We start from the raw sequence: 288,358 nt of genomic DNA, 5'->3' as shown, positions 1-288,358 counted from the left end.
CAGCATTGAGCTTATTTTGATTTATTGTAAGCAGTGTTAATAATATACACGCAGTTCTTGCTTTACCAGTTCTTTTTTCAAGTATCAAGTATTAACAAAATCGAAAATATGAACATTAATTGCAATAAATAAATACTGAACATTCATGAATACGACATTTCAAACCACAAGCGTAGGTATACAATATACTACTACTGTGTACTGTAATTGTATACAATATTTCCTGCTGTAGTAATACTGTATTGTATACAGTACAGTACTACTACAGCAGAGATCATACAAAATGGAACAGAAGCAGTCATTAATATTGCTAACCAATTCCAGCTTGAGGTTTCCACAAATGATCTGCTTCAAGCACAGTCTGGGGCTCACAAATGAAGACCTCCTTGAAATGGCAAAATGTGAAGAAGCTGAAGAAGATTTAGCAGCTGAAACTCCTGTTCATTTCTTCACCCTCAAGAGGCTTAACGAACCTTTTCAACACATAGAAAAAGCAATTCAGATTTTCAAGTAATAAGATTCAAATTTCGAGTGCACTAGAAAAAGTTGCCACAGATTTAAAAAATGCTTATATATACTGTAGCAAAATTTATAAAGAGAAAACTGTCTTGGAAACTATATTATCTTGTTTATACTCTGGCACAGCCACTAGGTCAGTGGAGTTCACAATAAATCATCAATACAAACATTAATTATATTTAGCAGTTCACAGGCTTGAACCCCGGTCCACTCAAAGAGCATGTGCTATTGCACTCTTGCTCTTGACCACTCAGTTGCACCATGACTCTTGAAGCATTTTTGATGAAGAAGACGACTCCTTGTGCTTCCAAGAAACCAATAATGGGTGATGACCATCAACATCAATGAGTGTGCATTTAGTCGATGATGAAGAAGAATAAACATTGGATTAACATTTGTATGACATAAACAATTTCTTTATTATTATAATTTGCTTGATTTTAAAAGCCATGTTTTCATTTCTTTGGATAAATAAATAATTTTTTAAGCATAAACTATCGTTTTGCTGACCTTTATTTAACATTACATCTATCGGAAATAAATTTCCACTTTACGAGTGCATGCTAGGAACGAATTAAGGAACTACCTGTACCTTCAATTAAGAACATATTTGAAAAATTGTTTATATATTACAAAAACAAATATTTTCAGGAAGAATTTTGCTGCTCACTGTTTTTACAAGTATTGACAGAGCCATTTTAAAATGAAAGTCTGAAAGTAACTGCATCCAGGTGCTAGTTGTGTTAGAGGCAACAAAATGAATACAGTGTATTACTGGGTCCTTTTTGTGTAGTGGAAACAAGTGCTTTTTTTTTTTTTTTTGCATCGTGGTGCTTAGAAGTATTGGAATGGTCCTCATATAAACCATCTATTTATTCACTTTATTCATAAACATTTCCTGGTCATGATGAACAAGCATGCACCTAGGATATTTCTTTCGGGAAGGCTGAGAATCAGATCCACTACTCTGACCTGGAGAAAATGACTTCTTTTTGTTTTTTTTAGTGGGGTGGCTGCTGGGGTCAAAATTCAAACTCCATCAGATCAAGTGTGTTTGGAGGAGTTTGAAGCATAGCAGCCACCCCACTGGATGTGTCCATGATGCTAAAACAAAAAATGGTTTTAGCTCTATTTCTTGGAAAATTAAAATGAACACCTACAAATGAACTTAATTGATAAGAACAATTAACAAGCTGATATTGCATTTAATTTCTTACATACATTTTAAGGCGCATATGAATTATTACTTTTCAAATTTTATTGTTTTTTTTTAATTATTTTTTGGTAGAATTCTAAATACATGTGTTATGAAATATTTCCATATGAAAATCCATTGAATAAATCTAAAATATGTATGAAAAATAATCCAAAATATGTATAAAAATTTTCAGATTTTAATGAAACTTGAAATGGTTGAGCAGATTTTTATAAAAAAGCCAAATATAATGAAAATATCATGAAAATCCAATCCTTAGAAGTTAAGTTCTTACATGTGGATGGATGGACAGATGTACTGGCACTAATAATAGCTTAAGCATTTTTGCAATGAACCTAAAAATATCTCATCATCTTTGATGTCTGCTTGTTTCTATGATTGCTGTATTTATTATGTTAATCCAACTGTGGTCTGTTTATTGTTATAAAAATGTGCAATAAGGGAGAAAATATTAAATTTGGTATCTTGTTATTTTTAATATAGAAGGTTTTTTTTAATAAACAATGATTATAATTCTAAGTTGAAAACCAAGAAATATAATATGGAAAGAAATATTTACCTTTAACAAAAGGTGATCTGATCCCACAGATATTGCATATACATAAAACCCATCGAATAGCTTCCATTTCTGTCTCTGCTACAAGACAAAACACTTGATCTGGGGTGGCTAGGTGGAACATGTTATTTTTGCACTTATATTTTTTTGTGCCAAACGTCATACCTGCCTTTACCTAATCAACAAGAAATAACTATTTAAGGACTTACATACAGGATGTTTCGATTAAAAAGGCACCAGTGTCTATCTTGCTTATTTTTAGGTTTAGGCCATTTGTTGTCTGAATTTTCTCTCTCATATTTGGGTTGAAATTTTTGAATTTGATATTAAAATTTGGCCTAAGTGTAACTGTTTAGATTTTAGGACTTTTGAATTTAAATTCTGCCTAATAGTTGGCGCATAGGCTTCTGTGGCCATAATGCACCTCCCAAGGTTTTTGCAGTACTTTGATCCAAGCCCGAGGTGGGAATCGAACCTGCAACCTTTGGGTTGCCAGGCAGGCACTTTACCCACCCGGCTAGCCCAGTCAGCAATATTTTTTTTTTTTTTTTGGTCATCCTTGGTTTGAAAATGTCATCAGTATATGCACTTATGTACCAAACATAAGCTGGTCTTATCTGAAAACAAAGAAACATGGCCATTGTATTGGAGATTCACCCTTTGCTATATGTGTTTAGCTACACAGCTGTATGATTGCAGCTGTGCTACATCTCCTCAAGTTACAGTCATTATACAAAAAATATTACGTATTATTATTTTTTTTTATTTTTCCCTTTAGATAAAATCAGTTTACATTCATTTCAGAGTACACTGATGATGTTTTTAAACCAAACTGAGGACAGGGAACAACTTTCCCATTGAGAAAAAAAGCAATTGATTAAGCAAAATTTAAATTTGGAATCCTAATTTAAATAAATAGTAATTTAAATCTAAATAGTAATACTTCTTATCTTATCTTATCTTATCTTCCTTCATTGATTAAACGATCCGCCTGTTCCGATATCGAAAAGATTGGAACAGTCGGATCTTTTCTTTGGTCTTCCTCTGTCTCTTTTTCCTTTTGCTCTATATGTGTAAACTAATTTAGGGAATCTATTATCTTCCATTCTTTCTACACGTTCTTTCCATCTTTGTCTATAGTCTATAATTTTTTCATTAATTGAGTAAATCTTTAATTCCTTTCTAATATTTACGTTTGGTATTTTATCTAATTTTGTACATACTTTAACGTATCTTAAAAATTTTATTTCTGCAGCTTGTATTCTATTAATGTCTCTTTGTTTTGGTATCCATGTTTCAGAACCATAAAGAAGTGTTGGTATTGCCATTACTTTGTAAAATTTCAATTGTGTTTCTTTCCTTGTTTTCTTAGCCAGAGTTCTTTTTATTGTTCCACATATATTTTGAAATTTTGAAAATACCTAGTCCAATTTTAATATCAAATTTAAAAATTTCAGCACAAATATGACAAAAAACTTAAACCTAAAAGTAAGCAAGATGGACTACAGTGCTTTTTAATTGAAATACCCTGTATAAAGTCTACATATTAAGATATATGTATCTGTTAGTATTTATATTAGAAATGAATCAAGCTTAGAATTAATGCTTTCTTAAGTTTACATAAATGAAATGCAGAAGTTAAAGAGGGATGAAATCACTATTAAGACTATATGCAAAGTAAATTTTCACTTTGTATTCCAGGAGAGCCATATAGCCTAAGGATAAATATAAGCTTTTTTATAGAAAAAATTGGCTATATAAGCTCATAGACATGTGCAAGTTGTATTCTACACAAAAGTGCCTAATGAAGGGAACACCATCAAGAGTTTACAAATTTTAAAAATTAAAAACAAAAATGATTATTTGGCTAAGGTAAAGAAAGCCAACATGAAAACCACAGAAAACTTCGCTTAACTTACCGGGCAAACTCGTTTCCCGCTACCGCAGTTTCTCTCTGCATTCTCGGTAAACAGATAGTGCATGTTATCAGTAGTGGCAGTAGAAGTTAATAACAATGTTGATTAGTTTTTTCTCATTATTAAAAGCAGATTACTGGAGTTCATGAGTGGGCTGAAATTTACTTATGGGTACACCCTCCAGACTGCCTCAGTCTTAGGGTGTTTATCCCCGCTGTTTTTTTCCCAATAGGAAACAAAATTCTATTGCCACTACCAATAACACACACTGTCTGTAGAAGTCATTTTCCTATTTTAACAGTGGGAAGGAGGGGGTAAACATCCTAAGACCGAGGCAGTCTGGAGGGTGTATCCATAAGTAAATTTCAGCCTCAAAGGCATTGCACTCATGAACTCCAATAGCAGGAAACAAGTTTACCCTGTAAGTTTTCCCGTGGTTCTCATGTTGGCTTTCTTCACTGATTATTATTCTTGTTTTTGTTTGTACTTTACTATAAACATTATTAAAAGGTTACCAGCCCATTAGATTATCATCTAAAAGTTGTTTTTAGCCATAAATTATAAGAAACAGAATGATAAAAAGTTTGGTAAAAGACTGTTTTTTGTTGTAAAGTCAGGACTTATCAAGGCAAAAAAGGCAATTGCCTAGAGCAGTGGTTTTCAACCTTTTTTTAATAATGGCACCCCTAAGTAATTTATTTTATTTTGCGGCACCCCTACTCAATTTTCTGTCTGTTAGATCTGATTCTCTCTCTGTATATATACATATATATGTTATATGATAGTTATTACAATAATATAATTATAAAAATTATATTTCATAATACAAATTATATATATAGTATATAATAATTTTATTCTTTATATAGAGGTACTAAGTAAACATCAATTATAAATCACCACAAAATTAAAAAGATACTGTACACCGTTTTATAATGAAATAAATATAAATAAAAAATATATAAATGTTTAAGTAATTTAAACCCAAATTACGTGGCACCCCTGGAACGTTGCAGCATCCTGGATGAAAACCACTGGCATAGAGCCTGTAAAATCATTGGGCTCAGTTCCCTTGAATCATAAAATAAAATTTTTTATTTACAATTCAAAAAACAAAATTCTACCATAGTGCCTTATGCTGTAAGAACCTTAAAACTATGGATAAGGAGACACCAACTGTCCTTCCTTGGTGATTATGGCTGCACAAAATGGCTTCTGCCGGAAACTCTCAGAGTTATCTTTGTCTTCATTCTGCACAATTTTGCTTTAGCCATCAGTGAGTCTGCTGAAGTCTAGATAAGTGCATGAACCAATTATTGCTACTTGTGTATGATTGCTTGTATACACCAGTGGCATTATCGGACTTTAGCCCAGGGGTCACAACTTTTGCTTACCCACGACTCCATATATTTGCCTTTGATTGCGGCATTGCTGCCATGACTTCACAAAATGGCACCAAAACTTATTCATTTATCATTATTATTATTAATCCAAAAAACATTAAATGTCATTTCATAATAAGCATTTTTACAGGGACCCCAAAAATACCTTTGCCTAGGGGCCTGCATATCCTCAAGTTAGGCCCTGTGTAAAGTGTTAACATTTTTTTTTAAAATCTGTTTTGTTATATGTTCATTAAACATTACAAAATGTATTAGAACAATTGTCTACAATTATTTATTATCTTTTATTGGAGAGGGAGGGTACCAATAAAACTTTGCACAAAGGTGCTTCATAGGCATGCAACATTCCTTCCTAAAAATCTTTAGTGTACTTGTAGCACCATGAAACTTAAACTCCTAACACATGCAGTTCTCTTCCTGCACACTAGCAACTAGACTACAGCTTAATAAAGTTTAATAAAATTTACACTGCATTTCATATAACAAGTAAGCCTATAGAGTGAATGTTATAAACAGCATGCAAAAGAGATTACCATATAATTAGTACATTTAAATTGCATTTACCGAATTTATTATTAGTACATATTTTACCATGTATTTAATTTAAAATATCTTAAAATTTTATTTATAATTATTTAAATATGTATTTTTATTATGTATTTCTAAAATATTATAATGCAAAATTATATTCAAAATATATCACAATTTTAAATGTCTGGCTGTATATAATTAGTTTATAAGCAGTTCCGTATAACTGATTCAAATATTTAATTTGTTAAAAAAAATTAAAATCACCTTCAAAGGATTTAATTAAGATGAAGACTTAATTTTTTATTGAAATTTGAATATACAGGTCCAACTTATGAAAACTTACTTTTTCACATTGCATGATGTTTATTGATCCCCTCAGCTTCTGGCAGGTGGCATCACGGTAGTACTCTAACACAAAATCATCAGTTGTTAACAATCGAAGCACAAACCATCGCCAATGATAGCCCTTTAAAACAACACATTTTTAGTTATGGCAGAAACAAACTATAAATACTGTACATCAAAATAAGCTAAATTTGCTAAGATTATACTAGTTTAGGCAGTCCCTGACAGGGACTAAAGTGGCTATAGCTCACCCCATTATCAAAATAATGTGGATTTTTTTTTTTCACTGATAAATGATGATTAAAGTTTAATGATTCCCCAGAAGCCTGTTTTACATCTCCCCACAAAATCATGATTCCTGGAAAACTGCTGTAGTCCCACCCTCTAGGAAATCCTGGAACTGCCACTGGTTTGGGGTATGTTTTTAGTTTTTGCCAAAAGATTCTGATTTTTGTTGCCTTCACTTTTTCTGTCATATCCTGTGTAGAGATATGACAGAAAAAGTGAATAAGAGTTCTTGAGAATTTTCTCTTTTAGGAGAATACTTCTGAGAATATCCTCCCCTTACATCACTAATTATATTTCTTGTGCTATTTTATTAAAATCAATACATGGTAGTTAAATATTATTTAATTTTTCTGACTATAATTGCAAAATTTAATTACTTCTATTATAAAAGAAAAACATTGTGGGTGATCGACAAGACATCCCATTTTTACAGGATTGTTCTTGATTTTGGGCGTAACATCTCAGTGTTCTCAAAAAAGTTATACCACTGTTTTGTATCATTTTTCATGTAAAGCTATTTTTCTAAATTAAATTGTATATTATTAATTTTAACACAAAGTTAAAATTAATATATTAACCCAGGGGCTCACATCGGGTGAGTATGGGCTTGGCACACCCAAGGTCCTGAGCTGGATATCATCATTCTTCTCTTTCTTGATGATTCCTTTCTACTTTTGCCTCTCTCTCTCTCTCACTCACAGGGTAACTTGGGGAATTTTTTTTTTTTTTTTTGGCTGGTGCAGCATAAGCCTCAGGCTTCCTTGCACCATATAGCTCATAATAATAATAATAATATACAATTTTGTTAATTTATCATGGTAATTAACACTATCACAATAAACAGCAAAATTTTACATCTAACGTTGTTGAAGCACCAGGAAATTGTAATAAAGTATCAATGCAAACTGCATATTTGCTTGCCCATGCAGCTGCTGTACTATTTTTACACCTAAAGCAGCAGAAGCATTTATAATTATCGAAAAAGCAGTGCATCATATATCTTATTTTCTGCCAACTCAGTAGAATGTCTGTACATAAATGCATTTATAAAGAATATATTTGAAGGAATGGACATTTAAAAAAAAAAATTGCCTTGATGAATGCACAGTATACCTGACATTTTTAAGTAAAAGACATGGTGGTTATACTGATATAAAGGCTTACTTATAGTAAATAAAACAAGGAAATCTGCAGAGGCAAAGCTATAGGTTGTATATCTCCCATGATATACTTGAACAGACCAGCAAAATTGCTGCATCAAGCTATCAAAATGCCTGGATGCAAACAACAAATGCCACTGCTCACTACATGGAAATGACATGGTGAAACAACTATTTTGCTTCCTCTGAGAGCTGACACCCAGATGCAGTGACTTGCATATTAACATGGCCAGGAGCATTGAAAGAGAGGAGTAGGCAATTCAGCTGCTCTAGATAATGTGGAGGTCCAAGCTGGCTCTGTGAGGCTGTTTTCCCCCAGAGCCTGTGTTGGTTCTCAATGCCCCTGGTCACAACACTGATTGCAGGTTCTTCAAAACCTACTGATTTTTTTTAACCAAAAAGTGTTCCAAAAAATAATTAAAATAGTGCTGCTATTTTTTTCTTATCCATTTTCTTGCTAAGAAAAAGGCTACTAAGAAAATGGGTAAGTATCAATTACTCATTTTTAAAATCTTTAAAGAATCGATGTTATTCTTTAAAAAATGTGATCAGATAACTAAGGATATGAAGCATTAGTATATTGTCTGTAGTATAAAATGACCAGATCCTTAGTATTCCAATGCAGGACGACATCGATATTACAACTTCCCCCCCTAAAAACAATATACGTGTATCTTTTTTTTATTTATAAAAAATATTCACATGCAAAATATAAATTAAATACATATACTTCTTTGAACTAAACCTATAAAATAAAATATCACATTCTTAAAATCAGAAATTATCATTATTTTTTTTAAATTTAGAATTTAGATTTAATATTACTTTCATTTTAAAAAATACAAATAAACATAATGCAATTAACGCCTATGTAATTATTTGTGATGTCCAAAATTATAATTATCATGCAAAAACTGCAGCCAATATATAATTAATCTAAACTTCAATCACAAATGACAGATGTGAGATGACTGTTCATGTGGTTAGCCAGCACCATCTATGAGACAAAAGATGTTGCAAGGATGCAGAATAAAATAAAAAATGCAAAAGTGCAATTCATAATAAAAGTATGGAGGCCACATGTCTAATCTGGGACAGTTTGCAATGTGAGGCAAACAACTTAAATCCAGGACGTCTGGATGGTCAGTTTATTGTAGTAGCACATATTGTCTGTTTGTTGGACAAAAATCCTGAGTTTCTGGGAAATTAAAAAACTCTTGCCTGATTAACTCAGTCATGTTATGAAAAATGCTGATAAAAATTCCTCCTACTGCAAATGAAAGTCTATACAGTACTCAAAGCAATTGTGCTAGTGGCAACTGGTTACAAATTAACTTACTTGTGATTTTATAAATTTGTTATATATATAAAAGAAAAAAAATCTAAACAAAACAGGATTTAGTGAAGCATATGTTTAATTAGAAAATGTATTTTTATTTGTGTTCTTATAATGAACATAATTAATTATTCCTGGATTAGTATTTTAGTGTTCCTACATATTGATAATTTTACTTGAACCAAAAATAAAATTTGATCTTTGTATGCAGTTTTATAAAATAATATTTGGCGCCCTAGAAAAGCCAGGGCAGTAAAAATCCAATTTATAATAAACCTTTATTAATAAAAATATAATAATGAAATATTAATATATTTATAAAAATTTTATAAAGGATGCTGGGCTGATTTTTCTGCTTCAGCGTGCGTTTTGGGTCGATTTTTTCGTCTTTATAATCATTCGAGGATCCGGTATGGAGTGATGGGGTCGAAGTTCCCACCCCTAGCAGATCCTGAATAAATTGAAACAAACAGTGTTTTATGATATTACGTTGTTGTATAATAACTGTTACTGTTGTATGTACGTGTATTGTACAAAGACTGGTTAAAAAATTCCAGATAAGTTGAAGCGTAATCTGTAATTCCTGTTAACGAAAATATGATCGTGGTGCGTTATAGTGCAACCACTAGATGGCACTACTCATCTCGCTGCAGAATTTCTCCAATTTTTCTGTTGCTGAGTGATAGTTTTTTTTTTTTTTTTGTGTGGGCCAAAAAAAAAAAAAAAACAGCTCTTCTTTTTATCGCTCGATATCTGAAATAAAATAAAGTCCAAGCCTAAATGGCACACAGAGATTAGCACTGACTTAGAGTTATATATTTTACAAATACTAAACTATTTACAAATAGTTTATATATTTGCAAATAGTTTAGTATTAGTAAAATATATAACTCTAAGTCAGTGCTAATCTCTGTGTGCTATTTCGGCTTGGACTTTATTTTATTTCAGATATTACTTTATTGTTATTATTATTTTTTTTTATTTCGAAATTTAAACATAAGTGTTCAGGTAAAAAAATGATGTTCCCTTCAGAAACTACAGATTATTAAACACTTCGGATTATTTCAGAAACCCCATACTTTCTGAAATAATTGTTGACTCGAATATAATCTGGTTAAATACGAAAATGTTGAAACATATATAACCTGTTCGGTTTGTTTCTATACACGGTGTAAAAGCTAGCCGATTCTGTCTTTCGTAAAGATCGAAGATTTCGTCCCCTCCCCATCCAGCTCGTAAAACGCAACGGGAGCGGAGGAGAGGGAAAAAAAGGTAACTTTATTTGCTTCAGCCTGTCAATTACTCTGTGTGCAAAGGCAGCGGTCACTCTGCTCTTTCCATGACTTTGTCCATACATTACTTTTCCCTGTCCACAAAACAAGCAGGGCAGTTCGAAACTAGAAGCACACTCATCGGGAACCGATGCCTCTGCAGTTCGTCCTCTTGACTTCGAGTATTTCAGCCTGCACGTGTAAAACTAGTTCATTATGCACCACTAAAGAAACAGAAGAATATTCCAACGTACAAGAGAAAAATGTGAAATTTTATACAAAAGGTGGTGTATTAATACTGCCATAAGTGATTGTATTTCAAAGATATAAATAACCATCGAACAAAACTCGAAGCTGTACGAAATGGGTTATGCCATTTTTTCCCAGAAAAAATAAGTGATGAAAAGACTGAACACATTCTTAATGACTAACTGATTTAATTTTTATGAGAACCTTATGACTCGAGCAAAGAAAGAACTATTAACCCTGCTGAGTGGAAAGGAACATTATGACTGACTGATAGATGAAACCCACCTTGGATCTTCTGAAATGGTGTACTCACATTACGGCATACCAACGACAGCGAAACAAAATCGATTACCTTATAACAATTGGAAGCTGAGATGTTAGACCACGAAATCGAAAACCAGCTCCATTTCTAGGAAGCATGCATGACACGACGGCTTTCCAAATCATGGGAAATGGAATTGTTAAGTAAAAGAATGGAAAAGCTAAATTTTACACAAAGGGCAGGACGATCGTTCCCAGGCACACGACGCAGTTGTATGTTCCTCCTTGTCTAAGGTTGAGAGGTGAAATATTCGATCTTCATATATATATATATATATAGCTTAGTTGTTTATTGTGCAAGTTACACTGAACAAATAATTAAAAATTATATTATTATTATATTTAATTAAACCACTTCTTCTAAAAGTATAATTAAACCAGAAGTTAATAAAATTAGCGTTTCGTCTGAACTGGGATAAAAAAGAAAATGCAAAGGTAAGCTAAGCACTGTTTACTATTTGCAAGAGAAACAATTTTTACATATTTGTTTTAATATTATTTTAACGGTTATAAGTAATACTTAAAAAAATAAACAACTAAATTGCAAAGTGGGCATTTTCCGAATGAACAAGAGCGACTTCGTAGATAGTAACCATAAATTTAAGATTTTTCTGAAATTTTATTAACACAAAGGCCTCTTCTTTCATTTTCTAGTGCAACCACTTTCAACGCTTAAGGAAGAGCTTATTCATGTTCCGTTGGATATATATATATTTTTAATTAAACTCAACGCATTAGTTCTTAAATTCCCTAAAATATTTTCTGAAATTTTAATGCTGTCCTGCCGATTACAGCCTCGAGTAAAGTGAACTTAACCTTCGCATTCAAATGTTAGAAGCAATAAGAACCGGATGTAATGTTTGCATGTGTTCAATAAATTTCTAGTCAAAATATATTTAAATCTTGTTGCCCTTCCAGCTGCTAATACACTGCTCGTCAATGAATTGCCACACCTAGAAAGAATGGATGGATTTACCTGAAATTGGGCATGCATAACTGTGACGTATATGGACGTAAATGATTAGCATGTCACGCCGATTGTCGCAGTTGAACGTCCAATAACGTGTCTGTTATGGTATTTCCACCTTTCCGGATTTAAACATGCCATGTTTGGGCCCCGGGTGCTATTGGGATCGTGGAATGATAGAGAAGACAATAATTTCAATTCATTTTGAAGCGAATGTGTATTTTTGATATTTTAAATTGGTATTTTATTATAATTGTTTTTTCTTATATATATATATCTTACAAACCTATTTAATATTTGTATCATGTACCACATTGCTTTAAACTAGTGGACGGCAGCCTTTCCTACTATATGAACTACTTTGAAAGTAAGCAAGCTCAATCCTAGTTTATAGAATTTTTTTTATTTATAATAATAATAAAAAAAGCACATTAGGTGCGTAGATTAATAAACTAAATCAGACAAGTAATTATTGAGATTTCTGACGTTGTTCTCCAGAATATTATATTTTTATTTCTATGTACCACGGTCGATCATTTGCCGATCCCTGTTTTAAAAATAAATAACGTTTATTTTTTGTTAGAAAGTAATATAAAAATGTGTATTATTAAAAATATTTATGATTGCTTTCACTATCCACCCTCAATCATCTTTTGGTCAGAGATTTTGAAAAGGTGGCAAACTCTGGTCTGTTACCATCTGATGCAGGAATCAGAAGTTTCTATAACGTCAGCAAACAAAACGGTAAGAGAATGATTGTATGAGTGTGCTATGTCTTTAACACGCGTAAATCGACGCTTGTTAAAGACAGCACACTAGCTGGATAGTCAATATGACAAATTGCCGCTCGTACAGGTGTTCATGCTCGAATGGTGGCCACTAATGGCAAACAATGAATCCAATAAAGTACCAGGTGACGTCGAACCAGGAAAGTACGAGGACATTATCAAAAGTTCCTCCTGAAGCGATGAATGACCTCTGGTGAGAATCGAATCAAAGCTTTCACACACACAAAGATAAGACAGCGACGTAGTCCACTTCGCTATCCGCGAGAACCATAAGAATTCCAACGTAAAAACCTGGGAAGTCCAAATTTCGGAACAAAACATAGCGACATTCCCCGGTGAAAAAGGATGGATCCACTTGAATGAAAGAATGTGTTGGTCACTGCTTAAGAAAACTTTTTTGATATGTTTTTTTTTATAACTATCATATAGTTATGATAATTAGTTTTCTAAGTAGTTCTGACTTCTGGACTACTTAGAAAAGCCGATAAAATGCAATTTATTTACATTTATGTGATGCAAGATACACTGAGGGATCACTGAGTTATGACCACCCCTATGAAAACTGAATGCAACCCGTTGACCGCGTTAGGTACGAGAGTGCGGAGTTAGTCGACCTACTTAGCATAAATAAGGTGCCAGTGGTTCAGTAGGCAGTAAAATTCCGAGAGTGCTGGGTAAAAGGAAGGATTTATCGGACTTTGATAAAGGACAGATTGTGGGAGCTCGACGAGCTGGTGCCTCGATTTCCCAAACGGCTGAACTGGTGGGGTGTTCGAGAGCCGCCGTTGTGAAAGTGTACCAGGACTAGCGTCAAAATGGTCAAACAATGACCCGACGGCAAAACTGCAAAGGTCAGCTAAAGGTTGATGTTAGAGGTAGGCGCCGGGTCCGATACAGGCGAACAGGTGCAGCACTGTTGAAGAGTTGACCACCCAGTACAACATGGGCCAACCCGGAACAATATCTGGCATGCTCATGCGTCGCACGCATGGGTTATACCAGCAGACAATCCCTATGGCATTCTCTCCTAACCATGGTTCATCGGCGTAAAAGATTCGCCTGGTGCAAAGAGCATGCAAGTTGGACGTTAGAAGACTGGAAGAAGGTGTGCTGGTCGGATGAGTCACGTTATTTACTCCACACCTTGGATGGTCGTGTACGGATTTGCCGTAAACAACATGAGGCTCTTGATCCATCATGCATGGTATCAAAAGTCCAGGCCGGTGGAGGCAGTGTATGGTGTGGGGCATGTTTCACTGGCAGGAACTTGACCCCTGGTGCATGTGGAACAACGTATCAGTGGTCTGAGATCGAGTAACTTACTCACGGGGTGAAAACAGCCCATAAAAGTTCTTGGTATCATTAATGAGATATAACTCTACGTTTCTATTAATTGGGGGGGGGGGGAACAATAACCACTATGCTACCTGCAAATACTCACTTTAATATTGATATATAAAAAACTATTATATTAGGGTAATCCAGAAAATTATTTCATCTACCCATGTGTATTGTGCCTGTGTTCTCTGGTCGACTTGCCTTTTGCTAAACGAAAAACCCGTTTCTGGGGGTGGAACCTTGCTATCTACGCCTGAAATCGATTAACTCGGCCACAGAGTGAAAAAAAGTCCGCAAAAGTTCCTCGCGTCGTTAACGAGATTTGAACCCGGCTTTTTCCACTCAGTGTGGGGAGGAGCGTGACGATACCACCGTGCTATAAGCGCAACTTTAATGTGGATAAAGCAATTTTAACATTGAATATAGTCGATATCCCACGTGTCAACCATCCCAACAATTTTTGACAAGTTTCAATGGAAATATTTCGCCATTCCTCGTGCAAAAATTTTAGCGCAGTTTGTGATGCATTAAGTAGTACCATTCGCATGGTTGCTTCCTCATATGGATAATCAGTTGCCATTGTTCTAAGGATTCTATCTCTTAAAAGACACCTGTCGTTTAGGGACTCAACTTTTGCATCTTCCTTCATCTTCCATTTCCATAAGATGTTGTGTACAGCGGTGAGTGGGAACTTCAGCGCCTCCTAAATCCGTGTAACACTACCCTACAACGTTACATCCAAACACCGTCCACGCAAAATGAGTAGTCTGTACTGGCTAAGCTCCGTTCTATGTGGAATTTCACTTGAAGCGGAACAAGATACATTTGAGCTTTAATTTATAGTTATGCGTTATTATAACCCTCTCTATATTATGAGCATAGTCGATATTTTACATATAATGTCGATGATGTTGAGGGGTTTTGGGCGCATCAGCAGCTTAGACCATATTGCGCCATTTTGTATTATGTCTATGCAACCGTTTGTTCACAGATCTATTTGTACGTTGTTCAAACTAAAAACCAGGAACAGGTCATGAGGAAAACACTACTCCTCCCCCGAGATCGGCGAACTACAACCTCTATTGAAGAGGCCTTTAGAAATTTCTCCGGATACATGACGGGACTCGAACCCAGACCTCTCCAAACAAGTGACATGCCAAAATTACTGTGCAATCACGGAGTACTTTACATATCACCTAATTAACCTGTGGTGTGTATTAATACTTTGTATAACATGGTTTATGCACATAGACTTGTGTCTGCAATCATGTATTTGCATGTTATAAAAGAGCCTTACCGTCACTAATTTCATTATTCCTTTCGGTGGTGGTATAGTCAGCAACCATCCCTGATGGATCACATTCACAATGTCTATTTCAGTAGAATTCTTCTGAAACACCCTCCTACAAGATATTAAGGGTAAAAACAAAAAGAAGGAATATCAGAACTGCATGTTAGAAGTTTCGTAGTAAAAAGGAGTAAATGAACGAATATGAAAGTGGAGCACTGTAAAATACCAATACAGTATTTGAATCGCATGTCCTAAGCTCGACCTATTCTTCTTTACGTACACTAAGTTACAGCTAGTAGCACAGTTATTATTATTATTATTAGCAGCGATATGGTGCAAGGAAACTGGAGGCTTATGCTGCACCAGCACAAAAATATTTCTGAATTACCCTGAGAGAGAGAGAGAGAGAGAGAGAGAGAGAGAGAGAGAGAGAGAGAGAGAGAGAGAGAGAGAGAGAGAGAGAGAAAGAGTCAGAAGTAAAAAAGAATCACCAAGAAAGAGAAAATGATATCCAGCTCAGGACCCTGGGTGTGCCAAGCCCATACTCACCAGATGTAAGCCCCTGGGGTTGACTTACTCTTCTCCGCTACAGCTTTCAAAGAGTTACGTATGTACAGTAGACTCTCGATTATTGTATCTATGACTGTATGTATTCTAAGGCTAGTTTATTTCTTTTCAGCATTCAAATCGTACACTTCCGTCTGAGGTAAGGCCAACTCGGCCTCATTGAAAAAGACCTTAATATTTTCCTGCCATCAACAACAGGATTCATTATCTATACCCTTCCAACCAGGTAGCTAGTGGCAAACTCACTAAGAGCCTCAAAAGCCCAATATTAGTTCACAGCATCTTAAATAAAATTTTCTGTTTACACTCCGGCACGACAACCAGGTCAGTAGAGTTTACAGTAAATCGTCAATACAAACATTATCGTATTTAGTAGTCACAGGCTTGAACCCCGGTCCACTCAAGGAACACGTGCTATGCGCTCTCGCTCCTAACCACTTGGGCTACGTCAGTGCCCACAACGTTCATTGAACATAGTCAGTCAAAAATAGGGAACTCGTGAATATTTCACAGATTCTGTTATATAACAATGAATACTGCTATGTTATTACGTCCAGATAGTACTGGGGAACAGTCCATAATCCCCAGACTTAAGAGTCCCTATGATTTTATCATCTTTCACGTGATGAAAGAATCCTTTGAGAGGAGGCATCTCTGAAAAGAAAAGCAGCAAAGACTGCTTTACTTATTTTAACAGCAAAGTTTAATCACATTGGTCCACTGGATGTCGATAGTTTAACTGTTGATGATCCTGCTCAGGTTTGCTGATAAACTGAATAGGTATTTCGTATCTAGTTCACACAATTCGTTAGGGAAGTGGATGCCAGAAGTTTATCAAATTGTAACAGGAGCGAAATGATTTTATGATAACTGAGAGGAAAATAGATGAAAAATTGTCGAAGCTAAATATAAAAACAACGCTTGGGGTGGTTAGGAGCTATCCGATTATATTAAAGGAGGCAACAAAGGAAGTAAGCAAACCCTTAACCATGATTATGAGAACATTTTTGGAATCAGGGGAAGTCCCTGTGGACTAGAGATATGGGAATATATCCACAATTCATAAATGGAGATCAATAGGTGACATGAATAATTACAGACCTGTTAGCTAGGCTTCCGTTCCAGGGGAAAAAATAAATGGGGGAACTGGTTAAAGAAGTAATATAGATCCATCTAGATAGAATGCAATTATACTGCTTCACAGCATGGATTTGTTAAGGGGCGATCTTGTCTGACAAATTTGATTGGATACTATGATGCAGGAACTGGATGCAAAAAATAATTTGCTATCATATACTTGGATTTCAGGAATGCTTTTGATAATCACTAGCCAACAAAAAATATTTTTTGTCATACCTCCGCAATGAAAATATGTAATTCTGGAGGAAATAAAAGCGCCGATTCTGAAAATCACCATAAAAATCACCATAAAATCACCATTATGAAAATCACCATAAATCTATATTACTTCTTTAACCAGTTCCCCCATTTATTTTTTCCCCTGGAACGGAAGCCTAGCTAACAGGTCTGTAATTATTCATGTCACCTATTGATCTCCATTTATGAATTGTGGATATATTCCCATATCTCTAGTCCACGGGGACTTCCCCTGTACCAACATTTAATGTTAAAATATATACGTATAATTAAGTTTGTAATACAAGTGTAAAAAAATATTATGCGTTCTCTATAAGGGGCTGTTTATGTTTGGAGGATATATTACAACCTTGAGAACATGTGACGATCAGTTAATACTTGGAAAAACTTTGGCACAGCCTACAAAAATCTTCACCAAAAAAGCTAAGTGCGCTCTCTTCAAATTGTAAATTTTTGCATCGGAATTTGAACCTAAGAACCATAGGTTCTTAGATTCATCTGCATCATACCTAAGAATCATAGGTCTGATTATGTTTATCACAAGAAAACCAAGGCCAGAATCGATTGCTAAAATTAAGAGAATTAGCTTATATCTCTTAAAATAAATCAGTATGTTATACATTACTGGCTAGATTATGCGAAATTGGCATATTTTGCTAAAGCGTAACTCCCTCTATACTGTATTCAATAACTGTGACCTGATGTGAAAACTATCATGGTGATTTTCGAAATCTATGCATAAAAATTGGTCAAAAACAGCATTTAAATTCTTGGAGGTAAAAATCGTGTTGGCTAACGTAATGTTACATATAAAAACACGGCGCCTCCGTAGCCAGGTGGGCAGGAGCAGCAGTGCGTAGCACACACGCTTCTTGATTAGACGGGGGTTCGAGCCCGTGACCACCAAATGTGGAGGATGCGGAAAGGTCAGGGAATGACCACCGCATATTCCAGGAGCAATATGGCCTTAGGTGCTAATGCTCCTGAAAACCAAATAACAAATAACAAACAAAAATACTGCTGTATAAATTGGAGCAGTGTGGCATTAAGGTCAAGTTACTGCAATGGATAAAGAGATGGTTGAGTGAGGGAAGACAGATTGATTATTAATGGACACTGCTCTTCTTGGACAAATGTTATTAGCGGAGTCCCCAGGGCTCAGTGCTGGGCCCATTGCTGTTTTCTGTATTTATTAATGATATTGATGAAGGTACATCAGGCTTAATGTCTAAGTTTTAAGATGATACAAAGATGGTAGGGTAGTTAATGGCAGTAATCAAAGTAAGCTACTTCAACAAGATCTAGAAAAATTAGGTAGATGGGCTAAGAAACGGCAGTTGAAGTTGTTTAACATTGACAAAAAGCAAGCAACTGCATATGGGTAGCATCAATCCCAGGTTGCTGTACCAACTGTGTAGTACTACACTCTGGGTTGTGGAAAATGAAAAAGACCGGGGGTTGGGGGAATTGTGCTGTAAGATATGAAGTTCTTTGCCAAGACAGCTCATATGGTTTTGTCAATAAATTATACAAAAACTTTGCTAGCAGGGATAAGGAGGTGATTATCCCATCGTTCAAGGCAATGGTTGGGCCACATCTTGAGTACTGCATACAGGTCCTGAGGCCTCCTTTCAGGAGAGATGTAGAGTTGCTGGAACGGAAACAGAGAAGGGCAACGATATTGGTTAAGGGAACAAATAGGAATCTTACCAAGAAAGGCTGCGGCGTCTGAAGGCTAGGCACCTACAAAGCAAACTGATTGAGGTGTCTATGGCTTTGAATGGATTGAGCAAGCTCAATGCTGATGGGATTTTTCCTCTTGCTCAGACTACACACAGGTGGAGGGGGCATAAATTCAAACCGAGGACGGATGGTTACAGGAGAGATGTGCGGATGTTCGCCTTCAGCCAGCGAGTGGTTGATTGTTGGAACAAACTTCCATATGTTGTTGTGGAAGTGGATAGTTGAATAAATTCAAGGAAGAACTAGACAAATTATTGGAGGGAAAGGACAGGTGATTGAGTTTTTTTTTGCTGATACTTTATAAGCTTGCTTTCTTGCATCATTTGGCATTACAAATACATGAAATAAATCAGAAGTAGAATTTTAGCTTTACACGTGTGTGCCATTGTTCAGAACATTAATCGGCACTGAAAGAAATATTTTAATTTTCATTTTATTTTTTATACGTCAATGTTTTGATATTAAAAGAGAGCTTAATTTTTATTTCATATTTTAAATGGCTTAATTTTAATTAGACATAATAAGACACAATTATTAATATTATTTATAAAAGATTACAGTATTAATATAAATAAATACGAGGTGTGGCTATTAAATAACGAGACAGTTGCAATAAAATAAGTATTAAATTTTTCGTACCTTACAAATTATCTCCTTCAAAATAATTGCCTTGGGCTTGCACACACACGCTGTTCCATACGCTTTTTCCAAGCACAGAAACATTTCTGAAAGTCATCTTCTATAAGCCCTTTTAGTGTTTGTGGTCATTTTTTTTTTTTTTTTTTTTTCTGAATGTCTTCATTCAGAAATAGTGAACGAAGGATCGAAAATGGGTTCTCTTAAGTACATCTTTCAGTTTAGGGAAGAGGAAAGGCGCAAGAGTCTTCACAGTATCGATTAATGTGTAGTGGCCTGGCGCACAGTGTCGTTATTTAATAACCACATATTGTATTGATAATATTTTATTAATACAATATTATTAATATTTAATAACAATAACATTTTGGCATTGTTATATTGAAAGCATGAAAAATTTGTAGACGATTTTATACAAAAAAAAAATAAAAAAATTGAAACTGTTATTCAGTTACAGAAATTTTTCAGAAACTAAATTTTTTTCATTCAGTTAAATAAAAAAATCATAAAGAGTTATTTTTTATTGTTTATTTATTTAGAAAAATACTTTTGTTAGTTATAATTATCAAAATACCTTTATTTTTGAATAAAGCCTTACCTTATAAACTTCATCCTATATTTTCAATTCAAAGTGATCTGAAGGAAGAGAAATTATTCTACTCAAAGGCACTGATTAAAAATTACAAAATTTATAACACTAATTTAAAACAGAATAGTTTCAAATTCGCTAATAAAACTCGGTATGTGTGCCATTTCTAAACACGTAGTTGTTTACAAGCTTGGGAGAGGTACATTCATAATTAGAAATGAATGAATTTAACTCTCGTTATTTCACCAGTAATCCTTACTTGGATAAGCACCCCCTGCCATCAGGGTACAAAGTCTAAGTGCATGCAAATAAAATTAGTTCCATTATTTTATTACATCCCACCATAATACCTGCTGAGTGCACTATCTGTGATAATTACAGATCAAAAGACAAGTCAACACCTATTTTCAAATTCTTAAAAACGTATTTCTGATAATAGTGTATTTAAACAAAGTTCTATGTTTCGTGTGTGTTTCTCCCCATTTCAGTTGAATGATAGCTCTAATCATAGTAAACAACCGAGTCGAGATTTGGTTAAATACCTGTTACGAACCAAATCAACCAAGGCTATGAGCGACAATATTAAACCAACATATCTTCATACTTTTTTTGGAGGACAGTATACATTTCCGTCCTTTGAAATATGAAAATTGTAATACAGTACTTATTAAAAATGACAGTTAAGCTCACACTAACCAGCGAGAAATCAGGCGAAGCATAATGTTTAAAATATTTTTTGGTGTAGCAAAATCATCTTATATAGATATCAAAATAATCTGATTTTTTTTTTTTTTTGCATTGATAATCACTGATTATGCAACACGCACTACACATACAATCAATAGCTTAAAAATAGGAGTGTTATTTCAACTTTAGACTGAACATTAAACATTAAACTAGATAATATCGTGAAACATTTCTGAAAGTGCTATTCTATAAACCAAGTGAACAAAAACATCTGCTTGAAAATGTAATGAAAATAATGCCAGAAAAATAAAAATGAAAAGTGAGTGACGATCAGGGAGAATATAAAATAATTAATGTTTTGTCTAAATATTTTTCAGTGATATTATTGTAGCAGTAATCGTCTATAATATGTCATTATTTGATTCAGATAATAAAAAAAAAAAACAGACTTTTTTTTTTACCCGACAGAAGTCGCTCTTACTAAATAATTTCATCAAAAATATTACATAAAAATATAATTTACCAGTTTCTTAGCCATTTAAATAAATGACCTATATACAAAATATTATAAAATCAGAAATAAAAATATGCAAATGTTTTAAAGTACAAATATTTCATTATTATTTAATGTATCAGTAGTCGTACGTAATTACATCATTTGATTCAGATAATTAAAAAAAGCAGATTTTCTTTTTATCCGATAGAAGTCGCTCTTACTAAATAATTTCATCAAAAAATGCATAAAAATATAATTTACTATTTTCTTAGCAATTTAAATAAATGACCTATATATATATATATATTATAAAATCAGAAATAAAAAGACACAAATGTTTTAAAGTACAAATATGGTAAGCTACCTTTTTAAAATATGATTCTTCGTTAATAATTTCAAACTTACCTTTTGGTACTAGATTCTCATGAACTTTGTGATATCAATGGCGTAATCGGTTGCATGAAATCCATTGTACAAAAACTTGCTCAAACTTGTACGTTAGCGAAATAGGGGGAAAAAATCCAATTTTTGATTTATGTATTCACATCTCAGAAGTAATCGGCAACGAAGGTACCTAAACGTACCTCTCAATATTGTTCCTTCAGAATATCAGATACAACTACCACAAACACTTGAAATAACTACAGCTCTCTCTCTGTCTATATCAAAATGGTTTCCCATCTCTCTACCGTTGTGTGCACGTAGATAAGCAGCTAACAGTTCTCCAATGCATTCGTTTTAAGTACTTTACAATCCGCAAAAAGCGAGATAAGCTGTCTTTGTACTGCAGAAAAAAGTTGATAAACTGTACGATTGCAGTATCTTAATACTAGAAGTTTCCAGTGACAACAGATTAGCAAAAATCAGACCAGGTTTATTGTAGATGTTGTCAAACCTCACACTATATTTGATTTGTCATTTAACTACCATCCGTCCAATGTTATTAATTCAGCAATAAATTATTTAATTAGGATAAATATACCATTTTCTCTTGAATATTTTAAGGCATTACATAAAAGATATTAACACTTAATAACATCCATTTAATTTATCTAGTCGAACTGCCTTAGCAATATTTCAATTTCTCAACCCAAATTTAGAGAAAAGTCGTCATCAGGGCCAGATCAACATTCCATCACCTTTGGTAAAAAAAAATGTGACAGTCCTCTTGTTCCTACTTTAATTGTTTTCCCGACTATTAATTGCTGTGGGCTTATCCCTTTGAATATTTAAATTCAGACGAGTAAGAAGATGGAAAATTATTGCTCGTAATCTTATTAACGTAGCAAAAATCTTAGAAATTACTGTTGCTAATTAACTGATAAAATCATTCAGTTTCATCCCAAAATGTTCTACTGTTGTTAACCTTCGCCTAATTCGCCATTATATCCATGGCAAATTAGACCAACTCTCCAAACGGTTGTGTACTCTTGAAATTAGTAGGGGGGGGGGGAATAATAATAAAAAAAATAAACTTAAAATCTGATTTCCGAAAGTTTTTAACTCTTTTTTTGTTTTATAAGTAGAACAGGCCTCATTCTGTACATAGTAAGGCGCAAACTAAGTTTGCTGTGTAGTATATCGATCTCTCAGTGTGAAAGCACTTCGCCATGTAGTTGCCTCGATATTGTACTACTCTAAATAAAAATTGAGAAGCGTATTGCTATTTATTTAAAGCGTAAACCTTTATTATTATTCATATCAGCTGTACTACACAATATATTACTCATATATTGTGTACTACAGCTGATATAATCACAGTCTTCCCTACGCCTGGGGGGAGCGAGGAATTTTTATGGGTCTTTTAAACAACGGGCTGAGTAAGTCGGCCTCAGGCGAGGGTAGCATATGTTTCCTCCTGAAAACTCGAGTTTTTCGTCCAGCAAACTAACCACGGAACACACGCAGTTTACAGACATATCATATACGGCGCCATATGGCCTAAGTTGCCGATGCACCTAAAACACTACAACAATAAAACAACTATTGCACGGTCCTGTTCCCACACAAAAGTTGCTAACTTTGCAATGTCCTTCAAACTGACCCATTCAAATCGTCTAGAAACAAGAAATACAGGACCAGCATCCGTGCAGATCTTCCTCCAGGGTACAAATTAGGACGTAGGAAACTCAGAGCTTTGCCTTTCAACCTGGACAATATGATGCATCCCGCCAGCTTAGTCCACGGCCAGAGCACACTTCTAACAATTATCCAAACATATGTTAAGTGACACTAAGAACAGCCTCAGAGTTGAACTGAAGTTAAGAAAAACTTTTTAACTGGTTTACCTTGTAAGTTGAATAATATTACGTATCAAAATAGTTTGATAACCTTATTTCGTTTTCAATGTGTTCGATTGCTTTTCATCGTACCGGTTAACTGCTATCCAAGGTGAGGCACTAGATTGAATTTGAAATAAATAAGTGACTTACCAGCATGGGTAATATCAGGCGGTATTCAAGATTATAAACTCACTAACAATAAGCTTAAATCTTTCAGGTTACACTATAGTGCGACTGTATGTCTAAAAATCTAAATACAAGTGCTAACTAACCTAAATACAATATTAAAAATATATTAGAACGCCGATTAGTGCTCTACAAACAGAAAATCAAATTAATATGGTTCTTGCAAAAAATATTTTTATTTAAAATTACTAAAATACTTTTATGCAGTACGCAGATAGATTCTAAAATTAGTAGCGGTTTTGAATCGAAGTATACATTGTTAGAAAAAAATAATGGAAAGGCTGGCCTGATATTTTAAGATAGTCACTTGTATTATAATTGTATACATACCTTTCACTGTATGGACCAAACAGGATTCGGTGTCTGTTTTGGTTGCTATTGACTTTTGATTTCTTTTGAATCGTTCAAATCCATGCTGGAATGTATTACCAGTAGTTGATTCTGCACTTCAACAGAACCTACTGATTGTTAGTGTAACTCGAAGCCAGAAACTACCCAGGACTGCTTTCTATGTTAATTTTTTTTTTTTTTTTTTTTCCGCTGGCGCCTTGAAAGAGAAATCAAATCTTCTTCTCGGTCCGCTTCTGTCATAATTATCTGTAAAATAATAATAATTATAAATAAATAAAATAATAATAATAATAAATAAAGATAATCAAGCTTCGGCTTTTGGAGTCAAAGTGCCTGGCCAGCAGGAGGCGATCATATCTCCTATTAAGTTCTAGAACTTCATGTAATGTGTTCTAATAAAGTAATCCGCATATTTCAAAAATAGTATTCAAGTGCCTCTGTGGAGAATTTAAGAAATGCATGTGAGTTTTTCCACTTGTGTTTTAATGCAAATTTTTGCATGGCGCATTCCCAGCTATGTCTGTTTCTAGAAACAGACTGGTATAATATGAGTTTCTAATATGGGAATGGGCACACCCGTAAAGACACCCCCCTAACGCCATGATCATGAATCGAAAATGATCATGAACGGATTAAGGTCACGAAAAGCTAATAGGGCTGTTATCTGAATATGCAATGGAAATCCAAAGACTACGTAGAGCCTTATTAGCCTATGAATCAATGTAGCCTACTGTACGGCATTAAAATCTCAGCCCATCTTAAAATTTTAAGTATATGTGTGTGCAGAGGTCGCTATTTCTCATTATGATGGTGGGGAGGGTGTTAAACTTAATATGCTGATCCCCGAAAGCATTTTGGCGTGACGAGCGTAAAGTGAAATATTTCCCCCGGGTTGATATAATTACTTCGTGGGCTGGAGATGTGAGGGCCACGGTTCTCCGCTACGCACTGGAACAGTGGTCCCGATCAATACTTTTACTTTTTAAAATTAAACTGAAAGCTTCCACTTCCCCAAGACGTTTACCAAAATGTTTGTCAGAATGAGAATACCAAGGAAAAGCGATGCATAATATTTGCATGTCAACAAACTTTTTAAAAAATACATTTAACCGTTTTTGCTGTCAAATATTAGCGTTCGAGTTGCTAACGTTCTCCAATTCTAGCACTGTGGGCTGCAGATTGGACATCGGCAATATTAGATTTACTGCCAATTTGAAAAAAATAAAATAAAATAAAATTAATAATAAAATAAATAAATAAATAATATATATCGTCTGCTTTTTTAATTATCTGAATTATTACTGCTACATTAAATAATATAATTTCAAATGGACAACTAGATGGCACCACTATCGCTCACTGTCTGGCTTTATTAATTTGTATATTTTAAAGAAGTGAATTTGTCAAATTGGAAAAGTTTCTTTTGAACTTAACAGCTAACAGTGAGAAATAAATACCCTGAATGGGAAATTGTATACCATATTTTAATTCTAATAATGAAATATACTGTATATTAGGCGTTTACACCCTTCAATGGATTGAGTAAGCTCAATGTTGATGGAAATGATCCTCTTGCTGAGAATACACATATGAGGGAACATAAATTCAAATTGAGAAAGGATGGTTGCAAGACAGATGTGCAGAAGTTTGCCATCAGTCAGCGGGTGGTTGATTGTTGGAACAAACTTCCATCTGGTGTTGTGGAAGTGAGTAGTTTGAATAAATTTCAAATGGACAACTAGACAAAAATCTTGGAGGAGATAGATGGATGAGGTGGATAGTTTCTTTCTTTTTTTTTTGATGATGCTCTATAAGCTTTCTTTCTTGCATCATTTGCCACTACTAATACTAATTATAATTGTATATTAATTCATGGTGTGCACCTGTGTTATATCTTATGTAGGACGGCCCTTAAATTGTAGTTCAACTCCGCCGTGGTACACTCTTATGGCATATAACTGTCTTTGATTCATTGTTTGTTCAACAATAGATGAGTAAAGCTATACGAATCGGTGGTCGCTTTGTGTATGCGTAAACCATCCCATATAATTTTATCCCTTCGCAAAGTTCGATATTGGATAGAGTTGGTATATATCACGTTGTCGAAAGCCAGTTCAACTCCAGAATGCATTGCATTATCTCCTAGTTAGGTTGCATTGGTTTTTTCTTGGTGAACACCGAGTCAACGCAGACCATGATGCTCATGGGATAAATGTTTGAGTGGATTGAGATTTTGGGAGTTAGCTGGCCAAGAAAGAAGAATGGAGTCTTTCGAATGTTACTAAAACCACGTATAGACATTGCTAGCCAGTCGACACAGTACATTGTCCTTTAGAAAATGCAATTACCAAACAGCAAGTGCACCTAAGCTGTAACAACATTCAAATAACCCACAGTTGAAAGATGTTGGGTCCGCATGAAGAATTGACTGAATCCTGCTGTTCCCTCCCTACACTAACATTTCGTCTGCAATACAAAAAGTAGCATGCCTCACTTGACCATCAAATCGTTGGCCAATCACCAATGATCAAATTACAAAGTTCCTGGCAACATGCAAGTCACGGCATACCATGGTTCTTAGTCAGGTGTCATTGTGGAGATTTGCTCTTAGACTTCGCCTGATGTAGAGCAAAGTAGTTCCAACAGCACAACGTGTTGTGCTGTTGGAACTACAGTACTTTGCTCTACAATGCACTCTGACCTTCTCTTACCTGTTGAGGCAGCCTGCTTTCATCACCTACTATTTGTGATTTCGGCATGTTTTCCTGTTTGTCCGTTTACGTTGCTAAGAATTTGTACTTGTAATAAATAGTGGTAAAGAAATGTCTCGTTCGTTTTATGAAAAATTTTCGGATGGTCTTCAAATAATTACTAAAAGACCTTGAAATAAGAATATTAAAAACGTAACTGACTGGAAAATGATGAGGTTGGGTGTAAAGTATATGTGTACGGCCCTCTTAAAACTCAAATATACATTCACTGGCCGAAAAATTAGAAACCTATTCAATATCTAGTAGGGACACCTGTCGTACGAATTATACACGCTGTGGCATTGATTCCACTAGGTGTCTGAGGGAGTCTAGCTCGAGATGTGACCATTCTTCCATCAGGATACGTGTCAGCTGCTGCACTGTGGTCGGAAAAGAACTGCCAAGCCAGAATGCTCTCTACAACGTATCCCAACGTATTTCAGTTAAATTCATATTTGGAGAGTTAGGCGAATCAAGTGTTGTCAGATTGTGTGCGACCATAGATTGTCTTATTTCTTACGCAACGAACATTTGGTTTTATTTTTATTCGTATTTAAAAATGTAGTTGCGTTTTGAGTACCACCGGTGTATATAATACATACAAATCCTCGCATATATTCAATATATTTGTTAAAAATTGTTTTTAAAATATATGCACTTCATAAATGCAGCAACTGTTTCTGAACTGTCTCAAGGATGAATCGGGGGAGGGGGGTGATGATAATTGAGAAAATTAGCACTAAACTTATTCCAGATGTATACTGTATATTACACTTCTTCATTATCTGTACACAACGCAATTTTCAAATGCTCTTTCCTCCACTTCAGATTGGATCGCCCTATAATCTTACGCCCTCCAGAAAACAAGGTGAAGGCTGCACTGCCCTCGTCTAGTCTACCTACCTGCATGCCTCCACAAGATCGTGGCTAACCTTTCCAAAGATATTTTTAATCTAAAAACGACAGCTGAGTATTCTGCTAGGAGATTAAATCCTTTACTGCAGTCATAATCCCCTCGATTGGAATAAAGCATTGTTTTCAAATGAGTATCACACCAGCTTAACAAGTCATAAACAGCTGGTCATTAGGGCGATGTATGTTTATTCTACATGAAAAACACTCAACTATTTCTTAGTCTTTGTTGACTCCTAGAGATTTTCAAAGTGGGCCACCCAAGTTACGCCTCATAAGAACTCTCAGGGGCGACTGCCTGATATTTAACAATTTATTGCCCGCGACTAACAAGTTAACATTTGTGCAACTGACGCCGTATTTGAAGAACGTGACCTGACCAACGACCCACGGCTAGAAGAGTTAAAAGTGCTGGAGATAGCTTCTACATGCAGTAATAAACTTTGAACCTTGAAAAAATAAAAATAATAAATAAAAAAGTTGCCCGCAAATCTACACTTAGAGTAATGGAAACAGTCCCTCTGAAAGGGCGTACCTTTGATGGAGTTTTTTTTTTTTTTTTGTTCTTGTTCACTGTTATCTTTCGATCGGGTAGTTTTTGGTTGGCTGGGAAACTGTTAGAGGTCATCGCGTAAATATTGAGAGACGTCCGTGAAATGGGCACCACTGCTTAATGAATTTTTCGCTCTAATTTGTCCAGCAATCGAATATCCGCAATGAACTGCGTCTCTAATCCAAAATAAGTAATCATCTTGAGGCCACTGCAGAGTGAGAAGTAGGACACATACCTATTGATATTCTGGCGTCATTTTCGCGCCAATGGCAACAGAAATGAGGAGGTCAGCATTCCAGATAATTACTGGAATGCCATGAGAATTTTAACTGCGCAAGGCCAAAAGGCTGGTCGTCGGAATGGGTAGCAATAAAATTATTGCACAGTAGTGTGTGATTTTGAGTAGTATTACTAGCGGAAAATGATGCAAGAAAGCAAGATTATACAGCACCAACAAAAAAAAAAAAAAAAGAAGAAGTTAATCACCTATCCATCTCCTCCAATAGTTTATCTAGTTCTCCCTTAAATTTAAGCCATCCACTTCCACAGCAACAGATGGAAGTTTTTTCCTGCAATTAACCACCCGCTGGCTAAAGGCAAACTTCCACATATCTGTTCTGCAACGTCCTTCCTCAATTTGAATTTATGCCCCATCATGTGTGTGTGGTCTGAGCAAGAGGAAGAATCTTTATCAGCATTGATCTTGCTCAATCCATTCAAAGCCTTAAACACCTCAATTAGATCACATTGCAAGTGCCTAGTCTCCAGACGCTGCAATTTGCAGAACTGAAGCGTTTCTTGGTAAGAGCACCCCTTTTGTTCCACTCACCAATCTCGACTCGTTCCATCAGCTCCACATATTTCCTAAAATGAGACCTCGAGACTTGTATGCTGCAGTACTCAACATGTGACCTGACCATTGCCTTATACAACGGGATAATCTCCTCTTTGTCCCTGATAGCAAAATTCCTGTATATCATTGACAAAACCCATGAGCTGTTGATGAGAAATAAAATACCGGCATACGTTATTATAGCGAATAAATTTCTAAAATAAAAAAGAAATATGATCTCAAATGTCCTCACTCATATTGGGCCGATTAACACAGGGCAGTATGCACAAGAGATTCATCTCCGACTCCAAAATTCCACCGAGATGAAATCAAACTGAAAACATTAAGATTTTTATGTTTATAAATTCTGCTCTTACTATACTTCTACCTATTTTGAGCTGAAGATCCATCTGGTAGCGCAAAATATAGAACATGAAACCCTAGTTTTCGGGAGAAAAAACCATGCTACCCTCGCCAGAGACCGACTAACTCAGCCACGTTATGTAACTTTGACCTTGCTTTCAAGCCACCTATACTGTCTTCGGAATCGCAAAATTGTTATTTTTGACACGTTTAAGGCTCTGGCCACCTCAGTCCGGCTGTTCTCTCATTGCTCTTCTGAAAGCTGTCCATCTATCACCACAGATCTTTGAAAGGTCTACATTCCACAGAACCTTAACAGTTGCATATTAAACCGTGTTAGATTACAAATGAAAGGTATTATTGCAGTGGACACTTTTATAGATTGCCTGATTTGCATGTTCTGGAGCTTAAAGTTATATTTGGCATCCGAGAGAGACAAATAAGGTCAGAAAAATTTTTACAACGTGTAGAGAATACAAGTTTATCGTATTTAGCGGTCACATAATTCAGACCCTGGGGCAATTCAAACGCATGCACTACCGCACTTTAGCGTTTGACCGCTCAGTTGTAGCTGCTAAAATTGTATTTTATGTAAAGAGACAATAAAAATGCTTTTTTTTTTTAATTATACGAATGATGAATCGATAGAGTAACTGTAAGATAGAAAATATGAGAGGTGAAGCTTATAGTGAACATACAGTATATGACCCTACTCCATGATAAACTCTGCAGACATCAGAGCATACAATTTTCAGCAGTCAGACAGTGGTTAGGCCTCACCTTGAGTACTGCATACAAGTCATGAAACCTCATTTAAGAAAGGAAGTGGATCTGTTGAACGGGTGCAGAGAAAACTGACAAAATCAATCAAGGACACAAAAAGTACCTCTTACCAAAAAGACTTCGGGTCTGCAAATTGCAGTGCCCGAAAACCGGACACCTGCAAAGAGACCTGATCGACGAGTTTAAGGCTTTAAATGGATTGAGTAAGCTCAATGCTGATGACATTCTTCCTCTTTCTCAGACTACACACATGAGGGGGCATAAATTTAAATTGAGGAAGGATGGTTGCAGGATGCATGTGCAAAAGTTTGCCTCCAGCCAGTGGGTAGTTTGAATAAATTTAAGGAAGGATTAGACAATTTATTAGAAGGGACGGACATGTGATGTGGGAAGTGTTTGTTTGTTTAAACTGTATAAGCTTGCTTTCTTGCATCATTTGCCACAATTAGTACTGATACGCAGTTATATTCTCGTGAGAGGAGTGTTTTCGTGGTACAGCATGGGTTCTCTCAGTATTCTGGAAGACCCTGTAACCTGAAGGATGTATCAGACCATTTTTGCCGACCAGGTTCATTCAATAATGGTCATGTCGTATCTGAACACCGACGAACTGTTCCAAGAAAACTCATAGCTCGCAGGGAACGAATTGTGCCGAAATGGTAGGTAAAGCACACCAGCAACATGCAGCATCTGCTATAGTCCACACAGTTACCAGAAATGAACCCCATCGAGAATCTGTAAGAACATCCGGAATAACACTCCCAGATATACCTCAACGATCAAAGTATCTGATGGATAAAATTTCACTGTCGAACAGGAATGAAATAACATCGTCAAGGCACTTTCGCCTAGTGGCCAAGTTAGTCAGTCTCGGGCTAGAGCTGGGTCTACGCCCTTTTTTTTTTTTTTTTTTTTTTGTTAACCCGTAAATTATGGTTTTTATCCAGTGAAGAAGGAAAACTGACCATACAAAATGCACAATTTACAGACACAACACTGTCACCCCATAGCCTTAGTTGCCTCGGCAAAAACTAGACAATATCAATGAATACCTAGTCGAATTCTACTCAGAACTGCCTGTCATCACTGCTAAAGGTGTTTGTACATCTACGTGCTATTAAGTACGTACCTAATATTTTGCTAGGTTAGTGTATTGTAAAGACGTTTCTTTATCTTCCTAGCTTAAATTAAGAGGAAACAACAGTGGCAAGTGATATGTATCAGATGGGGAAAAAAAAATGTACCGAGAAAGTATGTGCCTATTCTGTACGCATCCTTCTGGCTTGCAGGTTCTACAGGAGGTAAATTTTCGAAGCAATAAATTGATTTAACAAATATCCTATATTGGTTCGATGTCTTCACGTAAATAAAGAATGACTTTTAATTAACCTTCAGATAACCTTTAAACGACATTGAAGTTCGACAGCTGTAAAGCAACATTCACATAACCAAATCCTGAAAGTGAACGTTTTTTTTTTTTACGCTACGCTGAATATCTTCGGGCGTAGCGTTGCTTCTTTGAATGCAAACTTTGTACACAAGACGATTAAAAGGCAAATTTTCTATCACAAGTAATTCCTGGCCGCTGAGGGCAGCCCCAGCTGCTACGATATTGAATTCCACGAGTAGTCGCATACCTGAATACACTACGTTCATTATTGCCAGTCTATTGAAAATGTCAATGTCCTAGAAACGGTCCAATGGAATAGCTTATCCCTTCTCAATCAGTAATTAAGTCACACTTGCCAGGTGAGTAGAAAAACACTCTTATCACATTACCTGTTAGCGATAGTTGGATTTTTTTTATTTGCATATACTGGATGCTTCCTTGTCCTTCTGATTCCACCTGGAAATTTATGTGTGTGTGGTAAATGCAAATTGTTGCCAAATGTATAAATTTATGGACTTCACAAGAAGATATCTGCATTTGAAAGGTTAGTCACACTATTTAATAAAGGAAAATTAGTGTAATTATTAATTAAAAAGCTGAAGCGGAGAAATATTAATATACTTGTGCACGCGCGTAATTCTAAATTACACACTCTGGCCACCAGTGGGTAACATAAAATTGAAAAGAGGAACAGAGCTCTATAGGGAAAGTTGTTATTAAAAGTTTTTAAATAATTTAAAATGAACGAAAAAACAAAAATTGATATTTTTTTTTTTAAGCAAAGACTTTTAAATCTTGTTCGATTTTGTTGGTAGCAAAATGGGTACATGGGCAAAACTGATTACTGCGCATTGGGCAAGGTAACTGCCCAAAGAAACCGGATGCTTTCATGTTAGCATGTGTTTGTGAAGTAACAGACTTTTATCACCAATGGTATTGCTAGAACTGTCAACGTACAACGAATGTACAAGATATGAATATTTCGCATTTTTATGTGAAATATTATTATTATTATTATTTAGCCATATGGTGCAAGGAAGCCTGAGGCTTATGCTGCACCAGCCAAAAGAAAATTTCTGAGTTACCCTGAGAGAGAGAAAGAGAGAAGGGAATCACCAAGAAAGAGAAGAATGATGATATCCAGCTCAGGACCCTGGATGTGCCAAGCCCATACTCACCAGGTGTGAGCCCCTGGGGTTATATATAAATTATATAAATTAAATTTATACAATTCATGAAAGTTTGCACATTTCAAATTACTTTGTAGGTTAATTTGTACATTTAATGTTACTCTGTAATTAAATGTATACACAATTCATGAAAGCTTTGCACATTTCAAGATACTTGGTACGTTAATATGTACATTTAATGTTTCTTTGCAATTAAATTTATACAATTCATGAAAGCTTTGTACATTTAATGTTACTTTATGTTAATTTGTACATTTAATGTTGCCTTATGTTCATTTGTACATTTAATGTTACTTTATAATTAAATTGTACATTTAATGTTACTTTATAAATTTATACAATTCATGAACGTTTACACATTTCAAGTTACTCTGCAATTAAATGTATAGAATTCATGAACGCTTTGCACATTTCAAGTTACTTTGTACGTTAATATGTACATTTAATGTTTCTTTGCAATTAGGTTTATACAGTTCATGTAAGCTTTATACATTTCATGTTATTTTGTATGTTAATTTGTACATTTAACGTTACTTTGTAATTAAATTTGTACATTTCAGGAAAGCTTTATACATCCAATGTTACTTTGTAATTACATTTTCACAATTCATGAAAAAATCGTACATTTAATGTAACTTTGTAATTAAATGTATGCAATTCATGAAAGCTTTGTACATTTAATGTTACTTTTTACGTTAATTTGCACATATCATGAAAGATATTTAATGTTACTTTGTACGTTAATTTGTACATTTCATGAAAGCTTTGTACATTTTAATCTAATTTATTTTACGTTAATTTGTACATTTCATGAAAGCTTTGTACATTTTAATCTAATTTATTTTACATTAATTTGTACATTTCCATTTCATAAAGCTTTGTACGTTTAAATTTACTTTGTACGCTAATTTGTACGTTTCGTGAAAGCTTTGTACGTTAATTTGTACATTTCATGAAAGCTTTGTACATTTTAAGCTAATGTGTACATTTTAAGCTAATGTATACATTTCACGAGCTTTGTAAATGTGTACATCTCATGTTTCATGAAATGTACAAAGTTTTTTTAAAGTCAATGAAAATAACAGAACTTAGTCTTAAAAGGGCATTGATCTCTTATTTTGTGGCTATGGCACTGGGTTCCCTGGATGTTGCATCGTAATTGCTATTTATCTGTAATGTGGTATCCCCTCCCCAGACGGCCGCTTTGGCCATTGCCATTTTGTCAGCGGGAGGCCATGCACCCCATCAGTGCCACAGTAGCCTCCCATGAAGAAACCATTTGTCTTTACCATAACAAACAGGCCTATTCTTCAACAAATGAACTAAGTCCCGTTATTTATATGTTTACAGTTTAAATAGGGGTGAATATTTTACGACCTGTTTTTGTTGTTTATGGTGGGTTAAAATTACGTACAAAAAATCCCCAATAGGTTTTACAGTATTTTAGGGGGATATGGAATATTTTTTTATAAGCCGTCTTCTTGGTGAAAATAGGAATTGATTTTAACACCACCTGTCGTTGTTTTGATTTAGCACCAAAGTAACTAAGGTCACGATGCTTCAGTTATTGTGTCTATAAATTCATGTAGTGTACTTTATTCCTTTTGCTTATTTTTTGAATGAAAAACGTGCACCCCCTTCTCCGAGGCCGACTAACTTGGCCACAGTGAAAAAAGGCCCATAAAAGTGCCATTTAGTGGTTCTTTACGCATGGACATTGCACAAACAATAATCGTCTACGTTGGTCCATTTCCATTTTTTGCCTCAACAAAATATTTATGGAGTAAATAATTACTGAAACCAAACAAAAATCATGGAGAGAGAGAGAGAGAGAGAAAGAGACTACAGGAATGTGCTGTAATTGTTCGCCAGGTCTTCAATCTACTTGATTTGAATAACTGGTGACGTAAGAACCCTATTCTCACACAACTGAGAACAAAAAATCGGTTGGGACTGAAAATTTCTCGTTATTCGAGCAATACAATGCACCGTAAGTAAAGATTAAATATAAAATTTCATAAAAATCCATAATAAATAATACTGGAATTTCTATTGGGCTGATTTAAATGAAATTTGTAATAGTTCGACAAATCTTTTTAACAGGCCCAAATATAAAATTTCATGAAAATCTGTCCATTGGGTATCGATTTGTTACATGCGGACGGACATACGGATGTGATGAAGACAACAGGAGCATTATGCATACATGCTAACGCGCCTAAAAATGAAATGCTTTTTAGACAGGGAATAGGGATATGGTTTTTGTAAGGATGTAGCTCTGAGCAACTGATACGTACAGAAAAACTTTCGGCTTTCATTATGCCAACTGCGTTCCGATTTCCCGTTTCCCTTTCTATAGCTATAAACATTTACCAAAGGTAAAATAGGTATCTGCAAGCAGTCTCTAGTAAAAGACCGCAAGTTGCTCTGTTATCATTTAGAAAACCCCGTTGGCAGACGAGACCAGACTGTTCTGTTTGCTTATCTAACTGCTCAAATCTGGCATCAGTCATAGTGACAGTTCGTAGCTCCTGAACATTTCGTACGTCGTTGGACACTGACGCCTCTGTATTTCTCACTTCCGGTGTCTGTCTATTCGAAGATAGTTTATAAGATTATGGGCAGGGTACTCCATCGTATCACGTATCTGATGAAGTCATTGAAAAAGCCAAGCAGAAAAAGGCGAATCAAGAAACAGTAGAAAAATCAAGGCACGGCGGTCAGAGTGCAAGGAGTCCGTGGAAGCAGGGGGTCACCCGATCTTCAAGATGTCTGAATTTTAAGGGTCACTTACGTCATCTTGGGAGTAACGATTTATGGACAGAAGGGATCTTTGTATACAGATAGTGATGGCGGCCATATGGCATTGGAATACCACACGGGGTCATTAGTCTTCCGTAAGAGACAGTGTCTTTCAGTGAACGGGGTTGTCGGTGTGTGCGTTTGATCGGCTGCAGCAAGAAAGGCGGCCGACTTTGGTCGTAAGGAGTTGATGCACCGATGATATGTTTATTGTTGGAAAATGAATCCGCTACATTAAGTCGTAAACTGTGATCGCGTGAGGCTAATTGCTGACCGAGTTTCTTCATCAAAGAACATATTTAGTGGTAATCGATAGACCAACAAGATGGGCCAGATCTTGCATACATCCATGACTGTTCTTTTGTTATTAGGCTCTTTAGAGAGACTGCTTAAGTAAATAAAGAAAACAAAAATACCACGCTACTTATTAGTAGCCTCTGAATTACACAAAGCCACCGTATGAAAGATTCATAAGGTATTTTTGACTTCAATAGCAAATTTCACTTACTTGAAGCTCTCGTGGGTAGCAGTTGGTAGACTCGCTGTCCTCCCCACGCCGGGTGGTAAAAACCTGAGTTTGAGTTGCATTAATGACGCGAGGAATTTTAATGGGCCTTTTTCAAAACGTGGCCGAGTTAGTCGGGCTCGGGCAGCATGATTTTTCCTCCCGAAAATTCGGGTTTTTCGTCCAGCAAACAGAAAATCGACCACAGAACACACACAATTTGCAGAGAGTATACACGGAGCAATATGGCCTCAGTTGCTGATGCCCCTAAAACCTAACAACTTACTTGTATTAATTATTTTGCAAGCTATTGGACTTTTGGCATTCGCACCTTAACTTTTGTCGATCAGTGTACATTTGAGAGTTTATAAAGAAAATAAAAACATCAGTTTGTCACTTTCATAGGATTCAACTTTTATGGGCGTGGCTTCAAAGTCATGATCAATGTTAGTATTTATTTTTCAATCGAATAACTTACATTTCTTACAACAAATTTTGCTTATATTTTTGTTTTATTGAGTCCGGTTACCTTCAACACTTGAATTTTCGGTTCGGCAACTTTCGCTGCCTCTCCTGGTCACGAAGAACACGTCCTCAGACTGCAATTAATGAAAATTCGATGTGCAACTTAGAAAGAGCTCCAAATATTGACGTTAGTTATGATCTTCGCATCCGAAACAGTTTTCGAAGGACGAATGCTATCAACAAAACAATCTGCTTAAACACCGTACAGTGCAGGGTGCCGTGGAAAGATTTAATCTTGTGTCATGTTGCCAGTGACAGCAGTTTTCTCTCTCTCCCTCCTTCTTTCCATTATGTTCTGCTACTGCTGTTGACCTTCAGATAGCAGTGATTAACTGGCAGAACGGGTTTTGCTTCGGTGCACATTCCTTAAATGCCAAATATTGTCACTTGGCTATTAATTTCACCTTTTCCCTTTCGCTTCCACCCCTCTTCTTGGATTCAGTGGCAAATTCTGTCAAAATATCTTCGAGGCAACCAAAAAAACGACAAGCCACTGTTTAATGCTATTCAGAGGGTTATTTTGTTTCCTGATAGTTATGCTTATCTGATAAACATTGCCAATGTTCGATGGTAATAGTTCATGTAATTAATGATAAATTACAATTATAAGTTCCTGTTTGTTCGGTTTCCTTTATGTAAATCGTATTGTGTCATTTTGCTTAATTTTTTTTATAATTTTTACATCTGTAGAAATGGGGTTGAGGTCAGCGAGTGAACGAATTCCTTTTTTTTTTTTTTCGTTTTATTAACGTGATCTATAAATATACACAATTTCAACCATTCTAAACATAGCCTATCCTTTCAAAAGTGTTTGTACCCGTTAATATTGAAATAAATGGATTTTAATAAGTTGAATCGGTCTTTGGTTTCGAAGCCAATATTAATGATTCGTAGACCTTCGACCAATTCGCGATAGTAGCCAGCTGAAATTTGGCCCCATTCCTTTTTTCTTGGCCCTAAAGGATTATGGGATTTAAACCAGTGCGGAACATGAAAGATCTAGAGAATTGGTATGTAGGTGTCAAAAATATCAAAAGTTGTCAAAAATGTGAATATACAACATGAACTGAAATAAACGGTTTCAGTCCGAAATACGAGATATTGATTTATGTCATGTTGTTTCCTCTTTCGAACATCGTTGTTTGAGAGATGCATTCAGTAGGCAACATTCTTTGAATGTTGATTCAAACCTGAAGATTCGATGTCATCGTACAGTATAAATGGTTGTTCCATACGATCCCTTTCCATTGTTGTATCCACCATGATAAACAGGCAAATCACCACTGCAGATTGAGTTTCGAGTTCATTGTCAATTACCCGTGAAAATCCAAGTCCATACTACTAGCCTGTTAGCATTGGAGTTCCGATGTTAGGGTTTATAGGGATGTCTTTGGGGATAATGCAAACACTCTTTTCAGAGTTCGCCGGTCTTCATCCGTCAGTTTTAACCTCGGCCTTCTATCTTTCCCCAACATTGGGCACTGCTGTCTTTGGAAGCCTAAAATGGTCTACAATACAACACGCCGACAAACTACTGGTATGGCAATCAACAATCATACTTCTCTGGAGTGCCTTGAGCATCTCAACCGCAACTCATACTGTCTGCTGCTAACATCTCTGATAGTTCCTTCACACTAACGTTCATTTCTCAATCTTTAGGCCTGAACTTATATCTTGTTTACATACTCCCAACTCACATTGTTCGCTACCATTCCAGGGAGTCTTTTGATCTCTCTCTCTCTCTCTCTCTCTCTCTCTTCTTAGATATGGCCGTCATTCAGTGTAGCCACGTGTTCTGGAGCTCCTGAATGTTGAGTTATTTTAATGTGTTTAAAGTGTTTTCTTCCACTGAAAAAGTGTACCAGCTAAAAGAACTTCGCAAGAGGATTACGTGGGTAAAAAAATTTTGTTATTACGAGGGTTATCTTGTCTGCACTCTCTCGTCATTTACCAAATCCCTTTAGGCTTAGCAGTCTGCTAACGCTTTGCTGTAGCCACACGCGCATTGTTAACTGTTAGGCCTAGTGGATATTGCTGTGTATACGATACGTATATAAATTTTTGAATTGATAATCTGTCCAGTAATAATGGCTTGCATCTTCCTCAGGTAATGTTTTATTTTATATGATTTCTTGGCTGATTTTATCAATACGATACAATACTTCCAACTCCCCGGGGATTTTCTGTATTTGCCGTTCAGTTTTTCACTGTCTTCAAGGACGCTGCTAATCCTTTAAATCGTAATTACCTTTGGTTTCTGCAGCCATGAACGAACCTACTACTTGCACAGGGTGTGGTTATCAAGTTGACTATGTCCTCGTGTGCACTTCGTGCAAAGCCGTTCGCCTCTGTGGGCCATGTAGCCCATACGCTAATCTGAAAAGACTCGCAAAGAAAATTAAAAATTCTTGGAAATGTCAACTTTGCAAACAAGCAGAAAATGACTCGAGGAATATCGATGACACTTCACCTAACTTACAAACCGATCCGGAGTGCGTATCCCTTCGGGATTTTATTCAGCTACGTGATTCTGTAAACGAAATTCAGACCGCAATCTCTCAACTTTCTGCTGAGTTTACACAGTTAAAGGACTCAGGGCAACAGAGAACCGACATCACAGGTGCGAAACCTGACGAACTTCTAGAACTGAGGATACCTGAACCCGGTGTGTCATATTCTGGAACCAAGGACGCAGTTGTTGAGAGTACCGAGCGGCTGATCTCCAGATTTAATCAGCTTGAAAATAAATTATTAAACTTCAGGACACCCTCATCAGAAGCAATAGCGAAAATAGATCATGGAAATGAAATCTCAAAAGCACAACTGGCAGAGCTACAAGACGACATCACAGTGCTACACAAAGAAAACAAGGAGATGAAATTTATACTCCTTGATATCTATAATAAGATCGAACTGAGTAAGCTAGCAGATCCGAGCAAACTCACTAACCTTCTGAACTCAGACGAACTTCGTAGATTATATAAAAATTATCCAAAGGCCATTACAGTATCAGTCTGCCACGAATGTAGCAAAAAACCAATCCCCAGTCCTCCATCAGAAGCTCCAGGTAGGAACGAATCTGAAAAACGGCTAAACATAGGATTTCGTCGAGCGCCATCTCCTCACTCCAGCCAGCTTCTAAAAACAGATGGGAAAGGACAAAAACCATCCACAAAAGCGCATCATTCACGTGCGCTCAAGAAGAACCTGAAAAGGGCAACTGATATTAATCACCACTCAACAAATGAGAGGTTTCCACAATTACAGAAGCAGGCTCCACCTACGGTCAATGGCACCGCATGCATAAACTCTCTTACTTGCAATAACGAATTCTCTACCTCTATGCCAATGAGGCAAAAGTCATCATTTCCACCTTCATACCCAACTCTTGGCAATGCCTGTCCTGTCATACCTCATTCGCAATTCTCATATTCACAAGGCCTGGGATTAAGTGTCGGAGCGAATTCAATATTCGAACCAGCGGATTCCTCCACATTACAATTTCCACTCCCAGTTCACCCCACTGCATATCCATCCTATCCTATGCAACCAGAGGAAAGTACAAGTAGGAACCTCAGAGTGAGCCAACGAACAAGTACGGCTTCACGTGAATGGCTTCGAATTGGCACATCGACCAACTCCAAACTGCAGCCTTCCCACACACCTCCCAGACGGCAGAAGTCCAGATCCTCTAGCGGACTTTTCGTATCTCGTTTAGCCCCAACTACCACAGCAAATCATGTTGCTGAAGTTCTACGTGATCAACTAAACCTTCGACTAAAGGTGCAGCAACTTCACACCAGGAACCCCCGCTGCGCATCGTTCAGGGTTGAATGCGCACAGGACCTGTTCAATTTAATTGGAACCGAATCTATCTGGCCTATTGGCACCATTATTCGACCCTACTATAATAGGAGAACCAGTCACCTTCCCCAACCTCCACTTCTGCACCAAAACCAAGTCTGCAACATCACTACCCACAGCTGACTGGACTTGTTCCCGGACAACTTCCAAAGATCTCAACAGTCCTCCTTTCGTACCACTGCTCTGCCAAACCCCACAGTTAAGGCACCACTCCGCCATGATAAGAGTATCCTGAGTCCCCTAGGTGATGGACCCCATAAAATACCAGTCCATATTTCGTCAGGACGTCGAGCCGTTCGCTTTCGAACACGCCAACTCAGAACACCTCCAATCAGGACGGAAGTTCGTCGAACACCTGTCATCAGGGTCTACTTCCAAAATATCAGGTCCATTAGGAACAAACTAGACTCAGCAGAACAGATCTTTCTCTCCAAGGTCGCTGATGTGGTCTGCCTCGCAGAAACGTGGCTTCAACCTAATCAAGATACACTCTTCTGCTCAGCTATTGCTGGTTACAACATGCTGTCTGCATCCAGGGAGCAATCTAGAGGCGGTGGAGTAGCCATACTGTACAACTCCTCCCTATTCTCATATGAGAATTCGACCTCAACTACAACTGAAGATTTCGAAGCGATTATAGTCTCGCTACGCTTCCACTCCAGCCACATTGATATCGCATCTGTGTATATTCCCCCAGGGCCTACAATTGAAATTATTGAAGATTTGGGGAATTGGCTCTTAAACCATCTTCGTCCGTCTGCACAACGCCTTGTTTGTGGTGATTTTAACCTGCCTCCAAACCGACATCACCTCTTTATCAGGCTCTGCGAGTTCTTCAAATCCATCAACATGATACGGGTCAATGAGAACCCCACCAGGGGATTGAACCTACTGGATCTCGCTTTTGCTTCAACACCATGCACAGCTGAGGATGATCCCATCGCATTCTTCCTGTCTGATCACCAGCCCATAATGTTGACATGGTCATTGCAGGTGCCAAACTTCAACATCCCTGACAACAAAATAGTCAAATACGTTTCAGCACCTAAATACCTTAATCCTCAACTCTGTGTAGAAGCAGCATCTTGCATTCCTTGGGATGTCCTCATTGACTGCGACCTCAGCCTTGCAGTGACACTCCTGTCTGACTGGATTAAATCCGTCACCGACTATGCTGCCACCAAACGAGTAACAGTAACTCCCCGTTCCAGATCGTGGTGGACTGCTGATCTTAACAACAGCTTCAAAATGAAACAAGTCCTACATAAGAAATGGAAGCATACAAATGACAGTAAAGACAGAATCGCCTTTTCCCGTGCCAGGGCCCACTTTAATCGAAAGAAAGCTGACGCAATCCAAGTGAACCTTAACCGCACTTTGAGGAAAGGAAAGCCATTCTATGCTGCCCCACATGGTGGATTCAATCACATGCTTGATCCTCAAGAATGGCTCAAATACATCGCCAGATTTTCAAATACAACCACAGTCCCATCTACAGTTGTCCAGCCTGACTATGAAAACCCTTCAGATGTCCTAGGGACTATCCAGATCACGGAACAGGAGCTCATACGTGCCATCAATTCCCTTCCCACAACAGCCACTGTTGGGGAGGATGGAATTCCACAATTTATGATCAAATGCTTAAGCACATTCATCATAGGCCCTCTTCTCTCGATCTACAACAGATGCCTCGCTGAGCATTTTTTTCCACCCCAGTGGAATAAATACAGAGTGTACCCCATCCCCAAAAACCAATTTGCCTCAAACGTCAGCCAGTTCAGACCCATATCAGTTGCCTCTTGTCTGTTAAAAACTCTTGAAAAGGCTTTGCTACCCACAATCACTCAACAAATCCTCCAGACGAAACCACCTGAAATCCATTATGCTATCGCAGGAAAATCATCAATCACTAACTTGGCAGCCACCACAGAACGTATTCTCTCAGCATTCGAACAAAGAGCTGAGCTAGCAACCACATACCTCGACATAAGCGCAGCCTTTGATGCCGTGTCGATTCCGGCCTTGCTCCTCCTACTTAAGGAGAATTTTCACATTCGAGGTGATATGCTGTGCTTTTTGGAATCACTTCTCAGTCACAGAATACTTATTCTCCATCGGCAGCAACATACCCTATCCTGCGACATTACTGCTGGAGTACCGCAGGGGGGTGTCCTGTCTGGTGTCCTGTTCACAGCCATCATCGTGCCCATTATTGCCTCAACGAATGGTCTCCTATGCTATGCCGATGACTTCAAACTGCTGACTCCAATTAACCCTGGCGACGACCCCGCCCAGCTTAGCAACAGGATCAATTCCCAACTTAAGGATCTAGAATTGTACCTGGCAAACTTCAATCTAAAAATCAACCCTCTGAAGTCTGCTCAGGTTATATTCTCCCTTAAATCCATGCCGACAGTACTCAACGTTTCACTCGCAGGGGTACGAATACCAAACGTACCCTCGCACACAGACCTTGGCGTTCTGTTCGACCAAAAGATGTCCTTTGTCCACCAGATCGACAAACTCAGTACCAGATTTTCTCGTCTACGGTGGATCTCAAAGCAGCAGCTGCTACACGTCCGACATCCTACCACTGTTAAAAGGTTCATCACCTCCACCGTCTACCCTGCCATTCTCTATGGTGCAGAAATATGGGCCTCTGCTGCACATACAAACCTTAAGCGGGTGTACACTGCTGAATACTGGCTACTGAAATGGGCGAATAACAAGCTTCGGCTACCTCCCGCTACCACAACTACCATGATGGCACAAGCACTCGACATCCCGAGGTTGAAGTTCCTGATCGTTGAAAAGAGGCTGGTCTTCACAGCCAAACTCATCTCAGGCCAAATATCATCTCCAAATATTTGGAATGCTTGCTCTTGGAGGATTCCACAGCCAAGCCTAAGGTCGGTACCAGCACTTGTGGCTCACCACAACAGGCTTGTACTCACCGAAAGATTTCTGCCCAAGCAGATGCTCGCTGCCCTCAACCGTGTGGACGCCGACATCGACACCATAATAAGTAAAAAGAAGGACAGACACAAGTTTATCAAAGCTCTTGAAACCTGAATCACTGCCAACTTGTATTTGTTTTTCTTTATTTGTGTTCAGCTCCTTGTTTTTATGATGTATTTGTATTTCTTTTTGCATTTGTAATCTGTATTTTGTAGCCTTTTGTATGTGTTCGCTATATTTTGTAGCCATTTGAATTTGTACTTATGTTATCTATATGTGAACTCCTGGCGCTCGTCGCCGTGATGGGATATTGTGCTGTAAATCTACTTCACAATAAAGATTTATTTATTTATTTATTTATTTCTTGCTTTCCATTTTTTCCCCTCTTTCTGTCTCTCTATCTTCCTTCTCTCTTTCCACTTTCTCTCTTCGCTTTTTTCTTTCTTTATTTCTCTATCTATCTTTTCTTTTTATTCTTTTTCTTGCGCTCTCTTTCCTCATGTTTACTTTTTCCTTTTCTTTCTTTCATTTATTCTCTCTCTCTCATTGTATTTGCGTTTTTCTTTAATTGTTTCTGTCTTTTCCTTCTTCCTTTCTCTCTTATCTTTCCCCTTTTATTTCTGTTTCTCTCTCTCTCTCTCTCGGAAACCGGAAATCCAGAGATAGTCTCCTCCATCTAGTCTAAACCCTAGAGGGAAGTTCAAATACTTTTGATAAGGTGGTATATTTAAGTATAATCTTATATATACTCTTATATAAAAGAGTTATATTTCTCAAGGGATGTAAATCTATACACGTTCAGCAGATATACAAGTTTTTATTTTTATTTATTCATTTATGTTTTTCTAAAATACTTTCATTTGGTCATAATGAGCCAGTTCATTATGTCTATACAAGTATGCGTTTACATACTAACTTCCAAGTTGTGCGGGCTTGAAAAATTAGGTATAACTTACCGGCAAAAAAAAAAAAAAAAAAACTCTTTCGGCCTGAGATCGGTTTAATTATAGCCTCTATCGATGAGGTCTTCTTTAAGAATCCTTACAGTCTCCTGGATTGAACTCGGACTTCTCCAAACAACAAGTGGAAAACCCATTACAAAGTTTTCATCAATAGTTAACAGACATCTTCACTCCATTCTCTGCTTAAATGGACAATGTTTTTTCTTGATTTGCAGTAGTGGAATTCGAACAAGTTCTCCTGTACTTTACTGATAGGCAACTGTATTCAGCAGTCGGGTTTGTAACGTAGACTCCACTTTAGACCTCGTTGGTTGAAGGATTTGGTTGAAGCAGAAAATCTTATCCGCTTCTTCTATGTAGTAGTAGTGGCATGTGATGCAAGAAAGCAAGTGTATGAGCTTATGCAGCATCAGCCAAAAAAAAAAAAAAAAAAAATCACACCATTCTCTCCAAATGCCTGTCCAGTTCCTCCTTAAATTTATTCAACCTATCAACTTCCACAACGACAGATGGAAGTTTGTTCCAGCAATTAACCACACGCTGGCCAAAGGCAAATTTCCGCACATCTATTCTACATCTGTCTTTTCTTAATTTGAATTTATGCCCCCTTAGGTTCGTAATCTGAACAAGTGGAAGGATCCCATCAGAATTCAGCGTGCTGAACCCATTCAAGGCCTTATACACCTCAATCAGATCACCGCGCAGGTGCCTAGTCTCCAGCCACTGCAATTTGCAGACTTAAGCCTCTCTTGATAAGAGGATCCCTTCATTCCCCCTCACCAATCTTGTTGCCCTTCTCTGTACACGCTCAAGTAAATCTACATTCTTCCTAAAATGAGGCCTCCAGACCTGTACGCAGTACTCAAGGCGTGGTCTGACTATTGCTTTATACAGAGGGACAATCACCTCCTTCTCCCTGCTAGCAAAATTCCTACATATCATTGACAAAACCCCATGACCTGCCCTGGCAGCCTGTCTGCATTGCTCAGAAAACTTCATATCTGACTGCACAATTACTCCCAGGTCTTTTTCATTTTCTACCACCTTAAGTGTAGTACCACACAGTTGGTACGTTTCTCTGGGGTTACTTCTACCCATATGCAGTACTTTGCATTTGTCAAGGTTAAACTTCAGTTGCCACTTCTTAGCCCATCTGCCCAAATTATCTAGATCCTGTTGCAGTAGCACACTGCCATTACTGTCATTAACAATCCTGCCAACCTTTGTATCATCTGCAAACTTCGACATTAAGCCTGATATACCTTCATCAATATCATTGATAAATATACAAAACAACAGTGGACCCAACACCGAACCCTGTGGGACTCCACTAATAACATTAGTCCACGAAGAGCGGCACCCATTGATTACCACCCTCTGTCTTCTCCCACTTAACCATCCTTTTATCCATTGTAGCAACTTACCCTTAATACCATTCTGCTCCAATTTGTACAGTAGTCTTCCATGCGCAACAGTGTCAAAAGCTTTCCTGAAATCCAAATATATGATATCAAAATTATTTTTTGCATCCAGTTCCTTTGTAAGCACATCATAATATCCTATCAAATTTGTCAGACAAGACTTTCCCTTAACAAGCCCATGCTGTGTCTGAATTATTGCTGCAGTCTTGTTTAGATGATCCTGCAATGCATCTTTAACCAGTGACTCCATTATTTTACCCGGAACAGAAGTTGAACTAACTGGTCTGTAATTACTCGTGTCCCCCTTCGAACCCCCTTCGTGAATTGGGGATACATTTGCACATCTCCAGTCCGTGGGAACCTCCCCTGAGTCCAAGGATGCTCTCATAATTATGGCTAAGGGTTTGCTTAGTTGCTTTGCCGCCTCCTTTAATATAACTGGATAGATCCCATCCATCCCAGGTGCTTTTTTTATGTTTAACTTCAACAACTTCTCCTCCGCTTTGCTTTCAGTTATTACAAAATCATTAAGTATCCTGCTACAATTTGATAACCTTCTGCCATTTTCAAACCTTAATAATTCCTCATGTGTGAATGTAGATGCAAAATACTCATTCAGTTTGTTTGCTATCTGAGCAGGATCATCAACAGTCGAACCATCGATGTCAAGTGGACCAATCAGATTCATCCCCTTCCTTTTAGAATTTATATAAGTAAAGAAATCCTTGCTGTTTTTCTTAGCATCTTTTGCCAAGGATTTCTCGTAATCTGCCTTCGCCTGCCATAGGCTTCTGAGTCGCTTGATAATTTATATGCATCCCATGCATTTTTCTTCTCTGTTACGAGTCTCATTAGATAACCATTTTGGCCTAAACCTTTGAACAATATTTCTTAATAGGTATGAAACTTTTAGTAGCATCCACGATTAATTCCTTGAATGCTTCCCACTTAGAATTTACTGTTGGTAACATCGTCAGTTTATCCCACTGTACAGAATTTAAAATCATATATGTTTCAGATATATGATGACCCTTGCAGCAATGAAGAGAAAGTTGTATGTGTCATCTCTAGTCTGCGTGAAGCGTACTCCAAAAGTTCTCTTGGACGTGCGTAAGGTTGCATTTAAGTGTGGCGGTATCTATACAGTATAATCATCTTTCTGCTTATAAGTGGCTGATTATAGGGTTTTAGGGGCATCAGCAACTTAGGCCATTTTGCGCCGTATATAATGTCTGTAAATTGCGTGTGTTTTGTGGTCCATTTGCTGTTTGCCGAAAGAAAAACCAAATTTCCGGGAGGGTACCGGAAATTCTCATGCGAGGGTACCACCCTCGCATGAGACTGACTAACTCGGCCAGACTGTGAAAAAAGCCCATAAAAATTCCTTGCGTCATTGACGGGATTCAAACTTAGGGCTCTTCCATCCAGTGTAGGTAGAACTGTCTGTTTCTCTACGGCAATTGTACTAACTGTGAGTCAGATACATAAGTTCGGAGTCCTGAGAGTGGACTATGGAACAGATGACAGAACAGTTGCGGAATTCATTACCTTTTTGTTGAAGACGATTCACAATGGAACAGTATGTGCATTTCACCTTCGGATTCTTCAAGAAAGGGCAACGAAACTACGACGGTCCTGGTTGGATGAATGACAAAAAGACATTAGTTGGGTGTGTTCCAGAGGAAACGTCAGAATTGAAATTTTCCTCAGTAGAAACGTAAGTTGGCTAGTTCCCTTTTAAAGACAATCATTGAGTAGAATCAGTACTTTGAATATACCATAGCATACTTACCACCATTTCGTAAACGATCAGCATTCTTATCAATGAAGAGAAAGTACGTAATCTGCTCTGCTTTCCTTTTACACTCTTCAAGTGGATGCGTAAATCCAACCACTTATTCTGACTGTACGTTGAGACGTTGTGGAGGTATACGCTCTGGTTCTTTTCCCTCCTTGCCATATCGGCTACACTGTGGAAGGGAATCAATCAGTGCCCTGTACTGACTGAAAGATAATGCGAACAGAAAGAATAAAAAGAAAAAGACGGGCAAACAGACTTGCCATCCTGTTGGATCCGTAAGACTTGCTATTCACAAATCCAAATATTTATTTCGACATTTAAAGATGGCAATGTCTGTGAGCTTTATATCAGTGAAATGACATCAGCTCTTTGTTAATGTGACATCACTTCCGGTTCATAAATCTCCATCTTTGACGATGGTCGTAGTTCTGTTAAGTCTGTTAATGCTTTCTGATAGTCAATACTGTTGGTATGTTTTACGAAATTTATGGAACTTTAAAAACAAGGGTCGTAGGAATTAGCCTAGCCTATGCCTAGGTCACAATCCGGCCCTGTCCTGGTGAGAAAACTTTTACCTGTACATTTATAGCCTCTTAAATTGATGTTCCAATAGATGTCGAGCATATAATCACATAATGCATTTCCAATTAAGCAAAATGGACTCTTTTCTTTCTCAATATTTACAGAGGGCACGTCACTTTTAATAGTACACTTCTAATTAATGCTATACGCAACCAGAAATTATGTTGGTTGTATATAACCAAAGAACAAAAAACACGCTGTCACCCATCGTCCTTTGAATCCTTAAGTGCTCTCAGAATACACCCAGTTGAGTCGTACCTCTAATTTTTAGTGTTTCTAAGCACACCTTTGGAAGAAAACGAAGCCATAAATATTATGTTTTGTTGTTGCTGGTGTGTCCAAGTCCCTAGTTTTCTAATAAATAAAACGGGTATTTTTCTGCGCATGCGCGGTAGTTGTGAATACCGGTTTTTGTAGTTCGTGACACGACATAGTGAAAGAGAGAGCCCTTTTCAACTGTCGCAGGTACGGCACTGAGGGTGAGACTACATGAACTATTGACATAGCGATCCTACAGCGGTGTGATTTTTATCTTCATAACCCCAGCATTGCATGTTTCTATAGGAAGGTGTGTCTTGCGTTTCTAGGTCGGCCATTTCATTAACCCTCCGTTTTTAATACTTCCTGTTTCCTGGACCTCCCTCCCACATTCAATTTTACATCATATTGTTCACTGTTCCCCATCTAGGTCGAAAATTTTCCAAGATACTTTCATTGATGATACCAAAGTGAATGGCAGATAACGTCCATGAAAAAACTATTTATTTGTTGGCTATTATTAGTGCAACACCAGACCTCATAGCGATAAGATCGCAACGTGTTAGATTAAAGCCTGTTTACTAGGACCTTGCGTTTTTTTTTTTTTTTTTTTCAGTGAATGTTTTTCACTAAACAACTACATTTTCAAATGGGCAGAAATTCTGTTTTAATTATATATTCAAGATCCGGTTCGTGCTCAGTTGGAACTATGACGTGTGTTGTCTTTGCTGTTGAGAAAATAAATAAATAAATAATTTATTTTCATTACCATTTCAGATATGTTATATTCCGTTTTAAGGTTAACTTCTGTTGTGTTTTGACTCTGGGTTATTTTGTGTATTAGGATAATTTTAAAAATGGCAGCCTATCGAAGTATGTGAAAATGAAGGTGCCCTGGTTATATATTATTCACATCCAATACCAAATGTGAAAATTTAAAGTGATTTTATATAAATAATCCACCAGATTTTCACGAAGAGACTTTTATTTTATGTTCCCATTATCAATAACTCATGGCATTTATATAATTTTTGCACTAATTATTAATTAGGATGAAAAACAGAAAATGAAATAGGGAGAAATGGAAATGGAATGGTAGGTACAAGAGATGGATAGAGGTGGCGAGAAGGAGAAGGCATGGATGGAGAGAAGGAGAGGGATGAACAGAAGCATAAAAGATTGATGAGAGTGAGGTGAATCAGCAGAAGAGATGAAAATGGTGAGCAGAATAAAAAAGATGAATGGAAAAGACGAATAAAGAGAAGCAGAAGAAATGAATGGAAAGAGACAGAGAGGGAGAGATGGCGGAACAGGGTAGAACATACCAGATGGAGAGAGAGGGGGGGGCAAAAATATCCAGAAAGATAGATAGATGGGCACGAAACATCATTAGAGAGATAGAGAGAGAGAGAGATGGAAGAACAGGATAGGAAACATCAGAGAAATAGAGTAATGAAGAACAGAGCAGGAAACATCAATAGAGAGAGAGAGAGAGAGAGACGAACGAACAGAGGCAGAAAGATTAGAATAAGAGACTGATGAACAGAGGAGAAGACATGGACGGGTGAGAGAGAGAAATGGAAGAACAGGGTAGAGGACATCAATAGGTGGGATGAATGGACGAATAAATAGAGCAGAAAAATCAATGTATAGAGATGAACGGAGCAGAAGAAATGTATGTAGCAAAATAGATAAACGTAGACAGAGCAGAGAAGATGAATGGAGAGAAATAGAGGAATACTGAATGGAGAGAGAGATAGAGATGAACAGAGCAGGAGAGATAGATAGAGATGAACAGAGCAGGAGAGATAGATGAATAGGGCAGAAGACATGAAAGAAGAAAATGGATGAAAAGAGGTAGGAGGGATGAATGAAGAGTGAAAGATGAATGATCAAAGGCAGAAGGGACAGACAGAATAAGAGAGAATATGGACGGATGGGGGTGAGAGAGAGTGAGAGGAAAAGAAATTTTTGTTTGTTTAAGGAAAATGCAGAGGCAAGTGTGTGAATTGTAAATTAAGTGGATTCTACTGTAAAACTCATATTAGGGCCACCCGAGAATTATCTCATCTACCCGTATGTATTTAAATTGTGTCCTCTGGTCGGTTTGCCCATTTTCCTGGACGAAAAACCCCAGTTTCCGGGAGAAGAAACCAGCCACAGAGTAAAAAAAAAAGAAAAAGAAAAAATGCCAATAAAAGATCCTGGCGTCATTAAACGGGATTCGAACCCGACACTTTTCTAACTGGTGTAGGGATAACGGTGATTATAACTACTGTTTGTTAATTGGTTTTTAGGAGCACTAGCAACTAAGGCCATATTACTCCGAGATATGCGGTGGTCATTCCTTGACCTTTCCGCATCCTCCGTCCTCCGTATTTGGTGGTGACGGGCTCGAACCCCGGTCTAATCAAGAAGCGTGTGCTACGCACTGCTGCTCCTTCCCACCTGGCTACGGATAACTACTGTTTATACGGAGACAAGACCTCTACCATAAGTCTATCTGCATACACGTAGCAACAAACACCAGAATTTCGGGGCAGAAAATCCTACACCTCCGCATGAGGCCAGCCATCTACACTGCTCAATGGAAAAAGTCAACAAAAACATATGAGGAAAGAAATCGCTCGATTGGTACAGACACGAGAAAAACCTTATTCATGAGGAAATTCTTAAACACTTACACCCTACTTTTTTTTTTTTTTTTAGGAGTCGAACTGAGGAGGGTGCTCCTTCAGTCAGCTACTAACGAAGTGCAAGTATACAAAACTAATTGTATGGTGTTGCGTGAATTAGACCAAATCGTTCCACTTCTTAGCAGCTACTCGTTAAAGAAGTTAACCAAATCTTAATGAGTCCTCCCTTGATCATTTTCTTTAGTTCCAAGTAATGAGCCCTCGTTAATGGTCAGCGAGTTGCAAGGTCCCGTGAACAGGAAGAAGTCAATGGAGAAAAACTATTTGGTGCTATCGGGTTGTAGATCGGGTGGTGTCGTTTCCCCTTGACCTAATTCTACCGGGGAAGGTAGCCGAGGTGGAGACATAGACACTAAGCAGAGGACATTCGTTAAGCTGCGATGCATCCCCGTTGCATTATGATGTACCGAAGGTGCGCGTCAAGCTTGATCTCAAGGTCTTTATTGGTCGCACGTAGCCAACGCCTATTAATGAAAATTCAAAGGGAGAAAGATCGAAGGTCCATTAATGTACTCGTGGCGAATAATTCGCTAAAACTGTTTTAGAGAAGAAGTAAAGATTAATATCAAAGTAATTACAAAAACCTCTTCCCTGGCTCCCTTCACTGTTAGCTAAGGTGTCAGTGGGACAGACTCAGGTAATAATATATATATATATAAAATAATAATACACATTTGATAAATTTTTTACATGTATGACTACGTGGCGAAATTTCGCCAAAACTGTAACGAAACTTAAAAATTAAAAAAAAAAATATTTGAAAATCGGTGGGAAAATTTTTTGAAAAATTTTAGCGCAATTTGTTTTTTTTTTTCTCTCTTTCTAAATTTTACTGCTAAATAAAATCTATTGCAAAACGAATTCCGTTATTTTTTTTTAACAGTTCCGCATGAAACTGTTGAGCAACAGTTTCATTCGGAACTGTTAACAAAATAACGGAAATTTTGATAATCGTTCAGAATTTTTTTGGAAAATTTTACTGCTAAATAAAACCTACTACAGAAGGAATCGGGTCAAAATCTTGTTTAGTCGTTGAATTATTCAAATACAAGTGGCGAATATTTTGCCGAAACCGTAACGAAACTGTTGAGCAACAGTTCCAGTGGCGGATTAAGGCACGCGCTACTAGGGCAGCCGCCCGGGGCGTCATTCTTACAGGGGCGCCAGATGCTGAAGAGCAAGGGAAGGATTTTTTTTTTTTTTTTTTTTTACAAAACCTTACGCAGATTTCTAAGATATGCAAAGGGACGCCGAAATAATCTTTCTGCCCGAAATAATACCTTAGTCCGGTCCTGAACAGTTCCGTTACTGTTAAAAAAATAACGGAAAATTTGAAAATCGGTTGGAAATTTTGAATTTTTTTTTTTCCCCTCAATATTACTGCTACATAAAACCTATTCTAAAAGGAATCAGGTCAAAAGCTTGTTTAGTCTTTGAGTTATTCAAGTTCAAAGAGCATTCTAGAGAGGTGGACGTTAGCAAATTATTACATAGATTAACACTTTAAGTGATTGGCAAGCTTGTGTGCCCTATCTGTTCTGAATCATTTTCACTTAACGATGTTAAACCTCTACAGGGAGGAAAATTGCTAGGGTGGAAATTGAAAGGGGGATCCATCCAATCGAGTTTCTCGGAAGTTCCCTTGCTATTACACTGATTTGTCAGACGAAAAAAAACACACAAACTGGTCTTCAGAACGCACAATTTACGGTTAATGCATTCAGTTATTGAGACATAATATATGGCTCCAGTTCTCGGCGCTGATCTAAACAGCCCAACCCAGAAAACGTTCTGCCAAAACACTTGAAAATAAGCCCCCGGCTAAACAGTACTTAAATGAGGAATGGGTTTACCATTCGGGAGAAAAGAATAATGAAATAAATGAAAAATGAAAAAAAAAAAAAAAAAAATTGAAAGCGATACAGAATGGAGAGAAAAACAATAATGAAAGGTTTGATGGTTTAACAATGCCAAATGACACCAATTGTCTGCGAACTGGTTTGCAACGTTGAATGATAGTTGTGCATAGCCCTCTGGAAAAAGAGTGGCTCTTGCAGGGAGGAGGGATAGGAAGTATTAAAGATTGGAGCTCCTGCAGTTGTTTTCCGATACACATCTGAGATACTGTTTCCTACTAAAGACAATGGGGGTCACAATCAAGAAAACTCCACCCGGCCATCTGGAGGATTCCGAATGTCCACGTGTACCGAAAAGAGAGGAGGAAATAGACGCAAAAGGTTCACGTTTTTCTTTCTTCCCATCTCGCTCGATCTTTTTCACGCCCTCGCTCACTCTTGCTTTCCGCTCTCTTTTCGCACTCTTTTATCAGATAAGTTCTCTTATCTATTTTCTTTCTTTTTCTGTTCTTTTTATTTCTGTCTCTCGTTGTCCTCTCTCTCGCTCTGTTTCTCTTTTACTCTTTCTTCTGTTTTTGTATCGCTCTCTCGCATTCTTCTTCGTTCTTTCTGTCTTGGCCATCTCTCTCTTACACACAATTTCTCTCTCACTTCCATATTTTCTATCGCCTTTTATTTTTCTCCGTGTCTCTTTACGTCTCTTTGTGTTTTGTCCATCTCTCTCTCTCTCTCTCTCTCTCTCTCTCTCTCTCTCTCACACACACACACACACACACACACACACACACACACACACACACACACACACACACACACAACTTACAGATTCTCTATCGCCTTTTCTACTGCACGAAATCTGACACATTCTCTCTCTTTCTGTCCCTCACTTTCTTTCTCTCCCCCCCGTCTCTCCCTCTCTCTGTCTCTTTCTCTCTCATAGTTCCTCGCTTTCTCTCTTGGTCTCTGGCGCCTCTGTAGCCAGGTGGGAAGGAGCAGCAGTGCGTAGCACACGCTTCTTGATGTAGACCGGGGTTCGAGCCCGTCACCACCAAATACGGAGGATCCGGAAAGGTCAGGGAATGACCACCGCATATCCCGGAGCAATATGGCCTTAGTTGCTAATGCTCCTAAAAACGAAAAAACAACAACATCTCTTGGTCTCTCTCTTATTTTTGCTTTTTCTCTCTCTGTTTCTTTCTTAGTTTTATTCTCTTTCTCTTAGTCTCTCTTTTTCTTAGTCTTATATTCTCTGTTTCTCTCTCTGTCTCTCCTCTTAGTTTCTCTTTTTCTTAATCTCATATCCTCTGTTTCTCGTTTCTCTCTCCCTTTCTCTTAGTTTCTCTCTCTCTCTCTCTGTTTCTCATTCTCTCCTATTTTCGCTTTCTGTTTCTTTCTTAGTTTGTCTCTCTCTCTCTCTCTCTCTCTCTCTATTAGTCTCTTCTCTTAATTTTTCTTTCTCTCTCTCTCTCTTCCTTTCTGACTAGGCGAGGAAGTTCAACAACCGTACAAAATCATGCAAAACGAAACGCGATGGCTCACTTGGTCAGTTCATGAATCAGCACCAAAAAAAAACAAAAAAAAAAAAAAAAAACGCGCATAATTTCCTTCCGTAATCAACATCGTTTCCTTAAAAAAAAAAAAAAAAAAAAAAAGACTAAGGATCTTCCAACTTGTGTGCACTTGAAACCTTCGGTGGTGAACTGGTCAGCAGAACAGAGTAGTGATTTGTAACGGGTTCAACAGAAACCTTTTTGAACTTTGGATTAGTAGTTGGATGCTAAGGACATAAATGTACCGATAAAACAATCATCGTTACAGTTGAAACGAATCATACGCCCCAACACCCTTTGAACACTAAACGCCTCTCGACACACATCCTGGAAATTTCCAGATAATCTACTCGTCATATCCAGCACCTTCCAAAGATAGAGTGAAATATTTATGAAGCACTTCACTTCCCTTTCCGTTACAGCCGCGTGTACTGTATAAATATCGGTTACCAAGGTAACGACGGTGGGCACAACGCAGAAGGTCAACAGCTGCTTGTAGCTGAAGTTTAACCCACCGGATTTACGATCCGTCTGTGCAACTTCCGTTAATGTCATTTTTTGCTCTAGCACCATATTTATCCTAGAGGAAGTGTTTGGCTATTTCAACAGGAGATTTTTCAAACTAAGCAATGGTTAAATAATATGTTGGAAACGATCAATATACAACAATCTCGATGTAGAAAAATATTAAAGTTTTTGATTCGTGAGAAAACGGGACCTTTATATGCGGGAAAATGTGAACTGGAATTCAATGTGAAATTCAGTGCGAACTGGAAAATATCCACTAGAATTAATCTTTGGTGACGGAAGGAAAACAAGAATAATAGAGAAGTCAGTAAAGGTATATTATAAAGAAAGTTAAAACAGATACAAGAAATGGCTTTGTTGCATTTAGGAAACAAAATTATAAATATAGAGTCAATTTCGAAAATTGTGTCGCTGTAGGGTTACCTGTTAATGGGAAGTTTTACTGAATTCTTTCTTTGAAGCAGTTTCCTTTCATTGCTATCAGGACCATGCAAAAAAGGAAAGGATGAAGGTGAGAAGTATAAGGATCCTTACACAGGAGTATACACATGGGTTTGTCAAAGGCAGAGACACCCAAAACCAACTGTATATCCAGGTCCCAAGATCGTTGGTTGGTTGGTTGTAGTAGGGTTTAGACACATCGGCAACTTATTGTCTGACCACCATGAGAAGAACCCTGTCAATTATTCTGCCTCCATGTAAACGGAAGAGTTCATATTTGTTTGGGTGTTGTTAGAGCTCGTAATGCAGGGTTGCTGTAAACGCATACTGGTGGAGGAAACAGAACTTTGCAGTAGTACTAGCTGCTTGCATTTACAAACGTACACTTACCCAAACTGAAATGAACTATTCCGTTTCCATGATTGCAGAATGATTTACAGGGCTCTTCTCATGGTGGTTGGACAGTAGATCATATTGCGCCGTATGTCTGTATATTGCGTGTCTTCAGTGGTCCGTTTACTGGACGAAAAAAAGGAGTTTCTAGGAGAATGAACCATGCTACCCTCGCCTGAGATCTACTAACTCAGCCACGTTGTGGAAAAAATTCATAAAAATTCGTCGTGTCACTGACGGGTTCTAACTAAGGTCTTTTCCACCCGGTGTGGAGAGGTGTCTTTGTTTGTAGTAGGGTTTTAGGCGCGTCAGTGAATGAGACAATAGTGCGCCGTATATATTGTCTGCAAACTGCGTGTGTTCTGTGGTCGAATTTTTGTTTGCTGGACGAAAAACCACACGTCCCTCGCCTGAGACCGACTAACTCAGCCATGTTGTGGAAAAGGCCCATCAAAATTCCTCACGTCATCAACGGGATGATGTGAGGTTTTTTTCCACCAGGTGTGGGGAGGAAGGCAATTCTATCAACTGTGCTACCCACGAGGGCCCCAAGATAGATTACATGACCCTAGTGAAGACTGGTTCAGATATCCTTCATGCCTGAACCAGTCTTCACTATGTACATTCTTACATGCCAACATGTACTACATAAAAAAAACGAAACATAAAAATAATTTATTTTATAATTCTCAAATCGTAAAACAATTTTGTAATTATGAATAGTTTCACATAAAAGCACATAATGAAAGCACGTGAAGTAAAAAAGAGATTTAAGGAGCTAAGAATTAACATAATATTGGAAACCATTGATTGCAGAGAGTGGAAGAGGAGCAGAACAGCAACAAACAGCAGCTTTGGAGGAAAAGACATGAAGTAGTAGAACAGTTTAGATCAAACTTAAATGGATAAGAAAAAAAATGGACATATACAAAATTAATTTAAGAATATATTGAAACTTCGATCTTTTTTACAGAAAGGGGAAGACAAACTACATCACGGGGGCAGTCAAAATCATGTAATAATTGCACAGACATAACACACGTGATTAAAAAAAAGTAATATATTTTTAATTCGGTTTTGCTATTGATTACATATTGCTGATGTCTAATCAAAATCCGTGGAAAAGTAAAATAATTAATGAGCACAACTATCGTTCTCTGCATAAAATAACTCTCCTCATTCATTGGTTTGGCCTGTTGCCACTCAAACAGCACGCCGTATGCATCTCATTGGATATTAAGGGGTATTGAAGCGATAAATATATATACTATACATCATTTCCGTTACAATTCCAGCACTACTATTTTATAATTAACCCGAATTCAGTTAATCTAATTAACCTAATAATTAAGTAATAATAAGCAAAGTCAGGTTACACTAGGGTCAGAAATTCCAACTTGTAGATTAATTATAACTTAATATATTTGCTGTCATGCGCATATCAGAATAACTTCTTAATATATATAAAACCTACAAATTGGGTTTTAAAAATCGTATGGGGTTGAGTATAAGTGGAAAGCGGCAGCTTTCATCTACAGATACAAAAAAAAAAAAAAAGAAAGAAAAAAGGGAGAGAGAAAAGAAAAAGTGTTTCGCATTTCACTTATTTTTATTGCATCAACTCATTTCAGGTAACAGCCTTTCTCTTCCAGTATGACAAACACGAAGAGGTAATGAATACTATACTATGCACTGGCTAACAACCTAATTACCAAAGATATCGAATTTGCCTGGTCGTTCATCTAGAACTCGTGCAGTTTTTTCAATTCATTTCCATTGCACAAGAGTGTGGTTGACATTATTACAGAGCTCACAGACACTCGCACTTTGAAAACACAAGGAAATAATGCGCGGATATCGCATAGCGGGAAAGTCGAGCACTGAAATTGTTCCTTAATTGCTATGCTTTTTTGTTTTTTTTTTTATGCTACTCAGATATCTGTAGAAATTCTCTGGGTGCATGACGCTATTGTTTCTCCTGACTGGTGTCATCGTCCATCAGAATTAAGTCAGTGAGCCATCATATCCGTCAAGTCTTCCTAATGCCGAATTTTATCTATCAGTGTTCCCCCGAAGGTTATAATTTAGCCCTATATATTATGCTCCCTAGCTTCACTAATGGCTCATTTAATTGTGAGGAGTCTATATTGTTCTCTGATAACAGCGGCCTAATCGTGATAAAGATTTAATTGTGTTATCCTGGAGTATTTTTTTAAATTTTTTTTTCCCGAAGCTAAGAAACAATTTTTTTTCTTGGCCGTCCCCATTTTCAGGTATACATATTTGTATTTTATATATTAAAAAAGTAAGTCTTGGGCACTTCGAAAGCACTATTTAAATTTTACAATAATTTCGTAATTATTATTCAGGCATAAGATTAGCATAGCATTTTCAGTATCACAAGTGAACTTTAAATATTTACAATACGCTGAAAATTATCGTCCGTTAAATTTAAAACAACGAAAAATAAATATACAGAATTTCAATCGATGTAAATCCAATAATTTAAAACAAAATTATCAACACGCTATACAATAGCTTACTTACCGTTTCAAATACTTGTTCATGTGTATCGCGCCACCTATAATTAAATTTTGTACGCCTAAATTGTAGAAAAATATTTCTTTTGCTAACTGTATTAAAATAAATAAATTTCTTCCTGAGGAAAGCTTGCATTTGTATATTACAAAGTATTTCCTCCTTCTTGAAGCTGGTTAAATAGAACAAATTATTGTTATTCAGTGGTTTAAAACGAAACTGTAAAGGCGAACAAGTTTTTGTTGACATTTTATCTTCTGACAGTTCGCTTCCTGATTACATTGCAAATACTGTACTCGTTTGTTCATGTAAATCACGCCATCTATAAGGAAAATTTTATACCTGAATTGTAAAAAAACATTTCTTTTGTAACGGTATTAAATACAAATAAATGAATTTTCGTATATTTTAAAATATAATTTTTTTCTTGGTTTCAACCAAGCAAATCAAATCATGCAAATAAAATTATTATTGTTATTCATTCAATAATTCGCTTGAAGATCACGTTACTGTTTCTTAGTAGCGTGATCGTCCAAATGCATCTGCTAGGTTAAATACAATAGTATTTTTCTAACTTTGCTTCTGCAGGTGAAACCAGTTTGTAATAGTACCCCACGAGGCCTCTATTTCCTAAAGTGAATTCGTCCCCATCCATCCCTCATAAAAAAAGTTTCGCTAAACATAAATAAGTTTAAACGCGAGTATATAAAATGCATGTTTGCTTTTGTGCAAGGCTCCAAAGTGGTGCATTCCGAAGTGGCCTTGTTGAGTAAACAACCCATTTATTTTGTTCATAATTAAGAAGATTTAATTAAAAAGAAAAAAAAAAAAGAGGTTGTGGAATAGATAACTACGCAACACATCCCATTGTCATTATATAATAAATACTATACATTCATATAAAACCCTTTTACAAAGTTTTGTATTCGGTAATGCCTATTTTGTAATATTACTAGTAATGTTACATTTTATTTATTTTACTAGTGGCATCAGTATCTTGACAGATGATAGAAATTTAATTAATCATGTATTAAATTTACATTAAATAAAATAATTAAAATTTTAAAGCAAAATTAATATCTTATTTAATAAATTAATATTTATTTGAAATAAAATTATTTATTTTTTACTGCATTTTATAACTGTTAAAACTAACAAAGGATTAAAATCAACAATTACGAAATAAATTAATATGAAAAATAAAATATCCATTAATGAGATAAATATAAAAAAATAACACCATGTTTAAGTTAAAGATGAAAATTGTTAAACTAGATAGCGCGGTTAATAAAATAAATCAAATGTATATAAATATAGTCCAACTAAAATATTAAATAAAATATAAAAACAACTACTCCAGCCAAATAATAATAATTAAGAGACAAACTATTTTTTTGCTTATTTTTTTTTAACATTTTTAGACAATATAGTTATAAAAATTATGATAATTTACGAAATTATGTCGGCGAGTCATGAAAACAGTTCGAATGAAACTAATAATCAAAAAATAACTATTTTATAATTTAACCTAGTCTCTTTTATTAATGACATCAGTTTGGCGAGTACGTAGATGCAACGCTGGCTAACCGTACGTGTGCACGCTCATCCATCTCCTTCCTTAGGATTTGTACGTCGACCTCTCACTCTTTCTCTCTCTCCGGTTACCTCGCCCCGTTTGCCATGCCACTAGCAGTTGTGCCCTCTAGCGTGCGTTGTCTTGCGAGCTTAGGCCAGCTTCCTCAGAGCCTGCATTGCGAGTCTGGTTGGCTGGCGAGGTCGGCCATGCTGAATGTGCCTGCAAGCAGCTGGTCTAGATGAGTAACCTAGGCAGCTGATGGGGGTAGCTTGACTCTATAAGCAACTTGTAACGGACGCTTGCTTTTCGCGTCTGTCAACGAACGAGCTGAAATTCGTGTTCTGTTTGGAATAAGTACTGATTAAAAAAAGCTCGTGCACCTAAAACTATCTTAGAAAGCAGCATGGAGATGACAGTATGAAGTGTGCCAGGAATCCCCTTGGACTATCCCCACTGTCCAGTTAGGAGGTGGTGAGTAGAATTAAATTTTCTTTGCTTTCTGTTTACTTGTTAGCGCTAACGTATCCTGGCAACGGGCTCCGGATGGTGTAAGTCATCCAAGCGATAGACCCTGTAGCCGCTATCTCCCAGCTCGATGCTTGCCCCTGTTATTGATCGACTAGACTCTCACCATTAACGAACGCGCCATGTTCTAATACGTGACCCCGGACGCGACTCTCCATATCGAATGTGGGTGCAACTTGTAAGTGGAATACATTGGAGTTATCAATATTCAATGATTGTATGGACAGTAAGTACAAGGCAGGAAACAGTTATGCGATTAGATTGTATTGTCTTACATCCCCCGGAATTAGTCACTTGGTATTCATGTGTGTGGTCCCACGATATGAATGAATGTTTACAAACAAAGACAACTTGAACGTGTGTGGAGGGGAGGGGACAGAAGAAGGGGTAGCTTCATATCGATTTGGTATTACTCTTTGCTTGACAGATTACGTAATTACATGCAGGTCATGAAGTCAGGACCAAATAAACGTGATGCATTCGTTGATAGAGAGACTATTAGACATATCTACTATTATTCTTTTATACTTTCGTTGATTTCTATCTTGTATTTTATATTTCCTTAACTTTTCTTTTCTGTTGTCATCCTAAAATTCATCTACGTATATATTTGATAAACTCATTAGTGACGAATTTAAATTTCGATTTTTTTTTTTTTTTGCTCTTCTTGCAAATACAATATTGCTATATTCAAAATAGTCAAGAAGAAGGAATATAAAACGCATTAACATACATGTTTCTCCTGTATTAAATCATTAGGTGTTCATAAATTTAACGCCATTACCGTGTATCCCTAGAGGAAGCTAAAAAAAAACGATCATTACTATCTCCCCTTCAGTCATATACTTAAACACCTCAATTTGTTTACTGTCTGAATGTCCTTCGAAAGAGACACAACAAGGCAGTCCATTATGTGTAAAATAAAATTAAAAAAAAAAAAAAAATACATATGCAGTACTGACATTTTGGAGCTACGATAGAATCCGTCCTTGACTATGCATTCACCGTAGCACATACCAAACAAAAAAATAAGAATAATTTATGGCATTTTTTGGTTGCAAATAAATCAGCATGTATAGCAATTTTATTCAAAAACCCTGTTTTATAAACAATTGTATTTGTTCACCTTAAGTCGCTGGATGAGTCTGCAAAGAGATGTGCATGCATTTATAATTAGAATGGTATTGTTCTAGGGAGTTTGAGGTATTTTAAAGACTGAAATAATATCCAGTCATATTACGTAACAGCAATCTCAAGGGCTTATTAAATGTTGTCATGCTACCCTAACAAGTAATTTTTGTTCCAAATATTACCTTACTTATGTGGTGATTATTTGTCAGATTGTGGTCGGTGTCGTTACCATTGTAACATTATTAAACTGGAAGTGCTGACCTAAATATTTCGAATTTCGGACAACTCCCAGAGTTCAGTCACGAACATAGGGAGACAACCAGTCATTCCACCCGTAATTTTTCATTTATTTATTTTTGGTATTCATCCTACGAGATTTTCCATTATCAGAATTTTCAATAACGATGCCAGATATCAAAAACAAACTTCCATTAGTGCAAACGAGTTCCCATTTCTTCCAAAATTATATAGGTGCTAAGGGTGTTTAATGAGTTTCGCAGTTAGTAATTAGACACCAGAGAAGTTCACGAACTGTGTTCATTTTCAATCATTTTTCAAAACTGCTCTCAACAATTTACCGGTTATGAGAAAGCAAAATCTAATCTCATGAATACTTTGGTTAAAGCGTCTCACAAGACGATGTAGCAGTGCCACCCATAATAACAGATGGTCCGCGTTGCTTGGTATTATGGGTAATTGATCAATAGATCCGAGATGGCTAGCTATGGATGAATAGCAGTCTTTCAAATGTACCCCGAATAACGTAAGAACACTTCTGGCTGATATTCATTACTAGTTTGCCAGTTGACCAGTCATAGCAACTTGAACAGTGCTGGAAAGATCATGGTCAATTTGATAATGTCCAACTGAACCATATAGGGGAGACCCTATTCCCATCCAATAGAGCAACCAGTTTTCCTTCCCGCTATTTACGCTAGGGTACATAAACACGCGCTTTTTGTGATCGGGATTCAAGCTCGCGTAACTGCTAAATACCGCGCTGTTTCTTGTATATTTTGTTGACTCTTCATCGTTTGAGTGTAAACACAAATTTATTTATTTTATTTGTGATTTCCATTTTTGGGAGTCCTTGTAGATTTCTGAAACCGCTCTGTGAAGTAACTACTAATCCATGAAAATCGATGCACTAAATAATAGCACTAATCCCATAGTTGCTGCACTGAACATTACAAATTGGCCAGTCTGAGTGATAGCCGCAGTCATTTTGCACTTTGTCAATTGCACATGGGCTTCAGTTTGCAGGTATGGATTGCCCCACGGTCTTGCTAACTGAGGGGTAAAGTATTCCAGTTTCCTAAGCTAGGTATTCAAAATGTATTTTTCAGACAATATTTCGTTCCCCTCCACTAAAAATCAAAAGTTTACTCTTCTAAGAGTGTTAACAACTGCATTGTTAACACTTTTAAGTGCTCGGTTAAAGTGTACCATTTTTCGTGAGAGTGTGTGGATTTAAATTTGAGAAGTGCGTTTCTGAGAATAAGTACACAAGGCCAAAACCACTCCCACCCCACACATATATTAACCCTTCTACATATTTTACAAAACTTTCCATTTTTTTTATAATAAAGAAATAGTTCTCTTCCCCAGAGGATCCCACCAAAACACTCTTAAACGTTGCAAAATTTGATCTGTTTGTGAAATTCGCGAAGTATTCAAGAACATCAAGGACTTGAATTGAAAAAAAAAAAAAAAATCTGCATTTTCTCTAAAGGTATGACCTTCTAAAAATAGAGTAATCACTTTTTTAAGATAATATATAATCCTATAAAAATAAATCTGATTGTGTCTTCTCATAAAAAAAGAGATTCAAAATGCCATCGCCTTTTAAAAGCATCAAAGATATGATAACACGAATCACGCACACAAACCAGTTAGGATCTGTTGTATGCGTGTGTTCATTTTAATTTTGCCCCTTCCGTCAACTGCAGTGTGACTATTGTGACCTCAGTACTGTTAGGTACAATGCGATGAGTTGAGTGTATGTCCCCATCTTCTTCCGGTCCGGGTATTACCTCACAACCGAGAGCAGTCCCAAAAGATCCAATCTGAAGATTTTTCAGTACCTCGACAAACGAGCCCGTATAGTAGATCTAGTATGCGCTTGTTAGCTATCCCATTGTTCTAGCGGGGTCAATGTTTCTGGTATATAACGAGCGCCGCAGTGACCACTTAATTACTTAAACATGGCTGGCTACACAGCTTCAGCATGTATTCGATGTCCCCACTGCTTTCCCCCTTCCACGTAAAAGCTGGTTTTTCGCCAAATGCTGCCAACAGGTGGTGAAGATAAAGTCTATGAGCGGAAACCTAATTATCGTGTCTAGAGTTTAAGGAAAGAACGAGGAAGTACATTTTTCCCCCTTTTTTCTTTTTGGTCACACACCCTGTTGATTCTTTTGGTCCACAGTTGACAAAATCAATTATCTGTTAACTTTGCAGTAATCCATCCATAAAGAATGTTCAGTGGAGAGTATATTATACTGAATGAAATATAAGTTTAACAGCTAATGAACCCGCATCCGATTGACCTTCCAAGTAACCTTCTCTTTGTTGAGAAAATGAATTGAACATTGGTTGTGGAAACAGGCATAAGGCATGCGCTATTTGTTTCCTTGTTTGTAACAATTCAAATCATTGTTACGCTTTTAGTTAGCAATAAACAACTTGAATGACTCAACAATGGACATTGTGTTCATTTAAAATGACCGTTTGCCTTTTGCTACCATAATACAATGGACTTTGTTGGATGATTCTTGTAAGGTACCTAACACGTAAAAGAAAAAGGACACGTATGAATAGGTACGATACCCAAAACGAATAAACTTCTCACATTAATCAGCTTCGTTATTAGCATGCAATCTTCCTGTTTACTCAATCCTTCCGTCATGCCCACTTTAATCGGTGAAGGTTTCGACTTCCGGGAATGCAACACCATCCAAAAAAAATAATAAATAAATAAATAAAATCAAAACCTGTTATGTATTAAAGAAACTTGCTTCAAATCGAACAACTCAATGCATTAGTTAATAACGGAAAAAAGGTCAAACTTTCTAATAGACTGTAGTCCTTCATTATAGGAAACTTATTGTCATAAGGATATGCAGACATGGTTAAAACTAAGTACAAAAAAAATAAATAAGATAAGAATTATGATAGAAGAAATGTATAGGGATGATTGGAAGCTTAAATGCATCATGCAGTCGGCTGTTTATTTTATTTTTCAATGAGGATTAATTCCATGTCTTTGATGTTACATATCCAGTACGTTAAATGAATATCTTTTCCTTAAACAGTAGGCAGTAATGATCATTTAAGTATATGCTAAAACGGTGTGGTTCTATAGCTGGATTGTCGCTGTCAAGACAACTACATCTTTTGACGCGTCATTGCCCAATTGTAGTACATCCGCTGTTACATTTGTAATTGGCCCCACCAGATATAAATGGTAATTTATAATACTTCACTATGTATAAATAATTACATTGAAATCAGTTCTTCAACTTCTTGCTTGCTTTCTCTCTTTAGAATTCTGGTCTTCTGTTGGCTATACTGTATTTTACAAATAATATAGGTTTCTTCTTCCAAACCAACAACTGCTGTACAGAACCAGGAATTTATTACAAATTCACCTGAATCACTGTCACATGACTTTTAGTTCCCAGTACCAAGCAAGTGTTTGGTACCCTTGGAAACCATAATTGCTACTTGCTGAACTAAGGGGTGACATTGACTCTATCAATTGATCAATGTTTACGAGTATAGCACGTTTGAATGTTTGCTCTTGTCCAGCTAAAGATAATCAGATATCCAAAATTTAAACTGACCTAAATAATCGGTTTAATGAGTATTGATTCAATTAACGTTATACAGAGAGGCCTTGGTACCTGTGTAATTTCAAACAGCTATAGGAAAGCAGATTGGGCATGCTGTTTACAGAACTTCATTAGACTTCACTTTGGATCAAAGTCGGTTCTGCTTCAGAAAACTATGGATTTTTTAAATAACCACTTTTTAAAAATTTTTGAACTATTCTCCAACACAAAATGCATTTTCTTTAAATTTATCTTTGCATTATTTCAAGTAAAATTAAGCGCTGCTCTCGTCTAAGTAGATTTATTAATTAATAATAATTTTTGATAAAAACTGTTAAGAAGTTAAAGAAAACCTTTGAGGACGTGAGGGGATTTCAGATCATACCACGGAAAGAGAAGAAAATGGTTAAGAATCATGGACTAGATAGAGATTAACATATGCGATGACAAATTAACTGTTTACGATTGACACTAGACTAAGGCCTTCATGCTTGTTGAGTCCTTCATGGTTAGCTAGGTTCGCTGATAGATAGACTTCGATTTTTGACTAGCATCGAAGGTTGTGCTACGCAGTTATATTCCTTCGAATACTTCAAGCAAGTAGCGTTTATCTTCTGTCTAGTAGATTAGCAAGCTGTTTGATATTTACAATGTGTTAGTTGAAAACAATAGCCTTTAACCATTTGATTCCATCTAGTTATTTCAGATTATAGATTACTGTTTTATTATTATCTTTTTAATATGAAAGAAATTTAAAAAAAAAATACTTCTGCATAAATGAAGGAAGATGAATATTCAGAACATTGTCTATTTCCCTACCAGAACTTATAAACTTTGGTCACTGAAAGCATCTCATGAGTTCAATCCGGGACTAAACTCGTGAGATAGCACAGCTTCTCCAGCCTTAACCATCTCCCTTCCTTAACGAACTCAATTGCCGTTCGCCCAGGGTCTCCTGCGACCATATTTTTAGGGTTTCTTAATATATGCGCTAGGGGCCATGGACTATCTAAATCCGCCATTGCATGAGCTGGCCTTTGCGCAAATTCAAAAACAGTCGTCAAAAGTATAATAGTGAAATCTTAGGCCTTTCGAAATGTCCAACCGCATGATCCTTGAATTCTAATACAGTTTTTTTTTTAAAGTATTGATTTATTCTGCGTACAGAGCGAAATATTTTCATGCCTATCATGTGAAAACAAGAGAACAAGTTTTTTTTCCCGTTCTATCACTACCATTACTCCTTCTCTTGAGCAGAAAAGTCACGAATTTGCCTTGAAGGCGCCAACCTTTTTTCTTTTTTTTTCTTTCCCTTTTCTTTTTAATCTCTGTAGCGGGCCTCAGAGATGCTTACTCAGTACTTTTTTCTCTGCCCCCCTCCCCAGTTGGACGGTTCATAAATTTTTTTTTCCTGTCATCTTTCATTTGTTTTTCCCATAGCTGTGTTTGTGAGAATGTGGCAAGGGAAATGGTCTAGAGGTTATCACTGGCTGCCATGTCTCATGTATGCCAATAGCCGTCGCTTTTTTTTTTCTGCTGACGCATGGTGGGGATTTCTTCCCCCTACACACACACACACACACAGCTTTAAGATGCATTATAGACAGAGACACAAACAGATCGTATTGCGTTTAGACGCGATACTGTTCAATGTCACTAGATTTCGGAAAAATAAAGTTTAGGTCATTCTACAAAAGAAAAATTACATCTAGAATTCTTTAGAAACCTGTAAATAACAAGAAAATAAAAATATGAGTAACGCGTATCAAAAAATATTCTGGGCCCATGAAATTTATTTATCAGTGTTCGGTAAACACATTCCATAAATTCCAGCAGGTGTCACTTAAGACCTCTACCACGCATGCGCACGTAGTGACTTACCATAGCTTAAATACCGAGTATCAAACTGTTCCTCATTATGTGTGAACCATAAAAAGATAAATTTTTACAACAGATAAGATCTGTAAACAGAGTTTTTAGTCGGTTTAAAAAAAACCGGTGGGAAAGTGAGAATGCCGAACTATGAGAGTTGTTTCCTGCATTACCTGTATTCTAATTAAGGCGACACATACAAAATAAATAAGAAACAGATTATATTTTACTATTAACGGTGTACATTGTCTAATCGCTTTTACGCCCAACTAATTATTTCCAGTTGAGGAATTTTAATTGCTATTACCGTCATCTACAAATCTATAACAGAGTGCCCGGATTAACAATTGATAATTTATCAAAACAGGAAGGCGTTTTCTGTTTTCAAGAGGTGGTAAGATAATATAAGCAATTTATGAGCAATTTTTAGTAGGTATACAGCTCTAAGATAACAGATATGCAATTATCCGTTATCACGTGATTCAGTTATGACAAATAGCTGACATCACCAAACGAGAGCACGCGATTTGTTCTTTTATTTGGAGAAGTTAATACTGGAGAAGTTAAAAAAATTCTTTCGTAAAGTTGTAATGATGGAAAACTATAAATATAACAAATAGCTACAAGAAAAGAATGTCGAAGTAACTAGAACACATCAAATGATTTCCTGGTAGATACTGCCATTCAGAAACCTCATTTTTCATTTGCAAACGGAAAGGTTGTTTTGTAAAGTTTCTGAAAGGTATTTATTGTAACTGTAGACCATTGTTTTTGTCAGACACGTGCTTAGAACTTCCTTAACCACGCATGCGTGAAATGATGGCAGAAATTCAGACTTACAGATTATGTTCATTAGTTACAGTTAAAAACGAAAATAGCTCTTCCTCATTTTTTTTTTTTTTTCTTTTTTCGTTGTACTATTTGACATCGAGAATAAATTGATGATAATATAATAACTGTCACATTATTAAAGTAATCGTTCAAATTTTAGGATTTTGTTGTTGGGATGGTTATATGATGGATGAAAGATCTGGTTGTCGTTGGATAAAATATTAGCCATTAACCAAAATCTAACCCACTCCTAATCTTTCGTCTAATCGTACACATTCCAAATTCTTTCGGAATCGTAGGAATGTTTTTAGTGGCTGATGACAAAATAGCCCGTACTTAACTTTCTGAGCTCGTCACGACTGTGTCCTTGTCGTTAAAATATCCCTTTATTGGAGTGACCTTGCCCAAGGACCGAAAAGGTAGAAAGGCGAACGTTACCATGGTAATTGACGTCTGGCGTTTGTTGGCACGCGGACACCTGCGCTTTCTTCAGCTCACGATCTTTCTTCCTGTCTGAAGACCTGGAGAGTGGGAGAGGTGTGGGGATGGGTAGGATGCGAGGGGGGGAGTGAAGACGCTGAACGCGTGCTAAGTATGTTTCGGTACTCTGATAGTGATTGCAAAATAAGTTGATTGTGGCGTCAGACGCAAAGATATGCGTGTACTCTCGAAGCCAAACCACACCTACACTATCCTGCTGGAAATAATAGTGTATAAACGATGGTAGTGGGACATTACTTGTACTCTGCCTCCCTCGCTTGACTTTAAATTATTGGATAGCATGCTAGGGGATATCTGATAGCAAAAGAGCGAGAAAAGGAAGAAGAAAAAAAAAATCTGTCCAATTTAGAGAACTGAGGCCATACCAACTGGCGCCAGGGTTTAATACCCTCAGGTAGACATAACTGGAACGATAATGTTTATTAAGAACCTCTTTTATACTTTCACTTTTTTTTTAATGTCACCCAAATGTTTTATTTTATTATCCATAGTGAAGCATTAACTTTTCCAAAACATAAGTTTTTTTTAATTTTTGGCAGGTTAGTATTATTGAGGCCTCTACACATTCGTTCAAGATCTAGGAATCACTGCCAAAAAAGTTAGCTGTAGGAGATGGGGAGGGTAGCATACTAAAAAAAGGAAGGTGGGTCTTCCAAAACAAGAGTAAATTCGAATCACGTGATGAAGTGAAAATATTGGACGCTTGCTTATTTAGCGCTAGATTCATATACGACTCCAACTTCCCAAAGAAGCCGATATCAATTAATCCAACGCTACGATATTGGTCAATCCGATGATGAATAAAAGTCTGTGAAAATTATAAACCCTGAAATTTCTTTATGTGATTAACTTTTATCGATATGTCAAATTAAGTAATTATAAATGATATATTAACTATTACCAAAATACAGAAGTAGCATAAATCGAAAAAGTGTAGGAGATGATAGTTTAACATAAGATAAACTGTATAATGTTCTTCTCGTTTTCACAAATATTTATTTTTTAATTTGATCAATTAAAAAAAGGGTATAGTTTACCAGGGGAATATTCAGGGGTGGGCAGAGGGGGAATATGCCTACCCCTTAACCAAACTTTTGAAATTAAAGAAAAAGGACGCAGGAGGCGTCCTAAAGAAACTTTTACGAACTTTTACGACCAGGCTTTTTCAAAAGCCTGGTCGCCATGCCCCCTTACGATGATACCTGGACCTGGTCTGTGCCCCCCCCCCCCCTTACGATGACACCTGGATACGCCACTGTAGTTTACCAGATCTTTAATAAAAAAACTAATTACGAAATACTTACTCTCTGGGCAACTTTCATTTTGGTACTGACCCAAAGAAAACCGGATATATAATTGATCGGGTCATTAATGACCCGATCAATTATATATCCGAAGAGTTTAACGAACACTCTTCTGCGCAGACAAATCACAATAACAAACGGGAATGTGTGCGCTACGTACCAAGTCGATAAAGGAGTCCCACAAGGCAGCGTATTGTCCACCATACTCTTTGCCATAGCCCTCGAACCCTTCTTAGCTGAAAACAGGAGGTAATTCATCACATATGCGGACGATATGAAATTTCTTATTACCTCGGAAGACCAAAAATCTGCCAGCTACTGCAACCAAGTGGCCAACGCCAAAATAAAAGAACTACAAAAATACCTCGACTCTATCGGGCTACACCTAAATGAAGAGAAGACTGCGCAAATGACCTTCACAAATAAAATAAATCCAAACAAAATAAGAATATACGTGAACGACATCCTTGTCCAAAAGGTTCAGTCACACGTTGATCTTGGACTCAAGTGAGATGGCCTGAACTTCCTTCCGCACTATGCTTACATCCGTAGGAAAACATACGCGGCGCTCTGGACATCCAGGCAGGAGCTCACCGGTATTAGAAACCCCAATTTAATGATTCAGTATATTAATAGATGTGTTATCCCTGTTCCTCTATACGCGTCACAAATCTGGTCTTCAGCTTCCGAAAGCACTATCAAGGCTTTTCTAGGAATAGAATACTGGCTCTTGAGATGATTTACCATCTCAAGAGGTATACTAGAAGTCACTCCTTGGAGACAAACGATCACTACAAAGAATATAATGACACTCGCTCAGATTTTAGCAGGACGGCTGGATTCACCGAAAGCCCGAGAGTGGATAGTAACACCCGGAGAAAAACAAAGAGTTGCAGGTAAGGAACAGCAACTCAAGCCCATATTTACGCAGTTGGATAGTCTGGGAAGATTCTTTCCAGCCAACACTCTAAAGCTGTTTAATATCCTAAAAATCAACCCTGAAAAACTCTGCACATTCAGAAAAGAAGTTCTCGAAAACTACTACCTGCAGATACAGATGTAAGAAAAAATAAACAGCGCTAAGAACCTCCATACAGTAACTGACAGGAATCCTGACCTCATCTGGAAACACTCTCCTGGATATGTCTCACCTACTCCACTCTACTCCCACAGAAGAAACAGACTGCTGAAAACAGTAAAAAATGAACATTTTACTCTGTATTTTATTGTATTCTGTTCTGCTGCGAATATCCGTGCTAATGTAAATATGGTGATGTTATGCTTTAAACGCAGTAGTATAAAATTTTTCTCGTTTATTTATTAAGTCTTAAGCAGATTACAAGTTATTAATGTATCGTATAATTCTGATAATAAGTGTTACATATATTAGTAACGAGTGTAATATATAATGTAAAATTGTATATAATATTATTCTCTGTTGCATAACAGAATATGTATCTACACCCCCTAGTCAATGGCTGTAACCGGGTGTCTCCTAGGAGAAATAAAGATAATAATAATAAAAAAATAATAATAATCTTGGCCACCTTCTTTTAATCATTAAGATTATCCACTTTTCTTTCTTTTTTTTTAACTACTTTTAGTAGTTTTAAAAGTCAGTATATGACTTTAAAAACTATTAAACAATTGTTCAAAAAGTTCTTACCGAGTACGAAAGATTACATGAAACTATTTATTTAATTTTAATATACAGTATACCATACTTTCGTTATTTTGTAGCTATAATAATTATTAAATTTATGGAATAGTGAAGAAAAAAAAAAGGCCGGTAGTCTTTCTATTTACTATTTTTCCTCCATGCTATCTTATATCTCATTCAATATTTAGTCCTAGATAAAGTCCTCTTCCTGTAATGCATATTTGACACCACAATTCACCTTCTTGGTCTGCCTCTAAGCCTTATTTACCCATCAGGAGCCCTCATGGGTTGCACAGTTGGTAGAATCGCCGTCCTTCCCACACCGGGTGGAAAAGACCTGAGTTTGAGTCCCGTTGATGACGCGAGGAATTTTTATGGGCCTTTTTCACAACGTGGCTGAGTTAGTCTGTCTCAGGCGAGGGTAGTACGTTTTTTTCTCCCGGAAACAAAAGTGTAGTAACACCCGTGTATATATACAGGGTGTCTCAAAAATACACGGCAAAACTTGAGGAATGAGTTCCTCATATGTAGACAATAAAAATATTTTATATCAACATAGTTCCGGAAATGCTTGGTTCCCGAGTTATTAACCGGAATGTCTTATCTCCAGCAGGTGATTTCTTTCATCACAAGGTACTGACAGAATCTGGTGGTTTTCCATTCTGACCATGTACTCAAATCAGGAGCAAGCGGATATGCACTTTATGTACGCAGGGTAATCTGCTGGGACAAGGCCTGTACCCGTTGCAGATGGTAAGGATACAGTTGGTGTTCTCACAACACTCTCCAAATAGTCGAACGTTGAATAGCCAGTTGCATTGCTATTCTGCGTGTGCTGATTCCAAGAGTGGCATGCACAACATCCAAAATCTCCTCCTCTACTTCAGGAGTCGTAGATCTTGGTCGTCCTCTGTGGGCAGCACGAGGTGTAAAGGTCCCATGTTCACAAAGGCGGCGATGGATACCTTCAAACGTTTTCCTGTCTGGACATCTTCGTTCTGGGGAACCTTTCGTGGTACAAACGACGAGCCTCCAGAGCATTGCAAAACAGTACATAAAGTGCATACCGCTTGCTCCTGATTTGAGTACATGGTCGGAATGGAAAACCACAAGATTCTGTCAGTACCTTGTGATGAAGGAAATCACCTGCGGGAGATAAGACATTCCGGTTAATAACTCGGGAACCAAGCATTTCTGGAACAATGTTGATATAAAATATGTTTATTGTATATTTTACATATGAGGAACTCATTCCTGAAGTTATGCCATGTATTTTTGAGACACCCTGTACATATACTTTTGCCATCCCAAAAAGTGATTACCCAATTTCTCCTCCAACTTTTACAGTTCTCCGCCTCAGCCACTTGGCAGGTAATTTATTCCAATTACCCACAACACGCTGCCTATTTATTTTCTCTTCTCTAAGATATTTGCAAATATTTTACGAGGAATACCAAGGAGTCAAATTTCTTTTGGTTCCACATTAAAAATTTATTCCCTCTTTTATATTGGTACAATTAATGCCTCCACCAATATTTTGGAACCAGTCCTTCGTAAAACAATCTCCAGATAATGTCATAACCACAGGGATACTATTTTTTCTCTCACTTTCAACTTTTCAGGGTCTCATTTCATCTGCTGCCTTTCCATACTTACCCATTCTTTTTAAAAAAATCCTTCTCTTGTATTTTAATTTCATCATTATCATTTTTTTACTTCAGTATATTCTGAGATTTTTAAATGAAAGCTAAAACATTTTTCTTCATACTTGTTTTTCTATATAAATAAAAAATTATTGGAACAGGCTGCGTGAATGACTCGTTACTAGTGCACATACCACTCAACTACAGTTGTGCCTTTTCCCCAAGAGCCTCCCAAGACTCTCCTTTGGGCCCTTCCACGCTCATTAATTATATTGCGCTTGCCTTCCAATTCCAATAAGAATTTACTAATTTATTTGCTAAAATTAAGTATTGCAGTATTGATTACAAAACAAAACACATCTAAACATTCAAAATTAAAAATTAGATATGCAGTATTAATTAAATATATAACTGTTTGTCTAACTTGAAGCTAGAAAGTTTAAAAAAGTTTTTTTGTCCGTCTGTCTGTCTGCATGTAATAACTCCAGTTCCAGTCGATGGGTTTTTTATGAAATTTTATACTTAGTTTCCTTAAAGATACGTATAGAGAAATCCTAAATTTCATTAAAAATCGGACCAATAGAAATCCAGCAATTCTCTGTCCATCCGTCCGTCCGCACGTAATAACTCAACTCTCAATAGATGAATTTTCATGAAATTTTATATTTGGCTCTTTTATAACAATTTTTCGGGCCTTCCCAAATGTCACTAAAAGCTAACCAATAGAAATCCGGTAATTATTATTTATTTTTTCATGCATATCACATAAACTATCAGTACATTGTAGCTAAAGCACTGAATATTATGCTTTTTTTGCCATACGGTGATTGGAGTAATGAATGAGAATATGGGGGATGCGCAAAAAGGAAAGCTTTCAAACTGATATCTGATATTCTGATATCATATTGACCTGATTCTGCCAAGTTCAATTCTTGGTCTTTTTAAAACTTCCAACTTTGAAGTTCCAACAGCGTATTTATCACTGTTTGAATCCTGCTTCCAGATTAACTGTCAGTACTGATATATATGTGGAAAATTGCCAAGAGCAGACAACATCTCTGCATCCCAACTATCTTAGCTTCACTGTACACAGATGCCTCAGAAGGTGGGAATCCCTTTAAGGGTGCGTTTTAATAATCCCTATTATCTCCGCTGCCAAAACATCATCAAGTTCATCCCGACCAAAATACTCATCTGTATGAGGTAGAATTATCAATGTGATTGACCTTAACTAATTCCCACATTATCCAGTAGCCATGCAGGGGGGGTTTTCATATATCTGTTTGTCGAGACGTGACGCCATACTGACTATTGTTGCCAAGCGATGAATGCATTTCCGGGAAGTTAGGGGTGGCATGGTCGTTCTAATTTCCCCCCTCTTTTTAAATATATAAATCTCAGTGTAGTTGTAATGTCCGTTTTATGTGCTTTCTCTACTCTTCCTTCCGTTTTGGAAAACACTATTGATAGAGTAGTAGCAGTCGACAATAAATAACCAAAACCAAGAAGCGTCCCTTCCCCCTCCTTTTAATCCCCCAAAGCTTTAAATGGTTAGTATTTCCCAGAATGCAATATTTTATTTCACTTTCAAGGACATGGAATAACCGTATAGTCTGTCAATAATTTAGATAATGACAGGCGCGTCATCTTCAGAGGGTACCAAAAATTATGTTCAATAAAAGATAATAATGATGTTCAATACAGAAATTGATTTTTTAATAGTTTATCTATATTTTAAAATAGTTCTTTTGTGAATGCACGCATTCCTTCAATATGTAGAAGGGTGCGTGTGCATCCATGCACGTATTCATAGTTCCTGTGATAGGCGAACATTCACATTTTAACGTGAAGTTATATATTAATAGGTGATTGAAGTTAGTTATAAAAATAACCTCGCGGACATTTTCAGAACACCCATTTTGTTCCCACGAAGTAATTTTTTTTTTAATTAGCCCCAAGCTAAGCAGGTTTCATAAGTGAAGTTAACAAAGATATGGGAAAATGATTGAGGGAACGCGAAATCCCTGGAGTTGCTGACTCAGCCAGCACGGCATATGGCAGCTGTTTTACCCGACTCACTGGCGCATTGGGTGAGGGAAAAGGCCCCTCCAGTTAAGTAAACTGAGTAGGGTTGTCATTACGATAGAATGTAAGATTGAGTTTATCACTGTTAGCTATTCATTCTTGGAAATGAATCATAGCGACGGAGTTCCAATTCTCATTTGTTCCTTGAAAAGAATCCGAATACTATTTAACAACAAAAATTTCTTTACTCTTCTGGAATGAGGACTTCGTTGTTTTAACACCCACTTCCCCCTCGGTATGAAACAAATGGGGATTTGTTACATGGAAGGGAGTTGGGGGAGGGGAGATTATGGGTGATACATGCCTTCAGTTGCAAACAAGTAAATTCTCAAAACAAACAAAGTCAGTTAACAGATTGACAGAACTTCTTAAAGAAACAGGACATATTATTTATTTATTCCTTATGGGATTTTTTTTCACCCGTGATGGGTACTGTCAAGTGCAGGGGTTATGTCCGGTTATTATTATTTTACTCTCTGACTATCCTATAGATGTTCAGGATTGCAATTTTCTGGAGTTCCATGTAAGTGTTCTCTTGGGGCTATTGCTACTAGGTTCTTATGGAGGCTCTTTGGCACCATGCTTGTGGTTAACACGGTGATCGGGATGGTCACTACTTGTTCCATATGCTACATTTCTTTGACCTCCTTTTTTAAGTCTGTGTACCTCCTGATCTTTTCCTAGTAGGTTTTCTGGAGGTTGCTGGTGTTTGGCACTGCTATGTCGATCAGCTAGGTGGCCATTTCCTTCTTGTGGGTAGGGGTTTCTAATACGGCCTAGAGTTGGTACTTGTAATACGGTAAAATTTCTCTGATCAACTGGTATTTTTGCGATAACTTCTTCTTATCCTGACGACCTAGTTCTGTCTGTGAATGTACTCCGTCTGGGTGACCACCCTACATCCCGCGATGATGTGCTGTGGATTGTTTCTGGAGCCAGGTGGCATCATCGACATGTGTCATCTGTCATTCCGAGGTCCTTGGTGTAGTTCCTGATGTTGAGTACCAGATCTTGGATTGTGAGTATGAATCCTTCTGGCTCGTGAGCCATGCATTGGAGACCGTCTTATCTATTTAGTCTTGATGGAGGTCATTGTACTGTCTGCCATGGATGGAGTGACGTCTTCGTCCATCTTACTGTCTTTGTTTCTTCCGTCTGTGTGAGCGTGGTCTCCTTGTTGAGGTCGAGCGCCGTGTGCCGTTTGTGTATCTTCCTTATGGGTTAGTAGGTTGTCACTGTGTTTTCCTGGAAGTAATCGCCCAGGTTCTTAATCGCCATCTTCTGTTGTTCAATGAGGTCTATCAAAATCCTCTCTCCTTTCCAGGCTATAGTCAGTCCCTCGATGGCCAAATTCGGGTGATGTTGGCAGCCCTTGGTCATCATTATCCTGGTCGAACTCATGATATCTTCCACCTCGGTGTTCGTCCAATTTGTAATCCCGAAGAATTATTATTATTTAAAACGCCACGCGACTATCAGCTGCATACTGTAAAAGCTTAAATATAATAATAATAATAATCAGTGCAATAACTTTAAATAGAAGCCATTTAAATTTTAACAACGTAAATATTATAAGAGGAGGACGATGCCCCACATGGATCCGTCACTGACTTTGACTACTAAATTAACTATTTTTAATTCTATATCAATTTATATTTAATATGCGTTAATATTCTTAAATAGTAACCCGTCTCTTGAACTGGATTGAGTGGATGGAGTTTCATAAAATTTTACATTTAGCACTTTTCCAAGATTTGTCGAGCCATCCCAAATTTTATTAAAATGGGAAAATTACCGATAGAAATTCAGTAATTATAATGTTTTTGTCAGTCGGGCCACCTGTTAAAACTCGATTTCCACTGGATGGATTTTCATGAAATTTTATATTTGGCTCATTTAAAATGATTCGTTGAGACTCCTTAAATTTCATTAAAGTCTGACCAATAAAAATCTGGCAATTATTTCTTTTTTTCATCCATATACAGTATATTACAGCTGATTGCTGTGCGCTGATTGGTGGAATGAATGAACAATATGATGGATGCGCAGAAACGAAGGAGTCCATCCCTTTTAGAAACCATCCCTTCTGGTTTCCATAAATCCAGAAAGAAGACATATATACACGCAAGTCACGTGATATTTATCATTACTGACAACCATAATGATTTTAGTACCATCACGAGCTATTATCCAAAAAACATGGCGTTTTACTGGTTTATTATGCATCTTCCGATTACTGTACATTTTTATCTAGCAAACAATCTCGAAGGAGTGATGGGTTGAATAATTTGCAACTGGAGGGAAGGGAAAAAAAGAAAAAAGAAAAAGAAATCCTAAACTAGTCCACCAGGGTGTGACGTATTATAATTGGATACATCCATTCTCAGTGACCTTTGTTTGTAGATGTTAAGCTTGTTGGCTATTACAAAGAAACATTAAATACGCATCGTATATTTTACAGGATTAAAAAAAAAACAGAAAAGGAAATCTTGGCTGTAATACGTTCAGGAATTTTTTTCTCGCTTTTGTAATCGTGATAAAAAGATTTGCTTTGTTAAAATACATTGGGAAACTTTTTTTTTCCCCTTTTGCCTTAATGAAGATCTCCTTCCTTATTATGGTAAGTTTTTTTTAGTATTCGGAGCACGCCACTAATAGCTTCGCATAGTATCCTAGAGACAATAGAAGGACAATGACTTGTATGTAACACACGGGCTAATGTTTTTCGTTGTGGTGTGTTGTATTATGGAGGGTAAGCAACTCAAGTTTACATCTCAAAGCAAAGCCATGGTTTCCATAAAACGATTTCTTCGAGATGTTTACTTGGATTGCTAAAAATAAACAAGTAGTTTATTTTGTGGAAGGATACATACATTATTTTTTTTAATTAGAAACTTTTGTTCAATAGTAGGTCCACCTTTTGTTCGAATTACAGACCGTACACGTGTCTGAGGGAGTTTATCTCCAGGTTTAACTATTCTTCCTTTAGGGTGGTTATCAGCTACTGTATTGTGGTTGGCTGAGAACTGCGAAGCTGAATTACTCCTTCCAATATATCCAAGATATTCTCAATTGGATTCAGTTCCGGAGAATTAGGCGACCAGGAATGTTCCTTGAACCATTCAGGTACAGTTTTTGAAGGTGGATAGTTGCGTTGTCGTAATGAAAGAATCCATCGCAATGCGGATAAAAATTAAGCATTGCGAGGTGAAGATGGAGAGATATTCATTGGAAATAACACGACCTTCGAATGGCATGAATGGACCCAGTCCGAACCAGTAGCCCCTACTGCATAACCCCTCCGATCGCTTTAATAGGGGATATGAGACAGTCTATATGCATGACGTAATGCGGTTAACGTCACAAGTTCAGCCTACCATTGGCACAAAAAAGCGTAAATCGAGATTCGTCAAACCACACTATCTTTTTCGAGTGTTTCTCAGTCCACTGTATGTGGACATATGGTGTATCATAATGTAGGGCAGTCTCTGAACGTTAGTTCTACTCCGCCATGATATTTTTGATTGATACACAACTCTGTAAAAATAGCCAGAAACGATTGTAGCTGTTTCTGGCAACTTTGCTATCAGAAAGCAGCGATCACCAGGAAGGCTGCTCCCCAGTACCCGTCAGGCACAACTATATGCGTACTGTCCAAGATGGGAAAAAAAAAAAAAAAACTCGCAGCAACAGGCTGAAGTGCAGGTCCTATGGGTGTCAACAAATTCCACATCGCTAGGAGGAGCAAAGAAGGACTTACTCAGCCAGCATACCACCCGGTCTCGTTCTTGGACCACCAACTTTCTGCTGCACTTCTTTATAAAGTTGAAATTCCTCTCGTTTTCTATTCATTGCATACTTTTGAGATGGTTGCGTTCCACGCACCAGTGATTTTCTTTGTTTTCTGAATTGTGGCTCCTTATAAACATGCTCCAATGGTAGCATTTTTCTGAAAATCGGAAAAATCACTATCTTTCTCATGACCGGATCGAGCAAGAAGCCCCAGGGAAGCCTACAGTATTTATCTATTCTAAGAAACTTGTAATCGTACCATGTGACAACTCACACTTATCTGTTGATGCCAACTGCAAAAGGTTTCTAATTTTTTAACTAGTGAGTGTATAAATTCCTCTATTGTCAATATTGGATAAAAGTGGCAAATTATCCCGGAACCTCAAGAGACTTACAAAATTGGTGTTAATTAATTACAAGAGGTTATTCATTTAAATACTAATTTACTTTTTTTAAAATTGTTTCTAAAACCCGGTTTGAATTAAGTTAAAATTTATTATCTTGGAGAGATGGAAGGATAAGAAATATGATGTGGATTTGTTTTAAAGAACAAAAAAATCAAAGCCATGTAGAGATTCAATAAATAACCAGTCAAAATCCCAACCTAATCACTGTTTAAGGTCCAATAGAAAGTATTCTGAAATTTAAATTCTGATCAGTGAAACTTTGACAAGACAGACAAATATTGATGAATATGAACGATGGAATGGAAAAAGAATTATAGTATTGTGTGGTCTTAGCTTTTTGTAATGATGCAGACATCGACAACGGATGGCTATGAATAGAGGGGAACCTGCCCTGTAAACACGCTTAAAGAATTCTACAAAATAGCTGTAAAATTCTTTAGCAGTGGCTCCAGACTTTTTTTTTTTTTTTTTTTTATGTAAACCCCAAAAACGAGAGGTATTAGAACCTACAGTACTTAGTACCGTGCTTGGGTTGGAGATTGAGAAGACGAAAAAAGATATTTGTTGACATTGGACTTGAACTTCTGTAGACTGTAATTTTCAGGAAAGACATATGAAGGAAGGTTGTTCCAGAAAACGGCAGTTGAATGAATAAACGAGAAAGATGAAAAGTTGGTTCTGTGAGTCTGAAGTTGGACAGTAAATGGATGTTGGCAGGTGGCTGCACGTCGAACTGTTTTGAAAGAGAGAGCGGGAATTATAGAAGCCAATTCGGAAGAACATTGCCCATGGAAGTATCTGTAGAAGAGGCATGCAGCAGAAACAGTACGTCTATGAGACACCTAGTGGAGAGTCTCTGTGAGAGATGAATCGTTAATTAACCTAACTGCCCTCTTCTGAATGGAATCAAGAAGCCTGAGAGAGGTTTTGGGGACAAAACCCCAGTTGTGGGAACAATATTCCGTGGCACGGCGGATTTGCGATTTATACAGAGTGAGCAGCTGTTTGGAAGAAAAGTAACGCCGAGAGCGAAAGAGAAAACCAAGTTTTTTTAGATGCAGAGAAAGCAATATTTGTAATGTGCTTGTGCCAAGAGATATTAGAAGTCAGGGTAATCCCCAAAAGAGATATATCATTTTGCCTAGAAATCGGAGTGTCACTAATGATAAGCATAGGAGCAGAAGAATCCTTTTTGCGAGAGATAAGACAAGTCTGAGTTTTAGAAGGGTTGAAATCAACTAAGTTGTCTTTGCCCCACTGGACAATTACCTGAAGATCGGCATTTAAGGAATTGGTAGCAGATTTTCGAGAAGTTGAAGCTGATTGAACAGGGCAAGGTTTTTCAAAATGGAAAGTGGAATGCAATGTGCTATCATCGGCAAAACTAAGAATAGGATTTCCGGTCAATGAAAGAAGGTCATTAATATACAAGAGGAAAAGAGTGGGGGAAAGAACTGAACTTTGGGGGACACCGGCATTAGTGGAGAAGTTAGAAGACAGAGAGCCATCTACCATCACCCTCAGTGAGCGATCAGAGAGAAAACTGGATAACCAATTATAAAAAAAAAACAGTTGGCAAACCATAAGATGGAAGCTTGTTTAGAAGACCTTTATGTAAGACACGATCGAAAGCCTTTGGGATGTCAAGAGCAACTGCTTGTGTTTCACCGAACTTTTCCATTGAATTTGTCGACAATGGGTAACAGAAGCCAGAATATCACCAGTGGATCTACACTGACGGAATCCATACTGGCGACCGTTGATCAGACGGAAGATTTCTAAGTATTTTAAGAGTTGGCGGTTAATTGATTTCTTCATTACTTTAGAAAGATTAGAAGTAATTGCAATGGGACGATAATTGGATGGGAGAGATTTGTCACCCTTTTTAGGAACTGTCTAGATATGAGCAAATTTCCGAGCAGAAGGAAAAACACCTTTGGAATAAGAAAGTGAAAAAAGGCGGCAAAGAACAGGAGTAAGCTCAGGAGCACAGGTTTTGAGAACAAATGGAGAAATACCATCAGTACCTGGAACTTTTTTAGCATCAAGATTGGTCATCAAAATCCTTCTGACATCCTTTTGACGGAAAACCACAGGTTGCATTGAATGGAGCGTGTTGGGCATGGTGGGAGGTGTATAACCAAAATCGTTAATACATGAGTTGGAAGAAAAATGGGATGCTAGCAGGTCAGCTTTATCCTTGGCTGAAGTGACAACTGAACCATCTGGTTTTGACAGAGGTGGGAGCTGAGATGGGCAAAAGTTTCGGCCAATAGCTTTGGCAAGAGACCACAATGCTCGGCTACCGTTAGGGCAAGAAGCAAGTTTTCTACCGTTAGCCTGTTCAAACTCTAGTTTGGATTGATTAATCACTGCTTTACAATTGTTGCGAGCTTTGGTGTAGGCAGAAAATGAAACTGAAGAATTAGAAACAAGCCAATTACGATATGTAACATTCTTCTCTTGAACAGCCTTAGCACATTAATTGGAAAACCAAGGTTTAGATAAAGGATGAGATTTTAAAATGGAGTGTGGGATAAAGGATTCCCTTCCTGCAAGAATAATTTCACTGACACGATCTGAGCAAACGTTGACATCTGAAGTTTTGAAACAATAATCCGACCATGGAAAAGAAGAAAAGAAGTCTCGCAGGTCATCCCATTTTGCATTCTTGTAATGCCAAACAACACGAGGTTGGGAATAACCATGAGATAAAGGCTCCATTGGCTAAGAGACAATCATCAATTTGTGATCTGAAGTGCCTAAAGGACCTATCACTTCGACCGTGTACTTAGAAGGGTTGTTTGTGAGATAAAGATCAAGCGTGTTGGCTGGATGATTAGGATTGTCCGGTATTCTTGTAGGAACAATCTGTGCAAGGTCATTAGTAATTGCAAAAGCGTCAGCATCTCGACCAGCTGGTTCAGTGTGACTAGAAAACGGAAGCCAGCTGGAGCTGTAAACATTAAAATCACCAAGGAAAATTACCTCACTGTTAGGAAAGTTGTACTGGAGAAAGTCAAGTTTCAAAGAGAGGAAGTCAAAGAGCTCCAAGTGATTAGTGGAGTTGGGAGAATGGTAGAGACAACAGATGAATTTGACGCAATGAGGTAAAGAGATTTTAAGCCAGAGAAGATCAAAGAGAGGAGATTCCAAATTGCCAAGTCTCTGACAGGGAATATCAGAACGGACATATGCACAAGTACCACCTTTGAGGCGAAAGTATTCATACAGCAAATAATTTGGGCATCTGAGATGAGCAAAAGTTGAATCAACTGATAACTGAGATTCTGTCAGAAAAAGTACATGGGGTTTGGCAGGCTGCAAGTGGAAATGGACATTGTTGAGATTAAAATTGAGACCACGTATATTTGTGAAATGAACTAGCAAGTGTTTGGGAGGTTTAAATCTTTTCAAAGATAAGCTTACTATATTAGTTTGACGATTCATGGTGTATTCAATAGTAAGAAAAAGTAGGGGGGGGACATGCTGTATGAAGTAATGAAATTTTTGGATATGGCCTACACGTGGTAAGAATATACCCAGATCCTTGTCAAGAATATACCCAGATCCTTGTCAAGAATATACCCAGATCCTTGTCAAGGATCTTGTCAAGATCCTTGACAGACTCCCTCCAGTCACTATCTGGCAGAGTAGAGGTAGAGAGGTAGCAGGATTATACACTAGCTGATCAAGAAGCCTCCTAGAGAGTTACCAATAGGTTCGTTCTGGTGTACTAACTAGCGGCCGGCCTGCGAACACCGTTTTAGAGTTGTACCCTCGAAATGTAAGGAATATTGGATCTCGCCACGATGTTCATCATAACCTCAAAAGTTATCAATCATACTGCACGATGGAAGGGTTGACCGGAACTTAGCTCTAGAGACTAAACATGGGTTCCACCACTTCAAGCCTCCAATAAGCAAAGTGGTGGTATTGCACCGGTTGATGAGAGTCATCTACCACCTAGTACTGCCTGGTAACATAGAGGGGCGGCATTCCTCCATGTGGTTTGGGCGCCACACCTCGACCCCTGCTTACGTTGGTTCGCACCTGGTTGGTCACCCACCATGTACTTGTGCATGAAGATTACTAACAGTCCCACCATCGTGAAGGTGCAAGCAGAGGATTTGGCTGTCAGAGACTGTCCGGACTTTGCCGAAATTGGGTCCACTTGACTTGAGTGTCACCCGAATATTAGTTCCATCAGCGTTTTAGACTCCCAGGTAGCAAGTACAGCTTGTCTGGCATATCTGAGAGAATGTCTGTGGCAACCTCAAGGACACAACCTCGGACCCAACCTCAAAGACTGCAAGCATGAAATCAGTATGAGGAACGAAGACAACGAATCGGAACAAATAATTGAGGTTTAAGGCTGGAACAATAAGACGAATTCATTACTGAATTCGTCTTATCGTTCCAGCCCAACTACGCATTGATTAAATTCATCAAGGAGAAAAGTGCAACAAAGAGATTAAAGTACGACACAACAACTTGAAAAGGAAGGAAAGGAAAAACGGTTACATAAAACTGTGCGGAAAGACTAGCCGAGTTTCAACAGATTACATTCAAAATCGCATGGTCTTTGGCATTTATTCATAAGCTCAATTAAGTACGAGTATAGTTTAAATAAATAAAAAATAAAGAACTTATAACATGACAAAGGAAACATCTAGATGAAAAAGGTTAGAAATATAGATAACAGCTGTTTTCTTGTAGCTTTTAAATAAAATATTAATCAGTCGTCAGTCATTCGAGTTCAGTCCTTTGTGGCTGGTTGGTTGCTTCAAAAAATTCCTTAAGTCTCTAATGAAATTCGAAACCAGGCATCTCCAAACAAGTGATGAACCCACTATAGTACTGTTATGTAAAACGTCATTAATGAATTACTGCCCTCGTGGGTTGGTTGAATCTCCGTCCTCCCCACACCGGGTGGAAAAGACCCGATGTCCCGTCGATGATGTGAGGAATTTTCATGGGTCTTTTTCCTAACGTGGCTGAGTTAGTCCGTTTCAGGCGATGGTAGCATGGTTTTTACCTCCCACATACTCGGGCTTTTCGTCCAGCAAACAGAAAATCGACCACAGAATACATGCAATTTACAGAAAGCATATACGTAGCAATGTGGCCTTAGTCGCTGATGCTCCTAAAACCCTACTACAACAACAATGGTCACCACACATCCATTTTGGACGTACCCTCTGTTTGAAATATCACAAGAAGATTTACACACACACATATAACCGTAACAAAGAGCAAGCGAAACTAAGACTAGCATGTCGATGTATTGACGCTTCAACGTACGTGCGTTTGTTTTCTCCCCTCCTGCTGAGAAATTGAACTTGAACATGAGGTAGTTGCCTTTTAGAACAAATTCTGCTTCTGACTGGGTGCAGGTTTGTCTAAAATTAGTGTTTTTGGGGCGTGGGACACTATCGGAATGATTGTGGCTTAGTGGTTATGGTGCAGGTACCTGACGTTACAAATATATAACTAACCATCCAATAAAATGCTTATATTCATCGTTTCCCTGAGAATAAAACAAATATATATATATTTATTATAAAATTCACTCTGTTTACTGCATTAAAAACGAATATAGATTCATTCAAATTGGATGGTCTGTTTATTTGTTTCTATATACAGTGACAAATGAAATACTTTTTCAATTATAAATGTAAACAAGTGCGTTTTGAATATCTCTTCCTGGTTCATGACCTATGCATGCAGACTAATCTTTTGGCTAAGGATCTGCTTATTAGGATGTCATGAGGAAAACAGTTTCCTTTAAATGGTTTTACTACCATTTAAAGGAAATTTTACTACTATTTAATTAGCCTTTGAACAAGACTGTTGCTCTTCGTGGGTATTGCTTTGATAACGCGTGATGACGTCATCACTTTCCGGTTGGCGAACGCCGATCTGTTTTCCTGGACCTCCTAACACCTTTATAAACAAAAATTGCTTTTATTTGAAAACAGTAACTGCTTTTATCTTTGCGTTAATATGGTTATCCAAACACTTAAGACACTTCTAAAGTCAATAGGCTCTCGGTCCAGATAATCATGTTGACAATGACTGGAAACAACAGCCAAATAATTCAGGTTAAAGGTCATTGTGTAAAATTAGAAGGCAAATAGAGAGGGGGTTATCTTGTGGGAAAAAGCAGACGATTAAACTGAACAACAATGGGGAAATTGTGTATTTTTTTAACGCTTTCGAAAGCACATCAAATTTCTTCCAAGATCCTGAGTTCGCATGATAGATCCTCGTGAGTAACACAGTTTGTATAATCACCGTCCTCCCCACACCATCCAACCAACCATCTTCATATTAACTGCAGCCATTATCAACCCACTGCAGGATGGAAGCCTCCTCAACAATTCATGCTGAGGGAAATGGACCATAATCTGCCACGCTGGTCCAGTGCGGGTTGGCAGATCGATCGTATTTAGCAGTTATGGGCTTGAACCCCGGTCTACTCAAAGAGCGTGTGCTACTGCACTCCCGCTCCTGACCACTCGGCTACGGAGGCCGCTTCTTCATATAGGCTACTCTAATTGAAATGTAAAATATCACTGCTGTTCATTGTATTCATGATGTGCAGGAAGCTAACCAATCACGTCAACGATTACTATTTTTGCATAACTAAAATTGAAGGACGGAAAGGAAAACACAGGAAACAAAAAAAAAAAAAAAAAAAAAACAGAAAAAAAAACAGTATCCGAATATCCCGTTAGCTATTAGACCAGTTTGTCACAGTGACAAACCACCTGTTCCTGTTCCTTCAGACACCTGGTCAGTAGAAGACGAAAACACAGATGACCGAATGGAAACAGTGCATACGAGCTCAGGACCAGAATATGAATGCTCACACCTAATCAAGCCTCGTCATATACCTCAAAGTGGATTAAACGACCTTGTGATTTAAATCGCTCTAAGGCATGAGAAATGTTTTTTAGTATCTTGGATTAAAGAATGGAATTTACAGCAAAAAGGTACAACTGTATTTGTATTTCGTAAACGCCAGAAAATACTTTTTTTGATATTTTGCTATGGAAGATTCACTTTGCTACTGTAATGATAATGATGGACAGCTTGAAACCCTTGGAAGAGAACATAAACCAGACTAATGGAATCTTTTGTTTAGCCTTCTCTTTCTCAGTTACCAGGAGCTGCGGAGATTTCACAGTTATCAAGAGCCTTTGAAGTTTATAAGCTGACTATACAAAATATGGTTACTTTTTTTGTGTGCGAATGGAACAGTTAAGTAAAAACCATTTATTACGAAACCAAGGTTTGGTCCTTTCGCACGAATCTTGTGCCTGAAAAGAAAAGTATTGTCTATAAGCCACATGTTGATTGAACAAAATTTTATAAATGCATTGGTCGGAAGTTTCTAAGCAAGTATTCGTCGGTCTGGAGATCAGACAATTAATGAAGGATTAGAAATGAGAACTTGAGGACTCTTCAACGTTTGTGAACGTTTTTTGGGCAACAGCGGGTCAAGCAACTATAAAATCTTGATTGAGAATTTCTTACAAGTGTATAAAAATTCCGATAAGCCTAATCCTCATTGCTCCTTAAATCTGTGGGTGCTGGATAATATCTGACTTCAATTTGAATTAAGCTCATAAAAATCCATGAAATGCACCATATTTAAAAATAAATAAATAAATAAAAAAAATAATAATAAATAAATAAATAACATTGAAAGCCTAAAATTTGTGGTCTCTGCAAAATCTCACCCACTGTTGATAAAATTATCACATCTGTGAACATCTTAAAAGAATTGGGTATATCTTCAAACTTCAAAGCTTCCATCGAGTCATGCAGAATATTTTCTATTTACCAAAGTTTTCCCTGAAGAAAATTGAGTATATAAAAGAAACGTAACCGAAGAGAAGTCAGCATTACTTCACATAACAAGAAACATTAACATAATGCGTAGATTTATATTAGCAGCACAAGCCATTCAAAACTCCGAGGAACCAGTATAATTTTCATAAGAAACTCAACGGAGATGGATACAGGTGCTCAGTCCAGTGGGTACTAACATACCCGTCTTCTCCCAGTTACCAGGAACTTGCCGCAGGGGAGGTTGCTAGAGCAGGTTAATATCTCCTTAAGGGCAAGCCTGTGAATGTGATATTATGTAGCCTTGCCCGTTTCACCATGTAATTCAGGGGATGGAAGTAGATATTCACACCTTACTATGTGTGTGTGTTGTTAGCAACGCACAGATAACACAAAACCGGGTAAAACTTCCGAGGCTGTATCGCCACATGCCTCACGGTCACTTCGACGTACACCACGTGGGCACCCTGTCTACCATTAACCTGGTGGCAGAAAGGATAGGACAAGCGGAAGGGTCAGTGACCTGGAAAAGCAATCTCAGTGCCTGGAAGGTGGTATTTGGTTAGCTGTTTTCTTTAGCTTCTCCTAGCGGTGTATGTGGTTAAGTGTTTGACTCTTTCTTTTGTTTGTTAGTATTTTTTTATCCATCCATCATACCTTTTTCTCTTGCGCATTTGTGTGTAAACTCACACTTCTAACCAAAGCTGAGTTCGTTTTTCATCAGATTATTTTACATCTTCTATAGGAATTGATTGACTGAAGTTTCGTGTTGAAATGACATCTCTTGACCATCATTGAGCTGGTCGTTATACCACGGTTAGCTGGAAAATACAACGACACTTCCCTTATCCGAACCAATAAAACAACTGGCGGATAGTAACATTCACGCGCTGTGCTTATATGTTTTGCATTAGTTAAAACTATTTTAATAATTAAAAAAAATTCATTTACATCAACGCCTGTACGAATATTAAATGTTTCTGTTCTCTTTTACGACCAATGATTTCACTGTTTTTGAAATTCTATCGTGTTGGTAGTTTCTGTTGCTACACTATAACTTATTTATCGCGTGGAGTCTTTGTTGATGTTCGGAATTCTGTTTGCTTAATTCTCGAAACCGAAGAGATATTTTGTTCTTGTAGGATTACGATTGATGTTATCTTTTAGGATTATGATTGATGTGATGTAATTTTGGCTGCTCAATTAACAAAAAAAGTACTTATCTATTAATACACATTATATTTATAAATATTGATTTACAAAAAAACGTAATTATCCATGATTATATTTTATTTTTAAACGTAATATTTTGAATAAAATTTTATATTTTTAATACTTTAGGTTCTAGATTTAATGATATTTAATGCGCATGCGTACATTATGAATAAAAAATAGCAGAGGAAAATGATTAAAACTCATATTTTTTATATTCAAATCTTGGTTCGGTTGAAATTTACTTGTTTTTAAGGTGGCGCTGGAAGAGCTGGCCTAGCCCCGCCTACTGGTTCGCACTGATTGGATAATCTATTCCTGTGCGTAATTTTGTCTAGTTCAGCTCTTCTCTCCTTGTCGCAAAGACCCATGGGTAAGAACCACAAAGTAAATCTCAACCTTTGATTTTTATAGTACAGAAAACATTAAAATATAAACTAAATATGTAAGTAAAATGCAAAAAATTTTACAAATTAATTTTTACACTGTTCCACAAGTGGCACTCCATGTTGAAAATGCATCAATATTATGAATTCAAACGCCTCTATTAATAAGAATGTTTACAGCGCCATCTAGCAATTACTTAATGCTGGATATACAAATGCACTGATAAAAGGCTTTGGTTAGCTTGTTTCTATTAGACTCCAGTAGCTGTGGTTTCTACTTGATTTCTCTGTGCAGCTGTAATCACCCCTCTCTCCCCCCTACATCCTTTCTTCCTCCAAAGTGCAATAAGTGCTATCTAAATACGCTTATCAGCACTTAATGTAGCTACACGGAGGGATGTGTCGGGTCATAAGTCAAGGACAATTATCGCGAGTCATTCTGAATAGTTACTAATAAATATTTTATCCGTTTAATTTCTGAGAGAGGGAAAGATTAAGAAGAATGCGTTTCCACTCTGCGTGATTGTGAGGAAATAACGTTAAGACAGGGATTGCCGGAGAGCGATGCTCTGTTCCGTAATGTAGGTTAACATTTGAGCCTAAAGGTCAAAGGTTGCCAGTCAGTGACGCATCAAAAGCCGCATTACGGAACGCGAATCAGGAAAAATCAGTCTATACTATTTCGCAATTTATTATTAATAGTTTTTACATTTTTCTTCTTTTTTGGGGGTGGGGTGGGGTACAAGAATGCGGTCGCCTGACTTAGCCTTAAGGACCGGCTAATTAGTGAGGAGAAATAGTGGCAGAGAATTATTAGTTTCAGTTAGCCTGTCTCTATGAGAGCAGGGATGAAAAACTCATTTGGAAAGAGATTTCTGCGTAAACTTCCGGTGTAGGATGCAGCGATTGGAATCTGCCGTAGAAGTTTTTTCTAGATGACGTAATTTGACTTTGGTACGACAGGTCGAGGCGTGGTACGGAACGATAGTGGCAACAAGAATCCGGGTTTTCGTGTTTTTTTTTTTTATGGAATAAATTGTAATAAATTATAGTTGTAGATCACTGACAACATCTCTCGCTTGACAGACGATTTTTGCATGCAGGAATGTGTTGCATCAGAGAAACTGTTTTAACTAACAAACTGTCCTTCTGTCTTTCTTTATCCATGTGCTTATTTCCACATTTTTCTCTCTCTCCATCCGTTCAGTTCTCTCTGTTTATGTCTGTCCACACATTTCTTTATAATGCATTCCTTCATTTCTCTCTATTTCGCCCATTGCTCTCTCTCTGTCTCTGTCCTTCTCTCTCTCTCTCTGCACTTTTCTTTCATTCTCTATCTTTCTCTACACATCCTTTTTTCTTTCTCTCTTTCTCTTTCTGCACTTTTCGTTTATTCCTTTCTCTCATCTTTATGTTTTCCTTTCTTTCATTCTCTCACTCTTTCTCTCTCTGCACTTTTCTTTCATTCTCACTCATCTTTGTGTTTTCCTTTCTACCATTCTTTCTCTGCATTTTTCTTTCATTTTCTCTCTCTCTCTCTCTCTCTCTCTCTCTGTCCTTCCTTTCGTTCTCTCGCTCTGCACTTTTCTTTCATTCTCTCTCTTTCTCTACCTATCTTTTTTATTTTTTCTCTTTCTATTTCTATCTTTGCGCTTTTCTTTCATTCTCTCTCATCTTTGTGTTTTCCTTTCTTTCATTCTCTATCATCTTTGCGTTTTTCTTTCTGCCATTCTTTCTCTGTATTTCGTTCATTCTCTCTCTCTCTCTCTCTCTACCTTTGCTCTTTTCTTTCTTATTTTTTCTTATTATATATATATTTTTTTCTTTATTATATTTTTTCTTTCTCTCTATCTTTGCGTTATTTTTGCGTTTGTTTGTTTGTTTGTTTGTCTGTCTGTCTCTATCTTTACGTTTGTTATTCTCTCTCTCTCTCTCTCTCTCTCTCTCTCTCTCTCTCTCTCTCTCTCTCCATTTGTTCTTTTCTTTCTTTCATTCTCTCTCACTCTGCGTTTTTCTTTCATTCTTTCCCTCTATTTATATTTCTCTCTTTATATTTCGTTTTTCTTTCTATTTCGTTTATCTCTCTTTCTCTCTGCGTTTTTCTTTTATTCTCTCCCTCTATTTATTTATCTTTCTCTCTTTCTATTTCGTTCTCCATCTCTCTCTCTTTCACTCTCTACTTGTATTTAATTTTATGGCGTCTCATTTTCCCTTTCACTGACCCTATGACTCCTGCAGGTGTCATGTTATTACATGTTTTGAATCGCAGGTAGCACTACTTGACAGCTGTGCATTCAATTGTGGGTTGTACAGTTTGTACCGTGGTGCAATAGTAAGTTGTAAGAATAAATTTCTTGACTCACTTTTCTCTTAGAAGAGAAAGATAAGAAACTATTCTTATACATGATCACAACGTTAGTGTTGTTAAAATAGGAGTAGTTAATATTTCTTTCTTCATATAAATGTTTAGCTTGATGATCCAAAGATTTCTTTTCTTATGATCCGTTTGGATCATAAGAAAAGAAAGCGCACTTAAAAGGTCGCATGATCCATCCTAGCCACATTAGGATCGAAAGTGTGTCAACACTGAACATAGCTGAAATAATTACAGAGGATGGAATCAATCTTCGAGTGTTTGTTCTGCAATCCACCAAACTTTAAAGTGTTTTTCCCATGAGCTTAAGAAGGATTTGTAATCATACGTTTCTTGAAAAGATTTCGTAAGCTGACTTCTGCAAATGATATAAACAACTGAAACAGGTTTTTTAGGCCTTGTCCTCTTAATATACAGTGGCGCTTACAAAGAGTAGGTTACACTTTTTAACAGGTTCTTGTGGATAGAAAAAACATTAATAAATAACATTGTATTTTCGAAGGAAAATACCTTTGTAAGTAATATGAGCCCTTTTTGAACATATTAAAGAGATCTGACAGTAAACTAACCAGAGTAAGCATTAAAAAATAATAATAAATAAATAAAAGTTGCAGGGAGCTAGATCGGGAGAGTATGGCGGGATGCTCGGATAGCATATCGAAATCATAAAATTGGTTGAAATCATAGCGCACACATGATTTAAAAAGGTAACCTCACCACTGTTTACAGATGTCGCATGAAAAGAATTAATCTGGTTATTTTATTGTCAGACTTCATAGGCTTCGGATGAAAGAGGAATAAAGTTTATTGGTCATGGCATGGTCTGATGATGGGTATCTGCAAGATGCTCAAAACGTCACCTTAACGTGTAGTGCTTTAGGTGATTAGTTTAATAAACTATATTATTAATTTCACGTGGTATAAGAGTGATATTAAATATAGTAATAATATTAAAGTTTATTGCTCTAAACATATTTAAAAGCTCTGTTATTCTAAACATGTTTTCCTTGACAGTCTTTTAATAATTAATGATTATGGTCTTTGAGTTGTCATGGCAACCGACACGTGCCACTCTTGTCAATTGCAAATTTCCAGTACGAATAAAAGCCGAATTATTCTTGAGGGAAATAGTTGCAAAAGCGCCATCTCGTGGCCTCCATGAAATAGCAGCAGGAAAAAAAAAATACATATATAAAAATAAAAATCTTTCGTAATCCAGTGAACGACCATTACTTATTCAACACATCAACACTCAGTTGTATTTAAGAAGCAGAAAGGCTGTCTCGACAGGCTAATGAAGCGAAACTGGGTCATGCCCGAATAGTTTTAACCAGATATACGAACAACATTTTATTTTTTCGTGTGGAGATAACACATTTCTCTAGCTCTTCCACGTTAACCTTCTGACCAATTCAGGAAGGATTTTGTAGACAGATGCGCAGAGGCTAATTCATTATAATTATTCTTCCTGCTTATATTCAAGGGCACCAGCAGGCCTAGTTGTGCACAATTTCCCTAATGCGCAAACATACAATATGCTTCCCCCTCCCCCATTTTTTATTGTACTGATATAACCACACCTGGAGGGGAGGACAGTTCGAAACTTGTGCAACACAGTTCTAGAACAACTCGTTCACCTTGGAGTTATTGCCGTAAACTCTAAAACCAGACGCCCGACCTCTTTAAAAATGACCAAAAGACAGATAGCAAAGCAGGAAGATAAAGATGGACTACTTTTCTTATTTCCTCTTCAGTTTTGAAGCATAAAATGTGTTATCTAATGTTTTTTTTTTTTTTATTATTGGTAAAAGAAGGAAGTAAATAAATTTCTTATCGTAGTGTGATTATATATTCGAGAGGGGTGCTTTGCAAGGAGGGCAATACAGGTATCAGAATTCAAGGACAGATAAATCAGAAAAAAAAATCAATGTTTTCCTTCTATGTATGATACGGATTTTTAATTAAAATGAAAAATCTGTTACAAAATAACATCGCAAAAAACTAATAATAAAATACAAGACCATTTGTGGGTATCTAGTGTGACGTTCCATGCGAGATTGCTTCACGAAGATTCTGTTTATACAAAAAAAAATTATTCTCAGGATTTCAAAGAACAGGAGGAGGGAAGTCATTTGAAAACGAAATTCTTGATAAATGGCCAAGAATCGTATTGTGAGTCTGCTCTGCGTTATTGTAATTCATAAAGCCCTTGAAAAGATTAAAACACGGACAATAAGAAAGCTGGAAAGTGTACCGTATCATCAAACCAGCTTGATCACGCAAAATGTTTATTTAATCTTAGTATGTATACAGTAATAGTATTACATACACACACACGCCCACAATTTAAAAATTTGAATGCATTTTGCTGACGTATGAAAAAAAAAGAAAAGCACTACTGTATTAATTTCTCAAAAGATTTCAGAAGGGGGAAGAAGATGGTAAATGAGATTAACTCTGCTTCAGTCCGCTTTATGATTACAGATGGAATTTTTTTTTTCTATTGTATTTTCATATTCATTGTTCAAATACATTAGAATTTGATTGTTCTCGTGAAAAAAATCGTTTAAAATTTTCATTAGAAATGCAGTTTGCAATAGTGGAAATTTCTAGTCTGTGATGACGTCATGTAGTCTTAAAAAATCGCTCAAAGGAGGGTGCGTGATGCTTATATTGATTTCAACATCTGTGGAATGCACGTGCATCTGAAAACAGAATTTTTCTTCCTCGTACCTCGTGTTATCCTGTCACCAATTATCAATTACCGTTTACTTTTTCCCCCTTTGTAATTTATGCGAAACATAAAGTTTCCTCATAAGTAGCAAATTACAAGGACGTTTGCCCTTTGGTATTCGCATAGTGGGTGGGAAAAGCGAAGGTCGTTGATATCTATTTGGGTAATCGTACACGTATAAAAAGTTCACAGTCTGCATGCGAAAATGGGTGTATAAATCGTACTTGGATGAAAATCTTTCGCACTCTAAGAATTTGGGAAGTGATAAATAAGGAATATTTAAAATTTAGACCAGATTAAAAAAAAAAAAAACAACAAAAAGTGACCTCAATGCGTGCTTCTGCTTCCTCTAACATGACTGCTCGGTTCAAAAGTAACAAAACCCATAAATCGAGGGACTTTTCGACCTCTTCTAGTCAGTTTACGGTTTATAAGAAACATCAAAAGTGCGTGATAAAAATCTTGAGCGTTGATAAAAATGGTGGGTATTAATTTCCTCTTTGAGGTTCTGGTTGGTTGATTTAACTTGCTTTTTTTTTTTTTTTTTTTTTTTAAAGAATATCTTGGTTTGTTTCCACTGTGATGAATATCTGAGAGGGAAGTCAACGGTGGATTGAAGGTAAAGAAATATATTCCAAACAGTATGTAGTAATAATAGCTTCTGAAATCTAGTGGAGATTAGTTTCCTGGAGCGTGGTGTAAATAAAATCGATTGGAATAATGGTAAAGTGGCGTGTCTAGAGAATTCCAGTTAGGAAGGGGATGACACATGGCGTTTGTAAATACACTTAACGCATAAGCGACTTAAACCATATTGTGTATTATTTGAACAAGTGTGTGTTCATGCGCGGATGGCCCTCGTGGGTAGCACAGTTGGTAGAATCGCCGTCCTCTCCCCTCCCCACTGGGTGGAAAAGGCCTGAGTTCGAGTACCATCGATGAAGTGAGGAATTTTATGGGCCTTTTTCACAATGTGGATGAGTTCGTCGGGTTCAGAAGAGGATTGCCTGTTTTTTTCTCCCGGAAACTTGGGTTTTTCGTCCAGCAAACAGAAAATCGACCACAGAACACACGCAATTTACAGGTAGTATACACGGAGCAATATGGCCTTAGTCTCTGAAGCTTCTAAAACCCAACAAGACTTTACGTACCGTGCTGGAGGAAATGCCAGTTACACGAGTTGTATGGTGAGCACTAGATAATTCGAAGGAATTTTATTGGACTGTTATGCTGCACTACATCAATTCTTTGAATCACTTCTTGTGATGCTGATGGTCGACCACTTTCGGGCTTAAGAATTAGGTGACCTTCTTCGAAACGTCTTAAAATATTAATACGATTCTATTCTAACAAGGAGGCCTTGAAACATTTCTGTCTTTGATAAGCTCTAAGGACTGCAGTAGCACTATCGGCATTCTTGTAATAAAGTTTAATTAAAAGTGCTTTTTATTTTTAGGCAACATTTTAAAACGAACTTGGCCGGACTTGGTTACTTAAGTTTGGGTAAAATAAAACCACGATGAGCTAACATTGGAATTCTTTGATCCAGGGTCATTCCTTTTTATAATGAATAAATCGATTAGCCCCTAGTGATCACATTTCAAACTAATTTATTGTCAAAATAAATCTCACATTACAGTAATGTGGGATTAATGTGTGGAAAATAGTTTTAAGGGCTTTACGCCTTATGGAGGGCCCCTACATGTCGTCTAATATTAAGCACTATTAATTCATAAAAATAAGCTTTTATCTTTTTTACTTGTTCGGCCAAAGGTATGGGCGAATTTGGAAGTTGAAGGATGAAAAATCTGGAATGACACTCAAAGAATATCCCTACTCCTCCGCTTGAGGTCGGCTAACTACAGCCTCGCTAGAAGAAGTCTTTACGAAATTCTTCCAGTCTTAAAATATCTCTATATTTTGTATTAATTCCTAAACTAATCACTTAATTAATTTCTAACTAATCACGTAATTAACAGCTGGAAACACGACGGGTTCCATAAAACTTCTCCCGGCCCTGCATATAAAATCTTCAAAGGTTTAAATTCATCATTTATTAAGTATATTCTATTAAAAGAATGATTTTATCTTTATTAAGTATATCTTATTTTTCTATTAAATAAAATTTACATATGTAATAAAAATATACCCTTAAAATTCCCTCATCTCTAAATAAAGGTAGCAATTACGAAAGTGTTTTGTTGGAAATTCTGAATAGCTGGGAAAAATGGTAACAACTTTCACAGCTATTTAAAATGAGTGAAAGATGGAAACATCTTTCCATGATAAGGATCAATATCAAAATTAATCGAATTATTGTTTAATGCACAACGAATGAAACATTTCTACAAACGACTCTCACACTAAGTGGGAGTGTTGTGAAGAAGGCGGACTGGAGATATTTTCCTAATGTGCCGAGGAATCTTATTTTATTTATTATTTTTTTTTTTATAGAGTGATAGTTGGATTTTATGATTACTGATTTTCCGGGGTTTTTTTCGACTTTTAGCACTGGGGAGCTTCTAATAAAGTGTTTACTGAGTGTAGATAAACTAGGAAATATAATACTTTATTATAATATACTGCTCGATAAAATTAAAAGTATAAAACGTGGTGTAACTGGTGCAGCTTGCATGAAGTGGGACAAAATTTGGTATGGTCGTGTACCATAGAATTACAATGAAACGAGGAGAAAGCGAGAAACTTCGGGCAGGTATAAGGGACATTTATAGGGGTTGTGTAACAATTGCCAAAATGGCAATTGTTACAAGACGATACAAGATGCTCAAATGTATGGTCACATGGCATCAGTACGACGTATCCCCTCCAACGGCTAAATAGGCCTGACAGCGGTGAACATGCTCGATATAAGGGTGTCTATAAGATTCTGTGGCAACAAATCCCATTCTAGCACCAGCGCAGACCTTAGCTCAGCAAGCGACCGAGGAGTTGGTTGTCGGTGTGCAATGCGACGCCCAAGGGCGTCCCACACATGTTCGATCGGATTTAAGTCTGGCGATTGTACTGGCAACGGCGGTCATTGGATATCTTCAGTTTCAAGATTCCTCCAGCACTTGAGCTCTATGTGCAGTGCCGTTTTCGTGCATGAAAAGAAAATCCTGGGCCAACCGCACCCCCCAAAAAGTCGTACATAGGGGTCAAGGATCTGTTCTCAGTATCTTGCGCAGTTACGGTACCACTATTAAAAACACGAAGAGGGGTGCTGTCGTTGATCATTATTTCACCCCACACGAGAACACCGCCTCCACCGTAAGTGTCCCTTTCTCTGATGTTGAAGGGATGGTACTACATTCCTTGTTGTTTCCAGATGAAATAACGTCTAGAATCTGTTTGTAGACTGAAACGAGAGACAGCAGGGAACAGAACTGTACCCAATTTGTCAGGGCTCCAAGTCATATGTTCATGTCACCAGTTTGATGAGCTTTGCGGTGGTTTGAGGTTAATGGGATACAAGCCACTGGCTTCTTTGGTAGAGTCCACGTGAATTGAGCCTTCTGACTGAAAACGTTTTCACCTGAAACTGTGGCCGCAGCAACCTCAAGAGACAGTTGATGATAGGACATTATAGGATTCCGTCTTGCTGTTAGAGCCAGACAGCGGTCTATTCTGATTGGTGTAGCCCTCGGACGACTTTGGCCAACTATTCTTGTAATGGTTGCTGTCTCCTGAAACTGCTTCCATAGTGCTGAGACGACACTGCGTGACACATTAAGCCAACATGCCACCTCTGCCTGCGACTGCTCGGCTTGAAGTCTTACCAATGCCCGCAATCTCAAAGAATCATCTAAACGACGACTTGCAATCCTGAGTACTGTAGATGGGCTATCCCACTGAGCAAACGGGAATGAAGTGATGTAGTCGCAACCCTTGTTTTTATAGGCATGAATAATTTGTATAATGTGCTTCTCTGTAAGGTGGTAGATCGATTTCTATTGGATACTCGGAATTTGCATGCCAGGATGCCTATTATATCATCATTCGGCGACACTGTTCACAATAAAATATTCATGAAAAACATTGTTAATTTTGTCTAGCAGTGTATAGAATATCCGAGAACAGTAACTGGCCTTTACAGCAGGTCATGTGTCAACTTTTATCAGAAATACTAGCTCAGCCTTTTCTTATTTTTTTTAGAGGAGCTTTAAGCTGAAACGAATAAGTACTTTATCAATTTAGGTCACCAAAACTATTAATGTCTTTTTTTTATTTTTGTATGTAGAGAAAGTGATGCATATGGTGAATGATCTAAATACCATGCTGTCATTACTATGACCTATTGAAATATTTCACGAGAATCTTGGAGTTATTTCACATAAAAGAAACACGGAGTCAACTTTCCAGTTTTCAAATGCATTGCAAGTTAAAGGAGTTGTTTTCTTGATACTGTAGGATATCTGTATAAACAAGTCAATGTTTCGTTATCTGATTGTTACAAAATACTGTATGTCGTGTACAACATACATTAACCCAAATTACTAAGTTAACCACATGCCTATTTTCTGTGATTTTAACTAATGATGGGTTAAGATTTCTTCGAACAGATAATTCCATATAACTTGTCGTTAATGTCTGATTACAGTCTCTTCACTCATCCCCAAATACGCGTCTCCCCCCTCAAAAATTGAACAGAACAGTGCGAATATGAAAATTAGTATTTGACCTTGTGTATCTATTTAAGATTAAATTAAATATTAATGTAAATAATCTTTTTTTTTCGCATGTGTGTGTTCCATATTTGGGATGAGTTGCTTTCTCCCTGTCGAGCCTCAAAGCTGCAGGATAATAAAATCTAAACCCTTTCTTCTCTTTTTCTTTTTTTTTCCTTTTATAATTGCCTCTAAGTGAGCTGAAGGGTAGGACCGTTTCCTGTTTCACCTGAGGTGTCGAAAAAGCTTTTTGCAGGCTTCTGCAGCAAACAAAATGCGTAGCCCACAGTGAAAAAATAATTTGATGTATTAGTTTATCATTAAATGGTCTTCAATGGGACGTCTTGTCGTGTTATGACTCAAGTTCCGACAGATAATTGAAGGTAATCATATCCAATAGTGATGAAAATGTGAATGACCTTTGGTACGTAGAATAGGACCCGTGTGTGTTGACATACGGCTTAGATTGACGCAGCCAAATTCCTGTTTGTAACGACAAATTTCGGATTTTAATAGCTTAGCGAGGGACTGGTTTATGCCTGCCCGCAGCAGGACTCACCATATTAACAGATGGATCCTAATTAGGTAGGTAAGATGAAAGTGAGGAATAGCGATGTCTTTCTTTTTTGGTCCCCCCCTCTCTCCTTATAGAAATGTGTTTACCGTCTCCCAAATCTGACAACTAACCAATTTCTCCCTCCTAGCATACCTCGTTGTTAAACTTACTGTGTTCAGCGGATGTTGAAAGTCAATGTATCACTAAGCTCAGGTGATCCCAAGGTCAAATTCACCCTCGTGTTTGGCTACAAAGATTGCATCAACACTGCAGGGGAACATCTCTGAAGTGTAGCAGCTGGAACAAACTCACTTAGAGGTCTTTGGATCTCCAGGGGAGGTATATAAAGTAAAATTGTTTTGTTGTGATGATGATGACTGATGGACTGAATTCTCGGGGAGTGAGTGGGGTGAAAGGCAAATTACTAGACGATCAGGTAAATCAGGTTTGAGAAGGTCGCACAGATTTTAACCTCACCACGGACAAATTATTTCATACAGAAAAAAAAAAAATTAAAAAAAAAATGGTTATATATACTTTATTTTTCAAGATGGGAGATGATTTATCTCTTGATCCTGCCCTTCTGCGTATGCTCTTGAATCTTTTCACACCAGTTTTTCATGTGGGAGTTATATCTAATCAAGGATGGAAATGGAAAATCTGAGTTTCATTTAATGAGACCTGTTTGACTCGTTAAAGCTTTTGTGTTGTATTGCTGTGACATTTTTTCTATATTTTATTTTTCTTTTTTTTTTTTTTTTTTTTGCTTGCGTTTTTATTTTTGTGAATTTTTTAAACATTTTTTTGTAACTTCAGTACCGGCTAGCTGTTATTCCTCTGTTTAAAATAAATGCTGACTGAAATGAAACGTTATGTATACAAAAGAAAATTGTACCTCTGTAGATTCACTATTTTGTACGAATTGTGTTCAAAATGCGTCTTTAATTTAAGACTATTGCTTGTTACTATGGTAACCGCATATGGTTTCAACTTTATGTGAGTTGAAATTAAAATGTAAGTTTCATTCACGTGCTGTACTACGAAATGTGTTGAAAATGCGTCTTTCATTTAAGACTATTGCTTGTTACTATGGTAACCGCATATGGTTTCGACTTTTTGTAAGTTGAAATTAAAATGTAAGTTTCATTCACGTGCTGTACAACGAAATGTGTTCAAAATGCGTCTTTCATTTAAGACTATTGCTTGTTACTATGGTAACCGCATATGGTTTCAACTTTATGTGAGTTGAAATTAAAATGTAAGTTTCATTCACGTGCTGTACTACGAAATGTGTTGAAAATGCGTCTTTCATTTAAGACTATTGTTTGTTACTATGGTAACCGCATATGGTTTCAACTTTAAAATGTTAATTTCATTCGCGTGCACTGTAATGATTGTTGAAAACGAAGCACGCGCATATTGGCTGAAAACGTTTGTTTTACTACAAGAAGCAAATAAACATTTTTTTTTTCTTGTTTTCAGCCAAATAAAAATAAAATATCTGCGTCATATCTGACCTTATTCAACAGTGTTTTTTGTTGTTATTGTTTTTTTTTAATATCTACACGTAAATAACGGGTGTAGCTAGAGAATTTTCCATTAGCTTCCGAGGGAGGGTCACCCAAATGCTTGGGTACCGGAAGTGAATAAATCCTAACCTTTTGTAGTCAAGGCAGACTTCCATGAATGGGGATGCCATGTGTGTGTGCTCCTCATGCAAAGGAAGTCGGCTGCTACAATAACGACCTATATCGTGATTAAAAGTTTTACTGCCGCCAACGGTGCGCTCATTTTCAGGATGTTCACGTCTCAGGATGGAATGTAGGCTAAAGCTACAACTGACGGCTCTAGTATATTCCGCCCCCCTCCCTTTTCTGTCTTAGCGAAGTGAAAGTAGGTTTTGTGTTGTAACGTATCGGTTGACTAATGATGACTTTCGCAGTGTGTGTTCAAGTCACCGGATCTCTGGAGGGGAAGTGTCCATTTCAGAGGTACGTGACAACTTCTATGACCGTGTTTTAAATTTTAAATAATCAGAATGAAGTAGAGCATTCTTTAGAAGCTCAGGCTGCAAAATCCCTTCTAAACTACCCGGATTCAGCCTTGAAACATTTCGACTGATTATTTAAAATTCTCCATGTAACTTGTTGACTAGTTAGCCTCTATCTGTTAATTGATACTTATTCCTTGCATGTCTTACAGGCTTATTACGTGGGTGTTCCTTATATATTTGACTAGCAGCAGCCACGTGCGTATCTTATTTTGATTCGTCCTCATTTCTCTCTTTCTCTTGGCATGTAATATCAGGGCTGCTTACCTGTATAATGTTGTAAGTCCTTGTATATGAAAGACACACCCTAGTTTATTAATGCCAGCATTACACCTATTATATCAGGTTCTGTCCACCGGCAGCTCTAATCAATGGTTTCTACTTGTTTTAGCAACACTTAAATGGCAAACTTTCTTTTTTATTATTATTATTTTTTTTTCTATAACCACTTAAACAAGCATTCAATTGAGACAAAGTACAAACAGGTTTCTTCGTTTCCTCGGCAGAAAAAGGCATTTCCTATATCCTGTTTCAGTATCGTGTGCATTTTAAATCTACATAATTCTAGATGTAAGAGAGAAAAAAAAAAAAAAAAAATCTAGCATTACAATTTTCTATAGAACCTCTTAATCGAGGGATACCTGTATATGACAACAATCAACTCATATGTATTTTCAGTACTTAAACAGCTTTTAAGTATTGATAATACGTATATCTTATAAACGTGAAAAAGTGACAACCCCTTTTGGACAAAATGAGAACGTACCAGTATATTTCGTGTGCGAAATTTTTCGAAGCAGACGACTTACGCAAAATATACGTAAGACAACAATCAAGTGGTTATATTGTTTAAAAAAAATCAATGCTATATAGGAGTAGAAAAAAATGTATGTTTCGTGTGCTAAATTTTTGGAAGCAGACGACTTACGCAAAATATACGTAAGACAACAATCAAATGGTTTTTATTGTTTAAAAAAAATCGGTGCTTTACAGAAAAAAGTCAGTGTGAAGCGTACATTTTTTTTTTCTACGAATTTTAAGTTAACTACTCTGTGAAATATATTTAGAAATAACAAAATATTTAAACCATTTTTTACTATAGCAAAATTTTTCCTTTGGAGGCATTATATAACTAAAGTATATTTAGCATTTATAATTGAATGTATTCTGCTGGTATCTTATTACTAAATGAGAATTTGTTAAATTTTTTAACATACAGCGTTTTTTCCATATATATACAGAAATGCAAGAAATCTCGATAGTTTTATTGCCATAAATAATCCCCTTTACATTCCCATTTTCTGTTTTCCTTCTTCACAACAGAACCCAAAAACTAGGAAGTGCAGCAGGAGTGAATGAAGCCAAGGTGCGTCTATTATTCATATTTATGATGGAAAGGGATAAAAAAATATATCTTTTACATTTGCGGAAATGCACCGGAAGAGGATATCTGAACTTTTTCCCATCCAGAGAGAGTCAAATACACACGAAAGGTTACATTCTAGGTCATTGTAAAATAGAAATTGTAGCGTGAGTGAAGTGTAATGGGAACAGCCGCAACTGGTGAGGTCTCAATGCACGCACAGAGAGTGATAGTGGACACACAGCAGGTATGAGAAAGGAATGAAAGAAAGGAATTGTATGAATGGGGTCAGTATGGTAGTGAACGTGCCTATCATACATACTGTTCAGAGATAGTTGTCTATCTTAGTATAGCATTGGTGCACTTAGGGGGATGACTACTGAACTTGGGGCCCCCTAAAGAGACTCCGTCCAAACGAAAAAAAAAAAAAAAAAAAAACAGTAATTTTCTCTAGGTTAAAGCAGACTGATCCTCAGCTTAATCCAAAAAAAAAAAACTCGTGGGTGAGCCACTGTGGTATAGTAAGAATACGAGGTTTAACCTTCACAATAATAAAACTGTTATAAGAATGAACAGCAGAAATTACATTTATTATTTATTTATTTTTAAAATAAAATGATAAACTTGTGGTGGGGATGAACAGGAGTTAGCCGTTGTAGTTACCAATCTATGGAGTAGGGTTTTCCTAGTTGAGCTATTTCTAGTTTTTCGGCCCATGAAGACATATTTCCACAGACAAAATATATTACATGAATGTCAGTGGTAAGATCCGGTGCTGTTAAAAATAATTAATTAATTTTATCAAAATTGTGGAGCAGGTCATCTTCGTCCCATGTCACAAATTCAAAAAAAAGATTTTCAATAAATATTTATTTTGGTAGTAAGGAATTGGAATAAGACATCTTTATTTTATTTGAAAATTTTCATCCTATTATTATTTTTTTCATTAAAAATTTTTTTGAGTTTGTCACCGAATTTTGCTCCATAGGCTGCTGTTGTTATAAGGTTTTAGGAGCATCAGCAACTCAGGCTCTATTGCTCTGTCTGTAAATTGCGAGGTCAATTTTCTGTTTGTTGGACGAAAAATCCGAGTTTCCGTGAGTAAAAACCATACTACCCTCGCCTGAGACCGACTAATCCAGCCAAGTTGTGAAAAAGACCCATAAAAATTCCATCGACCGGACTTGAACTCAGGCCTTTTCCACCCGGTGTGAGAAGGGCAGCGATTCTACCAACTGTGCTACCCACGAGGGCAGGCCATAGGCGATTACCTAATTCTTTATGTACGAGCTGTCTTGAAGATCCTGCACCACACCCTCAAAGTAAAAGTCCCCAAAATGAACACGACTGCTCAATATTATATACTACATAAATGGTTTGCATGTTTACCATTTAAAATAGCTCATTGAAAAGAAGGAAAATGGAATCGATAAAATAAAAAGAATCAAGCATTTATTCAGCTCAGTTCAAAGAGTAAGGTTACTGAAATATGACAACACCAAGGAATTTCCGAAACATCAAACATTTCACCGCTTTTTTTTTTTGTTGTTGAACAATCTTCAAGAAGCCGGATGTTACCCCAATGGAGTTCCTAGGCTGCCCTGACATATTTTCCCCGTTACGATAATAGGAAGATTTGAGAAATAATTTCTGTTTGCCGATTGTTTTCTGCTCATTGTGTCTGCTTGAGTTCCTCTACTTATTTAGACCTATTAGACACATCCTCCATTTCATCCCTGCGCTGAATAAGTCCAATCAACCGACCCAGTTTGGAGATTGTACAGCATATTATGGGGTAGCTACTTCTGACAGTGATGGGGCGTTACTAGATAGCGGTATCTTCGTATTGGTTGGCGTAACTTGATGTTGCTGAAGAGAGAAAAAAAAAAGTTTTCTAACTAGCATCACGAAATTACAGTGAAACAATAAAACCCAATTCGGTTTCAAAACAACAGATGTTAAAAGGTGTTTGGATAATTCTGTATACACCAGAAAAAATTGCCCGTTAATAGACTTAGCCATACGAATATCAATATAATGGATATTAGAATAATAATTGTTACTATAAATTAAAAAAAGAGAAAGTATTTGTTTGTTAATTTTAGAATTTTATGATATAGATGAAACAAATACAATATTTCTATCAGAGGAATAATACGTATCCATAGTAACAGTATGACAAAATTCATTTTATTGCCCATTTTCTATAATTAAATAAATAAACAATAGATAAAATAAACAATAGATTAAATAAAGAAATAGATAAAATAAACAATAGATTAAATAAAGAAATAGATAAAATAAACAATAGATTAAATAAATAAATAGATAAATAAAGAAATAGATAAAATAAATAATGGTAAAATGGAAGAGAAAAGCTAACTGCAAAATTAATAGAAATATTGAAACTAATTTTTAAAGAAAATAATATACCAAATGATTGGCTAAAAAAAAAGTACCAATATATACAAATGGGGATAAACAATTGCCAGAAAATTATAGACATGTTAATTTATTAAATACCTCATTGACACTGTATACAAAAGGTAATATTAGAAATATTAAATCAAATTAAGTGATGAGCAGCAAGGATTTAGGAAAAATATAAAATGTATAGATACAATATTTATATAATAGACCAGTTAATTCCCTCGTGAGTAGCACAGTTGGTACGATCGCCGTCCTCCCCACACTTGGTGGAAAAGACTTGAGTTCAAGTCCTGTCGATGACGTGAGGAATTTTTATGGACCTGTTTCACAACGTGGCTGAGTTATTCGGTCTCGGGCATGGTTTTTACTCCCGGAAACTTGGGTTTTTCTTCCAGCAAATAGAAAATCGGCAAGAGACCACGCAATTTACAGACAGTATACATGGAGCAATGTGGCCATAGTCGCTGATTCTCCTAAAACCCTACTACTACAGAGGCCAATTTGTGTTTCGTAGATTTAACAAAAGCTTTTGATAGAGTTAAAATAAAGATGTAATAGAAATCTGAAAATTATGAAATAGAAATAACCAAAGAGGAAGAAGAATATCTGAGGGGTTAAATAATATAATTTGGAACAAATAAAACATTAATCAGGACTCTAAAGTTAGAATACATAAAACTATAAGAAGACATATAGTAACGTATGAAGCTGAGCAAGAGGTACAAGAGCAAAAATGAAATGATAGAAATAAAAATATTGAGAGAAATAAGTAATTAAACATTAAGAGATAAAAGTGAGAAAATCGGAAAATGGTCTAAAACACAGTCTATTAATGAGTGGATAAGAAAACAAAAACAGAATGGAAAAAAACATATAGATAGGATGGAAAATGATAAGTGAACAAAAGGGGATCAAGAAGAAGACCAAGAAGAAGATGGAAAGATTATCTATCCTTATCTATCCTAAACCCAACAAGTAATATGCTTTTTGGGTTACCACTGATCTGGCCTCTGTGGGAAATTTTATGGCAATAGCAGGAGGATTCCGAGTGATAAGCGAAAACAAAATATTTAAAATTCGAATTACTTTACTATGCTACTTTTCTGCAATTCATTAAATTGAAAGACTGATGCTTTAGTCTGTACGCTGTAAATGGAGGACTGGATCAAGGCTCCACGAGATTTTGAGTGTAAATGATTTGAGATTCTTAAAAAATTAACTGAAATATTCCTGTTATTAATTTTTATGAATGACGTTTGGCATTATAATTACACTAATATTTAAGTATCCTTTCATGAATTACAATCTTAACACCTTCGTATATGAAAGTATCCGCTTTCATATACGAATATACACCGATGAGCCAAAACGTTATGACCAGCGAGTCGTTATGTAAATCGAAGCAACTGCAGGTCAACTACGGCGCGTGCGCGGGTCGGGACATGGTATAAAAACACCCGATACTGAGCTCCGTTAATCAGTGTTACTCTTGTTCTTCAGATGGGAAAGGCAGCGGACTTAAGCGAGTTTGACAAAGGCCAAATTGTAATGACCAGACGACTGGGTCGGAGCATATCCGAAACGGCACGGCTGGTAGGATGCTCACGGTCAGCCGTGGTTAGTATCTGCAGAAAGTGGTCCGAGGAGGGGGAATCCACGAACCGCTGGCGAGGTGTTGGACGACCACGGCTCATCGATGCTCGAGGTGAGCGAAGTCTCTCCCGGATGCTACGTGGCAACAGAAGGGCGACTGTGGCGCAACTGCTCATCACTTAATTCTATAATTTGATTTAATATTTCTAATATTACCTTTTGTATAACAAATATCTTTTTTTTTTTTTAGGTCCTAGCCACTGAAATCTCAGGAAATTAGGTGGCAGGACCTGCCAGAGTGAACTTAGAGACTATTGGGTACCTGGTCTGCCTCCACGGGGCGAAAGTGGGGCAACGTTGGGCCTCAGCAGAGGTCTGGCGGCTAAATGACCAGAGGAACAATGGTACAAAACACCACACTTAAACATTATCCATACACTTTTAAATCTGTGGCCTTTACAGCATACTGTATCATCTTACAATGCAAATTACGTGGAGATGAGGGAAACCACTGAAGCCGTTTGACCCTAAATACACTTTACCTAAACATAATTGCTGACCAGGTACACCCTTTCTTGGCAACGGTCTTCTCCTCTGGCGGTGCCGTCTTTCAGCAGGATAATGCGCCATGCCACACCGCCCGGATTGTTCGAGACTGGTTCGCGGAACATGAGGAAGACTTCCAGGTATTGCCCTGGTCTCCAAATTCCCCAGACATCAATCCCATCGAGCATCTGTGGTTTGTGTTGGAACAGCAACTCCGATCTGCGGCGTGGCAACCATGGACCTTACAGGAGTTAAAGGATCTGCTGGTTACGTGTTGGTACCAGATACCACAAGACACATTTAGAAATCTTGTAGCGTCCATGCCTAGTCGAGTACGAGCTGTTTTATGGCTGCACACGGAGGACCAACATCATATTAGGTAAGTGGTCATAATGTTTTGGCTCATCGGTGTATTTTATTCTTTGCTGAGACAAAGAATTGTGTTCTTTCCAGAGCGGGGCCGATCTTTGAAGTAAAGATGCTGGGAATTTAATTTTTGCTTATAAATAATATAAATGATGATAATTTTAAATGAGAACCTGTGAAAATGCAAATAGCTTCAAGAAAGGAGTGCTAGAGACACATAATTTACAAGTAACATTATTCTGCACACTGTGTCACCATCTGTCTATAACCTGGAAAACTACGAATGCGCATGCTTAGTGAAAGTAGTAAATGAACATGGTGTTCAGCGTGGTCGTGGTGGGATATTACTTTAAAACAGAGTCGTTTAAAACTACTGAAAGTGAATTTTTGTATGCAATTTCGAGGTAGTAAGGCATAATCAAAATCTGCGATATTATTATTAACCACATGGTGCAAGGAAGCCTGAAAAAAAATCCTGAGTTACCCTGAGAGAGAGAGAGAGAGAGAGAGAGAGAGAGAGAGAGAGAGAGAGAGAGAGAGAGGGGAATCACCAAGAAAGAGAAGAATGATGATATCCAGCTCAGGATCTTTGGTGAAAATATTTAGGGAGACTGGGAATGGAAATGTTGATCGCACATCGATCATTGTGACTGAGGAACGTTTAGCACAGGTTAGAGGGGCCTGGCAACGGTTCCACGTTTCACTTGGAGGCTTACACAACAAAGGAGAATGTCATGCGATAGTTGTCATGCAGCGGCGAGGAAATTAAAACTGTTTTCCTACAAATGCATGTCATACAGCAACTTTTTCCACCAAACTATAGAAAACGAAGCCATTACGGTGGATGATTATTAGACAAAATGGATGAAGATCCTCAGATTTGACTTTCTTCAAGGCTAAGGCCTGGTTTCATCTGATTGTATACTCTGTAAAGTCTCAAAATTTCAAAAGGAATATGGATAAATTTGGTTATCACGCTGGCCAGATTTGTTGCTAATAGATTTTTTTTTGTGGGGCTATGTGAAGGACAATGCCAACAGCAACAATCAACGCGCTCTGGAAGAACTGAAAGGCAACGTATCCATCCTCACTCCCAATACGCTACAGGCAGTTTTGAAAATGCCTCGTCGTGCTCAGTTATTGCGGTCACATTGTGATCATGTAACCGCAATAACTGGTAGCCAAATTGTCAAGATTTGGTCCTAGAACTCCCTACATCACTTCTAATTATAAATCCGTTTTTATGATTCTGAGCGTGCAATGTAACTTATGCTAATAATGCGCATTCAATTCGTATATTCATTTGTTTCAGACAGAAGCGTGCAAAAGTTATATTCGTCAGCACTCCCGTGAAGAATGAACGCCCAAAATGAGCTGACTCATTCAAGTTTGGTTCAATGGCCATGTTATTTTATTTGTAGTGTTCGTGACCCGGAATCCAATTTTAGATGACCTTGAGAACAGACGGTTTAAATAGCTCTGACAATGGGTTCGTGAGATATTACTATAGCACTATCGATTTTTATGTTCCGTTTCAACTTGCTGCAGTTGTTCTTCGACCTAGTGGCTAAAAGCAGCCATCAACGGGCTGAACAATTATTTTGTCTACTCGTGCAAGGGGAAAAAAAAAATTAAAAAAAAAAAAATATATATACAGTATATATATATTAGGCCCTTGCCCCTGTCTCATTCACATAAGTAGTTTCTGGTGTCTAATTATCTGCTTAATGAAGTAATGTCTAGACATTACGGTAACGATCGGGGATCGCCAACAGGCGAACCCCCTCCTAACGCCTGTCAGAACCTACAGTTTATCATAGACCACTGTAGCTTAATTTTTTTCTTTTTTTTGAACTTCATAGTTTATTAACATTATGTTTAATTCAGGTCTGGATATTAAATGGATATTCAGTCTTATGTTAACTAAAAGTAATAACAGTAATAAATCAGTATTTAATAAAATATATTGGAATAATTATAATAATATGATATACAGGGCACGATTGTATGTCATTTTACCAAGAAATAATTTTGTAAAATTTAATTCATAAAATCAGTTTAATTCCCGCATTACTTCACTAATATCACATTTTCATGATATTATTAATAACCTTTAAATTTTTGTTGAGTTTTCAGGTGTATGAGCGTTGGTTCAAGAGCCGATTTGCACTTTGGTTGTGCAGGCTAAAAATCTGGAATAACTCACGATAAAAATTCTCAAACTCCTAAGCCTGTATGGGTTTACTGTAGTGCCAACTGAAGAAGACTTTAGAAATTCATTCAGTCTATAGCGTGATTCAAACCCAAACCTTTATAAACCAATGACAAGTGGCGAAACGATTATGCTATCACGGAGGCCTGATATTCAAGTGAATTTTTCAAACTTGTTTCCATTTTGTTCAATATCATTCAGTAACAGAACCATACAGTATTAATCAACTTATCTTCATCCACAATCTGAAAATTTTCTTCATTTAGGTGCTTCGTGTGATTAGAACTAGTTGGTTTCTGCGAATCAAGTCCCATATGATTCCTTCCAAAAAAGGCATATGTGGTAAGTTCACATGACCTTGCTGACTAGTCAACTGTCCACGTTGCCTAATCCATTCTTTAAAATATCATCTAGTATAACGTTACCAAGACGTCCCGGAATTACTACCTCTCCTCGGAAATTATTTTCCCCTGGAATGTCTCCGATTTTTAAATGCGGCCCCAGTAATTAACTTCAATAACTGCAAATCACTTACTTTAAGCTACTCTCTTTCCAGGTCAATTTTCTGCGTATTACATCACTAGCTCTCTAAATGGTCAACGATGACATATTTTCTTTAGGCATAAATGACATATGAATTACAGTTAATTTTTATTATTACTTATTTTTTTAATTATTAGCCTATTTCTTGAAATGCAGAATGGTATACAGTATTTCTATCTTCTTTACATTGAGGCCATTTTGTACCTCTTGCCACACTTTGTACACAATAGCCAAATTAATATGACATCTTTGTATAGTGGAATGTTTTGTAATTTAATTCTGTTAATAGTTCCAGGACACATTGGTCGTGACAGTGCATCTCTCTTCGGTAAAATGATATATGGCTCACCCCGTCAGAGTTGTTTACAATAAATTATGAATATAATTGTATTTAGCAGTCACGGGCTGGAACCACGGTCCACATAAGAGCGTGTGTTAATGCACTCTGGCTCTCCAGGCTACGTCAGGCCTAGTTGTCATACACCTACCATAATTGCAATGTCAATTCAGCTCAACAAAATGGGAAAATTACAGTAAAACTGTATTAAGACGTTTTTAAAGAGACCTGCTAATAAAAAATGTCTTAGAAGAGAAAACTTTTAAATGAGAAGACTTAATTTGCTGCAGAAATACACGATCAGTAAAATTTTACAAATTTAGTATTTTAGTGAACAAAAGATACAATAATACTGGTGACTAAACGTTTGTGGACTAAAATTTAATATTATTCACAAACATCCCCATCGTTATGCCTGAATCTGGTAAATGAGGTAACCATATTTAAGCAAACTGGTCGCTTCATTCCCATCGAATTGTAACTAGTCATCTACTTTCAAATGCAAAATTCCCCCTCTTCTTTGGTCTGTGCTTTTATTGGTTTCTCGACGAAGTATTAGGAATATTTATATTCCTGAGACTTTTGGCTGTAGAGTTTCTTGAAAGACTGTGCTTACAAAACCCGAACCTTAGAATAAATTTATTAGAATTTATTTGAATTGAAATAGAAAAGAGGTTTTTAATATTGATCCAGGAACATTAATAAGTGGAATGTTTTGCACCCGTTGCTGCTTGAACCTCACAAGCATAGCATTTTCAATTTCTTACTTTTCCAGCATTTTTCTTGTAATTTTATCAAATTCACCTAGCTTCGGACTGATCCTTGTTTCATTTCGACATTATAATGACGAACAGCACTAGCCAAACAAAGTCTCATTTTGTTTAGTTAGTACTAAATACAAAACATTTGGATTCGTTCCACTCATTGAATGATGGTCAATTATAAAATTAAAATAGTAACTTAGCCAAAGCTTCTAAAGGTTGGAAAACCAATAAGAACGCTGGCTAAAGAAGAGAACTTTTGTTTTTGAAATATATAAAAATTTAACGTGGTTTAGTATGCAATCTTGACTGCAGTACGATAAAAAATAAATAAAATAATAATAATAAAAAAATGTATAATAATTCCATCAAGAGAAAGTGAATTATCGTGATGTAATTATGTGGATTGACACACATTTTTTATTTTAAAATCAAAATGATTAACGTTATTAGCATGCTGCGCTTCATTTACTCCTTAACCTTGGGGGAATAAAGTGACAAATCTATTATTTTACTAAGGACACTCATTATTATTTAAGAAATTCGTATTTATTTATTAACACATTTCTTATTTATTTATACATTAATATATTTCTTAATATATTATTTATTTACTATTATCATTTATTACAGAGTGATTCAGACGATTACTGTATTTTATTTTTATCTACGCGCCCCCTAACGACAGTGGCCGGAATCATTCCTGAAATGAATATTTGCTGTTTATTTTATCCAAACATAATAAATGAAGATAATTTGGTTTATACTGCATAATGAGAAAATTTATAAACTGCACAAAAATTAATATATTCATAAATATATTAATATTTATGAATATATAAGTATTTATGAATGAATCTATATACAGTATATATATTTATGAATGTTTATCTACGCGCCCCTTAACGACAGTGGCCGGAAACATTCACGAAATGATTATTTGCGATTTATTTTATCCAAACATAAATGAACATAATTTTGTTTTCACTGCATATGTTGAGGAATTTATAAACTGAGTTAGCTTAGGATGTTTTGACATTGTCGAAGGTCGATTGTATTGCGTAACAGTAGCGTCATTTACTTTATTGCTCTGCTTGCGAACTTTATCCGTAGTAAAATAAGAAAAATAGCAATAAAATCAAGAATCCATACACGTGTCTCACATATCACTCAGCAGTTCCTACTAAGGATGTGACGGTGTCCATTCGTCACTAGTAATATTAGAAAATCATACATAATGACTGCTGACAGTGTGGCCTCATAACAAGCCTTTCTCCTAATACGAGTACACCAAGCTGTGTTTTTCGCGACTGATAAAGCTGATGCTGTCTGGAATGCTGTCATCCGGTTAGCGTAGAAAAAGATTAACGGTGAGTTAAACATATTCGAGTCACACGTGGGCATTTTTGTTTATTAATTACATCCGGGTTATAAAGGACTAAATGGTGATATTTGTCTGATAGTTTACCCGATGTTAGTTTGCTATTCGACTTGTCAAATATAATAAACATTAATATTTATTAAGGCGTAGGTGTCCTAAATTGCAGATATTCTAAGAACAAATTAAGTAGGGAAAAACCAGAATATCTGAAACAAAACCTACGACTACCTCCTACTATAACAATTTATATTTCATGATACCGGACTAACCGGTCAGTTGTTCAAACAGATTAATTTAAAAATTTCGAAGGATATACGAGGGCGGTTTTAAAAGCAGTGGGAACTCTGACATGTAGCGGTTTAGGAATGTTAGTGTTGTTATGGTAACAGCTCCCAGGTAACTTATATCAGTATAAATATATTGTCTTTAGAAATTCGTTCAGCAATGGGAATCGACCCTGGGCATCCCCAAATGAGTGACAAGTGGCGAAACCATTATACTGTCTCTGAGGGCTGTACAGCTTTATGAAGATCAGCGCAAAATTAGCGTTCTTGAAGTTAATTTCTATTATTGGGCTTCCCTCCACCCGATTTAAAAGCATTTTACCATACGGTAAAATGGGCTGGCTATGATCCTGAGTTAATATACGTGGGTACGCACATTACTAGTCGAGTCATTCGCTATCACAAAAATGCACGCCCCATTGCGCTAGTATGACATGGACTAATCGGCCAACTTGAGAGATTCGTTAAAACAGATAAATTTAAATTTTCCGAAAATTATATGAGATAATTTCCGACTTCAGTGAAACTACAATAAAGCAGTTAACTGAAGTTGGCAACATTTTTGGGAATATACAAGTCGATAAATGTGTTTATGTTTTTCAAAACACAGCAATTCACAATTAACACGAAACATGTTTTAAGAGTACCTTGTACAGTAGACTTCTGAGATGATCAAGGTCAGAACAAATTACAATCGAAGATCCCTCGCGCGCCTCTTTTTGTTGTATGGTTGCATGATGGCTATGTCTGGCAAATCAAGCCTACGTAAAAGTAATTTTGTCAAAGTACTGTATTTGCTCTGATTATGAGAAACTTCCACAGGATCCACTGAAGCGTTGTATATACAACCATTACGTCTTCCGTGATAGTATAGTGATTTTGTCACTCGTTTGGAGAAATCTCGGTTCGATTCCCACGTATGACCGGAGGAATGTCTAAAGTCCTCTTCAATCGAGGCTGTAGTTAGCCGATCTTAGGAGGAGGGAGTAGGGTTTCCTCCCATGAGTTATTTCGGGTTTTTCAGCCTGCACAACATATATATCGGCCCATGAACACACACTTAAGTAGACATGAAATACAACTGCTCATTATGGTCAGAGTCGCTGATGCGCCTAAAACTCTACAACAACAACTACAGTTGTATAGAGGAGTGGCCAACTTAATATGTGATGCGATCTACTTTTTTCCTTCAAAATGCGCCGCGATCTACCATCTCAAAAATTTCATTGCACAAGGTGCACAGATCGAGGGATGACTGTATATTTAAAATTCGTTGTGATCGACTGAAATTAAATCCGCTATCGACTCGTTGGCCACCCCTGGTATAGAGTATCGTCATTCGCAATATGCCTCTTCTATTCCAGAATGTCGTGGACTAGTGAACTGCCATTATCCTGAGTCAGAGGACTGAGAATAACAATCATTCTGTAGAATATTTCTCTGTGGGTCAGAATCATGGCAAGGAAAGCTCGAATTCGATTCCAACCAATATAAATACCTTGCGTTTGCACGGGAGCTTTCGAGCAATTATGCCCTCTCCTCCTGCAGCATTCGTGTGGCTCCAGTGCTATGTATATGTGCGCGCGAGTGTGTACAGGCTCCTGCAACTTACGTCGGATTGCAAGAATTTCTGGTTCTCGAACACCAAATAGAACTCTTGTTGTTCTCCATACTTATTGGTTGATGGTCTTCCGAATACCATCGGTGTGTTGATCTGAACGTAAGTAGGGGACTTCGTGTAGGCACCAGATTCCATATTCTCTGAGACTTTTTAGATTACCATGGCAAGTATAATCCGACTACGTAATGATAAATACACTACTGCTCAAAATATTTGTAAAACAAAATTTGTCTGATTCCGTAACCACAGTTGCTCACAACCTGTTACAATATGCAAATCAGGTAACCAGATAAAAATAGTGTGTTTTCTTATCTTCTGTTAAGAAACTTCTGTTTCGCGTTTATCGTTTGCATTATCAATATCAAGGTAGAAATCATTGTGAAATGTCACAAAGACATTGTTTGGCGAATTTCTCGAGGTGGAAAGAAATAGGAAGACTGTAGATAGGAAAAATCAAACTGAAGTAGTCAGGCTGATATAAATCGTGACGCTATGAGTTATATCAATTCATAAGAGGTAGAACTGGCTCAAAGAACTCTGGTGTCCTTAGTCAACTTTGCTTTGGCGCCGCACCTCATTTCATTCATAAGTTGAAAAAGGTTTTTCAGTTCAAAATAAAATAATTTTTTTGATGATAATTTTATTATTTCATTCAGCATTCTATTAAAATCTTAAAACGATTGACGCTCTTAAGATATTCGATTTTAACAAACAAGTAGCATTAATTATCATATACTCCTTAAATTTTCTGCTTCAAAGATTACCTTTTGGCTTTAACAGCCCCAAATCTTTGGATCATTTCAGCCAGATATAAATCCTTGGTGATGATATGTTCAATTTATAAGGTTGCCAACCATCCAACCCGTCATTGCAGAACGGAGGTCAGATAGACCTCCGTTCTGCGGATCGATACTGGCAACATTACAAGAATCTTCAGCGCAACGAAAAGATTTGCCAAGGAGGCCGTCAAATTGTTTTAGCACATGAATTGCGAGATTTTCGGTGTGAATAACTGCCTTCAAAATGGTTTCTCAAATCTTTTAATTTTTTTTGTTTAAATCGATAATTGAGATGACTTTCTGATCACCATGTGTACGCGGAATTTCTAAATTCATTCTGATACTGATCATTATGCTTTTCTATGGACTCAATTCTGTCTTTCAATGACTGGTTTGCGCTGTCTAAATGTTGAAAAGGTGGATGGTAAAATTTTCCTTCTCAGTCATTTCAACCTCATTATCAAAGAATCTTGCTTGCTCAAATTCAGGTTCCGTGATAGTATAGTGATTTTGTCACTCGTTTGGAGAACGAGTCCATCATCTAGAAGGCATTTAAATTTATCATCTGTTCTGCAATTTTTAAGGTATTCGATTGATTCTTAAATCAGGGAGATAGTTTGTGATGTATTCAAATTGTCCTCTTAGAGGTTGTGATATTTATTTGACTTAAAATGTCGTACTAAACAATTAGGCAGCAGATAAATTTGTTTTAATAGTTTTTTTTTTTAAACGGTTAAAATTTGGACCCTAATCTCCTATATAGAATTAATTTTTTTTAACAGTGTTCACGTATTTCTTGTTGATTGAAAGTGTTTTTTTTTTTTCTGTTGCTCTTTCGATTTTTGGGAACTCCCTAATCTTCGGCGCCCTGAGCCAACACTGCGTTGGCTTGCCTTTTAAGTTAGAGTCTTTATGAACGACGAACAGCTGTCTTTGTCCTCATCATCTACAATGAAGGTTTGCATTGGCCACTTGATTTAAAAAAAAAACACGAAAGTTCATCTTCCATTCTATACATTGAGCTTTATGTTGTTTTATAGACATGTGACTGTACAGCATACAATTTTATCGGTACTTATAATTTCAAAGAAGTGTATCAAGTGCTTTACCGTCCCATCTAAGTTCACATAAGTTCATAGGATTAAGAAATGGCTGGACTTTCAGAACCAAATATCAAGAGAAGCAAATATATTTATGATGATATACAATTTGGCTTTTTATTTACTTGGAAATGAAGCTTGTACAGTTTTAAAATAATCCCAATGTTTCACTTTGGGAAAACTATTTTCTCCCTAAACCGACTGAAGAGTCGATTTAGGGAGAAATATACGCAGTTATATATATACAATATATTGACGCCTCATAGCATTAGTTGCTTTGGCGCTTACACTCATCTAACGTAACTTAATCTCATATTTCATAATTCAGATTTTATTGTTAACGTGTTACCTGGTTTGTGTCACAGAAGGTTTTTTTAAATAAATTTATGATGTTCAAAGTTATTTTATTTTAAAAACTTACTATTAAAAGTAATTGTTCGCAAAAAAATTATTATTACTCAAGGGCTTCGAGGAGAGAAAAAGTTGGGAACCACTGCAGTAGAGCATGCCTTGGATGCTCTAGGGAGAAAGGTTGTGAGTGACAGGTCTTTTTCCAAAAAAAAAAAAAAAAAAACCACCGGATTGCATAAGTTCTTGTGCAAGGATGGGAACTGATATATCAAGCACTTATAAGTCTCATTTTTCGGCATGAACACTCGAAAAACGAGACTGCTTTATTTTTCACGCCTGCATTACTACCCGGGGGGACGGATTACACGATGTTATATTATCGACGCGCCATTTTTGGCCTTCCATAAGTATAATTTCAGATTTAAATTTATCTAGTCTTCAGAGACATCACAATTAATGTCTCAATAATTCTTTTAATCTAATAAAATTTTTAAAATTGTTTCTAGTTGTAATTTGTAAAGTACCAATGAACGTTCCTGAATTCATGTAATATATTCTCAGTACTGGTCCTTGTAATCTTTAAGTATAAAATAAAATAATGAAAAAAAAAAAAAAAAACGGAAGTAATTATGAGTAATCAAAGCTAAAATTTTCGAAATATAATCCATCAGAATATCATGACATGAATTAGTCGTAGGCAGAGTTGAGTAATCAATTATGTGACTTCATCTTGACCAGGCGTAAATGAACCCCCACGATAACCATTGCTTCAATTAGTTTTGTAGTGTGTTTTCCTCTAAGTGTTTAGATGTTATTCAGACTTCATTGTTTTCTTGAACAGAGGAAAGATATAAAAAAAAAGGTTGCATTTGTAGAGGGGCTAGAATTAATAATAAGAGTACGCAGCTCACGTTGTACCCTGTCCATTGACGAGGTGTTGATCCTCATTGTCAAGTTTGTAGCAATCAATTTTTCATTATTACTCTTTCACGGAATGCTGCACAATAGCCATGTGTTGATTCAGCGAAGCGAATCACAGCTGTCTTCATATCCCACATTCACCTTTCCTTCTTTTCTCTATTACGACTTCTTTGTAGAGTTGGGAAGCAAAGAAGGTCAAGAACCACTTGATCTTCTAACTCGTACGTTGACTTTGTATTCCCCGAGGGCGTGATATCCAGAGACATCCGTAAACAGGGGCTAGAAGGATACATGCGGATATTTAAGACACCTGACACCCTGATGTAGCGGCATTTCTGAAGATTCCCAGTTGCAGAGTTGTTCCTTTTTCTTTTTACAGACCTGTTTTGTATTCAAAATAGCCAATAGCGTATCACACCATATCTTACAATACGAAATATCTACTTTGAGCTGAAATTTTATACTTAGTTGAAATTAGACCAACTGTGTTCACTTTAAAAGGAGCAGAGGAGTGCCTAAAAAAGGGAAAAGAGATACGGCTATCATTTTCTTTTTTATTATTTTAATAATGTTGTTTTAATATATGCAAGTAGAACGAGTTATACAAGGAAAAGATCTGGTTTCAACTTCCGTCGCTCGCTGATAGAAATTGAGAAGTACTTCCCTCAGAACGGGAGGAACTTTTATGGTGTTTTTCCATAATAGGGCACTCTTGCGGGTGGTCACATTATGGAAGGCGTGGGACGAAGGTAGTTATAATCACTGCCTTCCCACACCACATTTCTGAGATCTGAGCTCAAATCCCGTCAATGACCCGAGGAATTTTTTTGGGCTTTTTTTCTCAACTTTGCTGAATTAATCATTCTCAAGCGATGATTGATCGCATCTTTTGTTTCTTTACCCGAACCCAGAAACTCGAGTTTTTCTTCTAGCAAACGGCAAATTAACCAAAGAATATGCGCATTTTCATACGCGGTATATCGACGTCTCATAGCCTTAGACGCTTTGGCGCTCAACGCACCTAACTTAACTTAACCAAACCATGCTGTGGCCGGGTTAGCCGGTCTCTGACAAGGAGTGAATTTAAAATAAAACTTATTCTAGATACTTCAGTTGTTCAATCTCATAGAAACAGGAAAGCTAATCATAGCAAACACGCATTTTATAGACATAATCTGGCCCTTCATAGCATTAGTTTCCTCCGCGAAAATTCTAAACAACTCAATTCGACCCAACAAAAATGAAGGTGAATCATTAAATACAGCAAAGCTCTGTGTAGCTTAAAAATATTGTTCAGTAAACACGGAAATACGTTATTTTCCAATGTGATGTAGCCGAATGGTTAGGAGCGAGAACACAGTATCACATGCTCTTTGAGTGGACCGTGGTTCTAGTTGAAGCTCGTGACTGCTAAATCGAATAACAATTGTATTCATGATTTATTGTAAACTTTTCTGACCTGGTGATTGTACTGGACAATAAAAAAACAAGAACGATTTTTTAAAATCATATTCTACTTCCATTTATTTCTGACAAGTTTTTTTCAGATGAGATCATACATTTAGATCAACTAAAGATCGGACAGATACTCAGAATAAATAGGTAACTGGAGTGAATGAAAGTGAGAGATTATTATTATTTTATTTTGTTATTTTATATATATATAGCCCTGCAAATTAAATGGTATATTTTACTTTATTCGTAATTTTGTGCATATCAACCGACTGTTCCCCTTCCCACGCCCTCATGGGTAGCACAGTTGGTATTATCACCCCCCCCACACACACACACATACTGAGTGAAAAAGATCTGAGTTCGAATACGGTCAATGACGCGAGGAATTTTTAAGGGTATTTTTCACAACGTGGCTGAGTTAATCGGTCTCGGGGGAGGGTAGCATGGTTTTTCTTCCGAAAACATGGGTTTTTCATCCAGATAACCAACCACATATGCAATGTACAGACATATTACATACGGCGCAATATGGCCTAAGTTGCTGATGCGCCTAAAACCTTACAACCAACCAACCCCACCAGCAAGTTTAAATCTATTTCACATTATTATTAAAACCATTCTTGAACGGTTAGGAATTTAATGAATTAACCAGAATTTAATAAATTATTTTAAAATAAAATTAAATAATTGATGCATTTGCGGAAATAACTGCTATTGTAAATCATTATAAGTCGAATAACAACAGTTGAAATGCTGGTGTAATGAATAAAAGCATCTCATCAATGTTTACATTATTTCTAGAACAGGTGATCAAATATAGACAGGAGTTTTCTTTATTTTTATACTCTTTCATTATACTTCTGACTGAAAATTGTAACGAACTGATATTAAATTTAAAAAAAAGCGTCATCGGGAAGGGAATTTAGTTCCTTTCGAAACCACAATTTATAATTTCGCCTCTGGAATGTATGCTGGTAAATATATGGAGTTAATAATAATTAAATGGAGTTAATATTAATTAAAAAAAAAAAAAAACCTAACTGCGGTTTAGGTGAACTAATATTAAGTTTTCTAATACTGTACTTGGCTATCTTCTAGAATATTGATAATGGCTACGTATTGAAGAATTATCCTTACCTCATAGTTCATTGAAGCCATTAGTGCAGCAGTTTCTACCAAACTGTAACATTTTTGTGAAATATTGGTATAATTCTGGCTTGTTATCAAGCCATTATCTCTGATTATATAGGTACGCATGAAATCGATAAATTCTGCAATGAAGTAGGTTAACTTAAAATTATAGCTTAAATTATTGGTCATTTATCACTAGAACGTTATCAGTGATTCCAGAACAAATCAAAATAAATGTGGTATTTATGTATGGGGCCTATTCCTTGTATATACATTAAAATGTTTTTTCTTAGCCATCAAATTCTTCGTTAATGATACACACAATAACGAACTCCTATATATTATCGGTTTCGAGTAAAACATTATTCAATGGAAATTAGCGCCGTCTATCGGAATGTTTAAAAAACAATTAGCGGCAGATAAGTAGCCATTTTAAAGCATTGAACAATTATGTGATAAAAGAATTGGAATAATAAAAAATCATCATTATAAGCACATTAATTTCTAGAATACATTATAATATATAAAAAGCAGTGTCATAATAATAATCATAATCATTAGATAGAGTAATGTGGTTATAAAAAAATCAAACATTAAAATGATTAATGAATTAATTATGCGAAAATAGAAGTGAGTAATTACAACACCTATTATAAAATAAAACAAATGATATAATTATTAATAACTGTTTCTAAATATTCTTTTTATCATTTATTATTTCTCTTAATATAGATTGTCCATTTAATGAATAAAAGTAGGGTATAGTAATTAGCTCTTGGGATGGCCTTGTCCCTTTTTATTTTTTAATACGTTGTTTTGTGCAATGAAGTAACTTCCGTTTCTGTTTATAGCTTAATATTGTGATGCCAGTTATTGACATAATTAAGATTGTTTAGGTTATAAAACCTGGCTTCATAGATATCATACTTAGTCCACTGTCCACAATTCTAGGCTTGAGGGAAAAACTGTTAATTGCAGAAATTGTGGTTCTGTAGTAAATATTTCTCATATATAGTGGGAGAAGGTTTCACAGAGTGGCCTAATTATTTATGTGCATTTTCAGAAAACATCGACCACTACTACAAGGAGATCTTACGAGGTACAAGGGGAAAACTTTGTGGATGATATTCAATTTGTAAACTATGCATGGTTAAGGATTATTGTCATGGGGTAGGAAGGGAAAGATTTCTTTCCCTTCCTACCCCATGCCTCAGAAAGGTGCATGAACACCTGAAAGCCTTCTGAAATCAATAATTTGTCGTGAAGTCAATTCCTTCTGAAGTCAATAATTTTCAGTCTTTTCATTCTCTGCCACTCTTGAAAACATATTACTTTTTTTCTTCTTTTTTTTTTATCTCAATCTGCGCAGGAGCCTAACGGACATACTTCGGTCGACAGTGAAAGATTGGTATTGGCTTAGCTATTAAAATAATAATAATAAATAATGTATAACAATAAAATTCAGGTAAATTATTTTTCTAGTTTAAAAGAAGCCATCTTATATAGCCATTTTTAAAATTAATTGATTATTTACAACCGTTTATTTATTTATAATAATGTACACAAATTGCTAGTATTAGTATTAGTAATAGCAAACGCAAATGATGCAAAAAAAAAAAAAAAAGGAAACTTATAAAGCATCAGCCAGAAAAAAAAAAAAAAAAAACCCTTCTCACATCAGCTGTCCATCCCCTCCAATAAATTGCCTAGTTCTTCCTTGAGTTTATTCAAAATACCTACAACCACAAAAAATGGAAGTTTGTTCCAACAATTAACAACCTGCTTTCCGAAGGCAAACTTTCACACATATCTCCTGCAACCATCCTTCGGCAATTTGAATTTATTTGAATTTACGCTCCCTCGTGTGTAATCTGACCAAGAGAAGAATGCCAAAATTCCATCAGCATCGAGCTTGCTCAATCCATTCAAAGACTTAAATACCTCAATCAGATCACCTCTCAGACGCTTAATCGCCAGAGTAGCCTGCCAAAGACAAGCCTTTCATTGGCAGGCTACTCTTTTGTCCCATTCACCAATTTCGTTGTCGTTCTCTGTACACATTCCAACAGATTCACATCCTTCATAAAATAAGGTCTACAGATTTGTATGCACTACTCAAGATGCAGCCTAACCATTGCGCTCTTCATTTTGTTAGCGCCGACCGGGCTAGCCTGGTGGGTATGGTGCCTGCCTGGAAACCCAAAGGTCGCGGGTTCGAATCCCGCCTCGGACTTGGATCAGAGTAGTGCGAAAACCTTGGAAGGTGCATTATGGCCGCAGAAGCCGATGCGCCAACAACTAAAAAAATTAGCCACTCTAAAGACACTCTAATAGCAGAAAAAGATATACAGCAAGCTGCAATTCAAACAAACCAAGACCCTGACCAACTCCAAAAAACAGTCACAGCGATCGTCACTAAAGCAGCGAATGCTACCATAAAACGAAGAAAATCTGCCTCAGGTGCTGTACCATAGTGGAGTCCGGAGCGCCAGAGGCTCCAAAGAGAAGACCAGGACAAATGAAAAGCATTCCAGAGAGCCAGACGCTCCTGGCCCGCCCCTGAAGTAGATGCACTGCGGGAAATCTACAAGGAGGCCAGAAATCAGTACACCTCGCTCATATACAGGAGTAAACAACTCTCGTGGGAAAATCTGTTCGCAACCACTGGCAACACTGACCCCTGGGGGGTCTACAAAGTAACCACTAATAAACTCCCCAGGGAAGAGGTAATTTTAACCACCATAACACCACAGGGAGATGCTACCAATTCTTGGGAGGCATCTGTCAACAATATTTTCGACGCAATCTTCCACCCTCATGTAGACCCGCAGACATCCCAACAAATCAAGATGTGCGCAGAAAATGACGACTATTGAACAGAAGACAGGGAACCGGATTTCACAATAGAGGAATTACAAGTGGCTGCGCACCTCATTAAAAGTAAGTAATGTCCAGGTCTGGACCTCTTGGAGCCGGAAATCATCAGGAAGGTGGTGGAGATAGCCCCCGATATGCTACTGAACCTGTTCAATCTGTCTCCAAACTGGGATCTATCTGAAGGATTGAAAAAAAGCAAATATTAAGCTCATAATTAAAAACCCGACAAAACCACCAGATCAACCGACCTCCTATAGACCAATAGCCCTACCAACAGTCTGCAGTAAACTCTTGGAACGACTCCTGTTAGCCCGAATACAGGCTCACTACTTACAGGCAAACCTAATGTTCCCAAACCAGTATGGCTTTAGACCGGGAACGTCGACTGTAGATGTCCTGAAGAACCTCCTTGCACGTGCAGCTGCCACATAAAACAAATACTTCCTGGTTATCTCTATCGACTTCGCTGGGGCGTTCAACACCCTTTGGTTGCCGAGCGTCCTGGCCGGCTCCGGGGGATTGGGATGCCAAGCAACCTCTATGGAGTAATCCAAAGCTGCCTCTCCAGTAGACTCATCATGGTGAATGCTCCATATAAAATACCAGAAAAATCAACGGAGGCTGTCCACAAGGCTCCGTTTTAGGACCCACGTTAGGGAACATCGTCTTGAATGAATTCCTAAATACTGATATTGGAGAGGCGTTTTCGCAAGCCTTTGCAGACGACCTCATTCTGATGATAGAGGCAAACAGCAGAATCCAGCTGGAAAGAAAGGCAAATCATGCCCTTAAAGTGCTACAACCCTTAAAATCCTACAAGAGTGGACCAATATCCACTTCCTTAGGATTTCTGCAACCAAAACGGACTCCATTCTCCTCAAGGGTGTCTTGATTACAGTACACCCCCACAGATTAAGATTGATGGTATCACACTACGACTGTCCAATGAACTTAGGTACCTGGGAGTAATACTGGACCTCACTCTCTCCTTCCAGGCACACTTGAAATACATCCGTAAGAAGATACGGGGCTATACAACCCTTGTTACCAGAGTCGCAAAAAGGGACTGGGAATTGAAAAAGAAGACCCTCAAGCTGTTTTACAAAGCCGCCTTCCTGCCGATACTACCAATGCTTCCAGAGCATGGTACCCCAAAGTTACCATGGCGGTAAATCGCAGAATCTTCGACTCTATCCATAGAGCCATGCTGCTCGTTATAACCCGGGCCTGCAGCACAGCACCCACGTGCTGCAGGTGCTGGCGGGAACCCTACCTTTAGACCTCGAAGTAGCTAAATGTGGAGTATTATATGACCTTCTCCAAGGGAAGAGCCTGTACCTTCGCCGGCCTCGACGCAGGTCCTACCACAAATCGTTTGACTGAGAAAAAGAGATTTACAAATCACCTTATGCAGACCTGGCAAACCATGGGAGAATTCCCCAAAGGGAGAAGTCACCAAACGATTCTTCCCCAGCGTTGGAAAACTCTACCCAATGGCTCCAGTATGGTTCACGCCGGGACCCCACACGACCTTCCTGCTAACAGGACATGATGCTTTTAAGGCTAAGCTTACAGCCTTGGGCATTATAGATGACCCTACTTGCTGCTGTGGAGAGTTGGAGAGCTGACACCACCTCATGCATGAATGCCAGCTTTATAATGACCTCCGCTGCCAGCTCATCACCTGGATTACCTTTTTGTCCAGAGATAGAGAACAACACCTGGACGGGAGGCAGGAATATATTGCTTTCTCAAAGTTCGCTGAAGACTTGTACAGAAGAAGATGGGACCTGAATGCACACTAGCCACATAATGGCTAGAAGCCAAAATGTGATTAACACCAAAGATACTAAGCAACCATGAAGATAGACAAAAAAATCTGAATGAAGGACGAATAGCAGCCGTTCTGGCGGCCTGAGCCAAGCACTAGCCTGGCTCTCCTTTAATACCCCTTCCTGGCAGGGGGACAAGACGACCAGTCGCCTTTCCCCCCTGCTACCCCACCTTTCCTTCTGGTGAGGCTTGGGCGTGCCTCACTGACCACCTGGGGGAATCTCTTCTGTCTCCCTCATACTTCTGCCTTTGGCCCCCAACCTTCTGCCTCCCCTCCCCCACTTTACCTACACACGACACAAACGCCCTACATACTAAATTTAATCTAGCCCAAAAATAATCTTAGCTCAGTCTCGGCCTAATTATCCCATGCACTGCCCTGCTCCTGCCATATGAATGCATGCACACGTGCTGTATGCAAACATCCAAAGTAACTACGACTGCATGGATGCGTATATATTATGTATCACTATTGTGTATATGTGCATATACATGTATGTTCTTATATGTGTATGTGTACAAAATTTTTTTTTTTTTTTTTTTCGGTCCTAGCCGCTGAAATCTCAGGAAATTACGCAGCAGGACCTGCCAGAATAACTTAAGTCTACTGGGTTCCTAGTCTGCTTCCACGGGGCGAAGGTGGGGAAACGCTGGGCTTCAGCAGGGATACAGCGGCTAAATGACCAGATGAACAACGGTACACGACATTACACAGGTACAATACCCACACACCTTTAAACCTCTGGCATTACCAGCAAACTGGTACACCCACAAAGAAAGCAACGCGGAGATGGGGGAAACCCCTGGTGCCGCATGACAACAATATACCTTACACCTTAGAGTTTTAGAGGCATAGTGTTTTGTGGAAGGCGCCACCGGTGGTTTCCCACATCTAAGCGTTTTCTGTTGGTAACATCATCAGATTGTCCCACTGTATATAATTTAAAAACTGTCTGAGACCACTCTAGTTATTCTTAAGAAAGCGAGAGCTCTTCTCTTTACGCTTGATAGTAGTTATGTCTTTAAGTAAATCCAACATCTGCACACTGTGATCACCGCCACCATGAGGGTCTTTTACCTGTAGGTTCTCAATGCACGAAGAATCACTGCTGATTATCAGATCAAGGATTGCTTTGTCTTGTCGCTGCTTTAATATGTTCCTGTAGAAATGTCATCCAATAAATCCACAAAAGTCTTGCTAGTGTGTGAGTGACTAATCCACAAGTTCTAGTCAATATCTGGAAAATTAAAATCCCTCATTATAAGACATTTTGATTTACCGGCCCACTTTGTTTTTCTGTGAGCCCTCGTCGGTAGCACAGTTTTTGATAATTGTTATAATCACCGTCCTCCCTACACCAGATGGGAAACACCTGAGTTAGAATCCTATCAATGACACTAGGAATTTTTTTTTTGGGCCTTTTTTACTTCGTGGAAAAGGTCCATAAAAATTGCTCACGCTTTCTCAGGCGCTGGTAGCATAATTTACCCCCAGAAAATTGTCAATTTGTTTTTTGTGGGATGAAAGTCCAGCAAACAGAAAATCAACCACAGAAGACATGCAATTTAGAGACATATTATGTATAAGGTGCAATATTTTACGGCGGAAGTTTACCTTTAGCTAGCGGCTAGTTCATTTCTGGAAAAGACTTCCATCTCTTGTTGTGGAAATTGATAGCTTAAATAAAAATAAGGCTGAACTAGACAAAAATTTGGAGTTACTGACTAGTTGAAATGGGAAGGTGTTTTTTTTTTTTAGCTGATGCTGTATAAGCTTGCTTTCTTGCATCGTATGCCTCAACTAATGCTAATGCAGCCTAAGCTGCCGATGTTCCTAAACTTACAACATACTCATCACACTCATTAGGTGTATAATACACTCCTACTCTCATTTTATTTTTTCCAAGTGCTTATGTCACACTAAATCGACTGAACATTGCACTGGCCACCCATGTCGACTGAATGTACCATCTTAGATTTAATATGCTTATCTAACAGCCTAACCCCTACCCCTCTTGTCTTGTCTGACCTTTCTGTATTCGTTGCCCATATTCAAATTCTACATTCCTTACGTCTGAGTGACATCATGTCTCCAATATCCTTACAATATCTACATTTTATGATTTAATCACTACTTCAAATTCATCAAATTTATTTACAGTGCTCCTAGCGTTGGTGTACATGCAAGTATACATGCACATGTTTTTACTCTTAGTTATCCTAATACAACTCATGTATTTACTTGTTCTATAACATCCTGGTCTGTGCTTGTTGACAGGAGAGACTGCTTCTACAGGGATGGAGTACATTAAATAGAAAGAGTGTAAGAATATTTGCTGATGCTATCGAGGCAGTGTTAGGTGGATCGGACAACTGCTAGCTTGGGGTATACACAGACTAAAAGGTTAACAGTGGCCGCTGGCAGAGGCAAAAGTGATTCTTGCACTGCTTCTATTAGAATGAGCAGCAGCCTGGAAAGCAAGGCAATGGAAATTTCCAGGACTGCTGGGAGTCATAGTGGGACAAATAAATACATGGGCTGTGTTAGGGTAAATGAGCAGAAACAGGTGAATGTATATTTGCATGCACACCGATGCTAGGAGTATAGTTAATAAATTTGATGAGCTTGAAGTGTTAGTTAAGACATCAAAGGCAGATATTGTTGGGACATCAGAGATGTGGTGTCACACAGACATAAGCAGTGCAGAATTGGAATTTGGGGAGTACAATGTTTACAGAAAAGTTAGACAGGACAGGAAGGGAGAATGGGTTATGCTGCTAGTTAACAAACACAAAATCTAAGGAAGTGCATCCAGTTGATGTTGGTGGACAATGCAATGTTGAGTCCGCTTGGTATGACATATGCACTGGGGAAGGAAAAATGAGAGTAGGTGTGTGTTATAGACTTAATGAATCTGATGAGTATAATGAGCAATTGTGCAGAGAAATAGAGTGGACCAGTAAACCAGAATGTCATATAATGGGAGGATTTTAACTTTCCAGATATTGACTGGAACTTGTGGGTTGATCGCTCGCACACTAGCAAGACTTTTGGGGATTTATTGGATGACTGTTTTCTACAGCAACATGCTCGATAGGTAACCAGAGGGAGTAATACTCTCGATCTGATAATCAGCAGTGATTATGCATGCATTAAGAATTTGCAGATAAAGGAATCACTGGATGACAGTGATCACAATGTACTGATGTGGGAATTACTTAAAGATATAACTACCATCAAGGTTAAAGGGAAGGGCTTTTGCTTTCGTAAAGGTGACTACAGGGGTCTCAGACAGTCTTTAAATTCTGTACGGTGGGATATGATGCACCAACGTTGAATTCTAAATGGGAAACCTTCAGGGACTTAATTTTGGAGGCTACTAGGCTTTTTTCTTTCCAACTAAGAAATACTGTTCAAGGTTTACACCTAAATGGATGTCAGATGAATTAATGAGGCTCGTGGCAGAGAAGAAAAAATGTGTGGAATGCATATGAAGTATCAGGTGGCACAGATGCCTATGGCAGATATAAACTAGTCTGTAATCAAGTCACAAAGGAGTTTAGGCAGATTACGAGAAATCTTTGGCAAAGGATGCAAAGAAAAACAGCAGAGTTCTTTACTTATGTAAATTCCAGAAGGAAAGGGATGAATCAGATTGGGCCACTTAATATAGATGAGTTGACTATTGATGATCACTATAAACAGCAGAGAAGGCATAATTCAAATAGCAGAAGACTACTATAGAGAATTATAAAAGGAGCAGGGGAATGGTGCCAGCAGTGGGGAAGATGGATTGCAAAGTAGCACCACATACGACATACCCGATATTCTTCCTGATGAGGTAGACATGCTTTTAAGAAAATGAAGAATCAGAAAGCCCCGGGGGGGGGGAGATGAAGTTACTGTAGAGTTGTTAAAATTGGGAGGAAGAGACATAACACAAAAACTGGCAAGACTCTTCACAAAGTGCATTAGAAAAGGTGTGACGCCTAAGCAATGGAATAATGCAATCATAGTTTTGCTGCATAAGAAAGGAGATAAATCTGAAATTGGAAATTATAGACCAATTAGCTTGTTATCCCACATTTACAAGTTGTTCACAAGGGTCATTACTAACAGATTATAAAGAATACTTGATAAGAATCAACCGAAAGAGCAAGCTGGCTTTAGGACAGAATTCTCAACTATGGATCACCTTCACGTAATATCACAGCTAATGGAGAAAGCAAATGAATATAAAATACCATTATGCCTGGCATTTGTGGGTTATGAAAAGGCATTTGCTCCATACAGCATAAGGCAATGTTTCGGGCACTGGAAAGACAAGGCATAGATATCCCACATATTATGATTTTGAAGAAAATATATGAGAACGCTACCTCCTTTATTAGACTAGACAAAGACAGTAGCAAATTTAAAATCGAGAAAGGAGTTCGACAGGAAGACACAATATCTCCGAAGCTGTTTACTGCTGCCCTTGAGGAAGCTTTCAGAAGATTAGACTGGTCGCAGAAAGGAGTCAATGTGATCGGAGAGTACCTAAACCATTTACGATTTGCAGATGACATTGTGGTCATAAGCCACTATCCCAAAGAATTAGAGGAAAATCTTAATCAGTTATGCACAGTTAGTAAGGATTTTGGACTAAAGATGAGTATGGCTAAAACAAAAGTAATGATGAACAAGTATGCCACAGAAAGGGAAATAATGATTGAAGGAGCAATAATTGAAAAAGCGGAGTCATATACTTATCTGGGATAAGTTATTAGCTGTAATAATGATAAATGGCTGGAAGTCAAGAGAAGAATAAATTTTGTATGGATAGCATTCAGAAAATATAGTCACATACTGAAGAGCAATATCCCAGTTTGTCTGAAACGTAAAATAATGAACCAATGTATACTCCCCACGGTGACTTATGGAAGTGGAACTTGGGCACTCACCAAAAGATTGAAAGAGAAGCTGAGAACTACACAGCGAAGAATGTAACGAATTATATTGGGAATCAGACTGTTAGATTAGAGGAGAAACACATGGATTAGACAGTAAACTCAAGTAAAGGACATTCTTATCAAAACTAAAGAACTAAAATGGTCTTGGGCAGGACACACAGCCCGAAGACATGATGACAGATGGACTAAGAAAATAACAGAATGGTACCCAAGAGGAGCTAGAAGAAAACCTAGAAGACAAAGGCGGAGATGGATAGATGAAATTCATGAGTTTGTGGGTAGTAAATGGATGGCCAGTGCTCAAAACAGAAGGAACTGGAAAGTTGCTGGAGAGGCCTTCATCCTGCAGTGGATTGAAAATGGCTGATGATGATGATCATGCTCCGGTAGCTGATAAACGGAATGAGTATTTTGCATCTACATTCACACACGAGGAGTTATTCAATTAGGGGAGTGCCAGAAGTTTATAAAATGCATACAGGGAGCTAAGTGATTTTGTAATAACTGAGAGCAAAGTGTAGGAGAAATTGATGAAGTTAAACATAAGGAAAGCACCTGGGGTGGACGGGATCTATCCAGTTATATTAAAGGAGGCAGCAAAGGAAGTAAGCAAACCCTTAGCCATAATTATGAGAGCTTCCTTGGACTCAGGGGAGGTCTCCATGGATTGGAGGTGTGCAAAAGTATCACCAATTCACAAAGGGGGTTCAAAAGGTGACACAGGTAACTATAGACTGTTAGTTTAATTTATGTTCAGGGGGAAATAATGGATTCATGGTTAAGGAAGCATTGCAGGATCATCTAGACACGTTTGCAGTAATAGTTAAGACACAGCATGGGTTTGTTAAAGGGAGGTTTTGTCTGACCAATTTGATCGGATACTATGATGTTGTCACAAAGGAACTGAATGCCAAAAATTATTTTGATATCATTTACTTGGCTTTCAGGAAAGCTTTTGATACTGTTGCACATGGAAGACTGCTGTACAAATTGGAGAGGTATGGCATTAAGGGTAATTGCTACAATGGATAAAGGGATGGTTGAGTGGGAGATGACAGAGAGTGACAATCAATGGACACTGCTCTTCGTGGACAAATGTTATTAGTGGAGTTCCCCAGGTTTGGTGTCGGGCCCATTATTGTTTTGTATATTTATCAATGATATTGATGAAGGTATATCAGGTTTAATGTCCAATTTTGCAGATGATACAAAGGTTGGCAGGGTTTTGAACGACAGTGAAGAAGTATGCTACTCCAACTGGATCTAGATAAGTTGGGCAAATGGGCCGAGAAATGGCAACTGAAGTTTAATATTGACAAATGCAAAGTACTGCATATGGGTAGCAATAACCGAAGAGAAACGTACCAACTGTGTGGTACTACACTCAGGAAAGTGGTAAGTGAAAAGGGACCTGGGGGGTAATTGTGCAGTCAAATATGAAGCTCGCTGAGTAGTGCAGAGGGGCTGCCAGGGCGGGTCATGGAGTCTTGTCAATGATATATAGGAATTTTTCTAGCAGGGACAGGGAGGTGATTATCCCCTTATACATGGCAATGGTCAGGCTACACATAGAGTACTGTGTACAGGTCTGCAGGCCTCATTTTAGGAAGGGTGTAGAGTTGCTAGAAAGAGTACAAAGAAGGACAACAAGATTGGTGAGGGGAACAAAGGGGTGCCCTTACCAAGAAAGGCTTAAGTTTTGCAAGTTGCAGCGACTGGAGAGTAGGCACCTGCGAGGTTATCTGATTGAAGTGTGTAAAGCCTTGAATGGGTTAATCAAGCTGAATGCGGATGGGATCCTTCCTCTTGCTCAGATTAAGAACCAGAGGGGGCACAGATTCAAATTGAGGAAAGACAGCTGTAGAATAGATGTGCGGAAATTTGCCTTTAGCCAGCGGGTAGTTGATTGGCCGAACAAACTTCCATCTTTTGTCGTGGAAGTTGATAGTCTAAATAAATGTAAGGTTGAGCTGGACTGGCATTTGGAACGAATGGAAGGGTGAAATGGGAGGATTTTTTTTTTTTTTTTTTGGCTGATGCTGCATTACCTTTCTTTCTTGCATCGTATACCGCTACTAATGCTAATCCCACAGCAGGTCCTGAAATCCCTGGCACCTTATTTTCCAGGCTGCTGCATGTTCCAATAGAAGCAGTGAAATAATCACTTTCGCCTCTACTTGAAGATCTAGATAAGTTATTAGTTCATATCAGTGAACTAATAACTCAACGGGCCCAATGCCGTATTTCTGAGGGCCATAGGTAAAGTCGTAAAATTGGGCGCCTAGGAAACTGTTAAGTGGGCCACGAAGAGTTCACTTCTAAAATAAAATTACTAATATAAAAAGAAATTAGTGAGATCCTTGCGGATCTCACTAAACTAAGGGACAATAATATTATTGTAATATTTTTTGTTAGGAGCATAAATGTATATTGTGAATAAACAAAGTATTATATGAGTAAAAATTCTATTATAAATAAAGATTGTGGTTAATAAACCCCTTTTCTATTATTAATATTCCTTATATTATAAACATAATACATGTTATAAAGAGAAAGTGCAGTTGGTAAAGTACACATTTATCATAAATATTACATTTATTATAATTAAACAATATGAGGGGTGGGGGCCACAGAGGTGAATAAAATTCAGAAGTGGGCTACAAGCAAAAAAAGGTTGAGAACCACTGGTCTATGTATCCCCCCCCCTCCAAGCTTGCAGTTTTCCGATCCACGTTTCACTGCCTTGATAGCAATTCTTGTTTACCCCTTCTATTTAAGTGTATCCCCTCACTGCATAAGCAGTCTATCCTGTTAACAAGGATAGGCCAAGCTGGAAAAATTCTGCCCTATGAGCCTTTCAGTCTCACCAGGGCCGAATTGATTGACAAGGCCCTCAACATGTATTCTCTCCTGTCGTGTCTGGGCCAAATTGCAGACACTTTCAGATTTAATCGTAACTTGTGACTTTTCTAATATTGTCCTGTGATTTGGCGTTTCTTGTAGCAGTATTTCGCACCTGATTAAGATTTTCAACATGATAAGTGACTTGTGTAACTAGTAATCAAAACGGGATTTTCCCCAATTCTTGGATAAAGATATTACTGTCTTATCAATACGGAAAATGAAATATTCCTTATCTTACAATTTATTACAAGAAAAATGAAGTGATGGAAAATTATAATCCACAGTTAAATGAAAGAAGATCAGTACTATATATTTTCTATCTATCTATCTACATATATGTATACGCAAACGAATCAGAAATGAGAAATCAAGTATTTATTTTTTTTTGTATTAAATAAGTTAGGTAAAAAAGAAAAAAAAAGAAAAACCTGAATATCTCAAAAGGCAATCATTGTATAAATAAATAGTTAGGGAAGCATGCGATTTGATATCATACAAATGCACACATATTCACCCAAAAATCATTATAATCATTGATGCGTACATTTATTAAAAAAAAAATATGGCTTTAAAGGAGAATGTCGCCAATGTGAGTATGGTCATTAAACTCCAGGAATATTTTATGGAATTAAGATCACTGGAACTATCTACTCAAAAGCATTACATAATTCCCCGGTACACACAGGTTGGGGCCTGTCACCACCAAATACGGAGGATGTGGAAAGGTCAGAGAATGACCACCGCATATCCCGGAGCAATATGGCCTTAGTTGCTAATGCTCCTAAAAACCAACCAACCAACCAACAGGTTGGGGCATTATAAATGAGGTAACTGTATGGGTATAACTATGCTCTGGGTGATGTTTAGTTATCCATTAAAATGAATTTAAGACCGATAACAGATGCAAAAGTCTTATTGGTCTTGAATGATACTTCTTATTTTCTCTCTCTCCCATGATCCTTTGTGTGAGTCATATGACTTTTGGAACTTGTGCATAGATGATGTCACGGTAAGCAGATGAAGGTGTCACGTGGCCTCCTGGATGAATATCAGCATCGGGAGCCTCAAAATTTAATCGGTCGTTTAGCAGTACTATTTTTTTTTTTTTTTTTTTTTATATTTGTTTTAAACAAAGACTTGTTTTGTGATGGTCTTGAACTTTGTTCCTCTGCTCTGGTGAGAGATGCTTAATCCACTGGATGATATTATCCTACTGAGATAAAAATTAAGATAATGGGAATGATGTATTACAATGCAAAACCTGGGGCTAGTCACGATTTTTCATGTAGGCAGCCTGTGGTGTTATAATTGATGGAGAGTTTACCCAATAACGTGCATGTGCATTTTACTTCTCAACGTGGGCTGTAGCAATGGTGTGATGCGCCTTATGATTCCTGTGATATAAATATTGTATATTTGTTTTAATGATAGTTTAGTTAATAGGGTGTCTCAAACTGGTGCATGGGGTCCTAACAACACGCTAGTCATAATATAGTAGCCTCTCACTACTTTGGCTTCTTAATTCGGGCCTAGCAACGGAGTGATGCTGCTGTTCCTTGGTTTTTGACGTCATAAGTATTGTTTTTTTTTTTTTCTTGCCTCTCCTGTTTGTACTCTAAAGGTCGGCTGTCTTAAACTGAGTGACCACTTTATTAGGTGTACATGCTTAATAGCGTGTAGAGTCCCTTTACCTCTTGGAACAGTCTGAATTTGTCGTGGTATAGACTAAAGAAGGTGTCGAAAGTGGTTGGGATCATCAGCTGCAATACGCCATCCATCTGGTTGGGATCATCAGCTGGAATACGCCATCCATCTGGTTGGGATCATCAGCTGCAATACGCCATCCGTGACAAGGTACGACGAGTTGTACATTCTGAACTACCTCGTTGGTAATGTGTTGTACTGGGTTGCTATTTGACTGTCTGTCACCTCTCACATCAGTAAGCTGTTTACGACCACACGATCCCCGTTGGCTGGACGTTGTTTGATTATTGAACCAATCTCGATGCACTCGAGACAGTCATACATGAAAACCCCAGCACAATCACAGTTTCAGAGCTAGTCATGCCGGCGCCTCTGGTGCAGGCTACCATGAAACGTTCAGTGTCACTTAAATCTTTTCGCACTGAATTTCACCAATACAACGTCTCTAACTATTTGGCGACTGTTTTATATCGCATAGTAAGAGCACGTGATGCTGTTACAGAAGTAGCGTTCCATTTTATGAAAATGGTAGTGTACCTAATAAAGTAGCCACTCGGTGTACATTCTCAGTTATATGCTACTTTTAAGAATGCTTTCCAGATTGTTCACTTATAAATTCTAAAATGATTAAAATATAAATTCATAAAAACTTTTAATCAATTTAAAGCTAAACAAGTCTGTTATTCAAAAATTTCTGTATAATTTTATGAAATATGGTATAAAATTTGGTTTTAATTTAAGTTCCGAATTCTTATAGAAGTTTTGTTTTATAAGAAGTTGGTTTTAATCACTTTTTGTAGCAACTAGTTGGGTTTTAAAAATTTATGACAGAGATCTGTATAATGAGAAAAGAAAAATTAGGAAATTGGAGTTCCGTATAGTTAGGATATTGGAGTTCCAAGAGAGAGAGAGAGAGAGAGATAGCACATATACATTCCCCCCAAGACGTTCCCTTGGGCTTGCAAGGGTGAACCGATGTTCGTACTGGATATGATGTTTGCATCTGGTGCTCGCTTGTCAACTGTGACACTTTCCTGTTGACCTTCACTAGGCAGAAATGCCTAACAAACGTTTTTGATGTTCGACTTTTTTCTCGGTAGGGGTCGTAGGTCGGTCATGGACATGGGCATTTTTCTTCGAACCCGACGTATATATTTTCTGGCTGTTATTATTAATTTTGTTTTTTAAGGTAGGTTTGAAAATTTATTATTATTATTTTTTAAATATATATAAGATGTTATCTTTGGTTTGTTTCTGTCGGTCTGTAGTCACTACTAGAGTTACATCTCTTCAAAATCTCTGATGCGGAGATGCTGGGTGGGTGAAGTAAAGGGAAGCCTGAAATTTTTTTTCATATAAAATACACATTTTTTAACATTCTGTAATAAAAAAAATTAAGCCGTTAAATGTCATTTATTAATAAAAATATTAAAAGAACTTTTTTTGATGATAATTATTTACTTGCAGTGGTGGTTTTCCAGGATTTTCTAAAGGGGCTAAAATGGTGGTGCACGGATCATTAAGCTTTAATCATCAATAGTAGTAATAAAAAATCCGCGTTATTTTGATCATGGGGGAGGGGGATATAGGTCTTTTAGTCCCTACTTGTAGAAATTTCTAATTTTCAAAGCCATATTTTAAAATGATTAAAATACAAAGACTGTGGTACTGATACAAGTATTAAAAAGTTTTGTAAATTGTACACACTCAAAAAATAGTATGTAATAATGTATAATAAAATCACATTCACCTCAAAATGGAATGAAAATTTTATTTTTTCTGTATCAATCTGTGACTCGAAGAAATGACAACAAAATCTAGAGATTAGGCAGTAAACCCAGAGAAGTGCCAATTGTAGCAGTGATGGTCCCATGCTTTTCTATAGGGAAGAGTCTAAAGCAGTTAAAAGGAAGGATTTGGAGAATCATTAAGCATTAATCATCGTGTAGCAATAAAAAAAAATCCACATTATTTTGATCATAAGAGAACTATAGTCCCCATCTGGGACTGCTACTGAACTCTAGCCATAGCACACCCATAAGATTATGAGAAGCTGCTATATTCCAAAGGATATATTTTGTTCTTGCCTAGTGTGTTAGAATCAAGTTTGTTAGGTATGTTGTTAAGGCCAGTTTTGTGTATCTGGTGGGATATGCCTTCTTTAACTTGTCGTAGTTATATTGAGTAGTGAACTTCAAAATTTTTAAAGGCTGAATGCAACTTTTATTTTCCAACTATAGAAAGAAAATAATTTGTTGGAATTAAAACTTAAGTAAAAAAAAAATCTTGCCACACTTAGAAATTTTGGACAGCTAAAAAATTAATTTGTTAAATGTTATTTATTGGGAAAAAATTACTAAAAGCATTTTTGCAGTACAGTAATTGTTGATTATAGAAATAAATATGTAATATAATTTTCTGGACAACACCAGTGCTAGAAATTTCATTGATTACTTGTCTGATTTAGTTTTTAATTTTATTTTTATGCACCTACTTATATCTAATTTGTTTTTTTATAATGACAAAATGTAATAATTCCTAAACTTACATATTTTATTTAGTATTAGTAAGTAGTATTAGTATAGCCATATAGTGTAAGGAAGCAACAGGCTGTACTGGCCACACAAAAAAAAAAAATAGGAAGATAAGAAAATACAAATCGTACACTTCCCTCCTCATGTAGGTAATTTTCCAGTTGACCTTTGAATTTATTCAAACTGTCAGCCTCAACCACCTGCAGACTACTGGAACAAGCCAGCAAGCTTATTCCCTAGATCATTCTCCTGCATATGTTTCTCCTGCTATTTCAATCATTTAATATAGTAGATGCTATATGGTGTCAGAAATAAATTGAGTAAACTGAGGACAATCTTAGAAACTAGTATACTCCTGACTGCTGTTAGCAAGCATCTTAATAGTATGATAGAATAAGCTTCGCATATCTGTGAATCATTCCAAGATGCACTACTGTTAATAAATGCACCACTGAAGGATTATTCTGCTATTTGTTTAAAATATGAGACACTGCTCTATAGTCTGTTTTGAGGCTTGCTGGTCTCTTATCAGATAGCAGGTGGTCTCATCTATTGGCCTTCATGGATAGCACAGTTGGTATAATCACTGTCCTCCCACACTGGGTGGTAACACCCTAGTTTGAATCGCATCAATGACACGAGGAAGTTTTTTCCACAACATGGCTGAGTTAGTCAGTCTCAAGCGAGGGTAGCATGGTTTTTTTCCCTTCTGGTAACTGAAATTTTTCATCTAGCAAATAGCAAATTGAACACAGAACACATCCAATTTGCAGACATTACATTTGGTGTAGTATGACCTAAAATTTTACAACAACAACTCGTAGTGAATAATGCTGTTTTATGTGAGCTGCTATATGGTGTAATGAAGTTAAACTTAAAACATTTAATATAGCAACAGCTATGTATGTGGCCTTGAGAATAGATTCAGTAAACTGAAGTAATTGTAATCATTTCTAGTGTTTTTTTTTTTAAATAATTTTCTGAAAATAAATGATTGAAGATTTAATTGAAATGCATTTGTGGGAGAATGATCTTTTCACTTATAATGCATATGCTATTGTTATTTTTAATAATCTATAACTTTATACTTTTTTTTTTTTTTAGGTACCAAAATTATGATAATACATGGACTACAGTGAAGAAAACGGGAGGTCAATATGCCAGGGACCTATCAATACCCCACAGCAGTGAATGGAACAAAACATTCTCCAAATGCTATTCATATATCAATGGTTCCTTCGGAAAGGCATTCTGTTTGTAGCATTAGTCAACATGCTCGTTCAGGTTCTGTGGATAGTTTGGATAGTAACAGTGGTAGTAGTGTTTGCAGCACTGGCGGACATTCTAGACAGCTTTCAGGGGACAGTAGTGAATGTATTCCCACAAGGACAGTATCAAAAGTTCCAGCACTTCCTTCACATAATCCCTTACAGTTTGTAAAGGTTAACACATCACCACTTTATCGAAAGGCAAGTTAATGAGTGTATAGAATGGAAAGTTATCTATGCACCTTAGTGATGAATTATTCATAGTTTTAGTACCTTTTCTTTTTGTGAAGATAGATACTACAAGAAAATATTGTAAAGAATTTGGATAGCATGACTGATGTTCGGGATTAGGTGGAAAAACAGTATTGATTCCCCTCCCCTCCACAACATAGGTAAATGAAAGAAGTAGTAAGGATGTCCTTATGACTCTGGTACTTGGGCTGTTACCAATATGGTCAATACCACAGACTGGTCCTGTATTATGTGTATGTAGGAGTTTAGTTTTGTGGCCCACAGATAAATGGCTAAGGTACTGTGAGCACCATTGACCTTTTTGTGAACAGAAGTTGGACAGCCATGTGTAGATAATAGAAAATAGTACACACACACACACACACACACACACACACACACACACACACACACACACACTAAAAATAATCTCTCATTAAATAAGCAAAAAATATATATAATATATATACAAGAAGTGGTTATATTTTATCTTATAAATATAAATTGTATGATAACACATTTCGGTAGCAAATCTTATTAAAAAGAATGTTTACTTACATATTTATATATATTAATTGTTACTGTACACCAAAATAAAAAAATGTTCAGTATAAACAAAATTAAATGTCTAATTTTGTTTTTGAATAAAATTTTATATTTTTGTGCTTTAAGTGCATTTCTTGATTGTATGCACATGACCTGGAGTGAATTATTTAGAGGACATTGGAAGTTTGTAAAAATTAAAAAAACTATTTACGTGAATGCTTTTAAATATTAATTTTTCCTGTGGATTTATTAAATTTTATGATCTAATATCTGAACCTATACAGTAGAACCCTATTAAGAAGTTTTCCAAGAGGGTGGAAGTTTAGAACTTCTTATGAGAAAAAACTTCGTAGAAGGGAAAATGACCTAAGAGTTTTAAATATTAACTACACAAATAAAAATGAAAAGATATACATACATAAATTAAAGATGATTTTTAAGTACTAATTCAGAATTTATAAATATTTTACTCTGCTTCTGGGAAATATTTTTAAACTGAGGATTTATAATTGCTTAACATTATATATAATTAATAATTATTATACTGATATAATCAGTATAATTAATAATTTGTAGCATTAAAATAAAACTGCCAAGGAGGTATGAATAATTAGGGCCAGTACGGTAGATAGATAAAAATACAGTTATTCTTTAAAGAATTACCAAAACTATTAATGGTAATCTATATAAATAAAGTATTATAAATTCAGTTTTGAACATACCTTAACTAATCCACTAAGTAAGAATATCAGAACTTAAAGGTAAATGCTTCACAGTGCTTCATGCGGTTGGTGCTATCCAGTTATGGATATCGATGAAAACAATTGCAATATGTCACTTCCATTATATCAAAATTTTGATATTGTTTAATATTTTTTAATATAAAAATAAAGAATTTCTATGTTTAAAAAACATATTACGTTGGAAAACGTCATTATAATAGTACACTGTGTATTCTTTATGAAGTACTTTTTATGCGGGAAAGCTTTTTACCCGGGGAACTTCTTACATGGGAAAATAATACATTTCAATATATAGAGTTGAAATTGGGAATTAAGAAACTAAACCCATTACAGGGGAAAACTTCTTATGCAGGAATTTCTTATCTGGGTTCTACTGTATATAGAATTTTTAGATTTAAGTTAAAACATATTTTTTTAAAATATCTCTTTTTTGAAATCATTCTCTGTGTTAAAAAATGAGTCAAAAAACCACTAAACTTGCAAACTGCCTATAGTATGTATGTTTTTAGTGTTTTTAAGCATCCTTTGTTTGCTTACTGCTCTACAGAATTCTGTAGTGTTCTGCCTCACACACATATACTGGATGTACCTAAACCATGACCCCATGGCATGGACAGTAATAACTTGTGTAAAAAAAATGAAAATAATGGAAAATTGCTATTTTTATAAAAAAAATCAGGCAAAGGATTAGTATTCTAGACTTTTCTGGCCATGTAAGCTATCAGAGCACTCTGCTGCTGTCATTGTTGCAATTGTTTTAATGTCACAAGAGCAATGAAAGCCACTCATGTTGTACATATTTAGTTGATTGAAGGAGTTGCCATGTCTGAGGGCAAATCAAAAAATAAAAGCAATTTGTGTCAGAAGAGCTTCCAAGGTCATCTTACCTGCTATGTCGTTAGACAAGTCTCCATGTGTATTGCTATTTGCTGGTGCTCAGTCTGTTTTATACAGTTAAGGTGTAATCATGGTGGCTCTGCTTTCCAATTGCATCAGTGTGCTGCGATCAGAATTTTGTGGTCAGAAGGGACCAGATCCATAGAAGAATGTTAGCAATATGGAGAAAGTCTATTAGTAAAAAAAAAGCTGTATGAATGGGTGGAAAGGTTTAAAATTGGCAGAACAAGTGTAGTTGACAAAGACCATTCAGACTGTCCAACGACTTTAACAATAATAAACAATGGTAGTCAAGTTGATGCTGCAACTGTTGAAATGATTGAAAAACTTCATTTTGGACTTCTCTCTCCCCCATCATATGTTTCAGATCTCATATTTTTGGTCCTTTGAAAAAAGAATTATGCAGACATTGATTTTCAAATGATGAAGTCAAAGAAACAGTGTACAAATTAAAATGATTTTCTTATAAAGTATTAAGAAGCTCATGGATGAGAAGTGTTTGGAGATGCAAGGAGGCTTTCATTTACCTTTCTGTGACAAAGAATGACAGCTCTATGATCAATTAGAGTTCTTGATGACAGAACAAAGTTTTCTAAGAAGGTATTCTGTTCTTGATTTTTTTTTTTTTTTTGTGCCAATTAAATGGCAAGTCATACAGTAGAAGTTATAACCAAATAAAAGAGGAACTTTTTGTTATCTATATATGTTTGAAGGTGTCGTGGCTGCAAAAGAAGCAATCTATATTTGTATTTGAATGTTCTGTAATGGTCTAGGGTGAAGGTTTTAGCTAGTCATTCTCCTTTATGGAAGTTATTTTTTTGTCTTGAAATTGAAATGTTTTCATCCTGGGTAATTTCTTTTTTGCCTATTTTGTTTACACATGAAGTAAAAGTAGCCAGTGAAAGCCTATTGTGAGAATGGTTTTGAAGGTTGGAGGTTAAGTACGGCATTTATTTAAAACCAACAAAATTTATGTATCCTCCCAATATGTTGACCACTGTAAGGGAAAAATGAATACCTCTTGTGGAAACCTTAAATTAATGTTTACCTGGAAAAGTATATAGAATATATACTGTATATGCAGAACGTCAGCCTTCAGGTTAAAATGAAAGTACTTATTGAAATTTAATCAGATGGATATACAGACTTTTTGATAATACTTAATATTAATGTAACTATCCTATTAGGCACAGAAATGTGACTGTGATGTACAAAGGGTACTAGGAAAGTTTTGCAATATGACGTAACAATGAATCACAGGAAGCTGCTTGTTGCTGAATGTTGAGACATGTTCATACGTGCATAGTAGCCGCCGCGCCAAGTCGATGGGCTCAGTTATTCATTAGTAGTGAGAGAGTAAAGTGCTTGCGATGGCATCGTGGTCATGAAATGAGATAAGGACAGTTTTGCGGTATAATTTCGTGCGTGGTTTAACCATAGACCAGTGCTTAGAAGAAATGACTCTTGCACTAGATGATGATTGTCCACATTGTACAACGATATTCAGGTGGTATAGAGAATTCCAAAGGGGAAATTTCACTCTGGAGGATTCTGAGAGGCCGGGAAGGCCACGAACGTCAGTTACGGAGGAAAACGTTACTGCTGTGAGGAAAATGCTTGACGAAAACAGGCGAGTGACCTACCAACAGATAGAGGATACTTTGGGCCTAAATGCACCAGCAATTCGTTCGATTCTGCAAGATCATTTGCACGTGAAGAAACTTTGTTCTCTCTGGGTGCCGCATCAACTGACTGAAGAGCAGATGACACGACGTGTGACTTGGTGCCGGGAGATGTTTAAAAAGTTTGATAAGGGACAATCTCGGTATGTGAACAACATCGTGACAGGTGACGAGACTTGGCTGTACTATTACGATCTGCCGACCAAGGCTCAAAACAAAGTTTGGGTCTTTGATGATGACGACACACCCGTAATTGTCAGAAAATCCTGATCTGTAAAGAAGAAAATGATAGCTGTATTTTTCAAATCGAGTGGAATTGTGGAACGTGTCGTTTTGGACACGCAGAAGACAGTCACAGCTAAGTGGTATACTGAACAATGCCTGCCTAAAGTCATTGGATCTATGAAGAACCTGCGGCCAAAGTCAAGAATGGACACCTAGTACCTCCATCACGATAATGCTCCAGCTCACCGCGCCAAAGCCTGCACCGAATATTTGACCACGACAGGACTGAAACTTCTCGAGCACCCTCCCTACAGTCCAGACCTTGCTCCCTGCGACTTTGCACTGTTCCCGCATGTGAAAATGAAGCTAAAAGGGAGGCGGTTTTCCAGTGATGAGGACCTTCTACGGGCTTGGGACAACGAGTGTGCTTTACTCCCTAGTGAAACTTGGCAGAACTGGTTTAAAGATTGGTTTCGGAAAATGGAGAGGTGTATTGAATGTAGAGGAAATTACTTTGAAAAAATTAAATAAACAAAGCTGTATCGCAAAACTTTCCTAGTACCCTTTGTATAGTGCTATCTGTATCAGCTAAGAACAGCACTGCTATTTTTCATCATATGTCACAGCTCTATCAATCAATCAGATACAGATACATTCTGTGACAGATTAGATAGATAGTTTATGCAGCTATAAGTTTTGGAATACTAAACTTTTGTCAGAAATTAAAAAAAAATGTATAATATATTTTCCCTTTTCCAAATCATATAATTTGCTATTTGAACAACAAACTCAAACTTTTTTTTATTCACAGAATTAGTATGTAATAACAGTTATGTGATGTGATTATCTTACAGGTGCAGCTGTGAAAGGAAGCAGATGTGGGGAGCATCTGCTTCCTTTTGTAGTAATTTTCCGCTTCATCTCCCTTTCCAAAATAGATTAATTAATCCTAATATGAATAACAGTCACATAGCACCATTAATATTGTGTATATTTATATAAATAAATAAATAATAAATATTTTTATAGTTTTAAATGGTATTTAAAATTATAGCAGGAGTTTTTAAATTGTGGGTTGCAACTCCTGGGAGGGATACAAACAACTTAAAAGGGATCACAAGTGAAAATCCAAATGAAATTATTAGTTTTATTTATGGAGGGTTGCACAAATTCATTTATCATTTTCTGGGGTTTCAGTATCTCAGGGTTTGAGAACCCCTGACTTATAGTAAAAGATTAGGCCAAACTTGGATTTCAAAAATGTCCATTCTAAATCATGACCTTAAATGAATTGTTACCTTCACTGATTATCTATTAAGAGATAACTACAATATAAGCCACTGTTATTTTGTGATAATTACCTCTATAAAAAGCATCATATTCTGGAGCCTATACTGGCTCCTTGACCCACAATATCTTACACACAAGGAAAAGGAGAGAAAACTGTGACTCATGATACTCTACAGCAAAGGAATAGGAGGGAAGATTATGGAAATATGTAAAGGTATGGATTTGATGTGGTACTCAAATCCGCGGAGAGAGATATTGATACAACATGGATGCATCTTTCTGAAAACAGAATCTAATTTATGATAAAAAAAATCATATTTTTTTTCATTTGGTTTTTTGGTTTTTCTTTTTTTTTTTTTTTTTTGTTGCTTTGTTTTGTTTTTATTACTCAATTTAAAATCAATGTACACAATTACAAGAGAGCTGATCTTTGGATAGGAGGGCTGGATAGGTTATTGGGTCTCTCTGATTGACCATTTGGGGTCAATTGCTCTCTTACGATGTCATCTCCTTTCTCTTACTTGCCTGGATATCCTGATCCTTATTAGGAGTTGTGCATGTTATCAGTGGGCTGGTGTATGCTCTGGAAAGTGATGTGCTTTATAAAGATAATTATTGCAGCATACAGTGGCTTTAATTGTAGTTATCTCTTAATATTCATTCTACATTGATAAAAGGAGGTGGCAAAGCTCCTGAAATGTCACTGTTGTATTTATCTAACATGTTTGCTGCCACCTATGTTTGAGATAACCCATTTAATGTGCCATAATTTTCAGAATATTGAAAAACATCAGCATTCCAATATCCTTAGCATTCTAAAAATTCGTAAATAATGGTTGAAAAGTAAAAGTTTGGAATTCATAGCTAAAAGTGAACACTTACTTTTGTGCTGAGCTGTAAGTAAGAAGAAATATTAAAATTTTATAAAAAGTTTATTCAGATTATAAGCTAACATCAACACATGCCAAGAACAGATAAAACCATGTGCCAAGTCTATAAACAAAAATCACTGCAAAGAGTTCAGTCTGTGTGCCAATATTTGAGTAGTTGTTAATTTCATGTGCATTCACTTTTACATGAGTTGTTTATTGACCGTTCATGTGCATTGTGGCACAGCGCTCGGGTGCCCTTGAACTGATATATGCCTGACGGCATGTCATTTCTAGTGCCTTTTGATGCTTATATGTGTAAAGGTAGCGATTGTGTTAACATGTTTAGTAAGTAGATAATTTTCTTTATCACAATGAAAGTTGGTATACATTCTTTGTTTAAAAAAATTATAAGTAAATTTAAGTAATAGTTGTGAAACCCAGTTCCAATCGGCCTTGCTTTAAAAATATATATGCAGTAATTTTGAAAGTTATGTATTGTATTATAATGCTGCTTTATTATTTAACCTTATAACTTTTTTTTTTTTTTTTTTTTTCTTTTTGCAGGCTGAACACCAGCTCAAGTTAGCCAAAGAAGTTAAAAAGTCAAGAGAAAAACTCAGAGAAGATGAAGAAGAATGGCAAACAGTAAGTTCTATATATACATATTAGTGGTGCTTAAAAAAATTCTATCATCTTAATTTTTAGGTTGTTTGTCCGTATACTGGCATCTAATCTTTTAGAAATTAACCTCTGGCTTTTAGCCGTGAAGGGTGTTGTATATGGCATGTGCCTTGTACACTGATGTGCAAAACCTAAGGACCAACACTATTTATAAAGGTTATAACCACAAAATCTTTACTTAAAGTACTCTTTACTGATGAGAGCAGATTCAGTCTTAGCAGCAATTCTGGATGTCAGCTAATCTGGCGAGAGGTTGGCACATGGTATCACCCCACAAACATCACTAAAAGGGATCGATATGGCGGTTGAGGTGTTCTCGTCTGGGGAGGCGTTATCTTGGATGGATGTACACAACTCCAGATACTGGAAGACGGTACTGTAACCGGTGCATGCTACTGTACTGAGGTAATCCTTCCCCATGTGCGTCTGTTCCGAGGTGCCATTGACCCCAAGTTCGTGTTTATGGATGATAACGCCACACCCCATTGCATTGCATCTGTAGATATGCTTTCGGTAAGTGAGGACATTGTTCTTATGGATTGGCCTGCCCATTCCGCCAATCTAAATCCCATCAAACACATATGGGATGCTCTGAGGAGATGCTTAGCGGCACATCTACACCCACCAGAAAATGTTTACCAGCTGAAGATGGCGCTGACAGAGGAATGGATGATACTACTACAAGAACTTATCAACAATATTGTTCTAAGTATGAACAGGCAGTGCAAAGCCTGCATCGACATTAGGGGTGGCCATATCTCCTACTGAGGACCACCTCTTCCCTTTGTTCCATCTTTGACAGTGATGTATCTGTATCATGGCAGCCAGTGCCATGTTGCCATTTTTGAATAAAGTTCCTCTGTACTGTTTTGTGTCCGTTGTTGTGTCAGTGTTATTTCCTTCATAATTTCTGTACTTCATGAGGTTCCTTTGGTATGCTTTTCTCATATCCAGGCCACTCCTTTGAGAAGCTACAGGTGAAAACCTGACTGGTCCTTAAATTTTGCACACCAGTGTATATGCAGTAAAGAGTTCTTCTAAATAGCTGTGAAACTGTTAATTGCAGAAAAATTTACTTTTATGACTTATGATAAATATACAATGAAATAAATACTCTTCTCTAAAATAATAGCATGTTACTTTATAATTTTTATAATATATAAACTTCTGTGAAAGCAGTGATTTTTTTTTTTTTCATTACTTGTTCATACTAGGATGAGTGGCAGCTATATAACTAAAAAACACAACAAAATTCACATTAATATCTTATTGGCTAACCCCTTGCTTTGATGACCGCTGCACAAATGTCATGGCATTGACTGGATAAGGTTCTGAATGTATTCCTGGGAAATCTCATGGTATCAAACACGAATTAATGTCTCCTGCAGCTCTCTAAGTTTTTTCAGTTTCTTTTGCATTACCGAAACACCAATTTTGTTTCAACAATTTTCAATTGGATTGAGATATGGACTGTTCCTAGGCTGTGTTATTGTGCAAATTAATTTATCCTTCAACCATTTTTTTCCCTTGTGAACAGTAAAGACAACAAAATATATTACATTTATTTAAGCAAGAGTGTGACATTTCGTAAATTTAAAACTGCTAATTTTATGAAGTAGTATTTATGGTTTTTGCTCTATGACATGGAGCAGAGTTGTCCTGAAAGATGCAATTGGCAACTTCCCCATAGCGATTTCTAATTGTGAGAAGTAATTTTGTCTCAAGAATGTCCTTGATCACCTCAGCATTCATTGCACCCTTCACAAATTCAAGACAACCAACTCCTCTATATGAAATACAGTTCCATATCATTTGAGAAGCAGAATATTTCACTGTGGAGACGATGCAGTCAAGATGAAATTCTCCTCTTCTTCATCTGACAGTCTGCTGGCCTTCCGTACCATGCAAGTTGAATTTTGATTCATCAGAAAAAATAACACATTTTCACTGATCCTCAGACCAATGAGTATGGTCTTTTGCCTACATCAGACACTGGGCTTTCATTTTTTGCATCAAAAATGGATTTTCTGGGGTGATGTGCTGATAATCCTGATGAGAAAATGCATCTATGTACAGTAACAGTACTTGCCTTTATCCCTATATTCTCCTCCCATGCTGTTTAGAGACCTGCAATGAGAATCTTCTGTTTCGGACACATAGATGGACCAGAAATCTGTCCTACGCTGCAGAAGATATTTTGTGTATATTCACTTCCTTTCTTTCTGTTTAGACTGCCAATTTCTGATAATTTTTGCAATAAATGTGCCACCATTGACTGATTACAAGTGAACCCTTTTAGCTATTTCATGCATAGAATGTCCTTCTGAATTCAACACAACAGCAACACCTTTTCCCTACATGGTGTTAACTTAGTCAATGCAATAGCACAGAATACTAGCCTTGTGGCATATGCACTATATTTATACTGCCACTAAGGTGATGCAATCATGAATGGCATGTAACATCATCTAAGAGAGCTTGCTAGAGATGGATGGTGTAATAGGGCAAGGCCATTACAAAAAATATATTATGAAATTTCTCAGAAATTCAGTGAGTTTTGCAGGTAATGCAGTTTTTTTGAGCATCACTGTAACCCAACTAGAGAAAAAAAATTTGAAAAGATGTCAAATTAGAACAGTAGGCATGAATGTTGCTGTCAAGAGGTTGTCCTGAATGTTTTGGCATATTTGTTGAAGATATTCTCTGTAATACACTACCTTTCTTGCTTTGGAAGTACTAAACTATGGTGTTGAGTTGAGCAGACTTTGCACTCCAAGATGCCTTAGATACCAAATAAAATATGTTCGGGCAAGTTTAGGTAAATATGGTCAGCCATTCTGAGTCATGGATGAACACTGGACTTTTTTTTTGTGGATACTGTTGGCTAGTGAACACCTTTCAAATCAAAAAAGTGAATTGATGTGAAAAGCATAGTGAATGAATAATCTTTCATTAAACGACAGAGAGAGAGAGAGAGAGGGGTGGATTAGACAGTCAGACCATGTAAACATATAGCATAAAGAAAGACTTATTTTACATTTCATTCAATATAAAACCAGAATGCCCATTTTCTTGCACACTTTAAACAGATCTCAAATTTTGGTGTCACAGCGTATGATGGATATGTATATTGTTGAATTATTGTAGGATTATCATCTTAAGAGATAATGGCTAAGCTTTGTAAAATATACTCTGAACACACATATAATGAGAATTTTTTTATATATGTATATATGTTTACTACTTAGTCTTTTTTTTTTGTGCTTTTAGAACTTAGACAGTTGGAAATCGAGAAGACGGAAACAATCTGAAAAGCTAATTCAAAGAGCAGAAGAAATGCGGCAGATTGAGGAGCAAGATCAAATGAGACAACTTCAGCAAAAGAAAGTAAAGACAAAAACATTTTCAGAAATGATTGGTGGAAGGTGAGTTTGACATTTGTGTAGCTTTATTAACAAAATATTTTTGAAATTGAAATGTTTAATGTATGTTTAAACATTTCAAAGGATTAATTAAAACTAGATGAGTTAAAACACAGATCTCTTGATATTGCTGAAACTTATTGTTTTTTAAGTATTAGGATATATTCAAAGGTTATCACAATGGGTTTAACACTATTAGGGAAGGATATATGCACTATATTCAAAAAGTGCTTTGAATACTTCCAAATATTTACCGAAGCCTTTAGCTTGATAATATATTAATATAATAGAATATATGTTTTAAAAATCAGCATAGAAAAATCAATGCAATTTTTGTGCTTGCATGTTATTTAATAGGTTTTCAGTATTTGGATTTATTTTTGTTTTTGATAGCAAAATCAGACTGTCCAAATGATTGTATGTTAACACCGATGTATAGTGTACTTGTTTTTAACATAGTTCATGGTATAAAATATCTGTTCATAGATGTGTAAGAAGGGCCAAATTGGCACATAAAATGCACAGTAGGATCATGGATTTCTGGCTAATAACTTTTATGAACAAATTTTAAAAATAAGCATTAAGTCAGGAAAGATGGACAGTATCAAACTTCTGAAAGGTTTAAATTCCAAACAGAATCCCAAATGGTATCAAGCCTCTGAAAAGGCTAAATTCCAAATGGTTCTGAATACTCATAATTGCATTTTCAGCAGATATTTTTTGCTATTCATCAACCTATTCTCTATTGCAGGGGTATCCAGCCTTTGTCAGTGAGGGGCCAGATTCAGATATTTTCAACTCTCTTTGGGCCAGTGAGAAATACAAAGATATATTGCAATTATCCAGCTATTTTCTCATATGTATGCCATATCAAGATGCTTGCTTATGCCTAGAAACACATATGTAAACGGGCCCTTAAAAATACTTTTACCATTAAAATTACAAATGCAAAGAACAAATTTTAATGAGCTATTATACAAATAGGCAAATTAATGAAATATTTGATGTTTTTTCTTGCACAAAAATTCAATATTCGTTGGTACACTTGCCATAGCAATATGAAGTACACCGCATAAACGTTCATCTGTCAATAATGATCGTGATTTTGATTATATTTTTCATCAATGAAAGGAGGCTTTCACAACAGTATGTGCTACCAAATAGCACAATAAACTGAACAGGATGGCTTGAAAGACTGGGAAATGATCCTTTTTTGATGTATTTTCTATAAAAAGTGAGAATATCATACTCAACAAAAGCTCTCCTCAAATGACTGTTGGCTTGAACCATTAATTATAGCTGAAAGGCATTTTATATTTCATCAACATTTATGCTAAATGGATCAGCAAAAATTTTAAGCTTGAGACTACAATTCCTGACATCTGCAAATTTCTGATCAATTCATCTATAAGGTAATTAATTAATGCTGAGTATTTTTTAAACTTAATCATTTCAGCATGTCTTGCTGAAAGTGTTATGAAGTGGTAATTTTTTTTAAGAAGTAACTGTTTACAAAACAGATTTAATTTATCTGTTTTGTAAACAGATAAATTAAATCTGTAACATGCTCATATAATACACTTACTAAATGATCTTTTCCATATAGTTTTATGTTCAATTCAGCAAGATATGTCGTATCTACTAAGAAGGCAAAATCATTCTATCATTCCTCATCCATGATGCTCATATCCTTTCCCCTTTTTTCTCATAAACACCTTTATTTCTTCTATCAGGGAGTAGAAATGTGCCAATGTCTTTGCTCTACTAAGCCGATGAATGTTACTGAAAAATATTATGTTGTCATATTTTGACTCCAAATCATCAAGAAAAGTCTAAAACTGTTGATGATTATGCCCTTATGATCTAATAAACTTAATTGTGAAAATAACAACTTCCATCAGATGCTTCCATGAGTTATACAGGTTATATCAACACAAGTTTTTTTTTTTTTTTACTCTAAATTTACCTACCACACTTGAGATAGGTTGGCAGGTTGGATGACAACCTTTGGCGGGCCACATTCTGGCCCACAGACTGTATGTTGGAAAATTCTGCTCTATTATATGACTTTTCTCTTATAGAGAATGGCTTTACATTGAGATATTTATCTTAGTTTTGAATTCTTTAAAAATGAGTCATATATCTCGTTATCAAGTCACTGGATTTATTAATTCTTGCAACAATTAATTCTTGATGAGATATTTACCTCAGTTTTGAAGCCTTCAGAAATGTGTCAGATACAATTGGTCACCTCTGAACTACATACTTAACTATTTTACAGTGGTTCATCTACTAAGACTTTGTCTAGTGGATGATATTATTTCAGTTTTCAGGATTATTTCAGGATTATAATACTTATACCACACTGACCTTATCAACAATTTTTATGGGAAATTTTTGTGTTATTGAAAATGTTCATTCAGACAGACTTGACTGTAGTTATTTATATAGATGGTGTCTTGTTAACAATATGTTATTTTTATTTCTTATAGATCGAGGAACAAGACGGATTATCTTTCTTTATACTTGGAAAATGAAGAAGATAACAGAGCAAGTGGTAGCTCTGAAACTGATGATGCAGGTAACACTAATTTAGATGGTCAACATTTCACACTTAGGTCAGATATTAGTGATGTTACATCAGAGACAGAAAGTATTGCTGGGAGTGTAGATAGTGATTCTCACCATTCGGACAAGGTAGGAAATTTTTGTTATCAACTGGTTAATTATTTATTTAGCATTTCTAAATGAGAGATCTGTGCCTGTTTGAAAAGATTGTTTATCTTTCTATTGCAAACATTTTTTCACTGTTTCACACTTGCTTTGTGTTGAAAATAATTTTTTTAATAAAATTTAATAAATAAAAACTACTTACGGACAGCTTAAATATCAACATTTTGACTGGATATTATTACCAGCTCTTATCTGGAGAATAAATTTATATTTAAAAGAACTAGCAAATAAGCATAGCACCTAATGTAGTATAACAACAAGATATGGTGGTTTAAACAATATTAGATATATAAATTATGCAAAATATGTATAATAAAATTAAAAATGAGAGAAGCTGTTATTATTAGAAGGAAAGTTTGGCTTCTATGTCTTGCCTTCTTTTATGTGACATAACTGGAGTTAAAAAATTATAAAATTTGTATGTAATATATAATCTACTAAACATGCATGTAGTAAGGAAATGAGAGGCATCCTTAAGCACTGAAATCAAATTATTAAGTGTTTTTTAAGTGTTTAAGTTGCTCACATTTTGTTTCTATATGAATGTTTATTAGGTTATATTTTATCTTTTACAGTTTGTCAACACTGACGTATGAGGGATATAAAAGCCCAGCTGACATTTGCAGGTGTTTCATCTTTTTCAGAGAACTTAATTATGTCAATCTTTGTACTCATTGTTATGGTTCTATGTTTTTTAGAACCAGAAACATCTCCAGCACTTGCTTTTCTCTTATGAGTCATTTTAAGGTGCAAATGCATTTAAAAAATAATTAAAACAATATATAGTTGTCTCACAATCACAGTAGTGCCTTAACTAAATGACTGTAAGTCAAGAACCACCTTTGAAAACATATGTAACCATTATGTAATTGCTATTTTCCATAGATTTAAACTGTTCGGTTGCAGAAACTTATTGATGTTTTTTCAAAAATAAATAAATAGATAATAATATTAATCAAAACAAGAAACCATTTTATATATATCAGCCTGGCCAGCTAGGTAAATGTCATAAGTGTGGAATGGTGGAGTATATTCCTTAATTAGTAAATGTTGTAAGAGCAGACTGTTGTGCTCTTACAACATCTAATTTCCTCCACTGCAGAGTAACAAAGAAGCATCCCATTCAATCTTATTAACAAGGACATCTCCAACATTTATCTCATTTACCAAAGAAGACCATCAGAGCAAGTGAAATTCCAAATAAAGCAACTTTTGGTTCTGATAATGTCCCCCTTTTCATAGTTAAAACTGAGCAGGCCTTAAGTTATATGTGGTGCTACATCATGCTTTCAATTAAATTATACAAAAAGGCTCCTTCACCTGTTTATGGAGCAATTACATAGCCAGGCCCATTCCCAAAATAAAACTTTTGAGTAGGCCTTTCTTGCAGCCCACACTCTACACTGGTTTGGGCAGTACCTGAAGGCCCTGAACTCTGTTTTAATGGGAAGATCAATGGTTAAAAAAAGTTTCTCTGAGATTTTTTTCAGCTGCAGAAAACTCTCAACAAGAAAACAGTTTCCTAGACATTAGCTGTAGGGAGAGTTGATTTGATTTTTTTGATTTTATTGGTGCAAAAACGACTGCAGTTATAGTAGGGGGAGGCATTATGACGTATTACAATAGTTGTAGGTTTAACATATGTCCAGCGTTTGGTGGCAGTCACATTCAGCAGCCAATGGAGGTAGTAATGATGTCTGATGTAGGTTTGTGTCAATACATTTAAATGCCTTAGGATGCAAACAAGATGATGCTTCCTCCTCTCCACATATGAAATGATCTTCATTCATTTTGCTATTCCTAAGAGCTCCTTTAGATACAATTTCAGTCGTGTTTCTGTATTAACACAGCCCTTGTGTGACTGGACATAAGGAATAGTTGTTCACTGCATATAACATTAGTTTTAGTTACTGTTTTCAAAATCTAAGTTTCTTTTGTACTAAATAGAAGTATAATATATCAAGGATAGTATAAATCTCTGAGAAGATATTTCTGTACCATTTGCACTATAATAATTTTTTATATATTATTGTTCTATTTAGTACAGATTAAATTTTGGTTTTGTATAAAAAATTAATATTATTTGCATTGAACATTGATTCAACCCTACATGTACCTTTAAACTTCTATATTAGCAGTATAGAGCTTTAAAAGACTAAACTTTGTTGGGTAAATTGAAGAAATTAATTTTCTCCACTGCAGAGTAACAAAAAAGCATCCCATTCAAACTTATTAAAACTTATTAACAAGGACATCTCTAACATTTATCTCACTTACCAAAGAAGACCGCATCTAAACCAAAGGTGATTTTTTTATGTTCAGTTCAGTTTTAAAACTAATATCTAAAATCTGATTAAGAATAGCACATTAGTGCATTGTTTTAAGAATGATATTGTATAATTATTATATACTATAATAATAGTGCATTATTATACAATATGAGCTATCATTGGACATGGCGCCTCTGTAGCCAGGTGGGCAGGAGCAGCAGTGTGTAGTACACGCTTCTTGATTAGACTAGGGTTCGAGCCCGTGACCACCGAATGCGGAAAGGTCAGGGAATGACCACCGCACATCCTGGAGAAATATGGCCTTAGTTGCTAATGCTCCTAAAAACCAAATAACAACAGCAACAACATTGGACATGACATCATTTTATATTTTTTTCTTAAATTTTTTTTTAATTGAGTGAAGGGGAGAGAGAGAGAGAGAGAGAGAGAGAGAGAGAGAGAGAGAGAGAGAGAGAGAGAGAGAGAGAGAGAGAGTGTTAATATACTGTATCTAGACAAAAGTGGTTAAATTTCTTGCCTATTATGAATTCTTTTTATAAATAATTCTCTAGTAAACTATTTAAAAGAGCATTTGTGTATTACATTTTATATATTTACTTATATATTTACATAAAACATAAAGATATATTTATTTCATATAACTTTACATTTTTTTTTAAAGTAAATTATAATTTATTTTTATATTTTATATGCCTTTCAGTTTGGAGAAAAAGATCACTCTACTTTACAGGATAAAATATATCTTTCTCAGACATCTTCATTGAGAACCAGGTCTCCTATAAGTTGTTCATTTGATGACACAAGATCCTCTGTTTCTGAAAGATATTCTAAAATGGATCATAGTTCTGGTGAACCGTCAGATATTGAAGTACCTCCAGGTGAATCTGATCCAGTCTCATCAGAAGAGGATGCAGGCTGTTGTGTGACAGCCGCCAATGTTGACTCAGGTCTTGAGAGTCTGTGTGGCAGTCACAGAGCTGGTGACATCCCTGACAGTGCCTCAGATTTCAGCCAGGACAGCTGCAGTGGATTGGAAAAAAATGCTGAAGCAGAATCTGAACCATCATTTGATAAAGCATCTGAGGTAGTTCAAGATAAACTGGAACAATATGAGGAATTAAGAAAAGATCAGCTACATGATGGATTGTCACACAGAAAGAGGCCCGAGGTAAAATTCTGTTAATTTTTGTTAATTCTTACAGAATTACAAGATTTTCAAAATATGATGCTTCTATCGATAATTTTTATAGCCATGCTAAAAGTAAATATAATCAATAATTGTGGTTATTGCTTGATTTGTATTAAACATTATCTAATACCAAAACATTACTATTATTGCCACTGTAGTCAAAATATATACAGGCCTTTTTGAATGTACATTCTTTAAAGATAGATTCACTACACAGGTTGAAATTCCTCATGCAATAAATATTTAATGCTCTACTGCTCATTTTATACATTTTAATTTAACTGTTGTTTCAATAGTTTTTCTTTTTCCTTCTTTTTTTCTTTTAAGGACTTTAATGTTTCCAGTAAGCAATTTGGAGTCAAGGACATTGTTGCTTCACTGTTTCACATGAGTACAGCAGCCTTGATTCTGATGAATCACTTAACTGTTTAATTAGAGTCAAGGACACTGTCTCTTAATGATATGCAACATCATCTTAGCACACCCTATCCTGATGAAGTTGCATATCATTAAGTGCCAATTTTAAGTCATTATAAAGTGTGTAACTTTGTATATATTAAATAGTTTGTATCTTAATTTTTTTTACCTATTTGTAATACAGGCCTTTTTGGACACTGCCTGACAGTAAATCTAAAAACCAAATAGATCATGTACTTATAAATGGCAAATAGATTAAAACAGTAATGGATATACAAACAATGAGAATTGCAGATGATGAATATATAATGGCTATGAAGTTGTAAAAATAAAAGTAAAGATCAAATTCAGAAAGGCAATGCAAGGTCATCCAAATTGGAAAGGCTTGGATGTTTCAAAATTAAAACATATGGATTTAAAAGACATATATGGTGCAACTGCAAATTAGATTCCAAATGTTATCTGAAAATAAGAACATAAATATGGTAGAAAACATATGGAATACTGTGATGAAAGTTATATGGGATATAGAACAGATAGTGGGTTATCATAAAAGCAAAAAAGATTAATACACACCTGAAGATAGTTGGAAACCAATAGAGGAAAGAAAAAATATAAGGAGAAAAGAATAATACCCAAAGAGAAGTAAATAAAATAGAATTTGATGAAGAATACAAAACTGTAGATAAGAAAGTGAAAAATAGTATAAGAAAAGTAAAAGATCAGTATAAGATATGATGGAAATAGCATCCATAACAGAATATAGAAGAAACGATACAAAATAATAAAGCAAATAAAAAATTATCACAAACAAAGCATGGGACTTTTACAAAGTAAAGAAGGAATCTTAATTACAGAAAAGGGAGAGCAAAGTTGGCAAAACTATTTTAAAACTTTACTAAATGTTGAAAAGACTAGGGTAATACATATAGACAACAGTGCATACTCAAGTTAGAAAAGGAAAATAAAAATGTAAAGAGAGATCTTTATGCAATGAGAAATTGTTAACACATTTAAGAAATTTAAAAAAAAATGGGAAAGCCTTGGGATTTGAAGAAATATCAGCTGAGATGCTAAAAAGGACAGAAGGTTCTGAAAGCATATTTGATAGTTAACCCTTCATCCATCACTCACGCAGTGTCTGACAGACACCACTTTTTAAATTTTTTTTTTGGGAATAAAATCAGATCTTCCCTTATACCTTACCCTACCAATATTCTCTAAATGACAATATGGTACTTCAGTTTTTGTTTTGATTTTCCTGCATTAAAAGGAGTTAATTGTTTCTTTGGCATCTTCGGACAGATGCTATGTGGCTAATTTTAATTTTGTTTTTGGAATTAGTGGGAGTGTCCAAGCACTGTCTATCTAGCTACTATAATTCATCTTTCCCCACCTCAAATCTCCCTTAAGGGCGGATGGACTACAAATTATGGATAATATATTTGTACCAAGAGCATATCATAATTTGGCTCTTTTTTATATTTGTTGTAAGCATTTTCAGAGTAGAGGGTGGTTTCTGAATGAAAATTGAGTGATGGTGGATATATAACAGATGAGTGAAAAAATGCATGCAGATCAGGAAATTTCAAACAGTGAAAAGTGTGTTAAATGATGCAAATATTAATAAAATACCAGCTTCAATTCAACAGAAAAATTAAAAAAAAAAAAAAAAAAAGGAATTTGTCAGGTGCTGTGAAAGCAACTGTGTTCCATTTAGGGATCTGAGCAGTAAAAGATTAACAAAAGAAATTGCGAAATTTGTTCACATATTGTGGAACCTGCAAAAAATGCATGTGTGGAGAAGGTATCTAAAGACTGGAAATTCACAATGCATGGTGGATCAAGAGGTTAGAAGCAGTTATAGAAAAGAAAAAATATTATAAGTAAATGTAAATTTTAGAAAATAAAACTAATAAACTTTGACATATCATAGCCCTGTATTTCTTTACTAAATATAAACAAAAAAGTATAATACAGGACTAAGATATATGAAAGAGGCCAAAGAAAAATCACAAGAAGGTTTTGGGAAAGATATGGAAATAAGAGTGAGAAAAATGTTTTGACATTTAGTTAAAAATTTTGGAATAGGCAACAAAATCATAATTATGATAATTAAAAAAAAGATTATAAGATTGAAAGAAGAAAAGGATATTTTAGCAGTATGGAATAACTACTTTGATTATTTGTTAAATGAAGGAGCCAGAGACAACATTGAACAAGAGAAAAAGATTGAAATGGAGGAAATTTTGGATCGGTCTCTATTATTGTGGTAAAAAGGGTTATGGAAAATATCAAGTAAGAAAGGAGCAGTAGGTGTAGATGAAATTAAACCTTAAATGCTGAAAGTAAGACAGGAAAATAGTGTAAAGGGGCACTACGTTGTATTATCCAAGTGTAATTTCCTGAAGGAAGAGTTACAGAAGATTGGAGCAAGACATGTACAAATATAAACAAAGAGGAATAAAGTAAATCTGAATGTGGCACTTATAGAGGAATTTCCCTCCTTGGTGTACAGATAAAATCCATGTAGGTATCTTAGAGAAGATGGTTAGACATATTATTGAATGCAGTCTTGAAGAAGACCTGTTAAATTCTAGGCAGAACAAGAGATATCAGGATCAAATATTTACACTAATACAAGTTATAGAAAAGCCACAGGAACCTAACAAAAAACTGTATTACAGGATTGTTGATCTTTAAAAAGGATATTCCAAATTTTAGAAAAACATGGCAGAAATGGTTCATGTGCCACCATGTGGCAAAAAGGATAATCATTTAAGGGAAATAAAAAGTTTGTATGAAAATGGAAAATATGTTGTGAGGATTAATAGAATAATTGGAAAATGGTTTATGGTTAAACTTGGAATGAGACAGGACTGTACATTATTACCACTTCTTTTTATTAATTGTCATGGACTATTTAATAAAAGAATGTCAGTTACTGATCACTTTAACATAGGTGATGTAAAAATCATTATTGTGTGCTGAATGATATTATACCAGTAAAATAGTAGCTTCTATGATAGTTAAGAATCTCTGAATACATTATATAGAGGTTGTAGACAATTTTGCACACTAATTTTTTACTCAAAAAAATTATGTAAAGTTGGGAGGGAAAAATTTAGTGTGTATAGACTAAATAATCAAAAATTAGTAATTAGAAAACATTATTCATTTTGTATATTTAAGAACAGTCTAATTTTTGGAAATAATAGAATGAGTAAAGCTAGAATTGTGGGAACCCAGTTAAAAAGATTCACTTGAGCAAAGAGAACCGTATAGGTAGCACAATGTCTTTCCACAAAAATTTTGTAGAAAATGCTTCGTGTGGGAAAAAGATTTAAATCAATAGATTTGAATACCATCAGACAAGTTTTCATCCAGCAAAACAAGCAAATTGACCATGAATAAATGTAGTTTACAGACATAATGCACTGACACCTTGTAGCTTAAGTTAATTTTTATAAAAATTAACTTAAGCTACAAGGTGTCAATTTTTTTTCCCCTCAAAGATGAGGGGAAAAAAATCTTTGGAGTAAATGACTTCCAAACAAAAGTAAGTGAAGGTGGTATGGGAATATAGAAAGAATGGAAAAAGGGAGATTAACAGATATTAAAAAAAGAAAGAAAAAAAAAAAGAATGGTAATAGGCATGCCCAGACGAAAAAAAGTAAGATCAGTGGTATCAAGTAAGCAAGCATTACAGGAAAGAGCATTTGCTCTGGCTATAGCCAAAGGTCTAACAGAAAATCGGATAGTATGAAGAAAAATGGTGAATAGTTCAGTATGTCTGATTTGTACTACAGGTCGACCATCACTAATCTGGCAGTGTTGGGACCTGTGAAGTGCCGGATTAGTGAGTTTGCCGGATCACCGGTGGTTATTTTAGCACATACATTTTACCAAACAGCTAACCACCTCCTCCTACCTCACGCTGACTACCAAGCTAGTTTAAGAAAAAAATTCCTGAGGGGCCAAAAATATTTAGGAAATAATTTGATTAGTAATTCTAAAATAAATATTGAAATGTCAGTGTTTCGTTTTTTTGCTTAAAATATGAAAAAAAAAAAAAAAGTTTTTTTTTTATGTCGCATATATGTTAGTTACTTTACTTCTTGTGAAGCCATGTCGGCCACATACATGTGACGCTATTACGGCATACATATGAAGGTAATTTGTGATTAGTTTATTGCACGTGCGGCGAGCGCTGCAATAAAACCAATTACGATAAAATAAACTCTCAAACATCGCAATAAGTTTGTCAGTATTGTTAGAGATTTTGTGAAAACAAGTTCGTTAGCGCACTGTATTATCCATCATATTGTGTTGTGTTTTTCTGCAAGTTTGTATGTGTGTTGTAAAAAAAAATCTAAAAAGGAATGGCTAAAAGAAAATTATTATTATTATTATTAATAATTTTCTTACTAAGATAAGAGGAACTGAGAGAAATTGCTGGAATTTACAATTACGTAGAGTTAAACTTCTCACAGACACACCGCTGTCGAGTTTTTCCAGAAATTCAACTTTATTTATTATGTACGGTGTTTGCTTTACGTTACGAGAGGCACTTCCTTTATACATTGGGACCATGGCTGAGGCTAAATGTGAGCAGGTTATAATAATAATAAATGCAGAAAAACAAGTGGGAATGGCTTGCCAGTTTAACCAACGCCACCAAAACAGTAGTGGCAAGTTGGTGCACTGACCCAGGAAATTTGAAATTATGTTCACAGAAATTATGTCCGAATTAGCGGTGGAACCAGATTAGTGATGGTCGACCTGTATTATAATGACTTGTATATCCATTGAGTATAACAGATTTGGAATGATGATGATAATTATATTATGTCAATGTATAGAAGACAAAAATGAAGAGGCAACAAGAGAATAAAAATGATATTGAGATATTAATGCCATAAGAATAATAGAATTAAATAAGAAAGGAATGTTGCATTTGTTTTTTTTTTGCCTTAAATTTTAGTTTAAATTGAATAGTATATCGGTTTGAGCAAGAGCTGTTTTAGCATTAGCATTAGTAGAGGCACACGATGCAAGGAAGCAAGCTTATGCAGCATCAGCCAAAAAAACAAACAAACAAAAGCTCCGATTTCACCCCTCTATTCATTCCAAATACCTGTCCAGCTCAGCCTTAAATTTATTTAGGCTATCAACTTTCACAACAAAAGATGGAAGTCTGTTCCACCAATAAACTACCCGCTGGCTAAAGGCAAACTTCTGCACATCTAATTTACAACTGTCTTTCCTCAATATGAATTTATGCCCTCTCAGGTGATTATTCTGAGCAAGAGGAAGAATCCCATTAGCATTGAGCATGCTCAAAGCATTCAAGGCTTTATACACCTCAATCAGATCACCTCGCAGGTGCCTAGTCTTCAAACACTGTGATCTGCAAAACTTAAGCCTTTCTTCATAAAAGCAACCGTTTGTTCCATTCACTAATCTTGTTGCCCTTCTCTGTACTTGTTACAACAGCTCTACATCCTTCTTAAAATGAGGCCTCCAGACCTGTATACAGTACTCAAGGTGTGGCCTGACCATCAGCTTATACAAGGTGATAATCACTTCTTATCCCTGCTAGAAAAATTCCTGTATATCATTGACAAGACACCATGAGCTACTCTTGCAGACCATCTGCACTGCTCAGAAAACTTCATATCTGCCTGCACAATTACACCAGGGCCTTTTCATTCTCTACCACTGTCAGTGTAGTAACATAGAGTTGATACACTACTCTGGGATTACTGCTTCCCATTTCAGCAAAGCAAAAGGCTCAAGCCAATGGAAGTGCTGTGGCTCAGGGGATGACTGAGGGGGGGCAGTTGCCCTCTGAATCACAGCCTTTTAAAATGCACTGCTTGCTTGATGTTTGTGGAGCAATCAGGTATGGAACATGATATTGCCAAGTGGAATGTCTTTGAGTGTGCATGATGTAAGGGCCTATATGAGAGCTTGAAGGACAAGGTGGATGCCCTCGAAGGATCTAAATTGAGGCGCCCATCAAGCACTCAGCTGCCAGTACTTGCACTTGATCATCACGCACACAGTGGCAACCCCCAAGGCAGAATGCGCTGGTCCCACTGGAACTAGTAGTTGTCGGTGACTCTATTGTCAGGGAAACGGGGAACACTGTATGTAAAAAGGATAGGTGGAACAGGACCAGGGTATGTCTGCCAGGGGCAAAGGTTGATGACGTTGTAGAGCAGATATCATCTTATAAGGGCACAAAAGGTGATATTGTTGTACACATTGGCACTAATGATATTAAGAGTAGGAGACCGGTGGAATTCCTTAACAAGTACAGGTCACTGTTGAAAAAAAGCCATGAATTAGGGTTGAATTTGAAAGTGTCTGCAATTCTGCCCAGACACGATAGGAGGGAGTATATGATGAGAGCCTTGCCGATCAATACGGCCCTGAAAAGATTGTGCAAGGCTCAAGAGGTAGAATTTTTTTCAGCTTGGTCTGTACTTGTTAACAGGAGAGACTGCTTCTACAGGGATGGGATACACTAAAATAGAAAGGGTGCAGAATATTTGCTGATGCTATCAAGGCAGTGTTAGTTGAGTCAGAAATCTGCTAGCTTTGGGGGATACAAGGACTAATAGCTTCTATTGGAATGAGCAGCAGCCTGGAAAACAAGATGCAAGGTATTTCAAAGACTGCTGGAAGTCATGTTTGTTTGTTATTTGGTTTTTAGGAGCATTAGCAACTAAAGCCATATTGCTCCGGAGATATACGGTGGTCATTCCCTGACCTTTCCGCATCCTACCTATTTGGTGGGCACGAGCTCGAACCCCGGTCTGATCAAGAAGGGTGTGCTGCTCCTGCCCACCTGGCTACGGAGGCGCCGCTGGGAGTCATTGCAGTACAAGTAAACACATGGGTTGTGTTAGGGTAGCTAAGAATAGGAACAGGTGAATGATGATTTCTCAAAACATCTAAGGCAGATATTGTTGGGATATCAGAGACATGGTGTCACACAGATATAAGGAATGCAGAACTGGAATTTGGGGAATACAATGTGTATAAGAAGGGAGGAGGGGTTATGCTATTAGTTAAGAAACACATAAAATCCAAGGAGGTACAGCCAGTCGACATCACAGGACAGTGCAGTGTCGAGTCAGTTTGGTGTGACATAAGCACTGGGAAAACAAAATTGAGAGTAGGAGAGTGTTATAAACCTAATGACTCTGATGAGTATAATGAAAACTGAACAAGGAAATAAAGTGGGCCAGTAAATCAGAGAGTCTTATAATGGGGGGTTTTAATTTCCCAGATATTGACTGGAATTTGTGGGTTGGTCACTCACACACTATAAAGGCTTTTGTGGATTTATTGGATGATTGTTTTCTACATCAGCATGTTCGGGAGGCAACTACAGGGAGTAATACTCTTGATCTGATTATCAGTAGTGATTCTTCATGCATTAAGAATCTGCAGATAAAGGAACCATTATGTGGCAGTGAACACAGTGTGCTGAAGTGGAATGTACTCAAAGAGGTAACTACCATCAGGGGCAAAGGGAAGGGTTTTTCCTTTCGTAAAGGTGACTACGGTGGTCTGAGATAGTATTTAAATTCTATACGGTGGGACCAACTGATGATGTTACCAACAGCAAATTCAAAATCGGAAGCATTCAAAGAATGTATCTTGGAAGCTACTAGGCTTTACATACCAACTAAGAAATATTGTTCAAGGTTTATCTGACATCCATTAGGCCTAAATGGATGTCAGATAAACTAATGAGACCTGTAGCAGAGAAGAAAAATGCATGGGATACATATAAATTAATGGGTCACATGGAAGTCTATGATAGATATAAGCTGGTCTGTAACCAAGTCACAAGGGAGATTATGAGAAATATTTGGCAAAGGATGCAAAGAAAAACAGCAAAGAGTTCTTTACTTATGCAAACTCTAGAAGGAGAGAGATTAATCAGATTGGTCTACTGAATATTGATTGGTCAACTGTTGATGATCCTGCTTAGGTGGCTAACAAACTAAATGAGTATTTTGCATCTACATCTACATTCACACATGAGGAGTTATTCAGGGAGGGGAATGCCAGAGGTGAATTAAACTCTGGCAGTGAGATAGATGATTTTGTAATAACTTAGAGGAAAGTGGAGGAGAAATTGTTGAAGATAAACATAAAAAAGGCACCCGGGGTGGATGGAATCTATCCAGTTATATTAAAGGAGGCAGCAAAGGACGTAAGCAAACCCTTAGCCATAATTATGAGAGCTTCTTTGGACTCAGGGGAGGTACCCATGGACTGGAGTTGTACAAATGTGACCCTAATTCACAAAGGAGGATCAAAGGGTGACACAAGTAATTATAAACATGTTAGTTTAACTTCTGTTGCAGGAAAATTAATGGAGGCACTGGTTAAAGAAGCACTGCAGCATCATCTAGACAAGAATTCAGTTATAGCTCAGACACAGCATGGTTTTGTTAAGGAAAAGTCTTGCCTGACCAATTTGATTGGATACTATGATGTGATACTATGATAAAGAAGCGCTGCAGCATCATCTAGACAAGAATTCAGTTATAATTCGGACACAGCATGGTTTTGTTAAGGGAAAGTCTTGCCTGACCAATTTTATTGGATACTATGATGTGGTCACAAAGGAGCTGGATGCAGGGAATAACTTTGATATCGTATATTTGGATCTTAGAAAGGCTTTTGATACTGTTGATACAAAGGAACTGGATGCAGGGAATAATTTTGATATCAATTATATTTGGATCTTAGAAAGGCTTTTGATACTGTTGCACATGGAAGACTGCTGAACAAATTGGAGCAGTGTGGCATTGGAGGCAAATTGCTGCTATGGATAAAGGGATGGTTGAGTGGGAGAAGATAGAGAGTGGTAATCAATGAACACTGCTCATCTCTTGGACTAATGTTATTAGTGTAGTCCCTCAGGGTTCAGTGTTGGGTCCATTGATGTTTTCTGTAATTATAAATGATATTGATGATGGTATATCAAGCTTAATGTCCAAGTTTGCAGTTGATACAAAGGTTGGCAGGGTTGTTAAGGACACTACTGATGCTATGCTGCTGCAACAGGATCTAGAAAAGTTGAGCAGATGGGCTAAGAGGTGGCAAATGAAGTTTAACATTGACAAATGTAAAGTACTATATATGGGAAGCATGAACCCCAGAGTAACGTATCAACTGTGTGGTACTACACTGACAGTGGTAGAGAATGAAAAGGAACTGGGGGTAATTGTGCAGGCAGATACGAAGTATTCTGAGCAGTGCAGATAGTCTGCAAGAGCAGATCATGGTGTTTTGTCAATGATATACAGGAATTTCTCTAGCAGGGATAAGGAGGTGATTATCTGCTTATAAAAGGCAATGGTTAGGCCATACCTTGAGTACTGTATACAGGTTTGGAAGCCTCATTTTAAGAAGGATGTAGAGCTGTTGTAACGAGTACAGAGAAGGGCAACAAGTTTAGTCAATGGAACAAAGGCTTGCTCTTAAGAAGAAAGGCTTAAGTTTTGCAAATTACAGTGTCTGGAGACTAGGCACCTGCGAGATGATCTGATTGAGGTGTATAAAGCCTTGAATGGTTTGAGCATGCTCAATGCTGATGGGATTCTTCCTTTTGCACAGAATAATCACCTGAGAGGGCATAAATTCAAATTGAGGAAATACAGTTGTAGAATAGATGTGCGGAAGTTTGCCTTTAGCCAGCTGGTAGTTGGTTGGTGGAACAGACGTTCATCCTTTGTTGTGGAAGTTGATAGCCTAAATAAATTTAAGGCTGAGCTGGACAGGTACTTGGAACGAACGGAGCAGTGAAATGGTTTTTTTTTTTTTTTTTTTAATGATGCTGCATAAGCTTGCTTTCTTGCATCTTATGCCTCTACTAATTCTAATGCTAATGCTAATATGTAATACTTTACATTTATCAATGTTAAACTTCATTTGCCCACCTCTCAGACCATCTGATCAACTTTTCTAGATCCTGTTGTAGCAGCGTACTGTCATTAACAACTCTGCCAACCTTCATATCGTCTACAAACTTGGACATTAAGCCTGATATACCATCATCAATATCATTTATAAATACAGAAAACAACAATGGGGTTAACACTGAACCCTGAGGGACTCCACTAATAACATTAGTCCACGAAGAGCAGTGTCCATTGATTACCATTCTGTTTCTCCCACTCAACCATCCCTTTATCCATAGCAGCAATTTGCCTCCAATGCCACACTGCTCCAATTTGTGCAGCAGCCTTCCATGTGCAACAGTGTCAAAAGCCTTTCTAAGATCCAAATATATGATATCAAAGTTATGCCCTACATTCAGTTCCTTTGTGACCACATCATAGTATCCAATCAAATTGGTCAGGCAAGACTTTCCCTTAACAAAACCATGCTGTGTCTGAGCTATAACTGAAGTCTTGTCTAGATGATCCTGCAGTGCTTCTTTAACTATTTCTTCCATTAATTTTCCTGGAACAGAAGTTAAACTAACAGGTCTATAATTACTTTTGTCCCCCTTTGATCCTCCTTTGTGAATTGGGGTCACATTTGCACATCTCCCGTCCATGGGTACCTCCTCTGAGTTCAAGGAAGTGCTCATAATTATGGCTAAGGGTTTGCTTACGTCCTTTGCTGCCTCCTTTAATATAACTGGATAGATTCCATCCACCCCGGGTGCCTTTTTTTATGTTTATCTTCAACAATTTCTCCTCCACTTTCCTCTCAGTTATTACAAAATCATCTAGCTCACTGCCACAGTTTAGTTCACCTCTGGAATTCCCCTCTCTGAATAACTCTTCATGTGTGAATGTAGATGCAAAATACTCATTTAGTTGTTAGCCACCTGAGCAGGATTCTCAACTGTTGAACCATCAATATCCAGTGGACCAATCTGATTCATCCCTTTCCTTGTAGAGTTTACATAGGTAAAGAACTCTTTTCTGTTTTTATTTGCATCCTTTGCCAAGGATTTCTCATAATCTGCCTTGGTTACAGACCAACTTATATCTATCATAGGCTTCCATGTCACCCATTAATTTTTATGTATCCCATGCATTTTTCTTCTCTGCCATATGTCTCATTAGTTCATCTGACATTCATTTAGGCCTAAACCTTGAACAATATTTCTTAGTTGGTATGTAAATCCTAGTAGCTTCCAAGATTAATTCTTTGAATGCTTCCAATTTTGAATTTGCTGTTGGTAACATCATCAGTTGGGCCCACCGTATAGAATTTAAATACTTTCTCAGACCTCCGTAGTAGCCTTTACGAAAGCAAAAACCCTTCCCTTTACCCCTGATGTTAGTTACCTATTTGAGTAAATCCCACTTCAGCACACTGTGACCACTGCCACCTAGTGGTTCCTTTATCTGCAGATTCTTAATGCATGAAGAATCACTACTGATAATCAGATCAAGAGTATTACTTCCTCTAGTTGCCTCCAAACATGCTGATGTAGAAAACAATCATCCAATAAATCCACAAATGCCTTACTAGTGTGTGAGTGACCAACCCACAAATTCCAGTCAATATAATGGGAAATTAAAATTCCCCATTATAAGACTCTCTGATTTACTGGCCCACTTTATTTCCTTGTTCAGTTTTCATTATACTCATCAGAGTCATTAGGTTTATAACACTCTCCTACTCTCAATTTTGTTTTCCCAGTGCTTATGTCACACCAAACTGACTCGACACTGCACTGTCCTGTGATGTCGACTGGCTGTACCTCCTTGGATTTTATGTGTTTCTTAACTAATAGCATAACCCCTCCTCCCTTCCTATCCTGTCTATCCTTCTGTACACATTGTACTTCCCAAATTCCAGTTCTGTATTCCCTTATATCTGTGTGACACCACATCTCCGATATCCCAATAATATCATCCTTTGATGTTTTGAACAACACCTCAAATTCATCAAATTTTTTTACCAAACTCCTAGCATTGCTGTACATGCAAGTATACATGCAACTGTTCCTATTCTTAGCTACTCTAACACAACCCATATATTTACTTTACCACAATGACTCACAGCAGTCTCCGAAATCCCCTGCATCTTGTTTTCCAGGCTGCTGCTCATTCCAATGGAAGCAATGCAAGAATCACTTTCACCTCTGCCAGTGTCTACTGTTAATCTATTAGTCCGTGTATCCCCTCAACTAGCAGTTTTCTGACCCACCTAACACTGCCTTGATAGTATCAGCAAATATTCTTGTATCCCATCTCTGTAGAAGCAGTCTCTCCTGTTAACAAGCAGAGTGGGACATGGGAAGGTTAAAGAATAGTAAGGCCTTGAAAATATGGAGGTGCAGATTGTTAATTAACATCAAAGGAAGCTTTTAAATGTTGGCTTACCTCTCAACTATGCTAGTTTCAAGGTCATATAGAGGAAGTGTTTTGGCCATTGCTGTTTATTTTCTGATGATGAAGAGGGAGTGGTATCATGAAATTAGGTCACAGATACAAATCTGCTAGATATTTATGAGAAAAAAAGTTGGAGACAGAGGAAGACTGGTTAGTAAGGAGAGAGAGAGAGAGAGAGAGTGGTTGAGTCAGAGGACTGCTCCATAAAATATTGATACAGGTACAGCAGAATAAATTGATAAAAAGTTATTGAAAATAACTTTTTAAAATTTGATACTGCTTTTCCCTTGATATACAGTACTGATCAAATCACTTTGTGTAATAGGCAGCAGAAAAAAAGTATCATTAGCAGTCTCTGTTCCATAATGATTTTTTATTTCAATATCCTCAATGTATAGTTCCTAAATTGAAGCTGAAATATTAAGAGACAGTTTTAATTTTTTGATATTAATCAAAAGTAATAATTGAGAGGATGGGAGAGTCTTTATGTTATAAAGACAAAAGTCTATAAGGACAAAAGTAAATATTCATTATAAAAACAAAATTTCCTGAAAAGCACATTTTCTATGTGTTTATGCAATTCACAGATGAATTTAGAATTTATGCAGTTTTTAGTTATTGCTTATAATCACTCTCTTTTGAAACTTAATTGTGTACCGAACTAGAATAAAAAAATTTCATTAAATGCAAGCTGTTTTTTTTTTTTTTTTTTTTTTATATGAAAACCCCAAGCACGAAAGGCATCAAAACCTATAGTACTCAGTACCGTGCATGGGTTGAAGGAGAAGTATGTGGGGAGGGGAATGCTTCAGTAGTTTTATATTTAATGCATGTATTAGTATTAATAGTGGTAAATGATGCAAGAAAGCAAGCTTATACAGCATCAACCAAAAAAAAAAAAAAAACCACAAACAACACTTCCTCTGTCATCTGTTTGTTCCTGCTAACACTTTATCTAGTTCTTCCTTGAATTTATTATTGGAACAAACTTACTTTCCAGATGTAAGTATGTTCCAATAATAAACCATCCGCTGGCTGAAGGAAAATTTGCACACATCTGTCCTTTACCAGTTTTCCTCAATTTTAATTTATGATCCCTGTTGTGTGTAGTTAGCACAAGAGGCAGGATGTCATTAGCATTGAGCTTACTCAATCCATTCAAAGCCTTAAGCACCTCAATCAAATCTTCTTGCAGGTGTCTGGTTTCCAGACACTGCATTTGCAGAACTGCAGCCTTTCCTAGTAAGAGCATCCCTTTTTTTCCCTCGCTAATCTTGTTGCTCTACTCTGCATCCATTCCAACAGATCCACATCACTTCTTAAAGTGAGGCCTCCAGAGTTATACGCAGTACTCAAAATGTGGCCTAACCATTTCTTTATATAACAGAATAATAACTTCCTTATCCTTGTTGCCAAAATTCGTATATATCATTTAACAAAATCTCATGAGCTGTCCTAGCAGCCCATCTGCATGCTCAGAGAACTTCATTTGACTGCATAATTACACCAGGTCTTTTTATTCTCCACTACCCTGAGTGTGGTACCACATGGTTGATATGTTATTCTGAGGTTGCTGCTATACAATACCTTGCATTCGTCAATGTTAAAATTAATTGCCACTTCTCAGCTCATTTGCCTAATTTTTCCTGATCCTGTTGCAGTAGCATAGCCTGATTATTGTTATTAACTACCCTGCCAACCTTCATATTATCTGAAAACTTAGACGTTAAACCTGAATATGCTTTCAGCAGTATCATTAACAAATATATAAAACACTGGGCCCAGCACCGTACCCTAGGGAACTCAACTAATAACAGAAGACTAAGAAGAGCAGTGCCCATTGGCAACCACTCTTAACCATCTCTTTATCCAAAGCAATAACTTTCCCCTAATGCCACACTGCTCCAAATTTATTCTGCATCTTTTTAACAATATCTAAGCGGAATCAAAAATAAATAAGAACACAAGTAGTTGACTGCTTTTTATCTGGCAATTTTCATGAAGTTTAATTTTAAAAATTGTATAACTGATTTTGTATATAACTTTGTCATATATACTTTTTTTTGTATGTAACTGATTTGTTACTGATTTTTGATTGTTTATGATATACTGAATTTCAAAATTTACCATTAAGAAAAAGTTGTTTAGTATGTTATTAAGCTGTTCCAAGCAGTTTAAATGATTTACTGGATGGCAAAATCATTCATTGTTTCATCTAGATGACTGAAATATTTTTTGTCCTTTTTAAAATGAAGTGAAAAATAAGAATAAAGAAGTATTCTGTCTTCTTCATTTGCTCCATATTAAAATTTTTTTTCTTAGCTACCTCTTTAATAGGATGTATCTAATATTCATTCCCTGTATCCTGTTCTCCAAATTATATTCCAAATTCATGTTCTGTTCTTTTTCTGTTCAGTGTGTCAATTAGTATCTTGTAGATCTGTATCTCATTAACTATGAACATTGATAAATATTCACTTGATAATTGATTTGATAATTAACTAGAACTTACAAAAAAAAAAAGTTAATTTCCTGTTTTTTTTAAAAATGAAAACCAGTCCAGCTGAACTACATATAATCTAGAAAGCTTGTACCTGAACTGTTCCACATCATAGATAATTATTGGTTGATGGGGATATATTATCAAATCTGAATACTTAGACTATAGGTGACATGCTAATCATCAACTGTGATGTGTAGCATGCTTTCCATTAATTTCCTAAACTGATTCAAGTCAGTAGCTTTTCTTTTAATCAAAATTAATTTGATATTCGATCGATAATTTGATCGATGGGTCAACTGTTGATGACCCTGCTCGGGTAGCTAACAAACTAAATGAATATTTTGCATCGACATTCACACATGAGGAGTTATTCAGCGAGGGGAATGCCAGAGGTGTATTCAACTCTAGCAGTAAGCTAGAGAATCTTGTAATAACTGAGAGCAAAGTGGAGGAGAAATTGTTGAAGATAAACACAAGAAAGGCACCTGGGGTGGATGGGATCTATCCAGTTATATTAAAGGAGGCAGCAAAGGAGGTAAGCAAACCCTTAGCCATAATTATGAGAGCTTCCTTGGACTCAGGGGAGGTACCCATTGACTGGAGATGTGCAAATGTGACCCCAATTCACAAAGGGGGATCAAAGGCTGACACAAGTAATTATAGACCTGTGAGTTTAACTTCTGTTCCCGGAAAATTAATGGAGGCACTGGTGAAAGAAGCACTGCAGGATCATCTAGACAAGACTTCAGTTATAGCTAGGACACAGCATGGTTTTGTTAAGGGGAAGTCTTGCCTGACCAATTTGATTGGATACTATGATGCAGTCACAAAAGAACTGGATGCAGGGAATAACTTTGATATTATATACTTGGATCTTAGAAAGGCTTTTGATACTGTTGCACATGGAAGACTGCTGCACAAATTGGAGCAGTGTGGCATTGGAGGCAAGTTGCTGCTATGGATAAAGGGGTGGTTGAGGGGGAGAAGACAGAGAGTGGTAATCAATGGACACTGCTCATCGTGGACTAATGTTATTAGTGGAGTCCCTCAGGGTTCAGTATTGGGGCCTTTATTGTTTTCTGTATTTATAAATGATATTGATGATGGTATATCAGGCTTAATGTCCAAGTTTGCAGACGATACGAAGGTTGGCAGGGTTGTCAAGGACACTACTGACACTATGCTGCTGCAACAGGATTTGGAAAGGTTGAGCAGATGGGCTTCGAGGTGGCAAATGAAGTTTAACATTGACAAATGTAAAGTACTACATATGGGAAACAGCAACCCCAGAGCAACGTATCAACTCTGTGGTACTACACTGACAGTGGTAGAGAATGAAAGGGACCTGGGGGTGGTGGTGCAGGCAGATATGAAGTTCTCTGAGCAGTGCAGACGAGCTGCAAGAGTAGCTCATGGTGTATTGTCAATGATATATAGGAATTTTTCTAGCAGGGATAAGGAGGTGATTATTCCCTTGTATAAGGCAATGGTCAGGCCACACCTAGAGTACTGTATACAGGCCTGGAGGCCTCATTTCAGGAAGGATGTAGAGCTGCTGGAACGAGTACAGAGAAGGGCAACTAGATTGGTGAATGGGACAAAGGGGTTCTCTTACGAAGAAAGGCTTAAGTTTTGCAAATTACAGTGTCTGGAAACTAGGCACCAGCGGGGTGATCTGATAGAGGTGTACAAAGCCTTGAATGGTTTGAGCATGCTCAATGCTGATGGGATTCTTCCTCTAGCTCAGAAAAATCACCTGAGAGGGCATAAATTCAAATTGAGGAAAGACAGATGTAGGATAGATGTGCGGAAATTTGCCTTTAGCCAGCGGGTGGTTGGTGGGTGGAACAGACTTCCATCCCTTGTCGTGGAAGTTGATAGCCTAAATAAGTTTAAGGCTCAGCTGGACAGGTATTTCGAACGAACAGAGGGGTGAAGTGGAAGTGGTTATTTTTATTTATTTATGTTACTTTTTTTTTTTTTTTTTTTTTTTTTTGGCTGATGCTGCATAAGCTTGCTTTCTTGCATCAAATGCCTCTACTAATGCTAATGCTAATGCTATTATGTGTAAATAATAAAAAAAAATTAGTTGAACATGATTCTTGATTAAATATATTACAGAGAGGAAATGGAGAGGAAATTAATCTGACTATTCTGCTAAAACACAGTGGAGATTCCAAAGGCTTTGGTTTTACATTAAATGGAGGTATAAGTTATGGAAGTACAGCTCTTGTAGATACTGTTTCAGCAGGTTAGTAATTTTTTGTTTGGAATCAAATATTTAAAATTAACTTATAAGAAGTTAATTTAAAACCTGATATGTTTATATAGTATATGCACCTTGCAAAATATCAAGGATTAGTACAATATTTTTCTGTAAGATGAGAAATATATTTCTCATCTTGCTGCAGAAAAATAATATTACCTCTGACAGTTTATTTAATATTCAAGAAAGAGAAAATATTTTAAAACTAAAAATTATTTTCTAGTGTTTTTGCAGAACTGTGGCCACATGGAAACTTTCTCTTAGTTATGTTCTGTTTAGTTAGTTATGTGGAAAGAAAAATTTGAAGGAAAATATTTCTCTTGAAAAAAAAAAAAAACACTGTTTTTTTTAAAAAAGAGAAATATATAAATAAAACTGTACCTCTCTAAATTAAAAACTAGTTTCTCTGTAAACTAGGTTTGTTATGAATGCATCAATCTTTTATTGTGTCACCACAAGTTTTTTTGGTATTGCACTATATGTAAAACCAAAAAATTTACTCTAAATAAAAATAACTTTTTATTTATTTTATTTTTATTTATATATTGCTGTCTATTTAAAGTGCACGCCATTCCCATAGTACAGTTTTGGCATTTTTTTTTTTTTTTTTTTCTGCCTCATAAATAGGCTGCTCTAACCTGCACAGTAATGTTCTATTGCATGAGGCTTTTGCCTTAAATTTACTTGGGCTTTGTAAACATCTTATTTCAAAAAAAATGTTTTAACAATTTCTGATGAATCAAACTTATTTATTAGAAGAATTATAGCCTAGAAATTATCCAGTTCCTTAATCTTTTCATTTGAATTATGAGACCCTTTGTAAACCCCTAAGATTCTGTAAAACACGGGTTAAAAACCACTAGTTTAAGTATTAGCATACAAATATATAGTTTTCAGTGAATTTTGTTCATTTATAACTCCAGCTGAAAGATGTACATTCAGCATTATTGATTATTTTATATATATATTTTTTATTTGTCAGTAAACTACAAATGTAACTTTCTGATTGGCATCAATTGCTTTATATGGATAGTCCTCAGTCTTAGCCAAGGGCAGACTGGCCATAAAAAATTATTAATGACATTTGGGAAAGAATAAAATTTAATGCAACTGGCTTACATCCAGATCTCTACTTTATTTTCTAATTACATTAACAATAATTAGAAAGAAGTTATTAATAAAACTAGACTTTATTTTGAAAAGTCCAAGAGTACAAAACTTACTTCTTGTACAACTGTTAGTTGAGTCTTCTGCTATCTTGCCAAAGCCATTTTTTTAGTCACAGTTTCTGTCCATTTACAGTTTCAACTCCTTTACATCTTGATAGTTCTATTGTGCTTTCATCTTAAGTTAAAGCTGACTTATTTTTAGCATCTTACTTTTTCTTTAATTCTTGCATTGATAATCTTGTAATTTCATACTATACCAATGCCTGTTTTGGTTTTTGGACAGAAATTAGCATTAGCATTAACAGAGGCATACGATGCAAGAAAGCAAGCTTATGCAGCATCAGCCAAAAAAAACCCCTCCCATTATATTCATCTATTCACTCCAAATGCTTATCCAGCTCAACCTTAAATTTACAAGAGATGGGAATCTGTTCCAGCAATCAACTACTAAAGGCAAATTTCCGCACATCTATTCTACAACTGTCTTTCTCAGTTTGAATTTATGCCCCCTCAGGTTCTTAATCTGAACAAGAGGAAGAATCTCATCAGCATTGAGCTTGCTCAACCCATACAAGGCCTTATACACATCAATCAGATCACCTCTCATGTGCCTAGTCTCCAGGTGCTGCAATTTGCACAACTTAAGCCTATCTTGATAAGAGCACCCCTTTGTTCCCCTCACTAATCTTGTTGCCCTTCTTTGTACTCATTCTAGCAACTCTACATCCTTCCTAAAATGAGCCTCCAGACCTGTATGCAGTATTCAAGGTATGGCCTGACCATTGCCTTGTACAACAGGATAATCACCTCCTTGTCCTTGCTAGCAAAATTCCTATACACCATTGACAAGACTCCATGACCTGCTCTGGCAGCCCATCTGCACTGCTCAGTGAACTTCATATCTGACTGCACACTTATGCCTAGGTCTTTTTCACTCTTCACTTCCCTGAGTATAGTACTATACAGTTGGTACGTTTCTCTTGGGTTACTACTACATATGCAGTACTTTGCATTTGTCAATGTTAAACTTCAGTTGCCACTTCTCAGCCCATTTGCCCAACTTACCTAGATCCATTTGCAGTAGCATACTGTCTTTACTGTCATTAACAACCCTGCCAACCTTTGTATCATCTGAAAACTTGGACATTAAGCCTGATATATCCTTATCAATATCGTTGATGAATACACAAAACAATGATGGACCCAGCACCGAATCCTGGAGAACTCAACTAATAACTAGTCCATGAAGAACAGTGTCCATTGATTACCAATTTCTGTTGTCTCCCACTCAACCATCCCTTTATCCATTGTAGCAACGCCGACCGGGCTAGCCAGTTGGGTAAAGTGTCTGCCTGGCAACCCAAAGGTCGCGGGTTCGAATCCCACCTTGGGCTTGGATCAGAGTAAAAAATGCAAAACTTTGGGAGGTGCATTATGGCCACGGAAGCCGATGCGCCAACAACTAACAAAAAAAAAAAAAAAAAAAATTGTAGCAACTTGCCCTTAATGCCATACTGCTCCAATTTGTATAGCAGTCTTCCCTGTGCAAGTATAAAAAGCTTTCCTGAAATCCAAGTATATGATATCAAAATTATTTTTTGCATCCAGTTCCTTTGTGACCTCATCATAGTATCCAATCAAATTGGTCAGACAAGACCTTCCTTTAACAAACCCATGCTGTGTTGATTAGAAGAAGCCTGTAAATTTCTAATATTATCAGATTTCCAGGTCCTAATGGCATTTACCCAATTGTTCTTCTTAAGACTTGCAGCCCTTAGAATTAATTCCTGTTTTGTGTTGCCATTTTGCACTCTCTTATTCCTTGGGTATCATCTTAATGTTCTTACCAAAAACATTTTCCAAAGTAATGGGAAAAACCATTAGCTTTCAGTTTTTCCATTGATGAGATCTTTCATCTGGTTTACAATTATTATTATGTTTTCTGTGAGCCTCAGTCCACAGGTGGTTCTTTTTTCTTCTGGCTTTCCAGCCCTTAGCCATTTCATGATATTGTATTATGCTGTAGGTTCCAATATCATTGTATGAGATCACTATAAAACAAAATAATATAAAGGTGTTGATGTGTACAGCATTCTGATAAAACTTTTAAGGCTCATTTGGGAAACACTATATTTTGTTTACTTTTTATATTAGGAAGTCCAAGTGACTTGGCAGGACTAAAGTCAGGAGATGAAGTTTTAACGCTAAATGGGGAGAGAACGACTGGAAGAAGTCACTCAGCATTAGTATTTGCAATAAAACAGGCTGTGTATACTGGGCAGCTAAATATGGTTGTGTGGAGATCTGCCCAAGGTAGGGTATATATCATGATTATACTGCATATCTCGCACAAATATTATTGGACTGCATGTAAATCATTGTAATAAGTCAGTCGTCTGCACCTTGTATTTATACAATATACGTTTTTTTTTTTTTTTTTTGATTATACCTCACTGAAGTGAATGCCACATTTCTTAGATGCTAAAGCTTTTGTTTTTAGTGCAGTGACTATAACTATTGTTCTTTCAGGCACCTCTGTAGCCAGGTGGGAAGGAGCAGCAGTGCATAGCACACGCTTCTTGATTAGACCGGGGTTCGAGCCCATCACCACCAAATACGGAGGATGCGGAAAGGTCAGGGAATGACCACCGCATATCCTGGAGCAACATGGCCTTAGTTGCTAATGCTCCTAAAAACCAAATAACAAACAAACAAACAGCGGAAAGGTCAGGGAATGACCATCACATATCCCGGAGCAATATGGCCTTAGTTGCTAATGCTCCTAAAAACCAAATAACAACAACATATTGTTCTTTCACTCCATGTATAGGTCTAGTTTCAGTTCCTGTCAAGTTATATGGTTTTTTATCTGAAAAACAGGCAAACCGATCATAGAATATGCTCAATTTATAAATTTCAACATCAGTGTTTCATGTCTATAGATATGACACACTGATTTTGCCTCATAACCTCGTTGCATCATATTGATTGATTCTACCACTGCTCATCTCAGTTATTGAATTATTTGCTGTACGATCTTTAAAGGTGGTACTTATGTATATGTCCATTCTGATACTCCCAGTCAGAGACTTATAATATGAACTCTTCTCTTTTCAATCTTTTCTGGTTTAAAATCTCTCTACCACATTTTGTCAAATTCATCTGTTGCCTCTATCGTTGAAACTTTACCTTCTCCAGTCCAACGTTCCTAAGAGCAAGGTAATTTTCCTTGGCGATTTTACTGTTCACAACTCCATCTGGCTTCCGTTTTCTAGTCACACTGAACCAGCTGGTGAGGTACTGAGGCTTTTTAATTACTAATGACCTCTCACAGATTGTTCATTTACCTACTAGAATACCAGACAATCCTAACTATGCAGCCAGCATGCTTGACCTTTTTCTCATGAACAAACCTAAGTGCATTGTTGAGGTTAGTGGTCCTTTAAGTGCTCAGATTGTGTCAGTGAAATTATTCTTATAGGGAAGAAACTTTTTATTCCACATTCCACCTTAAAATCTTGTTCTTTATTTAAACCTTGGTTTTCCAGTAAATGTGCTAAGGCTGTTCAAGAGAAGAATGTTGTATATCGTAATTGGCTTGTAATCAAAACTCGCAACAATTGTAAAACAGTTATTAATCAGTCCAAACTAGATTTTGAACAGGCTAAGAGTAGAAAACTTGCTTCTTGTTCAAATGGTAGTCGAGCATTCTGGTTTCTTGCCAAAGCTATTGGCCACAACTTTTGCCCATCTCTGTTCCTACCTCTGTCAAAACAAGATGGTGCTATTGCCACTTCAGCCAAAGATAAAGCTGATATGCTAGCATCCTATTTTTCTTCCAACTTGTGTATCTTGGTAAACCACCTCTCATCATTCCCAGTACACTCCATTCAGTGCCTCCTCTGTCTTCTGCCAAAAGGATGTCAGAAGGATTTTGAACAATCTTGATGCTAAGAAAGCTCCAGGTCCTTATGGTATTTTTCCACTTGTTCTCAAAATCTGTGCTCCTGAACTTACTCTTGTTCTGTGTTGCCTTTTTTCACTTTCTTATTCCAAAGGTGTTTTCCCTTCTGCTTGGAAATTTGCTCATATCCAGCCAGTTTCTAAAAAGGGTGACAAATCCCTCCCATACAATTATTGTCCCATTGCACTTACTTCTACTCTTTTTAAAGTAATGGAGAAATCAATTAACTGCCTATTCTTAAACTATCTAGAAACCTTCCATCTGATCAACGATTGCCAGTATGGATTCCGTCAGTGTCGATTCACATGATATTCTGGCTTATATTACCCATCTATGGACAAATTCAGTGGAAAAGTTTGGTGAAACTTAAGCAGTAGCTCTTGACATTTCAAAGGCTTTTGTTCATATTTGGCATAAAGGCCTTCTAAATAAGCTTTCATCTTATGGTTTTCCAGCTGTTTTTTGTGATTCGGTATCCAGTTTTCTCTCTGACTGCTCACTGCTGGTGATGGTAGATGGCTCTCTGCCTTCTGACTTCTCCAGTAATACTGGTGTTCCCCAAGGTTCAGTTCTTTCTCCCACTATTTTTCTCCTATATATTAATAATCTTCTTCCATTGAACAGAAATCCTATCCATAGTTTTGCTGATGATAGCACATTGTATTCCACCTTCCAGTTTGAGAAACCTTGTCCTGCACAAAGAGCTCATCTTTTCAAATATCTATTACCAATTCCTTAAACGTTGATATCCATGTAACTTTCCAGTAGTGCAATGAGAATTTAGTTGATTTCAATCCCTCTAAAACTGAGTCCTGTGTTATATCTTGCAAAAAGGATTCTTCTACTGCTGTGCTTATTAGCATTAGCATTAACATTAGTAGAGGCATATGATGCAAGAAAGCAAGCTTATGCAGCATCAGCCAAAAAAAAAACAAAAAAAAAATCACTCCCATTTCACCCCTCTGTTCGTTCGAAATACCTGTCCAACTGAGCCTAAAATTTATTTAGGCTATCAACTTCCACAACAAGGGATGGATGTCTGTTCCACCAACCAACTACCCACTGGCTAAAGGCAAATTTCCACACATCTGTCTTTCCTCAATTTGAATTTATGCCCTCTCAGGTGATTATTCTGAGCAAGAGGAAGAATCCCATCGGCATTGAGCATGCTCAAACCATTCAAGGGTTTATACACTTCTATCAGATCACCTCGCCGGTGCCTAGTCTCCAGACACTGTAATTTGCAAAACTTAAGCCTTTCTTCTTAAGAGCAACCCTTTGTTCCATTCACTAATCTTGTTACCCTTCTCTGTACTTGTTCCAGCAGCTCTACATCCTTCTTGAAATGAGGCCTCCAGACCTATATACAGTACTCAAGGTGTGGCCTGACTATTGCCTTATACAAGGGAATAATCACCTCCTTATCCCTGCTAGAAAAATTCCTGTATATCATTGACAAGACGCCATGAGCTACTCTTGCAGCCCATCTGCACTGCTCAGAGAACTTCATATCTGCCTGCACAAATACCCCCAGGTCCTTTTCATTCTCTACCACTGTCAGTGTAGTACCACAGAGTTGATACGTTGCTGTGGGGTTACTGTTTCCCATACCAAATACTGAGGATGTGGAAAGGTTAGGGAATGACCACTGCATATCAAGGAGCAATATGGCCTTAGTTGCTAATGCTCCTAAAAACCAAAGAACAAACAACAAACAAACAACTGTTTCCCATATGTAGTACTTTACATTTGTCAATGTTAAACTTCATTTGCCACCTTTCAGCCCATCTGCTCAACCTTTCCAGATCCTGTTGCAGCAGCATAGCATCAGTAGTGTCCTTAACAACCCTGCCAACCTTTGTATCATCTGCAAACTTGGACATTAAGCTTGATATACCATCATCAGTATCATTTATAAATGCAGAAAACAACAATGGACCAAAAATCCAATGAGACTCATTTCTAGGCAAGATCATATATCTCTATTGGGAATTACCCTTCTAATCTCTCTTGGCATAAGCACATTACAAATATTGCTTCCTCTGCATCTAAAAAACTGGGTTTTCTCTTTTGCCCTCAGTGTTACTTTTCTTCCAAACAGATGTTTTCTCTGTACAAATTGCAAATCCACTCTACCATGGAATATTGTTCCCACATCTGGGGCTGTGCCTCCAAAACTTCTCTCAGGCTTCTAGATTTCATTCAAAGATGGCATTTAGGTTAATTAATGACTCATCTCTAATAGAGTCTCTCCACTCTCTGTCTCATAGACATTCTGTTTCTGCTGCATGCCTTTTCTATAGATACTTCTACGGGCAATCTTCTGAATTGGCTTCTATATAATTCCCGCTCTCTCTTCCAAAACAGTCCGAACACGTGCTGCAACCAGTCAGTATCCTTTTACTGTCCAACTTCAAACTCACAGAACCAACTTTTTCTTCTTCCTCATTTAACTTTGTTTTTTGAACTACCTTCCTTCATATATATTTCCTGAAAATTACATTCTACAGAAGTTCAAGTCTGTGGTCAACAAATATCTTCTTTCATCTTCTCATCCTTCATCCCATGCATTGTACAAAGTGTTATAGGTTATAATACCACATGCAATACCATATACACTAGAATATATGCTGGTGATTCCCAATCTATGCACCTCTGGGGGCTACAAACTTAGTATAGGGGGATTATGAATCTATATGTGCACCAAGAATTGTCATTTTGATCTTTATTTTATTCTCGCACGAATAAATAATGTCTTACACACACACACACACACACACACACACACACACACACCCCCCTCTGATATTTTTCAAATGTATATAGATTCTGTTATGTGTTATGATTAAAAAATACAAATTCATTTAAAAGTGTTACTGAATTCTTAGTAGCTTTTTTGTCATTGTGTATTTTCTCAAATCAACAAATGCTAAAAGTGCAACTACTATCTAGTGGGCATTTGCAAAAATTTTTTTGTTAAAAAGGATCCTGATACTCAAGAAGGTTGGGAACCACTGGTATATATATGGTTTTGTGACAAGAATTTTTTTTTTTTTTAATATTAGTGTAGTTGTGGAAGGTTTAGTAAATTTATTAAATGTGTCCTAGTTAAAATGGAAGATTACTTATAATTTGCTTTTGTGATGAGTATAGTTTTAAGTATATTTAATTCAGTTCTTTTGTGTAATTTCAGATAGTACATCTCATGAGCACTATAAGAATATTAGCTCAAAGCAGTCCAAAAGAGGAGCACTGTTTGCTCAGAAATTGGCCATGTTCAGTGGTAATGCCCCAGAAGCACCTCCTCCTCCTGTTCGTGTTGAGATGAGAAAGCCATCAAAATCACAAGACTACAATAGTGATTCCTTGGTGTTGAGAAGGAGATCAGCTTTTGAAAATAGTTCTTTAGAGAAGGAATTACCTAGGAAAAGCAGGTGGTCAACAAGCTTTCAGGATGAGAAAGGTGAAGATAAAGTGCTATTAAAGAGGGACAGTAATTTGACTGAAAAGAAAATATCAGAAGATAGGAAACCACCCCCAATTCCTGTGAAGCCAAAGTTATTTCTACATACTTCTAGAGAAGTAGTAGAAGAAAATACTCACAAAGTCAGACAGAAAAAAAGGTCTGAAACCCATCCTCTCAGTAAGTGTGATACTTCAGAAGACAAGAATTCTTCTGTTGATAGTCTTTGTACAGATTTGGACTGTGATGTGCAGCAAGTAATTAGGCCCACTTCACAATTACATATAACTTCTCCATGTGCAGCTCAGTGTGATAGTCATTTGCCAGTGGACTCTTATTCAGATAGCACTGAATTTAATCACCAAAATTCTAATGCTGTTCATGTCGAAAGGGAGGAAAGGATAGCAGGTGATACAAATAACACTCACATTTCTAACAAACCTCACATTAAACTAGTGAATAATGAAATAGACAAGGATAATGCAGTTAATCATTTTCCAGTGGACAACGGTTGTGACAATTCTAGTATAACGAGTGAAGATCAAGATCAGATCTCCTTTGAAGAAGAGGAGGAAGAAGAAGAAGAAGATATTTCAAATGCTAGTGAAGATCCATTTGCTGAAATAATTTCTCCAAATGTGGAATTCAAAAGCATTTCTATTTCTTTAACTGAACAACTTTCACCTAGTGAAAAGCAAAACTTTAGTGTGTGTAATTTAGAAACAAGTGTAAATAGTGAAAATAATATAGAAAGTGACATAATTAGGACTAAGCTAAATAGCTCATCCAGCTGTGTATCATCACCTATTGAACAAAGTCCTGAAGAAAGACTTGACCACCTTATTATTGGATTAGATCAAGGCTTGACACAGAAAGATAAAGATGATGAGGTATGGCATCAATATATATATATATATTGCACGTAATAGTTCTAAAATAAAGTTTGATGAATTATATTTTGTGAATTAGTTAGTTTATAAATTTATAGCATAGTGGACCTAGTGCTTTTGAAATTTGACCATATGTGTATAAAAATGGTGTAAATATAGTTTAGTTCAGTCTCCTTAAACAAAAGAGACCACGACAGTTATCACTCCTATCTTCTGTAGATCGTGGGGGCAGGTCTAATGAATTGTGCAGAGGAAGGTTATTTATTTACACCAGTGGTGAGAAACTCAGTCAGTTGTGGACCAAACTTGATCGTGAGGTTGGCCTTGTGGGTGTTCATTTAACTAAGCAAGTCAGGGTATAAACATTATTTTATAATTTAAAATAACTAGTTTGTTCCTCATTTTGCATATATTTTACCATATCAGACTTTACACTTTGATCTTTTTTAAAAGGTGGAAAGTAAAAGATAAAAGAATTTTAAAATAAAAAATTAGTTTGCAAAATTAGAAGGTAAAAGTACAGCAGAAGTGGTGAGCTGTGTGCAGCCCATAAGCCATACGTTTTGCACCCCTGGTTCATTCTCTACTCCAGTGGTTCCCAAACTTTTGCTGCTTGAGTCACACTTGGAGTTAAAAAGAAACTGTATATGTGGCATACCTAGAGAGTGATTGCCACTAAACTCAGTTGCGTTTTTATCTCAGAGTACACTTAAACAGAGTTGCAATGCACCAAGTTTCTTGGACAGAGTTTAGGAACCACTGAAGTCTACCCTCTTAATGATACACTCGTCCGTATACCATATACAGTGTTGTATATGGATACGTCACTGGCTCTGTAGATATTTGTGTTTTTGACTAGCATTTACATTTTTTATGGACATATTTGGATTATGAATGAAGCTACCATGTTTGTTTTTATATATTTTATTGGCATATTTAATCTTTCCCATAACACCCTATTTTCTATGCAACTTCAGTCTTGCCAACCATGGTTTTGTCAAATGTGGTACTTTTTAACCTAGTTACATTTTAACTAGGCTGACAGCTCGGGTACCATATTATACTCTGCTAGTAATTGAATCATCAGGTCTGTTTATTTTGAAGGAATAGGCTATGAATATTGAATTTTATTGACTCCTCTTATTGCTGCCAAGGTTATGTTGAATTCTTACCATCATAAAACTGAATGTCCTTTCTGATTCTGTTATGTTGTTTGCCTTTAGTTAACATTGGATTGATAGCCATTCCTTTTTCTCCCTCCTCCCATAGAAATGGTTCTCGTTGTCAGTAAGTAAGAATTCTCTTACTTCACTAAGTTATATTTTTGTTTAAAAATGAATACTTGAATCAATGTCTAATGATTGTAGTCTGCTTTTTGTTTGATTTGAATTTGTGCCAATAAATTCTTGTCATAACCAGCATTTTGTTATTCTGTATGATGATTATCAACAAGTATTCCAGAAATGAAACTGAAACAGAAAACAAATGATGCCAAATTAAAACGAAGTTAACAGACTGGATCACATGCACAAGAACATCTGGACTGTGAATTAAGCATACACATTTCTCTCACTTCAGAGCTAAAACCCCTCCAAGATGTTAAAACCCCTCCACTGCAGTCCAGTTAGTTTGACACTTATTGATTATACAGTATATGAAACAGAATACAGCATGCCTTCTCAGATATATTTAAAACGCATTTCCTAAAAGACATTTTTAGCAACAGAGAAAACACATCAGATCTCTTCTCCTTCCTAAAAACAGTAAACTTTTGTCATGTTGACTTAATGTAAAGTAGGGTTAACTCTAATTAAACTGCATGATAACAAAGTCAGTTTTATTGTGGAAAAAAGGTTAGAGTATACTGACTTATAACAGTAAAAGTTACTGTTAGTAAGTTAAAACTCTGATTGAGCCTGATGATGGTTTCAATTGTGATGCCATACAATTTAAAAAGATATTAGCATGTTAAGCCCAAACCTTAAGGTTAAATATTCAGCTTTGGTCTTTGGTAGGAGCAGAAAGATTCCCATGATTGAAATTGATTGTAGTAAAGCATACAGATTTATTTGAATTCAACTAGTGCACTGAAATATCTTTTTGAAATCCTGTATTATTGAATGCTGTTATATTCCATCTTATACATAACTCATTCAGGCGCCTCCGTGGCCAGGTGGGAAGGAGCAGCAGTGCGTAGCACACGCTTCTTGATTAGACCGGGGTTCGAGCCCGTCACCACCAAATACGGAGGATGCAGAAAGGTCAGGGAATGACCACCGCATATCCTGGAGCAATATGGCCTTAGTTGCTAATGCTCCTAAAAACCAAAATAACAAACAACAAACATAACTCATTCAGCATAAGTAGATAAATAACATTACTGTGCAAATGAAACAATGTAACAATAATCTCAAATAGAAATTTCCAGTATCTTAAAAAGATAAATCATAATTACATTATTCTTAAAAGAAGATCCCAAATATTTAATCAATCTAGTAATTTTGTATGGTTCAGCAGCAGGATTTGGGACATGCTACTCTAGATGAAAGTCACATTCAGATTGTGCTCCATAATATTCTTTACACATTTCATAAGTGCATTGTTTAAATAATACTATACTGAGCAACAGATTTAATTAATCAAATATTATGAAAGTAAGAATCCCTGGATTTGTTATTATTCATGGTCCAGATAGCAATGAGATCCAGTGAAGAATGAGTGAAATGAATTCCATATAGCATACACTCAACAGAATCAGTTTAAATTTACAACAAACTAAAATGGCTTATAGAAGTCTCTAGATCAGGTGTACTTAACCAGAGAGGCTTGCCTCCCTAAGGGAAGTAAAGAAGAGCTGGGGGGGGGGGGGCGGAGGTAAGAGGGCTCCCCGAAATACATAAATAATTATTTATTTTTTTGATTCAGCAAATTTTTTTTTCTTCACATGTTCCATTTCAAGTTGTTGCAGTAGGAGAACATCGGTTTATATAAAAAAATCTTTACAAAATGGAATTTTCTGATCAAGTATTTATCAATTTAAAAATATTGAAACTAGAATAAGACCAGGAAAAATTAGGAGGAGGTGACTATACAAAAAAAGGTTAAGAACCCCCTTCCCACTACTGTAGATCAAGAAAGACTTATTTCTACTGTTTGGATGCATAATTTCAGGAAAGCAGGGATTATGGCTAATGAATTTATGAATCCATTCAACATCCACAACAGATGTTGGCTATATATATGCATATAAAACTATGCATAAGAAAAAGTCGATGATGGATAAATCAGTCGTTTCCAGAGAAATGTTTCATTAAATAAGGCTCATATTCCAATTTGATGCCAAATTAAACCAAAATTACTAAATTATAGTTAAGATCAAACAGATAAGAGAATGAAAATTAATAATTTTTTTTTTTAACTAGGCAAATGTGGCAGCAGCATTCAAAGTTAATTTCTGGCAATCTTTTCTTTAGTAATGGTCGGTTAAGAAATATTTCTTATGAAACTGAAATAAATAAAGAAACTTCCTCTTATTTTCATTATGCTGATCAATTGCTTTTTTTTTGTTTCTGTTTTTCTCACAATTTGCTGTAGTTTGTACTCTTATGTTATTGTAAACCCTAGGTTCTAATGCTGTTTCTTTATGATTTCTATTGAATCAGTTTTAATTTTATTCATGCTGTTATTAAACCAATGTTTGACTATCTGACATTGCTTTAATAATAAAATGCCATTGTTTTTTACTGTAAAAATTGTATATGAACAAAGTTCCAACTATATCTTGCTAGCATACTGATACCTATACCTTTATCATATGTGCAAAATTCTTTCAACACTTCCATTACATCTGTTATATTTCAAACTGTCTTTAGTTACTAAAGTGTTACTGAGTTCTCCAAAATTCTTCTTTCTCTCTTTCTATTTTTTTTAAATAGTCCTTTTTTTAAATAAGAATTTGCTTGTCATGTTACTTTTGAAATTAAATGTAAGGTTGCATGCTTAAGAATAAATTTTATTAGTGTTTGAAAAAATACGTGCTTTGTATTGTAAATAGGTATGACTGCTCCAAAAACTGATGATTGAATGGCTACGTTAAATATTTTGTTTTGTTTAGTATATTAAATTTTGTACAGTTTTGCACTGGTGGATTCTTGATATTGAAAATGACTAATAAAAATTATTATATTTATTTTAATTATTACTAGAACAGTAAAGTTAATGGAGGTGCATAACAGTTAATCCATTTATGTTTTGTTTTTAAAGGGCTTCCTTGTGGATCTAGATGAAGACTACAGTAATAGTCAGCAAAATTCTCCCACACAAAATTATGATATTCCTATCCAAAGCCCTAACAGTTCTTTAGAAGAAATGGTGTTTAAAAATGAAGAGGAGGATGAAGAAGAAGCAAAAGAAGAGGAAATTGCAGAACAGGATAATATAGAATTAAAAAAAACTATCAAACTTTGTGCATCCAGTTGGTTAAGTGAGGACAGCTCTGAGGATATTTATGAACAACTTTTAGTAACAACACTGGAAAATGAAGATATTCAGAATGAAGATGATTCACCTGAAAGTAACTTAAATTTTATATCAGAATTGGATGCAGCATTTCCCAGTAATACCAAAGAACAAGAAGTAGATACAGAAAAAGGAGTGCAGAATGTAAGTTATTTTTTTTATATACTTACTAAACACATTTAGTAAAATTTTTTTCATACTTTTATTTGTTTTTATAAAAATTAAGTTTTTATGTTATAGGAACAATGTACAAGATTATTTTCCTAAAAACATATATTGTTTTCCTAAACATATATTCATATATAATTTTCTGATATATGTGGTTTCAGCTGTAATCTCAACTTTTGGTTTCTTTGGCCACACCTCATTTGTCCTAATTAGCTGTGTTGTAATTCCCTCTGATTTAAAAGTGTGCCCATATGGTATATTCTCTGATATTCCCTGTTAGAGAATTTCTTCCTTATCTGGAATATCCTCTTTTGGCTCAGAAACTGTTTGCCATATTCTGTTTCTGTCCCTATCATACTCCCAGCTTGATTAACTACTTGGAACTTTTTTAATTTCTTTCTTTGAACTTTTGACTTTCTTGACTCCTTCCCCTCCCCACCTTACTTTCCTGATAGTGAAATAATTTTTCATGGTGAATTTAACTTTTAACTCTAAAATACTTAAATGGCATTTTTTCAATAATTATATATATAATTTTCCCACTCTTATTGCTTTTCTAAAACTAATTTTCAAATGAAATGAGTTTATGCATGCATGTATATGAATGCATGCACAGCAACCCACTATAACAAAAATCAGAAGTAAACCTTGTTAACAACAGAGTTTAATGTATCACTGCTGCAATAAATTAGAAATCTTTGTTTTTTGTCTTCTTCATCCTTATAGATGGTCCCTATTCCTGAGGGAAGCAGTGATTATTGCTGCCGAAAATGATTTATTACACTACTACAAGAAGTAGAGTAAACCTATTCATAAAAAGCTTTGGTAATAGTAAAATTGCCTAGAGGGCATTTTGTTTTTGGCTGTGTCCACAGTCACTGAACTAACTGGAGTATATTATACTGACCTGTCCTTTAGAATTTCCTTTTATACATAAAATAAAACCAATAAATATACTTCATGTTATATAGTACATTATATGAGGTTTCAATCTCTCTCTCTCTGAACTGATAATATTGCACATATCTCTGGTTATACTTGCCATAATAGCATATAATTTGTTTGATGCACAGATATGTTTATCAAACAAATCTTTAATGTTTGATGCCTGCAACAAAGATACACAATATCTTTATTGCGGGCATGTTGTGTATTTGCAAAGTCATTTGCATCGTAACATTATTCACTTTCTGAGTAAGCCATGACAGAAATGTTTTATTTTGGAGTGATGTTTCACACTCAATTCCTTTGCATAAATTAGATAGGAATATAAATAATATTTCAAAACATTGGAGTTGCTGTAAGTCTACCACGTGGGAGTTGATTAAAAAAATTTCACGAGACTAGCTGTATAACTGACAAACTGTGTAGCAACAGGCCTAAAATGTCAGATATCATGATTGCATATGTCTGAGAATGACTATGGTAGAGTCTGAACAAATCACACAGAAGATTATTAGGCGAAATGGGCACTTCCTACAGTTCCTGCTGTAAACAGCTAAGGAGATGAAGTTTTGTCTATATAAGGATCACGTTGTTCATAAACTAAAAGAACCAAAGAAAGAAAAATGCACTGTATTTTTATTTTATCACCATGCCTTTTCTCTCCTGATTTTTTTCCCCTCTGGAAACATCTTAAAGAGTGGGCATTTGTGAATAAGCTACACTCAACCAAAGAGCTAAAAGACACCATCATCAAGTTAATTAGTATTAGTAATGGCCATATGGTACAAGGAAACCTAAGGCTTATACTGCACCAGCCAAACTTGCTGACATTCCCCAGGATATGCTTCACTGCATCACAAAATCACGTTGTCAGATACAAGCTTGTTTAGTAACTAGAATTATTTGCATTTATATCCTTTTGGAAACTTTAAAAACACTCTGTATTAATATTACAGTGTTTGGCAAAATATGGCAAATTAATACTCTGTATTAATTTGCCATATATTCTTAAACTGAGTCATATTTACATTAAAACAGTTTTAATAGTATCTGAAACTAAGTAAGAAAATATAGTTTATATATATTTCAATGGAGTGCTATTAATTAAAACAAATTTTAAATTTATTATTGATTAATAGGAAACTGTAATTTCTATATTTAAGATTAATTATTATTATTTTTTTTTTTTGGCAGGTTTGGGCTTGCCTCTCATAATTTTGAAACTTCCTATTTTGGAAGCTTCAAAAAAACTGATGTCAAACATATTAGATTTGACAACCATGACTTATTCTAGATCTCTTTTTTAATTTTTCAGATATCATCCCCAAGTGAAGAGCAATCCTTTTTATCAGAAACTAATGTTGATGAAATTATGTATATTATTGATGGTGATCAACTAAGCCTTGATGAATTAGATGCACCTCCAAGTCATGCTGAGCCTCCTAAAGAGAAACCACCACCTCCTCCACCACTTGAATTGGATTCTTTTGAAAATAAGGTATCAAAATTGTATATTCAAATCAAATTAATCTCTTAATCTACCACTGTACAGGATGGTAGGTTAAACTCTTACAAAAGAGCTATGCATACCACATTTTCTGAGTGGTTTATGTAAGTTTCATCTTCCTATGCAAAAGTAGCCAGATAAAAAAAAATAATTATATATTATATTTGTACAAAAAAAAACAAAACACAAACCATTTAATTACTTTTTATCTTCTAATGTTTACATTAAATGGCAAATTGGTATATGAAAAATACACATATATGCAATATCAATGCTATAAATTAAACCCAACTTGTTTTACAGCTATCACATGTGAAGTTGGCCAGCACTTGCCAGTAGGTGTAAATCGAAAGTTGACTAGTAAATAGTTAATATGCAGTCAACAAAAGTTTGAACACTACTGGTGCAGCAGATAAAAAATATTGTTCAATAATGAGCTAAATATTATTGCAATTAAATTGGAAAAGGTTCAGTTCTCTTTCTTTATTGTAATTTATTTTTAGAATTTTTATGGTTTGAACAGTGGCCAAGCAACTGGAAAGCATCTTAACCTAAACCTTAGGGGCATGTGTACATTAAATTCATTGTCTGAAACAAAAGTTTTCCCATGTTTTTTGTGGTATTTTCAGAAAATGCATCACTTGAATGCATCACTTTGATAAAACAGTTTGCCTGAAACAAATAACAGTTGTAAAAACTGTTTCATGCAAAAGAGCCCTTTTAAGACCTTTTATTTTTGGCAAGTTTCTTTTCTTATATCTCTTCAATCAGTATTTTTCATTAGTATTTCACAATTATAATCCAACATATCAAAAATAATTTTTAAATGTCACCCCTCTGCATTATAATATAAATGAAATAAACTGAGCAAAATGTGATTTTAAGTGAACCTACTTTAAACTCTTTAAAGTCATGGCTAAAATTATACTGAAACGAAATGATTGTGATTATTTTTATAATTACTAATTTTTAAGTTTATAGAAATCTTTCTCTTTTTTAATTGATACATCGATATTAACATTTATATTTTGTAAGAACTGAAAAAAGTGTTATTGTTGTTGTTAGACACCATCTTTCATGCGGGCAAACTCAACCAAAAGAATAAAGAAAGAGATGTGGAGGAGAAGGACAGATTTCTTAGGAATTGATCCTACTGTGTCTATTGATGTTGGTATGCATATATTTTGAGTTTAATTTTTAACCCTTGGTCTCTAATTTTATCAGAAGATATCAGACAAATGATCATTGCCTGGTTAGATTTATTTATTAATTAATTAATGTTAACTAATTAATATTAACTAATATTAATACATTTTTTATGTTTTCACTGTAATCATTTCAAAATGCTTTTTTTATTTATACACTTTTTTTTTCATTGAATAAAAAAAAATACTAGCATTTAATTTTAAATGTGATCATTCTTTATTTGTAATACAGATGGTTTTACTTTTCAATAATTTTTTTATGTAAGCAGTGTAGGCAGAAAGAGCAAATGAACACCAGCAGAACCTATTTGTTTGTTTCATTGACTTTAACAAAGCATTTGATTGCTTGAAACATGATATCCTCTTCCAGCTCTTGAACAATCTAAACATCAATCCCAAGGAACTAAGAATACTATGGTTATTATACCTTGAGCAAGGAGTGGCAATCACTGTAGAGAGAGAAAATACAGACTGGGTGCAAATCCAGAAAGGAGTGAGGAAAGGATGTGTGTTGTCTCCTATACTGAACGGTCTCTATGCTGAAACCATTATAGATCTAATACAAGATTCTAAAGAAGGAATTACTGTTAATGGTTCAGTTATCAGTAACCTGCGATACACAAACGATACTGCCCTCATTGCAACGTCAGAGGAAAAGTTACAAACACTCCTCAACAAAGTGGTAACAGCCAGTAAACAGATAGGCTTAACGATTAATGCCAAAAAACCAAAACTACGGTCATAAGCAAAAACACCTTGTCTGGAATCAAAATATGCTGTGGCAACTCCCCCATCGAACAAGTGTAGCTTTAAATATCTAGGGAAGATCTTTACAAATAATAATGACCAAGACACAGAAATTAAAAGCAGAATTGGTATGGCCAAAGAGGTATTTAAGAATCTTAAGAACTTCCTCTGTGACACAAAACTGGATTTCCAGAAAAGATATTGAATGGCCAAATGCTACACATGGAGCACTCTCCTATCTGGACGTGACACCTGGGTCATGTGGAAGGCAGAAAACAGGAAACTAAAAGGCTTTGAGATATGGATGCTCAGAAGAATGTTCAAAATTCCGTGGACAGATCGAGTCACCAATGAGCAGGTCCTTAAGAGAGCAAGGACTACAAGGACACTACTAACTACAATTGCAAAGAGAAAGACTGCCAACCTCAGGCATATTATAAGAGGCTCGCAATATGACTTGCAGAGACTAATTCTGCAAGGGAAGGTTAAAAGCAAAAGAGAAAAAGGAAGATGAAGAAAAAAGCAGCTTAATAACATCAAAGAATGGACAGGGGTCTTATGATGCAAGAACTATTTCCCAAAGTAAGTGACAGAGTTGGCTGGAAAATGTTGGTCTCCAATGTTCAAATTGAACACAGAACCTGAAGAAGAAGGAAAAAAAAAAAAAAAAAGCAGTGTAAAAACATCATATATAAAGAGTTCTAAGCCAAGTGATTCCTTAGAATGTCCTTTGCAGCCCAACAAGTTTAAACAAACAAACAAAAAAAAAAAAAAAAATCTGAACAAAGCAGCTTTAGTTCTTGTTTACAAGGCAGTTATGTAAATTAAGCAACAGGAGAGTTTAAAGTCTTGAGACAGGCTGTCATAGTACTTTTTCTTTTAAACAAATTACAGAATAACAGAAGCATAACTACAAATGCTAGGTACCTTCTGCAGGAATTTTTAATAGACCCTCTCTCTCTCTTTTAACAATCATACTAAATCATACTACTGATCCCTTATTCCCTCCCCTGCGATGGCTTTACCTAGCAGCACAGTATTTTTACCACTGAAATTACTCAATGCCATTTGTTTGAAAGTGGTGCAATGCCAAGGTAATTCATCAAAAAGATAGAATTCATTCTAGTAAAACATCCATACCATTTTTCTCTGCAGACTGAAAAATGGTTTTCAACTTTTTCAGCCTGCATAGGAATAATGACAAGATAGTATTAAAGAAAAAGGACAAGATTGTTCTGTGCTTTTTACAAATTTTGACTAGGTAGATTAACATTAGCTGTTTTATACTTTTTGTGCAATAATGTGATTTTCAATACATGGGAGAAAAAACAAACATAATCACAGGATGAGTTATTCGTGGTTTTGTAATAAAAAAAATTAATTCAAATTCAAATATTATTCTATTGCAATTCATGTATCAGTTTAACTTTAAGATGGGAAATATGATAAAAACTATCTGTTTGGGCACTATTAAGCAGAAAGACAAAAAAATTTGTAGTACTTTTCTCATACTATTAATAGCTCACTCCTACAGGCTTACTAATTAAGTATACTGTTGGAGCAATCTGTCCTATCCATGAATGAGGGAAAACAGAATGTTTCCCTCATTCATGGATAGGACAGATTAATCCAACCCAAGTTGTTGATGACACCTGATTGTTATTAAAACCTTTTCTTTTCAAAAACAGTGACCAATCACAACTTTCAATATGGACTTTCAGTATCTTTCAATGAAAATATGAGGATTGTTTGGGGAATTGAACATTTGACCAATATGCCTTCTATAGCCATTCACAACTTTGCACTGGCTGTAATCATGGAGCAGCACATTACAGGAGCACGGTTTTTTTACATTCAAATTCATATGCTTCCATGAGAAATGTGTGACCTTTGTTAACTCAAGTGCTATTTTATGGCTGCTATGAAAACAGTGATGTAAAATCCTCTTGACACTGGATAGCTGTCCCAGAGTATAAACAGAAATTTTTTTATTTATGAAAATGTTGATTGATTTTCTGTTTAATTTATTTACAGCATAGTAAGCCGACTGGGCTAGCCAGGTGGGTAAAGTGCCTGTCTGGTAACCCAAAGGTCGCGGGTTCGGATCCCGCCTCGGGCTTGTATCAGAGTAAAATGCAAAAACTTTGGGAGGTGCATTATGGCCAGGGAAGCCGATGCGCCAACAACTAACAAAAAAAAAAAAAAAAAAAAAAAATTACAGCATAGTAAGGTGTTTGGTGTTGTTTCTGAAATCCTTTTGCATTTCTTGATAAATTGGCCACTATTTTCAGAGAATTCAGTTTGCATTGGTAAGAGTGCAAATGGTTTCAGCCCTCTGGTCCCTTAGACTTAATTATTGTATGCATGTGCCACTTACGTACATGTATACAATAATAAACACATTTCTTTGGTAAAGGAATGCTGAGATAAATGCATTTTGATGGTCTAAATAATAATATAAATAAGTAACGTACAACAAAAAATACATACAGTAGAACTTCGATTATCTGCCAGGGTATGGGACCAAGACCATGATGGATAATTGAATAGACAGATAATAGAATATGTACATTAAAAATATTATACAATAGATCGGGTCATCTAACTTGTTTATTTTATTACATAATACATAACCTAATGAAATTTAATTAAACTTAAATTATTATTTATCTTTTACGGGGTCATCAAAAAATCATATTACAGATATCTACATACAATACCTATTTTTAATATTTTGACTTACATTGGTGTAATAATGTCATAAAAAATTTAAAAGAAAACAATATTACATACATACCACTTTGTTCTAATGTCATTAAAGAAATTTAAAAGAAAACAATATTACGTACACACAACTTTGTTCTAATATCGTTAAAGAATTTAAAAGAAAACAATATTACCTAATTAAATTTTCTTTTCTAAAAAATTCAGTCAATTTCTTTTGTTTCATTACCCCTCCATCCTTTTGGGAGGCAATGTTCGAATTTCACACAAAAGTATCACTTGCGTAGCATTTGCTTCTTCTTGTACCTCGAACCACTCAATGCACTTTGACAACATAGTTTCAGCTTCACAGTGGCTAATTATGTTTGTTGTTCCATTAGCAGCAGCTTTTTCAGTTTCAGAATCATCTGAAATTGTCATCACTCTTTGCCAGTGGTGAGTTATAGGTGGGCTCACGACAGCCCATTGTTAATTTTTTTGAAAATTTGCGAGCCCATTTATTTTACAAATGAAATTCTGAATTTAATTATTGAGTATCCAGAGCTATGGTAGGGCGAGCAAGGTCCCATCCTCAGCATTTTAATGGCACAAATGACCAGTTATGTATTTTAAAATTTCTTCATTTTTGAGTTAATTACAGTCGGACTTCTGTTTAATGAACTTCTTCATAGTGAATTTTTTTGAATTCCCATTGGTTTCTACAGAAACGTTTAAAATAATTTCTGTAGAATGATGGATTACGAGAGACAACTTTGTACGCATTGTTCTCACCTCTGGCCTTTAGGCAATTAGAAAGCGCGAATTAAGGTGAAAGGGATTACCGTTCCACAACGTTACTTGTGCCTGTCAAATCTATGGAGCCACATTCCGAGAAGTTGCACTAGTTAATATGCTTTCCATATCCAGTCAGAGGATTAAGAATATTCCTAACACGGATAATAGCCTCTGGTCAACCTGTGTTCTGGTTTCCCCTTTATTCTGATAAGAAGTCATGCTTTTCGGAGAAGTGAGTGAACCATGCATTTCAGTAAATTTCTCCTGTCTATATTTACATGGTCACAGTAGCTGAATATCCGAGTGATTCCGATATTTTGCATAGTGTTCAAAGAACTAGTGACGGTAGTGACGTCGAGGGGAGGAATGAGGCAACTTTGAGGTAAACTTTCTGAAGATGAAATGTTGGCAGATTTGGAAACCGTGTCGAGGCTTTTACTGTGAAGAAAATGTTCCAAAATATAATGCCATACAGGCAATAAATAAAAAAAAAAAAAAAAAACAACTGTATGCATTATATCACCAATCTCCAAAAAACCAGCATGAATTAAGGATTATTGCTAAAGTACTTGATGTGGAAACTACTATATAAAGATCGGTTGTGTGTTTGGGCCACGATGGGCAGCTTGTAGCTTGTGGATGGCAATATGAGAAAAAAAAAAAAGGAAATATTTATTTTGTAATGCTAAAATAATGACAGTATACAATTATTTCACAAACCACATTACTGACAGTAATCACAGTTTAATTATATCAAAATTACAAATTAAAATTTGCAAAAAATCATACAAATTATAATCAAATGTTTAAGTATTATAATAATCTTAATAATAATACTTTAAGGCTAAACTCCATTATTTGGGTAACACTTGTCTCTGTGCAGTGTGTGTTGTTGTAGAATGGATTGATTGTATGGTCAAATTTTGTGATTCGGTGAAGGTGATAATTGTGAAGATGTTTTCTTTCTGATTGATTTGTGTCATCAAGGGGGGGGGGGGGTCTTAGCTGAGGTTAGGGGTGTTTTCCCCCTATCCAGCTGTTTTAAAATCAGTAAACGAGTTCGTGATTAAAAAATATTGTCAAGTCGGGGAAAAAACCCTACAATGTAGGAGGACAGTGAGCGAGGAAAGCAGTGAGTGGCACTTGTCAATCACTGATCTGGAGTTTTACCTACTTATATAATCTTATTATAATAATAACAAGAAAATGGAGCATTTTTATTGGAGATATATTTTCCAGGATTCATTTGGGCCATGATGGGCAGCTTGTAGCTTGCGGATGGCAATTGAGGGTTGGAGGGATTATTCCGCTTTGTGCAAATATTTTGAATCAGAAAGTTAAATATTCTGGATTATTAAACTGACTTTTCAATCTGGAATTCTTAATGATTTAGTACTAATGATCGACATTCTGCAGGAGCTTTCTTACCTTTTAGAAGCTTCACAAAGTCGCAGCATCACTATAGTAAAAGCAGATAAATTAATTATTCTGTCAATGCTATCACTAATTTGAAAAATTCTGAAGGAAATTATGAAGCTAAAATTGAGAGTATGTTGAAGTTGAAAGAATCTGAATCGAAAGTAAGAACACATTTAAAAAATTACCTCGTGACACGTTATTAAGGATAAGTTATTAATGTAACAGAGTCATTTTAAATTAAATAAAGAAAATAATGATACTATTGACAATGAGGAATTGAAAGAAATTTTAAACATATACTACCTGGAATCGTGGAATATGAAAGAACTTTCATCTCTGTGGCAAGATGGTGAAAAACGAATAAGAAATTTAAGTTTTCTGATAAAATATGAAATAAAAATCAATGATTTTAGAGATTTTGTCAAAGACAGTTTATCTTTGAAATCGAGTGCAATTCCCTCTTCAATTAAGAAAGCCAGAAATATCTTTGAAACCACTGCGATTAGCAGTGCTGAAGCTGAGCGAGCTTTCAGCGTAATGAATAATATTGTGACAATTGAACATGCTTTTCCAAAACTCTATCAAATCTAATTTATTTTCTGCTGAAACAAGTTTTTGAATGAACATTTTGCGATAATGACGTTTCATACTCTCAATCACACTCTGGTCCATCGGTTGCATGAGAGAGGTTGTGTTTGCTGGCAGAAAGTGGCATGATATTTTGCCATCATTGGTTTTTAAATCACATATATGGAATGAGTAGGTGCATTGTCCATCAGTAGCATTGCATATTGTGGTAAACCTTTTGATGCCAAATGTGATCTTACACATGGTACAAATATTTTATGAAACCAATCATGAAATATATCTTGGCTTATCCACGCATTGTTTTGTGAGAAATATTTAACTGGAAAAGAATTTAAATTAATATTTTTAAATGATTTAGGCCTTTTTGGTTTTCCTATAACAACCAAAGGCAATTTATGACTATTGCTGGCATTATAGTGATGTGATCTTTTATCCCGGTGCCATATGTTCAGTCATTGAGGTTTGGTTTGGTTTTTTTTTTTTAGGAGCATTAGCAACTAAGGCCATATTGCTCCAGGATATGCGGCGGTCATTCCTTAACCTTTCCGCATCCTCCGTATTTGGTGGTGACGGGCTCGAACCCCGGTCTAATCAAGAAGCGTGTGCTACGCACTGCTGCTCCTTCCCACCTGGCTACGGAGGCGCCTTAGTCATTGAGGCCAGTGTCTTTTGAGGTAGTGCCTTCCAATTAAGGCCAGTCTCACTGCAGTTGTATATTTGGTCTTTAACCAAACTTCGATCAGCTGTTTCCTTCTGTAGATTTTCACGATAAGCAGAAATTGCTACACTATCTGCGCTTAGCTTCTCACCTTCCAACCATCCGATGCTAGCATGGAATGAAGGATCTCCGCCTAGTTTTTGATTGATTTCAATGTCTTTTTCAATTATTATAGGTCCCGACAATGGAATTCCTTGGCTACATTTTTGAACAAACCATTGAAACGTTGCAGTATCCAATTGTTCATTTTTAGCAAGCTTCATTGTTTTACAACTTTTAACATTACCATCAGTTGTTTCCATTTTCGACATGTGGTTTTCAATTTTGTCTGCATCACGCTTTATATCATTTACTTGTTTTCTTCCTATTCCATAACTGATGCTATACTTGTAGCACTTTCACATTTTCTTAGATGATTGATTATTTCAATTTTTTTGTAGTAATCCCAACATTACTCGTTTACGTTTCTCTGTTATTTCAATGGGTTTACTAAATAAAAATTATTAAAATGTGAAAGAAGAGGTTAAAATACAGCCAGTATCACAATGCATTATGGCATAGTGGGGTTAAGTGACGGTTAACAGAGACTGACAGTAAATAGGGTGATGGATAATCGAAGTTCTATTGTATTACCAAAAGGTATCCTTTCTCTTCAGGGCCATCGGTGAAATCCTATGGTAGTATATGGGTTTGACACATTGTTGCAGTTTGCATATATTTAGTAGTAAGCTAGGAAAAAATATAAACATGCTAGTTTAAATATTAAACTGGCATATTTAGAATTTTTTTTTTTTAAAGCTCTTTCCTAACATGCCAAAATATATTTTTGCAAATTTCAAAAAATATAATTGGGTTTTTGAATTATATTTATAGATATTCCTCCTCCACCTCCAGGGATGGAGGAACTGCTCAAATCGGAGATGGAACTTGAGAGAGAACAGCGTCAACATCTTGAAAGAAGATATACCATTTCTTTACCATTTCCAGAACTTAATTACCCAGATGCACCTAACTTTGGAGAAGTTTTGTATCCCAACAAAAATGCAGATTCTGAAACAAGTTAGTGACTTTTAAATTTATCTGTTTTCAAATAAAGGCCATCTTGTAAAGGTCTTACTTTTCCTAACCCCACTCATAATCAGTAGATATTTCCTTTATGCAATCTTAAAAGAATCATTTTCTTTGTGGTTTATTTCCATCTAAATATAATTTCAATTAATCATGCAATTTACTCCATGATGAAATGTTTTTTATTAACTAGCAAAAAATTGCAAAATTTTTGCTACTTTCTTGATCACATATGAGCAAGGAAGCAACAAAGGAGGAATGTGATTAATGAACTGGCAAAAATTTAGAAACATCATGCTAGCTAATAAACTTTTTAAAACTTTTCATCATGGAGTAAACTGTGTATTAATTGAATTTAATTTTTATACAGTTGGCTTTTTGCACTAACAGAGTCCATTTTTAAATGCTCATTAAATGTATTTATGAGTATTTCTAATATAACTTGTAATAAAATATTTTCCAATAATATCATATTGCAAGTCTCATTTAAATAGTATTGTGTAGGATGATTTTCACAGAGATTTTTCTGATTAACAATACTATAAGAACTCTAACAATAAAAATGTGATATAATAGCAGTAGTTTGTTTTTTTTTTAATTAATAACACTAATGGTCATGTATTGTATTTTTTAGAGGCTTATAATGAATCTTTCTAAATAAATAGATTTTTAAAATTTTTATCCTGGTTAGTAATACTATAAATGCTGTTAAAATATTTATAGTTTTTAAATTTTGTAATTGAAAATATTTCAAATGAAACATTAAAAAACTTTATAACATACATGGCTGCTTTGGGTAATAACACCTAACTCTAGTAGCTAATATTGCAGCTGTAAAGGAATAATTTTCCGAGAAATGGAAGAAAGGTACTGCATTGATTTTATTTTTAGAAATTTCTATCGAATGAAATGAGTAACCATCTAAAAGTAAACAAGTTTTGACCTTTGGTTTTTAAATAACATAAATGATTGCATTATTTAAGCTTTATGGCTCTTGCTGGATTGAAATTATTTGCCTCTCTCCAAGCCGTAATATCAAAGAACAACTGATTTCTTATAGAAAGCATGAGATGACATCAGTGACAGTATAAGAATACTCCTAAAGACATAATTGAATTACACAGTTATATTACTTTTGTTTGATTGTTTTGGCACATTAGCTGGACATCACGAAATCCTTTAATGTGGACCTAGTAATGTCCTACCAATGTGCCAAAACAATCCTACAGTAATTATCCTCTATTTAATGCAGCAAAATTGATTTTTTTCCAAGTGAATGAGAACAGGAAATCTACTTTGTTCAGTTATATCTCTGAAGGCATTGGATCCAGTTATACTTTATAGTTTTGACTGCATATAATTTTTCAGATCTCTTTACAGGCTTTGGAAGAGGGCAGTAAAATACTTGATTGGCCTCTTTTTATATGTTTAGTATTTGATTAGTCAATTACATGTGAGCATTGGCTACAGGCTAGAAGCCATAAATCATCATGAAAGTGCCATTAGGCCTAACAGATGTCTTATGTAAAGGTAGCTTTGCCGTCTTTTAGTCTTTTCTGCATTAAGTTGTAAATAAATTTTATTGCTGCTAAACACTTCTTAGCAGTGTGGTCGATAGATACTGAAAGTTTTAGAATGATTAGCTACTGTTTTTGAATGAGAAATAATGTTATATTGATAGAGTTTCATAAGAGGTTTCATGTTCTTAATGACAGATTAAGCAGCCTGAGTATCTGCTTGTAAATATATTTAATAATGTTATCTTCAAACAATAATGGCAAAATGTTTTTTAATTGTATAGTACTCTATAGTTTTTGTTTTGTTTTATTTTATTTTATTAGATAAGGATGCCAAGGAATCAGCTAAGGAGATGAATGTAAATGAGATTGGATTACAGAAATATGATTATGAAGACAAGGATTATTTGTCTGATAAGGTAAGGTCTTTATTTAGTTAGAGTGAGAGAATACACAAATATCATATAAAGCCAAACGAGAGTTTGAGGAAAAGCATTATTTAGATGGAATTATTTTGAAAGTAAATTTTAGCTGCTTAAAAAGAAAAATCAATTTATAGATTTATAATGTTTATCTCTTAAACAGAAAGCAAATATCCTTTTTAATCTGATTATTAGCATTAGAATTAGCAGTGGGCAAATGATGCAAGAAAGCAAGCTTATACAGCATCAGCAAAAAAAAAAAAGCCCTGCCTGTGACATCTCCCATTTCACTTATTCATTCCCTCCAATAGTTTGTTTAGTTCTTCCTTGAATTTAAACTATCAACTTTCACAACGAAAGTTTGTTCCAGCAAACTTTCACAACGAAAGTTTGCTGGAACAAAGGAAAACTTCTGGCTCAAGGAAAACATCTACACATCTATTCTGCAATCAATGTTCCTCAATTTGAATTTGTGCCCCCCTCTCATGCTCTCATGTGTGTGTTCTGAGCAGGAGGAAGAATCCCATCAGTATTGAGCTTGCTCAATCTACTCAAAGCCTTAAACACCTCAATCAGGGCGCCTCACAGGTGCCTTGTCCCCAGACATTGCAATTTTCAGAACTGAAGCCTTTCTTGGTAAAAGCACCCCTTTTTTCCACTTGCCAATCTCATTGCATTTCTCTGTACTCATTCTAGCAGCTCCACATCCTTCCTAAAATGGGACCTCCAGACCTGTATGCAGTACTCAAGATATGGCCTGACTGTTGCCTGATACAATCACTTTCTTATCCCTTCTAGCAAAATTCCTGTATGTCATTGACAAAACCCCTTGAGCTGTCCTGGCTGCCTGTCTGCATTGCTCAGAGAACTTCATACCTGACTGCACAATTACGCCCAGGTCTTTCATTTTCCACTACCTTAAGTGTAGTACCACACAGTTGGTACTACACTCAAGTACCACTCAGTTAGTACTACACACTCTGGGGTTACTGCTTCCCATATGCAGTACTCTGCATTTATCAATGATAAATTTCAATTGCCATTTCTCAGCCCATCTGTGTTACTGTTCTAGATCCTGTTGCATTACCACTCTCTGCCATTACTGTCATTAACCATCCTGCCAACCTTTGTATCATTTGCAAACTTGGACATTATGCTTGATATGGCTTCATCGATATCATTGATAAATATAGAAAATGACAATGGGCCCAACACTGAAACCTGGAGGACTCCACTAATAACATTAGTCCACAAAGAGCATTTTGCGTTATTAAAACCAAAAATCACATCATCATCACCATGAAGAGCAGTGTCTATTGATTACCACTCTCTGTCTTCTCCCGCTCAACCATCCCTTTATCTATAGCAACAACTTGCCCTTAATGCCATACTGCTCCAATTTGTACAGTAGTCTTTTATGTGCAACAGTATTAAAGGTTTTCCTGAAATTTAAGTATATGATATCAAAATTATTTTTTGCATTCAGTTCCTTTGTGACTATGATGGTCAAAGAAGATTTGCCCTTAACAAACTCATGCTGTGTCTGAAGTATTATTTTGGTGTTGTCGAGATCAGTGCTTCTCAAACTATCTGTGGTGAAGGACCAGTTTCTTTTATTTCCAATCCGTTGCGGACTGGTACTTTTGTAAAATACAAATCTCATGGACCCACAATGGATGAATTGCTGGACCGGTAATGTCCACAACCAATTTCCAATTCGTCGTGGACTGGTAACAAACAGTTCACGGTCTGGCACTGGTCCATGGACCACACTCTGAGTAGCACTGGTCTAGATGATCTTGTATTACTCCTTTTACCAGTGATGCCATTATTTTCCCTGGAACAGAAGTTAAACTAACGGTCTTTAATTACTTGTGTCACCCTTTGATGCTCCTTTGTGAATTGGGGATACATTCACATATCTCCAGCCTGTGGGGACCTCCCCTAAATCCATGGATGCTCTCATAATTATGGCTAAGGGTTTACTGCCTCCCTTAATATAATTGCATAGATCCCATCCACCTCAGGTGCCTATCTTATGTTTAACTTCAAAAATTTTTCTTCCACTTTCCTTTTAGTTATTACAAAATCATTTAGCTCCCTGTTGGAGTTTGATAAACTTCTGGCCTCACCTTCCCTAAAGAATTCCTCATGTGTGAATATAAATGCAAAATACTCATTCAGTTTGTCAGCAACCTGAGCAGGATCATCAACAGTCAAACCATCGATATCAAGTGAACCCATTTGATTCATCCCCTTCCTTCCTTCTAGTGTTTACATAAGTAAAGAAGCATTTTCTTTGAATCTTTTGCCAAAGATGTCTCATAATCTGCCTTCATATGCCTGACCTCCTTTGTGACTAGATTACAGACCAATTTATATCTACCATAGGCTTCTATGTTGCCTGATAATTTTTATGCTTCTCATGCAATTTTCTTTTCTGCAATGAGTTTCATCTGTTCATCTGACATCCATATAGGCCTATACCCTAAAGAGTGAGTATTTCTTGGTATGAAAAGTCTAGTAGCTTCTATGATTAATTCCTTGAACACTGGTCTAGATGAATTCCTTGAATACTGAATTCCTATGATTAATTCCATTTAGAATTTGCTGATGATACATCATTAGTTGGTCCCACTATATAGAATTTAAAAACTGTCTGAGACCACTGTAGTCACCTTTATGAAAGCAAAAACCCCTCCTTTTACCCTTGATGGTAGTTATATCTTTAAGTAAATCTGAAATCAATACACTGTGATCACTGCCACCTAGTGGTTCTTTTATCTGCAGATTCTTAATGCATGAATAATCACTGCTGATAATTAGATCAAGAGTATCACTTCCTCTTGCTGATGAAGTATATTATCTTACTGAAGGAGTATAAGTGCATTAAATATCTAATAAAGTTTTTTCCTTTTATATTTATTTTCAGGAAATTCACTCTTCAGAGGGAATGAGGCCTAATTTTGGAGAATTTGGAAATGATTGGGATTATAATGTTTCTGATCTCCAAGAAATTGACCTGGGAGGTAAAATGAATAATTATTATAAAATTTATACACTCTGTGATGCTTTCTGATTTTTCTGTTTTTTATATAGGCATGGTGTAATTCTTACTTATATAAAAAAATAACACAGATGCAGAGGAATTTATACATAACTGTTAACACATTTTCTGTGTTATTTTGTATTGAATATATAAAGAATTTAATTTTTGCTATTATTACTAGTAAATTAATACTTTATAAATAAATCATTTTGTGTTCAGTATGTTTATTTTGCAGAGTTATCTTTCAGTTCACAGTTGGTGCAAATATATTTAGTATTCATAGATAAGTATCATCAATGTTAGCAGCTTAATAAGCAAAGAAGTGAAATTAACATAAGAACTGTATGATATGATATTAGTATATCAGGTATAACAGAAATGAAGAGGATGGATACAGGGAGCTGCAGCTAAACAACAAATTTATTGTGGAAATAAGACTCAGTGTAAGGAATACATAGAAACAGTTTGAAAAAAAGTTTACTTGGATGTGGATAACATTCAGCAGAGTTTTAAATTTATTTGTGCATGCAGCCTACAAAAAAGGTGAAATACAAAAATATGTTAGAAAACACAGTAAAAAACTAATGACAAAGAAGGAATGGTAATAATAGTTGGAGATTTAAAATACAGAGGTAGAAAATGATAATTACATCAACAGAGATATTTTAAGAAAATTTGGAGAGGAAAGTAAATCTAATAACAATAATAATAAAAAGCTACTAAATTTTGTATAATCCTTGCACCCTTAAATACTTTTATTTCAGCATAAAGGCAGCCACAGGGTTACATGAAGGGAGCATAATAAAAATAAGTTAGGTAATGCCTGCACTCTTAAACACTATTTCAGCATAAAAGCAGCCACAGGTTTACATGGAGGGAGCATAATATAATGTAATGCATTCAGTTCATTACATTTCAAGCATGTTTGATTTTTATTTCTTAAATTGAATTCTATTCTTTTCCTGTGATTAACAGGAGTGAAAAGTAAATAAATTACCTTGTTATCAATTAATTATTAATTAGCTAACTAATAATATATAATATTCACTCAACTTTTTGTAATACTTTACTAATTCCTCCAGGATTTTTAATAGAAATTGAAATACAACACATATTTCATGGATCTTCTATGATTTAATAAAATAAACAAATTGGCATCACATTCCTCAGATTGTAATGTATTATGCAGTCAACATTTTTGTAATGTAATTTTAATTATTTGCTCCTAGATTTTAATAACAATTTGAATATAACCCAAATTTCATGTTTCTGCTGTGATTAATATAATAATTCATGATTTATATATTTCGTAAACTGATAACAAAAAACCAAGCTCTTTAATATGTGCACACTGCTTAAACCATGAATATTTCTTTTCTGTACATCCACTACATTGCCCATTCATACCCTCCTATCCAATCAGTACATGGCAACAAACATAATATCCAATATTTCTGCTACAATGTACAGTATATGGATAGCCTATATGATACATATATTAAAAAAAAAAAATAATTGCCAGATTTCTATTTGTAGTCTGATTTTAATGGAATATGAGATGGTTTGATAAATCTTTCTAAAGGAATCAAATATAAAATTTTATGAAAATCCATCCATTGGAGTTAAGTTGTTATATGAGAATAGAGAGATATGGTTAAGATAATAGATGCTTTGTGCATATATGCAAATTTCTCTAACAGAAATCATCTGTATTTAGAAAATCATGGTGGTCTATAATGTCCTAAAAAAATTTGCAAATAAAACTAAATTCTTAGTGGAATATAAAGAAAATGTTAAAATAATAATTAAAATGTTGGGAAGATTTTGTGAAGGATATGTCAAACAAGTATCATGAAGGTAGAAAAATGGAAAACACGTCTGAACAGTAAGAAAAACTGCAACTTTGCTAATCAAAAATTATTAGAAAATTATTAGGATACTTTAGAAAAGAATATTTTAGTATTTTTTAATAAAAATACTAACTAAAATTATTATTTTAGTATAAATATTTTTACTAAAAATATTAATATTATTATTAAATAAAAAATATTATTTTTATAAAAGAATATTTTTGAGGTAGAAAAGATCATGGAAACATCAGATATGGAAAGGCAGTAGATGTAATTACATTTAAAATGGTGAAAGCTATAGAGAAAACAGTGTAATTGTGTTTACACCACATTATAAAGAAGTTACTTTCCAAAAGAAAAATACCAGAAGGATAAAGCCAGGCATTAACTGAAGAGTTATAATAATAACAAACTAACATATGTAAGCTGAATATGACAATTACATTGAAATTTCACTCTTACTGACCAGGTAAAATGTATTCAAATATCTTAGAGAAAAAGGTTAGAAGTATTGTTGAATATAAAGAACAGAGAATGCTGAGATCAAATATTTGCACTAAGATAACTTGTTTTTTTTTTTTTTTTTTTGTTTTTTTTTAGGAGCATTAGCAACTAAGGCCATATTGCTCCGGTGCGGTGGTCATTCCCTGACCTTTCCGCATCCTCCGTATTTGGTGGTGACGGGCTCGAACCCCGGTCTAATCAAGAAACGTGTGATACGCACTGCTGCTCCTTCCCACCTGGCTACGGAGGCGCCAAGATAACTTGTAGAAAATTCATAGGAACATAACAGAAACCTGTAATTAAGATTCATCAATCTTGAAAAAAAAAATGTATAACAGAGTACATAGAAATCTTCTGTTTCAAATTTTACAAAAAATGACATGAATGATTATTTTTTAAGAGGAATAAAAATTTTGCATAAAAAATAGCAAATCTGCAGCAATGATTGAGGAAGGCATTGGAAAATATGGTTTAAGGTTAAACTCAAAGTGAGGCAGTGCTGCATCTCATAGCCATTTCTTTTTATAATTTTCATAGACCATTTAATAAAAGAATAAAAGATACTGACCAAGGCTAGCATGGGAGATGTAAAAATTGAATCAATATTGTATGTTTATGATGGTGTGCTGTTAAACAGTAGGTTGCAAGATCTTCAAGAATATCAGAATAATTTAAATAAAGGTTTTAAACAATTTCACTAATTTTTTTCAAAACTGATTTTCATGCCATGCAATGGCATGATGCAAAACAAAAATTATAATTGTAAGAGGCAAGGAAAATCTGGGATGTACACTAAATAAGAAAACATTGGAATAAGTTAGTAATTTTGTATATTATTAGAACTGTCTTTAATAAAGATGAAACTAGATGACTAGATATGAAAATAAATAACAGAATAAGTAAAGGTGAAAGTGTAGGAAGCCAGTTAAACAAATCCATATGGACCAAAAAATAAATTAGCCAAAGTTAGCTGTGTTTAACACAATTTTTAAACCTGTTTTAATGTGTTGAGCTGAGCTGGTTAAGAAATAAAGAACTTCATCAAAAATTATCTTCAGAAATTAGAGTTTTAAGAAAAATAAATTATGATTAATAAAACAGAGCTGTGCTCAATGAGTTCTATGTTGTATATTAATTTATAGAAAATTAAGAGAAATTTACCTCAATATTTTGCGTAGAACACTTCAGTGCGACACTCTCCTGAATTTAACTGAACATAAAACTACCTCTAACAAAATCTCTCACCCAAAGACCTACCAATGACTCAATGAATCCAGAATCATTAGTTAAGGTTCCCCAACCCAACCCCAAAACACATCAAACCACCAACATGCAACCATGAGTTAAAGAAGACATTATGTTCAATAATAAAATCAAACGAAGAATTATTAAGACATGATAATTAAAATAATTTGAAATAATTTAAAATGATGTAATTTAATATATACCGAAGTGTTCTACTCAAAATATTGAGGTAAATTTATCTTAATTTTCTATAAAATAAAGAAAAAATAAATGAAACTAACAGATGGAAGCAGTGGCAAGATGATATTAGAAATGAGGAAATTACACTAGCAAACTTAAATTAGTATGTGCATGCTGAAAGGATGGTAGAATAAGAGCAGTTAAACTGATACAAAGGGTACTAGGAAAGTTTTGCAATACAGCTTTGTTTATTTAATTTTTTCAAAGTAATTTCCTCTACATTCAATACACCTCTCCATCCTCCGAAACCAATCTTTAAACCAGTTCTGCCAAGTTTCACTAGGGAGTAAAGCACACACTTGGGACAACGAGTGTGCTTTACTAGGGAGTAAAGCACACTCGTTGTCCCAAGCCCGTAGAAGGTCCTCATCACTGGAAAACCACCTCCTTTTTAGCTTCATTTTCACATGCGGGAACAGTGCAAAGTCGCAGGGAGCAAGGGCTGGCCTGTAGGGAGGGTGCTCGAGAAGTTTCAGTCCTGTCGTGGTCAAATATTCGGTGCAGGCTTTGGGGCGGTGAGCTTTAGCATTATCGTGATGGAGGTACCAGGTGTCCATTCTTGACTTTGGCCGCAGGTTCTTCATAGATCCAATGACTTTAGGCAGGCATTGTTCAGTATACCACTTAGCTGTGACTGTCTTCTGCGTGTCCAAAACGACACGTTCCACAATTCCACTCGATTTAAAAAATACAGCTATCATTTTCTTCTTTACAGATCGGGATTTTCTGACAATTACGGGTGTGTCGTCATCATCAAAGACCCAAACTTTGTTTTGAGCCTTGGTCGGCAGATCGTAATAGTACAGCCAAGTCTCGTCACCTGTCACGATGTTGTTCACATACCGAGATTGTCCCTTATCAAACTTTTTTAACATCTCCCGGCACCAAGTCACACGTCGTGTCATCTGCTCTTCAGTCAGTTGATGCGGCACCCAGAGAGAACAAAGTTTCTTCACGTGCAAATGATCTTGCAGAATCGAACGAATTGCTGGTGCATTTAGGCCCAAAGTATCCTCTATCTGTTGGTAGGTCACTCGCCTGTTTTCGTCAAGCATTTTCCTCACAGCAGTAACGTTTTCCTTCGTAACTGACGTTCGTGGCCTTCCCGGCCTCTCAGAATCCTCCAGAGTGAAATTTCCCCTTTGGAATTCTCTATACCACCTGAATATCGTTGTACGATGTGGACAATCATCATCTAGTGCAAGAGTCATTTCTTCTAAGCACTGGTCTATGGTTAAACCACGCACGAAATTATACTGCAAAACTGTCCTTATCTCATTTCGTGACCACGATGCCATCGCAAGCACTTTACACTCTCACTACTAATGAATAACTGAGCCCATCGACTTGGCGTGGCGGCTACTATGCACGTATGAACATGTCTCAACATGCAGCAACAAGCAGCTTCCTGTGATTCATTGTTGCGTCATATTGCAAAACTTTCCTAGTACCCTTTGTATTTGAAGCAAAAATGAATAGTGATAATTGAGGAGTGAACGAAGAAGGTGGATTGATGAAGGCAAACAAGCATTAGAGGAAAGAGGACTTTGTTTGGAGTTAAAGATCTAAAGAAAAAAAAAATAGAATAGTGTGAAAGAAAATAGTGAATAGAAGATAGTCCAGGACTGATTTGTAATATCATAGTGACCTGTACACCCAAAATCTGTTATACTATTGGGTATAATAGATTTGGATGATGATTTACTATAGATATCCTCTGCACTGTCACAGTCACCAGAAAATGGTCTAAAATTAAGAGGAAAATAGACATGACATTATTATGATGTGTCTTTGTTTGGGCAAACTATTTAAGAAACAGTTTATAATTTAATATATGAATATTAATAATCTTTATTATGAACCAAATAATTACAAATACAGGAATAAATTGACAAAATCAAATATTCTGATATGGTTCATTCTCATTGTGTAACACTGCCAGCAACAAGTTTACATAGTAAGAATAAATAAAAATACAAAAGAGTTTTATATAGGTTATAAATGAAACTAACAGATGGAAGCAGTGTCAAGATGATATTAGAAATAAGGAAATTATCACTGATGCTATTTATAAAAACATCACTAATGTACAGATTAAGCAGACTTTCTTTCTAAGGTATTCTTTAAAAGAATATCTTGGATAGTTCTTTAAAAGAATATCTTGGATAGGAAGTATAAAAGAATCAAAATTACAAATCACCCTAAAAGAATCAAAATTATATTTTTCTATCAAATTTAAGGCAGAAGCAAACTAAGAGCATAAGTTTTTAGTTATTCTTAAATTTTACTTTTATCATAGCTAGTTTGCAGAATATAGATTTTGTTTACATTTATGAAAATTTGGACTTCGGAATAATTAATTATAATTTTGACTTTATGTTGCTCCTGTAAGCTAATAGTAATCTGTTCATGGGGTTGAGATTAGAAGGAGCCACTGCTACAAAAAATTATACCAACTTTATAATGGAGGTTATGTAAACTTAGATTACTGTACATTATAAATTTGTTCAGGTCCTCTGTATTAGACCTGCACCAACCAGGACTGCAGTAACTGGAACCACACCCAAATCCAACCCACGTTGTTTATACCCACTGCCTGCAAAAACTAATAAATAAAAAATGACATATTAATAAAAAAAAAAGTATTAGATTTCTCCATGATAATAATATGATAGTTAGTTTTAAATTAAAATCAATCAATGATATTAATATTTTACTGTATATAATACATAACATTAAAATTAAATTGCAAAAAAAAAAAACATATTCATAATATAATTACTATTATTATTATTTTTTTTTATAAATTTCTGTGTGGAAACAGCATATCAACAGTTTCCAGGTTCAGTTGTATTCTCTTTCTTGGATTAGAAATTCAGATGAAGAAAACTTATAATGACCCTGATAATATTGTAATTTATGCAGATTGATTAATAAGACACAGCTGCAATTGTAGTTGTTTTCACAGTCGGAGCTTGCATCCACCAGCATCCTCCATCCCCCAATTTCCAGCCCTGATTTCAAGCTTTAAATATTCATTATTTTTCTTAATTATATACTCCATTATTTTTTCTTAATTGTGTACTGTATTATTTTATATCTTCATATACTTCAGCTGTAACTTCTTTATATTCTTGTACTTGGCACCTCATGGACTAAGTTGCCCATGTACCATAAAAATTCAAATCAAATCGTTATATTCATATTTATATCCTTATTACCTTGAAAGTAATAAGATTGACACTAATTCATACCACATCCAAATCCCATTTCTATTATTGATTATTGCTCTTTAATATCATTCATTAATTTTTATAACAACTTTTAGGAACAGAAGAAATGTTGAAGGCCCAAGAATCATGTGATACTTCACCACAGACAATAAAACAAAGTATTTCCTCATTGGGTGCTGCTCCAAAAGCAAAGATAATGAGCAGTGATAACTGGATCAAACAAAACAAGGTAATTTTTCAACCCGAGTTTTCAATATTATATTTATCACTGCACGTGATGATGCTATTATAGTTAGATCTCAATTTGAAACCATCTACACTAGATAGAAAATTTTTAATTTAGTAAGATTCTAAAATTTGTTATGTATGAATGATTGCTCCTTCTTGCAACATTTGATATCTTCAGTTTAATAGATTATTTTGTTAATTTAATCACATTAATCTTCTTGTTGCTTGTTTCCTAAATTGATCAAATATGCTCATATGGCATCTGTAGAATATTTTTTTGTTTTAATTACAAAAAAAATTAATATTTAAAATTAATTTTAATTTTAACTATTAATTATGATCTGCAAAACCTGAATTAAAAAATATCAAATAACTGCGAGAAGCTAATTTGAGGTCACTCATACCCTGAATTGAAAAGCACAGATGCTTATGTGCGCTTGGCAGATGCAATGTAAATGTCTATATTTTGTTAGCATTTGCATTTATTTTCTGCTAAGCTGGCAAAACCAAAGTAGGCAAGATTAAACAGCTCTTGCTGGCATCTCACAGACACTATGTGAATATGGCACATGAGCACAAGAAACACGTTGTTGCTTGACTGGTGTCTGTTAAATGTCAAACAAAAAATTGAGATCTTGTAATTCATAACATATTAAATGAAAGCAGAAAATAATAATTTATAGAATTTTGATAGGGAAGGATTTGATTTTATTTCTGAATTAAAAAAAAAAAAAAACAAAACCCAAAAATTTTAAAAAATGCATTTATGAGATGCCATGTAAGCAGCAGAGGGTTAATGTAGGCTTTTTGTTACTTGCAGTAACCAAGCAAATTAAGAGAAAATTCCTCAAATTTTTTTAATAACAACTGTACAGGTCTACTTCAGATTTTCTTCCTGTTGCAGTTCTAACTTCTAAATGTAATGCAACTTTTTATCCCAAAATTACAGTAACAATGATTGTTGTTAATCCTTTAAATGCAAACTCCTTGCTTGAAGCTATATGTCATTATGTAATTAATTTTCTCCAGTATTAGACTGGGGTTCGAGCCCGCCACCACCAAATACGGAGGATGTGGAAAGGTCAGGGAATGACCACCGCATATCCCCAGAGCAATATGGCTTTAGTTGCTAATGCTCCTAAAAACCAAAAATAACAAACAATATAACTGTCCAGTTGATTGTATGTTTAAACATTTTCTACGTAAGTACTTCTGTGAAGCAAATAACTTTAATTTTAGCTTACTGCATACTTCCTGCCTGCATAAAAGATAAGATAAATGACAATTTGAAATGAGACAGAAATATTAAAATTGAATTTCTACATTAGTTTCGACATATAAAACGTGTACTTAACAAATTATATTATTATACTCTAACTTCCTGTATAGTGCAGGAAGTTACTGTAACTTCCTGTACTAGCAATTAAATTAAATACATAATGAGTTAACTACCATACTTTTCAAACAAGCCACATCATTTTCACAAGTGTTTCCAGTATCACAAGTGTGTCTCTAGGAGTGCCATAACAGTTTTTTTTTTTTTTTTGGCGCCTCCGTAGCCAGGTGGGAAGGAGCAGCAGTGCGCAGCACACGCTTCTTGATGAGCCCGTCACCACCAAATAGGGGGGGGATGCGGGAAGGTCAGGGAATGACCACCGCATATCCCGGAGCAATATGGCCTTAGTTGCTAATGCTCCTAAAATCCAAATAACAACAACAACAACAACATAACAGGTTTTATATAAAATGTTTTAAGCTTAGTATTGCCAGAATTTTTTTTCAAGGTGCAACTATAAGTGATGTCTCTCATCACATGTATTTGTAGTTGTTAACTTCAGTGTCCGTAGTGAATAGAAAAAAAAATGAGAGACCTGAAACAGTAGTTCTTCAAACATGTTATGTGAGTAGGATCTCTTTACATCCAATACTTCATAACTAAATTAAAACATTCTGTATTATATAAAATAAAACAACACAAAATTCAAAAGTAAAACATGTATCACAAAATTTATAACTTTTTCAGGAGTATATATGTAGACTTACATTTATCGCATTAGCATTAGTAAAGGCACATGATGCAAAAAAGCAAGCATATATAGCATCAGCCAAAAAAAAAAAAAAAAACCCTTCTCATTTCATCCATCCACTCACTCCAGATGTTTGTCTAGTTCTGCCTTGAATCTATTTAAGCTGTCAACTTCTATGATAGAAGGAAGTTTGTTTCAGCAATCAACCACCCTGGCTAAAGGCAAACTTCTGCACATCTGTCCTACAATTGGCACCTCCGTAGCCAAGTGGGAATGAGCAGCAGTGCGTAGCACATGCTTCTTGATTAGACCGGGGTTCGAGCCCGTCACCACCAAATACAGAGGATGCGGAAAGGTCAAGGGAATGACCACCATATTCCCGGAGCAATATGGCCTTAGTTGCTAATGCTCCTAAAAACCAAACAACAACAACAATATCCTACAACTGTCTTTCCTCAATTTGAATTTATGTCCTCTCAGGCGATTATTCTGAGCAAGAGGAAGAATCCCATCAGCATTGAGCATGCTCAAACCATTCAAGGTTTTATACACCTCAATCAGATCACCTCGCAGGTGCCTAGTCTCCAGACACTGTAATTTGCAAAACTTAAGCCTTTCTTCATAAGAGCAACCTTTTGTTCCAAGCCTTTTGTACAAAGTTCTCTGTACTCATTCCAGCAGTTCTACATTCTTCTTAAAATGAGGCCTCCAGACCTGTATACAGTACTCAAGGTGTGGCCTGACCATTGCTTTATACAAGGGAATAATTACCTCCTTATCCCTGCTAGAAAAATTCCTGTATATCATTGACAAGACACCATGAACTACTCTTGTGGACCATCTGCACTGCTCAGAAAACTTCATATCTGCCTGCACAATTACCCCCAGGTTATTTTCATTCTCTACCACTGTCAGTGCAGTCCCACACAGTTGATATATTACTCTGGGGTTACTGCTTCCCATATGCAGTACTTTACATTTGTCAATGTTAAATTTCAGTTGCCACCTCTCAGCCCAGCTGCTCAACTTTTCTAGATCCTGTTGCAGCAGTGTACTGTCATTAGTGTCATTTATAACCCTGCCGACCTTCGTATCGTGTGCAAACTTGGACATTAAGCCTGATATACTATCATTAATATCATTTGGGTTCTGAGAAGTATGTATGTATGCATATATATCAGTGTAACCTTTCATCATGATGCCTTTCCCAGATATCAGAGGAATGGGAACACATTCTTTTTCTGATGTTAGAGGAATGGGAACATGTTCCATGTTCTCTAGATAAGAATATGCCACAAATCAGTTTGAAGACTGAATTACAACTCATCTCTAAAGAGAACAGTGGCCTTTTTGGAGTTGGTGCTGTCTGAGCAAATAGGCTCTCCTGTGGGAGGGTTTAAAGAGGAAGACAAGTAGTGGACAGTTTCACACAGAGTCTTCTTCTACTTTCCTGAATCCCTTGTGTATATAGTTTTCCTTGAAATGTTCATCTTGAGGCCACTAAAAACTCAAGTAAAAAGAGCTGCCAGGCCATCATTTTCCCGTGGTGTCAGTTAGTGGTTATCTAAGATATATCACTTGGCTAAACTCCAATTTTCCTTTGACACACCTCTCCTGATATTGTCATAACCTTGAAATTACCATTGTCTACACATTGAAGGGTCTAGTAGCCATAACTTGTAATTGTCTTGCCATCATCCTGCCAATAGCCACCTGCTTATTTAGAATATTTGAGATGTTTGTGTTGCATTCTACATAAAAAAAAACCCACACTAATTGTAATGAATGGGCCTGGTGTACTGGGGTCCATGGTTAAGAAAAATATATACATACAATGATAACCCAGTTTAATATAATATAATAAAATATATAATAATAAGTAGCAGTGGCTTTCAAGACTAACGAGTCTCTTTTTCAACTGATTTAAATACAACGGATAAGTGCAATGAGCTGAGAGTGAGGCACGTTATTCATATTCTATTGTTGTTGCACGGACGTGCGCTGTTTTACTCCAGTGTTTATCCAGCATTAAAATGGTTGTCTCTAGGATGGGGTGTAGACGTATGCCTTTGTAGCGGTTTATCACCTTTGGATTGTTTAATATGTTTTTGGGCCACTGACCACGATCTCGATCCCAAACGTGACTTTGAAATAGTAGACCACTCACAACACTTTTGCCACCGCCTATGGCTAGAGTCACTTAACATATTAAACAATCCAAAGGCGATAAACCACCACAAAGGCATACATCTACACCCCATCCTAGAGACAACCATTTTAATGCTGGATAAACACTGGAGTAAAACAGCGCACGTCCGTGCAACAACAATAGAAAATGAATAACGTGTCTCACTCTCAGCTCATTGCACTTATCCGTTGTATTTAAATCAGTTGAAAAAGAGACTCGTTAGTCTTGAAAGCTACTGCTATTTATTATTATATATTTTATTATATTATATTAAACTGGGTTATTGTTGTATGTATATATTTTTCTTAACCATGGACCCCAGTACACCAGGCCCATTCGTTACAATTCGTTCCCTTTACGGCCATAATGTTTACAATGATTGTGTGCAGTTACAAAAAGTCCTTCTTTTCAATAGCCCCCAACAGACAACATCTACGCTTTGCACATAGATGCAAAAGCAATCGAATCATACTTAAAGGGTTCTGCTACAAAGTCCCGTTCCACAACTCTCGCATGGATCATGCCTGTTTTAACTTCAGTCTACGCACATTAAAATTGTGGATAACCCATCTCCACCGTGAAATCAAGAGTGCTGACTACAACAAGTCCAGACTGTTACAACACCTGCAAGGTAAGGTCTCACCTATCATATTTACGAACCTTATACATACCATCTGTCATCGGGCTAATCAGAACTCTGATACCTACTGTTTACGCCAACGCCTCAAATTCATAAACTTAAGCATAGAAACTAACTCCTTAAAGGCGAGCACACGTTCAAACGATGCAACTTCTTTCATCTTGAACCTAAGCAGCAAACAACTATCCACTGAACAGCTCAATGTCTTATCCAGCGGCATGAAGTTCGCCGTCATACCATCTAAACCTCCAGTCACACAGCTCACTATGGGTATAGAAGCCAGTATTACCAACCTTCCCGAAGAAACTGCCAACGAGATCCGTTTCAGGACTGCCGCAATCCTCCACAGCACTCGGCAAACTTACTCAAACCTTAACCAGTGTCAACATGCCGCCCTATCATCTATAAGAAAAGACAACTCCATTGTCGTACTTCCTGCTGATAAAGGGCGCCGGACCGTTGTATTAGACCAATCAGCCTACCGAGAGAGAGCCCTGGCCCTACTACTAGACCCAAACGTATATGAACCTCTGTCTGATCCACCCATTAAGGTCTTGAAACGTCTAGAGACACATGTCAATAAACTCGTCCACACATAGTTTAAAGATAAGAAAATCTCGACTACAACTCAGCGTCTTCTACATGCTACTGGCTATACCAACTACTGCAATTCTATGGATTGCCAAAGATCCACAAACCGGGTATTCCCCTCAGACCAATAGTGTCGTGCTGCAGTGCCCCAACGTATGAACTATCCAAGCATATCGCGCACCTCCTCTCACCTCTTGTAGGAAATACCACACACACCGTCAAAAACAGCAGCGAATTCATCCACCTCATTAAGGACCTTTCAATCCCTGACAGCACCGTCATGGCATCATTTGATGTGGTTTCTTTATTCACTTCAATTCCCATCCAACAGGCCGTGCACTGCGCCAGAAGGCTCCTCGAGAACGACTTATGCCTCCAATCCAGAACATCACTATCCACCGATGACATCTGCACCGCCCTCAACCTATGCTTATCAAGCAGCATCTTCACCTTTGAGGATTCAGTCTACCAGCAGGTACATGGCACTGCTAAGGGTGCCCCTGTTAGTTCCATAGTAGCCAACATCGCCATGGAAGATCTGGAGGAGCAGATACACCTGAACCCACCTGTACCTATTACAACATGGTGCAGATACGTTGACGATATTTTTACTGTAATACCACGTGGCTCTGAAACAGCACTACTGGAATACCTCAACTCCCTGTCTAATTTCATCCAGTTTACTATAGCGTTAGAGGTCAATGACGCGCTCCCATTCCTGGATGTCTTAGTGTATCGCGTAGGCCAACGTCTAGAGACTTCAGTATACCGCAAACCTGTGTGGTGTGGACAATTTACTAACTACAAATCCGGCCATGCACTCAGTCATCTCAGCAGCACTGCCCGCACCCTATTCTCCAGGGCTTGGAGCCATTCCAGCACTGATGCAATTAGGTGTAACGAGATTTCCCGTGTGAAGACGGACCTAACCAAATGTGGTTATCCATCCCATGTGCTAAACAGGTGCCTATTACAGGCACAAGAACTCACATCCCACCCAAGACCACTGAACCAAGACGGTATACCGTCTGCCTACATTCCCTATTATCCAGGCATGTCAGGATGGATCTCAAAAATCCTCAGAAATTAGAACATCAAATGTGTGCAGTTACCCTGCAGAAACCTACGTTCACTTGTCTCCAGTGTGAAGACCCCTGTCACACCTCTCTTACACAGCAATGTAGTATATCGCATCACCTGTAGAGACTCTGGCAGCTGCTACATAGGAGAAACATCAAGACATCTCCAAGATCGCCTTATGGAACATGACAGAGCAGTCCGGCTTGCCGAAACCGACCAGTCTGCAGTCGCGGAACATTTTTGGGCCACCAACCACGATCTCGATCCCAAACGTGACTTTAAAATAGTAGACCACTCACGACACTTTCGCCACTGCCTATGGCTAGAGTCACTTAACATATTAAACAACCCAAAGGCGATAAATCGCCACAAAGGCATATGTCTACACCCCATCCTAGAGACAACCATTTTAATGCTGGATAAACACTGGAGTAAAACAGCGCACGTCCGTGCAACAACAATAGAATATGAATAACGTACCTCATTCTCAGCTCATTGCACTTATCCGTTGTATTTAAATCAGTTGAAAAAGAGACTCGTTAGTCTTGAAAGCTACTGCTACTTATTATTATATATTTTATTATATTATATTAAACTGGGTTATCATTGTATGTATATATTTTTCTTAAAACCCACACTAGTCTGATGTGTTCTGCACCATGTTACAACAGAAATAAATAGTGCTTTTGTTGTTCACACTTTTATGGCACACCTGATTTGCTGTAAATTTTTATGTAAAAATTTATATGATTACACAAAAAAAAAGTGGGGCTGGAACTTAACATTATAGACATTATTGTAATCCATTTGATAGTAAATCAAGTTTTGCAGAAGTGCATCAGAAGTGTGGATATTTGCCAATGATAATGATATCATCAGTGAATCTTTTGCATTAGTTAGGATTCTCTATTTCTTATTAATGATTTCAAATTATATGATTCCAAACATAAAACTTTTATTGGTATATTAAATCGTTGCATACATGTTAATGTACTTCTCATTTCGTTGTTAAACATTGATTCCATTTTTAAGATCTGTACAAATATAAACATATATTTTATATAAATTAATGGGCCATTAATAGCCTTAGGAATATTTTTAATTAATCAGTTTTTAAGATTTTCCATCTTTTTAACACATTTCTTAAATCAGTTTGAATTAAACTTTGATTTTTATCTGTGAGGTGACATGTATGTATTATTAAACGTTTGTTTCAATTTCACATGGTGAGGACATCCAATACTTCATACATGAAAACATTCTGTATTATAATATAAAATAAAATGTAATTTACAATATATAGAAAAGTGATTATTCACAATAAATGGTGTGTGTATTTTTATGCATATTCTGGTCTGCTTCATCAGCATTTATGTGATCAGAATATTCTTGAATGGCATATCTACAGATCACAGGGTTTTAAGGAGCTGCTGTTGAAAAAGAACAGTCAGCTTCCATTAATGATTGAAAACATAGCCTATTATGGGTAAGTTTTTACCTCGGAATTTTTTTCATGAATGATAAAGGCATGAAAACCAAGGTTCAAATGTATTAGCAAACCTATTTAATTTCTAGTGGGACAAGGCATAATCTGAACTTTGAATTATGTTTGGTTAGTATAGAAAATCAATTAAGATGATTGATTATATTATTGAGCAACAAATGATTTTTAATTAAACATTTTCTTTAGGCCCCTGTGGTGAAGACATCTAGTCCACCCTACCAGAGTAGCTATAATGGTTGGCAATTCAGAGAATCATCACCAAAGTCTAGGCTATCAGAAACTGAGAGTAGATCTCTCCAGCAGATTTCAAGCAGATACTCTTTGCCTCACTATAATAAGCAACCAGATGTCACAGTAAGGACATGGGGAGACAGAAAAAATATATGCTTATCGCCACAAAACAAGGAATCCTTCTCTGATTCAGTTTTAGAATACAGCCATAAAGAGCCTGGGCAATCTTCACCTGATAATGAGTTATATCAAGAATCTGAAAACACTCTATTGTTCAGGGATAATGGAATACATCTGAACTCTGTAGATGGTTCTCTTCAGAAACCCATTAGTCATAGAAACAAATGTGCTCACTGTGGACTGGAACTAGGTAAGTAAAAAATTCATATAAATTTCATAACATAGGCTAAATCTATAATAAAAGTCGATGTAAAAGTAGTGTGAAAAAATGAAGTAGTTGTAACTTACCAGTGATGAAGAAAGATCTTTGGAAATGCCCCTTCTGGTTTTCTATTTTCTTCTTGTATTACAGTTGTTTTCCCCCACCCCAACAGCTTACATCATTCACTACCATTTGTTGGCATTTGGCATTTCTTGTAAGTATTGTTTCAAAAATGTATTATGTCTCCTGAGTGCTGACGCTGATTACAATCTCATGTTTCATACCACATAGTGTTTCGTGTCGACCTTTGGCTGTATTATTTTATAGGTATGTATTTTAAATTCTTAACATATGCTTTCTTTACTGAGAAAATATTGGAATCTGTCCAGTGAAAAAAATTCTATGTGCAAATTATAATATTAGCTTTAGATTTTGTAATACTTGGGTAGTAAAGAAAATAGTGTGGTATCTGTGTAACTGACTTAGGACTACACTAAAACTGCAGTGTCTGGAGACTAGGCACCTGTGAAGTGATCTTATTGCGGTGTTTTAAGGCTTTGAATGGATCAAGCAAGCTCAATGCTGATGGAATTCTTTCTCTTGCTCAGACTTCACACACTGAGGGGACATAAATTCAAACTGAGGAAGGATGGGTTGAGGAAGGTTGCAGGATAGATGTACAGAAGTTTGTCTTCAGCTGGCAGATGATTGATTGTTGGAACAAACTTCCATCTGTTTTTGTGGAAGTGGGTAGTTTGAATAAATTCAAGGAAGAACTAGACAAATCTTTTTTTTTGGCTGATACTTTATAAGCTTGCTTTCTTGCATCATATGTCTACTAACACTAAAATCCCATTACATGAATACTGTTGCAGCAAAAATTTATTTACTTATTTGACAATAACAAAACTATTTCTGGGGCCGAGATGATTATTAGTGCTTTATAAGAGTGTCATCCAATTTCATCAGAACTACTTTTATATTACTGTATTTCCGAACTTGCAGACAAAAAATTCAGCATAGTGAATTGTTTTGAAAGATTCATAAAATGTATTGGTTTGCAAAGAAAGAAAACTGTCAAGGTCATCAGTAGTTAGTGAAAAAAATAAACATTTGTGTGATTTCATCAGTTGTGTCCAAAATTCATGACCTAGATTGCTGTGTTGCGTGTATGTCCCATGTTATAAATGTAGTTAAGGAGGGAATAAAGAAATGCAGAGTGTTTACTAAGAAAAAAATTGGAATTTTGAAATGTGTGTGGCTAAAGAATTCGGCAAATGCATGACTAAAGAACTCATTGTCCCACTCTCTTCATTATCCACCTTCCTGAATGATCAAGCTGAAATCTAATTTTTTTCCCCCCTGCAGAACTAAATAATGATATTGCATATTGGCACCATGTTACGGCAAAAGGCATGCCTGCTCATGAATCAAAAAAAAAAAATAAATAAAATAATAAAATAACTGGATGGTGGTGCTGACTGCATACTGTCCTTTCTCCCCCCTGCATAAAGTGTTTTAGATTTTATAACCTGTTTTATCATTTTAACTTCTATTTGTTTGTTCGTGCTGATAGTTTCAGCTGAACTTGTATATTCTAGAAGTTGTTGTGGCTATTTAGTAAATTGCTATCAGTACTGGTTGAGGATTCTCAACATTAGTGTTTTCTTCTTGTTTTGTTTGGATGTCTCTGTCGTGACAGCCTGTATTTCTGTTTGATGGCTTGACCCTGATCCCAATTTTCTGGTGTCAGGGTTGGGTTCAGACTATCACTTGTTAAAATGTAAAATATTGCTTGATTATTGTTAAGTTAAATTTTAAGTTGTCTATTTGGACTTGCTCTCTGATTGTGTCTTGGATTTTGGAAGTGGTATTAGATTAATTACCTTGTTATGTGTTGTTATCTTGCATTAATTGTGTTGTTGTGGATTTTGCTGATTGATTGGCTGTTTTAGTTTTAAGTTTTTCAAGGTTTTGTTATATTATTGATTTGCAGTCTTTCGATTGCTTATTGGTATGATTCCTTTCCTTGTTGTTTTTGGAGATTTTAAGTTATTACTGCCCTAATGGTTGATATTATGACTGGGTTTATTATGATTACTGGGTAAAATTTATTGTATGTATATATGCATAGCTGTTGATAATTAGTTTTTAATTACATGTTCCTTGTAGTCTTCTTACTTTTCTCTTTTATATTCTTCTGCTTATTTGTTTTTAAAATCCAGTTTTAATTTTATTAGCTCCAATGTTTTCAAATTTGGCAAACTAGAAAAAAACATTTTCCTCTTCTCACATTAGATATCTTTTAGTTTTTAGCTCTTAATTGTAGTTTACATTCTCTTCATGGTCGTTGAACTTTTATCAATTAAGTTTTGGAGGTAAGCTCTGTAAATGCATAAACATTTGCTAAATCCATTATTATATTGATTTTAACTTCATTGGAACTAAAAGCAACTACTATAAAAATTATCTTACAGTGTAAATTGTAATCTGATCATATGTTGATAATTCCTATAATGTTAATTTCCACATACAAAATTTGATCTGATAACCCCTTTAAGTGTAACAGATAACAAATAAAATAAATAACTAAATAAATATACTTCATTCAATGTTATATTTATGAAAGTTACATTTTTAAGTAGCACAAGGAACAGCAATGGGAATTGAAGAACTTCAGCTCTACTATCACATCCATTGCTTCAACTGCTGTATTTGCAAGGCTGAACTTGGAAATGGAACCTCAGGAACAGATGTTGAAGTACGAAACAACAGACTTTATTGCCAAAATTGTTTCAAAGACATCTGATAAGGTAAAACACTGCAAATGGACTTACCTAATAATAATAGTTTATAATTTGCTTAACTTTTTAATTACAAGGTTTGGCCATTAAGTTCCAGGATTGTGTCAATTTAAAGAAAACCTACTATTAGAATAATGAAAAAGCTTTTAATATTTTTCAAATTGCCTTCAGCAATTACACCCTTATGAGATTGCTTATAGAGCTGTTGGAAACATTTTTTAAATGCCTTTTGAACTGACTACCATCATTTCCTTTGTTACATTTCTTTTAATGTCCTCTATATCATGAAATTGTCACTCTTTCTGTGTGGATTTGATTATAGAGAACAAGAGGTAGTATGGAGGGAGATAAATTATGAATTAAGGGGAAGTTTATCTCCACTGTTCCATACGTTGCCAAAAATTCTTTGATAATCAGTGTAGAATGTGGTCTAGCACTGTCACGAAACAGAAATTATCTCCCTTTTTTCTCAAACTGAGACCTTACCTAGTGAATTCTTTCAACTGAATGAACCAAAACTTGTGCATAGTACTCTTTATTTACTGTCTTACCTAGTGGAACAAATTCCTTGTGAATGATTCTCTTGCTATCAAAAAAAGTGATCACATCCATTTTGTTTTTGATTTTTGAAAATTAAATATTTTGTGACTTGGAGAGCATGTTTATTGCCATTCCATACTTTGCCTCCTTGTTTGCAAATCTTAAATGAAACACCATTACTTGTCACTTGTTATGATTGAATCAAGCAAGGAGGGATCATCATCAATAGCTGGAATGAGATTTCATATACTTGAGAATGTGCAGCTTTTGTTCATCAGTGCAGAATGGACTTAGAGCAAATTGCTTAAATTATTTTTCTGTTAAATGAGAAGGTGCTCTTCTGTAATTCAAAGAGTCATTTGACGATCAGATGTAATCACTGTGCAAACATTTTTGACTATTTCTGGGGTTGAGTTGGATGTGCTCGTTGTCTTCCCAGAACCTTGAAGACCAGTGAAAAATATGTGAGTGAGGTGGAGCATTGTTACAGTACATTTGTTTCATCAATTTTTAGATTTCAGTTGCACTTTTTTCCAACTTAAAAAAAAAAGAAAAAAAAAGTCCAATCTAAAGATCTAAATTAGATTATGGGTCCCAAGTGTATGCATTTGCTAGAACCAGCATACTTTGATGGCTAGACCTAGTTCACCCTTAAGCCATCCATGTTGCTACTGGAGCATTTCAAACATCCTCTGTCCAGAGTTTATACATCAAAGCAAATGAATCATCTCTGTCACTCTGACAAAAGCATTGTCACTACAATATACTTTTAAACTGAAATCTCTGCCAGAGAACCCTATATGTGGACATCCATTTTTGAGCCATGATGGGAAAATCTCTAACACCTGTCAGACTGCCAACCGTCCCTTTGGTATTCGTGTCCAAGAGTTGCTCAAAGAGCTTGATATCTACCATGATATCAAGGCCAGCACTTCACCATCTGTCTACCTACAACTCTCCATCGATCTATTTATGATTTCCTGCCTGTATTCACTGATGGTTCAAAAGCATAGTCTTCTGAGGAATCAGCTGCAGTCTTTCCAGATAGAACAGTATCTGAGAAGATTCCCTAGGAGTGCAGCATATACACCGCAGAGTTGTATGTTATAGAGTTAGCCTTGTACCACATTAAAACTAATAATTATCAAAGGTGTATGGTATACACAGATTCTTTAAGTGCATTATGACTGATTATATCTATCAGTGATTAGCTATAATCTTTATCCCATCCTGTCCAGAGTTCAGCAGAAGTTATATTTTCTTTATGAATATACATTTGACATCCACTTCTGCTGGATCCCAAGACATACTGGGATGAGGGGTAATGATCTGGCAGATGCTGCAGCCAGATTAGCTTAATCTCAAAGCAATCAACAATAGCCAGCCAGTCCCCTATACAGACTACAAGCAAGTGATAAGAAATATATTACACTCCCAATGGCAACAAACGTGGCAACAGGCCACAAACAAGTTATATCAATTAAGTGTGTAATCCAGATATGGCAATCTAGTCTGCACAGGAACAGTAGAGAGGAAGTTGTTCTTGCTCACCTCCACAAAGGACATAGTGCCTTACACATTCTTTTCTGCTAAGGGTGGATGACTGTCCTATGTGTGAGGACTGCAACACCATTTTATCCATTAAATATATTTTAACCAAATTTCCATGTTTTAGACATGAACGATTAATATCTTTTACCAATTTTAGCCATCTGACTGAGTCCTATACACTCAGCAGATACCCTCTGACAAAGACCACATGTTGGCTATTTTTAACTGTTTAAAACAAATTAATTTGTTTAGTTCTATCTGAAATATAATCTTTTATTACATATAATTTTAATATTGATTTTTATGTCATTCATACCTTTTTGTTTTGCGAATTTTCTCTTATTTAGCTTGTTTTTGACATATGTTTTTGATCAGTTTTCATTGGTCACTGTCACCTTTTATCGCTTTTTTATCTTTTATTACCTTTATAACTGTTTTTATTGATTTACTGTTGTTGGCACATTATTAAGCCTGTAATCCTATGTTGTTGATGCACCAAAAAAATAAAAAAAATAAATAAATAAATCCCAACTTAAAACAAAATTTAATGTTTGCTTTTTTGTTTCATCACTTAACACAAGATCTTGACCAACACAACAGCTCTAATATGATTATATTTAATGAATTATGATATATGCCAGTGACCTTGTAGAGGGAAACAATTACACAGGTCATTTTCCGTGACATGTTTCATCATTGTCCTGTGTGCTTAGAAATGCATGCAATAGTCCTGTTATTTCTAAAAGCATCACTGAAAGGCTTCAACTGTGAGCCAGTTGAGTTTTGCTGTTGCATTCTCTTGGATTGCTGGAATGTCATCAAAGCTTCATCTGTGAGCTTCATTTTGAGTTTGAAGAAGAGAAAAAAATCATGTAGGACAAGGTATATTCTAATGCCTGGTATGTGTTATTAGACAAAAAACTTGAATTTTTGTGCCATGTGTGCAGGAACATTGTCATGGTTGAGAAACCATTCACCATTTACAAACATCTGGTGCCATTTGCTTCTAAGTTTCCCCCTCAGATGAATCAGAACTTCTTTATAATAAGGCTTAAACCTTATCATATGACCATTCTCTGTGACTTCATAATGAACAATACTCTGAATATCAAAAAAAAATACAAAAAAGATACAAATACAAAATGGCATTTTCACATCTGACCAAAATTGTCATGCTTTTTTGGATGGGATAAATTTGGTGACTTCCACTGGAATAACTGGAATTTTGTATGTTTCATTGCTAGTAACAATGTACTTGATGAAATTTTGGCCCATATTCATCCCTTATTTCAGATTTTTGCACAGTTCTTGGCATTGAATGTCTTGGTCATCATTCAACAGTCTTATAACAAATTTTGCTGACACTCAAAGCATGCCAAAATTACCTTCATGATTCAGAGAGCTACCCAAGAAATTGTTGACAAACTGGGAGATTCCCAGTTCATCAACAATTTCTTGAGTAGTTAAGCATTGATAGAATGAATTTTTTTTCATGCACTTAGCAACCATTTCACCACTACTTGAAGTTCTAGTGGCCAATATGAACATTTGTCATCTTTGACAGATTATCAGCTGTTTTGGAACTGTTTCATCCATTGGTGACAGTCTTATTTAAAACAAGCATCAAGGCAGTTCTTAGTATTTGGAGGACATCTGCTCCATTTTTACTGTTTTTCATACAAAACATGAAGTACATGCAGAATGTGCATGCACATCAAGTTGAAATTACAATTATGACAGAAGCCTAACATATGTCCAAACTTAATACAGGCTGCTCACTGTTGGTTTGGTAGAGCAGGAAGCAAGTGTAGTAGTAGGAAGTGGGTGGTGACTCCTTCCCTGCACTTAAATCATCAACTTGACCTCTATCTCCACTGTTTCTTTTTTAATAAATAAAGACTTAGAACTATTTTGATCAGACTTTTGCATGATGGAATTTGGAGCTTATTAACATTTTGAAGACCGTTTTCTGCCCTTGTGGTATGTTTTATCTGTCTGGAACAACCTATGCAGGTAGAAGGCTTATAGTTACATATTCCTCAGGGAAACCACATATTTTTATAATTGATCACTGATGAGTTCTTTCAGAAAAACCACGCCAGAAGTTGATAAAGAATTGCTGAAGATGTCTGCAAATGTATAGGAGCAAATAAAAGAAGTTATAGGTGCAATTGTCACCGCACTTATCATAAGTAGTACATTTCTTCAATAGGGATTCTGTGGACAAGATGCTACACATAAACCTTTTATTACAAAATTTAGTGTGCATTAATGGACAATGGTGCTATGCATGGAGGAACTGGCTTTTGGAAAACTAGAACTTAAACACTTCGCTCCACATTATTATTTGGGTGTAAATGCAAGTTTATTGGTAAAAGGTAATGATAATATCCAAATAACTCAACAGTCAGTTCATCTTTAGACAACATTTTGAAACTCATTATCAAGTCTATGAACAAAAAGTAAAAGTTTTTAGAAATTTAAAAGTTTTCTGTTTAGTAACTAATGCTAGAATATTAAATTGGTACAAGATTTCAATAAGTTATTCTTAAATTTAAGATAATAATTCTGCAAAACTTCTTAATTATCCACATAAGAATTGTTAAATAAATATAATTTAATCAAAACTTTTTTATGAGAAAAATTGCTAAAAATTCTTACCAGAATGACTACGCACTTGTATCACTCAGAGACTACTGATTTAGCTCTGTGAAATCTTTAATTAAGCAGTGGTATCCACATGTGATTATTGAGAGAGAGTCAACATTCACACTTTACTTCTGAAAAAGAATGGAAGTGTCAGTGTACTGCCAGCAAAACAAATTATATCACTGCTCCAAGTTATATTTTGAAATAATTCCTCATAATCCTACTCACTGCATTATCCTGAAATCACTCAAGGTTACAGTAGATCAGATAGTCATTTCTGGGAGGGGTGGATTTTTATAGCACTGGGGCTGACTGTGGAATCCTGTGAACCTGCTGATGAGTTAATAAGAAATATTCAGATGTTTTGGATTAAGTTTTTTTGCCATGTAGCACTTACATTGTTAAAATATGTTTTGATCAAAAACTGGTAAATATCTAAAGCAATTTTTGTTTTTAAAAAATTTATTTTCTTTATTTTTAGATTGAGTGTACCTGGTTGTGTATAAAGTGAAAAGTAGGAACGGATATTATTAGTACCTCATAATGGATGGAAGTGGCTGATACCACCAGTGGCAACATTTTTACTAAGGTAGCAAGTAAATAAAGTACATAAAAGAAAACTCAGTTGTATTTAGACTCAAACTTGTGCCTTTCATCCACTGCCAAGATCTGTTAATAATGCAAGCAGTGATGCCACAAGAAAATGTCCAGGTTCATCACTAATTCTTCCTGTTAGTTTTTGTTTCAAATCTTAGATGTTTCTCATTTCATGTATTTAGTTCTCATTATACTTATTCATGTGAAATTGTCTATAGCTTTTCTTTTTTGTAAGAAATTCTATAGGAGTTATGTCGTGATTGCTAATTACGTTTGCTCCACGATACTTCATCAGAAGTGGTGAAGATTATCTGGCATATTATAGCGTTGTTCCATAAGATTGCCCATGGTAGGGCTTATTTGTATAGCTGAATAGTAGCTGCATGACCATAGTATCACTGTAAAAGAAATGGAAACGGAGTTGTAATCTTCGGGACTCCTTTTCGATTTCTGATATTTAAAAATGCAGCTTTCAGTGGAGTAGATTAAAGTTGTTTTTATTTTTTTTTAAATCACAGTTTTTTTCATATAAATATATATTTAATTTTTTTCTTTATAAAATATAAGAAATTTATGTTCAAAACATTGCACTATTATGCAATTTTGGCACCTCATATGGGATGGGGGGCATTTATTTCATTAAATTAATTACCTTTTGTAACATCTGAACCTCAAAGAAACAATTGCCAGTATTTGGCCCCTTCATTTTTTATAATAATAAATATCTTCCAAAGTTGTTGCCTTAGGAATTTATAAAAATTTAAGAAGTAAGTTTTCAAACTTAAGGAGAAATTAGTAATTAGAACTAAACTTAATAGGCTTTTTAAAGAACATATCTAAATTGTAGAAATAAAGAATTTATTGTATAAGTGAACATTTTGAATGACTTTTAAATATCTGTAACAATTTATCATATTTGAAAAATGCCTTTCCTTGAAAAAAAAAACAATAAATACCTCAACAATATGTTACTACTTTTTTAACTTCTTTACTAGTGTATAGAATTTATGTATATAATTTGAACTTATGCTGGTTATTTATAATAACCATAAGAAGTCCAATCTCTGTTCTTCAAGCTAATATTTTTTCTAGTAGTGATGTTGAGCCCATCATCACATTCACTTTTGTGTAACATTACTCTAATTTTTTTGCACAATTTTTATGTAAGATTTTCCTGTATACTGGTTAATGCTTACCAGAACAGCTTTGATTTTCTGAATATCTCATAAATTTGTAAACAGAATGTGTTCTGTTTGTTGCCATACAGTGTGTGTCGTAAGTATTAAAACTGCAGGCATAAAAAGTTTTAGTTCTCTTTTTTTATCTCTGCTTGCTAGGATTTGATTTGAATCATTTCCCTTATTGCAATTAAGAAAGCATTCCAAAATGCAAATATCATGTAGTTATTTTTGTGAATTGCATTTTTTCATTAAATTCCATTTTTTATTTTCATTCACTAATTTGTGAATAATTTTCATTCTTTTTCTATATATCAGGGTATTCACATAATAGAAACATTCTTCTTACGGTTTCATTCCACTAATCTCTCTGTATTTTCAGTATCTTCAAATGTCACCAACTACGTTTTGATTATGTTTTCACTCCACTACAAGAATTAATATTGCAACAACAAATGATATGATATTAGCTTTGGAAATATTTTGTAAATGTTTACACTGTCAAGTAGTACATCCTACGATTTGTTAAATTCATTTGTGGCATTTCATTTTGACTTGAACCAGATTTTTTGCTACTACCACTTAGAATATTTATTATTAGATCACGGTTATAATATTGATTTCTAGAATAAAATTTAAAAAACTAAAAAGAAATTAAAATTTTATTTTATTCTACAAATCAATATTTCTCTATAAATCCAGTTTCCTTATGCAAAACTCTATAGAGATGCTGCTTCATTCGAAGCTTTATCACACTTCACTAAATATACATTTTCCTAAAATATTCAGTGTCTGTATTTTAATGACTGTCTCTATATTAATTATAGATCAAAATATTCTGGTGTATTACCAAAGCAACACAACAAGAAATATATATATACTCTATTCTACCAGTGTTAGTCAGGCACCCTACTTAATGATGGATTTCATGTGCAGCCATGTCCTGAAGCAAAGTACACTTATATAAAGGAGAAAAGCCTCACAAGAAAGAAGCCATTACAAGTACCAGTACCATTTACAAAGAGATATGCAACACAGAATGCTATAGAGCCATTATGTACAGATGCCTGTGGTACTACTGTTCATGCTTAGAAGCATTTGCAGTGATGTGAAGACTACTTGTGCAATTCTGATAAATGAAAATCAGTTCAGTGGATTGATGACTCATATTTCACCACTTTCTCAATCTGATTATGCAATTTGAATTTGCAGAATACGTGAATAACAATTTCTAGGGAAGCGCATCATCTCTATAGTGAGTAGAGTTATGTGGCCTTATTTCTGTTGTATCACTGGAACTATTGGTTTTGCCACACAACATAACAATTAATGACTACTTTAACATTCTAGATAATTCTCTTTCCCATATGTGTTCTGTAGATAGGTTATTTTCTGTTACGGTATGCAACATAATGTGGCAGGCAGCTGGAGTTGGATTTAGACAGGATTCTAAAGCCAGAGGGGATGGCAAAGAGGTTTTAGCCAGCTTGCTATTTAAAAAAAAAAAAAAAAAAAGGATAAAATATGTTTAGGCATTCTGACAAGGGGAATCTTCCCCAGGAAAATTTTTTTGAAAATAATGTGAGCAAATGCACTAGTTGAAGGTTGTTTTCATGATTGGAAAATTCAAATATATTATTTAAAATTATAACATAAATTTAAAAAAAAAATTCTTTTTTATTTCCTATGGCAAGTGGCACTATAATACAGTGAGCTTTATTTTGTTTTATAAAACCCCACTTGATTCCACATTGATTGAAAACTCCTGACGTTATTTTTTGTATTTTTTTTTGACTTTTTTTAGCTTCCATCCCTTGATACAAGAAAAAAAGAGTATAGGTTATTTCAATTAATGTAATGAATATAATCAATTAATTGAGGTACACATTTTTGACATACAAATTTGTGATGTTACTTTAAAAAAAAAACCTGATTCAAATAAAGCAATGTCCCAGTGCCTCACCACGACCCAGTCTAGATTAACTGATGTTTGTGATTGAATTTAACAAAAAGCAGTGTGACGTGTCAGTAATGTATTTTTAGTCTATTTGAGGCATAGATATTTCACATGCCATTAAATTGAAATATAAATGAAAGTAAAAATCAGTGGTTCCAGTAGGCATAGTTTTTATTTATTTTAAACAAATATATTGTTAAAAATTCATAACCTTTTTTTACATTGTTAATATTTCTTCACACACTGACAAAATTTCTTGATATGTCATGTTTGGCATATGTGCAAAACTTGACATACCAAGAACTTTATATTTGCCTCCTTTATTTTAAGAGGCTGCAAAAAATGTAAATGTAGCTTTTTTTATCCTCATAAAAGGAAACAGCAAAGTTTCCTCTCTCCCCCAATAGTGAAGTCCTAAGCCGTGGCTTATGTCTAGATCTCACATTGCAGGCAGGTACAAGGTTCCTCTGTTTTACCACAACAATATGCAACATAACATGCTAGGCAGCTACAAGGTTCAAACCCAAACTCTCTCAGGCACCGTTGGGACAAGATTGAGTATCAAATCATACCAAATGAGATATGGTTCAGTGATTAATCATTGTATGTTTTACTTGAGGATTGAAAGGATAATTCCAAGGCTGTATACAGGAAATTGGTAGAAGATGCATTCCTTTTCACCAATATATAATCAAGGGTGACCTGACCTGGTAGGGTAGCATAGTGTGTGTACATGAATTACACGTATGTCTTTGTTTGTCTGTGTCTATATTTAATTCTTAGCTTTTCTAGTTTTTATTTAAAATTAAGTCTTCAGTGTTGAGCAGCTTTTATAGATACTTATGATATATAGTGTCAGATAAAAAAAAAAGCTAAACTGAGTTAGAACACAACCAATGTATATTATTTGAGGCACTTGAATGTCACACTTGGATGATTTGCCAATTTTGACTATAATTTTATTAAATTTTTTATATTTGGATTTTTGATGTAATATGAATTGTTGTAATAGCATATAATTGTACCCCGAGTTGTCCAGCTTTCAAGACTTGGTGAGGATGATTGCTACATGAAGCCTTGACATAGTCAAATGGTCAATGCAGTAGTGCATGTGTTTGAGGTGACTGTAGTTCAAGCTCATGTGACCACTAAATACAGCTAACCATAATATTCTTCTAAAATGATTAGTTGTAAACCCTTCTGATCTGTGAGATGTGCCAGAGTATAAATAAAAATAATATATTATTGTTTTGAAAATACAGTACATTTATATTCATAAATTGTTGTTCTTAGCCCTTTCAGAAGTTATTACATTGATCTAAGTTTATGAAGGTCATTTCAAGTACATTTAAAATTGCTTCCCTATTTAAGTACAAATTGATTTGATATGTCTCCAACACATGCTGCTGACTTTTAAGTATACATCCAACTAATAGCAGATAGTTTTAATAGATGGTGGCATGAAAATAGCTTTGAAAAATCAGAGGAGGATATTATACTTGTGGTTGGACATTATTACATTCACATCACTTCAATATTGTTCCAGCCCCAGTTATTTTGTTCGCTTGAAGCTTTCAAGGATACACTCTTCCTGTTTCTCAGTAAATGTGGGTTTTATTAAAGTATTATTTATGGAACATTTAATTTAATCATATAAAAATATATACAACTGGATACATAATATTTATAGCATAGAATAAACAGTAAATTATCAGTAGTGCTTGTCATGAGTGGAGCTTGAAACACTGAATGCTTATTGTCAAACATGAGGCTGTCTGGTGCTAGAAACAGGTAGCAAAACAGAAAATCATAATGAACAAAAACTGGTAGTAAGCAGAAAGACTGTAATGATGCTGCTCAACTCCATACTAAGGTTCTGGCAGAGCACTAGAGTTGTTGGTGGATGTTGAGTTCATTGTATTCCTTGTGGATATGCATGTGTCTAGTCCCATCTACATCCATGCTCCTGAATTCATAGATGCCACATATCATATATATATATGTTTCTGAAAGCCATGCAACTTTCTACATAATCAGCTGATTTGACCAGTGTGAAAAAAGCTCCTCCCAGTCCTTGATGGGAAGTGGGTCATGATTTCAGTTGATGATCGGCATTTGAATGCAGTCTTTTTTTTTTTTAGACAGTATAATTGAGCAGCAGGATGGTGTATTACAGTCGTATATTATGTGATGGATGTATATTTACATAAGGAAATAGTTGAACTGATAATGAAATGAATTTTCTACAACTTGGATATGAATTCATCACAGTCACTTTCGTGACTTTCATGAGCTTTGAGTGATAATGTTGGTGTTTTCTATGGAAGTTTAGCTTTTTATTTAATTGCAATTAATGTGCTTTTCTCTAGGAAATCTCTTCATATAATGGTTGTATCTACTGTGATATTTTACTGATATTTGTTTCTACATTCCTTGGTATTTTCATTGTCTGCATTTCTCTGCACTTCTTATTATCTGAGAACATTCTTTGTGAGATATATAAAAAGCACTTCTGAATGTGCAAAATAGTTTACCATCTTTATATAGATGTTTAATGCAAATTTTATATTTATTGTGTAGAAAAAATTTTGTGGTTTTTGTATCTATATTGTCATAATTTAATAATTTTTCTTATAAATAATAAGACTTGCTTTAATTATCAAAAAAATAAAAAAGAGAAGAGCAGATCTAGCACAGGAAAAAAATTGTGAACTATAAGTCAAAGAGAAGATTCATTTTCATACCACTTTTCATAATAATACTGTTATAATTGCCATTGCTCTTTGTTAATATATTTAATAAATGTTAATTTTATAAAATTCAAATTATGTTTAATTAACTAACTCTTAATTTTGTTTTAATATTATAAAAAAAAGTTAAGGTTGGTGTCTTAATATTACAAAAACATAGGATGTAGAAGACTTTTTTAATTTTATTTTTTAATCTTTATCTATAGAGACATGGTGTTGATGATGTGATGAAAATTTAATCCTTTACTAAACACACACACACAATCTTTTTGCTAGAAATTTACACTTTTTTATTACTATTAATCATATTTGCAGCATTAATGCTATTAAAATATAAGCTCAGAACAATCAAAGAAATGGAAAAACAGTAAGTATTCTGGTTCCTGTAGAGGACAGTGTTGAATGCAGAGCACCTTACTGAGGGGATTTTTAAATTTCTGAGGGGGGAAAAAATCAAGCAATGTTTCTAATATATATATATAAATATATAATTTTTTTTTTGTTTTTTGTTGGAAAGGAAATATTTGTAAAGAAGGAACTTATTTTCTCCTCACTGAATTCAGCACTGTTTAGGGATACAGATTATGTGTATAAAAAAAAGTGCCTGTTTCGCATAGTAGACAATTTTCAGAATTGGCTGCAATTTGGGCCATTCAGAAACCAACTTTTCCTCCCACCAAACCACCAATAGCAGGGCTGTGCACAGGAGCATCAGGTCAACTGTCCCAGGCCTGGTCTGCCTTTCCCTTAGGGTACATGGACTCTAATTCCAGCCTTCCTCCACCAGATACCATGGGGGAGTTGCTGGAATTGGAATCCATGCACTTTATGGGGAAAGGCAGGCCAGACTGTTGAGGCTGTTTTTCCTGGGGGTCTTGTGGCTCTTAACACCCTGACTATATAAAGGCATAGGCAAATGGATGCTCACCTTGGAAGTATTTCAGTTAGCAGTGCTGAAATAAAGAAAATGAAGTCTAAGTTGTAGGAGTGCAATATGAAACTGTTTGCCTCAAACCAGTGCCGGATTAAGGCATGGGCTAACAGTGCAGTCACCCAGGGTGCTAGAAGCTGAAGAGCAAGGGAAGGATTTTTTTACAAACCTTACACAGATTTCTAGGATATGCAAAGGGGTGCCAAAATAATTTTTCTGCCTCGGGTGTGGGAATACCTTAGTCCGGTCCTGCCTCAGACGCTAAATTAACTAGGTGTAGCTCTGGCCAGTAGTATTCCCAACAGCAACAACAACAAAAATTCCATTTCAAATTCCTACTATGTGAAATTGGAGTGTGAAGTATATTTTCTAATATGCTATATTTTTCACCACAATAGTGTTAGAATATGACTTTAGGAAAATTTTTTTGTGCATTGAAAAGTTTATCCAGTTGTTTTTTAGAAATATTTACTCATTCCCTTTGCTATAATGCATAAGCATTTTTAAAGAAAATCTTGCTTTTTTTTTAATATAAAGTTTGTTGATAAGAAAAGCAAAATTTTTCCACATTTTTTTTTTTAAAACTGTACCAAGCACTAAATTTTATACCATTTTCATGCATGCAATCATAAAATTGATATTGTTACTTTCTTCTTGATAAAGAAGTTTTATTGCTGATCAGAATATTTCTTCATATTTACTTGAATAATAGAAGCGTACTGTGATTACCAACACTTATTATTATAAAGAAACTTAAATTAGATGCTTTTTCTTATAATGAATGAAATAGAAACAGAAGTTTGGTTAAGATTTCAGCTGGTCATGAATGCTAATAAGATTTTTTTATTATATTCAGTGGAAGATTAGATGTAAATGACCTGTGTTTATAGTATGAATTCAAGATATTAAGCTTAAATGTCTATGTATGTATCACATCTTAATATCTGTAACAAAACATAATAACAGTCCTAATTATTATCATGGTGGACTGCTATTAGTTAAGCCTTATGTGAAATACCTGTTATTATTCCTAATTGTGAGCAACCGGTGTTTAGACCTAATGTGAAATATCAGTGTTAGGACTAATGTGAAGTATACCTATTATTAGGTTTAATCAGAGTACCTATTATGTAAAATACCTGTTGTTAGGCTTAATGTAAAATACCTACATAAACCTATTATTTGTCTGATTAAATTATCCGTTATTTTGCTGATTTTTAAGTTTAGAGTAGAATATATTGTTAAGCCCTTGTATGAAGTGATGACTTTGTCAATAAGATAAACTATAATAGGTGCTTTAGGGGGTCATTGACAAATTATATAATGCAAAGAGGAGCAGGGTTTTGGTAATATTGTGATGCATTATGGATGGGGATTTATATTATTGACTTAAATTGGGGTATTTCATAACATAATAATGGAGAGGAGGGGAGGGGCTAAAGCTTGTTATGATGAAGTGTTATGGGGGATGTTCAAAAAAAAAAAAAAAGGTAAAAAAAATAAATTACTTTATGTAATTTGTGAATGGTCCCTTAGTGCAAGCACTAACATTAACCTAATGTCAGAATTGCTGATGCCATTTGAAATAGCAGGAATTTATGGATGGAAAAGTTGATCCTTTCCAACATTTCAGAAAACAAAATTGTTTAAATTAATTCCATGGGACTATTTTCAGTTTCTAAAATGTAATTGAAATCGGTAGCAACAAGTAAACAAGAACATATATTAATAAAGATGTTACGTTGCCATTTTCCTGTATTACAATGGTAGCTTCTGCAATTAAATGTCCATATAGATATTTGTTAAATATATTTTTGTGGTGGAATGGAAAACAAAAAAAAGTTGTATAGATCATGATTCCAGAGAATTTTCACAGTTAGATCAGATAGTATGTGCATCATTTGAAAAGTATCTGATGGGTCTATGTGGCAGATTTTGTAGCTATAATTTGACTCCCACATAATTTAACTTCATTATGCAAAACTGTAAACTTCTTGTATTTCTGTACCTGTTTAGCAAAAGAATACTGTTCTGTATTAAGTTTGCCTCCTAGACGACTGCTAAGTCTAATGTATTGTGGTCACAGTACTCATTGTGTTTTGTAAAATACTTCCTGTGAAATTTTGTAAGGAAATGTAATAAAAAGAAAAATATATTATGTATTTCACTGCTGTTTCGAGTAATGTTCTGTTATTGTAGTTGTCATTTATCTGCTCAGAATGAAATAGAGAAAAACTGATTAACAGAAAAAGGTATGGATGAGAGCTTGAATAATAAGGATGGTAATAATGTCAGCCAACATACTTATGGTTTCTAATTCTTTTTACCCCTGTCTACAGTGATTAAAATAAAACAGTTAGTGTATGCATTTAATCTCCTGATGGGTATTTGCAAAAATTGACAACAACAGGTTGGTGACATTTACTGATCAGTTTTTTGTGGAGAAAATAGGCATGAAAGAGTTTAAAATGAAAGCTTTTAAAATTTTCTTCTTAATTCTGACATTATATTATTGTATAATAAGATCAAAAACATTATTAGAAACAACAAGCTTGTTATCCAAAAAAAAAAAAAAAAATCTCAACTAATTTACAACCAGAAAAAACATGGTGCCATAACAAAATTTTTTACAGCTATGTTTTCCAATTAAAAAATACTTAATGAGGAAATTGAAAGTGAATGCCATACTGGAAGAATGCTGAACTAAATACATTCACACTGATGTAATTTTAATAGATATTTAAAATTATTAGTGTTACCATTTTTGGTGAATATGTGTCTGCTAGAGGGTTAAAAACAAAAACACTAGCTATGTAAAATAAAAAAAAATAAGTATAAATTAAAAGGACATTAATGGATTCATATTATTAGGTTTTAATTTGTTCAATTTCTTGGACAATGTCTACTCCCAGATGATTCCTTGGTTATATTCCTAGAAAAGGCACTATAAGTTGAAACTGTTTTTCCTCATAGAAGCAGGAAATAGGGGATTTTAACCAAGGGTTGTCTGCACAACCTTTTACAGATATGAATACAAATAGCATATTTAATCAAATATTAATCATATATAATGTATAATAGTGTTTATTATGATTGCTTCAACAACATTATTTGTTGTTTACAGTTTCACCACTTAGGGTTGATTTTGCTTTTTGTTTATAAATCATAAAAAAAAATGTACAGATATTTAGCACTAGATCATTCTGGGAAGCTGACTGACTTTGCTGACATATGTTTCTTTGGAAGCAGAATTGGGGTTGCCTTATACCACAAGTATATTAAAAGAAATGTAAACATCCTTTGTGTATTATGGTTTGGGTTTTTAAAATGCTTTTCATTTTAAAATCCACATCATAATTTCACCTTACCATGTTCATATATTCTTAGAAAAGGTGCTATAAGTTGAAACTGTTTTCTCATAGAAGCAGGAAACAGGAGATTTTAATGAAGGGTTGTCTGCACAACGTTGGGGTGGTGGTACCCTGAAAATGTCTCTTAAACTCTGAGACTAACCAAAAGGAGACAGTCAAGTTAAGGTTTCCTAACTTACAAAATTACACTGCTCCCTGTCGCACAGACAGTAAAGACATGCAGTAAAAAATGATAGTTTTTACTGCTTGCTTTTTCTACAGGTATTTCCACGAATACTGCTCTTCTGAATAGACATCAGTAACCTCCTTCTTAACAACTAGTCTGGACATTTGCCTCAAATGGTCAACATCTGTTCACAGTTCAATTCTAAAAACTCACTGAATTGATTTTTCCTCATTTATTCCTTCTGTTTTTCTGGATTTTGGAATAACCTATCTTCATATATATTTCCTCATAATTACAATTAATAGAAATTCAAGTCCAACTTAAGCAAGTATCTTCTGTCTTATTAACCTTAAACTGACACATGCTACTAGAGTAATATACATTCCAGTAATTTTTATGTTTGAGATTAGCATAAAAAATATAAAGGATTATAATCCAATTATAGTCATTTCCTATCCATAATCCAATGTAATCCTCATTGCACCCAATCTGATTACTTCCTAGCTTGCCTCAGGAGATCTGGAACCAGGGAATGTTAATCATAGGAACTACGTAGTAAATAAAGTGTGGTTAACTGATTCATAATTTGGGTTTTGAAAATTTCAAGTGTAGTCCTATTGCCATGAGAATAAATTCAAGGTTATCACTATACACAGTGTACTGAAGAAGTAGAAGGATTAGTGAAGTTGGAAAAAAAAATGATGAATGCAAATATTATACTATATTTATATTATAAATCAAGATCTAAATGAGATCAAGACTGATTTTATATATTATTTCATTATGCATTTATATGAATACTTTTGTTTAAAATTAAAATTAATCTCAAAATAAAAGCATGCTAATCACCTCTTTAAATCTAAAATATGCTACACCTGGTTGTGACCTTGAGTTCATTCTCATAGTGGTATGACTATGTGTACATATACACTTAGTAGCCACTTCACTAAGTTCACCTTTTTCACGAAATGGAATACTCTTTCAATAACAGCATTACATATTTGTAGCATGCAACATAAAGTAGGTAGTTATACTGTGCATGCAAGAATGGACAAGACAAAAGATTTGTGACTATGAATGTGGCATGGTAGTTGGCATCAAGCATGTTGGTATGAGTATTTCAGAAACTACAACCCTGCTGGAGTTTGCACGTCCATCTGTGGCTTGGGCATATCAAAAATAGCTTAATAACCAAATAACATCCAGCCAATGGCAGTCTTGTGGTTGGAACAGCTCATTTGATGTGAGAGACCAACAGAGGCTGACAAGACTTGTGCAGGGTAACAGAAAGGCTACAGTTGTCAGTCAAATAACAACCCAGTACAACAGTGGTAATCAAAGAAGTATTTCAAAATGCACAGCTCATACCTTGTCATGAATGGGGTATTGCAGCTGACAACAGCTGGATTCCACTCCTGGCAGCAAAAAAACAAGAAGGTACAGCTACAGCAGGCTCAAGAATACCAACATTGAACAGTGGAGGATTGGAGAAATGCTGATTCTGGCAAATTCCAGTCTGTTATTTCAGACTGGAATATGGCAAAAACAGAATGAATTCATGAGCCTATCCTACCAGTTGTCAACAAAAATGCAGGTGGTGGTGTCATGGTGTAGAAAGTGATTTCATGGTACAGTCAGTGGCATGAAAAAAAAATTGGGCCTCTTGATACCAGTGGAGTAATGTTTGAATCCCATGGATTCAAACGTTAATCTGGAAGTTGTTTCTAACCTGGAAGAATCTGGAAGTTGTTTCTAACCAGGTCCATTCATTCATGGCTGTAGCATACTCATCTATGAATGGGTTCTTTCAACAGGTTAATGCACTAAGTCTCAAAGCCAGAATTATATGGTACTGGTTCTAGGAATATGACAGTAAATTCAGCCTACTACAGTGGTCTCCTTAATCACCAGATTTCAATCCAGTTGAGCACCTGTGGGGTAAGGTGGACAGAGTTCTTTGGAATAGAGATCTGCAACCATACAGTTTGCAAGAACCATGGAAAACAGAGTCAACATGGGCCAGTATCCCTATAGCACACTTTCATTATATCATTGAGTCTCTGCCATGACAAATCCAGGCTTTTCTGAGTGCTAGAGGAGAATCTGTTTGCTATTAGGTACTTAATAAAATAGCTGCCCTGTGTAATACAGGAAACTTAAAGTACAGTAAGGGAAAAAAAAAAGAAAATGCTTTTGACTGTTGTAGGCCAGGGAATAGTATTACTCCATTGCTAGGACAGAAGCTGAGGGAGCTAAGCTTGTGCAAGTTGTTAGGAGCCACTGTATTATGTCCAATGTTTTGCTAGGATCCAGTACACCAGGGATGTCTCCTGCTACTTAATCAGCCTTTGATATTGTACCACATATGCAACTATTGTATAAATTTGAACAATGTGTCATTTAGGACAAGGTACTACTATAGATAAAGGGATGGTAAATTTTTCTTTGCATGTAGTTCCTTTGTGACAGCCTCATAACAGCTGATCATCATTAAGGCATGATGATTTCTCTTTAACAAACCCATGTTGTGATTGCCTTATGGCACCACACCTATCAAGATGGCCTTGCATTAATTTGCTTGTAGAGATAGGAATGTTATAATGCCACTGTATAAAGCAATTTTAATGTCATGCTTGGAATACCATACTGTGTTGCAATGTGGGGACCAAATCTCAAAAAATACATTGAGCTTATTGAAGGGTCCAAAGATCGGCAACATGCCTGCTGAGATCGGCAAAGGGAAATCCACATGAAGAAAGACTTTGAATATGTGTGTTGTAAGTTTGGTAACTAGGCAACTTAAAGGAAATCTGATTGAGGTGTACAAGCTTTGAGGAAAAAAGAGTAAAATGAATAAGGGTGAAATTTTCACTGTTATAATTGATTCCAGAAATAGGAGACATAAATTCAAATTACAGGGGAAGAGATTTAAACTGGATTGCAGGAACTTTTCTTTTAGCCAGCAAGTTGTTGAATACTAGAATAAGTTACCTATATGGGTAGAATCTCCCCAAAGCTGTCAGCCTCAAGCCTGACAGCTTGGGGAGATTCAAAGGTAATTTGGATAGATATGTAAGGAGGGAGTCAAATAGGTGGTTTATTTGTTTTAGTTTGTTATTTATTCATTATTTTTATTTTATTTTATTTTATAATTTATTGATTTTATTATTATTTTTAAAATTTTATTTTATAATTTATTGTTTTTTTATTATTATTTATTTTATTTTATTATTATTATTATTTATTATTTTTTTTTGGCTGGTGCAGTTAAAGCCTTGGACTTTCTTGCACATATGGCTAATACAAATACTTTAACTATTGGTTCCATTATTCTCCCTGGAACAGACAGGGACAGTCCCATGGTTTTCTAAAGGGGATGGAGGACTAAAGTAGTGTTACAGGGAATCATGAAGTTTTGATCATCATGTAGTCAGTTATAATCATAATCATTATCCACTTCATTTTTTGGACCACCCTTGTGAATAGGAGATTTGCATATCTGTAGGTACTTTTTTTGAACCTAAAGGTTCCTTCATTGTTAGAGCTAAATGTTTAACTACCTCTTTTGTAGCTTCTTTTAATATAATTGGATATAGATTCCATCAGCCTCAAGTACTTTCTTCACTTCCAACCACAGAAATTTCTCTTCCACCTTAATTTCTGTTGTAAAAGCATTTAACTCCCAGTCAGTATTAGACACACTTTTTCCAACCCCATCTCTAAAAACTTCATGTGTGAATGTAGATGTAAAATATTTATTCAGTTTATCAACAATCTGTACAGGATCATTAATATTTTTTATTTGATTATTAACCAAATTAAAAATTATTCAATATTTATCTGGATGTGCATACATTTGCAGATGTATTGTGTCAGAGATGTATGCACATCAACTGACACATGATGTCGGAGACGTGTCACATGTCACCAAGACAAATATCAAATAATTTGTAAGGGAAGGTACAATTAGAGTGGGCTCAGGAACATCAACATTAGACAGTGGAGGATTGGAAAAAATGTTGCCTGGTCTGACTAATCCTACAATATACACAGCCATATGCATCCAATCTTGGTTTGAGGAGCATGAAACTGAGGCCAAGCATCTCCCATGGCCAGCACAATTGCCAGACTTAAACATAATTGGGCCACTGTGGGCATAATTGGACAGGAGAGTGAGAAGCAGATTTCCTCCATCCTCATCACTCAAGGAGCTTGAAATCTTCCATGAAGAATGGTACAATATTCCTCTTAAGGCAGTTCAAGATTTATTTGAATATATTTCACATTAGAATAATACAAGCTGTTTTAAAACAAAGGGTGGCCCAACACCATATTAGTCCATATTTGTAACTCTAACCACAGGTATTTTCATTATTTTGTCCATTCTTTGTGTACAAGGTATGGTTATTAAATAACAACACTATGTGCAGCCATGACACACTAAGTGCTACCTGTGAAACAAAGGCACAACAGTTGACCTTGAACCTCTCCTTAGTTGTCTGCCAAGTCACGTTCCAACACGCTCATTCACTTTGCAGTGAGACTGGTTTTCATTACTTTGTGCTTTTGCAGTTTGTCGGAAAAATGAACAGACAAAAGAATTGAAAATTAATCTACCTCGTATTTTTAACAAAACTAAAGAACACATCAACTGAAAGTTAAGAGTTATGTTAAGTTTATGAGAAAGATTCTATGTCAAGATTTTCGTGTTTGAATGGCATAAGAGGGTTTTAGGTGGAAGGTGATGAATGACCAGGCTGTCTGGTATCCATGAAAACTGATGTAAATGAGGACTAGGTAAAGACATTGATTATAGGTGATCATCATTAAGCATTAGAATGGTTATATCGGGACTCAATATGGACAAAGAAATAGTTAGACAAATTTTAACTGAAAAGTTACGTATGAGAAAAGTGTGCGCCAAGATGGTGCCAAAATTTTTAATGAAGATCAAAGAATGAGAATTTGTGAAGATGTTTTGAAAAACACTGAAGAAGATCCAGACTCTGACTACTGTATTTACTTGCGATGAATGTTGTCTGTTTCAGTGAGATCCAGAAACTAAAAGACAGTCAATGCAATGGAAGACAAAATTGCCAGACCAAGAAAAGCAAAAATATCAAAAACGAAAATCATGCTTCTTGTTTTCTTCGATATTAAAGAAATTATTATGGCTGAATGTATCCTACCATATCAGACTAACAATCAAACATACTATATTGAAGTTCTGACAAGGTTGCGTGAAAAAATTCAAAGGGAGAGACCTGAATTGCAGATGGATGGATGCTCCGTCAAGACAATACTCCAACACATAACATGCTCTCTGTTTGCCAATTTCTTACCAAAAAACAAACCCCTTTTTGAGAATGTGCACCCCACTCTCCAGACGTAGCCTCCTTGTGACTTTTTCTCTTCCCTAAACTGAAAAGTGTACTTATGGGAACCAAAAATGGATTTTCAGTACATTGAAGACATTTAGAAAAAAGCAACTGAGGTGTTAAAAGGGCTTACAGAAATGTTTCTGTGCTTGGAAGAAACATGGAACAGTATGTGAAGCCCAAGGCAATTATTTTGAAGTGGATAACTTTAGTGTTTAAAATTATCATTAGTAGAGGCATATGATACAAGAAAGTAAGCTTATACAGCATCAGCCAAAAAAAAAAAAACCTTCCCCATTTCATCCATCTATTTGCTCCAAACGTTTGTCCAGTTCTTTCTTGAATTTATTTAAGTTATCAACTTCCACAATGACTAATGAAAGTTTGTTCTGACAATCAATCACCTCCTGGCTGAAGGCAAATTTCCACACATGTATTCTACAACTGCCTTTCCTCAATTTGAATTTATGCCCCCTCAGGTGCATAATCTAAGCAAGAGGAAGAATCTGGTCAGCATTGAACTTGCTCAAACCATTCAAGGCTTTATACACCTCCATCAGATCACCTCACAGGTGCCTAGTTTCCAGATGCTGAAAGTTGCAGAACTTAAGCCTTTCTTTGTTCCCTCACCATTCTTGTTGCCCTTCCTGTACTCATTCTAGAAACTCTACAACCTTCCTAAAATGAGCCCTCCAGACCAGTACACAGTACTCAAGTTGTGGCCTGACCATTGCCTTATATAAGGGGATAATCACCTCCTTATCCCTGTTAGCAAAATTTCTATATATCATTGAAAAGACCCCATGACCTGCTCTGGCAGCCTGTGTGCACTTCTCAGAAAACTTCATATCTGACTGCACAATTACCCCCAGGTCTTTTTTTCATTTTTCACTACCACGAGTGTAATACTGCACAGCTGGTATGTTACTTAGCGAGTGGACCAGAGGGTTATTAGTGAGTTATTAGTGGAACAAAGGGTTGCTGTTACCAAGAAAGGCTTAAGTTCTGAAAATTGCAGCATCTGGAGAGTAGGCACCTGCAAAGTGATCTGATTGAGGTGCATAAGGCCTTGAATGGTTTCAGCAAGCTCAATAATGATGGGATTCTTCCTCTTGCTCAGATTCCACACCTGAGTGGGCATAAATTCAAATTGAGGAAAGATTGTAGAATAGATGTGTGGAAATTTGCCTTTAGCCAGCAGGTGATTGATTGCTGGAAAAACTTCCATTTGTTGTTGTGGAAGTTGACAGCTTAAATAAATTCAAGGCTGAACTAGACAAAAGTTTTTGAAATGAATGGATGGGCAAAATAGGAAGGATTTTTTTTTGTTTTTTTTTGGCTGATGCTATATAAGCTTGCTTTCTTGCATTATATGCCTCTGCTAATGCTAATACTCTGGGGTTAATGCTTACCATATGTAGTACTTTTGAATTCCAAAATGTTTTGAAGTCCAAAATTTTGAATTCCAAAATTTTGGAATTCAAAAGTACATCACCAAGGGTGTCAAGACTAATACTCAAGATTTCTAAGAGGTACAAGCTAAAGGTTATAATGATTTATGCACCAGCATCGAGCCATGATGATGAAGAGGTTGAAGAAATGTACACCGAAATTGAGAGTCTTCTAGACGAGCAGAAAACCCACTACATTATTATTGTGGGGGACTTCAATGCTAAGGTTGGAAAAAGACAAAACAGCACAGAAAGGGGAACTATAGGAAATTTTGGAATTGGTGAAAGAAATGAAAGAGGCGAAAGACTTGTGGAATTTGCAGAATCTCAAGGATTGTCAGTAATGAACACTTTTTTCAAGAAAAGGGTGAACAGAAAGTGGACATGGAAGAGTCCAAATGGATTAACAACTAATGAAATCGACTTCATCCTCACTAACAGAAGATATATTGTGAATGATGTTACCATCCTGAATAAGGTAAATGTTGGAAGTGATCACAGAATGGTAAGATGTACACTTGATATAGATGTAGGAAAGGAAAGGAAAAAACTGACTCAAGTAAATAATACAAAGGTTTTTCAGATAACAGAAGAGGAGAAAAAAGCAGTATGTACTGGAACTTAAGAACAAGTTTGAGCTTCTGCAGACTGCTCAGGACCAAGATATCAACGAGGAATATTACAACTTTCTGAAAGTGATAAAGCTCAAGAAACCTATAGGGGAAAAGAAATCCAAGGAAGAAAAAATTAGTCAAGAAACACTTGTTGTGATGAACCGAAGGCGAAAAATGAAGAGCAAGATAAACACTGACAAGGAGAAAATTGAGTATACTGAGTTATGCAAAGCCATTAGAAAGAGACTCAGAGAGGACATAAGAAGATTTAATACAAGAAAAGTAGAACAAGCATTAAGGGAAAACAAAGGATTTAAATCAGCAGCCACGAGCAGTAAGACAGAAAGACAAATGATACCGAAACTGAAGAATAGCGATGGTGTACTTATAAACAGCAGAGAAAGCATAATTCAAATAGCAGAAGACTATTATAGAGAATTATACAAGGAGTGAGGGAATGATGCTAGCAGTGGGGAAGATGGATTACAAATTAGCAACACATATGACATGCCCGATATTCTTCCTGATGAGGTAGAACATGCATTGAAGAAAATGAAGAATCAGAAAGCCCCGGGGGAAGATGAAGTTACTGTAGAGTTGTTAAAATTGGGAGGACGAGACAACACAAAAACTGGCAAGGCTCTTCACAAAGTGCATTATAAAAGGTGTGACGCCTAAGCAGTGGAATAATGCAATCATAGTTTTGCTGCATAAGAAAGGAGATATATCAGAAATTGGAAATTATAGACCAATTAGCTTGTTGTCCCACATCTACAAGTTGTTCATAAGGGTCATTACTAACAGATTAGAAAGAATACTTGATGAGAATCAACCGAAAGAGCAAGATGGCTTTAGGACAGGATTCTCAACTATGGATCACCTTCACGTAATATCACAGCTAATGAAGAAAGCAAATGAATATAAAACACCATTATGCCTGGAATTTGTGGATTATGAAAAGGCATTTGACTCCATACAGCATAAGACAATGTTTAAGCCACTGGAAAGACAAGGCATAGATACCCCATATATTATGATTTTGAAGAAAATATATGAGAACGCTACCTCCTTTATTAGACTAGACAAAGATAGTAGGAAATTTAAAATCAAGAAAGGAGTTTGACAAGGAAACACAATATCTCCGAAGCTGTTTACTGCTGCCCTTGAGGAAGCTTTCAGAAGATTAGACTGGTCACAGAGAGGAGTCTACGTGAACGGAGAGTACCTAAACCATTTACGATTTGCAGATGACATTGTGGTCATAAGCCACGATCCCAAAGAATTAGAGGAAAATCTTAATCAGTTATGCACAGTTAGTAAGGATTTTGGACTAAAGATGAATATGGCTAAAACAAAAGTAATGATGAACAAGTATGCCACAGAAAGGGAAATAATGATTGAAGGAGCAGTAATTGAAAATGTGGAGTCATATACTTATCTGGGGCAAGTTATTAGGTGTAATAATGATAAATGGCTGGAAGTCAAGAGAAGAATAAATTTTGGATGGATAGCATTGAGGAAATATAGTCACATATTGAAGAGCAATATCCAAATTTGTCTGAAATGTAAAATAATGAACCAATGTATACTCCCCACCATGACTTATGGAAGTGAAACTTGGGCACTCACCAAAAGACTGGAAGAGAAGCTGAGAACTACACAGCGAAGAATGGAACGAATTATATTGGGAATCAGACTGTTAGATTAGAGGAGAAACACATGGATTAGGCAGCAAACTCAAGTAAAGGACATTCTTATCAAAACTAAAGAACTAAAATGGTCTTGGGCAGGACACACAGCCCGAAGACATGATGACAGATGGACTAAGAAAATAACAGAATGGTACCCAAAGGAGCTAGAAGAAAACCTGGAAGACAAAGGCGGAGATGGATAGATGAAATTCATGAGTTTGTGGGTAGTAAATGGATGGCCAGTGCTCAAAACAGAAGGAACTGGAAAGTTGCTGGAGAGGCCTTCATCCTGCAGTGGATTGAAAATGGCTGATGATGATGATATGCAGTACTTTGCATTTGTCAATGTTAAACTTTAGTTGCCACATCTCAACCCATCTGGCCAAATTTTCTAGATCCTGTTGCAGTAGCATACTACCACTGTCATTAACAACCTTGCCGACCTTTGTATGATCTGCAAACTTGGACATTAAGCCTAATAACATTAGTAGAGGCATATGATGCAAGAAAACAAGCTTATACAGGAGCAGCCAAAAAAAAAAAAAAACCCTTCCCATTTCACCCATCCATTTGTTACAAATGTTTGTCTAGTTCTGCCTTGAATTTATTTAAGCTATCAACTTCCACAATGACAGATGGAAGTTTGTTCTAGCAATCAACTACCCACTGGCTAAAGGGAAATTTCCATACATCTATTCGACAACTGTCTTTCCTCAGTTTCAGTTTATGCCCCCTCAGGTTTGTAAACTGAGCAACAGGAAGAATCCCATCAGCATTGAGCCTGCTCAATCCATTCAAAGTCTTATACATTTCAATCAGATTGCCTCGCAGGTGCCTAGTCTCCACACATGCAATTTGCAGAACTTAAGCCTTTCTTCGTAAGAGCACCCCCTTTATTCCCCTTATCAGCCTTGTTGCCTATCTGTGTACTCATTCTAGAAACTCTACATCCTTCCTAAAGTGAGACTTCCAGACTTTTTATGCAGTACTCAAAGTGTGGCCAGACCATTGCCTTATACAAGGGGATAATCACTTCCTTATCCCTTCTAGCAAAATTTCTGTATATCATTGACAAGGTCCCATGACCTACTCGGGCAGCCTGTCTGCACAGGTCAGAAAACTTCATATCTGACTGCAAATTACCCCCAGGTCTCTTTCATTCTCCACTGCCCTGAGTGTAACACCACCCAGTTGGTACATTTTTCTGGGGTTACTGCTACCCATATGTAGTACTTTGCATTTGTCAATGTTAAACTTCAGTTGCCACTTAGCCCATCTGCCCAACTTTTCCAGATCCTCTTGTAGCAGCATACTGTCATTACTGTTATTAACAACCCTCCCAACTTTTGTATCATCTGCAAACTTTAACTTTAAGCTTGATATACCTTCATTGATAAATATACAAAACAACAGTGGACCTACAGTGGTGTCCCCTGAACTCTGGGGGACACCACTAATAACATCAGTCCACGAAGAGTAGTATCCATTGATTACCACTCTCTGTCTTCTTCCACTCAACCATCTTTTTATCCATTGTAGCAACTTGTCCTTAATGCCATACTGCTCTAATTTGTACAGTAGTCTTCTATGTGCAACAGTATCAAAAGCTTTCCTGAAATCCAAGTATGATATCAAAATTATATTTTGAATCCAGTTCCTTTGTGACCATGTCATAGTATCCAATCAGATTAGTCAGACAAGACTTCCCCTTAACAAACCCATGCTGTGTCTGAATTATTACTCCTGTCTTGTCTAGATGATCCTGCAATACTTCTTTAACCAGCGACTCCATTATTTTCCCTGGAACAGAAGTTAAACTAAGAGGTCTATAATTATTTGTGTCACCCTTTGAAAATCCCCTTTGTGAATTGGAGATACATTTGCACATCTCCAGTCCATGGGGACTTCCCCTGAGTCCAAGGATGCTTTGATAATTATGGCTAATGGTTTTCTTACTTCCTTTTCCATCTCCTTTAATATAATTGGATAGATGCCATCTACTCCAGGTGCCTTTCTTATGTTTAACTTCAACAATTTCTCCTCTGCTTTGCTCTCAGTTATTGCAAAATCATTTAACTCCCTGTTAGAGTTTGATCAACATCTGGTCCTCTCCTTGAATAACTCCTCATGTGTGAACGTAGATGCAAAATACTCATTTAGTTTGGCAGATATCTGAGAATGATCATCTACAGTGAAATCATTGATATAAAGTGGAACAATCTGATTCATACCCTTACTTTTAGAGTTTATATAAGGAAAGAAGTCTTTGCTGTTTTTCTTTGCATCTGTTGCCAAAGATTTTTCATTATCTGCCTTTGCTTGTCTATCCTCCTTTGTGACTTGATTACGGACTAGCTTATATATACCATAGGCTTCTGTGTCGCCTGATAATTTATATGCATCCCATGCATTTTTTTTCTCTGTCACGAGTCTCATTAGTTCATCTGACATCTATTTGGGCCTAAACCTAGAACAGTATTTCCCAGTAAATCCCACATCAGTACACTGTGATCAGTGTGTGATCACCTAGTGGTTCCTTTATCTGTAAATTCTTAATGCATGAATAATCACTGCTGATAATCAGATCAAGAGTGTTACTCCCTCTTGTTGCCTCTCTAACATGCTCCTGTAGAAAACAATCCTCCAATAAATCCACAAAAGCCTTGCTAGTGTGCAAGTGACCAATCCACAAATTCCAGTCTATATCTGGAAAGTAAAAATCCCTCATTATAAGACACTCTGATTTACTGACCCACTCTATTTCTCTGTATCATTGTTCATTAGAGTCATTAGACCTATAACAAACTTCTACCCTCATTTTTGCTTTCCCAGTGCTTATGTCACACCAAATTGACTCAACATTGCACTGTCCACCTATGTCAACTGGATGCACTTCCTTAGATTTTATGTTTCTTAACTAATAACATAACCCCTCCTCCCTTCCTATCCTGTCTATCCTTTCTGTACACATTGTATTCCGCAAATTACAATTCTGCATTCCTTATATCTGTGTGATACCACATCTCTGGTATTCCAACAATGACCACATCTGATGTCTTGACCAGCACTTTACTATACACCTAGCATTGGTGTGCATGCAAGTATACCATGCAGCTGTTCTTACCTTCATTAATATAATTGATAAATATAGAAAAGAGCAATGGGCCCAAAACTTGTAAAGTATGAATTATATTTATTTTATTGCAACAGCGTCCTTATTTAATAACCACAACTCATATGTACATACTCACCAAAGGGTTAAGCTGTGCATATTTATCTTCATTTTTGAATTTTAAAAGTGTATATTTTTTATTTGTTTCCCGAAATCGATATGCAGGCCATTGAAAAGAACTGCACAGGTCACAAGTTATCTTTGTGCCATGGTTTGTCCACCCCTGTTTTGTATTTTATAGGTATATCACTTGCTTCAGTCCTTGTGGGTACCACAGTTGATAGAAGTGCCAGCCTTCCCACAACAGGCAGAAAAGACGTGCATTCGATGATGGGAATTATTATGGGCCTTTTTCACAACGTAGCCGAGTTTGTCGGTGTCAGGCGAGCGTAGCATGATTTTTCTCCCGGAAACTCGGGTTTTAGGATTAACATTAGAAAAGATATATGATGCAAGAACGCAAGCTTAAAAGTCATAAAAAACCTTGCCATTTCACCCCATCCATTCGCTCCAAAAGTTTGTTCAGTTCTTCCTTTAATTTATTTAAGCTAATGACTTCCACAACGACCGATGGAAGTTCGTTCCAGCATTCAACCACCCGCTGATTAAAAGCAAATTTCTGCATATCTATTCTACACTCGTCCTTCCTCAATTTCAATTTATGCTCCCTCAGGTTTGTAATCTGAGCAAAAGGAAGAATCCCATCAGCATTGAACTTGCTCAAACTATTCAATTCCGTATACACATCAATGAGATCGCCTCGCAGGTACCTAGTCTCCAGTCTCCAGATGCTGCAATTTGAGGAACTTAAGCCGTTCTTGGTAAGAGCAACTCTTTGTTCCTCTTACCAAACTTGTTTTCCTTTTCTCTACTCGTTCCAGCAGCTCTCCATCCTTAAAATGAAGCCCCTAGACCTGTATGCATTACTCAAGGTGTGGCCTGACCATTGCTGTATACAAGAGGATAATCACCTCCTTGTCCCTGCTAATAAAATTCCTGTATATCACTGACAAGACCGCATGAGCTGCTCTCGCTGCCTGTCTGCACTGCTCAGAAAATTTCATATCCGACTAACTTTGGTATCGTCTGCAAACTTGGACATTAAGCCTGATATACCTTCATCAATATCATTGATAAATATAGAAAACAGCAATGGGCCCAACATTGAACCCTGGGGATAGTCACTGATAACATTAGTTCACAAAGAGCAGTATCCATTGATTACCACTCTCTGTCTTCTCCCACTCAACCATCCCTTTATCCATAGTGGCAACTTTCTCTTAATGCCATACAGCTCCAATTTGTACAGCAGTCTTTCACGTGCAACAGTATTAAAAGCTTTCATGAAATTCAAGTATATGATATCAAAATTATTTTTTGCATCCAGTTCCTTTGTGACCACATCATAGTATCCATTCAAATCGGTCAGACAAGACTTCCTCTTAACAAACCCATGATGTGTTTGAACTATAACTGCAGTTTTGTCTAGTAGGCACTGCAATGCTTCTTTAACCAGTGACTCCATGATGTTCCCAGGAACAAAACTTAAACTAACTGTAATTACCCGTGTCACCTTTTGACTTCCCCTTTGTGAACTGGGGATACATTTTCACTTCTTCAGTCTGTGGGGACTCCTCCTGAATCATGGGATGCTCTCATAATAATGGCTAAGGGTTTGCTTACTTCCTGCCTCCTTTAATTTAACTGGATAGATCACATTTACCCCAGGCTCCTTTCTTCTTCAAACAAACATAAAATTGACCACAAAAGACATGCAATTTACAGACAGTATATACAGTGCAATATGGTCTTAGTTGCCGATGCTCCTAAAACCCTACTACAAGAACAACAACACTTGCTTCTTCTTTTTTTTTTTATCCAAAAGAATGAAATATGGGGGCAAAAAACATTCCGAACAGTCACTGTTTTTATTTTATTATGCATAGCAAAGAGCAACTGCACCACGTGCAATTCATTTATCCTCCATATCACGTTAAGCTGCTTGCAAAACTATTTATAATACTCTTATTGAGATCACTTGCCACGGCACAATATTAAGGGGTCATATTGCAAAACCTACCCACCACGAAAACGCCACTATTCATTGTGCAAGTGTGCAATTAAAAGTTAATTTATCTAATGCTGGTTAATATCATAAACTCTACTCCTTGTGAAGCCCTTTCGAATGCTATCATGGAAAAAGTTCAAAAGTGGATTTTATAACGCGTATAATAGATTACGTAGGTATCAGTAATTTATGTCTTCAACGACACTCGTTTACAAGCTTACAGCATACAAAATAAAGCCAAAAGCAGTCTTTTTAATTAACAGTCGCTATTCAAGTCTGTAGCAAATTATACAGGTGACCAACTTGGTAGAAATTAAATTAGAGCTAATTAAAATCTTCATTGTAATCGCCCCGGTATCTTTGTGGTAAGTGTGTACGTTGTTAAACATCAAGTGTATGATGGGATGGATTATTTTTCCCTTTAAAACAACTTGGAATTTTAAGTAGTTTTATTTTGCTAACTTACTGTAAAAAGATCAAGTTATTTTTTCGGAAAATCTAGATATTTTATCTGTATTCATAATTAAATTAGAAAATTATCATTAAAGTTAATTAAATATGTATTTATAAATATCACAGAATACGGTATTTAAAAAGAAAATTATAGCTATAAAAATAAAAGCAAATTAACTAAATCTTCTCTGTTTAAAAGAAAATGCAATTTAGTAAATGCGCAGTTCTTTGCTTTAAACAACATTTCGTAACGATTTGCAGGCTTCAAGAGTCAAGTCTTTTTGGGAAAGATATCTCAAAGGAAAAATACAAATAATCACAATTTTTTTACCTCCCCCTTCCCATAATTTTCAATCAATATAACAATTTCCTCTTGATTTGAAGAATTTTCTAAATTACAGAGTAGCTACAAATTTCTCAGTTATTTTTAAAAGTATAAACCTTTTACACAGTAAAGCATAAAATTTAGCTATTCATTTATTTATTTTTTCGAGAAGTACAAAATAGTTCCAATGTTCACCACCAGATGGTGAAGATTTACATATTACTACTATTATTTTATTTTTAGGCCACCCGAATAATTAAATTCATCTGCAGTGCTCTGTCTTATGTCTTTTAATTGCGTGTGTTCTCTGGGCGATTTGTCTGTTTAGCTGGACGAAAAACCCGAGTTTCCGGGAGGGAAAACCAATGCCCTGCAATGCTTCATTTTACCCGGATTGAGATGGATTCTTTTAAGACGACAAGGCAACTATCCCCGTGCAAAAAAACTTGTTCTGAATAGTTCTAGGAACATTTCCATTATTCTCAACATCTCCCCCGGCCGTCTAATTCTCAACGTTTGAATCCAGTTGAAAATTTCTGAGATATGTTGGAAAGGGTAGTTCAACTTTGCAGTTGTCCACCAACCCGAATACAGTAGCTGCCAAATATCCTGATGAAAGAATGGTCAAATCTGGAGTAACACTCACTCAGACAACTAACGGAATTCGTGCCACTACGTGTCCGGGCTGCAATTTGTGTAAAAATTGGCCATGCCATATGTGAAATAAAGGTTTCTAATTTTTTGGCCATGAAGTGTAGAAGAATGTTTACTTTAATAATTTACATTAGAAAATTAGTAGAAAGGGTCCGGAACATGTATTTAAAGGAAGTCTAGCAAGGTGCCGAAGCAACTGTGCTGCAGTCGTGGGAAAATGAAAAACTCTAGTCCTCTCCTGTTCATGCGCAAGTTCCTTTACTATTAAAAAAATTGTCTTGGCTTCCAATTTTCCATATTTAAATACACTTCCCTACCATTAATATCCGGACACCTGCCTTTACAAAAATAAAGAGCTTTTGTTGCGTCATTTAATATTTTGTGCTGAAATCTTTTGCCTTTATGACGGCCTTCAATCTTCGCGGCATACCTCAACCAGTTTTTTATAAATGTCAGGTGGTATGTTCCTCCACTCGGCCTTGTCCTTTGGGCGATCTCGACGTGCAAGTACCCGACAATCCAATACATCCCAAAGATGCTCGATAGGGTTCAGATCAGCACTCTGGGCTAGACAATCCAACTTTTCAACACCCATGTCCTCAAACCAGAGGACATGGGTTACGACCCGAGCAGTATGGCATGGCGCGTTGTATTGCTGATACAGGTATGGGCCTTCCCCGAAGTATTACCATAATGTTGGAAGTGCATAATTGTCCAGGCTGTCCTGGTATTGCACATCATTCATGGTTTTGTCGATAACGACTAATGGACCCAAGCCAATCCATGAAAGAAGCCCCATATCATGACACTGCCTCCAACAAACTTCATTGTTGGGAGGATATAATCAGGAAGGAACTGTTTCTCCTGGCATTCGCCACACCCAGGAACGGCCATCAGACTGGTAGAGTACGAACCTTGACTCGTTTGTCCATTGGACTGTTTTCCACTGCTCTACAGTCCAGGATTTGCGCTCCTTACACCATGTTAATCGGCGTCTAGCATTTGATGAGGTGATCAGTTCTGTTGAGGTAATTTTGTTGAACGTGTCATCTTGCATGTCCACTTTTGCAATTGCCTGTTCGAAGCCCAGTGTGCATATTTAAAACAGGTTCTGTGACGTGTTGCATTCATAGGACCTGTTTCCCCATCCATGGAGGGGTGTCCAGCTATTAATGGTAGAGCAGTGTATATTTTAATGTGTTTTTGCTGCTTCATCAGAGCATTTCGGAATTTTAATGCGGTGAAAAATAACAGACAGACTTAATACAATTAGCGGGAATTTAAATTCCAATTTCCACTCTGGAAAACAGGCGAAATTAATCCATAAATTATCTCCTTGCGTGAATACATAAACGAATAAACCAACCGTTTTTGATGTAACGTTTATACATCACAAGTGGCAACTCTAATTTCTGCCTGGTCTTTAACAACAATCCTTTACACGATATGAGACAAACAAGGGCTGTCCTCTAAACGATAAACGTGGCCTTTTTAATTAACAGCCACTATTCAAGCCTTTAGCCAATTACGCAGGTGACCGAGTTAGTAGAAATTAAATTAAGGCTAATTAAAACTTTCATCCCCATTTTCCAGTATCTATGTTGCGAATGGGTGCATTGTTAAATGCCAAGTGCATGATGTGATGAATTATTTTTATCTTCATAATACCTTCGGGTTTAAGCAGGATTTTTTTTCAAACAAGCATATTTTAGTCTGTTTTATCTAGAAAATAATAGTCAAATATTAATTAAATAATTATAGCTGTTCCAAGATAAGGTATTTATAAAAGAAATCTATTTAAAAACATACTGGCGTTTATCCAAAGCTGTTATTTCTTAATTTATTAAGCAAAGGATGTAGAGCTGCTTGAACGAGTGCAGAGAAGGGCAACGAGATTGGTGAGGGGGTGGGATAAAGGGTTGCCTTACCAAAAAAGGCTTAAGTTCTATAAATTATAGCGTCTGGAGACTAGGCACCCACCAGCGAGGTGATCTGATTGAGGTGGATAAGACTTGAATGGTTTGGCTGATTAAATGATGGGATTCTTCCTCTTGCTCAGATTCACTTGAGGAGGCATAAATTCAAATTGAGGAAAGACAGCTGCATAGTAGAAGTGCGTAAATTTGCCTTTAGTCAGAGGGTAGTTGATTACTGGAACAAACTTCCATCTGTCCTTTTGTAAATGGTTTTTTTCTCCCGGAAACTTGGATTTTTCGTTCATCAAACAGAAAATCGACCTCAGAATACACGAAATTACATTTTATCTACATATATATACATTTCATCTATATATCAGATAAAACATGATAAAATATTACAACTTTATAAAATAAAACCGTCCATTACATTTAAAACCTGGGACAAAAAAAGAAAAAATTGCGATCTTTTCTTAAGTTGATCGCGAACCGCTAGGGAATCGTGATCCACAGTTTGAGAACTCCTGCCCTAGAGCATTAAAGAACAAACAAAAACGCACACAATGTTTGATTTCTTAAATAAATGTTTATCAGACATATTAGTACACCACGTTACCAGAAGTATTGTACACTAAGAATATGGAAGACATCGTTTCGTAGATTACACTTGAGGTGCCAGGCCTAAAACACAGCAATCATCGATTAATTAGCCTCAATACTTTTGGTAATAGTGTACTAGAAAAAATAAGATTACGAAGGTTAGGTCACCCTCACACGTTCCTCTAATTCAGAAATTATTATTATTATTATTAGATTAGTATTATTAGCTATATGGTGCAAGGAAGCCCGTGGCTTATGCTGCACCAGCCGAAAAAAAAAATTCTGAATTACCCTGAGAGAGAGAGGGAGGTGCATTATGGCCACAGAAGCCAATGTGCCAACAACTAACAAAAAAAAAAAAAAAAAAAAAAAAGAGCCCTAAACTGCGAGCATAATTATATATTACAAACTATTGGAAAAAAAAAAAAAAAAAAAATAGGAACCATTTTGTCACGTATATGGTATTGACATTCTGCCAAATCCATTTCAGTCTTCCAGAAACATGAAAATCGCCACATCATCCGTTTCGGAGCTTGTTGGCTGCTCATTGGTAGGTGGGCAGGTACCCTGGCGTTGCAATAGTGACAACCCGGTTATGAAGTATAATTCCACAATATGAGAGCTGCCTGATAGCTTGCGTTGTTTTTAATCTGGTTTCTTGGAAAAAAGATATTAAAACTACCTTGGTAGTAGAAATGATGTGTGTATTACCCATGCATAAACAAACACCTTCATACTCTTATGCATTTAGCCATCTTTTATATATTTTAATAATATTAATTATGTATTATATTTGAATTTCAACGTACTAATGCTACAATTTAATAACCTCAATTCGTAATTTTATTAAAATAAAGTTAATTATAAAACTTACATTAAAATCTCCACGGTCGACATGTAGTCTGACATTTATTAAACATTCTTACGCTTGGCATTCACTTTCAACAACTTTAGTCTCGTAAAAAAAAAAAAAAAAAAAAAAAAAATGAAATCCAGCGTGTTAACTGCTAAAATATTTTCATCCTACACTGTAAAAATAACAATCTAAATCTATAATATTTAACAAACATTCATAAATTAAATATTTCATTAATTATTATCTGAAAATAAATTCTGCGAATTTTCCAAATAGCAGATGATTATTCTGATGGACTAGCAGAAACTTTAACGCGCTAGATGGCAGCTGTGTGCGTTGTTTAATACAAGATTTCTATTTTGGTCCTTTATTATGTGTAATCAACTTTCGAAAATGGCTTAGAAAGTGAAAAGAGGAATAATTTACATCAATCGGCTACTTATCATTCGTTCTTAACTTTTTTTTAATGTCAATACATTAAGTCAAAGTTGCAAACGGACATAAAATAATCTAGGAAGAGTTGCCACGTTTCTGTTGTTACCATAGTGATCAATGGCATGTGCTAACCGAAGCTGATTTGTAGTCACTTAGTTTGTCATCAGGAATCTCTAGCTGGCTGTTGTTTAGTCGGCGTTAGAATTTCAGATGACATCTAATGATTCGGATAGTCGCCGTCTCTAGATTTCACAGCTGTTGTTTAGATGTTTTTCTCTGGTTACCAAGGAGACTGGAACAGCAGGAATTTTACTTCTAACAGTCGGCATCTCCTTTTGTGCGCCTTGCATTCTTCGGTTGGAAATGTAAGATTTCGAATATCTTTTTAGTCCAGTTATTTTTTCTTTTAGTACACATACAAGTACAAAGGTTTTTAGTGAATAGTAGTATATTTGATTAAATATAGTGCTGGCAATGTAAGTCAAGTGATGTTGTTAAAAGCCTAATTCTTGGATCTATTATCATTCTATTTTCAATCATGTACAAGATATCTCCTTTCTAATAATAGAAATATCGTTAAACTTTGCAACAGTTTCGTAAAGAAAATCGATTATGTTTAGACGATTGCAGTTTGTTCACTTTTATTCCAATAGATGGCAGTGCTGACAGAATTTGACACGTAACCTAAAAATTATGAAAAAAATTTTATCTTTGAAATTGCAATAGGTATTTTTAACAGTATGAATTAATGCCACTTACAGTATTCAAAAAGGTGATATGTTAGGCAGTGGGAAAATATCAGGCAATTATTTCGTTGAGGAAAGGTGATAGTGTTAAAAGTTGGGAATTTGATAAACCTTCGGTAAGGTGTGAGAGCAGGGGAGGGGACCTATTTTTATTTCTTATTTTTGATCGGTGATTCTAATTAGCATTAGTAGAGGCAGAGGCATATGATGCAAGAAAGCAAGCTTATACAGCATCAGCAAAAAAAAAAAAATAAAAAAATAAATAATAATCCCATTCCATCCATCCATACGCTCTAAAAGTTTGCCCAATTCTTCCTTGAATTTATCATCAACTTCCACCACGACAGATGGAAGTTTGTTCCATCTTTCGTGGTGTTTCTACTATTGCCTTTATCGGCTATTTGAATTTATGTCCCCTCAGGTTCGTAATCTGAGCAAGAGGAAGAATTCCATCAACATTGACCTTGCTTAAACCATTCAAGACCTTATACACCTCAATCAGTTCACCTGGCAGGTGCCTAGTCTCCAGACGCCGCAATTTGCAGGACTTAAGCCTTTCTTGGTAAGAGGACCCCTTCGTTCCCCTCACCAATCTTGTTGCCCTTCTCTGTACTCGTTCTGACAACTCTACATCCTTTCTAAAATGAGACCTCCAGATCTGTACTCAGTACTTAAGGCGTGGCCTCCCTACTAGCAAAATTCCTGTAATCATTGACAAGATTGATAATATAGCGCAAAGTCGAAGATATCATTTTTATTAAATAAAAACGAATAAGATACTATGAATTAAAATTCCTAATGAATAAATAAAATTAATTAAAAGCAATATTAAATATAATATAAATTAAAAATAGGCATTATGTGTTGCGGACTACAATAATTGTACAAAAGTCTCTCACTCTGTAATCTTTAATCTCTGATTACTAGCGATATCTGGAGTATAATCAATTATGATTTATTCTCTATCCTTTTAATGCACTTTATCATGAAGACAATCTATTTGAAAGACCTTAAGAAGCGTATCTGTAGACTGCTGTCGGTCTTCGCCCATCAGAGAAATGTCGTGTGTGACCAATCGATTCGCTGCAGCAATTCGTTTGACCTTATTAGCGGACAAGGGCAACAATAGTCGTTTGAACTGTAATTGTTAGTGCCATTTCCTACAGGATCCCGTAGCGGGTAAATCCCCATGGTCCTTTTAGTGCAAAAGGTTGCTTCACACTGAAGTAATAGTCACCTTATATCAGAATTCTCCAAACAACTTTCTCTTTAGTTTTGTTAGTTCGTTTCGTTCATCAATAGCTGGCGCTCTAATCGCAAAGTTCGGGTGATGGTTCTAGACGAACACTAGTCAGCTTACAGACCGAAGAGTCTTTTCAAAAATCCAGTGCAGTGTTTATATAAACCTAAATTTTTATTTATGTTAGCAATTTTATTTTCCCTCAAGACATCTATGCAAAATACATAGAGTGGCCATCTTATTAGATACACCTACAATTTCCAAAGTTGAGTATCCCTTCAGTAACAGCAGAACGTATTTATACCATGCGATGTAAAGCAGCTGGGCAGAATTTTAAGTGAGCTTGAATGTGGCATGGTAGTGAGCTCTGGATCGCTGGTATATTGGTCCAATAACGAAATAACCAGCTAATGGCAGTCCTGTGGTCGGAAACAGCTCTTGAATGCGAGAGGCCAATGGAGACTGAAAAGATTGGCGCAGGGTAACTGTGCAGGGTCAAATCAAATAACAATCCTCAAAGGGGCATTTCAAAAAGCACAACTTGTACCTTGTTACCGATGGGGTATCGCAGCTGGTGGCCAAAACGGGTTCCACTCCTGTCAGTAAAACTAAGAGGACTAGCATGAGGCCATGGACCAGTCCTGTCAGGCGCCCCCATTGTAGGTTGATGGTGGCGGTGTATATATCTCTGTGGGTGTTTTCGTGGTTTTCGTGGGGAATTATCGTTATTAGGCAGATGCACCTAATAAAATGATCACCCACGGTACAGTATTTATACTACATTCACTAATTTAGACGTAAGCAGTCTAATACTTTTCGAACTTTATTTTATATATATAATAAGGAGGTAAATAAAAGTACTAGAGGTAAGAGAAGAGATAAGAGATAAGTAAATTAAAGTTGTAGAGATAAGAGAAGTAAGTAAACAGTGCGAAAGAGAAAAAAAGTAGGAAAAAAATTTATATATATATATATATATATATATATATATATATATTAAAAAATAAGTCAATATTATTATACAAGATATATACACGATTATATTGTCGTATATCCCACAATCCTAATGTCATTTTCAAGTGTCAACCACCAGAATTTCTCCACAAGACAACATTATAGTGTCCTCTGTTTCTAACATAAATGCCATGGCAAAATAGAATTATATCAAAATATTGTATTGGGGAGAAAAAAAATTAAATAATGTAAAATTAAAGTTATAAGGGAGAATATATAGACTGTCAGCATGTAATTTAAGATTGACTCGACAGAGTACCTGAAAATAGTTATAAACATAAATGAACAATGAAACTAAAACTAAAACAAAAATGAACAAACTAAAACTAAAACAAAAATGAACAAACTAAAACTAAAACAAAAATTAACAAACTAAAACTAAAACAAAAAACTAATGGCGGAAATGCACATAAAACCTATTTATATTATAGTGTAAGTTTGTAAGCAGTTTAGCTAACAGGAGGCGAAATTAAGTAATTAGGATATAAATAGACACTCCTGCCCTCGTATTACACTAATAGCCCAGAGTGTGGAAAATTTTAGTTGTAGGAAAGTGAATAGTATATGATTGAAGAATATAAAGTTGGAGTTCGGGTTATCCGGGAGCGTGATTTCCCTACCGTGCTAGTAACTTCCTTTATGGATGATAATGATATCATCCATAAGGGAAGTTGAAATTGTTGATTTTTACTTTCAGAATTTTATTTAAAGCTAATATTTTTTGGTAATGATTGTGTGAGGATTCAATAGGTTTATAAGTATCACTAGATTGAAGTTATTTTTTTTAGAATAGAGGCATTGAAGGCTTTCCAGATGAAGACATAATTGTTGGATGCTTTATCTACTGTGGTAATAACAAAATGCTTATGAAGTTTCTAGTAATTGCTTTTTGATGTTGACAGAGTTGTAGAATTTGAAGGATTTATTGCATAAAGATTTGGACCAACTATATCACAGAAAACAGCATTAATCCACATTTCGTATGTTTCAATAGGGTTATTGTGTTTGAAATCTGAGCGCATACAGTAATCTAAAAGGTCTTGATAGAGCTGCTTTTTGAAGGTTGCATAGACAGCTTTATTGATAAGTCTGATATCATCCATAAATTTATGCTGGATTTTTAATAACAAGAATGAATGTTCACTCTGACCATTAAAACTCTTGAATTTAATTGCATTGTAAACTGAGTTACACTTGAATTGGGTAAGTGTATAATCGATCCACTACTAGACCCACCCAATATCTACAATCGAATCTTACGAACAGACATCATCCCGATGATATACACATATTATGCTAGTAAATTCCCAATGTTAAAAAAAAAATACCCCGCAAGAAGATTTCTCACCAATATCTATTAGCAACCCATAATTGGATGTAATATTTTTCTAATTATTTCGTCAAGATTACAATCATCCTTTTATGCATCGCGTGTGCTACTTTAACTGAATGCTGTATGAATGATCTCCGGGAAAGTCCTTCTCACCACCCTCTTTGTCACAATGCTGGATATCCACGTGATATCTACTCAAAACCTCTTATAGGATGCAAATGGTCTTAAGTTACACCTTTCAGATCAAACCAACATACTCAACTGCCGGGTAAAATCGTAAATTCAACATGGAGAAATACCTTCTGGAGATTAGCCTGCAACCCAATCTATCGTTTGGATGGTAATCAGCCTAAGTTACTGTCCTAAAGAGGAGAACAAAAATGAAATCGGGTTGGTCCACTGCCTTTCCTTGTACCTTTCTGGGTCACCTGGTTATAATTACCAGATGACGCCTCACTTCTAGTTATGGTACCAACAATATGTTTATCTCTTTGCATTTATATTTGTTGTGAAAATAATCTGATCGCTTTTCCTTTTTTGTTAAAATGAAAGATATCACCCGACGCCTCATTGCCTTAGCTGTCTTGGCGCATATTATAAACAACGCTAACTCCAACCGTCAAATAAAAATCATTAAAATGGCACCATCGTTATCATTCTTCGAACGAGGAGAAAGAACCACACGACAGAAAGGCTACAAATCATCCTGCAGCCAATCATCAGAAGTTAACTCTACAGCACACGCCAATAGAAAAGTATCGAATTGGATGTTTTCCTTTACTCCTTACGAGAAACACGTACTAGCTCATTTAACGAGCTCAGACATCACTCATTTGAAGACAGATATGTTTCCTAATGGAACAACAGTGAAAGGTCGGCGGGTTGGAGGGGGGGAAGGGTTTAAAGCTCTGATAAACTTGTGCAACTCGTTTGTCTAAAAAAAAAGTTATCTTGTTAGGAAGTCTCAAACCTCATAAAGATCATGACATTGTCATCCAAAAGAGCGGACCGATGCGTGCAGATAACCTCTGCCTGCCTAGTCATTCCTCTCTTTCTCTCTCTCTCCGTCCCTTTCTTGAGTAGCGATCCTAACCTTTCAATTACTGTAAGGCACATCGCGTAGAAGTAGAAGCATGCTTGTCGCTTCTGAGTGGACAGAGAAGGGCTGTCTGTCGCCGGGTCATCTTGATGACAGTTATTGAACAGGGCTCCAAAGAAACGAGCAGGTTCATTGTGACATGATGCACGAGATAACGAAATCTAGTTCTTCAGTGCGTATTTTTTTTTTTTTTTTTCTTGTTGCATTGAGCAACAGTCTTTCAAAAAAAAGGGGGAAAAATATCAGGAGAATCCCGTAGCTTTGATGTGATCAATGAACTAAAAGAATAAGTGCAGAAGTCATATTGGATGGACAAAGGTGAATAGCGTTGACGATAGTTTGGTAACAATATGTGAATATACTAGCACTTTGTTTTTGACATCAGAAGGATATCCATAAAAAGGAGTTCCAAGCATTTTGTGTTCAGCTTCTACTTTAATGTTGACAGCACTGGTGAAACTGGAATTCACAAAAGTATATCAGATACAATAAAATCCTCATTTGAACCTGTTTAAACCGAGTTTCGTTTAATGAGAGGTTTTCCCTAAAAAATAAAATAAAAACGGTACTTTTACCTCTTTCGATTATAAAATAATTTAATAATTGGACTTTCCAAAATTAAAGAGCTTTAGTAAACACGGTAGTCTTAATACTCAGCAGAAGGAACTTTTCTTTAACCACGAGTTGCCTTGGCGTTATACTACTTTTAAACAAATGACATTGGCAAAAGGATTAATCTTCCATTTATTTAAAAGGTAAGACACTGCTATGTGGGCCTGTTTCAGAATGTGCTGGTACCTCATCAGAGTGGTTTCTAGTGGCCATTCGATACTTTTGCATCATTTTATTTCATAATTAATTATTATTTAATTAATTATCTTTTATTATTCTTTAAAAATATGCATATGAAAAGAGGACCTGTTTACTGTAATTGGAAAAAGCTGGGACGTTAAAGGATAAAAAATTTCGGGACATTTTATGAAACTATTTACTAGGGACTTTGGTTCAAAACCACGACCATCTGAGATCTTAGTAGCTGTATGCCTAAATTTCGACTAAAAGAGGTGACCTAAAAGAGCATCTGAGCATGCGTGTAATCAAATTCTCCATTCTACAAACAGAAAACGCGAATTATGTACCATGACACACCATACAATTAGTAAGCATGCTTTATTAGCATAGTATGTAAATCTGGGAACTTGTATAGTTTTTTTCTTGAAAGGTTATGAATAAAAATCTCGAAAAGTATGGCTGGGATGGGAAAGAGGGGTGGATACTTCGAGGGAAGAATTCCCTCGTAAAAGGGCTATTCAGTAGCACTTCACGCTGTGCTGATTCTCTAATGCTCTCTCTTGCTCTCTCATTCTATTTCCTGCTTCCTGCACTTGTGGTAGGGCATCTTTACGCTTCTGTTAATCCAATGAAAGGCATAGCGACCTCCTATTTCCTCGTACTTACAATAGAGTGAATTAGAACGATTTCCACTATAAATAACAGATTCCTTCATGCATTACTTACAGAATATTCGTCTGCAATTAACGTGTTTGAGCGAGTTCAAGAATTCGGATGAATATGAAAGAAAGGAAACTCCATTTTTAAAATCAAAAGCGCAGTACCGCTTAAAGGAGAAGTTAGTGCTAAGAAAATTCTTCGGTACAGAAAAAAAAAAAAAAAAAAAAAAGAGCGAAAATTGTACACTACATTCATTTACGTAACATTGAGTTGAAAATAAACGGCAATTACTCAACAATGTCTGCAAGTTATAATTAAAAAAAAAAAAAAAAGACCAAAAGACAATTGAAAAGTGCAGACGTAAAATTCTTTACAACAATAAAACTAAACAATCATTTTACAATCAAGTTAACAACAATATCTATAGATTTAGTTCTTTAAACTCATTCGCTTTTAAAGTTCACTCTTCTTCACACATTTCCCGGCCATTTCCAGCTTTCAAAGGCACACACTAGCTGTTGGATATATACTGGTACAAAAGAATTATCTGTCGTCTCTGGACATAACTCTTCACTCATTGGTTTAAACGGTAAGTGCCTTACCACTATACTCAGTAAACGAAAGGAATCTAAAATTTAGACCAAACGTACAAAGAAATGGTGATTTATGGATTTTTATGCAAGGCACACCAAAACAACCACTTTTATTTTTTGTTTTCAAAATGGCACATTTTTATCTTTCCTCTTTCTGAAAATGGTTTATATTAATGTATTCGGTAATTTTCGGAGCCGCCTTTAATATCCATTGCGTTTCCATAATTCATGTGTGACGAAGCTGTTACCATTCCATCGAAGTCCTGCACGCATCTTGGATGGTAGTGTCTTTTGGCGAAGGCAACTTTGCTTAAAAACAGCTACCGCTTGATTTAACTGTGTATCGCCTAACGTTTAGTCGAAGATAAGGTAAAATATGAACTTATTCAAAGTGCTATAGAAATTGATTTAGTAAATGCGCGTTTGTTTTATTTTCCGAATTCGAAATGAGCGGCTACTGGCGCGACGGCTAACTTTCTCTTCGTATCTAGCCAGTTTTGTTTCACTAACTCGCTTCATTAGCTGCTTTCTGAATATGCGATAAAACGCACGCTCCCAAAGTGGATAATGGAGATGGCGAAGTGGACTAAAGTGGAAATAGAAAGAGAGTGAACGATAGATGATGGATTTAAGAAGAAGGGATGTTAACCTTCGAAATTAAGTTCTGATTTCTTAAAGGAAATGCATGAAATAGACTTAGAGATGGTGGTTTAAGACGTGGCTCCAGTCTCAGTCGAGGGCCCTCGTGGGTGGCACAGTTGGTAGACTCGCCGTTCTCCCCCACACCGCGTGAAAAAGACCTGAGTTCGAGTTCCATAGATGAGCTGAGGGATTTTATGGGTCTTTTTCACAATGTGGCTGAGTTAATCGGTCTCAGGAGTTGGCAGAATGGTTTTTCGTCCAGAAAATAGTAAAGCGACCCCAAAATACACGCAATTATAGAATAGAATAAGAATATTTATTAATTACATAAATTTATTTCGTTTACATTAATTTTATTTATTTAATCATTATAATAAATTTAATTATTGCAATAAAGTAAGGAAAGGTATCTAAATAAAAGCAAATAAATTATTACTTCAAAAGTTTTGAAGAATAAAAATTGTTCTTAGTGAAGCTAGAATCTTAGTTGCATGTGATACGTACTGCCATCTGGTGCTGTCATTTCTAAGACTTCTTTTCTACCAATTTCTGGTAGAAAGATAGTGGTGCTGTGTTTCGATCTTTTAAAGCATTCGTGAACTCAACTAATGAAGAGTGCCCTCTTGGTCTTGCCCTAATCCTCAATTCCACTTTATACTTTTTGTGCTGGCCATTGCAATGTTCCGATGTTGATCTCTTCAAACCATAAGTCCAGAATCCTTAACGGATTTTCCAGCACGAAGCGCTGGAATCTCTAAGGGCCGTTTTCATAAAATTTCAAGAATATAGGGCAATAGAGAATTGTGTAGAAACTCAAGGTAGGTCGTAGCATTCACAGTTCTATACAGGGTGTTTCAAAAGTGATGGTCAATACTTTAAAGGTGGACGGCACAGACAAGTACAGTTCACCTTTAAATTATGCAAAAAAAAAAAAAAAAAAAAAAAGCCTAGTAAACATGGGTCCTTAAGTGAATCGTTTTGAGATATTGCACATTTCTAGTTGGGATCCACCACTGACAAGGTGAACTGTACAGAGCTGGGATCCACCACTGACTTGTTTGTTTAGGTTAGGTTATGCTCATTTGCTCCCTTTCCCCTCTTTCAATGCTCTGAGACGTAGCAGGCATACTAGTACTTGTCAAAGGATAGTCAACATGGAAAGAGGTTACAGCAACGAAGAGTATGCGGACATGCATATGGTAAAGCCAACGGTATTACACTCGAGGCTGCACGTTTGTACCAAGAAGCATTTCCCCGCCGAAGGCAGCCCAACAGGCGCACTTTCATCAGGGTACATCAACGCCTTAGAGAAAGTGAGCGCTTCGCACATGGAGTACGAGCAGGTAGGCCCAGAAGCATAACACCTGATGTAGAGGAAAGGGTGTTAGAAAGAATAGAACAAAATCCAGGAATTTCGACAAGGAGGGTTGCTCTGCAAGAGCGTGTATTGAGTCAAAGCAGTGTTTGGCGAATTTTACGTCACCAATTACTGTACCCCTATCATATCCAGCGTGTACAAGGTCTTAGCAGTACAGACTACCCTCCCAGAGTGAACTTCTGACAGTGGATGCAACAACAGTGTGTCCTAAACCCCCAATTTTTAAATAACATTTTGTTCACTGACGAAGCTGGGTTTACTCGTGATGGTATTTTTAATTTTCATAACTGTCATGTTTGGTTCGACGAAAATCCTAATTCAATTCACGAGTCACGACATCAGCAACGTTTCTCGTTGAATGTCTGGGCAGGATTACTAGGAGACCGTCTAATTGGACCACACTTTCTGCCAAACAGGCTAACAGGAGAGCTGGACCTTCAGTTCCTGCAGAGTGTTCTTCCAGACCTCCTTGATGATGATAATATTCCACTTCAGCAACGCCAGAACATGTGGTTTATGCATGATGGTGCACGGGCCCATTTTGCTCGAGTTGTGACTTGGTATTTAACTAGAAGGTACGGTCAACGGTGGATAGGTAGAGGTGAGCCTGTAATGTCGCCTCCCAGATCACCAGACTTAAATCCTATGGATTTTTGTATCTGGGTCATGTAAAAAGCTTGGTGTACACTTCTGACATTAACACAATTGAGGAATTGCAGCGTCGGGTTCAAGGAGCCTTTTCAGAAAATCAGAAATGACCCAGGAATGTCTGAGAGGATTTGCAACTCAATGCAGAGAAGACTACAAAGCTACGTATGGATGCAAGGACAGCATTTTGAACACATTTTGTAACATTATGTAACGTGTAACATCTGTAAAATCCTGTGGTGTGAAACCAAAAATTAAAAATGTATTATCTTATGTTTAATAAAACCACCCTTAACAAAGGATTCACAGCTTTTTGCTAAACTAGTGCTCCCATAATCAGTGGCGTATCTTAACAGAAAATGTGCATTATCTCGAAAACTGTTAATTTGCGGCCCGATGTTCACTGGGACTTTTTTTGCTTATTTTAGTTTGTACTTTTCACCTTTAAATTATTGGAAACACTCTGTATACTGTTACCAGTGGATCTAGTCCAATCCATGAGAATTATCGTGATCTTGACATCGCCCCATCCTAGGGAGAGGGGAACATACTGTGACAGCAAGCATTCTTCAGGCATCCTCCATGCCCAAACGTGTGTCTTGTGCCAGCCAATCGACGTTATACCCTTGTTTTTGCAATCAAATGCTTGAGGGCTGTGTTCTTTCATGAAAAGTCATGGTAAGCAGCTTTCTGGTTGTCATGGAAACGCTTACAGATAAGGCGAATCCTAGTGTTCAGGAGACCAGGGCACAAAAATTAACTTGGATCACCCAGTACTCCTCGCCCGGATGTTCAGAGCCCCCTCAAAAGATTGCGATTTGGACCTAAATTAATTGTTGCAATAAAGTAAGGAAAGGTATCTAAATCAAAGCAAATAAATGATTACTCCAAAAGTTTTGTAGAATAAAAATCTCGCCATTGGACCTTTGAAAGCCTAAGTTTGTAGCAGCAAGCGGATTCAAGGAACCTGTAAGCAGAATCGGCCCCTAGACGAGTGAAATTGGTGCTATTCGCTCTTGCTGCAGATTGAAATAACCAGCCGTCTCAACAGGCGTCAGCTCCTGTCAGTACGTTTTTTGCACATACTAACCTTTGGCAGGACAGTGTGTACTAAAGAAGATTAAAAACTTATCTTGAAAAAAGTAGTGTCAGACATTTTTCTATAATGAATATAACTGCCTAGGACCACTAATTTCAAAGCAAAATCCTTAATTGTTGCAAGCTAGATTCGGAAAGAGATAGATTTAAAGAAGCTTATTTTTTGAACTTACTTGGATCATTTTGAAACAGATTTCGTGCTGCTTTCCGATCAGAAATGTTATCCGGTTAATTAGAATTGATTTGTTGCTTTAACATTATTAATTTATCTAACTCCCAAATTGGTGTGATATCTATAACTTCCGTTAGATGGCAGCACCTATCTGAAAGTGGAAATTGGTTTAAAATATGGAAACTTGTCGTCCCTTAAAACTTTGGTACATCCAAGAATTCTTGGAGATACTTATACTGTTTGTTCTTTTTGACTCTTTCTTTTAATGTCTTATCTGTCTATTGAATATTTCATATTATCTCTCCCCTGACGATAGACTATTCTGGAGTTCTGGAAGGGAGACGTTTCAAGTTTTCCTTTATTGCTTTGGGAGTTTGATGTAAAATACTTCCCGTATGGGGATGCTCAGGATTGAGAGGGGAATAGGAGCAGTTAAGTTCATAATGCATGCAATACACTGGCTTTCATTAAATCATGCTTGTTGGGTTGAATGGTTTGTGTCAAAACTGTGAAGTACGAGGGTGGTCAGAAAGTTCTGAGAATAGAGAATAAAAGACATAAGTATAGATTTCTGCATTTTTTTATTCTTCAGTGTATTCAGCTCGATACAATAGGCTTATTGTATTAACTGTAAAGAGTTTAATCCTTCAAAAAAAAAAAAATCTTCCGGTTGACCATCAAACCCGGCTTCAACAACTGCTTTAAGTTCTTCATCATCTTTAAAATGTAAAGCATGAAGCTGAAATAATATTCTTCGGTTATTGTGGTTTTAGGTAATCAATTAACAACAGCCGTTTTGTTTCCCAGAAAAATTAGGTCGATACTTTTCCAGCTGATGTTTGGGTTCGAAACTTTTTCGGGGCTGAAGATTCCTTCTGCTTCCACTGCATACTCTGTAATTTGGATTAAGGATCATAAAAATGTAGCCAAGTTTCATCACCAGCCACCAAATGGGATAAAAATCTATCTGAATTAGCAAGAATTAGTTTTAAAACTTTCTTTTCATGACTCCACTGTCTGATATTTGCCACTAATGGAAAGGTTTCTGGGAACCCATCTTGCACAAACTTCGGACATTCCCAAATACTCATGAATTATTGCTAAAATGCTTCCATGGGAAATGTTAAATACTTTTTCAAGTTTATACTGTCTGTAAATTGCGTGTGTTCTGTGGTAGATTGTTTGTTTGTTTGATGAAAAACCACGCCACCCTCGTCTGAGACCGACTAATTCATCCACGTTGTGAAAAAGGCCCATAAAAATTCCTCACGTTATCGACAGGACTTGAACTCAGGTCTCTTCCACCCGGTGTGGGGAGGACGTCCATTCTACCAACTGTGCAACCCAAATCAAATCAAATCAAATCAAACCAAATCAAATATTAAAAATAAATATTACACGACGCAGTAAATACCTCGGATGATATCTGAGTAGTCTTTATTACTTGTAGTTAAAATTTTCAGCGAAATATAGAATCCTTACTTTCTAAAGCCTTGCTAAACTAATCAAAATGCCTTTCAACCCATTCTCAGAATCTGTCTTTTGACTTACATTCAACTTCACCTCTGCTTTTATCAGTTGAATGGATTAAGCATCCAAGTCGCTTTGCCATTGGTGACAAAAAGAGGTTTTTTGTGCTTATTCCTTTTTCCTAAAACATGTTAACGAAGTGTCGCGAATACGGCCTCGCGAGCGCGAAGAATGGCCTTCACAGGGAACACATTAGTGAAGATCACAAGGAAATAAATTGAACACAAGACTCTGGATTTCGATGGGAAAATGGCTGTTTTAAATTAAAGAAAAGAAAGATTGCGAGAGAAAGAGAGAGAGAGAGAGGAGTGAATGGAAAAGTAGTTCACACTGATCACACTAATGTTCAGAAAAGGGGGTTTTTCTGCTGTTTTTAGCGAGTCCTTAATCAGAGATAAGTGGAAAAAGATGTAAAGAAAATACGTCTGCATTTACGCATGCGCCATATTAATTGAAACAATTTAATTAACAATGTATACATACACACACACATACAATGTTGGACCAAAAAGCCCATCTGAATGGTCAGACGTTTATGTCAACTTTTCATCTGATGGTATACGGATGTTCAATTTATTTTCTGCAGACGATTAGTAAATATTTTAAATCAACGCCATATCAGTTGCGCCCTCTCCCGGTAAAACCGGGAACAAGGTACGCGCTACACCAACTGGACATTGTTCTTAGAGCACATTTAATTCTTCAATCTCCTTAAATTCTTTCTTTTTCTGTATTTCCTCGTCTCGTTCTTTCTCTTTCCCTTTCTTTCTTTCTTTCTTTCTCTCTTCTGTTCGATTTCTAAAAACAAGTGCAAAGGGAGATGAAACAGATTAGAGACGTTCCCCAGGTAGCTGTAGAGAGATTAATACAGTTTCAGAAAGTACCATTAACTTAATGATCTTGTCAAAAAGCGGTAAAGTGGAAGTAGCAGACGTGTCTTGGAGTGATAATGTTAATTGCCAGGATTGGAGCGGCGAGAAAAATGATTTAGCTAACGAACCGTAGACATTCCAAGTTTTTCGGCCATTTCTTTCTGTTTGCAGTTCAATCAAATGAAAAGTATTGCTTCACACCGAAGAGATGAACTCATTGATCTGAGAAATCAAATAAAAATATTTGCTTCTGGGAAGATAAACTGAAGAAAGGGAGAATCTGGAAAAAGGGAACTCGATTACAGAAGAAACGTAGTGCCCTCAGGTGTTGGAGCTGCATTTGCAGACTCTGCGGGTGGGTAAAGTCTTTTGTTTCAATATTCCACCAATCACAGGGTAGTCATGGCAGCCATTGTGGGACGATTCGGTCTCGCGAGATTCCTCTTCTGACAGTGCATTTATCAGATTAGTTCGAGAGATGCTTATGGTGACGTCATTTATCGCTGGTGGCGCCATTTATTGTATTTTGCAGTTATATTTTTACATATTTTGCATAGAGAAACGCCAAAGTGATAATTACCACGATGTTTAAACTTCTTCAAATCACCGACCTAAGTTTTGATCAAATATATTTGGGCAAATCGACTTTTAGATGTGGCCAAATTGATATACGACATTTGACTTATTCTGAATTAGGATGGAAAACTATCGAACATAGCAAACTTTTGCGATTTTGTTCCAAATATAATATAGAATTCATTAAGGGGTTTCCATAGTAATTTGCTCTTTTCGAACCACTTAACGCCTCCAACGTGATTTACTTGAGTTTGCTTTAGGAATTTTTTTGTTGAGGAAATCGCGCACATGCAAGCTTGGTGGTGTGGTGGTGTCCCATCTTGCTGATGGAACACAAGTGGCTACATATCTTACAGCTGTGGTGCAGAATACAATTCGAGCATATCTAGATAATTTGCGGATTCACAGTGTTTCGCAGAAGAAAAAAATGTCCGAATCACCTGGCTGAAGGACAAAGTGCACTACACGTTTACCTTGGAACTTTCATGCTCGTGTTCACGAACTGAGTGAGGAGTTTTAAATTACCAAATGCGAAAATTGTTCCTGTCAATTATACCAGATAGCTGGAATGTCGCTTCATCACTGAAAAAATACGGTTGAGAATGTGAACAGCGGATTCCTTTCGTTGTGGTTTGTCGTGAGGCTTAATTGCGATTTGTACTTTGTAAGCATAAAGTTTCATCTCTTGCGAACCACGCTGTGCAATGTTGCTCAAGGTATTTGCAGCTGCACGCTTGCTCGGGGGAAAGATTTTGTAGGACTTCGGTAAACACTTTCTGAATTTCCGAAACTTTATCTGCAGATACACTAAGTCTATTTGCTCCTTTCTGATGCAGCACACTGCCGGTTTCTTGAAGCTGTTTCAGCCACCGCCTCATTGATTAGAACAATCGATAGGTGGATCTTTCTGGAATTCCCGTTGAAAAACATCTGTTTACAGTCACTGGAGATTTAATGTCCCACAGCCACGATACACACCCCCCCCCCCCCACACACACTGCTTTCTCCTGCACTGTCGCAATGCTTACCGGGATCAAGACTGCCAACCGCATGAGAAAAAAACTCATTGAGTTGCTTTGATAACTGCAGCAAACAATTTTAGGACCCCTATTTCAATAAAATTTTAATCGAACTTCATAATCAGGTGACTGTGACATAGTTGCTTTATTTCATCAAAGGATATTCATGTTCTTATTGCAAACAATTTATTTGCTGTCCATGATTAATCAATTTGTATTCACTGCTTATTGGTTCCTAGGGTACGACTCATAGATACACAGATACGCCTTAGCGTTTACGTTTAAAGTTGTTTTTTATTGTGAGCTTTCTATGCATGGTTATTATCACTCTACTGTCCCTCTAAAGATTCTGTCCAACATTGTTTCTTCTTTGCATTTCTTTTTCTTCTAAGAATTTCTATTGCCCTCGTGGTCCTCTCCACACCGGCTGGAAAAGATCTGAGTTCGAGTCCCTTGGATGACTTGGGGAATTTTTATAGGCCTTTTTCACAACGTGGCTGAGTTAGTCGGTCTGAGGCGAGGGTAGCATGGTTTTTACTCCCGGAAACTCAGGTTTTTCAGCCAGCAAACAGAAAATCGACCACGGAACACACGCAATTTACAAACAGTATACAGGAGCAACACGGCCTTAGTCGCTCATGCTCCTAAAACCATACAACAATAACAAGAATTTCTATTAATTGTTATGCTGTTGCAAGTTTTTTTTTTTTTATTTTCAATTTCGACAAAAAATGTATCTACTGGCTGCTATCCGCTGTTCTTTTGGGCTGCAGATATTTCTAAATAAAAGCTACCTAAGAACAGGACACGTGTTTCGAAGCAACGAAATGTTTTAAGAACTAGAACAACTCATTTATATTATTTGTTTTATTAGATCAGAAACCAACTTACTTTCGCCTTTCCGCCAAATATACTGGTGTCAAACTTAATGGGATATTCATGGACTTGTTTTCTTAAGAAAACAACCGAGCCGGAAGAAAACGGAAAAAGACACTGCAAAGAATAACTCTGGCCAAGTGAAGCATCTATCATAATAAGGAAACGTCGACTTGGACAAGGAGACAGGCAAACAATATGTTTAATGCAAACACAGTGAAAAGTCGGGTTTGGTATGTTCAGATGGAATATCTTGAAGACTAGAATATTTGATGTTTCATCTGGCGGATGTCACGAAAAACGCTTTCTTAGAAAAATTGTGCTGGATGAGTAGAAACTCCAAAGATACCAGTGAATGGTCTAATGTATACCGACAGTCATAAAAAAATGTTGACCCATTTTTTTTTTAAAGAACTCCAGTGGCCCGTACGACAATTACGGATAGTTTTATGACCACTAGCACATTCACGGTGTTTAATATTTCCTTGCTCTTAAATATGATGCCGACGAACGATTAAAATCCATGCTGAGCCATGAAAATAAAGAGTTTTGTTAATGAAACGTTTGTTTTCATTATCGGCCACCATATTCCGAAGATAGGAAAGTGATGAAGGGGTGGACACCTTCCCGAGGCAGCTGATCCATCCGGGACATAAAAAAACCATTAGTCATGGAAGGAGCTCTGCTTAATAATTGTTCGTGACAAGATCAATGTCTCCATTACGACACTTTATCTGCCCTATTGATTTAAATGCTTACCACGACACCTATCATCATTCTAGCAACCTTTATTTTCCAGTCTTGTGCCATATTCATACCTCATGTCCCATATTTAAACGATCTCGTGCTGCGAAACAAGAAATATTATATTGCCCATCAATTTTGTCTCGCACCATGCAATCCATTAGTGGATTGGATCAACAACATCCACGTGTGCAGCTGCATCTCTTTTACGTCGATTTTTCTACTTTAACCTCATTCTTTATTAGCTGGAAAATTACAAAAGTGGAAGTCGCATTGCGGAAAATACAAAAGAAAGTCCCAGCTATTGGGATAAAATAAAAATCTCTCTAGCTATTGGGATGAAATAAAAATCTCCCCAGCTATTGAGATAAAATAAAAATATCCCAGCTTTCTGAAGAATCTCGGATATTGTAATAAATTAAAGAAGAATATTACCAACCGTTGGGAGAAATGCAGGAGAATATAGCAGCTATTGGGATAAATTCAAAAAGATATTCCAGTTATTGTAATAAAATGCAAAAGGATATCGCAGCTACTGAATTTAATACAGAAGAATATCGGAGATAAAGTAAAAGTAAATTGCAGCCGTTATCAGTCCACTGCAGGATGGAAGACCCCTCAATGATTCACGTTGAGGGAAAAAAATAGACCATAATCTGCCACGCTGGTCAGCAGATCGACCGTATTTAGCAGTCAAGGGCTTGAACCCCGGTCTACTTAAAGAGCGTATACTACTGTACTCCTGCTACTGACCACTCGGCTACCTCAGGAGGTATCGGGATAAAATACAACCACACATATTTTTGAGAAATTGTGAAAAACTGGCTTGCTTTTTGTTCTGAAATACAGTAAAATACCATTACAGGAAACTTCTTGGGAATGATGAATTATTTCATTGTACCATACGTGAAAGATACGTGTTACATGTCACCCAAAACAAATATCAAATAATCTGGGAGAGAGGAAAAACAAAAAAAGGTTCTCATCAGACTACAATTTTAAATTCGTAATCCGTGTGGCGTCTAATGTTTTTGTTAGTTATGAATATTTCTCGAATCTAGAAATATTCCATTACATGATGCCATATGTCATATTCGTACATGAACAGGCACGTTATTCGAAACAACCAAAGCGTGTACATGCGAACGCTCAGGCCCGAGTGGTTAGCACGAGGGTACTTAAGTACATGTTGTTTTGAATTATTGGGGTTCAAAGCCGACCGGGCTAGCCGGGTGGGTAAAGTGCCTGCCTGGCAACCCAAAGGTCGCGGGTTCGATTCCCGCCTCGGGCCACAGAAGCCTATGCGCCAACAACTACCAAAAAAAAAAAAAAAAAAAATTGGGGTTCAAGCCCGTGGCTGCTAAATACGGTGCTGTTTCTTGTATTCTCTCGATTTTGTGAACTCATCTGACCGCGTGGTTGTCCCTGAGTGTAAACAGCAAATTTATTTATGTAAAAAAAACAAAACAAAACCGTATATATACGTGCATACTCAGGAAAGGGTTAAGTTGTATGTGTTTATCTTTATTTCTGAAGTTTCAAATTAGTTGTAAGAGCAGGATCATTCATAAAAGTAGAAAATTCAGTGAAGAATGTGAAATAAATTCTTTCACAGCATTTTTTAAAACACATATTTTTCTCCTTCAAGAGAATGCTTCCACAGTCGTATTTACAATATAGACACACAGTGCCATTCATTATTTTGCAATAGAGTTTTTCTTTTGTTATAAACCACTGCAATTTACGCATAGGTGGACTTTGAAAATCATTCGCTGTACTGAAGTTTTTGTTCAAACTATTTCGTTCAAACGAAACGCCCAACGCATTAATAATAAGAAAAGTCGACCGGGACCTATAAACATTCTCGTTGTAGTGAAGTTTTTGTTAAGATGTTATTCGTTGTAATGGAATTTTACTGTATTAATATCTATGCATATCCAGCGATTTAAAATATTTAGCAATAAAAAAACAAGAATTTATTTTAATCCCTACTTTCATCTTTGGTTAAATTCATAACCCTTCGTTTTCCAGGCTGGTTACTCCCAGCTTGTACCACGCATGAGCGAAACGTGTCCCGCATCTTTGGAGATAACGCAGTTTGCTGATCTTCCGTGGTTAGTCTTTGCTCTCACGCAGACATTTTATTAGATATGGCGGACACCCCATCACCCCTGAGAAATTTCACAGCGTTGTAACAAATGGATATTTTTGTCGCTTTTACGTGAGTAGAAAGCGATTTTCAAGTAGGACCACTTAATTTTGTCCCAGCGATGTGCGGATACTCACTACAACTTTCTGGACGTCCAGCTAAGTTGGAATTGCTAACGGAATACCTAGCAACATCGCCAATTCCCACAATGCACACTTTCAGCCATGTAGATGGTCCCCCAGGCCTTGATGAAGCAAAAGAGTTTCTCACCCATGGCCCACCAAGGCGGACAAGCTAACAAATGACTTTTATCTCTCTCAGAACACAACGTGCGAGCCATAAACATGTCACGACTCAACAAAGCCACCGTGAGAATCAACAAAAGATGTGATAAGGGATGTGAAGTCGCTGTAATTTTGCCTTCAAACTAGGCTTCATTATGAGCCAAAATGGCCAAGCATAAATCTGAAGCTTTTGCATAGCTCAGTGTTGACAGTATAAATTTTTCAAGTCTGTACAAGAGTGAAACTTTTCTATGCACATACAAGTGCTTCAAGTTCACGCTTGGGTGCCAGTTGCTGCCATTTTATTTTGTTTCGGTCAGGTGAAGCCATTAACACAGACTTTATCTTTATAATATCCACTTATAAGCACTTAACACAAAAACAGATGCTTTAGCTCTTAACTCAGCTACCGGGCTATAACTACACAATAGATATGGCGTAATGTTTGTACGCATGCTCGTTAGCGAGGCGAAATATTTCGGAGTTTTTGCTTTTAGTTTTATTTCGTTTCCATAGCAGCAAATAAAACGACTTCATAAGTGCATTATCTTATTTTTTCCCTCTCATGGTACGTTAAAATTTTTTTTTATGTTAAATATATCAAAAATTTGTGAGGAATTAAATCGCTGTTTCTTGATGGAAATAATACGTTATCCGTTTAAATATACCTGATCCATCTAAAGCGATTTTTTTCCAGAGTTTATATTTTTTATTTCAAAAGATATCAAATTTAAAATACCACACTTGTCTTTCGAAGATAATTTTTTAGTTTTAAACACTGTCTTTTGGATAACTTCGAACTGATCACGAGACGGCGCTGCAATCGTTAAAACAATAATGGCGTAGGGTTTGTACGCATGCTTGTTAGTGGTGAAATATTTCTGAGCTTTTGCTGTTAGTTTCATTTCGTTTCCATAGCAGCCATATAAAACGACTTCAAAAGCGCATTATCTTATTTTAAAAACCAGATATTTAATATCTTATATTTAAATATAAGATATTAAATATCTTATATTTAAATTTATTATTTCTTGATAGAAATAATAAGTTTAAATATATCTAATCCATGTAAAGAGATTTTTTCCAAGTTTCATATTTTTTTTTATTTCACAAGATATCAAATTTAAAATACTAGATGGCGCTGCTGTTTGCAATCGTTATAATAGTGGTGGAAATTATTATTTTTGGTGTAAAAAACATGGCTTGAAAGCTGCATTAAAAATTTAACGTTCAGTTTAATTTAAAATTAAACTGTAAATTATTTAATGTTCAGTTAAATAATTTACAGTTTACTGAAAAGTTAATTTGCGAAGTTTGGCAGTTTGTAATTAATTTTTATAATATATATTTTTTTTTTTTTTTTAGAATTTCTCTTGAACTTTTTTTTAAACATTTCCTTGAACTCTCTTAATTTTTGGATAGCTTCACGTTCACGACTATCCGCTTGTCTAATATTTTCTAGGTTATTTCTCCCTTGTTTACAGCTATTTATTTCCTTTATTATTGCTTAGCTCTTCTTTGCTGTCTGCATGTCTGCAATTCCCATCGCTGAACCAACTCCATGAACAAAATTGCTGCCAATGAATTGTTAGCTATGATCCGGCACAAATAGAAGTCTCGCAAACCTTTCTTAACGACTATTGTGTCTTGGCAACACCCTTATTAATTGTAATTCAATGCGTCCCTCCCGGGAATGTGGAAGCAAGCTGTAATAACACGAGCTACACAAGAGGAAGCCATTAAAATGGTGGTTCTGTCTTGCTCACACACCGGAAATGAACGCAAGGAGACGAAGCCTCACAAAAGAAAGTAATCACGAGACCACATAAATTTCCAAGAAAGGTGACTTAATAAAAGCCTTCAGTCCGAACGACTACGCCGATATGAAGACTTTTATATGCCTTTTAGTCTCGGTTTACTGTTGACACAGTACTCATATCCCTCTCTGTGATTGATGGGGGGTCTAGCTGTCACGTGGTTAGCGAGCAAATGATCGGAGGTATTCCCTGCCGTCGCGTTTGTCGGCAAGCTGCTCTCTTTTCTTCGGTATTAGTTAGCGGTTCAGCAAGCAAGACATTATCGATGTCATCCAAAAGTCGTTTGATAGGAAATAACTGGATATGTACACTGCATCCCTGCAAGAACAGGAGCACTGATTCCTAAAAGGACATAACTCGCTAACGATATCCCACAAATCCTCCTTAACTTCAGTGTTGCTTAGAGATGCCTCCAGTAGTACACTGCAGTACTCGTGGCATAAATACCATGAAAGAAAAAATGAACTCATAATTCACACAAAAGAACACATGACTCATAAAAAGTGACACATGACTCATAAAAAGTGACACATGGCTCACAAAACGACATGACTCTTAAAGCGATACATGACTCACAACAGAAAAGATGCTAGCATGACTCATACAAAAGACAAGATGCTAGTATGACTTATCACAAGATGATAACCACTCATATTCAGACAACATGCTATTGGGGATTGTGAAAAGTGCGCATCCCACTAGCATCTTGTTTGATATACAATACACAGGATAGTTTTCAATAACATAAAACGACACTTGACTCACATAAAATGACACACGACTTTCATAAAACTGCCCATGACTTACTGAACGATTATGACCCACAAAACGACATGTAACTTACATGAAGCTGCGCATCAGTTATACAAAACGACACACGACTCACATCACATGGCCCAAATAAAACGACTCAGGACTCGCATAAACCGATATATGACTCGCAAAATTACACAATCACATAAATAGACATACAATTCACATAAAATGACCCAGGAGTCGCTTAAAATGGTCCATAACTCATACAAAACGATATATGACTCATTATATAGAGCAAATGTGTTAGTTTTCAAAAATTTCGATACAAAACAATTACTAAATTACCATTTAAAAATAAATTTAGGAAGAGACTGATTCTGTGCAGGTTATTGCTTATTTCTACTGCTTAAGAAACATAAGAAGGAAAGGAGATTGTAAACTCCCAAAAATTCACTATAAAATTACTCAAATAATACATCCTGGTAAGCCATACTTCTTTAGTAAATGCATTATCATAAAAAAATGTTACATTAACATATCTTCAAAACAGAAACTCAACCTGACAGCAAAATATTGAAATTTGCAACAGCAGTCTATTAAATTGTACCTTCTTCCACCAAGTCCTAACAAGGCCTAGAGGAAACATAAACTTACACGCTTCTCGCAGAACGACACGTGACTGACATAAACGGCACGACACAAAATGACATGACTGACACAGAACGACACACGACTAACACAAGATGATACACAACTCAAAACGACACGCGACTTACATAAAACGATCCATGACACATAAACCGACACACGATTCATACAAAATGACACAGCTTACATAAGTCAACACGCGAATCACAAAACGACCCATGACTGACACAAAACGACGCATGCACAAAATGATACACAACTCATGTAAAACGACATAACTCAAAAACGACACGTGACTCACATAAAATGATCTATGACATAAACCGACACACGACTCACATAACCCAACACATGTCATAAAATAACATGACTCAAAAATGACGCATGACTAACAAAAATGATACACTACTTACATGAAATGACACACGACTCACATGAAACGACTTACGACTCACATAACACACGATTCAAAAAACGACACATGGCTCACACAAACCAACACCACTAATGTAAAATGATACACGATCCACATAAAATGGCCATGACACAAATCGACACACGACTCACACAACCGACACACGACTTACACAAACGACACACGACTCACATAACCCAACACACCACTCACAAAACAACACATGACTCCCATAAACGACAGAACACATGAAACCACACATCACATATACCAACGAACAGTACGACTCACTAAGAACGACACATGACTCACAACATGGCACGACATCAACGACATGACTCACACAAAACGACACACGACTCATGACATAAACCGACTTATGACTCAGAAAACGACAAGACTTACACTCACATAAAACAACACACGACTAATACAAAATGACACACGACTCAGATAAAACAAGCCGTGGCACACAAAACAAACGACACACGACTCATATAATCCAACACTGACTCACAAAACGGCACATGATACATAAAACTACACGACACGTAAAATGACATGACTCACACAAAAAAACATATGACTAAAACAAAGTGATACAAGACTCGCATAAAATGACACATAACACATAAACCGACATACGACTCATGACTTATATAACCCAACACATATGACTTATAAAACGACAAAATGACACATGACAAACTGACATACAGTACGACTCACGTAGAACGAAACACGACTCACAGAAAACTCATGACTCATACAAAGCGATACCGACAAACTCATATAAAACATCGCATGACTCACAAACTGCACGTTGTGAATTATCAGTAACATGACGCGCCATCGGCGATATTTCATGACACCTGTGACCCTGCAAACGGACACTAGCAGTAGAATGATGTAATGGTTTTTATTTTTACATTTAATGCACTCCCACGTTTTGTATTAATCGCAGTTGGCTGGAGCCACCTCTATTTTCTTCCGCTAACTGCGCACAGATTTTTAATCCGACACCTTTCTCCGTCATTTCGGTCCTCTCATTATCGATTGCTTCCATGCCTCCGCTGTCATCCGTCCCCCCCTAACTTCGGCATCCATGCCTTGTTTATGCGTTCTGTGTGGTGCGAATAATGTCCCATCTCCAGTACAACCATCCCTCCAACTGCGTCCGTACTTCCGACACAAAACGCGCCGCTACAGTAGCGGTTGCTTTTCATTTCCCGTCTCGTGTCTAGTTTGTGATAGATTGTCAAACGTGATCGGTTCACCAGAGTCTTTCTTTGGACGTGCTGCCACTGCTTAGCTTTTCGGGCAACACGTAAAAGTATTACGCCCTGCGTGGATCCATTGTATTGAGTTGCATTTGTATGTGTTGGCATCGCTTTAGAGTCACACCACACAATAAACCCAGTCAGCTACTAAACCGGTGGAATATAAAACTGCTCACAGTGTGATTACAGCACTCCTAACGACAAAAATGAATATTAAAAAAAAAATGGCTTATGCATAAGCTGAATTGACATGGCTACCTTTACTGGACAGTATTAGTCTGAAACGCATGCGCTGTCTGTCCATTATTAACTTTGTAGATAGGGGGAATGCATTATTTCCATATTGCTGGCGATAACAGAAAGGCCACGTGGACACTTTTTTTTTTTAATAAAACTACCGGCACACACCGTCCATCTTTGGTTTTAATCTAGAACCTAGGCGTTATTAGCATATAAAACTAGGTCAACAATACTTCCTAATCACGGCCCGTTTCTCCAACAACGCATCATTTTGTGCGAGGCATCCAACAAGAGATGTCCCTCTCCTCTTCTCTCCTCTCCTCACCCCCCACCCTTGTCGTTCTCCGACACTATCCGGGACATCGCATACAATTTGCATTTCCGCGAACAGCGCGCGAGCCCGGCTAGCTAGCATCTTGTTTGATATGCAACACACAGGATAGTTTCCAAGCGCGAGACCATTCTCGTACTCAGACTTTCTCAGAAACTATCAAGACTGTCTTTTGCCGGTGCGTTAACACAATTGATAGAAATGGAAGGCGGCTAACAACTATAATACAGGACTTTATGGCCGTGGGGAGAAATCGCAGATAGCATTCAATTTCCACATGAAAAGCCCTCCGTAGTCATTGAGTATTGAGAATGTTTCTTGGTTCCCTAGCCAGCGTATTGGATACAACACCCGCGGTATTGTCAACCAAATGTAAAGTCTCTCTAAGGACCCAGCGATCTAGTAAGCTTCCGACGGTAAACGTCTGCATGTGCGACCATTTCCCAGATTGGGACTTTATTTTTAACACGCTGCCTCTTCTAGAGGACCGAATTTACGATTGCTTACTCTTCGACCAGTAAGGTTTATGAGTTTGGTGCGAAGTTGTTACTGTGCGAACAAAGCCAGGTAATCACATTCACTTCAGATAATAACTGGAATCCCTGGAAAGTTCAGACTATTAAGCGTCCTTTGTCAATTTAGCTTCTACAATAAATACCGGTTGTCCATTAAACTGAATCCTAATTAAAAGCATTATCAGCGACATTATTTATGTTGACCTTGATGACAATTAAGCAAGTTGAGGTAATGTATGCATTGAGTTGCATTTCAGGCAACTTTCGCTTATCAAATAATGTACTCAAGAGGTGTTTACTAAAAGCTTATGTGATATTCACGAGGTACTGGGTAGCCATGAGGCTATATTTGTGTAATAGTTTGTTTACTAGATGGGGAGTTGCACAGAGAACGTGGCTTGACCAATTGGCATGATATTTGGTATTAAAAAAAGTCCAGACCAAAGTCCAGGACATTTTAAAAAGAATGTCCTGAAATTTGAAACAGAGCTGCTGTTTCTAAATTATCGCGGTGATATTTATGGGAGGGGACCAGAGACCAAAGAATCGGAATTGGACCGAAAACCTCCCCAAGGGATCAATAAAACATGCGCTGAAAATTTAGCATCAATCCGATTTTTTTCTCGACTAATGCCCGAACTTCCAAAATAGTATAAATTTCAGTAGGGTATAGAATTGGGAGTTTTGGGTGGAAGGGGGTTTGTCGAATTGACAGATCCCCCTTCCACCCAATCAACAGTATTTGCGAACGTAACAAATAATAATTTTAATTCATATAAAGCGTGTGTACTTGGTAGACATATTATGGAGACCTAGTGTGCCTGCCAAATATGGTTGTGGGAGTTGTTTGCAGGGGGAGGGGAACTATAAATGTGCCATCTGGTGATATATCTTACAAGTTTGGCCGTTGCTGATCTGTGTTAATATCTAACATTTCTCTAACATAAAATTTGAACTTTTCTAAGGTCGTGGTTCAAGTATAGAAAATGGTCGAGCAAGACATCATGCAACAGCTACGTAACCAGATAAAAGACAGGGAAAATCTGTTGGAGAGACTAAAATGGAAGCTGATTTTTCTCATTGGTCATCCAAACGAAAATGGAACCTCAGAAGGCGATGGATGGGTAAAAAGGGACACTGAATGGGTAAAAGAAGAGAGGATCTCTCCAGAAACTTGGCTTTTTCTCCTTGACGAAAAGGATGCCCTCATAGAGGAACTAAGAGATAAAATCCGTATATTGAGTGATGCTTTAAAAAGTACCAAAGAAACTTTATCCGAACTGGAAAACATGATTTCTTTTAATAACAGTTATATCCACATGCTTCGAGTAGAATGCGAAAAGTTGGAAAACCTTCTGTCTTGCAAAGCTCAACACTTTGACAGTTTCGTTGTGAATCAAGTAAGTACTGAAGGGTAAGGGGTGTGATTGTTTGTGTGAGCTAATCGATAACTATAACAGTTTTACTATTTGTTTTTTATTTTTATTTTACAGGAGATAACGACTGATAGTAATGGATCTTCGAAGATCTTTGGACTGGATGATTCCTCTTCAGATGAAGAGTAGCATTGGAAAACTGAACAAATATTGAAACAAAATTATGATTTTTGTTGTTTAAATGAATTCGGTTGAACAAATGATTTATTCTTACCAATCGATGAAGGTAATAAGCATGGTAAATGTAAATAAATCTTAAATGGCCATTTTAATACGTTATCTTTTTTCTCTGCTTCTGATCTAATACGAACTCCAATCACTGAATCATGACTAGTTTCATTGATCTTCCACAGCTGAATATTCGAATTTATCATAATCATTTAAATACGTATCCAACACAACTTGATCATGTTTTGGACCAGAATCAATCTGACATGAATTCTCCTTCTCCTTCTTCTGTAGATGTTAGAGCGCATAAATATCTGACTTTCAATACCTGTATAAATAAATAATGGCAGGTTGCCAATATTGGCTTGTACCCACTAAATATTTCAAAGATGGTGCCCATTTTAACCTCTCGAAGTCAAGTGTAGCCACACACGTGACTGGATTCATCTCTATAAGCTATTAAAATGAATTCTCAAGTGAGCCAAGGGAGCAGCAAGAGGAATTTTACGAGTGGAAACCACCTTAAGATCGATATTATTGCCCTATGGAAAACCGTGTCGGGACCAAAGTCTTCAGAGAGGTAGATCTCCCGAAACAGTTATCGACTTCATTGCTATGGCCTCCTAGCAGGTATAATCATTCGGCTGGGGGTGGCCAAGCAGAGCGCGAGCTAACTGCTGTAAAACATATTGCTCAAACTGCTTTATGACTCTCTTTATTAAAGTGAACGCAATAAACTTTTGAGATTGCCAAGATCTTGTTCGTAGCTGTCTCAGGTAGGGACGTGGTCCGGGCATTCTGCATTTATCTATTTTAACAGTTTATGTCAATTTCTCCTCCTTTCTCCCCCCATCCCCCCGAATCTTCCTTCCCTCTATCATAAACTGCAAGCACTTCTCTGTGGTGGTTTTAGTTTTCAATTTAAGCAAAGAAATCTTAAGGTTTTATGTGGCATGGATGAGTAAGGAACTGGGAATTATGGGATGCTTCCAACGTTCGTTCGCTTATCAAGTAATTTGTTTCATTCTCTTAAGGAAGATGCTTCACACCTTTCTTTCTTACTGACCAAAGTCTGATCTCTCTCTCTCTTTATGTTGTTGTTGGGTTTTAGAGGCATCAGCTACTAAGGCCATGTTTCTGAGGTCGATTTTATGTTTTACTGGATGGAAAACCCAAGTTTCCGGGAGAGGAAACCATGCTGCCCTCGTCTGAGACCGAATAATTCGGCCACGTTGTGAAAAAGGCCCATTAAAATTCCTCACGTCATCGACAGGATTCGATCTCAGGTCTTTTCTACCCGGTATGGAGAGGACGGCGATCGTACCAACTGTGCTATCCACGAGGGCCTGTGTGTGTGTGTGTAGGTGAAGGCACTGATCAAGTTCCAGTTGCTTCTAAATTACGATGCAATAATGGTGTGTACAGGAGAAGAGATGCAAATTGTATTTCGGTTTTTGTGAGCCAAAGACTGTCAAATCTGCTGAAATTTATTGACAGTTGATACTCTCTTAGGTGAAGTGAAGAGTGGTGCAATAAGTTCAAGTCAAGCAAAACATACCCCCCAATGATGAACGTTGTGACCTTTCTGATGGCTGTTAGTGATGTGAGCATCAAAGCTGTTGATGCTCTGTCAAATTTCAGATGAATGTGAGATCATCTATGTGCCAGAAGTGTCCATGAGTTGGAAAGAGAACGAAAGATTCAGACAGGAACAAAATGGTAGAGGAAAAAGATACAGAAAGGAAGATTAAGAGAGAAAAAAGAATGCGAATAAATGAGTGGGGGAAAGAAATTGAATGAGGCAGCTAGAGAGAAAGGAAGAATAAGGAAAGAAATAACGAGGAAGCGACAGAAAGAGGTAAAAAGAGTGAGAGATTCAGAGAGAGAGAGAGAGAAAAGAAAAAGAATGTGAGAAAAAACGAGTCAAGAAAAAATGAGAGCGAAAAATATATACAGAAGATGGAAGAAAAACGAAAGAGTAGACTGAAAGAGGAGAATGAGGGAGAGAGAGCACGAGAAAGAAGGAAAAGAAGAAAGGAATGTAAGATGAAAACGAAGGAGACAAAAAAAATGACAGCGAAAAATGGAGAGTGAGGGAAAAAGTGAATGAGAGAGAGAGAAGGAAAAAGAACGTGAGAAAAAAAAACTAGAAAAGAAAAAATGAGCGCGAAAAATGGGGAGAAAATGAGAAAAAATAAGAGAAAATTGACATGGAGAGAGAGAGAGAAAGAGAGAGAAAAAAAAGAAAGGAATGTGATGAGAGGAAAATGAAGAAGAAAAAAAGTGAGAGCCAAAACTGGAGAGAATATAAGAAAGAGAGAATGAGGTAGAGAGGCATTAAAATGGGAGAATCAGAGAGAGAGAGAGAGAGAGAGAGAGAGAGAGAGAGAGAGAGAGAGAGAGAACGATTTGTTCATGTGAAATACCTTGAATGTTCTCTTAAGAAGAAACTACTCCCTGTGAACCCTCGATGGACTTTGCAGAGGGTGCTTTCGTGCAAATAAAGTGATCGTGGGAAATTAGATGTCGCTGCAGTCGCACCGAGACATTATCCCTTTAAAAGTGTTGTTAGAGGTTGATGAATCCTTAAAACTGCACGCACGCACGCACACACACACATACATTTCGGTCTCATCTACTTCAGCCTGCAGATGTCAGAGTGGCAAATTAATTATGCAAATTACCTGTAATCAATTAAACGCGCAATGACAGTAACACCGAAACACAGAACTCTAAGGGCCGGCACACGTGAACTTCTTCCTTCTTTGCAAACTCACTTCTGCCACTAACAAATGCCGCGCTTTGTCACACCACAACAAACTCACTCTTCCAAATATCCACCATTGAAATTTTATGAATTGGAAGCAACTTCGGGCCGGGTGCTCCAGCCACGAAAGGCA

At 36.1% G+C, this 288,358-nt stretch overlaps 1 protein-coding gene across 5 annotated transcripts; it reads left to right on the top strand.

The window, feature by feature from the left end:
• Positions 1-60,629: 60,629 nt before the first annotated feature.
• LOC150079642 (uncharacterized) lies at positions 60,630-228,539 on the top strand. Of its 5 annotated transcripts, none has more exons than XM_090382199.1 (19): positions 60,630-60,909; positions 138,942-139,306; positions 146,156-146,236; positions 149,543-149,697; positions 152,187-152,391; positions 155,419-155,886; positions 173,338-173,467; positions 176,806-176,964; positions 181,809-182,968; positions 187,232-187,630; positions 189,915-190,097; positions 191,172-191,277; positions 199,155-199,340; positions 201,191-201,285; positions 204,221-204,317; positions 211,505-211,638; positions 219,854-220,268; positions 222,926-223,093; positions 228,306-228,539. In XM_090382199.1, exons 2-18 carry the CDS (start codon positions 138,995-138,997, stop codon positions 223,087-223,089), a joined length of 4,449 nt encoding a protein of 1,482 aa, XP_090238325.1. In that variant the 5' UTR covers positions 60,630-60,909; positions 138,942-138,994; the 3' UTR covers positions 223,090-223,093; positions 228,306-228,539. The 5 variants fall into 5 exon arrangements, with proteins under 5 accessions (XP_090238325.1, XP_090238323.1, XP_090238327.1 ...); XM_090382197.1 differs by having other exon boundaries at positions 222,923-223,093; XM_090382198.1 differs by lacking the exon at positions 60,630-60,909 and adding an exon at positions 113,293-113,379 and having other exon boundaries at positions 222,923-223,093.
• Positions 228,540-288,358: the final 59,819 nt, after the last annotated feature.

This window comes from Mastigoproctus giganteus, chromosome 10 (assembly GCF_048544385.1).
Source record: "Mastigoproctus giganteus isolate SK-2022 chromosome 10, ASM4854438v1, whole genome shotgun sequence".
Taxonomy (NCBI): Eukaryota; Metazoa; Arthropoda; class Arachnida; order Uropygi; family Thelyphonidae; genus Mastigoproctus; species Mastigoproctus giganteus.
This window is presented reverse-complemented; position numbering and strand designations above follow the sequence as displayed.

What these genes read in the sequence shown, in the direction of transcription:
- LOC150079642 (XM_090382197.1), top strand. Translation starts at nt 138,995, where the DNA reads ATGCCAGGGACCTATCAATACCCCACAGCAGTGAATGGAACAAAACAT. An exon ending in CATCACCACTTTATCGAAAG is followed by an intron (nt 139,307 to 146,155) that starts GCAAGTTAATGA and finishes TTCTTTTTGCAG; the next exon opens with GCTGAACACCAGCTCAAGTT. An exon ending in AGAAAGATAAAGATGATGAG is followed by an intron (nt 182,969 to 187,231) that starts GTATGGCATCAA and finishes TTGTTTTTAAAG; the next exon opens with GGCTTCCTTGTGGATCTAGA.